This window comes from Geotrypetes seraphini, chromosome 1 (assembly GCF_902459505.1).
Source record: "Geotrypetes seraphini chromosome 1, aGeoSer1.1, whole genome shotgun sequence".
Classification (NCBI taxonomy): Eukaryota; Metazoa; Chordata; class Amphibia; order Gymnophiona; family Dermophiidae; genus Geotrypetes; species Geotrypetes seraphini.
In genome coordinates this window covers 117,727,240-118,015,597 of record NC_047084.1, presented here as the reverse complement: position 1 = coordinate 118,015,597, position 288,358 = coordinate 117,727,240, and the positions used below count along the sequence as shown (strand labels likewise).

At 41.7% G+C, this 288,358-nt stretch overlaps 2 protein-coding genes across 3 annotated transcripts; both read right to left on the bottom strand.

Moving 5' to 3' along the window:
- Nucleotides 1-104,326: 104,326 nt before the first annotated feature.
- LOC117356829 (scavenger receptor cysteine-rich type 1 protein M130-like) lies at nt 104,327-192,530 on the bottom strand. Of its 2 annotated transcripts, XM_033936574.1 has the most exons (10): nt 192,481-192,530; nt 186,127-186,236; nt 171,845-172,171; nt 167,989-168,291; nt 158,811-159,128; nt 143,386-143,757; nt 127,717-128,043; nt 122,924-123,322; nt 106,099-106,413; nt 104,327-104,510 (listed from the first exon to the last, which is right to left on the bottom strand). In XM_033936574.1, exons 2-10 carry the CDS (start codon nt 186,194-186,196, stop codon nt 104,461-104,463), a joined length of 2,481 nt encoding a protein of 826 aa, XP_033792465.1. In that variant the 5' UTR covers nt 186,197-186,236; nt 192,481-192,530; the 3' UTR covers nt 104,327-104,460. The 2 variants fall into 2 exon arrangements, with proteins under 2 accessions (XP_033792465.1, XP_033792473.1); XM_033936582.1 differs by lacking the exon at nt 158,811-159,128 and having other exon boundaries at nt 104,329-104,510.
- A 3,498-nt stretch (nt 192,531-196,028) lies between these two features.
- LOC117356839 (scavenger receptor cysteine-rich type 1 protein M130-like) lies at nt 196,029-285,246 on the bottom strand. The gene is made up of 10 exons (XM_033936596.1): nt 285,199-285,246; nt 278,263-278,372; nt 260,850-261,176; nt 256,981-257,283; nt 247,800-248,120; nt 233,654-234,025; nt 219,481-219,807; nt 214,696-215,094; nt 197,767-198,081; nt 196,029-196,215 (listed from the first exon to the last, which is right to left on the bottom strand). Exons 2-10 carry the CDS (start codon nt 278,330-278,332, stop codon nt 196,208-196,210), a joined length of 2,442 nt encoding a protein of 813 aa, XP_033792487.1. The 5' UTR covers nt 278,333-278,372; nt 285,199-285,246; the 3' UTR covers nt 196,029-196,207.
- Nucleotides 285,247-288,358: the final 3,112 nt, after the last annotated feature.

Here is a 288,358-nt window from a genome sequence, read left to right as displayed (position 1 = left end):
AAAACATACACTATTTTCAGAATCCCTAGTTACCATATTTCTCCATGTATAGGCCCCATGTATAGGAGCTATCTTTTCAGCATCCAGCCCCGTGCTGCTTCCTCAACGCGAGTCATAGAAACATAGAAACATAGAAATAGACGGCAGATAAGGGCCACGGCCCATCCAGTCTGCCCACCCTAATGGCCCACCCCCCCTAACTACCTCCATGAAGAGATCCCACATGCCAAATAGAAACATAAACATAGAAACATAGAAATAGACGGCAGATAAGGGCCCACGGCCCATCTAGTCTGCTCACCTTAATGTCCCTCCCCTACCTTTGCCCTGTGAAGAGATCCCATGTGCCAATCCCATTTGGCCTTAAAATCAGGCACGCTGCTGGCCTCAATCACCTGTAGTGGAAGACTATTCCAGCGATCAACCACTCTTTCAGTGAAAAAGAATTTCCTGGTGTCACCTCGTAGTTTCCCGCCCCTGATTTTCAACGGATGCCCTCTTGTTGTCGTGGGACCCTTGAAAAAGTCCTGTGAGAACTGACGTCAGGCATTGAGGAAGCAGTGCGGGGCCAGGCTGGATGCTGAAAAGATTGCTCCTGTCCTGCACCGCTGCAGGAGGTAGCCAGCAGCCGTCCAAGAGATATTTACCGGGGGGGGGGGGGGGATATGATATAAGCCGATGTAAGTTTTAAAACTCAGATAAGCCGCGGCTAGTAACATGGAGCCAACTTCTCTAAGAGTTTTAAAGCCTACATTGGCATTTCCTGCAGTCTATACATGGGGAAATACGGTATATACTGTGGAGATATGATACAGATGTTTAAATACTGTAACGGTATTAATATAGAAACAAATCTTTTCCAGAGTAGGGAAAATGGTAAAACTAGAGGGCATGAATTAAGATTGAGGGGTGGTAGACTTAAGAGTAATGTCAGGAAATTTTTTTTCACGGAGAGAGTGGTCGATGTCTGGAAAGCCCTCCCGAAGGAGGTGGTTGAGACAAAAACAGTGATGGGATTCAAAAAGCCATGGGATGAACACAAAGGATCTCCAATCAGGAAATGAATGGTTTACAAAACCAAAACGTAAATGGTTGCAAGTGTGTTTGATGTGTCGAATGGGGCTTTGATGGCGACTCTGGCTGTGAAGAACTAAGGCTGCAACTGGAATTGGCCCGTAGCCTTAGACCCCTTCTGAGCGGATAGCGTACCTGGTTTTAAGAAAGGTTTGGACAAGTTCCTGGAGGAAAAGTGCATAGTCTGTTATTGAGAAAGACATGGGGGGGAGCCACTGCTTGCCTTGGATTGGTACCATGGAATGTTGCTACTCTTTGGATTTTGGCCAGGTACTACTGACCTGAATTGGTCACCATGAGAACAGGCTTCTGGGCTTGATGGACCATCGGTCTGACTAAGGAAGGCTATTCTTATGTTCATTATTCATTCATGATTAAATTGTCTTTCTTTGACATTTCTTGCAAATATAGTAATTTTGCAAGAAATGTCCCATATATAGTAATTTTGTGTAGGATGGAAACTGTTTTAATTATACATGTATTATTGTTACCCGCATAGATGTTGGATATGTGGGTTATAAATGCTGTAAATAAATAAAATAAACTCCAGTAATTTGGAATATGAGGACGAGGACTTCTATGGTCTACGTTCAAGAAATGTCAAAGAAAGACAATTTAATCATGAATGAATAATGAACATAAGAATAGCCTTCCTTAGTCAGACCGATGGTCCATCAAGCCCAGTAGCCTGTTCTCATGGTGACCAATTCAGGTCAGTAGTACCTGGCCAAAATCCAAAGAGTAGCAACATTCCATGGTACCAATCCAAGGCAAGCAGTGGCTCCCCCTCATGTCTTTCTCAATAACAGACTATGCACTTTTCCTCCAGAAACTTGTCCAAACCTTTCTTAAAACCATGTATGCTATCCGCTCAGAAGGGGTCTAAGGCTACGGGCCAATTCCAGTTGGCCAAGGCGCCTCAGGCCCCACCTGTGGGCGGGGTTTGAGACGGCTGGGCCAATCGGGCCCTAAAGCAAACCTTTCGATGAATGGCGGGCCTGCCGAATGGATGGGCTTGGGATCCGTCTGTCCATCCAACTTTTTAACAGGTATGGGGGTGTCTTGGGTGGAGGTCTCATGGGTTGGCGGGTGGGGGGGGGCAATCAGGGGTTCGGGGGGCGATCATGGGAGGGAGGTGCTTCGAGGGCCTGTATCTTAGTGGGGGTGGGGGGTAGGGTCGCCTGGGCAAGAGGGGTTGGGCTCCCTCCTGCCCGGATTGAGTGTGGAGGGGGTCACCTGGGCAGGAGGGGTGGGCACCCTCCTGTCCGGATCATTGTTGGTAGGGGGAGGAGCAGTGGCTCATCTCTCCTGCCGCGATAGCGATCGCCCCCCCCAAACCGCAGCACTTCGGGGTGGGGGTGTTTGGATTCTGTAATCGGTGTTGTTTTTTGACAGACATTGGTTACAGAATCCAGCTTTTAGGTGAAGGACTGGCCCCTCCTTCGCCTAAAAGCCCTTGTTTTGGGCTTTTGGGACATAGGCTTTTTCTAGGTTGATTATATGGTGTTAGTGTAGACGTAGTGGTGGTCTGGGTGTTTAAACAGTTGAACGCAGAGGCAGGCCATTATAAAAAAAAAAAAAACTCCTTTTGGACGTTTTTTTTGATAATGGACATTTTTCCTACTTCTACTTTTAACGTTTAGGGCCTTAGGCCAAAAGGGGACTTACACATTTTTTTTATTATGCCTCTCCATGTCACCAATCCTCTCATCAAAAAGATCTTGAAGGTTCATTTCATAAAATACTGCTAGATTTTTTGCATAAAGTCTTTTTATCAATGTATCATTGCTGAGTGTGAAAACATAAGTTATAGCTAGAATACCAAGAAATTTGCTCCATTAAGCAAAAATAATAGCAAATTGTAAGAAAAATTGAACTTTATGCAATCAGTGGCTTTGAGCGACCCCAGGATGGGTTTAACTTTTTTTTTTTTACATTATTTTCTGATCAAGCACAATCAAATTCATGGGGAAAACTTCAATTTGCACTGTTTGTCCAGCCTATGGGCTGCGTTGCATTTGCCACGTAGGAGTCGCTACTGCAGCTTTGTAAAGGGGCCCTTAGTGAGCTGCATCTTGGTGCCTGACATTTGGCGACTTTTATGGAATTATCACCAAAGTGGTTGCCATTGTACAGATAATTGCTTCTGAATATCCAGTTTTGTGCTGATGTATTTCAGGTCTCACACTATAATGACGCTTCAGGTTTTCCTTGAAGTGAACCGCTCTATACTTAAAAAATAAATAAATAAATGACATTCCGCATTGCTTGACCGTAGCGTATGCTAAAATTCAGCATTAAAATACAATTATGGATTAATTAAATACTGCAGTCAGTTTCCTGTAAAAACCAGTGGCAGCATTTGCAGTTATACGTAAATGGTCAGTGCCAGAGACTACCTAGAAATTGGCACTGAATGTCTGTTTCAAATATTGTGTTGTTTCGACATTTACCTTTCTGTTTTCTCCTAGTCCTTGAAGATTCAAAGCTGATGTTCTTCTCTGATGCCGCCAGGATCCTGATATTGTAATATGTGTCCGGGTCATCCTCCCGCAGTGCTGAAGAGCCTTTCACAGAGTTATACAGAGTTTAGAAACACAATTTGAGCTCAAGAGATGTTGATATTTCCTGCAGATGCAGACGATGGGGGTTGAGGATTTTTCGGAGGTCTTTTTCCACTTCTCTTATCAGAGTAACTCGTGGTCTCGGCCATTGTAAACAGTTCTGTCTCTGCGACATTTTTCACACTGTGGTACCTCAGACTTCCTATGTTCCTGTTCACCACCTTGGTCGCAGAGACAGATAAAGGTGGTGAACAGGAACACAGGAAGTCTGAGGTACCACAGTGTGAAAAATGTGCCAAAGTCGAGAAGCCAGCATTGAGATTTCAAAAACTGAACAAATAAAGCTCTCTGTGGGTGAGCTTTTGTTCTTAGCGTACACATTTCCTAGTATTTAATCTGACTAAAATTTATTATTTACTTATTTAAAAATTTATACAAAGTCTAAACCTTGGCAGTTTCCAAAAAACCATACAAAATATAACAATACATTTTACAACTAAAATTACGTTTTCTGAGCATCTACACTTCTATCGAACGTACATAAAAGCATCAACAAATAACTGTTTTCTATAGCTTTTTAAAGTTAGCACGTTCTGCACAAAGACATCATTGACCTAGCAAGGCTTTCATGAGTTTCATCCCAGCTACAGATCATTTAGAGGCTCTACTATCTGCATAATGTGCTTTTGACTCACTATTCACCACCAACCTCATCCCATTTTCTGATCTCAACGTTCTCCCAGGTCGATGTATCTTAACCATTTCCTCAAAACGTACTGGCGCAGCATAAGACAAAACCTGCTGAACAACTGTTAACACTTTATACTGCACCCTTTGTAAAATTTTGATGCATTAAAGTGGCAGGTCACGAGAGACTGGATGGCCACGTTTCTACTCCAAGGGCGCCTGCGTCTCTGATGCCAATTGATTATGAATGGAAAATGATGGTGGGGGCTGGGTTCTAGCAGATTAATAGATGATGGGGGAGAGGTGTTGGCCGTAACCTGTGTGCGATGGTGGCAGGAGATTCAGAGGCAGGTGGAAGAGAGAGGGTTATAATCTATAGTGAGAACGAGAGGGCACTCTCTAAAGTTGAAAGGGGATAGATTCCGTACGAACGTAAGGCAGTTCTTCTTCACCCAGAGAGTGGTAGAAAACTGGAACGCTCTTCATAGGGGAAAACACCCTCCAGGGAGTCTGTCATAGGGGAAAACACCCTCCAGGGATTCAAGACAAAGTTAGACAAGTTCCTGCTGAACCAGAACGTACGCAGGTAGGGCTAGTCTCAGTTAAGGTGCTGGTCTTTGACCAGAGGGCTGTCGCGTGAGCTGACTGCTGGGCACGATGGACCACTGGTCTGACCCAGCAGCGGCAATTCTTATGTTCAGGAAAGACAGAATAGGAAGAAAAGGACCCGGGGTAGTGACGTTATATGTTAAAGATCATATTAAGGCCATATAATTGCAGGATCTGCAAGGTAAGGAAGAGGCACTCTGTGTCATTCTGGAAAGAGAGAGTGGAATATGTATGTATTTACATTGGTGTGATATACAGGCCTCCTTCACAGACGGAAGAAGTGGACAGAGATTTAATAGTAGACATTTAGAATATATCTAAAAAAGGGGAAGTCTTGCTAATAGGTGATTATAACATGCCCTATTGCGGGGTGTTCTAGAAGTAGGGAGATTCTAGATTCTCTACAAGGAGAACTGTTCCAGCAGTTGGTAATGGAACCCACGCAGGAAGAGGTCATACTGGACTTAGTGCTTACAAACGGGGAAAGTGTTTCCGATGTTACAGTGGGTGATCATCTGGCATGGCACGGTTTAATTTTAAGATGGATATAGAGAGGGCTCATTCAAAAGCAAAGATTCTAGACTTTAAAAAACTAACTTTGTTCAGGTGGGGGTTTACGTCAAGGAATTGTTGTCTGGGTGGGAACATCTGGAAGGAGTGGAAATGCGGTGGGCAAAACTGAAAGGAGCAATAAACCTTTTTGTGAGGCAAGTAAGTAAAAGTAAGAGGAAAAGAAGGCCACTTTGGTTCTCAATAATAATAGCTGAGAAGGTAAGGAATAAAAGGTCAGTTTTCATCAACTACAAAAGATTGCAGAAAGAGGAAGACAGGCAAAAATAAATATCTGGAAAAGTTAAGAGAGGCTGGTTGTGTAGTCAGGAAAGCAAAGATACAAATGGAAGAAAAAATAGCTGACACGGTAAAACGGGGAGACAAGACTTTTTTTTAGATATGTCAGTGATAGGAAGAAGTGCAAAAGTGCCATTGTGAGATTCAAGGGTGAAGGGGAGGAATATGTAGAAGCTGATAAAGAAAAGGCCGAATTGCTTAACAAATTTTTCTGTTCATGGCTGAAGTGCCGGGAGCAGGACCGCAGAAGACAAACACGAATAGGGATGGAGTAATAGACCCTGATTGATTTGTTCGTGAGGATCTAGCTAAGTTAAAGGTAGACAAAGCAATAATAATAATAATTTATTTTGATATACTCTCATACCCGAAAGTTCTAGACGGTTCACAACAATTAGTCATGGTACAAACAATGCAAATCGATAAAATTCAACACGTTAAATGCATGGAATATAAGGAAAATACATACATACCATATAAAAGAGGCAAACTGTCTTAAAATAGAATAAAAAGTTAAAAAGATTGAGAACCCAGCCTGTTAAATAGTTGAGTTTTTATTTGCTTTCTAAAATCAAAGTAAGAAGAGGCTGCTAACACAGTTTTGGCAAGCCATGAATTTCATTTGGCCGCCTGAAAAGAAAAGGTTCTTTCAAAGAACCTTTTATAATGACATAATTTTATTGAGGGAAATGCAAACAAATGTATTCTTTGAGCACTGTTATTGGTATAACTCAAAGTAGTGAGGGTTAACATACCAAATACTGTTTTGTAGCAAATGCATGAGAACTTAAACAAAACTCTGGATTCCAGTGGTAGCCAGTGTAGCTTTTGATAGAAATGGGGTAACATGTTCCCATTTCTGCAGGCCGAAAATAAGACGGACGGCCGTATTCTGAACCATCCTCAATTTCCTAGTAATTCTCTTGAAGGCGCCCAAATATATGATGTTACAATAATCAAGAATACTCAGAATGCTGTACAGACTTTAATGCAATGGGAAAGTACCTGAAGAAAGAGCTGTTAGGATGGGAGGACATAAGAGAAGTGGAAAGACAGTGGTCTAAGCTGAAAGGAGCGATAAAAATGGCTACGGACCTTTATGTGAAGAAAATCAATAAAAACAAGAGAAAAAGGAAGCCGATATGGTTCTCCAACCTAGTGGCTGAGAAAATAAAGGCGAAAGAGTTGGCGTTCATGAAATATAAAAAAAACCCAAGAAGAGGAGAGCAGAAAGGACTACAGGGTGAAACTGAAAGAAGCCAAGAGAGAGATACGTTTGGCAAAGGCACAGGCGGAAGAACAAATGGCTAAAAATGTAAAAAAGGGAGATAATATTTTTTTCAGATATATTAGTGAAAGGAGGAAGATAAAAAATGGAATTGCTAGCCTAAAAGATGCTGGGAACAAATATGTGGAGAGTGATGAGGAGAAAGCAAATGTGCTAAACAAATACTTCTGTTCTGTGTTCACAGAAGAAAATCCTGGAGAAGGACCGAGACTGTCTGGCAAAGTTACACGAGAAAATGGAGTAGATTCTGCGCCGTTCACGGAGGAGGGTGTTTATGAGCAACTTGAAAAACTGAAGGTGGACAAAGCGATGGGACCAGACGGGATCCATCCCAGGATACTAAGGGAGCTCAGAGAGGTTCTGGCGAGTCCTATTAAAGACTTGTTCAACAAATCTCTGGAGACGGGAGTGATTCCTGGGGATTGGAGGAGAGCGGATGTGGTCTCTATTCATAAAAGTGGTCACAGGGATGAAGCAGGAAACTACAGGCCGGTGAGCCTCACTTCAGTTGTTGGAAAAATAATGGAAGTATTGCTTAAAGAAAGGATAGTGTACTTCCTTGAATCTAATGGGTTATAGGATCCGAGGCAACATGGCTTTACAAAAGGTAAATCGTGCCAAACAAACCTGATTGAATTTTTTGATTGGGTGACCAGAGAGCTGGATCGAGGACATATGCTAGATGTAATTTACTTGGATTTCAGCAAAGCCTTTGATACAGTTCCTCATAGGAGGCTGTTGAACAAACTTGAAGGGCTGAAGTTAGGACCCAAAGTGGTGAACTGGGTCAGAAACTGGCTGTCGGACAGACGCCAGAGGGTGGTGGTTAATGGAAGTCGCTCGAAGGAAGGAAAGGAGACTAGTGGAGTCCCTCAGGGTTCGGTGCTGGGGCCAATCCTGTTCAATATGTATGTAAGTGACATTGCTGAAGGATTAGAAGGAAAAGTGTGCCTTTTTGCAGATGATACCAAGATTTGTAACAGAGTAGACACCGAAGAGGGAGTGGAAAATATGAAAAAGGATCTGCAAAAGTTAGAGGAATGGTCTAATGCCTGGCAACTAAAATTCAATGCAAAGAAATGCAGAGTAATGCATTTGGGGATTAATAATAGGAAGGAACCGTATATGCTGGGAGGAGAGAAGCTGATATGCACGGACGGGGAGAGGGACCTTGGGGTGATAGTGTCCGAAGATCTAAAGGCGAAAAAACAGTGTGACAAGGCAGTGGCTGCTGCCAGAAGGATGCTGGGCTGTATAAAGAGAGGCTTAGTCAGTAGAAGGAAGAAGGTGTTGACGCCCCTGTACAGGTCATTGGTGAGGCCCCACTTGGAGTATTGTGTTCAGTTTTGGAGACCGTATCTGGCGAAAGACATAAGAAGACTTGAGGTGGTCCAGAGGAGGGCGACGAAAATGATAGGAGGCTTGCGCCAGAAGACGTATGAGGAGAGACTGGAAGCTGTGAATATGTATACCCTAGAGGAAAGGAGAGACAGGGGAGATATGATTCAGACGTTCAAATACTTGAAGGGTATTAACGTAGAACAAAATCTTTTCCAGAGAAAGGAAAATGGTAAAACCAGAGGACATTATTTGAGGTTGAGGGGTGGTAGATTCAGGGGCAATGTTAGGAAATTCTACTTTATGGAGAGGGTAGTAGATGCCTGGAATGCGCTCCCGAGAGAGGTGGTGGAGAGTAAAACTGTGACTGAGTTCAAAGGAGCGTGGGATGAACACAGAAGATTTAGAATCAGAAAATAATATTAAATATTGAACTAGGCCAGTTACTGGGCAGACTTGCACGGTCTGTGTCTGTGTATGGCCGTTTGGTGGAGGATGGGCAGGGGAGGGCTTCAATGGCTGGGAGGGTATAGATGGGCTGGAGTAAGTCTTAACAGAGATTTCGGCAGTTGGAACCCAAGCACAGAACCGGGTAAAGCTTTGGATTCTTGCCCAGAAATAGCTAAGAAGAAAAAATTTAAATTTAATTTAAAAAATTAAAAAAAAAAAAAAAAAATTTTAATTGAATCAGGTTGGGCAGACTGGATGGACCATTCGGGTCTTTATCTGCCGTCATCTACTATGTTACTATGTAAGATTTTACTAACAGACGAAAAGAAGCTTTGTGCTGAAGGAACTTAGGGAAGTTCTGGTGGCTCCACTGACTGACCTTTTCAATGCTTCTCTAGGGTCGATAGTAATACTGCATCTCTGGACAGGTACTAAACTGGTTTACAGGCTTCTTTAAAAAATCGCACTTACCAGGTACACAGTGAAGGAACCTTCTCTCAACCTTGGTGTAATCCCTCTGGAGTTCCACATGGCTCCCCTTCACTATTCAACGTCTACATGGCATCATTGGGACATATGTTATCTGACTTAAAATTGAAATTGTATATATACGCATATGACATTACAATTATCATTCCCATAACCTCACTAACGCAAGAGACAGAACAACTCACCTCAGCTGTCCTCACTAAGGTAGAACAATGGATTACACAATTTAAATTAAAATTGAACTCAGAAAAAACCAAAATTTTCTTGGCAAGTCCTAATTACAAGATCATGAATACCTGATTGAGATTAAATGGGTTAGATTACACAATTAACTCTACTGCCAAAATCCTTGGAGTCATCCTGGACCGATGCTTGACTTTTGAAGATCAAACTAACTCTCAGGTTAAAAAATGTTTTTTCACCCTGTGGAAACTTCGTACCATCAAACACTATTTTGACTTCCTCTCTTTTCGACTACTGGTTCAATCTCTGATCTTAAGCATCTTAGATTACTACAATCTTATATACTTGGGATCCTTTAAGAAAACCATCAAACCATTGAGAGTCATTCAGAATGCTGAAGTCCGTCTCATTTATGGTATCAAAAAATCAAATCATGTAAGTTTCAAGTTCAAGTTTCAAGTTTTGTTTTTTTTTTTCCAATTCTTTATTCATTTTCATATCTCATAACAAGTATACAATAATCATTCAATATTCATACAATTCACTTGTATAATTCATATAATATTAAATCTTATATTATCCCCCTCCCCCCTTCCCTTCCACACATATCAACATTTTATTTGAATCTCACACATTATACCCTCCCAATCCCATATCATATTATTCTTCTATAAAAAAAAGTGTCTAATCATTCGAATATTCAATCAATGGCCCCCAAATTTTTAAAAACTTGTTATAATTTCCTTTTTGCATAGCAAGAATTCGTTCCATTTTATAAATATAACATATAGAATTCCACCAAAAAGTATAGTTAAGTCTTGTATAATCTTTCCAATTTCTAGTTATATTCTGAATGGCAACTCCTGTCATAATCATTAGTAATTTATTATTATTTGCTGAAATTTGACTCTTTGCTCTCATCATTGTTCCAAACAAAATTGTATCATATGACAGAGCAACTGGATTTTCTAGAAAATAATTAATTTGAGACCAAATTGACTTCCAGAAGGCGTTAATACAAGGACAATAAAAAATTAGATGATCCAAAGTCCCTGCTTCTAGATTACAGTGCCAACATTTATTAGATCTAGAGCTATCAAACTTTTGTAAACTTATTGGGGTCAAAAGAGCTCTGTGCAACAAAAAGAACCAAGTCTGTCTCATAGATGCCGACACTGTACATCTAATTCTCCAAGACCAAATTCGTGGCCAATGAGAAGCAGAAATTTGATGCTTAATCTCAATGCTCCAAATGTCTCTGAGACCCGTTTTTTATTTGTAAAACCATATATCAATTTATACCACTTAGCGGCTTGGTGACCCAAGAAATCCGCCTGGAAACACAGGATTTCCAAACTATATTGATTATCAAGAACTTTCCATTCAGGGAACCCCTCCTGAATAGCCTGCTTCAGCTGTAACCATTTAAAACTTTGTGACTTATTAAAACCATATTTATGTTGCAGCTGTGAAAAACTAAGCAGCTTACCATTTGAAATAACATCATTTAAAGTTCTTATTCCTGCAATGATCCATTGTTTCCAGATAATTTTATGACCGCCTATTTTAATCTTGGAGTTTAGCCAAATGGATTGATTTAATGATTTAAAAATTGGAATAGGTGATAATTTAGTAACATATCTCAAAGTCTTCCAAGTATCAATCAAAATTCTATTCCCTTTGTATCTATTAGGCATTGGTATACTCAAAAGATGAACCAAATGTATAGGAAACATGAGTCGCCATTCCAAATACAACCAGTCTGGGACATTCTCCATGAGCTCTGGAAGGACCCTATACATACCCTGTCTTAAAATATAGGCTTGATGGTACCTATAAAAATTTGGAAAATTTACCCCCCCCCCCTTCCACAATTGTTTTTTGTAAATTTACTAAAGCAATTCTAGGTCTTTTCCCCAACCAAACAAATTTTGTAAGAATACCATTCAACTTTTTATAAAATGACCCCTGAAAAAAAACAGGTATCATACTCATTTGATAACAAACCACAGGCAATATCATCATTTTAATTGTTTGAACTCTCCCCCACCAAGATAAATATAAAGGATTCCATTGCTCACACATTTCCGTTACTTTCTTTAATAAAAGTTTTTCATTTTCTTTTACTGTATCCTCAATATTACTTTTGATAGTGATTCCTAAATATTTTAATTCATCTTCTTTCCAAACAAATGTAAATGAATCAAATAATCCTTTGGTACAATGTACATTAAGTGGTAGCACTTCCGACTTACTCCAGTTAATCTTGTACCCAGAAAACTTTCCAAATTTTTCAATCAATTCAAGCAAACATGGAATAGTAGTCTCTGGTTTCCTCAAATAAAGCAGAATATCATCCGCATAAGCGGAGAGCTTATATTCCCAACTTGAAAACGGAATTCCTTGTATCTCCTTTGCCTGATTAATAGCTATCAACAAGGGTTCCAGAACAACATCAAAAAGCAAAGGAGACAAAGGACAACCTTGTCTAACCCCCCCTCTGTAAACTAAATCTATCCGATAAATTATTATTAATATATAGCCTAGCACCAGGGGAGCTATACAATGTCTGAATCATTTGAATAAAACCAATCCCTATACCAAACCATTCTAATGCCTGATACATAAAAGACCATTCAACTCTGTCAAAGGCTTTTTCTGCATCCAAAGAAATTAAGAATGCTGGATCCTGAATATCTTTTGTTAAATTTAAAGTATGAAAAGCCAGTCTGGTATTATTGGAAGAATGTCTTCTTGCAACAAATCCTGTTTGGTGAGTATCAATAATAAAAGGGAGAGCTTTAGCCAATCTTAATGCCAAAACTTTGGCTAAAAGTCTACCATCTACATTAATTAACGAAATAGGCCTGTAGTTTGATACCAAAGTAGGATCTTTGTTTGGTTTTGATAAGACAATAATTAATGAATCTGCCATAGTACCTGATATACAACTTTTATTCAGTTGGTATTGATATAATTTTAACAAATAGGGTAACAAAGTATTTTGAAATAATTTATAGAACTCTACCGTATATCCATCACCACCTGGAGCGGATCCAACTCTAAGAGACTTCAATGCTGTTTCTAACTCTTTTAAAGATATAGGTTCTTCTAAACTTCCTTTTATATGTTCAGGAATTTGAGGCCCCTTAAGTAAACTTAAAAATTCCAATCTATCCTTTTCTCTATCTCTGTAAGATTCAGAAGAATACAAATCTTTATAAAAACTAAAAAATTGTTTTAGAATCCGATCAATTTTATTATGTGATTGTCCATTTTTATCTTTTATTACAACAATTTTTGTTCTTCTTTTCCTTGCTTTAAGATAATTTGCTAGCATCCTACCCGCCTTATTTGAATTTCCATAGTATTGAGTTTGTTGAGAAAATAAATCATTCCTTACAAATTTAGAGGATAACTCATTATATTTAACTTTTGCTTTTAATAATAATCGCAAAGTATTCCACTCCCATCTATTAATTAAATTACTTTCCAATACTTTAATTTCCTTTTCCAAATCAACAAATTGTTTCATAAACTTTTTCCTAACGTATGCTGAATATGAAATAATATTACCTCTCATGGTTGCTTTAAACGCATCCCATAATACTTCCATATTTATATCATTAGTATCATTATTTTGGAAGAATTCAATCATTTTTATTTTAAAATCTTCAGTAAAATTTGAATCTATTACCAAAGAATTATCAAATCTCCAAACCGGCTTAGAATAATCCTTTTCACCATCCTTTAACTCAATCCATACAGCACCATGATCAGATAAGAGAATAGGATCTATAATAGCTCTTATTACATTTTTCGCTAAATTATTTGAAACAAAAATATAATCAATTCTTGAAAAAGAATTATGGACCTGTGAACAAAAAGAGAATTCCCGATCATTAAAATGAAGAATACGCCATATATCTATTAAATCACAAGATTTTACCAAATTATCTAGCCCTAATGATTTCATAACTCTACTTGGATTTTTATCCATAATTGAATCCATTACAGCATTGAAATCTCCAGCCACCACTAAATTAGAAGCAGCCAGTGGCATTAAAATTTGTAGTAGGTTCTTAAAAAACTCCATCTGATTGGTATTAGGAGCGTAGATGTTAAATAAGTCCAGGGTATTATTTTCCATGCTCATTTCAATATGTACCCACCTTCCTAATGGATCCATTTCTACCATCTTAAAATCAGCTGTACATTTTTTATTAATTAAAATGGCCACTCCAGCCTTTTTCCCATTTGCTGGAGCAAAAAATACTTTTGAAATCCATCCTCCTTCCAGCTTTCTAGATTCTATTGTGGACAGATGGGTCTCTTGGATGAAATATACATCCGCCTGTTGCTTTTTAAGGAAATTTAACATTTTTTTCTTTTTAATTTGGAGATTCAGGCCATTGACATTTAAAGAGTAGAATTTAGTCTCCATCTTTCAGCTCAATAAAATTCCAGCATTGACACTCCAGTTTATATAAATGAAATTGATTAGACACCATCCTTCTCATAACATCCATAAAATATAAGAATATGATATAATATCGATATTATTTCCCCTTACTCTTAAATATCCCCCCTCCCCATATCCCTCCCACCCTCCCTTCATTATGGATAAACTTGAACCACGCATAGGATATGCAACCACTTCCATCCCCCAGGCATTTATACATTGTCTCCCACATATAAATGTACTTTTTCCCATCTTATATCTTACTACCATGACAAATTTTAAATATTAACATAACCATTTATTTCATTATTTTTCCATACTTTTATATATCCCAATTTCCAAAATGGTCAAATACCACCTTTACCTTTTTATCAATTCTCTTTTAAATCTTTTAAGTTCCCCCATATTCAATATTAATAAATGAACATTTCAAAACTTTACATATTATATAAATCCTCCTTAAGTTCATCTCATATTCCTCCCTCCTCCCACTTTCACAGCATAATATCTATATTTCTTTTAATTTATTTATGAATATGCTTCTTTAAATATATTTATATTAGAGTTCTAAACCATTTCATTCAATTTCATATTCACTACATACATACATAAAAGAAGAAATGTAACATTTTCATAAATCCTTAGCATTCCATCCATTCTATTCCAGTCTTACTTTTATATTCCACTCCTATTAATATATTTCTGTCTTCTAAACCTTTTCTTCCTTACATAGTCATTGGTTCAGAGTTATTCAGAAAGTCTTTCAACTTCCCTGGATCCTCAAAATATAGTGATTTACTCCCATAAGAAATCCTCATTTTTGCAGGGAAATATAAACCGTATTTATATCCTTTTTCTTTAAGCTGTGGTCTTAATTGAAGGAACTGCTGCCTCAGTGCTGCTGTATTCTTTGCAAAGTCAGGCAAAAATAATAATTTTGATCCTTTATATGTCAAATTTTTGTCTGCTTTTGCCAACTTCAGTATTTCAAAGGCTTGCTGAAACCTTAACAGTTTAAAGATCAGCGGTCTGGGCTTTGACTGACTTTCTGACCCTTGGAAGGGAATTCTGTGGCTCTTTCAATTTCCAGAGGTTGTTTTGAGTTCAGCTGAAAAAGCTTTGGTATTAAAGTCTCCAGAAACTATATGGGATTATCTCCCTCCAATTTTTCCGCCAGCCCAATTATTTTTATGTTCTTTCGACGTCCACAAATCTCATAATTTTCCAGTTGTTTTTGCATCTCTGAAATGATTTTTCTTTCAGATTTAAACTGAACCGCCATTAGTTCCAACTGTTCCATTTTTTTTTTCCAGTGTTGTCACTCTCTGGTTTGCCAATTCCAACTGCTTATTTATGTTGACAACCTCTTCCTTTACTTCCTGTATGTAATCTGTGTTCTTTTGAAGCATCTGCTGTATTTTTTCCAGCGCTGTCATCACTTCTTTTTTATCAAGTTCTTCCTCATCCGGGAGTGCAGTCTTTGCCGGCGTCACATGATCATGCTTGACACGCTTAGCAGTGCCCACAAAAGCCGTCTCAAGTTTCGTCTGCCTTGAAGTCGCCATCTTCCGACTTTATAGTAAGTTCTTTTGATACAAGAAACTTTATTTTACAGCGAAATTCTTCAGAATTAGTGCCTGGGGGAGCAGAGCAACGTGATCACACCTCCATCTTGTGCGCGTTCCAAGCCACTATTATTTTTAATATACCGACCATCAACAGGTATCTAGCCGGTTTACAATGCTAAAATAAATATTAAAAAAAAATTAAAATATGGGGAAAAAGGGGGGAAGAGTGTACATCAAAGCCCGTATTACAAAAAAACTACGCTGGCTACCGATGGAAGCAAGGGTCATTTTCAAGTTTGCCTGCCTCTGCTTCAAAATCATAATAGGTTCATCCCCAATCTACCTGTCGCACCATTTCAAATTTCCAGGCACCACTTGCACACGTAGTGCCTATCTGTTTGCCTTTCCATCATTGAAGGGCTGTATCTACAAGAGATTCCTTGATAGATCACTATCATTCCAAGCAGGCAAATGGAATAAATGTCTAACCACCTTCATCTCAAATGCACCCTCCTACCAAACCTTCAGGAAATCAATTAAAACCTATCTCTTTGATAAATTTCTCCGACTCCTTTCCTGCCTTGCTGTATCTTTGAAATGCTTCTGGACATATCTTGACTACTCTTGGCATGCTAATGTTTCAGGTCATTGATTGAACCATATCCATGTCATTCTCTTGGTTGGGCTGAGAATTATTTAGCATCCCCTCGTAAACTGGATGGTAATAATGAAGACAGAAGCTGCGATGCCTTCACTCTTGACTATGTCGCTATAGGCTCTGCCTGTCTTGATCCTGTCCCTCAAAAACAGGAAGTTACTTCAGAGGGGGTCATTATCGTCTTCATTATTGCCAGAGCTTTCAGTTAGTTTTATTTCTCACTATAAGAGTCATCAGACTTCCTGTTCTCTCACATTCCACCTTCATCTCACCCAGAGAGCTGGTCACAGACAGAGAGAGTTTTACAATGGTTGAGACTGTGACTTACTCTGATATAAGATTCGGAAAGCAAAAGAAGCTCAGATCTTCCAAAGGTCGCTCTCCAGGTAAATGTGCTCAGATCATGGATAGATATTAACAACATTGATGGATTTCTGATACTTGGACAAAGCTCATGTTTCTTAAATGTATATAATTCTATGGAAGGTTCTTCAGTGCTGCAGGAGGATGGACAGATCACCTACGCTGCTATAAGGGTCCAAGAGGCATCGGAGGAGAAGAGCAAGCCTGAATCTACAAGACATAAAGGTAAATAAAATTGATTAGAATTTATTTTAATTTATGATCTTACACCTGTTCCATCAAAATTCTTACCAAACAGAGAAAATAGCTGAAGGCAAATCAATAGAAACAAAATGAAGAAATTGATGAAAAGGTTTTTCAGGTAAGGAGAGAACACAGAAGAAGAAAAATGCAAAACAAGATCAGAAGTGAGCAAAATAAATGAGATTAAATAAAAAAAGAAAAGAAAATGAGACTTCAGCCTTAAAAGGAAAGAGCCACCTTTGATGAACTTCAGGCATTTCTGACCTTCTGTCTCAATGTCAGGAATTAGAGAGAAGTTAAAACCGTGATAGTCATAAAAACATAAGAATAGCCTTCATGGGTCAGACCAAGAAGGTCCATCAAGCCCAGTAGCCCATTCTCATGGTGGCCAATCCAGGTCCCTAGGACCTGGCCAAAACCCAGAGAGTAGCAACATTCCATTTGGAATCCTAAAGAATAGCAAGATTCCAGAATCCCAAAGAGTAACAAAAGATTCCGGAACCCCAAAGAGTAGCAACATTCCATGCCACCGTTCCTGGGCAAGCAGTGGCTTCCCCGTGTCTCTCTCAATAAAAGACTATGGACTTTTCCTGGCACTTCTAATTTCTGTTCCCTGTACTGAGAGTTTTAATATTCTTGAAATATTTGGCAAATGTATGAATAGATCTGAAATGTACTTAAAAGCTACAGAAACTTCTAACATACCCTGTGATAATAATAATAATGCATCATTCTTATATTCCACATATATCCATAATCGAGATTATCACAGATCACAAACTAAAAAAAAAACCCAAATCTGAGGACTTTTCCCTTGGAATTACAGCAGTATTATTCAGATAAATTAAAGGACCGGATACAAACCATTATATTTTCTTAGTTACATATTACAAAAACAAACTTGTCTTTAACTCCTTCCTAACAAGTAAATAATTTGTACAAGAAGCTATTTTCGTAGGCAGTGCATTCCACATTTTTGCTGCCAGATACAAAGAGGAAGAAGCAAAAAGCTTTAAATATCTCATACCTTTTGAGCTTGGAAAGGTCAGTCTTATCTGATTTCTAGACGACCTTTTACATGTTTGGCTTGTGACTTTGATGAAATCATTCATATAAGCAGAAGCCATCCTATAGAGAATTTTAAATATAAGGCAGCATTTCCAGCCTCAGTTATAATCCAATGAGATTTTAAATACAAAGGATGCCCTGCCATGTTTAGTCAGAGACTGCATTAAGCAAATGACTGTGTTCTGAATTGTCTCTAATTTATTTTTGATTTAATCTTGAGTAACTAATTAAAGAAAACCAAACTGCTATTAATTGCTTATTGAGACCATATTTAAGGAATTGAGTTGGAGGCTGGGTAAAATCTAGCAAGACTTGCAGCTTTGGTACATATTCTTATAATGTTTGCTAGTAATACTTTGATACGAGACTGGGTGATGAGAACATGCAGAAATACGTGAGAATGGGAAATGCTTGGTAGAGAACAAGAGAGAGGCTTGAATTGACTCAATAAGGTACATCTGGATTGTCACTGCAAGACATCCATGTTGAACCCACCCTTGAGAGTACCCAAAGTCCGCCTATAACATAACTCCACCATGCCCATCTAATGTTCTGAACGTTCAAAGGCTGGAACCCCTTGCAAGATGTAAGAAAAATGATTTTGATTATCGGCACTTAGATGTCCTGACGATTAGAATGTCCAAGTGCTGATTTAGGATCCTTTTTGGACGTCTATGTTTTTTTTATTATGGGAAACAGTAAACTAGAAAAACTCAGGTGGTTGCCTATTAATTAAATCAAATATATGAACCACCAGTAACCAAAATTATACCGAAAGGATTTTATTAATAAGGGAACAAGCCTCAGATCATGGAGTTACACCCATTCCGGGTTTTCTCAAAGAGACAAGCCAAGTTGTTCTCTTACTCCTACTTACATGACTGGCTTGAACCCATCCTACCCACCTTTGAAATTCAGTTAATACTACAATACTTTAATTCATTCATTAAATTCACTATTTTCTTTTTTTTTTTTTTTAATTTTTCATAAAATTCATTTAATATAAATCTTCTAATTCATACTAGATTTACTATTCAATCGCCTAACAATTCATTTTGGAACACAGAACCGACAAAAAAAAGTACTTATCTTAAGAAAGTGCACTGGTGCTTTAAAGTGCTATATTGGAAAGTGCATTCGTGCTGTAAACTTCTGTAGTTCATTTCTGCTTGTGAAGCTTAAAAGTACAGATCTCCTGCTCTAGAAAACCAAGGCCGTTGCTTGTAACTTTTAAACATCCAACGTGGCCTGCGTTTTGTGAGATACACTACCTCAGAACTGGCAGGAATATGTGTGCAGCCAAAAGAAGCGTTGCTAGAGATATTTTCCCTGACACAGTGGGAAGGTAGTGTATACCGCGAAAGGCAGGCCACTTCGGATGTTTAAAAGTTACAATCAATGGCCTTGGTTTTCTAGAGCAGGAGATCTGTACTTTAAGTTTCACAAGCAGAAATGAACTAAAGAAGTTTACGGCATGAATGCACTTTCAATACAGCATTTTAAAGTAGTGAATTTAATGAATGAATTAAAGTATTGTAGTATTAGCTGAATTTCAAAGGTAGGTAGGATGGGTTCAAGCCAGTCATGTAAGTAGGAGTAAGAGAACAACTTGGCTTGTCTCTTTGAGAAAACCCGGAATGGGTGCAACTCCATGATCTGAGGCTTGTTCCCTTATTAATAAAATCCTTTTGGTATCATTTTGGTCCCCATTGTATATACTGTAAGAGTGACCATCCATAGCAGAGTTTTATCAGCAATTCTGGAAAATATAGATGTATGCATTATTGTGAAGAGACTGATTGCAGCTCAATCAATGCATGCAATGAAGAGAAAGCAATTTTTTGCAAATTTGGCATCCCACTTGAAGATGAAAAGAGATACTCAGTGTGATTCGGTCTAGTTGTAGGACATGGGTTGGGGAGGGAAGTGTTTCTGTGTCAGCATGGTTTGCAATCTTACAAACTATTAGCAAATTTGTTTCCAAAGCTTGATCTGGTGGGCAAATGGTTCTAGGTGAACATGATCACCCTTGGAAGGTGGAGGGAGGGGGGAGAAGGGGGCAACATAAACAATGAAAATTCTGTTGTCAACTTGATGGATTGTTATAACTGTTGTTGATATTGGTTCTAACAAAAATATTGATTGAAGTAATTCCATATAGCTGATGCCCAAAAAGGACAGACATAACCCCCCTCCCCCCTTTTCCTTTAGGATATGTCACCCAATGCAATCTCTTTTACAAAACCGTGCTAGCGTTTATAGCTCTGAGCTGTTACCTCTGCGGCCAGTGCTAAAAACACTAGCGCAATTTTGTAAAAGAGATTTCATTAGGTGACCTAGCCTAAGGGAAGAAAAAGGAGAAAGGACAACCAGGTCAGCTCAAAAAACTTCAAAATCATAAGTTGACATATAAAAATATATTAAAATTGTTAAAAGAGGTAAAAAAAAAACCTTATCCACATAGGGCAGAGAGGCCTTATTTGTCTAATGCCAGTTGAGCACAGCTTTTCTAAGGCTAAAAAGGCACAGAATGTGTAATGGTCAGTGGTGCGTGGCCAAGGCCTTCAGGTGATTCACCCAACTCCCATAAGGCACTGCTCTGAATTTGATTGGTTGAGAAGGCAGCAGGCAGAAGCTGCTCAACCAATTAAATTCAGATCAGTACTATCAGAGCCTTCAGGGGGTTGAGTGAATCCCCAGCCCTAGAACTCTGCTTTTTTTCTTAGTTTACTTTTTGCATGATGCAGTTTGGTTCAACAAGGTTTAGGGTCTTGGAGCCATTCTTCTTTGACTAGGTACTTAGATCCTGTGATTAGCAGGGAGGGGCCATTTCCTGAGGTATTTGAATATCCTGGGACAGAGATTTGGGATAAACTATTTGAAAAGAGGAGAGAGAGGAAGAAAATAAAAAAAAATGCCTGCCCAACTCCCAAATTGCTTTCTGGTTGTACTATGTACTAGTCCTGGAGAAATAATTTGGTTTGGCAAATCTATGTTGAGAACTTTCTGTGCAACTTTGAGTTTTTAGCTTTCTCTGATCTGCAGATAATAAAGGTTAATTCTCCTTATCTTTCAGGTCAACGATGTTCATCCTCCTCCTGGTTCAATGTTGTAGTATTCCTGCTGGTCCTGAGTCTTCTCCTGCTGATAATTTTAATAATCCTGGGGATCCTCTGTAAGTACCCTGTTCCTCTGCGTTATAATCATGTAACCCTCGTTAGGTATAGCACACAATTATATGCTACCTATCCAGGGCAAGCAGAGGCTTCCCCCATGTCTGTCTTAATAGGGTGTGTAGGTATAGCACTGAAAAACGATTTGACGAGGTAAAAGAGAAATGGTCATACTAATAGGCAAGGACTAATCCAAACATGGCTTGCTACACCCTCCAAGGATTCAAGACAAAGTTAGACAAGTTTCTGTTGAACAAGAACGTGCGCTGGTAGGGCTAGTCTCAGTTAGGGTGCTGGTCTAGACCAGAGGGCTGCCACGTGAGCGGATTGCTGGGCATGATGGACCACTGGTCTGACTCAGCAGTGGCAATTCTTATGTTCTTATGCTTGGGTACTAGGGATCTGGATTGGCCACTGTGAGAACGGGCTACTGGGCTTGATGGACCATTGATCTGACCCAGTAGGGCTATTCTTATGTTCGTAACTCAATTTGAATAATATCCTAGCTTGAATTAGAAACCAATGTAACTTTTGGTAAAATGAAGAGAGATGGTTGTGTTTTTTTCAAATTAAAATATCAAACGTATTACTGTATTTTGGACTATCTACCATTTCTCCTCTTACTCCCCACCCTGGAAACTCCATTCATCTGGTAAATGTCTCTGTCTCTGTGCCTTTCTCCACCACTTCCAACACCAGACTCTTTTCCAGAATAGACCAAGTTCCGTCTTTGGCCATATTCAAATCTATGTTAATACCTACCTTTTTGAGGCTGCTTTTAACTCCTATTCACCTAGTGTAATCATTCCCACAATAAGTAATTCCCTAATTTCTTAATGTCTCTTTTTGTCTTAAATAGATTGTACAATCTGTCGAGCAGGGCCCGTCTCATACTTCTTGTGGTAATAGTAGTATTTGGTTCAGAGATACGAGTGTTTGTAGTCAGCTGAGCTCTTGAGTAGATGTGATTAAAAGTCTGATAGAGGAGCTGCTTATTGGCCTCCTGGTATATAGCAGTCTCAGCCCTTGTCCTCATCTAGAATACAAATCAGTTTATGTACTGAGGAAATACTACATCTCGAGAAACTCTAGGTAGACACCTAGTTGGACTTCATAAACTCCAGAGTGGGGAAAAATAAAGGGTTAATAAGAACATAAGGATAGCCTTTCTGGGTCAGACCAATATTTCCATCAAGGCCATTAGCCCGTTCTCACAATGACCAATCCAGGTCCTTAGGACTTGGCCAAAACCCAAAGAGTAGCAACATTCCATGCTACCGATCCAAAGGAGAATATGTTGTAGTGGTTAGAGCTACAGCCTCAACACCCTGAGGTTGTGGGCTCTAATCCCATGCTATTCCTTGTGACTGGGCAAGTCACTTAATCCTCCACTACCCCAGGTCCATTAGAAAGATTGTGAGCCCACCAGGAGAGACAGGGAATGTTTGAAGTATCTGTATGTAAACCATTTTGAATGTGGTTGTAAAGTACAGAAAGGTGGTATACAAGTCCCAATTCCTCCCCCTCCTCCCAATCCCCCAAGCAGTGGCTTCCCCCATGTCTTTCTCAATAACGGACTATGGACTGGGAAGAGTTTAAGTTAGTCTCAGACTTTGTAAATACCATAATGCTTTTAGAACGTCAATCAACAGCAGCTTTATATAAACTACCCTTCACAGTTTTAGTTCAAACTAGGGAGATGATTCTTCCTCTTGTAGCCTATCTGGTTAATCGTTCATTACAACAAGGAAAATCAGTAAATAAAAGTTAATTTAGCTATAGAGCTGTCTCTAATTTGTCATTTTTGAGTAAGATCATTGAGAAGGCAGTGTTTGATCAACCGTGAGATTTTGTGGAAAAAACACAGTTGTTACATCATTGTCAGTTGGGTTATAGGCATCTTCATAGTAGGGAATTGTTGTTAACATTCATAATTGATGATGTCATAATTAAAAGTGATTACGGCTTCAGTTTGATTTAACAGCTGCCTTTGACACCATATCACATGTTATGTTCCTAGAACTGCTAATGGATTTTGCCAGTAGTTTAACAGTAGTTTAATGGTTTCATTATTATTTTTCAAATCAGTCACAGATTGTTCACTAGAATTCTCTAGCAAAACAATTCTTAAGACAGGAGTTTCCCAGGGGTCACTTCTTTCCCCTTACTTTTCAATTTGTATTTGATCCCTTTAACTAAAATACTTGATGGTTGGAATTATAACTTTCATCATTTTTTTGCTGATGACATTTTTTGCAGATTATAGTGTTAATGAAGGAAGACCAACTTGATGTTATAATGGACCTGAAGAATCATGGTTTGCTGGAGAGTTGGCTCCAGGGGCATGATCTATTTCTTAATATTGAGAAATGTTCTGCTTTATGGATATCGAGAAAACAGCATTCACTTCAGATACATCCCCAAAAGGGTGGTCTACCAATTCCCATGAAATTAGAAAATTACCACATTAGGAATCTGAAATTTTATGCAGACAACTTAATGCAGTAGTCAAATCTTGCTACTTCCAACTTTGATCTATCTGACAACTGCGATGGTGTCTGCTGTGATCAAATTCCTGGAGAAAAAGTCCATAGTCTGTTATTGAGAAAGACATGGGGGAGGCCACTGCTTGCCCTGGATTGGTAGCATGGAATGTTGCTACTCCTTGGGTTTTGGCCAGGTACTAGGGACCTGGATTAGCTACCGTGAGAACAGGCTACTGGGCTTGATGGACCATTGGTCTAACCCAGTAAGGCTATTCTTACGTTCTTATGATCTGCTTATGTATGAGCATCCTATTTCTAAAAGGATTTTTCTAAAGCTTGTTTTTCTTTTTAAAAAATGTTTTGTCCAAAACTAATGTTAAAGCAATTGAAATGCAGGTCCTCAGAGTTTATTCAAACTTTCATCTCCAAGACAAGAAAAAATCATTCCGGAAATGGAAAAAGGACCAAACTGGGGAGAACTGGAAGGAACACAGGAAACGCCAAAGAGAATGTCATTAAGTGGTTAGGAGAGCGAAAAGGGAATACGAAGAGAGGCTAGCCAGGGAGGCAAAAAACTTCAGATCGTTCTTCAGATATGTTAAAGGGAAGCAACCGGCGAGGGAGGAAGTAGGACCGTTGGATGATGGAGACAGAAAGGGAGTGATAAAGGAGGAAAAAGAGGTAGCTAACAGGTTAAACAATTTCTGCTCGTCAGTCTTCACAAGCGAGGACACATCCAGTGTACCAGAACCCGACATGATCTTCCATGGAGACCAAGAAGAAAAACTGTCCGCAATAGAGGTGAGCCTTGAGGATGTCCTCCAACAGATAGATAGATTGAAAAGCGACAAATCACCAGGCCCAGACGGTATCCACCCTAGGGTACTAAAGAACTAAGAAATGAAATACTGGGAATACTCCAACGAGTTTGCAACCTATCCTTGAAAACTGGCGAGATCCCGGAGGACTGGAAGTTAGCGGGCAATAGTGCGCCCGCACCTGGAGTACTGTGTTCAGTATTGGTCACCGTACCTTAAAAAGGATATGGCAATACTTGAGAGGGTCCAGAGGAGAGCGACATGAATGATTAAGGGCATGGAAAACCTTTCATACACTGAAAGATTGAAGAGACGGGGCTCTTCTCCCTGGAAAAGCGGAGACTCAGAGGAGACATGATAGAGACCTACAAGATCATGAAGGGCATAGAGAGAGTAGAGAGGGACAGATTCTTCAAACTTTCGAATAATAAAAGAACAAGAGGGCATTCAGAAAAGTTGAAAGAGGACAGATTCAAATGTTACGCCTATCTTTAAAAAGGGTTCGAGAGGAGACCCGGGAAACTACAAGCCAGTAAGTTTGACATCAGTTCCGGGCAAGATGGTAGAAGCACTGATAAAGGACAGCATCTGTGAGCACATTGAAAAAAAATGGGCTGATGAAAGCGAGACAACATGGCTTCTGCAAGGGAAGATCGTGCCAAACAAACTTATTGCACTTCTTTGAGGGGGTAAACAGCCAGTAAACAGCCAGTTGGACAAAGGGGAACCCGTGGACATCATTTACCTCAACTTCCAAAAGGCCTTTGACAAGGTACCCCATGAGCAGCTACTTAGGAAGCTGTGGAGCCACGGGGTGGAAGGGGACGTACACAGATGGGTCAAACACTGGTTGGCAGGCAGAAGGCAGAGGGTTGGAGTGAAGGGTCACTACTCGGGCTGGAGGAGGGTCACGAGCGGAGTTCCGCAGGGGTCGGTACTCGGACCGCTGCTGTTCAATGTATTTATTAATGACCTGGAAACGGGGACGAAGTGTGAAGTTATAAAATTTGCGGATGACACTAAACTCTGTAGAAGGGTTAGAATTGTGGAAGAGTGTGAGGACCTACAAAGGGACCTGAACAAACAGGAGGAGTGGGCGATTAAATGGCAGATGAACTTCAATGTAGGGAAATGCAAGGTCATGCATATAGGGAGAAAGAACCCGATGTTCAGCTACCAAATGGGGGGATTAGTATTAGAGGGAAGTAACCTTGAAAGAGATTTGGGTGTACTGGTGGACACAACAATGAAGTCAACAGCACAATGCGCAGCAGCCGCGGAGAAGGCAAACAGAATGTTGGGTATTATCAAGAAGGGTATTACAACCAGAACGAGAGAAGTCATCCTGCCGTTGTATCGGGCAATAGTGCGCCCGCACCTGGAGTACTGTGTTCAGTATTGGTCACCGTACCTTAAAAAGGATATGGCAATACTTGAGAGGGTCCAGAGGAGAGCGACACGAATGATTAAGGGCATGGAAAACCTTTCATACACTGAAAGATTGAAGAGACGGGGCTCTTCTCCCTGGAAAAGTGGAGACTCAGAGGAGACATGATAGAGACCTACAAGATCATGAAGAGCATAGAGAGAGTAGAGAGGGACAGATTCTTCAAACTTTTGAATAATAAAAGAACAAGAGGACATTCGGAAAAGTTGAAAGAGGACAGATTCAAAACGAATGCTAGGAAGTTTTTCTTTACCCAACGTGTGGTGGACACCTGGAATGCGCTTCCAGAGGGCGAAATAGGACAGAGTACGGTACTGGAGTTCAAGAAAGGATTGGACAATTTCCTGCTGGAAAAAGGGATAGAGGGCTATAGATAGAGGATTATTGCACAGGTCCTGGACCTTTTGGGCCAACGCGTGGGCGGACTGCTGGGTACGATGGACCTCAGGTCTGACCCAGTAGAGGCATTGCTTATGTTCTTATGTCCAGACTTCTTTCCTCCTGCTTGCACAATCCAATCTTTTCTCTCACTATAACATAATATAAAAATGTATTTCTATATATTTATTTCTATATTGCAAATACCTTGCAGTTCAATGAAGTGTACAAAAGAATAAACCTGAACAATAACAGTGAATTATATTTAGATCAATTACAGGAACACAGCATAATCTACAAATACTTCGTAAATAAATAAGTTTTTAAAAGGTTTCTGGAATACATATAAGTCATACCCCCTCTTCTATTAAACTGCGCTAGCAGTCTGCAGCGCAGAGAGTCGCGCTGAATGGTCCACACTGCTCCCGAAGCCCATAGGAACTCCATGAGCGTCGGGAGCAGTGCGGCTCACCACACTAAAAACTGCTAGTACAGTTTAATAGAAGAGGGTCCTTTTACTAAATCGGTTAGCCCGCCTTAGTAAAAGGACCCCAGACTGTCTAATCAACAGCCCGAATTCAGAATCCCAGCGAGCAGCTTGGTACAATAGTTGTCGGTTTATGAATCTTGTTTATGAGCAACCTTAAACTGCAGGAAACCTAAAAAATAAAATGATATTATGGAAAGAACACCCTTGGTTCGTCAAATATCTTGGTAATAAACCATACAGTGCTTTGTAAATACAGCATCCAAACTTAAAAACACCTCTACCTTCTTCTGGAGGCCAGTGCAGCTTTCATTTCTTCAAGCTGTGTTCTGAACAATACATCATTTTTGAAGAAGAGATTGCTGTCCTGCCAAATAAACAATATTGCAATAATCTAAAAGACCCATTACTAATGAATGAACAAGTAATCAAAAAGGGGCTCTTTCAAATACGATCTAATTGATCTCAGTTTCCACAGCATAAGAAACCCTTTTGCACAACTTGGTTAACTTGCAACAACATAGACAACTTTTGTCAACATATAACCCCAAAATCCTTATAGTGGGAGCTATAGGGTAAATATTCCCTCCTATAATTATACTATCAAACTCACACATGGCTAAAATGGCTAATCAGCTTTAGTGCTCAGCTTCAGCTGATAACAAATGAAATGCTACCGAAAAAGGCTTTCTTTTCTGCTCATTATCTGCTTACAAACTTTTGCCTTTCCAGGGTCAGGGAAAGGTCCTCCTACCTTTTGGCATACTCTGGCCAGGTCCTTCCACTGACCTTTCATAAAAACACCACTTTCCAACTAGAAGCACAAAACAATTCAGACAAAGTTATGGTTTTAAACAAGCATCTCATCATGCTCCTATGTGATCTCAATGGCTTTCTCTTCCATAGAAGCTCTACCTAGGAATCAAAGCCCTTGTATTGCTCTATGTTACGGCCTTCCTCGAATACTGTGTGCAGTTCTGGTTGCCATATCTTTATTAAGACATAGCGGAATTAGAAAAGGTATAGAGAAGGGCAACAAAAATGATAAAGGGGATGGGATGACTTCCCTATGAGGAGAGACTAAAGCGGCTAGGGCTCTTCAGCTTGGAGAAGAGATGGCTCAGGGGTGATGTGAATCGCTTGTTCACTCTTTCCAAAAATACTAGGATTAGGGGGCATGCGATGAAGCTACTAACTGGAGAAAATATTTCTGTACACAACGTGTAATTAAACTCTGGAATTTGTTGCCAGAGAATGTGGTGAGATCAGTGAGCTTAGCAGGATTTTAAAACGTTTGGATAAATTCCTAAAAGGGACGTCCATAAGCCATTATTGAGATGACTTGGGGAAATCCACTGCTTATTCCTAGGATAAGTAGCATAAAATCTGTTTTACTACTTGGGATCTAGGTAGGTACTTGGGACCTGGGTTGGCCACTGATGGAAACAGGATACTGGGCTTGAAGGACCTTTGGTCTGTCCCAATATGGCAGCTCTTATGTGAGCCAAGTATAGGACAATGGAGCTATTGTGACATCACTGATGAGGTTGGCTCTTAGGCATTGGTAGAATGAGGCATTATGACATCACAATCTCAGTTCTGGAATGTTGCTACTCTTTGGATCTCTGTTAGGTACTTGGGACCTGTGTTGGCCACTGTTGGAAACAGGATACTGGGCTTGATGGACCTTTGGTCTGTCCCAGTAGGACAATTCTTATGGTCTTAACGCAATCACCATCATTTCTGGCTTGGGTTATGAAGGCTGGTCTGGAGCTCCTGATCTCCTGCTTTCTCTCTCTGGGACTTCCAGATATACCTCACTTTGGGCTCTGATAGTGCTCAGCCCTACCTCTTGATTTAGTTACTGAAAAGACTAATGAACTTCCCATCTCACCTGCTAGAAAATTAGGCAATAAACTACATTTCCCATGATTCCATGGATACTCCCATCAAGAGATGCTTTGACTGCCTCTAGAGGTTTTTTTTTAAATTTTTTACTCCTGTTCCTTCCCCAAGGAATATGGCTACTGATTTCATACAAGTTTTATCATGAATTTTTCTGTGCCTTTCTCAGGTAAGGAAGCATCTGTTTGGTGGATTAGACTTTGAAGGATCCCAGATATTTTTTTAGGGCTCCTGAAGTAATAATCTTCTTCCACCCTCATCCTCTGTCCTGATCTGCTCTTAAGAACATAAGAATAGCCTTACTGGGTCAGACCAATGGTCCATCAAGCCCAGTAGCCCATTCTCACGGTGGCCAATCGAGGTCCCTAGTATCTGGCCAAAACCCAAGGAGTAGCAACATTCCATTCAGAATACTAAAAGAATGCAAAGACCTACAAAGGGACCTAAACAAACTGGAAGAGTGGGCAAACAAATGGCAAATGCGATTTAATACAGAGAAATGCAAGGTCATGCATATAGGGAAAAAGAACCCGATGTTCAGCTACAAAATGGGGGGATCGGTGCTAGGGGAAAGCAACCTTGAAAAGGACTTGGGTGTGCTAGTGGATACAACAATGAAATCAACGGCACAATGTGCAGCAGCCTCAAAGAAAGCAAATAGAATGTTGGGTATTATTAAGAAGGGTATCACAACCAGGACGAAGGAAGTCATCATGCCGCTGTATCGAGCGATGGTGCGCCCGCACCTGGAGTACTGTGTCCAGTATTGGTCGCCGTACCTCAAGAAGGACATGGCGATACTTGAGAGGGTCCAGAGAAGAGCGACGAAAATGATAAAAGGCATGGAAAACCTTTCATATGCAGATAGGTTAGAAAGGCTGGGGCTCTTCTCCCTGGAAAAGCGGAGACTCAGAGGAGACATGATAGTGACTTTCAAGATCATGAGAGGTATTGAGAAGGTAGACAGAGATAGATTCTTCAGACTAATGGGGCCCACAAGTACAAGGGGGCACTCGGAGAAACTGAAAGGGGACAGGTTTAGAACCAATGCTAGGAAGTTCTTTTTCACTCAGAGGGTAGTGGACACATGGAACACACTGCCGGAGGCTGTGATAGGACAGAGTACACTCCAGGGTTTTAAAGAAGGATTAGATAAATTCCTGAAAGATAGGGGGATTGAGGGATACAGATAGAGGTAGAGATGGGATATAGAGAGAGTTTAGATAGAGACCAAGGGGATTTAAGGGTTCAGACAATGATCACCGTACAGGTCATGGGCCTGATGGGCCACCGCGGGTGCGGCCTGCTGGGCGCGATGGACCTCTGGTCTGACTCAGCAGAGGCAACTTCTTATGTTCTTATGTTCTAATAGTAGCAACATTCCATTCTACCAATGGGCAGAGTGTGACTTGGGCGCCACCAAGCGCAATTCTCAAAAAACATAGGCACCTGAAATGTAGGCCTTTAAAACCCTCACCTACATTTCAGGCATCTTCATTTTTACATAGGCGCCACTAGCCGCAAATCTGTAAATGCCACCTAAGTGTGACTGACACGTGGCCAGCGCCATTTATTTAGGCATTGGCCAATTAGGTGCCATTTATAAAATCAGCTCCCAGATGTCTCAATCCATCCTCCTTTTTTCTGTGGGAACCCTACAAATAGAGCACAGAGGGAAGGATGAGGGCAAGTGACGGATGATGACCAAGATTTATGGGCAGAAAGAAGAACTGAATGTAGATAAGATTCTGGAAGTAAAGGAATTGGTGAAGTGAGGGAGGTAGTGGAGCTCCTTCATGAAGAAAGCCAAAAGGAGAACCAGACACTGTAGGCTGTCTGACAGTCTGTATCATTTGTCTGTCTGTATCCATCTCCGCCAACACTAGCAGTGAGCCTCAAGCTCCGATTTCTGTAGTAACAATTTATTACCTGTTCTTCTTCCCTTGTTCTACAGATCACAAGTGTCTGACTAATGCAGACTTGAACCAAACCCAAACAGGATCAGATCTACAGGATAAACTGGAGAAGTTCCAGAAATGGGAGGTGCTGAGAGGTACAGCTTTCATGGTGTGATGGTCTCTCTAGTCAAGACATAAAGGAGTAACATTTTTATCCAGAGATAATAAAGAAGAAAACAGCGTTTCTTCTCATTTTATTGAATTTTACATAATGCACATCACATTAACAGATTACAATAGACAAGATTTGACGAATTAGAATGACAGCATTAAAAAATGTCAAATTAAAAATAAACTTCAAATATTTTATCATCACGTAATATAGAAATAGGCTTAGAATAAGCATGTTTTCAAGTTGATTCGATTTACAGATTTAATATTCCACTATACCTTACAAATGATTAAACTGTTTAATAGCGGAAAATAATACAAAACAGCATAAGGAATGTCAAGTTAGATTAAAAAAAAAAAATAATGAAGGCAAAGAGACTTTGAAACTCCCCAACCCTGAGATATCCTGTCTGTTCAAATTGTATTGTAAGCTCTTCTGAGCAGGGATCATCTATTGTATGTACGCTTTTCAGAGTTATAGTAGTTTGTCTAGGACAGGCCTTCTTAACCTATTCCTTGGGTTTTCTGGATATCCACAATGAATATGCATGAGATAGATTGGCATTGCAAGAAGGAAGCACATGCTAATCTCATGCATATTCATTTTGGATATCCTGAAAACCCAATGGGACATGGTGTGCCCAGAGGATTGGGATGAAATGCCCTGCAGTAGGGCACCCCATACCCTTGCAACATCCCTGGATGTATTTGCTGGTACATAGAGCCTGAGCATCCATTTTGGAAACCTGAAAACAAAGCATCTCACATGGAGCTTCACATGTACAAGCACCACATCAAGCGAGAAATTGATAAGTTTTTAAACTAGGAAGAGGGGGAAAGCCGACAGTTGACCAAGAGTCGATGGTTCGTGAAACGGTATACTGAGAGGATACCAAGCAGGAATATTGCGGGGAAGACTCACCGGATCTTAGGCAAAACAGAAATCCTGACGGATCGAAAGGGACACAAAAAGGAAGGAAATGCAAGAAAGTAACAAGCTGCAAACTCAAGTGTATCTACATGAAAACAAGGAACCTGAGGAATAAGATAGGGGAATTGGAAGCTATGGCACAAAAAGATAACCTTGGCATCATGGGCATCACGGAAGCATGGTGAAATGAGGAAAATGTCTGGGACACTGTGCTACCGGGATACAAGCTATACCGCAGAGACAGAGTAGGACAAAAAGGTGGGGGTATTGAACTATACATCAGAGGGAATTGAGTCAACCGGAGAGAACACGACGGAAACGAAAAATAACGTAGAGCCTCTATGGGCCAAAATTCTGGGAACAAATGGAACGGAAACGAAGATTGGCATCTACTACCGACCATCAGGGCAGTCCAAGGAAACTGATGGAGAAATAATGGACGAGATTAAACGCAACTGCAAGGGAGGCAACGCAGTTATCATGGGCGACTTCAATTATCTGGAGATAGACTGGAACCTAGGCACCTCCGGCTACAGTAAGGAGACCAAATTCCTGGATGCTGTAGGCGATTGCTTCCTGGAACAACTTGTCAAGGAAAATATGAGAGGAAATGCAATTCTGGACTTAATTCTAAATGGACTACAAGGATCAGCGCAAGGTGTAGAAGTAGAAGGGATGCTGGGAAGCAGTGATTACAATATGATCCACTTCAACTTGGACATAGGGGCAAAACATCGATCCAGAACGATGGCCATGGCACTGAACTTCCAAAAAGGGAATTACGAAGGGATGAGACTCATGGTGGAGAAGAAGATTAAGAAGAGGATAAGCACTGTAAAAATGCTAAAGCAAGCATGGTCCCTTTTTAAGGACACGTCACCGAGGCGCAAAATTTATATATACTGCATATCAACAAGGGATCCAAGAGGAAAAAGAACAAGAAACCAGCGTGCCTCACTGTAGTGGTGAAGAAAGCGTTCAGAGACAAGAAGACTTTGTTTAAGGAATGGAAAAGGTCAAAAAGCGGACGAAAACTGGAAAAAGCACAAACAACATCAAAGCAGGTGCCATAAGGCGGTAAGAGGGGCCAAAAGAGACTACAAGGAAAAATTAGCAAAGGAGGCAAAAAACTTCAAGCCGTTCTTTTGATATTTTAAGGGGAAATGACCCGCGAAGGAAGGGAGGGGGCGTTGGATGACCATGGAATAAAGGGAGTACTAAAGGAGGACAAAGCCATCGCTGACAAACTGAACACATATTTTGTTCACCAAAGAGGATATATACAATATACCAGAAGACGACAGGCTATACACAGGAAACGAAGATGGGAAACTGATAGGGTTGACGGTCAGTCTAGAAGAGATATACAGGCAGATTGATAGGCTTAAAAACAATAAATCTCCGGGACTGGACGGCATCCATCCGAGGGTAATCAAGGAACTGAAAGGGGTTATAGCTGAACTGCTTCAACTAATAACCAATCTGTCAATCAAATCAGGAAGGATTCCGGAAGACTGGAAAGAATGTTACGCCGAACTTCAAGAAAGGTTCGAGGGGAGATCCAGGAAACTACAGACCTGCGAGTCTGACCTTGGACTCAGGAAAGATGGTAGACACTGATAAAGTACCGCATCATTGATCACCTTGATGAACTTACTGCACTTCTTCAAGGGAGTAGACAGGCAGATAGACAAGGGTGACCCGGTTGACATTGTATATCTGGATTTTCAAAATGTGTTCGACAAGCATGAATGACTGCTTTGAAAAATTGCAAGCCATGGAATTGAGGGTGAAATACTCACGTGGATTTAAAATCTGGTTAGCAGATAGAAAACAGAGAATGGGGTTAAATGTCCAATACTCGGACTGGAAAAGAGTCACGAGTGGAGTGCCGCAGGGATCGGTGCTTGGACCTGTGCTCTTCAACATATTTATAAACAACCTGGAAATTGGTACGACGAGCGAGGTGATTAAATTTGCGGACGATACCAAAGTTATTCAGAGTAGTGAAGATACAGAAGGATTGCAAAGACCTGCAACATGACAAACACGCTTGAGGAATGGGCCGCGAAAAGGTTTAACATGGATAAGTATAAGGTGATGCATGTCAGTAACAAAAATCTTATACACGAATACAGGATGTCCGGTGCAGTACTCAGAGAGACCCCCTAGGAAAGAGATTTGGAATAAACATAGCCATGCCTCAGAGACTGAATCATCTAGCACACTTTTATGTGTTGCATCTCATCAGTCACAGTTTTCATTCATTGGCAAATGGCTTGATTTATATTTTAAACAATTTTTTAGAGTTTTTTTGTATTTTCTTATTTTAAGAAATAAATATAGACCTTTCTTTAAGAAGACAGTGCACAATTTTAAAGGCACTTATCTTTAGGTAGTCTGCACTGGTTCCCAACGGGGCCACCGTTTCACCCGATGTGGCTTCCTCAGGGGAAAAATTTAGCAGTGCCTGAAATGTAAAATTATTTTCATTACAGATTGACTCCAGTATAACTTAATTAAATTCTTCAACATTTAAACAAAATTTGATTAAGAATTGTATTGAAATTTAAAGAGCAACTTACGGGACCAGATTCTTACATATCCTCCGTGGAATTGAAAGTTTGAAAATGGCGGCGGGCCGGCAGAACGCTCTGGGTTTTAAATCAATCAGGCACCAATCCCGGTGCTTACATTGGAGCATGCCAAGACGTAACTGACGTCACTAACGTCATGTTTGAACGAAAGCATGTGATCAGGAAAACCAAAAAAAATTTAGTGACGTCAGTTACGTCTTGGCACGCTCCAATGTAAGCACCGGGATTGGTGCCTGATTGATTTAAAACCCAGAGCGTTCTGCCGGCCCGCCGCCATTTTCAAACTTTCAATTCCACGGAGGATATGTAAGAATCTGGTCCCGTAAGTTGCTCTTTAAATTTCAATACAATTCTTAATCAAATTTTGTTTAAATGTTGAAGAATTTAATTAAGTTATACTGGAGTCAATCTGTAATGAAAATAATTTTACATTTCAGGCACTGCTAAATTTTTCCCCTGAGGAAGCCACATCGGGTGAAACGGTGGCCCCGTTGGGAACCAGTGCAGACTACCTAAAGATAAGTGCCTTTAAAATTGTGCACTGTCTTCTTAAAGAAAGGTCTATATTTATTTCTTAAAATAAGAAAATACAAAAAAACTCTAAAAAATTGTTTAAAATATAAATCAAGCCATTTGCCAATGAATGAGAACTGTGACTGATGAGATGCAACACATAAAAGTGTGCTAGATGATTCAGTCTCTGAGGCATGGCTATGTTTATTTAGAAATTGTTAGGAAGTAATTTTGCACTCCTGTATTTACTAGATACTTCCTTAGTATTTGCAATTTAGTACTGGTTAACAACTCAATGAAGCAGTCATCGCAATGTGCAGCAGCGGTGAAAGGGTGAACAGAATGCTAGGAATGATTATGAAGGGGATCACGAACAGATTGGAGAAGGTTATCATGTCGCTGAACTGGGCCATGGTACGCCCCCACCTGGAATACTGCTTCCAGTACTAGTCGCCGTACATGAAGAAGGACACAGTACTACTCAAAAGGGTCCAGAGAAGAGCAACTAAAATGGTTAAGGGGCTAGAGGAGTTGCCGTACAATGAGAGATTAGAGAAACTGGGCCTCTTCTCCCTTGAAAAGAGGAGACTGAGAGGGGACATGATCAAAACATTCAAGATACTGAAGGGAATAGACTTAGTAGAGAAAGACACTATTCACCCTCTCCAAGGTAGGGAGAACGAGAGGGCACTCTCTAAAGTTGAAAGGGGATACATTCCGTACAAACGTAAGGAAGTTCCTCTTCACCCAGAGAGTGGTAGAAAACTGGAACGCTCTTCTGGACCCTCCAGGGATACAAGACAAAGATAGACAAGTTCCTGCTAAACCAGAACGTAGGCAGGTAGGGCTAGACTCAGGACAATGGTCTTTGACCTAAGGGCCATCACGAGAGCAGACTGTTGGGCACGATGGACCATTGGTCTTCTTATGTTCGGCTAAATTCTGTATATGGCACCCAAAAAATACCATATATACTCAAATATAAATCCAGATTGTTGGGCTAAAAAAGTGGCCCAAAAATGGGGGCCTCGGTATATATTTGAGACTCCTTTTGATGATGGTGCTTTCCTCCTCTGCTCCCCACCCAATGACCAACACTGCTAACCTCCACCCTCCTCCGATGACAAGCACTGCTATCCCCCCGATGACTGATATTGCTATCTCTCCTCCCCACCTTCCTGATGACCAGCACTCCTATTCTCCTCTACCCGCTCCCCCTGCCCCAGACCGACATCACACTTACTGTCCCAATGCTCTGGAAGCCCACACCGGTGCTCTGTGCCAGGCTGAAGAGTCTTGAGCATCTGCGCATGCTCAAGGCCTGCTGGCTCCACCTTCTCTGGGATTCTCAAAGGTAGTCCAGCAAACTTTGAACTTGCGCAGACCCTTCAGCCCACCACAGAGAGTCGGCTTCTGGAGCAGGGGAGAGCGGGTAGTGAAGGACAAAGACGCCTAAGCCTCTGTTTGATTCTCGAACGCTGCCATGGCCTCTTTTTTTTGCCACAGTCCATCCACCTTTGAAGCAATTTCCTGTTTCCGCTTGGGTGGACCGCAGCAAAGGAATGGTGCAGAGGGGAGCCCGCCAGCAGCACAAGAGAATCACTCCCGCACCAGCAACCTCTTTGTAGTTTTCTTGGTGAAGGGGGCTTCAAAACTGGGTGGGGAGAACATTTGGGTTGGGAGGGAGGAAGAAGGGAGAGATGCTGAATGGGAGGGGCAGAGAGAAGAGGAACAGGGGGCACAAGAATGGAGGGGAGAGGAAGGAGATGATGGCACATGAATAGAAGGAAGGGAAAGAGATGGTGCACATGGATGGAGGGAAGGGGAAGAGTTGGAAAGATAGATTTGAGATGGAAGCAGAAAAATGGAAGAAAACTGAATGATATTCTATTCATACCATTAAAAATATTTTCCCCCCAAAAAAGAAAAATAAAATCGCCAGAAAACAAAAGTAGGAAAATGTTTTTAATTTTCAGTTTACATCTGTTGTTTTTGTATTTTGGACTGTTCAGGAGGAAATGCATTTCTTTCTATTTCTCTTGTAGTGTGCTTTGTTCAGAGTCTGGCATATTAAGGGTTCATTTGTGTACAATAGGACTTTTAGGTTGTGGGTTTGTACACTTCCCCCTCCGTATTTGCGAATTCCGTATCTACGGATTTGCTTATTTGCGGTTTTAAATCAAAAATATATTTTAATTTTTTGGGCTATTTTAAGCCCTGTAAGCCCCCTCCCCGCTTAAGCCTTGCCTAATGGTCTAGCGGGTTTTGGGGCAGGAGCGATCTTCCCACGCTCCTGCCCCATGCAGATCGCTCACAGGAAATGGCTCGAGAGACTACGGGAGCTCAAGGCAGCCATTTCCTGTGAGCGATCTGAACGGAGCAGGAGCGTGGGAAGATCACTCCTGCCTGAAAACCTGCTAGACCACCAGTTAAGGCTTAATGGGGGGCTTTCAGGGCTTAAAATAGCCAGGGGAAGTGGGGGTTAAGGGCAGAACTGTCCCAAATATTATTTGCGGTTTTTTCATATTCGCAGGCCGGCTCTGCCCCTAACCCCCGCGAATACGGAGGGGGAAGTGTATTTCAAAAGAGTTTTTTCTGTTTTCTGCATGTGTGACTGAGGCCGGGAGTTCTGGTGGAGTTAAAAGTCCAGAACCTTTGGTTGGTGTTGTGGCTCCAAGTAGGAAGATATTTGTCGGTTCTCCTTCAGCCTTTTTGGACTCAAAACAGCCCCAACTGAAAAATTAGTGATTACTTATGGAATGATCCCTGACAAATGACACTCACATAACAAACATTTCTAACCTCGGTTTATAGTCGAGTTCAACCTTTTTTTTCCTCTTTTTTTGAGGAAAAAGGTTATTTTGGTTTATATTTGGATCGGTTTAGGTGCAAAAAAGGCTATTCTACGGTATAAGCCATGCTTAAAGTTAGGCACAGTTTATAGAATAATACTTATGCCCTGGAACTATTACAAAATGTAGACACAGCCACGTGCACCAAGGAAATGTATTTCATAATTATGTACATAACTTAAAGTAATAGCGCCAATCCGTCCATGACCTATCCATTTCTGTGCCTCCTTTTTTTGACATATGAGTAAAATTTAGGTGCAGATCCTGTGTCTAAATTTATAAATGTAACTTATAATTGCTTTTAATTACACTATTGCTGCTAATTACCTTAGAAACATAGAAATAGACGGCAGATAAGGACCACGGCCCATCCAGTCTGCCCACCCTAATGACCCTCCCCTACCTTTACCTTGTGAATAGATCCCACGTGTCTATCCCATTTGGCCTTAAAATCAGGCACGCTGCTGGCCTCAATCACCTGAAGTGGAAGACTATTCCAGCGATCAACCACCCTTTCAGTGAAAAAGAATTTTCTGGTGTCACCGCGCAGTTTCCCTCCCCTGATTTTCCACGGATGCCCTCTTGTTGCCGTGGGACCCTTGAAAAAGAAGACATCTTCCTCTGCCTCGATGCGGCCTGTGAGATATTTGAATGTCTCGATCATGTCTCCCCTCTCTCTGCGCTCCTCATAGAAACATAGAAACATAGAAGATGACGGCAGAAAAGGGTTACAGCCCATCAAGTCTGCCCACTCTGCTTACCCACCCCCTGTCTATGCCCTAATGACCCAGTTTCCTTATCTTGACCCTCGTAGGGATCCCACATGGGTATCCCATTTATTCTTAAAGTCTGGCACGCTGTCTGCCTCGATCACCTGCACTGGAAGCTTGTTCCAATGATCAACCACTCTCTCTGTGAAGAAATACTTTCTGGTGTCGCCATGAAATTTTCCGCCCCTGAGTTTGAGCGGGTGCCCTCTTGTGGCCAAGGGTCCCTTGAGAAAGAAAATATCATCTTCCACTTCGACACGTCCCGTGAGGTACTTAAATGTTTCGATCATATCTCCCCTCTCCCTCTTCGAGCGAGTATAGCTGTAATTTTTCTAACCGTTCATTGTACGGGAGATCCTTGAGTCCCGAGACCATCCTGGTGGCCATTCTCTGCACTGACTCCAGCCTTAGCACATCCTTTCGATAATGCGGCCTCCAGAATTGCACACAGTATTCCTGGTGGGGCCTCACCATGGATCTATACAATGGCATAATGACCTCCGGCTTACGGCTGACGAAACCCCTGCGTATGCAACCCATGATTTGTCTTGCCATGGATGAAGCTTTCTCTTGGCGTAATTACCTTGTTATACAGTTAAAATACGTACACAATTTGGATACGTGAACAAATTTGCATTCACAATTTCCAGCTTAGTCTGTGTACCTGGTGATGTTAGCTGAAAAACCTTTAGTGCTTCAGAAGGGGGGGAGTTTTAAAATTTAGATGTAACAGTCTAACTTCCAAATTTTAAATGTTAAACCTTTTGAAAAATCGACTTTTCTATCTTGTTTTATGCACAGATCAATATTTCTGTCCAGAGGACTGGAGACCCTGGAGAGGAAACTGTTACTTTGTATCTAAGGAGACAAAGAATTTCCTCGACAGCATGCTATATTGTCGTTCCAGGAATTTCCATCTGGCTCCACTCAAGAACCCAAAAGATCTGGTAAAAGTTAATTTCTTTAAGAGGGTGAGCTATAGACACCCCACGTGATGTGCTCTTTAGAGGAGGGGATATACAGAGATTATGTCAGTAGACGCCATTATCTGTGGCATGCTGGCAAAAGCCGTTCAGGTTAAAGTACCAACTATATTCACAATAGCACGTAAGGTAATGATTGAAATCAAGTAGGTAGACTGGAATGCTTCCAGCTCCTACTCTTTGGACTGATTCTCTGAGGACGCAGTGGGCGAAACGGGCCCGTTAGAATCAGCATTCAGAACCAATTATTCTTCAACATAAGATAAGTTGTTTGGAGGATTTGATTTTTTTTTTTTTTTTTAATGAGTGTACAGTATATCCCTAAAAAGCACGTTTAATGATTTATGGAGGTGGAAGGAGACCTATGATTACAATACAGTGGTACCTTAGTTTGCGAGCATAATTCGTTCCAGAAGCATGCTCGCACTCCAAAGTGCTCATATCAAAGCAACTTTCCCCATAGGTCATAATGGCAACTCAGATGATTCATTCCACTGACTGAATACCAGTAGGTACATCTCTCCAACCCGTCCCCCGTCCCGAGCTGACACCCGACCCAAGAATCTCAGAGAGGGTGAGAGCCAGAAGGCCTTGAGAATGTGCAGATGCTCAAGGCCCAGCAGAGAACCGACGGCAGGCACTTTCAACACCGGCGGCACATGGGTAAAAACAGGGCTAGTCAGTGGGGGGGGGGGGAAAGGGGGGAGAAGGTGATCGCGAAGGGAGGGAGCAGCGCCGGTGGCCTTGGGGGAGCAACAAAGCCGGTTTGTGGGGTCAGGGTGGGGGGAATCGCAAATCGAGTCAATGCTAAATTTGCGAGTTAGTTTGCTCGTCTTGCAAAACACTCACAAACCACGTTACTTGCAAACCGAGGTTTGATTGTATTGTCCAATCTAGCTAAACAGCCATTTGGCTGGCTTGTAACGACAAACAATTAGTCTGAGGTCTTTTCTTCCCCCCTCCCCCCCAAATTATTATGCAATAAGTGATTATATGAATAATGCAAATACATGATATTCTTTCTGGGTATACTAGAAGATAAGAAGTGTTGACTATTGATTTCTTGAATTCCACTTTGTTCTCTACAGTAGAAATCCTTGGACGTGGGAAGTCCACTTCCAATCTTTGGCTAATGCTTTCACTTTAGCTTACAATAAGTATTGAATAACAAGGACATTCCTTCTTCTACCAAGTTTATTTAACACTTGATATACCGCAGTGGAAATACATCTATGTGGTTTAGATATAAAACTAAATAAAACTTATGATTAAAATAAGTAAAGGTAGAACTACAGTGTCTATAGGAAAGAGATGTAGAGTTAAAAGCTGATTTGCGGTCCTTATTCCTAATGGGTCTCCGTAAAGCTCTTTTTCTCAGTTTAGCAATCGTTGATTAAATGCGTCTGTGAATAGGAAGGTTTTTAATAATATTTTAAAGTGTTCAAGATTTGATTCTGTTCAAATATAATTTGGGAGAGCATTCCAGAGTTGGGGGCCGATGACTGACCCATGTATATAACACTGCAGCTCATTCACTCCAGAATTGGGTTGAATTGGACCCCTGGGCAATGAAGGTCATGGGGCCCTCTCTATCTACCACATGCTAGGGAAAAGCAGGCCCCTTCCTGCTCTAGTTCTTGGGAACTACCCTGCTGTCCCAATGGTCAGTCTCACCCCAGACTCGATTGGACTGAAGGATCTCTTAAAAATAAATTTCCGTGCTAGTATTTTGCAATTCAGCTCCTCAGGTCATTACAATATTAAGCATTCCCTAGTTATCACATATGATGTGTGTTAGGTTCAGATCAAGAGCTATTTCCAGTCCAACCCCTCAGTTGTGGAATAAACTTCAGGACTTTATTAGATAAGAGAGGAATTATCTGTCACTTCATTGACAATGAAAACGTGGCTTTCTAACAAACAATTTGCTAACCTTTGGACAGGATAGTTTAATTTATATAGTAAGGGCCAGATTAGAAAAATTTGATGAAAGTTAGGTGCCAGCAGGAACCTAGATCACACCTACCGGCCCCTAACATATGTGTTTTAAGTGATGTAATAATTAGTTGAGTCATTAAAAAACAATTAAAAATTCAATTTAAAAAATTAGGCCCCTCTGGGACTGGCGCCTGGGTCCATGGCATCTGGCAGCATCTAGTGATGCCAAAGCCCGGAACAAGGCGTGTTTAGGGGTGACACTGGACTTCGGTATCACTAGGCACCACCGCGATTCTACAAATTTAGTTACCTCACTCATTGTTCCAATTTCCAGATCATTTATAAATAAGTTAAATAGCACCGATCCCAGTACAGACCCCTGCGGCACTCCACTGTTTACTCTCCTCCATTGAGAAAAATGACCATTTAACCCTACCCTCTGTTTTCTATCCGATAACCAATTCCTAATCTACAACTGAACTTTGCCATCTATCCCATGACACTTTAATTTTCTCAGGAGCCTCTCGTGAGGAACTTTCTCAAAAGCTTTCTGAAAATCTAGATACACTATATCAACCGGCTCGCCTTTATCCACAGGGAAGTGGCGCATATGCATGGCAGTGGGGGGAGGGGGGAAGGGGAGTGAAGAAATAGGGGAGGGCAGAGAGGAGGACGGGTGCCTGCGCCCTCACCAAGATGGCACGCGGGGCGGATCATACCCCCCCTTACAACTCCACTGGGTCTAATGAGGCTTACAAATATTTAAATAAGATTGATACTGTATTTGTGTTAATGGCCAAAACTAATATAAAAAGCCAGGTCAAAGAGGTTTACATGGCATTTGGTGATACGCAGGACTTCTGAGTCAGGTTTATCTATCTAAGGATTGAAATGAACAGGGTCCGTTTCTTGGTCCCGAAACCACCCTGCACACACCCTGTCATCTGTTCAGATATCTGGAGGCAATTCCCTTAGGAAGGAAGGATTCACAGAAGTCCCAAAGAGATTGCCTGTATTTTATTAGTTTGCATCCATTTTCATACCCTTTTTTTTACAAGGGTCAGTGGTAACCAACACAAGAAAAGGGGGTTGGACAAGAAAGGGGGGTGGGTGGGTGAGCAGGATATGTGCTTCTTTATCTAAATCTAAAGGTGCTAAAGCTTCCCTTATCTCTCTCAACCAGTACATAGCAGTGGGGGGGTCGAACTTCCATTGTCTCAGGCAGCTAACTTCATTAACAAGATTAAGTGGCCTTGTCTCAGAATATCAACAGAATAAACACACACTGTGTCTGTGTTTAATACCCCCCAGCACAGACAGAGACAGAAGACTTATAAGATATACTAGTCTTTAAGCCCATTACATTAACGGGTGCTAGAATATATGTGTGTGTGTGTCTTTCTCTCTCTCCTTGGCCGCTTTCTGTCATTTATCTTTCTTTATTTCATTCTTTCTGTCTCTTTCCTCGGCTGTCCACCACCACCCCTTGCCTGCTCCCTCTGTCCAGCAGCAGCCCTTCTCCCTTCGTTTTACCTCCCCCCTGTCCAGCAGCACCCCTTCCCTGCTACCCCTGTCCAGCAGAAGTCCTTCTCCCTTCGTTTTACCTCCCTCCTATCCAACAGCACCTCTCCCCCTGTCCAGAAGAAGCCCTTCCCTGCTTCCCCTGTCCAGCAGAAGCCCTTCTCCCTTTGTTGTATCTCCCCCCTATCCAGCAGCACCCCTTCACTGCTCCCCCTGTCTAGCAGCAGCCATTCTCCCTTCGTTTTACCTCCCCCCTGTCCAGCAGCACCTCTTCACTGCTCCCCCTGTCCAGCAGCACCCCTTCTGGCCCACCGGCACAAACCTCATGTCCATCTCTCTCCCTCCCCCTTCTGTCCCCTCACTGAATCTCTCTCCCTCTCCCCATCTTGCCTCCTCCAAACACCTCGCTGGCGGCTGCTCTCAGGCAGGTTGTTCTGGCTGCAGCGGATGAGCTGGAGCTGGTTTGCCGCCCACACCGGCATGTTTGCAAAAGGCCATTAAGGCCTGTCTCCCATCTTCCTGCCCCCGAGCACCAATTCGGTGCATGTGAATGCCGCCAGCGCCTGCCCGCTTCCCAATGACTGCCTCGCGGTCCACTGCGGCAAGCCCTAGCCAGGTTTCTCTGGTGGTGGATGAGTGAGGGCGGAAGGGGGGAGCCGCGGCGTGTTTCCTGCCTCCATCAATCGGCAACTGCCACAGCTATGCGCACATGCGCACTCCTTCTGGCCAGGGACCTAAAGATCACGGAAACAGAATACACAGGTAAGCGTGCGCAAGCACGCTTAGCGTTTTATTATAGTAGATGTGTCCTTTTAAATGTGTCCTTTCAAGGATGTCTGCAAATATTGCGTACTTGAGTTTTAAATTTGATTTGAACAAGGCTGCAGGGACCAGGACTGAGACTCATCTCAAGGTGCTTTTTATTTCCAGGAATCCATAAAAATCACCTCCCACGATTATTACTGGGTTAATTACAAGTCATCAGATAAACACGGGACTTGGCCAAGTGATACAGAAACAAGGTAAATTTATGAGCAGGAAAATGTGTTAAAATGGTGCCTCTGAAGGATACCTTGGGGCTCATTTTCAAAAAAGAAAAATGTCCAAAAAGTGGCATCAAGAGGCAGATGGACCTCACCAGCCAATCGGGAAGCACTTTTAAAAAAAAAAACATCCATGCAGCGAAGGACAGAGGCTTAAAGACATGCCTACTGACACCTGAGGCTGGAGTGGGTGTGGTTTCCACTAGAAATGGCCTTGTGCGTCAGTAAGCATCTTTATTCTTCTCCGTAGGCATGAGATAGACACCTATATTGTAGGTGTCCTTCGCTGTATGGATTTTTTTTTTTAAAGTGTATCCCGATTGGCTGGTGAGATTATCTAAGTGGTTTACAATTAGGTACTCAAGAATTTTCCCTACAATCGGGATGCCATTTGTAGCATCAACCCCAGTGTGTCTAAATCTCAAGAGGGCATGTCAGAGGCGTGGTATGGGAGGGAATGGGGCAGGCTTATGATTTGAACATTTTTCCACATTTAAGAATAAGTCCAGGGCACAATTTAGACATCTGGCAACAAATAAGTGCCAAAAATGTGCCCAAACTGACCTGATAACCACTGGAGGGATGAAGGCATGACCCCCTCCCCAACACACACACACTTCCCCAGTGTTCATTGATCCCCTCCCACCCCCACTCCCAAAATATGAATGAAACAGTCCATACCTGCCTGTATGATAGCTTCAGATGTTCTGGGCAGTCCTAGTAGAGCAACAATCAGGTTCCTGGAGTAGCCTAGTGGGTTGTGTAGGCAACAACAGAGACAGGGACATGTGAGCTTTCCAAAACCCACCTAAAACTTTCGCATACCAAGCACACAAACAACAACACTGGCTAGACAACTACCTTAATAAAGCTAGACTGACCTACAAAGCTTTTAGAAAACTCAGAAAAACTGCCTTATTCGACAAATATATCACCTAAATAATTTCCTCACCGAACACTTCTCTCTTTTCTCGTTCCTAATTTACCCCCCCCCCCCTCTGAATTCCTTAACAAACCGTATTTTGCAATCCAGGACATAGCTTCTAATATGCCCCTCTGAAAATTCCTAACCTGTATATTGTTATTTTCCGATGTATTTTTGTAATTCGCGACCTTTTCCTAACAGGTCCTCTCGAAAATGTCTTAGTGTACTGTACACTTTATATTTTCGCATTCTTAAAGTTGATGTACTCTGTATTTCCTCTAAATATCTGCATATTGTAACTCGCTGAATGTCCAGCTCTCTTGAATGTAAACCGCCTAGAAGTCGCAAGATTGTGGCGGTATAGAAAAATAAAGTTATTATTATTAAGTCAATTCATATCTGGAAACACTGTTTCCTCCAAATATCTCAAAACGTTCAAATATAACAACTTAAAACAGATTCTTGCTTGTCTGTAATATAAAGTTATGCTATGTAAAATAATATAATGTAAGTTATGCAAGTACTATAAAGATAATGCAAAGTAATTTCCACGTAAAGTTTGGTAAAGTTATGTACGAAAAGTTATGTAAAGTAAGGTATGCAAAGTTTGTAAAGTAATGTAAAGAATTGTATTGTCATCGCCTGGAAATGACCAGCCAACTTCTAATGTAATCCGCTTAGAACCGCAAGGCACAAGCGGAATAGAAATCACTAATGTAATGTAATGTAATGTAATTATTATTATTAAATCCCACTATACGTACAAATAGGTGACACCCAACAGACTTAAGGGCTATTTGTGTGGGGTGTAGTTGGGTCCAGAAGGATTTGGGTAAGTTTTGGAGGGCTCACCATAAAGTATAAGGATGTTATAGTGAAATGTGTACTTGGGTCTTTTTATGTGAAGTTCATTGCAGTGCCCCCTAGTGTCCCCCACTGTTCCACGCACACGAACAATTGTTTAAAACAGAGGACATGTCTGGGCTTTTCTGGGGCTGGAGGCCTATCTCATGCATACGCACTAGCAATCCGGTCTCCGTCTCCCCACCCCCATACCTTTTAAGGACCCATTCATTGCTAGCAGTGAGCAGTGACTGATACACACTGCTCAGGCCAGCCCTCCAGCCTTTTCTAGGATGCAATTTCCTGTGTCCGTAAATACAGGACTCATCAGTAGGATGTATATTCATTAGTACCCTTGCAACAATGAGCACCACTGAAATTATCAATAGAGCAAGCACCACCTCTTTATCTGGCGGTCTCGGCCGCTAAACATTGGGTCCGATCATGTCTATGAGTCACTATGCAACGCGATGCAAATACAGTGAGTCTGGGAAGACTTTTGTGCACTTGGTAAGTCAGTTTTTTCTGCATCACAGTTGCTTTTACCCATGGGGCAGAGATTTGCACAGAATAGTTTTCATGTGAGAAGGTTTGGCCAGTACTTAGATGGGCAAAATGTGCTCCGGATGTAGGGGAAAGAGATGGCTGCTGTAGAAGGATTTATGGCAATGCTTTGCCAGGTCCTATAAATGCAAATACTGAAACATTTTTCATCCATTTCTCACTAGAAACCCCACGGCAGATGCTTCTTCATCCTGCACAACTCTGGCTATAAATGCAGTGTATCCTACAGACTGTGGAGAACAGCATCGCTGGATCTGTGAGAGACCCTCTGTTGAACTGCAGTTGGGGCAGGATTATAATTTTACTGTGCTGTCGTTTCATGGTACAAAATATACTGGAGTCACTAAAGAAAGACTAAGAAAGCCTCAAGTCTGAAACAAGGACAAGACATTGTATGACATCCCCGTGGCCCAGATAGAGATAAATCTCCATAAACCGTCATCTCTCTTCCCTCCTACCTGTTCATCTGGGCTCATACTGGAAGAAAATATGGAAAACTATCTGTTCCATTTTCGATATCACGGACAATCTCACATTTCCCTCTTTGATTCTTATGTCTCAAGGGATACAATCTCCCATGGATACATATCAGATTAAACTTTTCCATTTATTAAAGTCATTGGCAATACAAAATATATTGTACAGTTGGAAAGATCTATCTAGGGTGGAACAGCCTATGTCTAACTGGCAAATATGACAAAGCTCTAGCAGAGCGAAACAACACTCTTATTGAAATATTGTGAATCTCAAGAAGCCCGATTTATGGCATTACCTCATCTTACAAATATTTACTCATGTACTAAAGATTGTGTTTCATCTCATTAATGCAAGACTCCTACCCTGTTATGAGCTGTTGTATATTGTAGCATGCTTTTCTTTTTATATTGTACTTATCTAAATACTAATAAAAACTTTTGAACAAAAAGAAAAGCTGGTCAATCAGCGAATCTTATAAATGCACCACATGACATATCATAAATACAATACTAAAAGAATTAAGATATGAGTTTATCAAACAAGGAGGTTTTCAGTATTTACAATACTAAAAGAATTAAGATATGAGTTTATCAAACAAGGAGGTTTTCAGTATTTTTCTAAAAGCATGGCAAGACTGAGCTTGAGGAATTAAGATACTCCATCAGGAAGTCCTGCCGGCTCAGTTGATATGGGATTCCCCTTCCCCTAGCAGCTCAACCGGCAGAAAGGGGCTGGTTAAAAAAAAAAAGAGCACAGCTGGTGTGTCACACAGCTGCGCACATTAAAAAAAGAAAGAAGTTACGTGAGCCCAAAACCGGAACCCCCCTGACACCCCCCCACCAAGTTTCCCGAAACCACAGACACCAAGCCCCCTGCCTTCTGATTCCCCTCCCTCTCCCACCACTTCAAAACAAAATCCTGGTGATCTAGTGAACTGGGAGGATCAGATCAGACTTTCCCCCAACTCAAGGACCCTCCACTTCCGACACCATACACGGTACTTTTTGTCAAAAATAAGGCAGGAGGGATGCCCATTCCTGCTTGTCTTGAAGGGTTGCCTCTTCAAAATGGCGGCCTATCCCCCTCTTGGTGCATCCTGGGATGCACTAGGAGGGGCCTAACACTCTGGCTCAGGTGCTACTTTATCTTACTAATCCCGATCAATCTCTACCTGCCCTTTTTGATTTAATAGGTTCTTTTTCTCTCTTTTCTGGTTACAAAATCAGTCAACATAAAACAGAAGTTTTACCACTTAACACTTATTCTCAACTGGCTTTGGTTCAACTTTTTCATCTTCTTTGGTCTCCCACAAGTATGAGATACCTAGGATTTGATTTATATGCTACTCTGCCTACTACAATACACCACAATAGTGAAAAACATATTGCTTATATCAAGACTCTATTACATTCCTGGTATCCTCTTCCCCTTTCTTTCCTTCGTTTAGCCTCTCCTCCCCTCCCTTTTTACTCTTTTCTCTCCCTTCTTTTACTTTTCTTTCCCTCACCCCCTTGTCTTCTCTTCCTACCACTTTTACCTTCCCTTTTTGTGTAACATAATTGGACATGCTTGACCATCGTACTGTATTATATTATCTACTAGCTGATGACCCGGCGTTGCACGGGTATATAATTATAGCAATAACACAGTAAATGGATTCAAATAAAGATACTTTATAGTGGTGAATGAAATTATATTTTTACAGCTTTATAAAAAGTACAATAATCAAATTATAATGCGAAATATTTGACAAAATGAATACAATAGAACAAACACAAAACTTGATTATAAACAACATTTTTAGTTTCACCTCCAGGAGCAAGAACATATAAATTCTTGGGTGAAGAGACCCCCAGAACATATCACCCCAGGTCGTGAGGGATCTGCATACCAAGTTTCAATCAAATTGGTCAAGCCGTTTATTATTTACTGTGAGAATGGCAGCTGTGTACAATTTTTCCATTGACATGAATGGGTGAAAACTGATTTTCTGTTTGTAGCTCCGCCCACGTGTGCAGATGGGCCGCGAGACCCACAGAACATATCACCCCAGGTAGTGAGGGATCTGCATACCAAGTTTCGTTCAAATCGGTCAAGCCGTTTTTGAAGTACTGTGAGAATGGCAGCTTTTTACTTTTTTTCCATTGACATGAATGGGTGAAATCTTATGTTCTGTTTGTAGCTCCGCCCACGTGTGCAGGTGGGCCGCGAGACCCACAGAACATATCACCCCAGGTAGTGAGGGATCTGCATACCAAGTTTCGTTCAAATCGGTCAAGCCGTTTTTGAATTACTGTGAGAATGGCAGCTTTTTACATTTTTTCCATTGACATGAATGGGTGAAATCTGATTTTCTGTTTGTAGCTCCGCCCACGTGTGCAGGTGGGCTGCGAGACCCCCAGAACATATCACCCCAGGTAGTGAGGGATCTGCATACCAAGTTTCGTTCAAATCGGTCAAGCCGTTTTTGATTTACTGTGAGAATGGCAGATGTTTACATTTTTTCCATTGACATGAATGGGTGAAATCTGATATTCTGTTTGTAGCTCTGCCCACATGTGCAGGTGGGCCGTGAGACCCCCAGAACATATCACCCCAGGTAGTGAGGGATTTGCATACCAAGTTTCGTTCAAATCGGTCAAGCCGTTTTTGAAGTAAGGTGAGAATGGCAGCTTTTTACTTTTTTTCCATTGACATGAATGGGTGAAATCTGATGTTATGTTTGTAACTCCGCCCACGTGTGCAGGTGGGCCGCGAGACCCCCAGAACATATCACCCCAGGTAGTGAGGGATCTGCATACCAAGTTTTTTTTTTTTTTTGTATTCTTTATTCATTTTCAAGATTACATAAAGTGTTATAATATATTCATTCACATAAATAATAAATACATCACTTAGAATTATTCATTGATATATCTCATAAATTCTTAACCCCATCCCAATCCCATTCCACCCACCCATATATTTTATTATCATATAAAACATGTGATATTAAAATACCCCCCCCCCCTGCATCTTAAAATAATAATTAATATAAGGGAATCAGTTTTACTTTAATCTTTACAATATTTCATTAATGGTTTCCATATATCCTGAAACCTTTTAAGATAGCCCCGTTGTACTGCAATAAACCTTTCCATTTTATAAATATGGCATAAAGAGTTCCACCAGAAATTGTAGTTTAATCTCTTCCAATCTTTCCAGTTAAATGTGATTTGTTGAATGGCAACTCCAGTCATTATTAGTAATAATTTGTTGTTATTTGCCGAAATCTGACTTTTGGTTCTCATTTCCATACCAAATATTACAGTATCATAAGTCAATGCCACTGGGTTTTCTAATAAATTATTAATTTGGTCCCAAATTGATTTCCAAAAATTCATAATGTATGGGCAGTGAAACAATAAATGATCTAAAGTTCCTACTTCTAAATGACAATGCCAGCATCTATTAGACAAAGAACTATCTAGTTTTTGTAATCTAACAGGGGTCCATAACGTTCTATGCAACAGAAAAAACCAAGTTTGTTTCATAGATGCTGAAACCGTACATTTCATCCTCCAAGACCAAATTCGTGGCCATTGAGATGCAGTAATTTCATGCTTAATCTCAATGCTCCAAATATCTCTTAAACCAGTTTTTAATTTCTTCTTAGTAAATCCATTTAATAATTTATACCACTGGGAGGCCTGGTGACCCAGGAAGTCTGTCTGAAAACAAAGGAATTCCATACTATAATGATTATTAAGATTTTTCCAGTCAGGGAACCCCGCCTGAATGGCATGCTTCAGTTGCATCCATCTAAAATTTTCTGATTTATTCAGTCCAAATTTATGTTGCAACTGTGAAAATTCAAGCATAGTACCATTAGAAATGATATCATCTAATATACGTATTCCTGCTATCATCCAATGCTTCCAGAGTAGTCTTTCTCCTCCAATTTGAATCCTGGAGTTTACCCATATAGATTGATTTGTAGATTTGTAAATTGGAATAGTTGTTAAATTGCTTATATATCTTAGAGTTTTCCATGTATCTGCTAGTATTTTATTATCTTTACTATAACTAGGCATTTTGATACTGAGAACATGTGACAATCGAATTGGAGACATGAGTTGCCATTCTATATATAACCAATCTGGGAGTTTTTCCATGAGTTCTGGGAGGATCCAATACATACCATGACGCAAAATATAGGCTTGATGGTACCTATAAAAGTTTGGAAAATTTACCCCTCCCTCTGAAATTGATCTTTGTAAAGATACCAAAGCTATTCTAGGAGTTTTCCCCAGCCAAATAAATTTTAATAGAATGCTATTTAACTTTTTATAAAAGGACCCTTGAAAAAATACAGTTAGCATGCCCAACTGATAACAAACTACAGGCAAAATCATCATCTTAATAGTTTGAACTCTCCCCCACCATGAAAGGTGTAAAGGATTCCATTGCTCACACATTTCCGTGACCTTTTGCAATAATAATTTTTCATTTATTTTTATTGTTTCTTCCAATGTGTTTTTAATAAAAATGCCTAAATATTTTATTCCATCTTCTTTCCAGAGAAAAGGAAATGAATCAAATAAGCCTTTTGTACAATGTACATTGAGTGGAAGAACTTCTGATTTGGACCAATTTATCTTATATCCTGAATATTTCCCAAAATTCTCAATTAACTTAAGTAAGCAAGGAATGGTTGTCTCAGGATTTCTCAAATAGAGCAATATATCATCTGCATAAGCTGAAATCTTATATTCTCGATCTTTATGCGGAATACCTTCTATCTCCTCTGTCTGTTGAATAGTTAATAATAAGGGTTCCAATACAATATCAAAAAGCAGAGGAGATAAAGGACAGCCTTGTCTAACTCCCCTTTGCAATTTGAAAACTTCTGAAAAATTATTATTAATATATAATTTAGCAACAGGAGAACTATACAAAGTTTGAACCATTTGAACGAATCCTGATCCAATTCCAAACCATTCCATCACTTGATACATAAAGGTCCTTTCAACACGATCAAAAGCTTTCTCTGCATCAAGAGATACAGAGAAAACTGGATCTTTTAAGGTTTTGGACAAAGTCAACATATGTAATGCCATTCTAGTGTTGTTAGAAGAATGTCTTTGAGCAATGAATCCTGTTTGGTGTATTCCAATAATAAAAGGGAGAGCTTTAGCTAAACGAATAGCCAAAATCTTAGCCAATATTTTTCCATCAATATTAATTAAAGAAATAGGCCTGTAATTGGAAACCAGTGTGGGATCTTTATTTGGCTTTGGTAAAACAATAGTTAACGATTCAGCCATGGTACCCATAATATATCCTTTAGTAAGTTGAGTCTGATATAAATTTAATAAATATGGTAATATGGTAATTTGAAATGATTTATAAAACTCTATAGTAAAACCATCTCCACCTGGAGCGGATCCAACTCTAAGGGACTTCAATGCTGTTTGCAATTCGTTTATTAATATTGGCTTTTCTAAATTTTCTTTTATATGCTCAGGAATTTTCGGTCCCTTAATTGATTTTAAAAATTTTTTACCATCTTTTTCTTTATCCAAGTAAGATTCAGAAGAATACAGGTTTTTGTAAAAATTTAAAAATTGTTTTATAATCGGTCCATTTTGAGAATAAATATTTCCTTTTTCATCTTTTATCATTGCTATTTTTGTTTTCCTTTTTTTAGCTTTTAGATAATTTGCCAATATTCTTCCCGCCTTATTTGAATTTCCATAATACAATGCTTGTTGAGAAAATAAATCTTTCCTAATTAACTTAGAAGAATATTCATTATATTTCCCTTTAGCTTTCAAGAGGTCTTGTAATGTAGAATATTCCCATTTTTTAATTAATTTAGATTCCAGTAATTTTATATCTTTTTCCAAATTATTAAATTGTTCTTTAATTTTTTTTTTTATATATGCCGAAAAGGAAATAATTTGACCTCTAATGGTTGCTTTAAAAGCATCCCATAATATTTCTATTGAAATATCCTTTGTATTGTTAGTTTGAAAATAATCTTTGATTTTCACTTGTAATTCCTCAATAAAATTTGGTTCAACAAGCAAGGCATTATCAAATCTCCATATAGGTCTATTGTCTTCTTTATCAACTATCTTAATTTTAATCCACACTCCACCATGATCAGATAAAATAATTGGATCTATGGAGGCTTGTGTTACTAGTTGAACTAATGAATTTGAAACCAATATATAATCTATCCTTGAAAAAGATTTATGAACATGGGAAAAAAATGAAAATTCCCGGTCATTAAAATGAAATATTCGCCATATATCTTTCAAATCACAATTTGTTACTAAATTATCTAATCCTAATGATTTCATATTTTTACTAGGTTTTTTGTCCATAATTGGATCTATAACAGCATTAAAATCCCCAGCCACCACTAAGTTTGAAGTAGCCAGTGGTAATAATATTTGTTGCAGAGTTTTAAAAAATTCAATTTGGTTCGTATTAGGTGCGTATATATTGAACAGTGTCATGGTAGTATTTCCCATTTTCATGTCTATATGTAACCATCTTCCTAAGGGATCAGCTGAAATAAATTTGAAATTTGCAGTACATCTCTTGCTTACCAAAATTGCAACTCCTGCTTTTTTATTTACAGCTGGTGCATAAAAACAATGTTTTATCCATGTATTTTTTAATTTTTTAGATTCTATAGCTGATAAGTGTGTCTCTTGAATATAGCAGATATCTATATTTTGTTGTTTCAGATATAAAAGGGTTTTCTTTCTTTTGATAGGATGGTTCAATCCATTAACATTAAGCGATAATATTTTAAGCTCCATTGTTAGAATTATTAATAACAAATATGAACTTCAATAAATTATGCAATGTATATTTTCTTTGTAAAAATTTAATTTCCCTTAATTTATTATAAGATATATTTCTTTTCTCCCTTAATTTCTTACAGATTATATTAATAAAATCCCCGAAACCCATCCCTACACCCTCCCTTATCCCACCCCTTCTTAGAATGCGATAACTTGAAGTCAAACTATCAGACTAGCCCTCTTCCCCCTCCCAAGCAATTCATTTCATTATTTCCCCTATATTCTATAAGTTGAAACATTTTAAATACTTAAATTCCTGTATTTTCCTCTTTACATATCTCCCAATTCAGTGTTGTAAACCTCATATCCATTTTAATATATATATACTTATTTTTTTTTTTTTTTGTATTTATTTATATATTTTTATTTTTATTTTATTTTATTATTTCCCACTATATTAAATATTCTGACGAAATTCTCTATTTCATACATCTTATCCATATGAAGAAATTTAATATACATTTTTCATTTATATTATGAATATATTACCGAAACAATTTAATCTGAATATACGATTTTACTTTTTGTTTCATAAGGGAAACATCAATCTTTCCAATTTAAACAACCATTCATATTCTCAAGTGTACATATTCCATTCATTCCATTCAAACCTTGTACTCATTCTTTCCTTTCATCTTTACTAAATAAATATCACTATTTTTCCCATTTGCATCCACATACCATTTTTTTTTGAATAAGTGACGGATGTATAAGATCTGTCCTGTATCTAGTCTAATCAGGCAGCACATAGAAAAGAAACAATGGATTCTGATATTTTAGACACTTTAGCTATTTTAAGTTGTGTTAGGTGTGCATGAGCTGCCTAGCAGCTTAGTAAAAAGGGCCCAAGATTAGCTAAAAAGAAACACTTTTATCTTCTAGACTGGATTTATGTGTAGGTAACCCAGGCAACTTCTTGGGTGTTAACATTTAAAGCCACCAAATCCATGGGTTACACAGGAGCCCGAGTCCATTTGCTCTAGGACTGTGCTCTGTAATTTCTGAGAGAGAAGGTCTGTGGCTCACTGGTAGTGCTGCTGCCTTTGCACCCAGAGGTTTGGAGATCAAATCCCAGTGCTGCTCCTTGTGTCCCTCAGCAAGTTACTTAATCCTTTATTATCCACTGCTTGAATGCCAGAGCCATAAAAAGACCCTATACAAGTAGCTATTCCCTTCTTGCAGGCTTTAGTTCCACCTCCAAGGGTTTCAGTTCTTACATTCTTGTCTGTTCTTCTTAGATTATTGTCTTTACACCGTGTTTCATGTCTAGAATCATCAGCTCTTCCTGTATCCGGCTGTACTTTGTTATTCTTTGCTGTGTTGTTCAACAAATTCTTAGTCCATATTATAAATGAAGCTGTCTCTTTCATTTTCACAGCCAGCTGTTCTCTCCTATCACCTCTGTTCTTCTTCTTTAGAATCACTTCAGAAAAATGTCCAGCCTTCCTTAAGGTTCTTGAGAATTCCCTTTCAAAATTCCATCACTCTTCATTCTGTTTCCTTGACGTCAGGTAAATGTGAATATTTGTTTACTTACTGCTATCACTATTCTTAAGTGGAATCTTTCTCTTATTTTAAAACTATTCCAAAACAGTTGGTAGATCATTTTCAGGTGCCATTTTACATCCTTTTAAAGCATATAAAAATTATATTTTTCCTATATTTTCTAGATATAAATATTTTATCTATTTAAAAGACTTTAAATAAATATTATTAAAAATATATTTCATTCATCTTTCAGATACCAATATATTTTAACTCATAGGTAATTCAAGAGATGATATAAATTCTTTAAGTTTTGCTGGATCTTCAAATTGAAAAGATTTTTCTTTATATGTAATTCTCATAGATGCTGGGTAATATAATCCATATTTAGCACCTATTTCTTTCAATGGTTGTCTTAGGAGTAAAAATTGTTTCCTAACTTGTACAGTTTCTTTAGCAAAATCCTGAATAAAAGACAGTTTAGAATCTTTATATGTGAGATTTTTCATCTCCTTTGCAGCTTGTAGGATATCTAAAACATGCTGAAATTTTCTTACCCTGAATATAACAGTTCTTGGTTTCTCTTTTTCTTGATGTTTCTTCTTGCCAATCCTGTGTGCCTTTTCTATTTCTATTATTCCTTTTGTTTTTATTGGGAGAATTTTTGGAATAACCTCTTCTAGGAAAGAGATCATATTTTTTCCTTCAACATCTTCTCTTAATCCAATAATTCTTAAATTTTGGTTTCTCGATCTGTTTTCCATATCAATTAATTTTTTTTTCATGTCCATTAATATGGTATGATCTTCTTTGTAATTTTGCTGTAAATTTTCAATCTTTTCCATTTTATTTTCTATCTTGTCCATTCTGTTGTTTAATATGTCAAATTTATTATTTATAATATTAATCTCCTGTTTCACTTCCGTTATATTAATGTTTATTTTCCTTAGTTCTTCTAGCACTTCAATAAAGTCCAAAGCATCCATTGGCAGAGGAACCTCACTTGACTGAGAGTCTTCTTTCATTCTTTTTGTCTTCCCAGTTGACTTAGAAGGAACTTCATGGATCTTTTGCTTAGTTGAAATCATTTTCAGGAATTTATTTTTAAATCAGAAGAAAAATTATTATTCAAATTCAACTGAAAAATGCTCTTAGAGAGGAGCTCAGCCGTTAGCCAGCCATCTGCTTGTCCTCCAAGTTCCGGAATCTGCATACCAAGTTTTGTTAAAATCGGTCAAGCCGGTTTTGAATTAAAGTGAGAATGGCAGGTTTTAACATTTTTTCCATTGACATGAATGGGTGAAATAAGATTTTCTGTTTGTAGCTCCGCCCACGTGTGCAGGTGGGCCGCGAGACCCCCAGAACATATCACCCCAGGTAGTGAGGGATCTGCATACCAAGTTTTGTTAAAATCGGTCAAGCCGGTTTTGAATTACATTGAGAATGGCAGGTTTTAACATTTTTTCCATTGACATGAATGGGTGAAATAAGATTTTCTGTTTGTAGCTCCGCCCACGTGTGAAGGTGGGCCACGAGACCCCCAGAACATATCATCCCAGGTAGTGAGGGATCTGCATACCAAGTTTCGTTCAAATCGTTCAAGCCGTTTTTGCGTGATCGCGGCACATACACACACACACACATACATACACACACACATACCTCCGATTTTATATATATAGATTATCATTAATCCCTGATTTCTTTGATATTGCCTTTATATGATTGTCCTTGATTGTTCTTATGACCCTTGTACACCTTTTTCCTTTTTGTATTTCACTAAAACTCAATAAAATTTCAAGTTAAAAAATAAAGAACATGGGAGAGGATGAGAAGGAGGGATAGAATGCTGCATGGGAGATGTTGGACCAAGGATGCAAGGGAGGGAGCGAGAGAGATGTTGAACATAGGGGTGTATGAGGAGGGAGAGAATGCTGCATGGGGGAAGAGAGATGTTGGACCAAGGGTGCAAGGGAGGGAGGGAGGGAGGGAGGGAGAGAGATGTTGAACATGGGGGAGTATGAGAAAGAGGGAGAGAATGCTGCAGGGGGGAAGAGAGATATTGGATCAAGGGTGCAAGGGAGGGAGGGAGAGAGATGTTGAACATGGGGGAGTATGAGAAGGAGGGAGAGAATGATGCATGGGGGAAGAGAGATGTTGGACCAAGGGTCTAAGGAGGGAGGGAGAGAGATGTTGAACATGGGGGAGTATGAGAAGGAGGGAGAGAATGATGCAACAGGTGTTAACTTTTAATGTAGTGATTCTAATATGTCAGTTTTTTAAATTACATCTACTGTCTTTCTATTTTGCACAGTACAGGGGGATGTCACTTTTTCTCTCTCTCTCTGCTGTTGCATTGTGGCTTCTTGGGGATTCAATGTAATATTTTCCTGAGTGAATCTATTTTTAATTGGTGGTTAGTTATTCTATACTGTGTGAGGGTCTGTGTTCTGCATATATAAATTTGAGACATGGTTTTCTGTTAGCATTAACTGTGCAGGACGGACCTCTACTAATCTGGCTTCTTTTCTTTTCCAGTAGGTTTATTGATGATCTCGTACGCATTGTAGTGTTTGGTGCTGTGTTTTCCTAAGTAGGCTCTTGTTACGTGACCCGTGGATGTTTTTAAAGAGTATACAAAGGGGAACAGTATTCTTTTTAAGCTGCACTAAACATCCAGTATCTGGATTTTATACAGAGTAGCTATAAACGACATGCAAATAAGTTGGGAAAGCATGCAGAGTATGGTATTCTTTCCATGCATATATAAAGGCATGTGTGGCACAGTGGTTGAAGCTACAGCCTCAGCACCCTGGTGTTGTGGGTTCAAACCCCGTGCTGCTCCTTGTGACCCTGGGCAAGTCACTCAGTCCTCCATAGCCCCAGGTACGTTAGATAGATTGTGAGCCCACCGGGACAGATAGGGAAAATGCTTGAGTACCTGATTGTAAAACCACTTAGATAACCTTGATAGGCGGTATATAATAATAATAACTTTATTTTTGTATACCGCAATACCACAAGCAGTTCAGAGCGGTTTACAGAGGAAGAGACTGTATACAGACAGCGATATGACAGAAAAGGACTTTCAAATTACATTAGCATGCCAAGAGTAGACAAGATTTGTCTGGAAGCATTTCAAAGATACAGCAAGGCAGGAAAGGAGTCGGAGAAATTTATCAAAGAGATAGGTTTTAATTGATTTCCTGAAGGTTTGGTAGGAGGGTGCATTTGAGATGAAGGTGGTTAGACATTTATTCCATTTGCCTGCTTGGAATGATAGTGATCTATCAAGGAATCTCTTGTAGATACAGCCCTTCAATGATGGAAAGGCAAACAGATAGGCACTACGTGTGCAAGTGGTGCCTGGAAATTTGAAATGGTGCGACAGGTAGATTGGGGATGAACCTATTATGATTTTGAAGCAGAGGCAGGCAAACTTGAAAATGACCCTTGCTTCCATCGGTAGCCAGCGTAGTTTTTTGTAATACGGGCTTTGATGTTCACTCTTCCCCCCTTTTTCCCCATATTTTAATTTTTTTTTAATATTTATTTTAGCGTTGTAAACCGGCTAGATACCTGTTGATGGTCGGTATATTAAAAATAATAGTGGCTTGGAACGCGCACAAGATGGAGGTGTGATCACGTTGCTCTGCTCCCCCAGGCACTAATTCTGAAGAATTTCGCTGTAAAATAAAGTTTCTTGTATCAAAAGAACTTACTATAAAGTCGGAAGATGGCGACTTCAAGGCAGACGAAACTTGAGACGGCTTTTGTGGGCACTGCTAAGCGTGTCAAGCATGATCATGTGACGCCGGCAAAGACTGCACTTCCGGATGAGGAAGAACTTGATAAAAAAAGAAGTGATGACAGCGCTGGAAAAAATACAGCAGATGCTACAAAAGAACACAGATTACATACAGGAAGTAAAGGAAGAGGTTGTCAACATAAATAAGCAGTTGGAATTGGCAAACCAGAGAGTGACAACACTGGAAAAAAAAATGGAACAGTTGGAACTAACAGAGGTTCAGTTTAAATCTGAAAGAAAAATCATTTCAGAGATGCAAAAACAACTGGAAAATTATGAGAATCGTGGACATCGAAAGAACATAAAAATAATTGGGCTGGCAGAAAAATTGGAGGGAGATAATCCCATAAAGTTTCTGGAGACTTTAATACCAAAGCTTTTTCAGCTGAACTCAAAACAACCTCTTGAAATTGAAAGAGCCACAGAATTCCCTTCCAAGGGTCAGAAAGTCAGTCAAAGCCCAGACCGCTGATCTTTAAACTGTTAAGGTTTCAGCAAGCCTTTGAAATACTGAAGTTGGCAAAAGCAGACAAAAATTTGACATATAAAGGATCAAAATTATTATTTTTGCCTGACTTTGCAAAGAATACAGCAGCACTGAGGCAGCAGTTCCTTCAATTAAGACCACAGCTTAAAGAGAAAGGATATAAGTACGGTTTATATTTCCCTGCAAAAATGAGGATTTCTTATGGGAGTAAATCACTATATTTTGAGGATCCAGGGAAGTTGAAAGACTTTCTGAATAACTCTGAACCAATGACTATGTAAGGAAGAAAAGGTTTAGAAGACAGAAATATATTAATAGGAGTGGAATATAAAAGTAAGACTGGAATAGAATGGATGGAATGCTAAGGATTTATGAAAATGTTACATTTCTTCTTTTATGTATGTAGTGAATATGAAATTGAATGAAATGGTTTAGAACTCTAATATAAATATATTTAAAGAAGCATATTCATAAATAAATTAAAAGAAATATAGATATTATGCTGTGAAAGTGGGAGGAGGGAGGAATATGAGATGAACTTAAGGAGGATTTATATAATATGTAAAGTTTTGAAATGTTCATTTATTAATATTGAATATGGGGGAACTTAAAAGATTTAAAAGAGAATTGATAAAAAGGTAAAGGTGGTATTTGACCATTTTGGAAATTGGGATATATAAAAGTATGGAAAAATAATGAAATAAATGGTTATGTTAATATTTAAAATATGGATGCCCAAAGTACAACAACTGGGTATATAGTGAACAAAAATTGTTCCAAAGGGAGAAATCACAAAAAACGTGAAGGGAACAATATGCAGAAATCTTTCAGACACCTTTTAAACCCGTGTGGTGCTCAGAATCCAGTAATGGATAGGAAAAAAGCTTAACATGGGGACGAACCCCTAAAGCATTTTCACAGAGTCTATCATTGCACCACCGATTTTTGGTAGAAAGGTGAGTAAAAAATCTCTAAGACTTGGTATAATAATGGTTATATGTCCATAAAGTGAAAAAACTTCAATGTGTGAATACTTTGAAAAGCTACTAAATATTAGTTAGACTTAGCTTAAAGGTCCATGCAGCGAAGATCTTAGCAGGTTCTGACGCGTTTCGCCGGAATAGGCTTAAAAGGCTTCTTCAGAGAACCTGTAACGCTGAGTGAAAGATTCAGTTTGTAAATCCTTCCTAGGCAAAAAACATAAGGTGAAATTTGTAGTGAAATTCAAAGGAACAAAAATAATACAGTGTCTCGACGCGGTAGGCTGGATACCTGGTACAAAGGAAACAACTTTCAGTTCCTATGACGTCAGTGCTCAGCTGAGCACCCTGTATTTATAATGTGCAACACTGTCCATCATCAGTGAAGGAACGCCCACCATTCAACTTCTCGATTCAATCCAGTAGGGATCACTGTCCTCCAATGATAGATCCACCTTTGCTCGTGTTTCCACAGCCAGGCTTTAACGTTACCACCTCTCTTGAGGTGAGCTACTTCCAAAACTAGAAATAGTAAATCATTAAGCTGATGTGAAAATGAGTGCCAATGCTGCACTAATCCTGATCTTACTTAAATGCTCAGTGATGCGTACCTTGATACTGCGAGTAGTGTGTCCTATGTATAATAGTTTACATGGGCACATGATCATGTAAACTACACCCCGGGTGTTGCAATCAGTATAGTGCTGAAGAATATGAAATTTCGATGAATGGGGGTGGTCAATGCGCATAGTCTCCAGAGCATACGGGCATATAGTGCAGCTGCCACATTTGTGGTGGCCTTTGGACTGAGCTGAAATGTTGGCTTGAGCACTGACAAATTGAGAGGACGTGATGTAGTCGCGTAAGTTTCTGCCTCGCGAAAACGCGAACAGAGGAAGTTGAGAAAGCTCTGGGTGTATTTGCAATATATGCCAATGTGTTTTAATGATCTTTTTAATGGCAAAGGCTCTATATAAATGAGGTAAGGTGCACACCATACGTGCTTCATCCCTGACAGGGGAGTGCTGTAAAAGATATTGACGATGAGCGTATAAAGCCCTTTTAAAAGCCTTTTTAATGATGCCACTCGGATAGCCCCTGTCGGTGAATCTTTGTCTCATTTCTACAGAACGTGCTTTATATTCCTCTGTGTCACTGCATAAACGTCTGAGCCGCAAAAATTGGCCCATAGGTAGATTGTCCCTCAAGTGACGTGGATGGTAACTGTCATAGTGGAGTAGATTGTTCCTATCTGTCTGCTTCCGGTATATAGTAGTGTCAAAATGTCCCTGTCGAAGTGTAATACAAATATCAAGAAAGAATATTTGAGTCGTGGAAATGGTAGATGTGAACTGCAGATGTAAATTGCAAGCATTCAACCACAACAAAAAACTGTGAAAAGACTCCTCCGTATTGGTCCATATCAAAAAAACATCATCTATGTACCGCTTCCATACATAAATGTCAGTACAGTAAGCAGATGTGTAAATGTAAGACTCCTCAAAATCTGTAACATATAAACATGCCAGGGTAGGGGCCATAGTTGCCCCCATAGCAGTGCCTTGAATCTGCAAAAAATATTCTGTGTCAAACAAAAAATAATTCTTTTGCAAGGCAATGCTGGCAATGGTTACTAGAAATTCCACTCTGTCTGCTGGTAAGCTGAGTGTCTCAAGATGTCTACGAACTACCTCAATGGCACTATTCTGCGGGATGTTCGTATAAAGGGCCGTAATGTCCAAAGTAACTAAGAAGGACCCCTGAGGAACAGAGTGAGTATCTTGAAGCCACGTGAGCATAGATGTGGTGTCTTTGATATAGGACTTAGCTAAAGTGACCTGCTGTTTAAGATGAAAATCAACAAAGTCTGACAAAGGCTCCAAGATGGAACCTATACCGGAGACAATCGGGCGCCCAGGAGGAGATGAAAGACTTTTGTGGATTTTGGGGACAAAGTAAATTACCGGAATGACTGGGTATGGTTGATGTAAAAATCGGTATTCTTTGTCTGTAATGGTCCCCTTTTCCAGAGCCTGCAACAGGACATGTTGGATAAGATCGGCAATCTCTATCGTAGGGTCCATAGGTAACACTTGATAGTACTGCGAGTCACTGAGTTGTCTCCGGGCTTCTTCAATGTAAGCTGTAGTATCTTGAAGTACTATGCCGCCTCCTTTATCGGCGGGGCGTATGACAATACTAGTGTCTTTAGATAAAGTGCATATAGATTGCATCATATCCCTGGAGATATTGCGTCTGGTATGAGATTGCTGACTTTCCAACATGGCTATATCTCTCTCTACTAAGTTATAAAAAACTTGTAAATGGGGGTCCAAATTGCCTGGGGGGTTCCAAGTGGAGGGTCTATGTAGTCCCGAAGGGTCATAATCTGATACCTTGTCTTTGAAAAAAAGTGTGAGGTTACATTTTCTGATCAATTTGTATACACTAATTCTGGTGTCTAAAGGATTATAGTTGGTGAATGGGACAAAAGATAAGCCTTTAGAAAGGACAGATAGTTCATTGGAAGATAAGTGTTTACTGGATAAGTTGAACACGTTGTTATTAATGGTTAGGGCCTGGGGGGCCGTCTGCCTTTGGTGGTCCGAGTGCTCCCAGCCTTGTGGGAGGCCGGCCCTTGAAAATTTACAGCAGTTGAACGAGTTTGAATTGGGCCCGTGCTGATGGAACTACTGGAATCAGAGCTGGGATCCTCTCCCCCTGAGCTACTGGAAGACTGAGCATACGTGATTTTTCTCGGTTGACGAATACGCTTATTACGATCCATCCAGGGGTACACAAACCCCCGGACGTAATCACTCTCATCTCTCTTGAACTTGCCTATCTTGGTTTTCCTGATATCTGCTCTGAATTCCTCCATTTGTTTTTTCAAATTATCTAGTTTGGTGGTGAACTCTTCTGGAGGTTCTGTATGCTGTATGGAGGAAACTTTCTCCTGATACTCTGTGTGATATGTAATTAGCTCTTGTCTAGTGGTGTCAATAATGAGCAGCATGAGGTCATGAGAGCATTTGTTCAAAATTGCATTCCATTTTTCTAAGAAAGCTCCATTATCAAGAAATAAACGGGGCTCTGTACGCATACGGAGCCCCCTGGGAATGCGCTTGGCACGGCAATATTCAGCCAGTGTTGCTGCATGGAGTTCAGCTCTGATAGAGCGTTTCTGTAAGAATGTCAGCTGATCCCAATCCGCTGTATTTGCGGGCACTTCTTCCTGTGAGAACAACTTGAAGGTAGACAGAATGTCATCAGCCTGCTGATCAGTGAAAGATAAAGTAGTATCCCAACCGGCCGACGCCATGTTTAACTGACCCAAATAAGTTCTGGATGCCCAAAGTACAACAACTGGGTATATAGTGAACAAAAATTGTTCCAAAGGGAGAAATCACAAAAAACGTGAAGGGAACAATATGCAGAAATCTTTCAGACACCTTTTAAACCCGTGTGGTGCTCAGAATCCAGTAATGGATAGGAAAAAAGCTTAACATGGGGACGAACCCCTAAAGCATTTTCACAGAGTCTATCATTGCACCACCGATTTTTGGTAGAAAGGTGAGTAAAAAATCTCTAAGACTTGGTATAATAATGGTTATATGTCCATAAAGTGAAAAAACTTCAATGTGTGAATACTTTGAAAAGCTACTAAATATTAGTTAGACTTAGCTTAAAGGTCCATGCAGCGAAGATCTTAGCAGGTTCTGACGCGTTTCGCCGGAATAGGCTTAAAAGGCTTCTTCAGAGAACCTGTAACGCTGAGTGAAAGATTCAGTTTGTAAATCCTTCCTAGGCAAAAAACATAAGGTGAAATTTGTAGTGAAATTCAAAGGAACAAAAATAATACAGTGTCTCGACGCGGTAGGCTGGATACCTGGTACAAAGGAAACAACTTTCAGTTCCTATGACGTCAGTGCTCAGCTGAGCAACCTGTATTTATAATGTGCAACACTGTCCATCATCAGTGAAGGAACGCCCACCATTCAACTTCTCGATTCAATCCAGTAGGGATCACTGTCCTCCAATGATAGATCCACCTTTGCTCGTGTTTCCACAGCCAGGCTTTAACGTTACCACCTCTCTTGAGGTGAGCTACTTCCAAAACTAGAAATAGTAAATCATTAAGCTGATGTGAAAATGAGTGCCAATGCTGCACTAATCCTGATCTTACTTAAATGCTCAGTGATGCGTACCTTGATACTGCGAGTAGTGTGTCCTATGTATAATAGTTTACATGGGCACATGATCATGTAAACTACACCCCGGGTGTTGCAATCAGTATAGTGCTGAAGAATATGAAATTTCGATGAATGGGGGTGGTCAATGCGCATAGTCTCCAGAGCATACGGGCATATAGTGCAGCTGCCACATTTGTGGTGGCCTTTGGACTGAGCTGAAATGTTGGCTTGAGCACTGACAAATTGAGAGGACGTGATGTAGTCGCGTAAGTTTCTGCCTCGCGAAAACGCGAACAGAGGAAGTTGAGAAAGCTCTGGGTGTATTTGCAATATATGCCAATGTGTTTTAATGATCTTTTTAATGGCAAAGGCTCTATATAAATGAGGTAAGGTGCACACCATACGTGCTTCATCCCTGACAGGGGAGTGCTGTAAAAGATATTGACGATGAGCGTATAAAGCCCTTTTAAAAGCCTTTTTAATGATGCCACTCGGATAGCCCCTGTCGGTGAATCTTTGTCTCATTTCTACAGAACGTGCTTTATATTCCTCTGTGTCACTGCATAAACGTCTGAGCCGCAAAAATTGGCCCATAGGTAGATTGTCCCTCAAGTGACGTGGATGGTAACTGTCATAGTGGAGTAGATTGTTCCTATCTGTCTGCTTCCGGTATATAGTAGTGTCAAAATGTCCCTGTCGAAGTGTAATACAAATATCAAGAAAGAATATTTGAGTCGTGGAAATGGTAGATGTGAACTGCAGATGTAAATTGCAAGCATTCAACCACAACAAAAAACTGTGAAAAGACTCCTCCGTATTGGTCCATATCAAAAAAACATCATCTATGTACCGCTTCCATACATAAATGTCAGTACAGTAAGCAGATGTGTAAATGTAAGACTCCTCAAAATCTGTAACATATAAACATGCCAGGGTAGGGGCCATAGTTGCCCCCATAGCAGTGCCTTGAATCTGCAAAAAATATTCTGTGTCAAACAAAAAATAATTCTTTTGCAAGGCAATGCTGGCAATGGTTACTAGAAATTCCACTCTGTCTGCTGGTAAGCTGAGTGTCTCAAGATGTCTACGAACTACCTCAATGGCACTATTCTGCGGGATGTTCGTATAAAGGGCCGTAATGTCCAAAGTAACTAAGAAGGACCCCTGAGGAACAGAGTGAGTATCTTGAAGCCACGTGAGCATAGATGTGGTGTCTTTGATATAGGACTTAGCTAAAGTGACCTGCTGTTTAAGATGAAAATCAACAAAGTCTGACAAAGGCTCCAAGATGGAACCTATACCGGAGACAATCGGGCGCCCAGGAGGAGATGAAAGACTTTTGTGGATTTTGGGGACAAAGTAAATTACCGGAATGACTGGGTATGGTTGATGTAAAAATCGGTATTCTTTGTCTGTAATGGTCCCCTTTTCCAGAGCCTGCAACAGGACATGTTGGATAAGATCGGCAATCTCTATCGTAGGGTCCATAGGTAACACTTGATAGTACTGCGAGTCACTGAGTTGTCTCCGGGCTTCTTCAATGTAAGCTGTAGTATCTTGAAGTACTATGCCGCCTCCTTTATCGGCGGGGCGTATGACAATACTAGTGTCTTTAGATAAAGTGCATATAGATTGCATCATATCCCTGGAGATATTGCGTCTGGTATGAGATTGCTGACTTTCCAACATGGCTATATCTCTCTCTACTAAGTTATAAAAAACTTGTAAATGGGGGTCCAAATTGCCTGGGGGGTTCCAAGTGGAGGGTCTATGTAGTCCCGAAGGGTCATAATCTGATACCTTGTCTTTGAAAAAAAAATGTGAGGTTACATTTTCTGATCAATTTGTATACACTAATTCTGGTGTCTAAAGGATTATAGTTGGTGAATGGGACAAAAGATAAGCCTTTAGAAAGGACAGATAGTTCATTGGAAGATAAGTGTTTACTGGATAAGTTGAACACGTTGTTATTAATGGTTAGGGCCTGGGGGGCCGTCTGCCTTTGGTGGTCCGAGTGCTCCCAGCCTTGTGGGAGGCCGGCCCTTGAAAATTTACAGCAGTTGAACGAGTTTGAATTGGGCCCGTGCTGATGGAACTACTGGAATCAGAGCTGGGATCCTCTCCCCCTGAGCTACTGGAAGACTGAGCATACGTGATTTTTCTCGGTTGACGAATACGCTTATTACGATCCATCCAGGGTACACAAACCCCCGGACGTAATCACTCTCATCTCTCTTGAACTTGCCTATCTTGGTTTTCCTGATATCTGCTCTGAATTCCTCCATTTGTTTTTTCAAATTATCTAGTTTGGTGGTGAACTCTTCTGGAGGTTCTGTATGCTGTATGGAGGAAACTTTCTCCTGATACTCTGTGTGATATGTAATTAGCTCTTGTCTAGTGGTGTCAATAATGAGCAGCATGAGGTCATGAGAGCATTTGTTCAAAATTGCATTCCATTTTTCTAAGAAAGCTCCATTATCAAGAAATAAACGGGGCTCTGTACGCATACGGAGCCCCCTGGGAATGCGCTTGGCACGGCAATATTCAGCCAGTGTTGCTGCATGGAGTTCAGCTCTGATAGAGCGTTTCTGTAAGAATGTCAGCTGATCCCAATCCGCTGTATTTGCGGGCACTTCTTCCTGTGAGAACAACTTGAAGGTAGACAGAATGTCATCAGCCTGCTGATCAGTGAAAGATAAAGTAGTATCCCAACCGGCCGACGCCATGTTTAACTGACCCAAATAAGTTCTGGATGCCCAAAGTACAACAACTGGGTATATAGTGAACAAAAATTGTTCCAAAGGGAGAAATCACAAAAAACGTGAAGGGAACAATATGCAGAAATCTTTCAGACACCTTTTAAACCCGTGTGGTGCTCAGAATCCAGTAATGGATAGGAAAAAAGCTTAACATGGGGACGAACCCCTAAAGCATTTTCACAGAGTCTATCATTGCACCACCGATTTTTGGTAGAAAGGTGAGTAAAAAATCTCTAAGACTTGGTATAATAATGGTTATATGTCCATAAAGTGAAAAAACTTCAATGTGTGAATACTTTGAAAAGCTACTAAATATTAGTTAGACTTAGCTTAAAGGTCCATGCAGCGAAGATCTTAGCAGGTTCTGACGCGTTTCGCCGGAATAGGCTTAAAAGGCTTCTTCAGAGAACCTTGCAAAAGAATTATTTTTTGTTTGACACAGAATATTTTTTGCAGATTCAAGGCACTGCTATGGGGGCAACTATGGCCCCTACCCTGGCATGTTTATATGTTACAGATTTTGAGGAGTCTTACATTTACACATCTGCTTACTGTACTGACATTTATGTATGGAAGCGGTACATAGATGATGTTTTTTTGATATGGACCAATACGGAGGAGTCTTTTCACAGTTTTTTGTTGTGGTTGAATGCTTGCAATTTACATCTGCAGTTCACATCTACCATTTCCACGACTCAAATATTCTTTCTTGATATTTGTATTACACTTCGACAGGGACATTTTGACACTACTATATACCGGAAGCAGACAGATAGGAACAATCTACTCCACTATGACAGTTACCATCCACGTCACTTGAGGGACAATCTACCTATGGGCCAATTTTTGCGGCTCAGACGTTTATGCAGTGACACAGAGGAATATAAAGCACGTTCTGTAGAAATGAGACAAAGATTCACCGACAGGGGCTATCCGAGTGGCATCATTAAAAAGGCTTTTAAAAGGGCTTTATACGCTCATCGTCAATATCTTTTACAGCACTCCCCTGTCAGGGATGAAGCACGTATGGTGTGCACCTTACCTCATTTATATAGAGCCTTTGCCATTAAAAAGATCATTAAAACACATTGGCATATATTGCAAATACACCCAGAGCTTTCTCAACTTCCTCTGTTCGCGTTTTCGCGAGGCAGAAACTTACGCGACTACATCACGTCCTCTCAATTTGTCAGTGCTCAAGCCAACATTTCAGCTCAGTCCAAAGGCCACCACAAATGTGGCAGCTGCACTATATGCCCGTATGCTCTGGAGACTATGCGCATTGACCACCCCCATTCATCGAAATTTCATATTCTTCAGCACTATACTGATTGCAACACCCGGGGTGTAGTTTACATGATCATGTGCCCATGTAAACTATTATACATAGGACACACTACTCGCAGTATCAAGGTACGCATCACTGAGCATTTAAGTAAGATCAGGATTAGTGCAGCATTGGCACTCATTTTCACATCAGCTTAATGATTTACTATTTCTAGTTTTGGAAGTAGCTCACCTCAAGAGAGGTGGTAACGTTAAAGCCTGGCTGTGGAAACACGAGCAAAGGTGGATCTATCATTGGAGGACAGTGATCCCTACTGGATTGAATCGAGAAGTTGAATGGTGGGCGTTCCTTCACTGATGATGGACAGTGTTGCACATTATAAATACAGGGTGCTCAGCTGAGCACTGACGTCATAGGAACTGAAAGTTGTTTCCTTTGTACCAGGTATCCAGCCTACCGCGTCGAGACACTGTATTATTTTTGTTCCTTTGAATTTCACTACAAATTTCACCTTATGTTTTTTGCCTAGGAAGGATTTACAAACTGAATCTTTCACTCAGCGTTACAGGTTCTCTGAAGAAGCCTTTTAAGCCTATTCCGGCGAAACGCGTCAGAACCTGCTAAGATCTTCGCTGCATGGACCTTTAAGCTAAGTCTAACTAATATTTAGTAGCTTTTCAAAGTATTCACACATTGAAGTTTTTTCACTTTATGGACATATAACCATTATTATACCAAGTCTTAGAGATTTTTTACTCACCTTTCTACCAAAAATCGGTGGTGCAATGATAGACTCTGTGAAAATGCTTTAGGGGTTCGTCCCCATGTTAAGCTTTTTTCCTATCCATTACTGGATTCTGAGCACCACACGGGTTTAAAAGGTGTCTGAAAGATTTCTGCATATTGTTCCCTTCACGTTTTTTGTAATATTTAAAATATGTCATGGTAGTAAGATATAAGATGGGAAAAAGTACATTTATATGTGGGAGACAATGTATAAATGCCTGGGGGATGGAAGTGGTTGCATATCCTATGCGTGGTTCAAGTTTATCCATAATGAAGGGAGGGTGGGAGGGATATGGGGAGGGGGAATATTTAAGAGTAAGGGGAAAGAATATCGATATTATATCATATTCTTATATTTTATGGATGTTATGAGAAGGATGGTGTCTAATCAATTTCATTTATATAAACTGGAGTGTCAATGCTGGAATTTTATTGAGCTGAAAGATGGAGACTAAATTCTACTCTTTAAATGTCAATGGCCTGAATCTCCAAATTAAAAAGAAAAAAATGTTAAATTTCCTTAAAAAGCAACAGGCGGATGTATATTTCATCCAAGAGACCCATCTGTCCACAATAGAATCTAGAAAGCTGGAAGGAGGATGGATTTCAAAAGTATTTTTTGCTCCAGCAAATGGGAAAAAGGCTGGAGTGGCCATTTTAATTAATAAAAAATGTACAGCTGATTTTAAGATGGTAGAAATGGATCCATTAGGAAGGTGGGTACATATTGAAATGAGTATGGGAAATAATACCCTGGACTTATTTAACATCTACGCTCCTAATACCAATCAGATGGAGTTTTTTAAGAACCTACTACAAATTTTAATGCCACTGGCTATTTCTAATTTAGTGGTGGCTGGAGATTTCAATGCTGTAATGGATTCAATTATGGATAAAAATCCAAGTAGAGTTATGAAATCATTAGGGCTAGATAATTTGGTAAAATCTTGTGATTTAATAGATATATGGCGTATTCTTCATTTTAATGATCGGGAATTCTCTTTTTGTTTCACAGGTCCATAATTCTTTTTCAAGAATTGATTATATTTTTGTTTCAAATAATTTAGCGAAAAATGTAATAAGAGCTATTATAGATCCTATTCTCTTATCTGATCATGGTGCTGTATGGATTGAGTTAAAGGATGGTGAAAAGGATTATTCTAAGCCGGTTTGGAGATTTGATAATTCTTTGGTAATAGATTCAAATTTTACTGAAGATTTTAAAATAAAAATGATTGAATTCTTCCAAATTAATGATACTAATGATATAAATATGGAAGTATTATGGGATGCGTTTAAAGCAACCATGAGAGGTAATATTATTTCATATTCAGCATACGTTAGGAAAAAGTTTACGAAACAATTTGTTGATTTGGAAAAGGAAATTAAAGTATTGGAAAGTAATTTAATTAATAGATGGGAGTGGAATACTTTGCAATTATTATTAAAAGCAAAAGTTAAATATAATGAGTTATCCTCTAAATTTGTAAGGAATGATTTATTTTCTCAACAAACTCAATACTATGGAAATTCAAATAAGGCGGGTAGGATGCTAGCAAATTATCTTAAAGCAAGGAAAAGAAGAACAAAAATTGTTGTAATAAAAGATAAAAATGGAAAATCACATAATAAAATTGATCAGATTCTAAAACAATTTTTTAGTTTTTATAAAGACTTGTATTCTTTTGAATCTTACAGAGATAGAGAAAAGGATGGATTGGAATTTTTAAGTTCACTTAAGGGGCCTCAAATTCCTGAACATATAAAAGGAAGTTTAGAAGAACCTATATCTTTAAAAGAGTTAGAAACAGCATTGAAGTCTCTTAGAGTTGCATCCGCTCCAGGTGGTGATGGATATACGGTAGAGTTCTATAAATCATTTCAAAATACTTTATTACCCTATTTGTTAAAATTATATCAATACCAACTGAATAAAAGTTGTATATCAGGTACTATGGCAGATTCATTAATTATTGTCTTATCAAAACCAAACAAAGATCCTACTTTGGTATCAAACTACAGGCCTATTTCGTTAATTAATGTAGATGGTAGACTTTTAGCCAAAGTTTTGGCATTAAGATTGGCTAAAGCTCTCCCTTTTATTATTGATACTCACCAAACAGGATTTGTTGCAAGAAGACATTCTTCCAATAATACCAGACTGGCTTTTCATACTTTAAATTTAACAAAAGATATTCAGGATCCGGCATTCTTAATTTCTTTGGATGCAGAAAAAGCCTTTGACAGAGTTGAATGGTCTTTTATGTATCAAGCATTAGAATGGTTTGGTATAGGGACTGGTTTTATTCAAATGATTCAGACATTGTATAGCTCCCCTGGTGCTAGGCTATATATTAATAATAATTTATCGGATAGATTTCATTTACAGAGGGGGGATTAGACAAGGTTGTCCTTTGTCTCCTTTGCTTTTTGATGTTGTTCTGGAACCCTTGTTGATAGCTATTAATCAGGCAAAGGAGAACATAAGAACATAAGAACATAAGCAGTGCCTCTGCCGGGTCAGACCACAGGTCCATCCCGCCCAGCAGTCCGCTCCCGCGGCGGCCCAAACAGGTCACGACCTGTCTGTATCACCAGAAGGGGCTCCCTTGCCACCTTGGTTTCTCATTTAAGTCCTGTCTTCCTATCGAGGTCCTAACCCTCCGGTCTTGCACATGCACGACCTGGTTTGGTTTCTATACTCATTACCTGGTTAGCTTTCTATACTTGTGTTACATCCCAGCTCCTCCCTCAGTATCCCACGATCCCTTTATCCTTCAGGAATCCGTCCAATCCCTGTTTGAATCCCTGTACCGTATTCTGCCTGATCACTTCCTCCGGTAGCGCATTCCAAGTGTCCACGACCCTTTGGGTGAAAAAAAACAAGGAATTCCGTTTTCAAGTTGGGAATATAAGCTCTCCGCTTATGCGGATGATATTCTGCTTTATTTGAGGAAACCAGAGACTACTATTCCATGTTTGCTTGAATTGATTGAAAAATTTGGAAAGTTTTCTGGGTACAAGATTAATTGGAGCAAATCGGAAGTGCTACCACTTAATGTACATTGTACCAAAGGATTATTTGATTCATTTACATTTGTTTGGAAAGAAGATGGATTAAAATATTTAGGAATCAATATCAAAAGTACTATTGAGGATACAGTAAAGGAAAATGAAAAACTTTTATTAAAGAAAGTAACGGAAATGTGTGAGCAATGGAATCCTTTATATTTATCTTGGTGGAGGAGAGTTCAAACAATTAAAATGATGATATTGCCTGTGGTTTGTTACCAAATGAGTATGATACCAGTTTTTTTTCAGGGGTCATTTTATAAAAAGTTGAATGGTATTCTTACAAAATTTGTTTGGTTGGGGAAAAGACCTAGAATTGCTTTAGTAAAGTTACAAAAAAACAATTGTGGAAGGGGGGGTAAATTTTCCAAATTTTTATAGGTATCATCAAGCCTATATTTTAAGACAGGGTATGTATTGGGTCCTTCCAGAGCTCATGGAGAATGTCCCAGACTGGTTGTATTTAGAATGGCGACTCATGTTTCCTATACATTTGGTTCATCTTTTGAGTATACCAATGCCTAATAGATACAAAGGGAATAGAATTTTGATTGATACTTGGAAGACTTTGAGATATGTTACTAAATTATCACCTATTCCAATTTTTAAATCATTAAATCAATCCTTTTGGCTAAACTCCAAGATTAAAATAGGCGGTCATAAAATTCTCTGGAAACAATGGATCATTGCAGGAATAAGAACTTTAAATGATGTTATTTCAAATGGTAAGCTGCTTAGTTTTTCACAGCTGCAACATAAATATGGTTTTAATAAGTCACAAAGTTTTAAATGGTTGCAGCTGAAGCAGGCTATTCAGGAAGGGTTCCCTGAATGGAAAGTTCTTGATAATCAATATAGTTTGGAAGTCCTGTGTTTCCAGGCGGATTTCTTGGGTCACCAAGCCGCTAAGTGGTATAAATTGATATATGGTTTTACAAATAAAAAACGGGTCTCAGAGACATTTGGAGCATTGAGATTAAGCATCAAATTTCTGCTTCTCATTGGCCATGAATTTGGTCTTGGAGAATTAGATGTACAGTGTCGGCATCTATGAGACAGACTTGGTTCTTTTTGTTGCATAGAGCTCTTTTGACCCCAATAAGTTTACAAAAGTTTGATAGCTCTAGATCTAATAAATGTTGGCACTGTAATCTAGAAGCAGGGACTTTGGATCATCTAATTTTTTATTGTCCTTGTATTAACGCCTTCTGGAAGTCAATTTGGTCTCAAATTAATTATTTTCTAGAAAATCCAGTTGCTCTGTCATATGATACAATTTTGTTTGGAACAATGATGAGAGCAAAGAGTCAAATTTCAGCAAATAATAATAAATTACTAATGATTATGACAGGAGTTGCCATTCAGAATATAACTAGAAATTGGAAAGATTATACAAGACTTAACTATACTTTTTGGTGGAATTCTATATGTTATATTTATAAAATGGAATGAATTCTTGCTATGCAAAAAGGAAATTATAACAAGTTTAAAAAAAATTGGGGGCCATTGATTGAATATTCGAATGATTAGACACTTTTTTTTAATAGAAGAATAATATGATATGGGATTGGGAGGGTATAATGTGTGAGATTCAAATAAAATGTTGATATGTGTGGAAGGGAAGGGGGAGGGGGGAATATATAAGATTTAATAAGAACATAAGAACATAAGAAGTTGCCTCCTCTGGGTCAGACCGAGGTCCATCTCGCCCAGCGGTCCGCTCCCGCGGCGGCCCATCAGGTCTGCGACCTGTGAAGTGGTTTCTGACCACTTTTATAACCTACCTCAAGTTCTATCTGTACCCCTCTATCCCTTTATCCTCCAGGAACCTATCCAAACCCTTCTTGAACCCCTGTACAGAGTTCTGGTCTATCACTTCCTCCGGAAGCGCGTTCCATGTGTCCACCACCCTCTGCGTAAAAAAGAATTTTCTAGCATTTGTTCTAAACCTGTCCCCTTTCAATTTCTCCGAGTGACCCCTAGTGCTTGTGGCTCCCCTCAGTTTGAAGAATCTGTCCTTATTTACTCTCTCTATGCCCTTAAGGATTTTGAAGGTTTCTATCATGTCCCCTCTAAGTCTCCTCTTCTCCAGGGAGAACAGCCCCAGCATTTTTAACCTGTCAGCGTATGAAAAATTTTCCATACCATTTATTAGTTTAGTCGCCCTCCTCTGCACTCCCTCGAGTACCGCCATGTCCTTCTTGAGGTACGGTGACCAGTATTGAACACAGTACTCCAGGTGCGGGCGCACCATTGCGCGATACAGCGGCATGATGACTTCCTTCGTCCTGGTTGTAATACCTTTTTTGATGATGCCCAGCATTCTGTTTGCTTTCTTTGAGGCTGTCGCACATTGCGCCGATGGTTTCAGTGATGTGTCGACCATCACCCCCAGGTCCCTTTCAAGGTTACTCACCCCTAGCAGTGTTCCCCCCATTTTGTAGCTGAACATCGGGTTCTTTTTCCCTACATGCATGACCTTGCATTTTTCTACGTTAAAACTCATTTGCCACTTTTTTGCCCAGTCTTCCAGTTTCGTTAGGTCCCTTTGCAGGTCTTCACAGTCTTCCGTGTTTCTAACCCTGCTGCAGAGTTTGGTGTCATCAGCAAATTTGATAACCTCACATTTTGTCCCTGCCTCCAGATCGTTAATAAATATATTGAACAGTAGAGGTCCCAGCACTGACCCCTGCGGAACTCCGCTCGTGACCCACTGCCAGTCTGAGTATTGGCCTTTTACTCCAACCCTCTGCTTCCTGCCCGCCAACCAGTGTTTGATCCATCGGTAGATATCCCCTTGCACCCCGTGGTACCACAGCTTTTTAAGTAGCCGTTCGTGAGGTACCTTGTCGAAGGCTTTTTGGAAGTCAAGGTAAATGATGTCTATGGATTCCCCCTTATCCATCTGGCTGTTTATTTCCTCAAAGAAGTACAGCAAGTTCGTGAGGCATGACCTTCCCTTGCAGAAGCCATGTTGGCTCGCCTTCAGTTGTCCATTGTTTTCTATGTATTCGCATATTGTGTCCTTTACCATTGCTTCCATCATCTTCCCTGGAACCGAGGTCAAGCTCACAGGCCTGTAGTTTCCCGGGTTACCCCTTGATCCCTTCTTAAAGATAGGCGTGACATTCGCTATTTTCCAGTCCTCTGGGATCTCCCCTGTTTTTAGGGAGAGGTTACATATTTGGTGAAGTGTCTCTGCTATTTCATTTCTCAGTTCTTTTAGTACCCTTGGGTGGATGCCGTCCGGGCCTGGTGATTTGTCGCTCTTTAGTCTGTCTATCTGCCTGAGGACATCCTCTTTGCTCACCTCTAGTTTTACCAGCCTTTCATCTTGTTCTCCGTTTATAATCTCCTCGGGTTCCGGAATATTGGTTGTGTCCTCTCTGGTGAAGACTGACGAGAAGAATTTGTTTAACCTGTCAGCTATCTCTTTTTCCTCCTTTATCGCTCCTTTCCTATCTCCGTCATCCAGTGGTCCCACTTCCTTTCTGGCTGGTTGTTTCCCTTTCACATACCTTGTATAATTCACATATTATATGAATTATACAAGTGAATTGTATGAATATTGAATGATTATTGTATACTTGTTATGAGATATGAAAATGAATAAAGAATTGGAAAAAAAAAACTTGAACTTGAAACTTACAGGATTTGAATTTTTGAGACCATAAATGAGACGGACTTCAGCATTCTGAATGACTCTCAATGGTTTGATGGTTTTCTTAAAGGATCCCAAGTATATAAGATTGTAGTAATCTAAAATGCTTAAGATCAGAGATTGAACCAGTAGTCGAAAAGAGAGGAAGTCAAAATAGTGTTTGATGGTATGAAGTTTCCATAGGGTGAAAAAACATTTTTTAACCTGAGAGTTAGTTTGATCTTCAAAAGTCAAGCATCGGTCCAGGATGACTCCAAGGATTTTGGCAGTAGAGTTAATTGTGTAATCTAACCCGTTTAATCTCAATGAGGTATTCATGATCTTGTAATTAGGACTTGCCAAGAAAATCTTGGTTTTTTCTGAGTTCAATTTTAATTTAAATTGTGTAGTCCATTGTTCTACCTTAGTGAGGACAGCTGAGGTGAGTTGTTCTGTCTCTTGCGTCAGTGAGGTTATGGGAATGATAATTGTAATGTCATATGCGTATATATACAATTTCAATTTTAAGTCAGATAACATATGTCCCAATGATGCCATGTAGACGTTGAATAGTGAAGGGGAGTCCTGTGGAACTCCACAGGGATTACACCAAGCACCCTAACTGAGACTAGCCCTACCAGCGCATGTTCTTGTTCAACAGAAACTTGTCTAACTTTGTCTTGAATCCTTGGAGGGTGTAGCAAACCATGTTTGGATTAGTCCTTGCCTATTAGTATGACCATTTCTCTTTTACCTCGTCAAATCGTTTTTCAGTGCTATACCTACACACCCTATTAAGACAGACATGGGGGAAGCCTCTGCTTGCCCTGGATAGGTAGCATATAATTGTGTGCTATACCTAACGAGGGTTACATGATTATAACGCAGAGGAACAGGGTACTTACAGAGGATCCCCAGGATTATTAAAATTATCAGCAGGAGAAGACTCAGGACCAGCAGGAATACTACAACATTGAACCAGGAGCAGGATGAACATCGTTGACCTGAAATATAAGGAGAATTAACCTTTATTATCTGCAGATCAAAGAAAGCTAAAAACTCAAAGTTGCACAGAAAGTTCTCAACATAGATTTGCCAAACCAAATTATTTCTCCAGGACTAGTACATAGTACAACCAGAAAGCAATTTGGGAGTTGGGCAGGCATTTTTTTTATTTTCTTCCTCTCTCTCCTCTTTTCAAATAGTTTATCCCAAATCTCTGTCCCAGGATATTCAAATACCTCAGGAAATGGCCCCTCCCTGCTAATCACAGGATCTAAGTACCTAGTCAAAGAAGAATGGCTCCAAGACCCTGAACCTTGTTGAACCAAACTGCATCATGCAAAAAGTAAACTAAGATACTACAATACTTTAATTCATTCATTAAATTCACTACTTTAAAATGCTGTATTGAAAGTGCATTCATGCCGTAAACTTCTTTAGTTCATTTCTGCTTGTGAAACTTAAAGTACAGATCTCCTGCTCTAGAAAACCAAGGCCATTGATTGTAACTTTTAAACATCCGAAGTGGCCTGCCTTTCGCGGTATACACTACCTTCCCACTGTGTCAGGGAAAATATCTCTAGCAACGCTTCTTTTGGCTGCACACATATTCCTGCCAGTTCTGAGGTACTGTATCTCACAAAACGCAGGCCGCGTTGGATGTTTAAAAGTTACAAGCAACGGCCTTGGTTTTCTAGAGCAGGAGATCTGTACTTTTAAGCTTCACAAGCAGAAATGAACTACAGAAGTTTACAGCACGAATGCACTTTCCAATATAGCACTTTAAAGCACCAGTGCACTTTCTTAAGATAAGTACTTTTTTCTGTCGGTTCTGTGTTCCAAAATGAATTGTTAGGCGATTGAATAGTAAATCTAGTATGAATTAGAAGATTTATATTAAGTGAATTTTATGAAAAAATAAAAAAAAAAGAAAATAGTGAATTGAATGAATGAATTAAAGTATTGTAGTATTAACTGAATTTCAAAGGTGGGTAGGATGGGTTCAAGCCAGTCATGTAAGTAGGAATAAGAGAACAACTTGGCTTGTCTCTTTGAGAAAACCCGGAATGGGTGTAACTCCATGATCTGAGGCTTGTTCCCTTATTAATAAAATCCTTTCGGTATCATTTTGGTTACTGGTGGTTCATATATTTGATTTAATTAATAGGCAACCACCTGAGTTTTTCTAGTTTACTGTTTCCCATAATAAAAAAAAACATAGACGTCCAAAAAGGATCCTAAATCAGCACTTGGACATTCTAATCGTCAGGACATCTAAGTGCCGATAATCAAAATCATTTTTCTTACATCTTGCAAGGTGTTCCAGCCTTTGAACGTTCAGAACATTAGATGGGCATGGTGGAGTTATGTTATAGGCGGACTTTGGGTACTCTCAAGGGTGGGTTCAACATGGATGTCTTGCAGTGACAATCCAGATGTACCTTATTGAGTCAATTCAAGCCTCTCTCTTGTTCTCTACCAAGCATTTCCCATTCTCACGTATTTCTGCATGTTCTCATTACCCAGTCTCGTATCAAAGTATTACTAGCAAACATTATAAGAATATGTACCAAAGCTGCAAGTCTTGCTAGATTTTACCCAGCCTCCAACTCAATTCCTTAAATATGGTTTCAATAAGCAATTAATAGCAGTTTGGTTTTCTTTAATTAGTTACTCAAGATTAAATCAAAAATAAATTAGAGACAATTCAGAACACAGTCATTTGCTTAATGCAGTCTCTGACTAAACATGGCAGGGCATCCTTTGTATTTAAAATCTCATTGGATTATAACTGAGGCTGGAAATGCTGCCTTATATTTAAAATTCTTTATAGGATGGCTTCTGCTTATATGAATGATTTCATCAAAGTCACAAGCCAAACATGTAAAAGGTCGTCTAGAAATCAGATAAGACTGACCTTTCCAAGCTCAAAAGGTATGAGATATTTAAAGATTTTTGCTTCTTCCTCTTTGTATCTGGCAGCAAAAATGTGGAATGCTCTGCCTACGAAAATAGCTTCTTGTACAAATTATTTACTTGTTAGGAAGGAGTTAAAGACAACTTTGTTTTTGTAATATGTAACTAAGAAAATATAATGATTTGTATCCGGTCCTTTAATTTATCTGAATAATACTGCTGTAATTCCAAGGTAAAAGTCCTCAGGTTTTGGGGGTTTTTTTTAGTTTGTGATCTGTGATAATCTCGTTTATGGATATATGTGGAATATAAGAATGATGCATTATTATTATTATCACAGGGTATGTTAGAAGTTTCTGTAGCTTTTAAGTACATTTCAGATCTATTCATACATTTGCCAAATATTTCAAGAATATTAAAACTCTCAGTACAGGGAACAGAAATTAGAAGTGCCAGGAAAAGTCCATAGTCTTTTATTGAGAGAGACACGGGGAAGCCACTGCTTGCCCAGGAACGGTGGCATGGAATGTTGCTACTCTTTGGGGTTCCGGAATCTTGCTATTCTTTAGGATTCCAAATGGAATGTTGCTACTCTCTGGGTTTTGGCCAGGTCCTAGGGACCTGGATTGGCCACCATGAGAATGGGCTACTGGGCTTGATGGACCTTCTTGGTCTGACCCATGAAGGCTATTCTTATGTTTTTATGACTATCACGGTTTTAACTTCTCTCTAATTCCTGACATTGAGACAGAAGGTCAGAAATGCCTGAAGTTCATCAAAGGTGGCTCTTTCCTTTTAAGGCTGAAGTCTCATTTTCTTTTCTTTTTTTATTTAATCTCATTTATTTTGCTCACTTCTGATCTTGTTTTGCATTTTTCTTCTTCTGTGTTCTCTCCTTACCTGAAAAACCTTTTCATCAATTTCTTCGTTTTGTTACTATTGATTTGCCTTCAGCTATTTTCTCTGTTTGGTAAGAATTTTGATGTAACAGGTGTAAGATCATAAATTAAAATAAATTCTAATCAATTTTATTTACCTTTATGTCTTGTAGATTCAGGCTTGCTCTTCTCCTCCGATGCCTCTTGGACCCTTATAGCAGCGTAGGTGATCTGTCCATCCTCCTGCAGCACTGAAGAACCTTCCATAGAATTATATACATTTAAGAAACATGAGCTTTGTCCAAGTATCAGAAATCCATCAATGTTGTTAATATCTATCCATGATCTGAGCACATTTACCTGGAGAGCGACCTTTGGAAGATCTGAGCTTCTTTTGCTTTCCGAATCTTATATCAGAGTAAGTCACAGTCTCAACCATTGTAAAACTCTCTCTGTCTGTGACCAGCTCTCTGGGTGAGATGAAGGTGGAATGTGAGAGAACAGGAAGTCTGATGACTCTTGTAGTGAGAAATAAAACTAACTGAAAGCTCATCTGACGTTTGGAAATGCGATCTTCTCATTGGGGCTCCAAGAACATCAACCATTTTAAATCATCCCATCCATGGTATATTGCACATTTCCAGCACTCAGAATGCTAAAGAACAGTCAAGGTAGGAGAAAATATATTATTATCCAGATGAACAGAGACACCAAACAAAGCAACCCAAGATAACAGAACAAGTCCATGGGAAGAGTGGCCAAGTGGTTGAAGCTGCTGCCTCAACACCCTGAGGTTATGAGTTCAATCCCAGGCTGCTCCATGTGACTCTGGGCAAGTCATTTAACCCTTCATTGTCCCAGGTACCACAGTTAGATTGAGAGCCTGCAAAATACCTAAGAGTACCTGGTTCCTACGCAATGTATTGTAATCCGCTTGGGGTGAATCTTTTCATGAAAAAAAAAGTGGTTAATAAATAAGTAATTTTGTAGTCCGTGTCTTGTTTGGAGTGTATAGACTACTCTACTGAAGATTTAAAAAATACCCCAATCTCCACTAGGCATATATAAAGACTCAACTGTTTGATAGACTGGTATCTTAATGCATTCTGCTTCATTTTTTCAATCAAGTTCCTTATATTCAACTTGATGTATTTGATCTGTTCTATGTATTACTTCTTTCCCTCAATATACAACGTATATATATTGTCATATATTGAGTGATTTATCTTTAGGGACACCTATTTGATTCAGTATTACCCAGTAGTGTGTTAGGGGATCCACTTACTTCTTTCCCTGCCATGCCGGTATTTTCTGTGTTATATTGTAAATGCTTTTTGTCTTTATCTGTTTTTAAGTCCATTATTCTAATTTGTATTTTATCTGTATCCCATATATTAGCTCACCTTGTTGAGAACCGCTTAGAACTTTTTCGGTATGGCGGTATAGAAGAATAAAATTATTATTATAATTCAGCTGTGCAATGCACATGGGATCTTTATCCATCTAGTCTGTGTATTTCCATTGAAAATCAGAAAAATTTGGCACAGAATCCTAGATACTGATCTGATCGTAAATAGGACATGGATGAAGTTAAATCAATCAATCAATCCTCAAGTCATCTTCCGCACTATGCAGACTTGATAGAGGAGTACACCTTGATTTTCCAAGGATGGAGTGTTGGAAAATCAAGGTGTACTCCTCTATCAAGTCTGCATAGTGCGGAAGATGACTTGAGGATTGATTGATTGATTTAAAGCACGTATAGCCCACATATCCAGCATCTATGCAGGTAACAGCAGTACATACATAATTAAAACAAAACTCAGCTGATCACAATAAAATACAGTATTAAACTTACAACCCCAAATCTGTGCTTTAAAAGAAATAGGGCCAAATAATTGCTAAATTAAACATTGCCTAATTTTGAAAAGTCTCCACAAGTTTACTTTTATAACTTAATTTAAATAAATAAAACCACAAAAATCCTGAAAAAATGCTCAGTCACCAAGCAAAAAGTGCAATGGTATCATCAAATGTACCAGCGCTGGTTGAAATGAGGGACCATCATTGCACTATAAAGTCCCTCTTCCTGCCTTCCAAGAATCGGTAAATATACTGTAATGCGTTGTCATAAGAAACTTTCCTTACTTATCTGATTAAACAGAAGATTGGAGGCAGATCAATGGCAGTGGTACAGCTATGCTTCTGCTTCTGTTTCCCTCTTTGAGGTTCCTGCGGCTTTTCTGGCCGTATAATGCCCCCTTCCTGATGACGAAGGCTGTTGCGAAATTCGAGTCGAAGGGAGGCCAGCGTGTTTAGAGCGTTCACATTAAAATGAACTGAATCGAATGAATTGATTTCCACGCTGTACCACTGCCATTGATCTGCCTCCAATCTTCTGTTTAATCAGATAAGTAAGGAAAGTTTCTTATAACAACACATTACAGTATATTTATCGATTCTTGATGGTCCCTCATTTCAACCAGCGCTGGTACATTTGATGATACCATTGCACTTTTTGCTTGGTGACTGAGCATTTTTTCAGAATTTTTGTAGTTTTATTTATTTATTTAAATTAAGTTATAAAAGTAAACTTGTGGAGACAGTCTTTTATTTATGATCTAACACAAGTTATTCTTAAGAGTTGCTCCTTGAGTTGTTGTAGTTTTGAAAAGGCCAATCGGGGAAAAAAATAAGCTTTCGAACTTTTCCAGAATGCCCAAAAATCAGAAATTAAACAAATGGAGTCTGGATTTGAGTTCCATAATGAAGGTTGAGCCACCTGAAACATTCGAGATCGATTTACAACTTTAGTGACCGAACGAAGCGGAGGAACAACCAAAAGGCCTGTAACTTGTGATCTCAGAGGACGACAAGGTACATATGCCTGCAATAAAGCGGCAATCACCTTAGGCAAGAAGTCACAAACAGATTGAAATACCAAGGCCAGTATCTTGAATTGTATTTACCATGCAACTGGCAACCAATGAAGTCCAGCTAGTACAGGTATGACATGTGAAGAGCGAGGCAATCTGGCTATTATCCTAGCAGAGGTTCTGAGCCACTTGTAGAGCCCTTAATGAGGAGATATATAGGCGACTGCTCCATAAGCGGTCATCATGTAGAGAAGAGCAACAGCCTGAAGAAATCTCTAAAAGAGATGAACATAAATACAATATGCAAAACGCAGCAGCAAGATTGATAATGGGATGGTCTAAATAGGATCATATTTTGCCACATCTCCAACAATTGCATTGGCTCCCAATCGCCTTCCGAGTACAGGATAAAGCAGTAATGATCTGTCATCAACTCTTGTATGGAAACATTCCAGAATTATTTAAAAATAATATATTTAGGGCTCCTTTTACTAAGCTACGCTAGTGGTTTTAGCGCGCGTGCTAGACGCTAACGCCACCATTGAGCTGGCGTTAGTTTTTATGTGTAGCGCAGAGGGCAGCGCGCGCTAAAAATGCTAGCTCACCTTAGTAAAAGGAGCCCTTAGTTATACACCAAAAATATCATGACATTCAGAGAATTTGGCTTTACTGAAGACGACTGTGAAGCTAAGGCTTGTTGAGAGTGCTAAAATGACTCTTTGTTGTGCAGGAGTTAAGCTTTGGAAGTCCCTGGTGGTCAGATACGAAACTGCCGTGAAAAGGGCATGTGTAGAAAATTACTTAAGATGTAACTATTTGCAGATGCCTTTTTCAAGCTAATAATTTTCCTCTCTGGCAGAGTTGATCAACTATTCATGATCTTTATGATGCAAACTATGGTATTACTTTGTAGACATGATTTCTGTGGATTCTTTGTATGTTTATTTTATTATGTTTTTGTTTTAAAATTATGTATGTAAATTATGCAAACTGTTTGGTTTTAAATGGTATAGCAATTTTTTAAATAAATAAATAAATGAGGGGTTATAGGTCAACATACACGATATTCAGTTAACAGGTTACAATTTGCCATAGTTACAGGACAAGTTTTTTCAGGTAGAAGCTTTTATCTTAACAACACATACTAGGGATATAATACCAATATCCAGAATATCCAGTTTACAGGTTAAATTAGTCATAGTTGCAGTGCAAGAATTCTCAATACGAGTTTTTATCCTAATGCGACACATACCGAGGATCTTGTATCAATATGCGTTTCTTTGTAATCTATTGGTTGTGGACGGGGGAGTTAGGTGAAGACGTATGTTTTTATTGCTTTCCTGAAGTTGAGGAGTCCTTCAAGGGGTCAGTCGATTCCAGTGGCTTGTATGAAGTGGGAGTAGGAAAAGTTATTGAAGCAGGAGTTATATTGAAACGAGTTTCCCCTGATGAAGCTAAGAGCGAAACAGGGCCTTGTTGGGAACCCTAGGGATATAGAAGTTGTACTGATGGGGCTTCGACTCCAGCCCCAGGACTTGGATCTCTGCCAAGAACGTTTTGCTGCTGGAGATGGGGCATATCTGCAGATAAGTGCAAAAAAATGTTTGTATACTTTAAGAAGTGATTTTGAATACTTGGCAAACATAACCTACTTTACAAAGTTGCAATTTTGAAGAATCGGTTATCTAATCTAATCTAGTCTAATCTTTATTTTATATACCAAATCTACTCCCTAAGGAGCTCGATGCGGTTTACAATTCGTTAAAAAATGAAACATAACAAGTAAAAACTGTGGGATTAAAAACAGAAATTGGTTAGATTAGATGGATGGAAAAAGTTAGAAAAAAGTATGTTGAATTGCTTAAAATTACTATACGACAGCTAAAATCAAATTAACCAGGTTTTTAAACTTTTTCGAAATTGAAATAATTGATCTACCAGTCTTAGAGAATCTGGAAGTCCAGTCCAAATTCTCACCAATTTAAAAGTAAAAGATTTACTAAGCTTATAACCAGTTTATTCTGGTAATGGAGGTTTTTTTTTGACCAGGGATATATTTCCTATGTCAGCTTTAAGGCTGAAGTAGGCATTTCTTCCAGTGCAAGAAAAATCGAATACGAACCCAGCATGGATAACGGCAGTTGTAAAAAAGGCGATCAGTAACAAGAAAGCATCGTTCAAAAAATGGAAACAGGATCAAACGCAGGCCAACCAAAAGGAACACAAGGAAAGCCAGAAGGAGTGCCACCGAGTGGTTAGGAGAGCAAAGAGGGAATATGAAGAGAGACTAGCGGGAGAGGCAAAAAATTTCAAATCATTCTTCAGGTACGTAAAGGGGAAGCAACCAGCGAGGGAGGAAGTGGGGCCCTTGGATGATGGGGATAGAAAGGGAGTAGTGAGGGAGGAAAAAGAAATAGCTGACAAGTTAAATGACTTCTTTACGTCGGTCTTCACGAGGGAGGACACATCCAGCATTCCGGAACCAGAGGAAATAGAAAATGGAGATCAAGATAACAAGCTGGTCAAATTAGAGGTGAGCCAGGAGGATGTCCTCAGGCAGATAGACAAGCTAAAGAGCGACAAGTCGCCAGGTCCGGATAGCATTCACCCAAGGGTGCTCAAGGAATTAAGGAATGAAATAGCAGAGACACTTCAGCAAATATGCAACCTATCCCTAAAAACTGGAGAGATCCCGGAGGACTGGAAAATAGCTAATGTCACGCCCATCTTCAAGAAGGGTTCGAGGGGCGACCCGGGAAACTATAGGCCGGTAAGCCTCACATCGGTCCCGGGAAAGATGATGGAGGCACTGATTAAGGACAGCATCTGTGACCATATCGAAAAAAATGGACAGCTAAGGTCGAGCCAGCATGGGTTCTGCAAGGGTAGGTCGTGCCTCACAAACTTGTTGTACTTCTTTGAGGGGGTAAACAACCAGGTGGACAAAGGAGAACCCATAGACATAATTTACCTAGACTTCCAGAAAGCCTTCGATAAGGTACCACATGAGTGGTTGCTCAGGAAGCTATGGAACCATGGGGTGCACGGGGAGGTCCACCGATGGATCAAAAACTGGCTGGCAGACAGGAAGCAGAGGGTTGGTGTAAAGGGCCATTACTCGGACTGGCAAGGGGTCACGAGTGGGGTTCCTCAAGGATCGGTGCTGGGACCGCTCCTGTTTAACATATTCATTGACGACCTGGAGGCGGGAACAAAATGCGAGGTCATCAAATTTGCAGATGACACCAAACTATTCAGCAAGGTTGAAACCACGGTTGACTGCGAGAATCTCCAAAGGGATCTTACGACATTGGAAGAATGGGCGAAAAAGTGGCAAATGAGCTTCAATGTAGGGAAATGCAAGGTCATGCATATAGGGAGAAGGAACCCGATGTTCACTTACAAAATGGGGGGATCAATGCTAGGGGTCAGTAATCTGGAAAGAGACTTGGGAGTGATGGTAGACACGACATTGAAGGCGTCGGCACAATGCGCCACAGCCTCGAGGAAAGCAAACCAAATGTTAGGTATCATTAAGAAGGGTATCTCGACCAGAACGAAGGAAGTCATCCTGCCACTGTACCGGGCTATGGTGCGCCCGCATCTGGAATACTGTGTACAGTACTGGTCACCGTACCTCAAAAAGGACATGGCAATGCTTGAGGGAGTCCAGAGAAGAGCAACTAAACTGATTAAGGGTATGGAAAACCTTACATACACTGACAGACTGAAGAAGCTGGGGCTGTTCTCCCTGGAAAAGCGGAGACTCAGAGGAGATATGATAGAGACCTTCAAGATCCTGAGGGGCATCGAAAAGGTTGACAAAGACAGATTTTTCAATTTGAAAGAAACCACAAGAACAAGGGGTCACTCGATGAAATTGAAGGGGGACAGGTTTAAAACAAACGCAAGGAAGTACTTTTTCACACAGAGGGTGGTGGACACATGGAACACCCTTCCGGAGGCCGTGATAAGAAATAGCACAGTACAGGGTTTCAAGGATGACCTGGATAGGTTCCTGGAAGACAAAGGGATTGAGGGGTACAGATAAGAGCAGTGGAAGGTTTAGAGATAACTGTAGAGGTAGGCAATAAAATTAGTCAGGGACCGCTGACCAGGCAATATGCCTGATGGGCCGCCGCGTGAGCGGACCGCTGGGCTGGATGGACCTCTGGTCTGCCCCGGCGGAGGCGACTACTTATGTACTTATGTACTTATGTACTTATATTAGTTCATTCTATATCTCTAGGGATGCTGAGGTCTTTTTTTCTCCATTTACATGAATGAAGAAGTATGGACATGACAAAAATTTTGTGACCCTTTCTCTGGCCTATATTGAATGAATGTTATTGGTGAATTAGTGGGAGTAGGAATGTCATTTGACTGCAGTCTTACTTTGGAAACCGCTAAGATTCCTGGTGGTATAAAAAAAATATCCCGTTCTCCCCAAAGAGCTCAGAACAGGTTACAGTTTCTCATTCAAAGTTATACAATGTACCATTATATAAAAGCATGGGATAAAAATAATTAGAAGATGAAAGATGTTTAGTAAAGAACTAAGGCTGGTATTGACAGACCTGCATGGTCTGTGTTCTATATATGGTGATTTGGTGTAGGATGGGCTGGGGTGGGCATCTATATGAACTCCACTAATATGGAACAGGAGGATGTTACTGGCCAGACTTTACGGTAGATGTCCTGCAAACAACGAGATGATTGGATAGGCTGGAGTAATCTTGGACGGCAACTACAGCATTTGGAACCTAGGACAATACCAGACTTTACAGTCTATGACCCAGAAATATCAAAGAAGAGACAAGTTAATCTAATCATGTAATTTTTAATGAGTTTAACTTATGGGTAAACTGGATGGACCTTTCAAGTCTTTATCTGCTGTCATTTACTATGTTATTTGGAAATGGATGGTGAGCCAGTGAAGTGACTTGAGGAGAGGGGTAATGTGAGTATGGGGGCTTTGATGGAATATAAGTCGTGCAACAGAATTTTGAATGGATTGAAGGGGAGAGAGATGGTTGAATGGAAGCCCTGAGAGAAGCAAGTTGCAGTAGTCTAAGTGAGAGGTGATGAGAGGGTGGATAAGGGTTTTGGTAGTGTGTTCGGAAAGGAGAGATTGAATTTTGGTAATATAATAGAGGAAGAAGTGACAGACTTTAGCAGTTTGCTGGATCTGAGCAGTGAAGGAGAGAGATGAGTCAAAGATGACCCCAAGATTGTGAGCTGACAAGACTGGGAGGAGGAGAGTATTGCCCACAAAAACAGAGAAGGGGGGAGGGAGGTTGGAGGTTTAGGCAAAAAGATAAGGAGCTCAGTCTAAGCCATATGCAGTTTTAGATAGTGAGACATCCAGGTGGCAATGTCAGATAGGTAAGCTGAGACTCAGGACTGGATTCCTGTGGAGATTCCTGGTGTGGAGAGATAGATCTGGGAGTTATCAGTATAGAGGTGATACTGAAAACCTCAGGAGGAGATCGGTGCCCCAAGGGAGTGGGTATAGATGGAGAAAAGAAGAGGTCCCAAGGCAGAGCCTTGGGATACACCAATAGATAGTGGGATAGCAGTGGAGGAGGATTTTAGGAGCAATGATATCATCATCTTTAGAGCTATACTTGTGTTTAATATTCATAGCATCACTGATGTATTTTGTGAGGTTCAGAGGACTCATTTGAAGTTTAAAGTAAGAAATGGTAACAGGAAATTGTGATGCTTGGGAAGAGAGACTTATAGAGGATCTGGGTATCATTGTAGACAATACGATAAAACTTTCCACCCCAATGTGCGGCATTGGCCAAAAAAGCAGATGAGATGCTAGGAATTATTAGAAAAGGGATGGTTAACAAGACTAAGAATGTTATAATGCCTCTGTATCGCTCCATGGTGCGACCTCACCTGGAATATTGCGTTCAGTCCTTCTCTCTTTATCTCAAAAAAGATATAGCGGCACTAGAAAAGGTTCAAAGAAGAGCGACCAAGATGATAAAGGGGATGAAATTCCTCTCGTATGAGGAGACTGAAAAGGTTAGGGCTCGTCAGCTAGGAAAAAAGATGGCTGAGGGGAGATATGATTGAAGTCTACAAAATTCTGAGTAGAGTGGATCGATTTTTCACTCCGTCTAAAATGACAAAGACTAGGGGACACTCGATGAAGTTACAGGGAAATACTTTTAAAACCAATAGGAGGAAATATTTTTTCACTCAGAGAATAGTTAAGCTCTGGAACACATTGCCAGAGGTTGTGGTAAGAGCAGATAGTGTAGCTGGTTTTAAGAAACGTTTGGACAAGTTCCTGGAGGAAAAGTTCATAGTCTGGTATTGAGAAAGACATGGGGAAGCCACTGCTTGCCCTGTATTGGTAGCATGGAATATTGCTACACCTTGGGTTTTGGCCAGGTACTAATGACCTGGATTGGCCACTGTGAGAACGGGCTACTGGGCTTGATGGACCATTGGTCTGACCCAGTAAGGCTATTATTATGTTCTTAGTTAAGCTCTGGAACGCGTTGCCAGAGATTATGGTAAGAGCGGATAGCGTAGCTGGTTTTAAGAAAGGTTTGGACAAGTTCCTAGAGGAAAAGTCCATAGTCTGTTATTGAGAGGGACATGAGGGAGGCCACTGCTTGCCCTGGATCATAAGAACATAAGATTTACCGCTGTTGGGTCAGACCAGTGGTCCATCTTGCTCAGCAGTCCACTCACGTGGCGGCCCTTTAGGTCAAAGACCAGTGCCTTACTTGCGTATGTTCTGTTCTAGTAGGAACTTTTTCAACCTTGTCTTGAATCCCTGAAGGGTGCTTTCCCCTATAACAGCCTCCGGGAGAGCGTTCCAGACCTCCACCACTCTCTGGGTGAAGAAGAACTTCCTTACATTTGTCCAGAATCTTTTCCTTTCTAACTTTAGCGAGTGCCCTCTGGTTCTCTTCACCTTGGAGAGGGTGAACAATCTCTCTGTCTCTATTAAGTCAATTCCCTTCAATATCTTGAATGTTTCGATCATGTCCCCTCTCTTTTTAAGGGAGAAGAGGCCCGGTTTCTCTAGCCTATCGTTGTACAGCAACTCCCCCAGTCCCTTAACCAATTTTGTCGCTCTTTTCTGGACCCTTCCTTGGGTTTTGGCCAGGTATTAGGGACCTGGATTGGCCACCGTGATAATGGGCTTGATGAACCATTGGTCTGACCCAGTGGGGCTATTCTTATGTTCTAATTGTTTTTACAAAGTGTCACTATGAGTATTTACCTATGAAAGCTCTGAAGGAAGCCCAACATGAACTGGAACACAATATATTGTCTACTAGAGCTAATGAGATGCATAAATTTAAGGGCCTTTCTAGAACATTCTCAGGATGATATATCATTGTGCTCTACTTATTTCATCTCATTGACTTCAGAACTAGAAAAGAATATAATTATGAGGACTTACTTTTGAAATAAAGTTTTCCTGTTTTGTGGAGGGAAAGAACAGGTATTTCCAGATGTTTCTTATACTCACTTTCTCCTGTCTCCCGTGATGTGGGCTGTGTTGATCTCTTGAAACAGTGCTGAATTGCACTTGTTTTGACATTATACACAAATGTGAAAAAATTAAAATATAGTGTAATTTCTTGTACTCCTTAAACTTGGCTCCTATTGTAGGTATAGTTTGGTGAAATCTGACACTTACATATGTATTTGCCGATGCTTACATGTGTAAAGCCTAGGGTTGCCTCTGGCCCTGCCCCATTTCACCCACAGTCCCACCCATTCTGCCCCCCAACACCAGCCCATACAAACTTCGTTTCTTCAGGGCCGGGTCTGGAGGGCATCGGCACATGCTCAGATGTGACGTGATGATTGTAAGGGTATATTCTTTATAAGCTTATTTTGCTATGTAAGAAATCACACAAAACCGTTGTCTCTTTTTGTTATCTGTAACTATGACTACTGGCTGTGGAATTTCCCACCCCCCTCCCTGTTTCCATGAGAAATGAAACTTACTTTTCCCCATAAGCTACACCCATTATTATCTTGTGACTGGGCATGTACAAAGGGGGGGGGGGATTTCTTTGGCTATCTGTGTGTTTGTGTGTTTTCTGTCTCCGGATGCATCTGTAGTCAGGACAGAAGAACGAGGCTAATACAATTTGGGACCTATTCGTTTCAATGATGTCACACGCAGATGACCTCCAGATGTGGCCTTGAGCTCAACGGTTTTCATAAGTCAAACTGCCAGGTTTTGAAAACCCAACCGGACGTCTGGACAGTCCTCTAGAAAGAGGAGATGTCCAGCTAAATTCAGACTTCTGGTCACCCTAGTAAAGCCCTGAGTGACATCTTTCTATTTTAAAACAGGTATGTTGGTGAAATCAAAGGAGGCGGGCAAATGCATATATATATTTGCAGGTATCCTTATGCAAATTCTACAAAAAGCTCTGTGTCTTATGCAAAACTGAGCTTCACATTTCCCAAAATCTTTCTCACCAAAAATTTTTTTTTCTCCTACAACAGTAAGTTGGTTTTTTTTTTTTGTTTTTTGCTTTCATTTCTCCAGTCTTCCTTTCTCCTGTTGTCACGCACTCTGATGTGTAATGAAAGAGAAATGGGTCGAGTTTGGGGGAATGGAGACATAATGAGGGAAAGAAGTTGGCATTAGCCCATGGGGGGGGGGGGGGGGGCCATAAGGAATGGAGGGTTGCTCTGGTTAAGAGCTAGGTGGGGTTAAGAACATAAGCAATGCCTCTGCTGGGTCAGACCTGAGGTCCATCGTACCCAGCAATCCACTCACGCGGCAGCCCAACAGGTCCAGGACCTGTGCAGTAATCCTCTATCCCCTTTTCCAGCAGGAAATTGTCCAATCCTTTCTTAAACCCCAGTACCGTACTCTGCCCTATTACGTCCTCTGGAAGCGCATTCCAGGTGTCCACCACACGTTGGGTAAAGAAGAACTTCCTAGCATTGGTTTTGAATCTGTCCCCTTTCAACTTTTCCGAATGCCCTCTTGTTCTTTTATTTTTTGAAAGTTTGAAGAATCTGTCCCTCTCTACTCTCTCTATGCCCTTCATGATCTTGTAAGTCTCTATCATATCCCCTCTAAGTCTCCTCTTCTCCAGGGAAAAGAGTTTCAGTTCCTCCAATCTTTCTCTATCTCTCTCTATTTCTGTCTCTCTCCCTTTCTCTCTCTCTTTCTCTCTCTCTCTCTTTCTCTCTGTCTCCCTTTCTCTCTCTCTTTCTGTCCCTCTCTACTCTCTCTATGCCCTTCATGATCTTGTAAGTCTCTATCATATCCCCTCTAAGTCTCCTCTTCTCCAGGGAAAAGAGACCCAGTTTCTCCAATCTTTCTCTTTCTCTCTCTCTCTATCTTTCTCTCTCTCACTCTCTATTTCTGTCTCTCTCCTTTTCTCTCTCTCTCTCTATTTCTCTCTGTCTTCCTTTCTCTCTCTCTTTCTGTCCCTCTCTACTCTCTCTATGCCCTTCATGATCTTATAAGTCTCTATCATATCCCCTCTAAGTCTCCTCTTCTCCAGGGAAAAGAGTCCCAGTTTCTCCAATCTTTCTCTATCTATCTCTCTCTATTTCTGTCTCTCTTTCTTTCTCTCTCTCTCTCTCTCTATTTCTCTCTGTCTCCCTTTCTCTCTTTCTATCTGTCCCTCTCTACTCTCTCTATGCCCTTCATGATCTTGTAAGTCTCTATCATATCCCCTCTAAGTCTTCTCTTCTCCAGGGAAAAGAGTCCCAGTTTCTCCAATCTTTCTCTATCTATCTCTCTCTATTTCTGTCTCTCTTTCTTTCTCTCTCTCTCTATTTATGTCTCTCTCTCTTTCTTTCTTTCTATCTCTCTCTCTATTTCTCTCTGTCTCCCTTTCTCTCTCTCTTTCTGTCCCTCTCTACTCTCTCTATGCCCTTCATGATCTTATAAGTCTCTATCATATCCCCTCTAAGTCTCCTCTTCTCCAGGGAAAAGAGTCCCAGTTTCTCCAATCTTTCTCTTTCTCTCTCTCTCTCCCTTTCTTTCTCTATTTCTGTCTCTCTCTCTCTATTTCTCTCTGTCTCCCTTTCTCTCTTTCTATCTGTCCCTCTCTACTCTCTCTATGCCCTTCATGATCTTGTAAGTCTCTATCATATCCCCTCTAAGTCTCCTCTTCTCCAGGGAAAAGAGTCCCAGTTTCTCCAATCTTTCTCTATCTATCTCTCTCTATTTCTGTCTCTCTTTCTTTCTATCTCTCTCTCTCTCTTTCTCTCTCTCTCTATTTATGTCTTTCTCCCTTTCTCTCTCTCTTTCTGTCCCTCTCCACTCTCTCTATGCCCTTCATGATCTTGTAAGTCTCTATCATATCCCCTCTAAGTCTCCTCTTCTCCAGGGAAAAGAGTCCCAGTTTCTCCAATCTTTCTCTATCTATCTCTCTCTATTTCTGTCTCTCTTTCTTTCTATCTCTCTCTTTCTCTCTCTCTCTATTTATGTCTTTCTCTCTTTCTCTCTCTCTTTCTGTCCCTCTCCACTCTCTCTATGCCCTTCATGATCTTATGTTCTCATGTTAAGTTAAGTTTGTGGACCAAGCTCTCGTTAGGGAAAGTGCTCATGCCATCATTCATTTCAGGCTCCTGAGGAAGGCCCTTGTGGGGCCGAAACACGATCGTGTCGAGTCTTGATACAGAATCAAAGATATTGGGCACCAGGCAATGGGGGATTAGGTGACTTGCCCAAGGTCACAAGGAGCAGTGTGGGATTTGAACCCACAACCTCGGGGTGATGAAGCTGTAGCTCTAAACACTGCACCACCTGCTATACCTGGTTCTTACTTATCACACTGGTTGACTGTTACAACAAAAATTATTATTATTATTATTTATTTTATTTTTTTTTTAAAGGAACCCTACTGTGTATTATGTTTCAAGGCCTCATGGATACATTTAGAATTGGTTGTATTTTCTTCAACCTCTGTTCCTGTATCTGGATTTCTTGCCTTATGTGATAACATGTAGAAATAAAAAGATATAAAACAAAAGATATTGGGCACCAGAGTCTCCTTCGTGGTCTTGTTTCCTAATTTCCAAATTTCTGGGAAGTTGGCATCTCCAGTTTTTCTGTCCAGGGGATTCTGGACTGGTTAATTTATCAAAACATGGTTTATCACATAACTGAATGTAGACAAAATTGCATTTTATGGGAAAAATTATTAACAGATTATCAAAAAATATTTGTCCACAAAAGCTGTCAATTCATTAAGGGGGGAATGTAGCAGAGTAGTTAAAGCTACAGCCTCAGCACCCTGAGGTTCAAACTAAAGAATGACATGGGGACAAATTTTTCCCCATCCCCACAGGAAGTTTTGTCACTGTCACTATCCCTGCCCATTTCTGTAAGCTCTGCCTTAACAGCACAAATCTCAAACACTTAGGATTTTAAAGCGTCTGAGGCTTGTGTAGATGAGGGCGGAGCTTAGGCATTGGTGGAATGAGGCATTATGACATCACAATCTGAGCTCTAGAATGTTGCTACTTAGGATTTTAAAGCGTCTGAGGCTTGTGCGGATGAGGACGGAGCTTAGGCATTGGTGGAATGAGGCATTATGACATCACAGTCTGAGCTCTAGAATGTTGCTACTTAGGATTTGAAAGCGGTTGAGGCTTGTGCAGATGAGGACGGAGATCAGGCATTGGTGGAATGAGGCATTATGACATCACAATCTGAGCTCTAGAATGTTGCTGCTTAGGATTTTAAAGCGTTTGAGGCTTGTGCGGATGAGGACGGAGCTTAGGCATTGGTGGAATGAGGCATTATGACATCACAATCTGAGCTCTAGGATGTTGCTACTTAGGATTTTAAAGCGTTTGAGGCTTGTGCAGATGAGGACGGAGCTTGCAGGAATGGGGCAGGGACAGGAAAAGAACTCACTGAGACGAGTTGGGAAAATGAATTCCTGCAGGGATGGGGAAAAATTTGTCCCCATGTCAATCTCTAGTTCAAACCCCCGCTGCTCCTTGTGACCCTGGGCAAGTCACTTAATCCCCCCATTGCCCCAGGTACATTAGATGGATTGTGAGCCCCCTGGGACATACAGGGAAAAATACTGGAGTACCTGAATAAATTCATGTAAACTGTTCTGAGCTCACCTGGTATAGAAATGGAATAAATAAATGCACTGAATCACTTTACTACATTTGGCAGTAATTAGTTTCAAAAACCTTTAATATTTAATGGAAAATTAACACATAAAGGGCGGAAATGGGTGAGTTAAAAATAAATCTTCAGCAGACCAAGAACTGAGTCTTCAGCAAACACCACATCCTGTCCCGAAGTGTCAGGTAGTGTTGGGTGATTTTACAGTGACCACTAGAGATTCAGGTCATCTCGCTCTGAATAGATGACTTTATTCTCGTACACAGGACCATTAAGAGCACTTGTGGATATTCAGAAATTGAAGAAGATGCTGTTTACGGAGGCTTTGAACTGAACGAGTCGGGATATTTTTAGGAGCATGTTGGAACTGTGTTATCTTTTGCATGTTTAAGCGGGTAAGAATACACAACCCAGTCCCTTGCGCAGCAGACATTGGTGTGCTAACAAAGACCCACTGACAATTGCACGCAGGGTGTATGCATGCCCATAAAGCTTCCGTTTTCCGTTAAGTTTTCAGAGTTCTGGAACATAAGAGCATAAGAAGTTGCCCCCGCTGAGTCAGACCAGAGGTCCATCTTGCTCAGCGGTCCGCTCCCGCGGCGGCCCATCAGGCCTAGTGCCTGAACAGTGGTCCCTGATTAATTTTGTAACTTACCTCTAATCCCATCCCTATAATCTACCTTTACTCTTATCTGTACCCCTCAATCCCTTTGTCTTCCAAGTACCTATCCAAAGCTTCTTTGAACCCCTGTAGCGTGCTCCTGTTTATCACATCCTCTGGTAGCGCGTTCCATGTATCCACCACTCTCTGTGTGAAAAAGAACTTCCTGGCGTTTGTTCTAAACCTCTCCCCTTTCAATTTCTCTAAGTGCCCCCTTGTACTTGTTGACCCCCCTTCATTTGAAAAATCTGTCCCTGTCTATTTTTTCTATGCCCTTCATGATCTTGAAGGGCATAGAAAAAAATGTGGTGGGAGTTCCCCCCCCCCCCACCCCTCCCCAACGGGAGTGCGAGGACTCGTACATGTAGTGAGGGGGGGGTTCCCTCTTCACAGTGCTAACGTAACGGGTTTAAAGTAGCGGGACTGGCTGCGCTCCTACATTCCACGTGCGATTGTCGGCGCGTCTTTTGTCCTACGCTCAATTGACGGGCCACCCCTGTGCTTGGGCTGGGTATTTCCCATCTGGAAGATATTTTGAAGAGCCAATGAATATGAGCTGCATGTGTTGGACCATTTTTCACTGGTGTCTCATGAGGAAATGGAAGATCTGCCACTCAAAGTGAGATCCTGTTTCCACACAGCCCTCCGTTACCACATCATCCACATCTAAAACCACAGGACCCCATCTGGAGAGCCTGCGAACAGGGCCGGATTTCGATGAAAAGAGGCCCTAGGCTATTCCACTTATGAGGCCCTTTCACCTCCCATTTTTAAGTTTGTAAATTACATGAGTGATAATAAAATACATCATTACTGTGATATATATCAATATGTTAAATGAAACAAAAGTATTAGAAAATGCTCTCATGACTACCCAAACACCACCACCAGCAACACCCGAATCCGGACAGTATTATCTCTACTCGTCTAAACAACAGAATCCGGACAATATTATCTCTATTCGTCCAAACAACCTATCACTATCTACTATCTACTACCAATTTATCCTGGAAAAATCCAGAACAACAACTGTAACTTAACGCATTCTTGATTATATGTACTGTAATGCTACTGGAAATGTCCAGTCTTCAAACTTGTAATCCGCTTAGAACCGCAAGGCACAAGCGGAATAGAAATCACTAATGTAATGTAATGTAATGTAATATTGGTACTAACCTTTATAAAAAATGGGACACGGATAATAAATAAAAAAAAGTCGAGAACACTTATTTGGACATTTATTCTCTGCACCATATATAGTACTTGTAACAATAACTAATCAAACATAACACACAACATTGCCCCTTCCTATGTCCATAGTGCCCCCAGTGCGTCCTTCAAACCTCACCCCCCTCCGATGCCCGCCTGCCTCCCATCCCCCTTCCATTGAACACCCCCCCATGCCATCCTGCCTGCCTGCCTTCCAGTAAACCCCCCCTACCCCCCTCCGATGCTAAATCAAATGTGGAGGACAGGGATCATTTATAAATGTGCTAAAAAGGATTTATAAAAAGAGAGACAAGGCCTAACACATAACCAGATCAAGTAATCTGGCGCTTTGCAGAATTTCCGTTTCTTGCTCTTTAAAAGTAGATGCATCCTTTGTTGATTGGTTAAGACTTTCTTCTCCTAACTCGTCTGAGCAGTTGAAGATAGCAAGGTTTGATTGACGCAGTTTAGCAACTGACCATTCTTGATGGGGCAGTGGGTTTGGCTATAGGAGCTAATGCTCTTGGTCAAATCTCACAATTCTGAGTGTATGTGAAAATTTAATTAATTCATTTCATAAGCCAGATAGATATACATTTCATTTATTTACTTATTCAGCTATGTAGCATTCTTGATCCATAGACATAAATTTATTTCACACTCCCATGGCATTTTCAAAGGAATGGTACAAAAGGAAGTGGGAACGGACAATGAACACTCCACTGAAGATCACTGATGTAAAACCCACTTGTTTATTTCAGCAAAAGACACAAGCAGAAGCTGTGGACCCGACACAGCAGTGGCGTACCTAGGGTATGTGGCACCCAGGGCCCATCATTTTTTGACACCCCCCCCCCCCCCCCCCCATGGAAAAATTTTTTTTTTTTTTTTTTTTGCAATAACCATGAAATGGAATAAATGGTCAGAATAGAAACAGGCAGTGAAAATTTTCTTTTATTGAACCTCATTTATGTAACCATTATTCCAAACATAACATAACATAAATTATGTCGGAATTGTCATGACATCAGAAGTACATATGGAGTAGTTGCAGGTGATGCTTGGGACAGTTATGATTATGTTAGTTTGGTTTTATGTGTTTTTTGAATAGAAGGGTTTTTATTTCTTTTTTTAAGGTTTTGTAGTTTGTGGTCGAGGTCAATAGGTTGTAGAGTTGGGGGTCAAGTGTTGCAGCTCGAATGGCTAGGAGGTTGTCGAACAGTTTTTTTCTTTTGACGTTTTTGGTTGGAGGGTGTGTGAATGGTGCGTGAGTTCTCCTATGTCTGTTTGAAGTGGATTGAATTATTTAGCTGAAGAAATTAGTTACCCCCCATTCCACACACATTAATTCTCTTCCATTTTTGTTCCCATTATAAAAAAACACTGATAAGTTCCCAGGAAAAAAATACATTAAAATAAGAAGTGAAAACAAAGGCCCCTACAGATGAGAACATAACATAAGAATAGCCTAACTGGGTCAGACCAATGGTCCATCATGCCCAGTAGCCCATTCTCATGGTAGCCAATCCAGGATACTAATACCTGGTCAAAACCCAAAGAGTAGCAACATTCCATGCTACCGAACCAGGGCAAGCAGACACTTCCCCCATGTCTTAATAACAGACAATGGACTTTTCCTCCAGGAATTTGTCCAAACCTTTCTTAAAACCAGCTACGCTATCTACTTTTAACATAACTTCTGGCCACTTCATTTTTAAGCTTAGATCTTTCCTTCCAAACAGAGACCTTGCTAGATGTCAAATACAGCACAAGGTAACTTCACATGGACTTAACTGTGCAGGAAATGAATCTCCTCATACACCCACCATATAGTGCAAAAATGTGCAAAGGTCTGTTTTTTTTCTTTCGATCACTACATAGCCTAATGCCACACAAGCAGCGCTGTTACAAACATATTCTGAAGGTCAATGCTAAGGTTGACAAAGTTTCCTTCCTTGATACTGACAAACCACTGGAAGAGATTCTAAAACAACTACCCAGAAATAACACCCAAAGACCCACTCAGTGTGTGAACCAGTTGAGTGGAGTGGACTAACTGGGGGTGGAAATGGGCCCAGAGTTTGCTCAGCAGAATTTCCCAGACTACCTCTTCCTCTCAACACACTGACATGCTACCACCACCACCAACACTAGGAACACCTCACCGAGTATGCCAGCAATGCTTATAAACTTTATAAAACACATTATTATATTTTCTTATAAAGCATATATTTTAACTGAACTCAGCCTTGCCATTCACAAAAATAGAAAAGTTCCCATTTCAAGCTGTCTCATGTACACTTTTCAAATCTAACATATTGTAATCACAAAACAGAAAATAAAATTATTTTTTCTACCTTTTGTTCTCTGATCAATATTCAAATCTTGTTGGTCCCAGGCTCTTGTTGTCTTGCTTGCCAGGGTCTCCTTTCTCCGTGCTAACCATCCGTCTGCCATCTCTGTTCTCCCCTTCCGTTTCCCTTCCCTCTCCCGGAGATCTGGCATCTTTCCTTTTTTTTGTCTCCATCCACAGATTCACCTTTTCTCAACTCCCCACCACCCCAGGATCCACCATCTCTCCCTTTCTGTTCCCAACTATCCTCCTATCCAGTATCTCTATCCCCCCTCCACACCATCCCCTGTTTCCAAGTTCTCTCCCTTTCTGTTCCTTCCCTCCCTAAATCCCATTATGCACCATCTCTCTCCCACTCCTCTGTTTTTAGACCCATTATTTCTAACCCCCAAAGTCTGGCATATGCACGTATCTTTGAACCCCCCCTTCCCTCTCTCCCTCTGTGTACTTTTACACCAGGACCCCCCTCCCCCGAAGGTCTGTCCCCCCTCAGAAGGGCTACACCCCACCCCTGAAGGCATGCACCCCCCCTGAAGGCCTGTCCCCCCTTGAAGGCCTGTCCCCCCCCCCCTTGTAGGCCTGCACCCCCTTGAAGGTCTGCACCCCCCCCCCGAAGGCCTGCACCCCCCCGAAGGCCTGTCCCCCCACTTGAAGGCCTGCCTGCCTGTCCCCCCCTTGAAGGCCTGCACCCCCTTGAAGGTCGGCCCCCCCCCCTGAAGGCATGCACCCCCCCTGAAGGCCTGTCCCCCCTTGAAGGCCTGTCCCCCCCCCCTTGTAGGCCTGCACCCCCTTGAAGGTCTGCACCCCCCCCCCCCGAAGGCCTGCACCCCCCCGAAGGCCTGTCCCCCCACTTGAAGGCCTGCCTGCCTGTCCCCCCCTTGAAGGCCTGCACCCCCTTGAAGGTCGGCACCCCCCCTGAAGGCATGCACCCCCCCTGAAGGCCTGCCCCCCCTTGAAGGCCTGTCCCCCCCCCCTTGTAGGCCTGCACCCCCTTGAAGGTCTGCACCCCCCCCCCCCGAAGGCCTGCACCCCCCCCGAAGGCCTGTCCCCCCACTTGAAGGCCTGCCTGCCTGTCCCCCCCTTGAAGGCCTGCACCCCCTTGAAGGTCTGCACCCCCCCCCCGAAGACCTGCACCCCCCTTGAAGGCCTGCCTGCCTGCCTGTCCCCCCCCTCCCCCTTGAAAGTCTGCCGGCCCGCCCGCCCGCCCCACCCTGAAGGCCTGATGCCCCGACCCACCCCGAAGGACCATTCGCCCCCCTGGCCTCCCCGCACTACCTATGAAGCAGCCGCAGCAGGATCGCGACGTCAGCTATCTTTGCGCTGCTTAGGAGCTGCTTCCTGCGCCGGGCTACCTTAAGCTACTGCCCCCCCCACGCCCGAAGGACCGCTCGCCCCATTGACCTTCCAGCACACCTATGAAGCAGCCCGCAGCAGGATCGCGACGTCAGCAATCCCTCAGCTGCTTGGGCGCTGCTTCCTGCGCCGCGGTCCCGCCCCCTCCTCTGACGTCAGAGGAGGGACGGGACCGCGGCGCAGGAAGCAGCGCCCAAGCAGCTGAGGGATTGCTGACGTCGCGATCCTGCTGCGGGCTGCTTCATAGGTGTGCTGGAAGGTCAGTGGGGCGAGCGGTCCTTCGGGCGTGGGGGGGGGGCTGAGCGGCAAGGCCGGAAAAACCCCCTCAGGGCTGGTACCCGGGGCGGCCCGCCCCCCCCCCCGCCCCCCCCTAGGTACGCCACTGCGACACAGCACTGTGTTTCGGCGTCTGAGGAACACCTGCATCAGGGGTCACTGTGACATATATGTTCACAGATGACAGGTCTAGGATAAAACAAGGCTGGGTCCAACGAACATGCCAGAGTAACCACAGCTTCTGCTTGTGTCCTTTTCTGAAATAAACAAGTTGCTTTTCCATCAGTGATCTTCGGTGGAGTGTTCATTGTCCGTTCCTACTTCCTTTTGTACTGTTTTATGCCTGAGGGTTCTCTGTCCTGTTGGACATTTTCAAAGGAATGCTACATAAAGTCTCACCAATCCAGAACACGTGGACTGTTTTGCCATGCCCTATGTAAATGTTTAGCCTTGCACTCCTGCCTCAAATCCCATAGACGCCCCCCTGAGATTTTGATCATCTCAATGCCACTCCTCCCAGAAAGAATCCTGTGAAAACACATCATTGGATATCATACTTTTATTTATATAAACATAATGAGGGAAATTTCCAAAAGCTGATTATTTGGAAATTCCCACTCTCCCTCTGTCCTTTTGCATTTGTGTAACTGCCTTGCCTATTTCTTTGCTTTAACTGTGGTTACTGCTTGCTACTCCCCTCAAATCGGCACACCGAGGCAACATCCTAATGGCTGGACTGCATTTGTCAAAGGAAGACCACTTTGGCTGTTGATCAGTGGCAAATTCTATTGGACCTCTCAGGGTTCATGGGAAGCTCTAGACGTGGAAACTCCTCCGAACTGCGTTTTTCATATGCATTCAAATTTATGTTTTAAGTTAAATTTTCAATATTTTGAAGGAACATGGAGTAAAAAACGTTCCGAAATCAAAACCCTGCTATTCAAAAAATTTATCCAGATAGCTTAACCCCCCTTCCCCTTCCACCTTGCAATCTCTCCCCCTCTCATCCTCTCTACCTGTATTATTCCCCTAAGACTCAACAATGTAACCAGCTTCCACTCTTTAACTTCCTCGTAATCTTCCAGCTTCATCTGACGTTTTCCTAATTTTTCTACCTATCTTGTACCCTCTTCTCAAAACTTTATTATGCAACCAGCTCCTTAATTGTAACTTTCGTTCCTGGAAATGTCGTTATCTTCTGATGTAATCCACTTAGAACTGCAAGGTACAGGCGGAATAGAAGTCAGTAATGTAATGTAAATACGTATCCAAATTAAAACAATAATGCAAGTTCCAAACTCAATAAATCAAGCCTATTAAACAAGTATGAGAGGAAGAAGCCTCAAAGAGCTCAAATTGTTTAATTTATTGTAATTTTTCAGTTATCTGAAAAGTCCTTGAAAAAAAATTACCATTTATACTTGAAAATAAACCCAGATATCCTTCCCCCCAACAAAAAAAGAGGAAAAAGGTTGACTTGAATATAAACTGAGGTTAAGTAGATGGAGTGTCACGGTGAGCCAGTGAATAAAGACTGTTCACCCTCCCTCCCCATCAGCTATCTCCCAAGTCACTAACAGGGTCTTTTACTAAAGATTAACATGTTTTATCTCCCACGGGAACAATTTTATTCCTAAGGATCCCATAGTAGATAACATGCGCTAATCTTAGAAAAACCCCTGTAAACATAATAAAAAGATCTGTGATGTATATATCCCAAAGTTAGGGTTACCAGATGTTTTTGAGGACATGTCCAGGGGGCTGGACATATCCAGGGATCTTGGTGGCACTTTTTCTAGGTTTTGAAAAGAAATCATGCACGTCATTGTGTTGCAATCGCACATTCGTGCGACGACGAATAGATAGTGGGGTGCCAGGCCGGGGGTGGAGCTGAGATATAACGGGGCAGGGATGGGTGAAACTGGGTGGGCCTGTGGGGCGGGTCTAGGGGTCCACAACAAGGCCCCTATATAGAAAAACAGAACTACAAGCAACCACAAACTTCAATAAATGTAGACACAAATTAAGTAGTGCAACACCAAAGAAAGAGACATAGAAGAAACAGCACTCTATACTTTGGAAAATAAAAAGAAAGCAGTGTAAATTTATTGTAAAACTGCATTTTCTATCCATGAAATTAAAAGTAAAATTCTTTTTGTCTACCTTTGTTGTCTGGCCATTTTATTCAAGCTTATCCCAGTTTCTGCTTTCCTCTGTCTTTTCATCATTTTCTTTCCAGAGTCTTCAGTCTGTCTGCCTTTTCTTCACTTCCTCTGCTACATCCATTTCTGACTTTAACCTTTTCCTTTCAGTTTTCAATCATTTCTTTTTCTGCAACCTGCTTCTACTTACAACTTTCCACCTCCCTTATCCTATTATTATCCAGGTTTTATTTTTTGCTTACTCTCCCCTCACCCCCTTCCAGCATCTTCTCTTTCTCTCTTCCCCCTCTGTTTCATTCTTCTAACCAGTATCTCCTCTCTTGCCCCCTCCATCCAGCATATCCTCCCCCCTCTTTCATCCAACACCTCAATTCTCTCTCTTTCCACTTCCATCCAAGATCTCTCTCCCTTTTACCCTTTGTCTCTTCCAGCACTCAGCTGTCATCAGCCCTGCCTTTGGCTCCGTTCCCGCTACGAGGTGGTGCTGAAAAGTTCTCAATCCAGCCAACCAACTTCCTAAATACAGTGTTATTTTGCCACTGTAGTAGAAATGAGATTCTCTATTTTGACGTTGTTTCAGGTTATAGATTGAACCATATCCATGTCATTCTCTTCTTGGTTAGGCTGAGAACTATTTAGCATCCCCTCGTAAACTGGAAGGTAATAATGAACACAGAAGCCGCGATGCCTTATGTCGCTATAGGCTCTGCCGGTCTTAATCCTGCCCCTCAAAAACAGGAAGTCACTTCAGAGGGGGGCGTCTGTCTTCATTATTGCCAGATGGTTTAGTGGGACTGGGATGGATGTCAATTAATATGCACCGCTGATTCCTCACTCGTCCTGACGGCCATCAAACCGCATGGATGACCACTATGGCAGCCGCTAAGAGGAATCGGCTGTCTGCTACACATGTCGAGCCTGCCCCTAACCCATAACTCCAGCCCCCACAGCCAGATCCCCAGGTAGGTTTAAATTTTGATATTTTTTTAACTGGTTACTCAAGTAATCAAGCATAGACTCAAATATAATCCAAGACCCCTAATTATTGGCCCCAAAATCATGGTTTATATTTGAGTAACATAAGGACATAAGAATCGCCTTCCTGGGTCAGACCATGGTCCATCAAGCCCAGTAGCCCGTTCTCACGGTGGCCAATCCAGGTCACTAGTACCTGGCCAAAACTAATTGCTTAAAAATGCTAAGGGGTATGTAGAGATTTTTTTATGCCAATGATAATAACTGAACCAGTGACTTTAAGCAATTTGAGCTCATTGAGGCTTTTTCCTCTCAGATTTATTGAGTTTGCAACTTGTCATCTTGTGGAGAACACATTTTTGGCAGAGTTTTCCATGAATTAATAGTTGCTAATTGTGTTGATATCTTTCATATGTTTGTATTTCCTGTTTAAGGAATTTAGGTTTTGCAACTTTTATCATTTTTGAATATTTTTCAAACTGTTTTAACCAATTTATGAGATTATGAGTAACAATTACAGTGGCAGTGAATTCATCCTCTCACTGACATCTTAATCCTTTTTTGATTTCAAATAAACATTATTATCATTTGGATTTCCTTATTTTATTGAAGTATACAAGCTGTTATTTGATTTGGAAGTATAAAAAATGGTTCCTAAAGATAAATGTATCATTCTTAATACAATCTGTTTTCATAACACAAATCTTTTCTTCTACACTTAATGGTCGTCTTTGCTGGTCTCTTCACTTTCTCTTCCTTGTTCTTCTCCTGAAAATAAAAATAAAGTTTAGTTAATTATTTGTAATGTAAATATTTTAATATACTTATCCATATACAATCCAACATAAAGTATCTTTATTGGAAGCTTCTATAGAAACATGATGGCAGATAAAGGCCAAATGGCCCATCCAGTCTGCCCATCCACAGTAACCATTAATTCTTCCTCTTTCTCTAAAGATCCCAGGTGCCTATCCCAGGCTTTCTTGAAATCAGACAGTCTCTGTTTCCACCACCTCTTCCGGGAGACTGTTCCACACATCTACCACCCTTTCTGTAAAAAAGTAGTTCCTCAGATTACTCCAGAGCCTGTCACTTCTTAACTTCATCCTATACCCTCTCATTCCAGAGCTTCCTTTCAAATGAAAGCAACTCGACTCGTGTACATTTATATTACGTAGGTATTTAAACATCTCTATCATATCTCCCCTCTCCTACCTTTCCTCCAAAGTATACAGATTGAGATCTTTAAGTCTGTCCCCATGAAGACCACACACCATTTTAGTAGCCTTTCTCTGTTCTGACTGCATCCTTTTTATATCTTTTTAAGGTGCGGCCTCCAGAATCGTACACAAAATACCTCCTTTTTCTTACTGGTCATACCTCTCCCTATGCACCCTAGCATCCTTCTAGCTTTCACCGTTGATTTTTCAACCTGTTTGGAGAGTGGGGAGTGTGTGGCACAGTGGTTAAAGCTAGAGCCTCAGCACCCTGAGGTTGTGGGTTCAAACCCACGCTGCTCCTTGTGACCCTGGGCGAGTCACTTAATCCCCCCATCGCCCCAGGTACATTAGATAGATTGGGAGCCCCCCAGGACAGACAGGACAGACAAACTGTTCTGAGTTCCCTTGGGAGAATAGTATAGAAAATTGCATAAATGAACAAATTAGGTGAAGCCTTTCAGTGTGTGCATCCAGTATGTGGCAGCTACTCCAGAGATGGATTGCTGGCAGGTATTACATTGTGTGATATCCTTTGGTTAGGGATACACCTTGGGAGGAGGATCTTCCCCAGCATAAGCAGCATTTCCAACTTGTTGGCTGCACCGGCCTCGGTTCTCCCTCTGATGTCATTTCCTGGTTGTGGACCAGGAAGTGGCATCAGAGGGAGAGCCTAGGCCAGTGCAAGCAGCAGGTTAGAGCTACTGTTTGCGCTTGTGAAGAGCCGAAAATACAGGGGGAAATGAAGGTGTGAGCGTGGCAGGGACAGGGGAGGGGTGGGAAGGAGTGGGGAGGGCAGAGAGGAGGAGAGGTGCCAACACCCTACCAAGATGGCACCCGGGGTGGTCCACCTCCAATGCCACACCCTCACCACGTTACTGCTAGTAACAGATCTAAAGCAAGCTTGTTCTGTTGCATATGGCAATGTTGTATTTTGAACCTTGAACTGAGAAATTTTATTTATTTATCATATTTTTCACTTTTCCAAACGGAGGTGCATCTTAGAATTTGAATATTTTTCCGGCTGTAATTGACTACGTTTGACTTATTCTGGCTCTATGCTGCTTTTAAAAAAAAGTAAATAAATCCTAATAAATCATCTAATTAATTACTATTTCTTTGGCAGAAAATGTCTTTACCTGAGCAGATGACTCCAGCATCCTGGCTGTGGTCACATGGATAGTGTTCGGACATCACAGATCCACACTGAGAAATCTGAGTTTCATTTCCGCTGCAGAAAACAGTCTTCAACCAAACTGGACCAGAACCAGCTTTGAAATGAGCACCGTGCACTGCCTCCACGGCAGATCCACATCCCAGCTCTCTACACACCACTGTGGCATCCTCTATGCCCCAGTTATAGTCACAGACGGTGCCCCAGGTATTATTGAACTTAACCTCTACTCTTCCAGCACAGGAACTCGCTCCGTCCACCAGCTTCACACCGGAAACTCCTAAGAAAAAAAAGACAAGAATCTGTTCAGAAGTCACCATATCTATAGTAGCCATAAGGGAACAGCAATTATTTTCCCTGATGGTAAATGGCACGCCTGCTGAGCCAGTACAGATCCAGTGACTGTGTATGGTTTAGAGGGCGCATATGTTCTGTATTCAACCAGTACTTGATTGGAGCAGGTTTCTGGGTCTTGCCGCGTCTGTGTAGAAAGAACCGACGTTTCAGCCATCTTGCTGTGGCTTTCTTCAGGGTATGCTGAGATCTGTATTGTACATAGCAACCATTAAGAATGCTATGTGGTTCGATCATACCCTGAAGAAAGCCACAGCATGATGGCTGAAACGTTGGTTCTTTCTACGCAGAAATGGCAAGACCCGGAAACCTGCTACAATCATGACGCCAGACGCGGAAGCCTAAGAGAACATCAACCAGTACTTCTTTTGTGTCCCAGTATATTGTAATAATGTTCAGAAATACTGTTCCCTTTACGCCAGTCCTGTCTCTGTTTCCATCAGGGACTTAGTATGTGTGTATTTATTTTTCTTAACATGTAGACATCATCCTGGCTCCCTTATTATCCTGACCTGGAGGGGAAAGGGGCAGAATAATTTGAATGGAAAGAAAACAGAGGGTAGGGTTAAATGGTCATTTATCTCAATGGAGGAGAGTAAACAGGGGAGTGCCACAGGGGTCTGTGCTGGGACCGGTGCTATTTCACTTATTTATAAATGATCTGGCAATTGGAATGATGAGTGAGGTGATTAAATTTGCAGATGACAGTAAAGTGTTCAAAGTTGTTAAAACGCATGCTGACTGTGCAGGAAGACCTTAGGAAACTGGAAGACTGGGCGTCCAAGTGGCAGATGAAATTTAATGTGGACAAATGCAAAGTGATGCCCATAGGGAAGAATAACCTGAATCACAGTTACCGGATGCTAGGATCCACCTTGGGGATTAGCGCCCAAGAAAAGGATCTGGGTGTCATCGTAGACAATACGATGAAACCTTCTGCCCAATGTGTGGTAGCGGTTAAATAAGTAAATAGGATGCTAGGAATTATTTAAAAAAGGGATGGTTAACAAGACTAAGAAAGTTATAATTCCTCTATATCACTCCATGGTGCAAGCGGCTCAAACGGAGGCTTCATCAAAAGAGAAAGAACCATGTTAAGGTCCCAAACCACAGGTGGAGGCTTAAGAGGGGGATGAATGTGGAACAGACCCTTCATGAACCGGGAAACCACAGGATGAACAGAGAGAGGCTTCCAGTCGATCGGCTGATGAAAAACAGCAATGGCACTGAGGTGGACTCGAATTGATGTGGATTTGAGACCAGCACCAGATAAGTGCAACAGATAATCCAGCACAGAAGACAAGGATGCAGTTTGCGGATCCTGACGCTGCGTAGGACACCAAGAAGAAAAACGGGTCCACTTCTGATGGTAACATTGGCGAGTGGACTCCTTCCGAGATACCTCAAGAACATCCAGGACCGACTGAGACAACTGGAAAGAGGCCATCAAGTCTCGAGGAACCAAGCTATTAAGTGAAGAGACTGCAGGTCGGAATGAAGCAGAGATCCCCGACTCTGCGTAAGCAGCGAAGGAAAAACAGGCAGAAGAAGAGGCTCCCTCAGTGGAGTTGCAGCAGAAGGGAGAACCACGGTTGTCTGGGCCACCGAGGAGCAATCAGAATCATGGTGGTGTGAGTTGACTTGAGCATGACGAGAATCTTCAGAATCAGAGGGAATGGATGGAACGCATACAGAAAAAGGTCCGTCCAATCCAGAAGGAAGGCATCCGCCTCGCTCTGGTGCAGGGTGTAGTCCCTGGAGCAGAAACAAGGCAACTTGTGATTGAGGGGGGATGCAAACAGATCGACATCCGGAGTCGAGGAATGAATTGACCATTCGTGAGGCTGCAGAAGGCGGCTCAATTTCTCCGTCAGGCAGTTCTGGTGGCCCTGAATGTAGACCGCCCTGAGAAAGATGTTGCGGCGGATCGCCCAGTCCCAAAGCCACATCGCCTCCTGGCACAGGGAGAGAGATCCCGTGCCCCCCTGTTTGTTGATATAATACATGGTGGCCTGGTTGTCCGTGCGTTGAACTCTTCTCTGAGCTCCAGCAGATTGATGTGACAGAGACGCCTGCCCTGGACCAAAGCCCCTGGGTGCAAAGACCATCCAGATGAGCCCCGCCAAGCACAGGCCGACGAGTCCGTCGTGAGAACCTTCTGCAGAGGAGGAGCGTGAAACAGAAAACCTCTGGAAAGATTGGTAGAGAGCATCCACCAATGGAGAGACTGTTTCAAAGGAGTCACATGAACCGTGGAGGCCATGTTGCCGAGCAAGACCATCATCAGATGGGCCGGGAGCAAGAACAGGAAAGCCACCTTTTGACAAAGATGGATAAGGGCCTCCTGATGAGGTCGAGGCAAGAAGGAGCGAAGATGACAAGTGTCCAGCACCGCCCCAATAAACTCGAGGGACTGAGACGGACACAGCTGAGACTTGGGAAAATTCACCTCGAATCCAAGACTTTGAAGGAGCAAAATAGTCTGATTCGTCGCCCTCAGAACCGCCTGGCGGGATGACGCTTTGATGAGTCAATCGTCGAAGTAGGGAAACACCTGAAGCCCCTGCAGGCGAAGGGCCGTGGCCACCAATACCAGGCACTTAGTGAACACCCTCGGGGAGGCAGCCAGACCGAAGGGAAGAACACGGTATTGGAGGTGGAGATCCCCCATCCGGAATCTCAGATACCGGCGAGAAGCCGGATGAATCAGGACATACGTGTAGGCCTCCTTGAGATCCAAAGAGCACAGCCAGTCCCCGTCGTCCATCAGGGGATACAACGTAGGAAGAGTGAGCATTCTGAACTTTTTCTTGACCAGAAACTTGTTCAGAGCCCTGAGGTCCAGAATCGGACGCAGGTCTCCCGTCTTTTTGGGGACCAGAAAGAACCGGGTATTGAGCTGATCCGGAGGAACCTCCTCGATCGCCCTGAGGTGAAGGAGGGCCTGCGCTTCCCGCAGAAGAAGGGGAAGGTGCGACCTGGAAGAAGGAAACTCTCCTGGTGGAAGATCCAGGGGTACGCGATTGAAATGAAGGGAGTACCCCTCTCGGACGATGGAAAGCACCCACAGGTCTGTGGTAAGCTTCTCCCACTGAGGATTGAAATGATGGCGGCATCCCCCGATGGGAAGGGGGGAGGGCTCCAGGAGGAAGAGAGTCTGCAGACTCAGACTGGAATTGTCAAAAAGATGGCTCAGGCTTCGTCAGAGCGGGCAGCTGGGTCTTAGGAGGACGCTGCTGCTGTTGCTGTGGGCGTCTCGGGGGTGGGCGAGAGAACGCAGGAGTAGATTTCTGCAGATATCATAGAAGAGGAATCTTGTACTGATGAGCCTGCAGAGTTTTCGGCTTGAGCCTCACCAAGGAGGTGAAAGACCGCTCATGCTCCAAAAGGCGTTTAGTGGCAGCCTCAATGGAGTCATCAAACAGCTCATTCCCCACACAAGGGAGGTTAGCCAGATGATTCTGGAGGTTGGGATCCATGACCACAATCCGGAGCCAGGCCAGGTGACACATGGCGACTGCAAAGGCCATGACCCTCCAGGACAACTCAAAGGCGTCGTAAGCCGCCTGACACATATAGAGACGGAGCTGAGAAAGGGTCTCCTGGAGAAGACGGAACTCCTGCCTACAAGGAGCAGACACGTCAGACTGGAACGAGAGGAAAGCGTCCACACAGTACCTGAGGTAGGACGTGAAGGTAAAGTTATAGTTTAGAACTCGGTTTGCCATCATCGAGTTCTGATAGAGACGGAGTTCGAACTTGTCCATCGTACGCCCTTCTCTGCCCGGAGGGACAGCAGCATAGACCTTGGAGGGGTTAGATTTCTTCAAGGAAGATTCAACCACCAGTGACTGATGGGAAAGCTACGCAGTCTCAAAACCCTTGACCGGGACCGTCCGGTAACGGTACTCCATCTTGGATGGAATGGCAGTGACGGCATAAGGAGTCTCCAGATTCCGGAGGAATGTTTGCCAGAGCACCTGATACAAAGGCAAGAGCAAAGCTTCACGGGGCGGATGAGGGAGCCCCTTCTCCGCCAAATACTCCTGAGTATACCGGGACTCGGATTGGAGATCAAGCTTAAGAGCCTGGCCCATGTCCAAAACAAACCGGGTAAAGGAGGAGGGTCGAGAAGAAGACTCATCCTCTGGAGATGAAGTAGACCAAGATCTCGGAGCAGCCGAGAAAGAGGGGGAAACTTCCCTCGAATAATAAGCAGGAGGCTCTGCTGAATTGCCTCGGGGGCGTCGAAGAATGGCCCCGCTGCAGATAAATCGGGGAGGACCCCGGCGTCCGAGGCACCACTATCCAAAGCTTCAGAGAGGTCAGCGTGAAAGATGAGTCCCCGACGTGTGCCGAAGCAGAAAGCCCCCGCCCCGAAGAGATCGGCAGGGAAGAAGACAGACTGGGTCCGTGCCCAATGACGAGACCACAAGGGGCCCCACGGTACGGGCGGACGGGGACCTGCCTTGATGAGGCGGGGAAGTCGTCTGCTGCTTCAAAGGTATAGGCTTCAAAGACGTAGAAGTCATAGTCTGGGGTCCCGCCCGGGACACCCATAAAGTCTCATGCCTCGAATCAGAAGAAGAATCGCTTGAGGGTAAGCGGCGAGATTTGTGGGACTGACCCCGAGCAACCACGGGGGAATGCCCAGGCTGGTCAGACAGAGGTCGGGTTGAGGCCGGGGCCAGTTGACCCAGAACAGAGGAAATCTGCATGGTAAGGATAGCCTTAAGAATGTCCTTAAACATAGGCACCGAAACCAGAGGATGCTGGAGTTGGGTTGCAACTTCGGGGGCGACCTCGAGGAAGAGTATTCCCTACCTGAGGAGGCACACTTAGTATGGTGTCTCGAAGAGGCCGAGGATGCGGCACTCGCAAGAAACTCCGAGGTTGGCTTCTTCGCCGGCAAACCTGAGGAAGGAAGAGGAGACTTACCGGAAGCCGGAGTAACAGGCGGAGCCGAGGTCGAGGGCGACTTCATCGAGGTCGAGGCCTTCAAAGCCGAGGCCCCGACAACCGAGGCCGAGGCCATTCCCTTGGTTTCCAGGGTGCCAAAAAGTTTAAGAATCTTGGCCACACGCTGACGAAGAGCCCCAAGTTGAAGGGTAGTACAACGCGGGCAAGACTCAGCTCGATGATCAGTACCCAGGCACTCCACACACCAACGATGGGGGTCGGTGATGGAGATCACCCGGTTGCACTTAGTGCAGTTCTTAAACCCGGTCAGAGGCCGGGACAAAGGAAAAAATACTGCCGCGGCCCCACGAGGCCAGGCGGCTTGACAAAAACTGACCACCTGGTCGGAAAAAAATAGGAAGGAACTAGACAAAACAAAGACACGCTCGAAAACAAAAAAGCAAGCCGTGGTGCAAAGAGGCACTATGAATTTGCACAGAGCAAGGGAGCAAGGCTTCTGGCTCCGCGGAAAACTTAGAACTGAGGCCACCCTGAGGAGACGCATGCCGAGTCGGGCGGGAGGGGCACTCGCGCATGCGCGGTACACTCACAAGCTTGAAGATCTTCAAGCAAGTCTGCTTGCGAGAACGTCCGCTAGGGGGCTTCGTTGATGATGTCACCCATGTGTAGGGAATATGCTACCTGCTTGTCCTGGGATAAACCCTTTCTAACCAGAGTCCACCTGGTCCTTAAGTGATAGAATAATTTGTTGAATCTCTTTAAAAAATTCAGCTTGATTCCAATTTGTTGCATATACATTAAAGATAGTAAAGTTATTTCCCCCACAATTCATATTACTATATATCCATCTACCCATTGGGTCTACATGACAGTTATCAAAAGTTGATGATAACTTTTTGTTCACCAGAATTGTCACACCAGCTTTTTTCCCTACAGTTGGAGCAAAGAAACATTCACTGATCTACCCTCCTTTCAATTTAGCAGATTCTACTTACGACAGATGGGTTTCCTGTATAAAATAAACATATGTCTGTTGTTTTTTTAGGAAAGTAAGTAATTTTTTCCTTTTTATGGGATGGTTAAGTCCATTAGCATTTAATGAAAAATGTTTTATATTCATTATAGTATGAATACACTAAGGGGTCCTTTTATCAAGCCGCGCTAGCGGGGTTAGCATGTCAGACATTTCATCACACGCTAATCCCCGCAGCAAGCAAATAAACTATGGAGGCATTAGCAACTAGCGTGGCAGGTGGTTTAACGTGCAGTATTCTGCGCGTTAAACCCTACTGCGCCTTGATAAAAGGACCCCTAAATTTCTTACAATCCAATCTTTGTTTTTTTTAATACACTTCCAGTTTTCAAACCCCATAAGACCCAGCCCTACCCCACCCTTAACCCCCCATTGAAAAAACACATGGTAAACTCGATTGGTAGACTCATAATCCCCCTCCTCCCACAAGGTACTCGATACACAATACTATTACTAGAATTATTCAACAATTTGTTTAGCCCAAACTAAATAAAATAAATAAACCTAATACATATAATTAAATTTAAAAATTACAATAAAATGATATTATTTTACATTGATTTCTGGATATATATATATATAGCTAATAAAATTTAGTCAAATAAATTCTATAACTTAAAAATCTAATATCTTTTTAAAAGATAGAAATAATACTATAAACATGACTGCCTATCATTTCCAAGATATCTCTAGCCATTCATCCCCCTTCGGCTAGACAGTTTCTTGTCACCCCAACCCTACGTCTGCTGGACGGTGTTCCTCTCCTCCCAACTTCTTATATAAAATCTGCATCATGGCCCACTCCAACTCCCAACCGTGGCTACCACTATTCCTACTCTATCTGATCTGGTTCAGAATTTGCCTAATCAACTCTCTCACCCTAACCCCTATCCCTGTCCTTAATTCCACATTCCGTGCGGTTAAAACTAGCACCCCTACAATCTCTCACCGCACCTTATATGACTACTCTGATGCAGGCCCCTTCCCAATACCAGTTCTACCACCCCTACCCAGACCGACCAAACCATACATAAAAAAACAATGATCACTAAAAAAACTAACTTACTCACACATCTATCCAATTGATCCGGCCAACTACCAGAACCTACATGGCTTTTACCTAAATATAAGATCTATGAGAAACAAGGCCTTACTTATTAAGGACTGGCTGAAAGAAACCAACCCTGACTTCGCTCTATTTACAGAAACATGGCTACTATCCGATAACGATATTATTATCCAAGACTGCCTTCCCCCAGGCTTCAAAATTTTATCGCTGGCTAGAACTTGGGGCAGGGGGGGAGGCCTAGCCATAATCTTCAAAGACAACCTACACTGCTCTATTCTAAGCTCAAAATCCACTCCAAACCTAGAAATTCTTTCATTCTCACTATCGTCCAAATCCCTAGCGGCTGCACTAACAATAACTCTGTTTTACATTCCTCCAAAAAAATGGAACCTTGCCAAGGATGACTTCTCCGAATTTTTACTAACTAACTCTCTATCTAGCCCTTACAACCTACTTTGTGGAGATATCAATATCCACCTGGAAAAAATAGACCAATCTGAAACCATAGAACTCTGGTCACTCATCTCTTCACTAGGGTACCTCAAACCTCCACCAATTAAAACCCACCAAAGAGGCCATCAATTAGATTTAGTCACTTTCTCCTCAAGAGAGCTACCTAACCCCAAAATATTCTGGAAACAAGAACACTGGACCGACTCTCTATGGTCGGATCACAGCCTCTGCAATTTTGAACTCGATTGCCAACTAAAAACCACAAGCCCAACAAATAATAATAACCCAAAAACGAGAAATAAAAAATTCCATACTAGCAGAGGTAAAATAAATCCCGTAGAATTCTGGTCTCACTATGAGATCATATCAGATCAAAACATACAAACCGATCAATTCATGAACTCCTGGATTAATGATAGCACCAATATCCTAAATAGAATGGCTCCCATTAAAACCCGCAGAAAGAGACTTAAAAACCTAGAGGGCTGGTTTGACACGGAACTGCTATTGCTAAAGAGAGACCTAAGAAAATCGAAAAGACTTTGGCTAAAATCAGGGTCACAAGAGCACAGAATCGCTTGGAGACAAAAATTAAAAATCTACAAAACTCAGACCAAAGAAAAACGTAAAAACTTCTATGCCCTCAAAATCGGCAACATCTCAACCAACAGTAGCAACCTTTTTAAGCTGGTAAATGATCTATACAATATAGAAACATTTATCGACACACCCGAAGAGCCCTCCCTAACTGCAAACTGCATGGCGGACTTCTTCATCTCCAAAATACAAAAACTAAGGTCCTCCCTCACTGACCCAACATAACCGCACTGGTGTTACCCCATTCTTCTAGATTAAGACAATTCTAGAGAGCCGATCTATTCTGGAACACATTCTCACCCATAGACTGGCAAACTTTCAGTAATTACTACAATAAGTATGCCAATTCCTACTGCAGACTAGAAACCTGCCCCCCTAATGTCATGAAATCGGCCCCTGTCTTTTTTAAGGCCAAAATGCTGACTTGGATCAACTCTCTACTAACCTCTGGGAAGTTCCCAGTTGAACAAGGGCACATTATGATTTTGCCAATTAAGAAAAACACTAAAGAGCCATCTAACAATGCATCCAACTTTAGACCAATCACCAATATCCCCCTGGTCACCAAAATAGCAGAAGGGATAGTAAACACCAAACTCACCACATACTTAGAAAAACACAATATCTTACATGACAATCAATCCAGTTTCCGATCAGGCCACAGTACTGAAACAATTTTAGCCTCTCTGCTTGATTACCTTTATCAACTATTCAGCCAAGGCTCAAGCGCTCTTATATTGCAACTCGATCTGAGTAGCGCATTTGACTTGGTTGACCACGCCACTCTACTAGACTGCCTAACATCTATTGGAATCTCAGGTCATGTTCTCAACTGGTTCCACGAATTCCTGACAACAAGAACCTACAAGGTGTTCAAGGACGACACTACCTCTTACAGCTGGGTCAACCGCTGTGGGGTCCCACAAGGCTCCCCCTTGTCCCCCACCCTATTTAACATCTACCTTGCCTCCCTAGGAAACCTCCTGCAGAGTTTGAATCTCAAATTCTTCATCTATGCAGATGATATCACCATAATCATTCCGCTCTCCTACCTTACCTCAGAGCTACTCAACTCGCTATCTCTCACCCTAAATCAGATCGAACTTTGGATGACAGCGTTTAGGCTAAAGCTAAACCCAGAAAAAACTAAATTCTTCTTAGCATCCCCAAACGACAAAATCAAGGAAACTGTGATACATATCAATGGCCTAGACTACTGTATCGAGCAATCCTTAAAAATTCTAGGAGTCACCTTAGACAAACATCTCTCACTAGAGAAACATACTGACCTAGTGTTTAAAAAATGCATCTCGATACTCTGGAAACTCCGCACCATTAAAAAATACTTTAACGAAACCTCCTTTAGTCTGCTGGTCCAAGCTTCTATTCTTAGCTTCCTGGACTACTGTAACATCATTTATCTAGGCGCCTACAAGAAAGTCACCAAAAAGCTGAGATTGGTCCAAAACACCGCCATCCGCCTTATCTTCGGTCTAAAGAAATGGGAACACATATCCCCCTTCTACCACAAGTTGCACTGGCTGACATTCGAATCCAGGGTCCTATTTAAGTTCTCTTGTATCTGCTACAAAACCGTATGGGGTATGTCACCTGACTATCTTTACCCCCACTTCAACCTGAACTATAATAAGTTTCAAGTTTTATTTATATTTGATTAATCGCTTAATTAAAATTATATCTAAGCGAAGAGCTCCCGCAGAATAACTATGTTCGCTTTCCCCTCACTGAAAGCATGTCATCTTAAAAGATTCCTTGAACGAACCTTCTCTTTTCAAGCGGCCAAACTAAACTCATGGCTCGCCCAAATTATACTTGACGCCTCCTCATACCTCCACTTTAGAAAAAAGCTCAAAACTCTACTTTTCAATGGACCAAATCCTTAATGCTCCCCCTCTCCTCATTAGAAAACAGATCGAATTCCCTCCTCTGCATCAGACCAAATCCTCCTCTTCCCCCCCTCAACACGGCCCACCTTTCTTTACTTTTTCCCCCTCTTCCCCCCCCCTCCCAACGATCCCTGTCCCCTCCTCTCTTACATTATGCTTGGCTCCCCCTTCTCACAAATTCTATTGAACTCTTTTACGGTAAATACCATATATGCTCTGTATTAGTCCTTCCTTACTTAAATTGTCAATGTAAACTAGTTTGACCCTTCGATTGACTTGTTATGTACTTCTTTTTCAACTGCACTGTATGTAACTCATCTATTTGTTGTGAACCGCCTAGAACTCCCTGGGTATGGCGGTATACAAAAATAAAATTATTATTATTATTATCTTCAACTCTCAAACAAATTATTTTCAAATATATTCAACAGACTGCATCTTTCAATATAATTCATATATACTAAAAAAAACAAAAACAACAACCTAATCCATATGACGAATTCATGTAAAGTCCCTTTTCATTTTATATTACAGCTATATTACTTTCAACAAATAGCAAACATTAAATTAAATATTAACCGATTACTTGTAGAAGAATAAATTAATCATTACATTTCTATTAATTTAATAATAGCACCATATCAATTAAATGGAACACGTCAGTTTCCTTATCTTCCTTGGCCCATACAGATTAACAGATCTGACCCTTCCTATCTGTCACTATACAAGTTGCAGGCATGACACATTTTCTAGCAGATTCCAGATAATCCAGTGAGAACGAGGCTGTATAAGTCAGACTTCCCCTCTTCTCTCGAAGCCTCTGTTTGAATCCGTCGCCATAGTAACCATCTAACAAAGGTGTCAGCTGTAAACATCAGATTTCCCCTCTTCTCTCGAAGCCTCTGTTTGAATCCGTCGCCATAGTAACCATCTAAGAAAGGTGTCAGCTGTATACATCAGACTTCCCCTCTTCTCTCGAAGCCACTGTTTGAATCCATCGCCATAGTAACCATCTAAGAAAGGTGTCAGCTGTATACATTAGACTTCTCCTCTTCTCTTGAAGCCTCTGTTTGAATCCGTCGCCATAGTAACCATCTAAGAAAGGTGTCAACTTTAACAGGAAGTTAAAAACAAAAACAAAACTGTCTTCCATTTCTGATCCACTATAATGAACTAACATAAGATTGACAATCCAGGAAGAAGTAATTGTCCATTCCTTCCCCAAAATTATCCATCTTTATGTAAAAAGTTAGATGAAAACCACAAAACAGTAACGTAGTATAAACTTTCCTTCCTTTCCTGGAACTCTCACAGACCAACTGACAAATTTTATCTGTAGCGATATAAACCTTTCCTATTTTTTTCATACCAACTGATATAACTCAGACTAAGCTGTAGAAAGCCACTTTAAATTCATCTGATCATCCTGTTGAGATATGAATTCTTGAAGATCTTTAGGATCATCGAAATTGGATGTTTTATTATTATAAGTCACTCTCATCACTGCTCGGTACATCAACCCATATTTAGCACCCATCTGCCTGAATTGTGGAACTGTTTCCTCAAAGATTCAGTTTGCTTTGCAAAGTCTGGGAATAATGAAATTTTATTTTCCTGCCACTTACATAACATAGCATAACTTTATTTTTCTATACCACCTCAATCAAAATAATTCTAGGCGGTTTACACAAAAGAGAAAAACTGGACAATCAGCAAAATACAAAATACTAATGGTAAAAATACAGCATGTTAACTAAAAAAAGACAAAAAAAATTTATGTTAATACAATAAAATTATTATGTTAAGAATAAAACCTTGAATTAAGAGATAAATTTATTAAACAATACTGTCTTAATTTCTTTTCAGAAGGCGCCGTAAGACAGCATGGCTCCACTAATGTAGTTACCCAACCAGGACTGCTGTTTGCTTGCTTGAAATGTGAGCATCCTGTCTAAGAAAGACCTACATTTACAGCCTAAAATCTTCGGGTATGCAAATAAATTACAGTTCCTGGTTAACCTCACAGGGTTATGTAGCACGAAATGGGATAAGAGGTAGGTAAGGGCAAATCCCCAAACCAACTTAAAACAAAGGCATGAAAATTTAAATATTACTCGTGCTTCCACTGGTAGCCAGTGTAATAATCTCTATTAAGGAATGATATGTTCGCTTTTCTTCAGCCCAAATATCAGGCGAACAGCTGTATTCTGCACTATTCTCAATTTTCTCACAACTTTCTTTCACTTGTTTTGCTGCAGAAAGGATTTCCTTCACTTGTTGGTAATGTAAGAGTTTGAAAATTAGTGGTCTAGGACCTGCTTGTTTATTTGAGAACGGCTTGGAATTCGATGTGCTCTCTCCACCTCCAAAGGAAAAGTAAATTTTAGCAAAAGTATTTTAGGAATGAATTCATCTATAAATTGACTTGTGCCCTCCACATCTTCTGGCAGACCCAGCAATCGGATGTTATTTCGCCTACTCCTATTATTTGTATCTTCCAGCTCTTTAATTAGTCTATTTATAACCTTCCAGTCTGCTTGGTATTTGTTTACATCATCTTCTATCACAGAAACATGTTGTTCCAGCTGATCTGTACATCCACTGCAAACTGACAGTTTTTGTGACAGATTGAAAACTTCCTTCTGGATTGAAGTATGTTTCTCTGTATTACCTTGTATCAGCTCCTGTATTTTCTTTAATTCAACCATAATTGGATTGTTTATTTCCTCAGCATCTTGTGGCAGTGGTATCTTTGAGGGAGTTGGAGGATCTGTTTTTGATCTTTTCGCTACTTCCCGCTGCCACAAAAGCTGTTTCTAATTTTGATTGCTTCTTCTTTACCTATTTTTGTAAGATTTTAAGTTACAATCAAACCTCGGTTTGCGAGTAACCCGGTTTGCGAGTGTTTTGCAAGACGAGCAGTGTTGGCATCGCTCCCCCCCCCGCTCGCAAAGGCCCCCTTGCTCAAACCGGCACCCCCCGCGCGAACCGGCCCCCCCCCCCGCGCGAACAACTTAAACTTACCCCCCCGCCCCAGCGAGAGGGAGAATTAGAAGCCCTTGAGCATGTGCAGATGCATGCTCAAGGCAGGCAGAAGCCAGAAGATCTTCTAGGCACCGGCACGATCTGTGCCTGCGTGCCGGTGCCAAAACGGGGGGGCGGGGCGTGGGGGTAAGTTTAAGTTGTTCGGGCGGGGGGGCCGGTTCGCGTGGAGGGGGGGTCTTTGCGAGCGGGGGGCGGAGCAGCGCTGCTGGCCTCGGGGGGGGAACGTATCAAAGCGAGTTTCCATTATTTCCTATGGGGAAACTCGCTTTAATAAACGAGCATTTTGGATTACAAGCATACTCCTGGAACAGATTATGCTCGTAATCCAAGGTACCACTGTATTTATAATATATTATGATCGTTATCAAGTGCAGGGAGGGAAGAGCAATGGATTATCCGTCCATACCGTTGAGCAGCCAAGTTTCTTCCCCCTAAATATCTGGTTTCAAGAGTATCCTCCAAGGAAACCTTACACTGAACCATCTGCTCCCGGGCAACTGTCAGCTTTCCCCCACATCTCAGTTTAAAAGCTGCTCTGTCTCCTTTTTAAACATTGAAGCTGGAATTACTCCCATTGAAATGGATCTGGCCTGTTATGCGGAGGTTATTTCTCTGTAATCCACAGCCTGCTCGGACCCATTTTCAAATTTGATGAATTTTTTCCCTAGCTTTTCACATTTGATCGCATTCCATTAAATATTTGGAGAGTAATTATGCACCCAGACAGACAGACAGACAAATGATCAGCATGTTATGTATAATTTCTTCCCACATCCGCAAGATTGGAAAGATTGAAAAAAAGAAATATTATTTTGATCGTGAAAATGATTCTGAACTGGCAAAGAAAACAAACAAAGAAGGTGACTAGTTGGTAATCGATCTCCTTTATTAGATAATTCGCTATGACCAGTCTGGGCTCTAGAATAAGCTCTGTTATTGTCTACTGTAACCTATTTGTTGTCATGACTAGTCTGTTTTCAAATGATTGTAAATGTCTATTTGTAACCCGTTCTGAGCTTCTGGGAGAACAGGATAGAAATTGAAATAACTAAATAAACAATATGACACTGACTCGACATGATTGTGTTTCGGCCTAAAAAGGCCTGCCTCAGGAGTCTGATTTTGTAAACCGAGGAGAACAAGGTATTTAGGGATTCACAAACATGTGACACTTCTCTTTTAGTCTTAAAAAAGACTTTTGTTTGTTCATCTGTCGGCAAAAGAAAGACGGTATGATTGTTTGAGGTAAAATAAGGTTCAAGTATCTGCCTTGTAACCCACATGCAGTGGCTGGAGGCAATTCTGCGATCCCCTATGAAACCGACAAGTGAACAAACAAAAGTCATAGTCATATCTACTATAATAAAACCCTTAGCGTGCATGTGTACTTCAATCTCCGTGTTCCGTGCCTACATGGTGCCATGCCGTGCATGTGCAGTGCCTGCCTCAGCTGATTTCCTGCCCCGATCTCTGACGCTCAGGACCTTGTCCTATGCCTTAAGTAGTTCTGAGGTGGGCCAGCTTTGTTTACCTGGGCAGGTAACAGTGAGCCAACATGAAATAAAAAAATTCAGCTATTACACTTTCTCACATTGCATCAGGATTTACTAGCTAGAAAGAAAAGAAAAACTGTTAGATAAGGCCTGATCCAAGAGCAAGTGAGAATGTGGATTAGTAGCTATAAATTAATAAATGAAAATTGGATAATCTGGAATAAAATGATCAGAAATACAAAAAAGTTTAAAAACAGGGACTTTAAGTTACCATATGGATTTGATATATGTCATGTGCTTGACGGATATAGGGAGGCAGGCTAAGACATTTTTGTGATTGATGAATACCATATCAAATGTACTCCAGATGAGAAGCTTAAGTTTCTTATAGAGTTTCTTTGTGTTAGAGTGACCAGCCTGAACTAGGCCAATCCTCAGGGAAATGTAGGCAGACAGGAGTTGGCTTTTGACCTGGTATCCACATACCAGGGGGCCCTGGTTTACCATGACTTGAGTTTGCTAAGGACAAATCTAAACCACATGTGTATCATGGTATGAATTGATCCAAAATTAAGTGTCAGAAAGTTAGGAAAAATTACATAATAGAAATTTTCTTAGGTAGCTATAGGAATATATGTTAATAACCAATATAGATTAGATAGGAATATAGGTTATTTTGATTTTCATATATCTAAAATCCTGAAGAGATCCTGATAAGGCAACAGATGGTGTTTGACCTCTGACCTTGAGCAACTTTTTCTACTTCATTAGAGAGCAACTTTTTTACGTAGAACCTTGATGGGAGGGGTACCTGCTCCTTTCCATCTTCTCTTTGTGCAGTCTTTGTGAGACAGAGATCTCAGAATAGAAAAGAACACTGACATTTACAGGAAAGAATATAAAATCTGAGGAGTTTTGTAAGTGTATTATAATATTGGTCTATGTATTTCTTATTTTTATAAAATATGTAAGCTTAATGTGAGAATGTAACTTTTTAGATATAAGAATGTAATTTGTGATATGCCTATATGAAGCTAGCCTTATATGGAAACAAATAATGTGGACCAATTAGATTGCAGATGGATTGTAACGAAGGAATGTCGTCATTTAGGATATATATGGACGTGTAACTGGTAAAACGTTGGAATTTTTTATGAGCAAGGCCAGCTTTTGGCTTCTGTAATAATTCTCTGATGCAAATGATACTCAATTGATTTGCTAATTTGAGTAATCTAATATTGATATCTAATAAAAAATAAGATTTTGGATTTTATTAAAATATTTTGCATCATTATTTTTTTCCATTTTCATTTTACAACCCTAGAAAGCTATAAGTACGCATGTGTGCAATTATCCTGATCAACGCCAGCTGACTTTCTGCCTTTTCATCAAGCAGCCGCGGGGCATTTGTTAGGCTGGCCCACTTCGATAATGTGAGGCGGGCCGGCCTAGCAAAAGCTCTGAGGCTGCCCGGGCTAGTGGATGCTGGGCAGGGAGAGCAGGGAAGGGAGAAGGGGTGCTGCTGGACAGGGGGGAGGTAAAAGGGAGGGAGAAGGGCTACTGTTGGACAGGGGGAGCAGGGAAGGGGTGCTGCTGGACACGGGGGAGGTAAAAGGAAGGGAGAAGGGCTACTGCTGGACAGGAGTAGTAGGGAAGAGGTGCTGCTGGACAGGGGGGAGCAGGAAGCAAAGAAAGAAAGAAAGGCCTCAGCGCCCCATTGTGCTAAAAGTTTACACATCTATTCTAGCACCCGTTAATGTAACGGGCTTAAACACTAGTTATCGAATAAAGGAGACTGAGCATGAACTAGTCACCTTCTTTGTTTGTTTTCTTTGCCTTCCACGATTCGGGAGGGAGGGATCTCTTGTTTTCTCTGAGTGAATGATTCTGAACTGAGGGTCTGTGGTTCTGGTACGTACCTGAATCTGAGCACTCAATGTGCATGTGCTGATAAGGCTGACGGCTCATTCTGCTGGTCCCACACTGCGAGAGGGATGATTCTGTGCCATTGCAGTAAACACCCATGGGGGAATACTCAATGTTTATTTTCTCTGGATGAAGATGATCTGGAATGAATGAATTAGTTCCTTCTATTCTTTTTACATTGTATGTTCTCTCTTCCTGCGTGTCCTGTTTTGTGCTCACTTCCAAGACAGGTCCACATTCCAGCTGTTTGCACACCACCGCAGCCTCTGGCAGGTTCCACTGTACACGGCCATATAGATCAGACTGAGCCCTCCCCCATGTGTTATTGTAAAAAAGTTCCAGTCTCCCACCACATTGGCTTCTTCCGTTCACCAGTCTGACATTGGAGATTTCTACAGAGAACAGAACAAGGATGTAATACACACATGTTCACTACACTTACGGGTACCTATGTGTTCTATTTAATTTATTTAAAAAACATTTTTAATCCGCCTTTATCCAAGGTGGCTTACAAATTTCCATACATAAGCAACATAAGCATACATAATAAAATAGGCGAGAAAGACAACCTTCTATTACCCTTCTCCAGAATCTGACATTTCTCCCTTCCATGAGTCATCTTTCCTCCCTTCCAGTGTAACATTTCTCCCTCCCTTCCTCCTTCCTGGCCCCCTCCCTGTCCAACATTTCTTTCTCTCTGCCTCCTGCATGCTTCCCTTGCTCCCAGTTCTCATATTCTCCCTAACCAACATCTCTCCCTCTCCATGAAAACAACCTTGGAGATGACACTAGAGGACCTTACTGGACTAGCACAAAGCCATTTCTTTTTAGATCTGTAATTCATCAAGTCGCTAGGACTTGAACACGAACCGATGATTTCTAGCAGTTAAGTTGGAAGGATATTGTCCTTTTTCTAAGACTTTTGAAACAACTAGTGATCTAAGCAGGGAATCTTTCATGAGATATTAAAGGCAACTATCCAAGAGAGTTAGAAAATTTATTGAATAATAAATGAACTTTGTCCTTCCAAGTTGTAAGAAAGCAGTCCCAAATTCTGTCACCTAGGCCTAGATTCACTAAACTTACTGATTTGGATCATTGTTGGGCAATTCTTGGCCGAATTCTGCTGAACAACCGATTCACAACAGATTCTACGTGTGCCCTACAGTAAGAGTGATCAAAACGCATAAGCAGAGTATCCTTGTTGGTTATCGATGCAATTTATGCATGCGCTTGCTCTTCGCCCTTTACCATGTACTTAGTGGGCGGGGTTTATTCCCGCACATCATTGGCGCAAAGCACAAGCAAACTCAAAAGAAAGGGGGAGAGGTGGCCGCAGTTTACTTTTGCTGGCCCTAAGAGTTGGACATTTTAAAAAAGGAATTATTTGTGACCGACGCAGCGAAGCCAGATTATCGAACAGAACACGCTTTAACCTCGCGGGTTAAAACCACGGGCTCGCAATGCACTTTTTACAGAATTAAAAAGGAATTCTTATGCATAAGCAAAGTTAATTTACATTTTTATTTTTAATTTTGATGGTTGTTTTATATGGGGTTGTAATTTCGATACTGATATTTCAGGGCGAACAGGGCAGGAGAGTTGGCAAGGAAAGTAAACGAATGGTCCTCAGCAATCGCTTCTTTTCACATTGGCAAACCCAATCGGTGTTTCTTCTTCTGCTTAGACTTGTTGAGACAGGTAAGAGGACTTTCTGGAGTTAAGTTATGGAACTCCTATTACCCAATGCGGAGAATTTCCCAATTAATAATTATTATTATATTCCTCAGAAAAAAATAGGATCTGCACAGGGTGTGGATCGTTTGGTATCAACTGAAATTAATTTGACAGAGTTTTGGGAGAATAGTCAGGATATGATCCAGACATGGTCTACCCTGGTGATAACATGCATGAGTGAGATGGATAAGATGATATTAATGAAATTATACTTTAAAAACAGGTGAATGAAATTTTGTGGCGACTTGGTTAGGATTTTTCCAGATGTTTCTAGAGCCACTCAATTAAGGAGGAAAGAATTTCTGAAATTAAAAGTTAGGATTCTGGCTCTCGAGGCATCGTTTTATTTAAAATTTCCTTGTAAGTGCCTTGTTAAATTAAAAGACACTGAATTTGTATTTTGGGATCCAATACAGTTACAACAATTTTTACTTGCTAGAGAGAAGAAATGATTAACGATCACTGTTTAACCATAGAGAATAAGAGGAAACAATAATTAATCCCATTAAGTTAAGAATATATCTTGAATTTATTCTTTTTTTTTCCTATAAATTTTGCTCTGTAATGAAGTATATCTCCCCATTAATGTGGGCTTGAAAAGGAATTATGCATGGAAGTTTTGATTATTGTAAATGTTTAGTTAATGATGCCTGTTTTTCCTTGTTCATTATGATAATGTAACGATTGAAAACTAAGTTATGGAACTCCTTAGTGAGTCAGATATGAAATTGCGGTGAAAAGGGTAGGTTCAGAAAATTATTAATGACGCAGCTTTTTGTAGATGCCTTTTAAAAGTTATTTTAGTCAAAATTGATGAATTATCTATGAGCGCTTCTTTCCACATTATGGTATTTCCCTGAGGATTATATGTATATTGTTATCTTTTATCTTTGAAATTGTAGTTCGTGCCTATTATCCTCTTGTTTCCAGCTGTTATGGTTTTATGTCTCCAAAAGTCTGTCGCCCCCTGTCTTTTTAAATTTGTAGTTTAACTATTGTTTTCTTTTATGATTTTGTACACCGCCTAGAGGGCTGATTAGGCGGTATTATGTATTTGCTTTTATTTTCGTCGGTTTTTTTAACATTGTGATGTAAACTATATAAACAGTCTACTTTTAAACAGTATATAAATTTTTTAATAAATAAATACTTTTGCATGCCATTTGGATCGGATCGGGCAGAAGTTTAGCAAATCGGGTCGGGGAACGATCGCAAACCAGTAAAACTGGTTTTGAGATCGTCGGGACAGTATCGTAAGGTTTAGTGAATCTAGCCCCTAGTATACTTGGATCCAGTACCAATTGTAAATTGTGGATAATCAAACTTCTAATCTTAATTATCTTATGATAATTATCTTATCTGAAAAATAATCAGCTAAGTTAGAAGCAGTTGGAAAAAAATCCTGATTAACAGTGTGACGTAGAGAAAAAGTTTCTAAAAGTGTTAAAGACCCGTCTGGAATGAGAGGCAGATTCATCTGAGTAGGAAATAATGATTTGTTAGCATTCCTTATTGCCACTTTATAAAATTGAATAGTCTTCTTCCGTTTGATTTTTATTTGGGGGCTAGGAGAGTGGTACTACTCCAGGACCAGGACCCAAGGAGTAGCAATATTCCATGCTACCGATCCAGGGCAAGCAGACAAGGGGGAAGCCTCTGCTTGCCCTGGATCGGTAGCATGGAATCTTGATACTCTTTGGGGTTCCGGAATCTTGCTATTCTTTAGGATTCTGAATGGAATGTTGCTACTCTTTGGGTTTTGGCCAGGTACTAGAGACCTCGATTGGCCACCATGAGAACGGGCTACTGAGGTTGATGGACCATTGCGCTGACCCAGTAAGGATATTCTTATGTTCTTGGATAAACTTCATATCCTTAAATTAATACCTCCACAGTTACAACCAGCCTTTCTTGGGCTACATTTTTAACCATTCCTTACGTTCTTACCCATTTAATGTTACTTTCCTATCACATCCTTCCTTTTCTTCCCTGTAAGTGATTGCCTTGTTTTGTTTGGTATGATTTAAGTATTTTCCCTAGTTCTTTTAATATAAGTCACTTAGAAATGTTTATAAGCATTTTATCAAATTTTAAATAAAACTTGGAAACTTGGATTAAAAAGAGGGGGAGTCAGCCGCAGGTGACCTTTCACAGTACCTGATAGGGCCCTAAATTAGGGTTACCAGATTTTCCTTTTGGAAAATCCTGACTCCTAGACCCACCCCCCAGCCCCGCCCAATTCTACCTATCCCTGCCCCATTACACCCCCATCCCACCTAAGCCCCGCCCCCTGCTCTTGTTGTGCAGGAGGGCATCCGTGCATGGCCTCATGCTCAATGGCGATTTCTTAGAACCTTTTCAAAATCCGGACAAAGTGCCGGGGTTGGTTTTTTTTTTTACTTTATATTCTTTTACAAGTTGAATAAACAATACTTGAAAGGAAATATTACATTTTAAAAAGGAAAACTAATAATAAAATTAAAAAATAATTCTACACTTATAACTATAAAGTCCACATTAAGAGGAGAAAGAATCAACCATTTCCAAGGGGAGTTGGATTCCAAGAAATAATAATAAATTAATCAAATTACGGAGTACAGCTGGATTCAATTAATGGCCTGGGCCGGGTTTTGAAAAGCCTTCTGCACCCCTGGACATTTCAAAAGGAGGACATGTCCGGGGAAATCCAGATGTCTGGTATCCCTACCCTAAATTACACCTATCAGAAATCTCTACGCTCAGTTAAGCTGAATCCCATAAGTCACCAAGTCATGGTCTTGAGGGAAGGAACAAACTGAGAGCTTCCACTGGCCACCTGGACTTAACCTGAGGGCTAAAGGCCACAGGCTGAGCCCACAGAAGTCAGAACTGTGAAGAAAAAAAAAATTAAGACATCGCAGCACAGAGAATACTGGCAAGTTCTAGAACCACCACTCCTTATACTGCTTGCAACGTCACTGGAATGTTCCACGTTGTCTGCCTCCATCTGCTCCTAGGGGAGAAGAATCCACTCGACTGGACTGGTCTAGCAAGAATCTGTAATACCCACCAGGATCTGCTCCAGAGCAGATGACTCCAACTTCTTCCAGATGACTGTAGAGAAACCCATGTGATGTTGAGGATCCACATTGAGAGAGAGCTGACTCTGACCCGCCACAGAAAGCCCTGTTCCGGCACATCAGATCAAAATGAGAGCCAAAAGGATTTGACCGTGCAGTTTCCATGGCAGATCCACAGCCCAACTGCTTACACACCACGGCCGTATCTCGGGTGTCCCAGTAATGATTGCACACTGAGCTCCATTCATCATGATAATGGACCTCCAGCCGTCCATCACAATCACTGCTTCCATTCACCAAACGCACTTTGGAGATACCTGCAAGACAAAAGGAAAACAAAATGTGAGAGTAGATGAACTCAGAACTTCTCCCTAGCAAAGCTATGCTTTTTCTCTTGGTCTTCTGTCCCCATTTATTATCTCTCATCCACATCTGATGCGCCCTGAGTGCCAAAATTAAAATGGCACCTAAGTAGGGTTACCAGACATCTGGATTTCCCTAGACATGTCCTCCTTTATAGCCTAAGCCTATTCCTCCTTTTGAGGACATGTCTGGGGGTCCGGACAGATTTTCAAAACCCGGCACTTTTGAAAGGCTTGGAAGAAATCACTGTTGGGCAGGCAGTGAGGGGCAGGGCTCGGGCAGGGCTAGGGCGGGATTGGGGGGCGGAACTGTGGCATAACAGGGTGGGGATGGGTGGAACTGGGCAGGTCTTGGGGTCCAGATTTTCCAAATGGAAATTCTGGTAACCCTACACCTAAGCCATTATAGAATACTAATGTGAAGCCATTTTGGCATGTCACGGTTTAAGCTTTGCCATTTATAACAGGTCAATGGCTGGCATATGTTTGCACGCCTGCAAACGCCATAAAGTGTGCGTATTTGATAATATTCTATAAGTTGTGTGCATATCTCCTGCAATTACCACTTGGACAATACCATATAGAATAGTGCTAGATTCACATACATACGTAAACACCAGTGAGGTGCCGCAGGGCTCGGTGCTTGGACTCATGCTCTTCAACATCTTTATAAACGATCTGGACATTGGTACAACGAGTGAGGTGATTAAATTTACGGACGATACAAAGTTATTCAGAATAGTGAAGATGCAGGGGGATTGCGAAGATCTGCAACGTGACATAATCAAGCTTGAGGAATGGGCATCAACATGGCAGATGAGGTTCAACGTGGATGTGTAAAGTGATGCATGTAGGTAATAAAAATCTCATTCATGAATACAGGATGTCCGGAGTGGTACTTGGAGAGACCTCCCAGGAAAGGGACTTGGGAGTTCTGATCGACAAATCAATGAAACCGTCCACGCAGTGTGCGGTGGCGGCGGCGAAAAAGGTGGACAGAATGCTAGGAATGATAAAGAAGGGGATCACAAACAGATCAGAGAAGGTTATCATGCCGCTGTACTGGACCATGGTGCACCCTCACCTGGAGTACTGCATCCAGCACTGGTCGCCGTACATGAAGAAGGACATGGTACTACTAGAAAGGGTCCAGAAAAGAGCGACTAAGATGATTAAGGGACTGGCGGAGTTGCCGTATAGCAAAAGATTAGAGAAACTGGGCCTCTTCTCCCTTGAAAAGAGGAGACTGAGAGAGGACATGATCGAAACATTCAAGATACTGAAAGGAATAGACTTAGTAGATAAAGACAGGTTGTTCACCCTCTCCAAGGTAGAGAGAACGAGAGGGCATTCTCTAGAGTTAAAAGGGGATAGATTCCGTACAAACGTAAGGAAGTTCTTCTTCACCCAGAGAGTGGTAGAAAACTGGAACGTTCTTCCGGAGTCTGTCATAGGGGAAAACACCCTCCAGGGATTCAAGACAAAGTTAGACAAGTTCCTGCTGAACCAGAACGTACGCAGGTAGGGCTGGTCTCAGTTAGGGCACTGGTCTTTGACCTAGGGGCTTCCTAGGGAGCAGACTGCTGGGCAATGATGGACCACTGGTCTGACCCAGCAGCGACAATTTTTATGTTCTTATGGTCATTTCAAGTGTGGTTCACGCTCCATTTGTGAGATGACATTAAAGCATTTTAACACATGCAAGAGAGATCGCATGGTTTACATGATCAAATGTCCCTGTGAGCAACTTTATGGTGGGATGACAACCAGGGAGCTGAAAACCCGGCTGTTGGAGCACAAATCAAACATTACACCTCTAGTACAGCATTGCATTTCTCACCAACATGGTTTCAATTAATTACCGTATTTGCCGACGTATTGGAAGCACTTTTTCCCCCTCAAAATACGCTTAAAATATGGGGTGCGTGGAGATTACGTGATGCTGTGAGCTGGTTAGCTGCACGTTGTACTGGCTCCGGAGCCCTGCTTTTCATTCTGCTACTTGCAGAGCACAAACGTGAGAAATTTTGACCCTCTTTACCAGCGCTAGAGTCTCTTATTACATGGACAGGTTCTTGGCTTCATCTGCTGTTCCTAAGGCTTCTAAAACAGCAAAGAAAGATCGGGAGAAGGGACGGCCCGGCGATGACAAAATGGCGGCCGCACCTCGTGCAGATACTCTGGTGTTTACCCCTGAAAGGTTATCGGAGTTGCAGCAAGTTATTTTCCAGGCATTGGGGCTGCGCATGGAGCAAATTTCCACCCAGCTTACTAAATTAGAATCGCTGTTGGAGGACAATTCTACCCGTGTGACTGAGCTAGAGACTCGTGTTTCTGCGGTGGAGGATGGGGCTACGGTGATGGAGACTACGGTGGCAACACTTACTACCCAGCTGCGTACTTGCCAAGATAAATTGGAAGATTTGGAAAATCGTTCCCGCCGCGGAAACCTGCGTTTCATTGGGTTACCTGAAACCATTTCGGATGCAGTGCTTCTATCGGTGGTGGAGTCCTGGCTGGCTAGCGAACTTCCTATGCCGGTTTCTTTGGGCCCTGATCGTTTTGACTCTGGGCTACAAGGAATTTTGGTGGGATTGGATGCAGCCAAGGCATTTGACCGGGTTAATTGGGTTTACCTATTTCGGGTGCTCACGTACATGGGTTTTGAGGGATGGTTCCTTGAGATGGTCCGCTTGCTTTATACTGATCCAACTGCTTGTATTCTGGTGAATGGTGTCCGTTCTCCTGCTTTTCAGATAGCCAGGGGTACTAGGCAGGGCAGTCCGCTCTCCCCTCTTCTTTTCTTATTATACTTAGACCCCTTCCTGCGTACTATAATGCGGGATGATGTTTTGCATGGCTTGCTAGAGGGGGATTCACAATTGAGGGTATTGGCGTATGCGGATGATCTATTATTGACTTTGGGATCTCCAGACTCATCCTTACTTAGGGCATTGGAATTGCTGGATGAATTTAGTATGTATTCGGGTATGGTTTTAAATAAACTAAAGTCCATTGCCTTTAACACCGGAAGTGCAGACTAAGTGGCAGGGGCCTTTCCCTCTTACTTGGGCGTCGGAACATCTTACTTACTTGGGTATTGTTATTTCCCCTGACCCCTCGCAATTGTATGCCCTTAATATAGACCCTCTTGTCCGCCTCACTGTACAAAAATTGGAGAACTGGAGGGTATATCCGCTTTCCTTATTGGGCAAAATAGCATTGTATAACATGGTACTGGTGCCTCAGTGGCTTTATGTATTTCAGATGATATCTGTTTTGTTATCTGCTCATCATGATAAACTCATTGGGAAATGTTTACAGAAATACTTATGGAATGGAAAAAGAGCACGTTTGTCATTACTTCATCTGGCACGCCCTAGAGATCGTGGTGGCTTAGGTCTCCATAGCCTTCGTTTATTGTCTCGGGCGTGTCAGATGAGATATCTGAATGACTGGTTTAGGGGGACGGGACATTTCTCGGCTTCCCACCAGGAACTTTTACTTTGTGCCCCATATCATTTTAGTTATCTGCTTCATGTACAGTGTTTGCCACGGAAGACATCATCTGCAAGAGATCTTTTCTTATTACCATTGAGACGCCTTTGGAAACTTTTGTGTCACCAACTTCATATTCCATTTCAGGTGACTCTCTACTTACCGCTGAGGGGCAATGGGGACTTTGCATCGGGACTGGAACCTTTCTCCTCTCAGGTGTGGACTGTCCTGTCTAATCAATATGTATTTCAATTGTCCTTTCTAATGGGACTTTGAAATCATTTGAGGAACTTCAAAGAGATCATGGTTGGACGGAACGCGACTGGCTCTCTTACCTTCAACTTTCCTCTTATATTCGTACTTTGCCACGGGACTCCATTACTGACCAACGTATGGAATCCATTTCTGAGGCTTTGGGTTTGTCAGCGCAGGTACCGATTCCATTGAGATCCCATCATCGTCATCTTGGGCGAACTTTATTATGACACTTACGCTACTAAATGGTCCCTGGACCTTTCCTGTGAAGTGACTGCTTCTATGATTTGGAGGGGGATCTTTAAGACGGCCCGTGTGTCCTCTAGTGTGACCCTGTTTGAAATGAACTATAAATTTTTGCTCCGGCTCTACCGATCTCCATCTTATCAATTCTGGGCAACGATGTGTGCGTCTGATCAATGCCTCAAATGTTCCCACTCACCAGCTACTCTTGGACATCAGTTCTGGTCTTGTACATGGATCTCCACTTTTTGGCAGCAGCTTCGCCGTCATATTCAAGCTATGTGGAATTATAACTTTGTTTTTGACCCGGTAATGCTGTTCACTCTGGATCATCTTCCAATAGCGGCACCAAAGGGGTTTCGGAGTTTTTTAGCTCGTTCGGTGTTGTTGGGGAAAAAAGTGATTTTGCACTGCTGGATCTCTTCTGATTCTCCTATGCTTTCCCATTGGCGTACTTTAATGTTACACTAAGCATACATGGAGAGGTTATGCTTTTCATCGTTGGACTCTGCTCTGGGAAGGACCTTTTGTCTTTGTTTGACACCTTTTTGGGACACTTTAACACCCAGAGCACATAGCCATTTGCTGAATGTATGAGATATTTGTGGTTTGGAATGCACTGGAATGGAATTTGTTTCTAGTTATTGTTTTGGCTGTGGTTTTGGGCGGGGGGTGGGGGATGGGTGGGGGCTCAGGTATACGGTGAAGTTTGGATGAGTTCTGGTATCCAGGCACTTTGTTGTACACTATGTATATTTGAGTATTTTGTATTTTCTTGTAAAATCAATAAAACATACAGTGGTGCCTCGCCTAACGGACGCCTCGCACAGCGAACGCTGCGCACAACGAACTTCTTGTCTTGATTCGTACAACGGACTTCGTTTCACACAACGAAGTCGCCCGAGCTGCATCCTTCCGCGCAGGCACTGCACTTAACTGCCCTCTCTCACTTGTTTCCCCCGATTATCCAGCATCTAGCCCTCCCCCCCAAACACTTCCTGTTTCCAGCGTCAGAGGGGACGGGGTATCGAAGCGCGAGCGAGCTGCGGAAGTGGTGTTGGTGGTGGACGGCCTCAGGTATGAGTTAGGATGGTGGGGTGGGGTGGGGAGGGGAGGCCTGAGAGCGAGCATGCGCGCACAGGGAGGAGACGGGGAGAGACGCGCTGGATTGGCAACGGTTGCTCTCTGTCGCCTCCCGGGTCCAGCGGCGTGACAGTTTTCAAACAGGCGACCACCAGCTTTAACGGTGCTGACTCCCGACTACAGCCTCCAACAGATGACTGCTTCCCATTGCATCCGGCCGCTGGCAGGTCTCGCGCGCAGCAGCCAATGGGTGCCAGCCACGAGTCGGCCAGCACCAGAGGGGGGAATCAGGAGAGACGAGCATCAGAGGGTGGAGGAGAGGCAAGGTAGAAGAAGAAAATCAGAGAGGAGGAGAGAAGCAGAGAGAGAGAGATTGGACAAAGAGGAGGGGATGGTGAAGGAGGAAGAGAACAGAAAAGGAAAGCATAGGAGGAGCATTAGAGAGGGAGAGGAGAAGACAGTTTGCCAGCCTGAGAAACTCCCTAACCCCTTATGCTGCTGCACAGGGAAATGGGGAAAAATGACAGACAGACAGTGGGAGGGAGGGAGAACGAATTATTTTTTTTTACATGTATTGTTATGGGAAAACGCGTTTCACATAACGAACTTTTCGCATAACAAACTTGCTCCTGGAACCAATTAAGTTCGTTGTGTGAGGCACCACTGTATATTGAAAAAAAAAAAATATATGGGGTGCGTCTTATATGCTGGTAATCAAAATTATGAGTTGAAATTTCAGTCAGTCTGAAACTTCTGGTTTATATTAATATACCGTCACATTGTTTCTGCTCTCTCTCGGACGCCGCAAGTTCTCACAAGTATGCACTGTATATGCGCGTCACAAGCATGCACTGTAAATGCATTTCACGTTGTTTCTACTCTCGGACGCTGCGAGGTTTCACAAGTACGCACTGTGCACGCACGTCACATTGTTTCTGCTCTCTCTCGGATGCCATGAGGTCTCACAAGTACGCACTGTACACTCACGTCATGTTGTTTCTGCTCTCTCTTGGACGCTGCAAAGACTGTGTCACGTTGTTTCTGGGTTTTGAGGATGAAGATTAAAAGGTACCTAACTACAGTGTTCCCTAGTTACATTTTTTGTAGACATAAATAAGAATAAAATTAGTACAGTAAATCATTATCGAAATTCATGAAAAAAATGTAGAAATTGTTTTTCTTAAAAATATGTATAACAAATGAAGTGCGTCCTATATGCCATCAAATACGGCACTCTGTTTTGTAATTGATGTAATGCACAAAAATTTACGTGGAGAAGACCGTGGTTTGACTCTTAGACGCCGAGAGTCTTTTTGGATTGATTGGGGTGCCTTCTACCGAGTCCTTTCCATTGAGCTTTTTACACTAGCAGAGGCAAATGAAGTTGATTGGACCACAAGCATGATGTGGCACATTAGGATTGGTCAAATATTCTCACCAGGTCTCAGCGCTCAGGCGCTCTCAATTGAAGCACTAGTTAGTGTTCTTTTTGGTCACTTTGATAGTCTGATTGTCCCAATTTTTCTTTGCCTTTAGATACTACAGCACTGTCCCTATGAAGCCTCATTTTGTATGGTGAAACGGAGGCCCCGTAGGGCATGAAATTCCTGGTGATGGCATTTTCGTTAAGATAAGAGCTATTATTTAAATTTAAGCGCTCTTTAAATTTGCATCACATAAAGTGAACTTTAGTCATTCTTAAGTGATTTACAGATGGAGTTTTTTTGACCCATGATTGAGACATCACCTACTACATTCATCACGCTCAGGCAGTTCTGTAGCTTTAAAGGTCTCCTGAGGTTTTTTTTCTCCCAATACTGCTGTTATTTCTTAGAACTATTCTTTCAAGTGGGAGTTTGTTGCATTTATTCAACTGTTTATGGTTACATCCTCAGTTGCTATACTGATTTATGGTCTGTCCAGATAGCCCAGGTGACAATCCGGAGGGGAACTCATCCGGATAGAGAGAGAGAGAGGATTCAACCACCAGGCTAGACTGCACCGAGCCTCTGCCGTCCAAAGGGAGCGCATGCAGTGGATCCCTCTGCGGACTCCAATGGGAGATAAGCACATCCTGTAGCGGGCACAAGTGAGTCCTGTCCAGGGAGCTATATCTATAGTCACAAACATCTACCCCAGAACCTGCAGAGGCTGTCAGTTCTTGTGTGTCCAGAAAAGCATGCATCAACTGGTGAAGCTGCTCCTGGAGTGACAAAATGGACCCCGAGATATTCCAGGTCTTGCATTAGAATGCGTTGACTTTTCCAAAAGTTGACCACCCAGTCTAATCTCTGCAGCAATTGGACAACCTGTTGCACTGCTTGGCATCATTCAGGCTCAGACCGAGCCCGATGAGCCAATTGTTACATTACATTACATTACATTATTGATTTCTATTCCGCCTCAACCTTGCAGTTCTGGGCGGATTACAAAAGAGACATCTGAACATTTCCAGGATGATTACAAAGAGACTTCTGGACATTTCCAGAAGAGTTACAAGATGATATGGATGTACTCGGATTCAAAGTTTCCGTAGGTGGACTTCCATCACCTTGGTAAAAGTCTGGAGCACTGTTGTCAATCCAAAGGGCAAGGCTGCGAACTGGAAGAGCTGTTGCAAGATGTGGAACTTCAAATATCTTCTGTGCTCTGGAAAAATTGGAATATGAAGGCAGGCTGCCATTAAATCCATACAGACCAGAAAATTCTCCTGTCACTACCGAGGGAATCACCAACCACACTGTTTTCATTCTAAATCGAGGAATCTTAAGGACCACATTGACCGCTTTTAGATTAAGAATTGGACTCCAATCTTCAGAGTCTCTCTTTGGCATGATAAAGTATATCAAGTATCTGCCGGAGACCAAGAAGGACTCTGGATTGAGCTGTATGGGTGCTATATCAAGCAACTCTGACTTTGGCCAGTTTGTCTGGTCTCCCCACTGGAGAGTTCAGAAAAAAAATATGCAAGAGGCCGATAACTCTTGAGCTTGTACCCTTCTCACAGAAAGTCCAGCACCTAGCAATCTGTGATGAAGTCCGCCCACTCCTCCAGGAATGCTGAGACTCTTTGGTCCTCGGAGGGTCGGCTGAAGGCCTAGTGTCATAACTGCTTCTTTGAGGCAGAAGGAGGGTGTGATACCAAAGTCTGCAGTCACCTAGCTCCACCAGGAATCCAAGAGCATCTTTGCAATGTCCGGCTGATCAAGAAAAGAGGAAGACAGCTGCTTCGTGCACTGTCAAAGACTGGCTAGCCACCAATTTCAATTACTGAAGGGATTCTGAAATAATCCCTATTAATGTGGAAGGTTTGAATAGTCTCCACACAGCGGGGTCCTCCCCAAGATTCAGAGCCTCACCCAGATTTAAGTCCCAGAGATCCGTGACTGCAACCAAATTCCCCCCTTTGGAAGTGCCTGTCTGAGAAAGTAAAGGTATGAGTCATCCGTGAGCAGATTGTCCCCCAACTGTGTATGGCCCTGCTGCTGGGAACACGTGTTCCTGGAAGAAGGGGCCCCCCAATGCCAACAGAGACGTCATAGTAGGCGGCCTTGGCAATTTTTTTTTTTTATTTGGCTAGATAAGCCTGAAATACATATTAATAAATGCTGGATGAAAATATTGACCTTGAGGGCAAGCTACCTCCTCAGAGCCCTTCTTAGAGCTGGAGATTTTGTGGGCTGTAGGCATGGAACCACAGCTGCGTTTTGTTGGGGAAGCACTTGCGCTACCCCGGCCCAATTTTGGACTTTTTGAAAGGTCCTCAGAAGGACTGAGCATTAGAGCTCCACATAGGGCAGGGGGGGCTAAGACTGATGCCACCTTCCCCCCCCCATGTGCCGCACAGCAGGTGAACCATGGATGCTCGCCTGACAAACAACTGCCGCAAATGGGGCATGAATCCAAAGTATCCTGCCCTGAGGAGTCCATCTGACCTGTTATCTTGCAAAAAAAAAAAAAAAAGTGTTTTGGGGATCACATGACGCCATGCAACAGGGAGGACGCTAGTTGGTGTCTCTCCTGCCGCCCTCCTCGGCTCCCTCTCTTTTTATAATTTTATTGCACTTCTTTTGGACCACAATTTGGAGCGTTCGGGAGCTTCCCTAGCGCTGTGTGCTGTGCGCGATTTTGGTGGTGGTGACCGGTGGGGATGTCCCTAAAATCAACGCGGAAGAAGCAGGACAAAGGCAGGCCGGGAGACCCAAAGATGGCGGCTTCTGCTAGTCCCAGGGATTCTGTGGGGGGTCCTGCCTTGATAGCAGAAATTGCCTCTGAAGTCACAGTGGCGAAGGAACGTATCCAGGCAAAAACGCCTCTTCCCTATTGAAAGGCAGCTGGGCATCGTGCAGGTTAAGCTGGACAGTCTGGGGTAGGGGGTTGCCGCTTTTCAACACCGGGTTGGTCCATTGAAGAGTAGAGTTTTGAGCTTTTTTCTAAAGTGGAGGTATGAAGAGGCGTCAAGTATAATTTGGGCGAGCCATGAGTTTAGTTTGGCCGCTTGAAAAGAGAAGGTTCGGTCAAGGAATCTTTTAAGATGACAAGCTTTCAGTGAGGGGAAAGCGAACATAGTTATTCTGCGGGAGCTCTTATTATTATAGTTCAGGTTGAAGTGGGGGTAAAGATAGTCAGGCGACATACCCCATACGGTTTTGTAGCAGATACAAGAGAACTTAAATAGGACCCTGGATTCGAATGGCAGCCAGTGCAACTTGTGGTAGAAGGGGGATATGTGTTCCCATTTCTTCAGGCCGAAGATAAGGCAGATGGCGGTGTTTTGGACCAATCTCAGCTTCTTGGTGACTTTCTTGAAGGCGCCTAGATAAATGATGTTACAGTAGTCTAGGACGCTAAGAAAAGAAGCTTGTACCAGCAGACGAAAGGAGGTTTCGTTAAAGTATTTTTTAATGGTGCGGAGTTTCCAGAGTATCGAGATACATTTTTTAAACACTAGGTCAGTGTGTTTCTCTAGTGTGAGATGTTTGTCTAAGGTGACTCCTAGAATTTTTAAGGATTGCTCAATACAGTAGTCTAGGCCATTGATATGTATCGCAGTTTCCTTGATTTTGTCGTTTGGGGATACTAAGAAGAATTTAGTTTTTTCTGGGTTTAGCTTTAGCCTAAACGCTGTCATCCAAAGTTCGATCTGATTTAGGGTGAGAGATATCGAGTTTAGAAGCTCTGAGGTAAGGTGGGAGAGCGGAATGATTATGGTGATGTCGTCTGCATAGATGAAGAATTTGAGTTTCAAACTCTGCAGGAGGTTTCCTAAAGAGGCAAGGTAGATGTTAAATAGGGTGGGGGACAAGGGAGAGCCTTGTGGGACCCCACAAGGGTTGACCCAGCTGTAAGAGGTAGTGTCGTCCTTGAACACCTTGTAGGTTCTTGTTGTCAGGAATTCGTGGAACCAGTTGAGAACATGACCTGAGATTCCAATAGATGTTAGGCAGTCTAGTAGAGTGGCGTGGTCAACCAAGTCAAATGCGCTACTCAGATCGAGTTGCAATATTAGAGCGCTTGAGCCTTGGCTGAATAGTTGATGAAGGTGATCAAGCAGAGAGGCTAAAATTGTTTCAGTACTGTGGCCTGACCGGAAACCGGATTGATTGTCATGTAAGATATTATGTTTTTCTAAGTATGTGGTGAGTTTGGTGTTTACTATCCCTTCTGCTATTTTGGTGACCAGGGGGATATTGGCGATTGGTCTAAAGTTGGATGCATTGTTAGGTGGCTCTTTAGTGTTTTTCTTAATTGGCGAAATCATAATGTACCCTTGTTCAACTGGGAACTTCCCAGAGGTTAGTAGAGAGTTGATCCAAGTCAGCATTTTGGCCTTAAAAATGACTGGGGCCGATTTCATGACATTAGGGGGGCATGTATCTAGTCTGCAGTAGGAATTGGCATACTTATTGTAGTGTTTACTGAAAGTTTGCCAGTCTATGGGTGAGAATGTGTTCCAGAATAGGTCGGCTCTAGAGGGGTTTTGTTGGGTCAGTGAGGGAGGATCTTAGTTTTTGTATTTTGGAGGTGAAGAAATCCGCCATGCAGTTTGCAGTTAGGGAGGGCTCTTCGGGTGTGTCGATAAATGTTTCTATATTGTATAGATCATTTACCAGCTTAAAAAGATTGCTACTGTTGGTTGAGATGTCTCAGATTTTGAGGGCATAGAAGTTTTTACGTTTTTCTTTGGTCTGAGTTTTATAGATTTTTAGTTTTTGTCTCCAAGCGATTCTGTGCTCTTGTGACCCTGATTTTAGCCAAAGTCTTTCCGATTTTCTTAGATCTCTCTTTAGCATTAGTAGTTCTGTGTCAAACCAGCCCTCTAGGTTTTTAAGTCTCTTTCTGCGGGTTTTAATGGGAGCCATTTTATTTAGGACTAGCTGATGCCCCGGCGTTGCACGGGTATTTAATTATAGCAATAACACTGTAAATGGATTCAAATAAAGATACTTTATAGTGGTGAATGAAATTATATTTTAACAGCTTTATAAAAAGTATAATATTCAAATTATAATGTGAAATATTTGACAAAATGAATACAATACAACTAACACAAAACTTGATTATAAACAACAATTTTTAGTTTCACCTCCAGGAGCAAGAACATATAAATTCTTGGGTGAACCCACCCTTGAGCAAGCAACATAGAGTTGTCCATGGGAAAAACAGGGGGATCTTAAATCCACTCCACAGTATGTAATAGTCTGTCCCTGTGATTTGTTGATTGTGATAGAGAATGCAAGTCTCACTGGAATTTGCAATCTCTTAAACTGAAAAGGAAGATCTGTTGGAATAAGTGGCATCCAAAAGTTTCAGTATTGATTTAAACAACTCAATATGTGGAAACTCAGGTTGAAAAGAAACTCCATGCAGTTTTTTCCCGGTTCAGAATGGAACCTGTGTTCCTAGTTCAGCATATGTGAGTACTCATGTAATGTAATAACATTATGAACTGAGGTGCATGAAGGAAACACTTACAAACACAGTTAGAACATATAAACTCTATATGTATGGTGTCCGTGGTAGAATAGAAACGATGTCCCTAGTGGTTATAGTGTCATAGAAAGTGTTTTATAGTTGGAATTACTGTGAGAATGGCAGCTTTTTACATCCTTTCCATTGATATGAATGGGTGAAATCTGATGTTCTGTTTGTAGCTCCGCCCACATGTGCAGGTGGGCCGCGAGACCCTCAGAACATATCACCCCAGGTAGTTGGAATTACTTTGAGAATGGCAGCTTTTTACATTTTTTCCATTGACATGAATGGGTGAAATCTGAATTTATGTTTGTAGCTCCGCCCACATGTGCAGGTGGGCCGCGAGACCCCAGAACATATCACCCCAGGTAGTGAGGGATCTGCATACCAAGTTACGTTCAAATCGGTCAAGTCGTTTTTGAATTACTGTGAGAATGGCAGCTTTTTACATTTTTTCCATTGACATGAATGGGTGAAATCTGATTTTCTGTTTGTAGCTCCGCCCACGTGTGCAGGTGGGCCGCGAGACCCCCAGAACATATCATCCCAGGTAGTGAGGGATCTGCATACCAAGTTTCGTTCAAATCGGTCAAGCCGTTTTTGCGTGATCGCGGCACATACACACATACATACACACATACCTCCGATTTTATATATATAGATATTGGTGCTATCATTAATCCAGGAGTTCATGAATTGATTGGTTTGTTTGTTTTGTTCTGATATGATCTCATAGTGAGACCAGAATTCTACGGGATTTATTTTACCTCTGCTAGTATGGTATAGTTCTCAGAAGCAGGCTTATCACTTTGGGTATGCCTCTACCTCGACATGTTTGAAATTCCACCGGGTTGATAATTCTCTACCACATGGTCTCTGGTCTTGTACAGTTATTGCTGCCTTCTAGTTGGAGGTCCTCTGTTATTTACAGACCCTGGTGGGCTATGCCGTTCACCTCGAGGTTGAGGGGATTCTCTTTTTAGCTACGGGTTTTCTGGGTGGACTCTCTGCTGTTGATTCTTTACTTCTCTGCAAGGGCTATATCATAGGTAAGAAATGTATTTTAAATCATTGGCTCCAGGACTCCCCACCCACCATTTGGTATTGGTGCAACAAATTCCATCTTTTGATGGTATGGGAATCCTTGTCGGCTTGGTTTTCTCATCTTTGTAGTAAGCTCTACTTGTCTGTTTGGACATCTTATTTGGATACTTTACCCCCTTTGATTAAAAGCCAAGTACTCAACCGGCTGCGGAGGCCAGTGGTACCTGCACTGCCAGTGCGTTAAGGGTGGGGTGGGGATGGAGGGGTGGGTGGGGGTTTACTGTAGAGGGGGGATCTGGCCGAGTCTGGGTATAAGAATCCAACCCGGACTCTGCCTGTCTCCACATGTTCTGGTGGTTTGCTGGTCTGTGTACTGTGTTTTGTATTTTGAAAATGTTGTATCAGCTGTTTTGTTGGTTGTACTTTGTCATTTAATAAACTGCTTTGTAAAAAAAAAAAAAAAAAGTGTTTTGAGGCAGATAAATGTTTTAAAGTTGAATCAGGAAAATCCAAGATGGCTGCCATAGGAGCAATTTTGAAAATAAAACAGCCCGGGAAATGTACATTGATTAATTAAACATAGCAATTTTAGGATTTCTGGAGTGGGTGGACCTAGGGCTAACTCCCAAACCTGTTAAAATCAAGTTCTGGAGAACCCCCAAAATTGATCTCAAAGGCTCTCAGCCTGTTACTGTGCCATGCTGTGTGCTGGGAGCTGCAAGATGCAAGCTAAAACAGCTTACTGGGAGATCATCTGCCTCAAGAAGTCTTGGAACCTGGACTGCCGGTCTTTTGACTGCTTCTCGGGCCTTGGCTGGTGACCTTCACCTTACCCAGAAACACCACACACACGAAGGGGTGGAGGAACGCCGTCTGCCCCAGCTATACGATGGGAGGGAGGGTACTCGGGGAAGGCAGCCAAGAAAAAGATCTGGGGGTATTGGTAGATAACACAATGAAGCCGGCGGCACAATGTGCAGCGGCCTCAAAAAAAGCGAACAGAATGTTGGGCATTATCAAAAAAGGTATCACTACCAGAACAAAAGAAGTTATCCTGCCACTGTATCGAGCAATGGTGCGCCCACATCTGGAATACTGCGTCCAATACTGGTCGCCATACCTCAAGAAGGACATGGCAATACTCGAAAGGGTCCAGAGGAGGGCAACGAGGATGATAAAGGGTATGGAGAACCTTTCATATGCCGAACGGTTAGACAGGCTGGGGCTCTTTACCCTGGAGAAGCGGAGACTGAGAGGGGACATGATAGAAACTTATAAAATCATGAAAGGCATAGAGAAGGTGGAGAGGGACAGATTCTTTAGACTAGCAGGGACAACTAAAACAAGAGGTCATTCAGAAAAACTGAGAGGAGACAGATTCAAAACGAATGCAAGGAGGTTCTTCTTCACTCAGAGGGTGGTGGACACCTGGAACGCGCTTCCCGGAGAGGTAATAAGACAGAATACAATTCTGGGGTTCAAAAAGGGACTGGATGACTTCCTGGAAGCGAAGGGGATAACAGGGTACAGATAGAGGTTTACCGTACAGGACATTGAGCGAATAGGGTATGGATATTTTAGGTTAGGTAGGGAACACTTTCAGGTCATGGACCTGGGGGGGCCGCCGCGGGAGCGGACTGCCGGGCACGATGGACCCCTGGTCTGACCCGGCAGAGGCAACGCTTATGTTCTTATGCCCCAATCCTGCACTCACTTCCATGGATTCAGGCCAAACCTGGGGTAAACAACGCTCCTAAAGAAACGGTCCCTGAGCCCCGATCTGTGAATGCAGGTTGTCCAGGTGGGTTCACTGCAAAGCAGCCAACCTCCTGGGAAAAGAAATGCCAGTAACTAGGCAGGCCTGAGGTCTTGGCAACCTTAATTATGGGAGCAATATTGTCGGTAGGTGCACTCTTTCAGAAGATTGTATGCCGCATTATTATGAACAAATGAAGACAGCTGATCTTTCACGTTCTCTCAAGTCATTTCAGGTAGAAAATGACACCAATCAATTTAGGAAATATTACTGACATTCGCCATGTCCTTTCAGCCAAATGCACAAGGTGCAAAGTTTTATGAAACCTTTAATTCTGTGGACATTGCAGGTCCAAATCTCAAACTATGCAGGTTAGAGGATTTAAAAATCAGAAAAAAAAAGTGGCCTAAATTTCAAGGATTGCCCTGAGTTCTGGCTTTTACCTGAGGATGAACAAGTGACCCTTGCTCTTCGTCCTGAGTGGCACAGATTCTGTTGCAACAGCTGAGACCCGCAAAGAGAGAGATCCGCCTCTGTACCAGTACAGAAAACATTATCCAGCCAAGCTGGTCCTGAATCAGCAACTGGTCCTGAATCAGCAACTAGGCCTGAATCAGGAGCTGGTCTTGAATCAGCAAGTTGAAATGCGGCTTTCACGGCAGGTCCACACCCAATCTGCTTGCAGACCACGGTAGCATCGCGGATGTCCCAGCCGTGATCGCAGACTGTTCCCCAGGTGTTTTTGTGATAAACCTCCACTGTTCCATCACAAGAAGTTGTTCCACCCACCAGCCTCACCTTAGAAACCGAGGAGCCTGAAACAGAGACAGAACGCAAATGATTATCTTCTTACATTATTGGCATTATTCCTCCAATCCTAGGCTTCCTTTATTCTTGGTCACATCTATTGTATCAGGTGTATTTATGTATTTCTTTAGAATAATTGTGTACACACCCTTCAATTAAATAGCAGCAGATTGGTTTTATTCACAGATAATCCATCTATCAGCTGAAACAGACCATTGCTCCTCTGGAAGAGGGGGAAAAGATGTAAAAATAACTTTCAAAAAGAGTCTCCTACAGCCCAGAGTGTAGCTACGGAATTAAATATAGGATGTAAATGTTGGAAACTATTCTTTGTACTAACTCTGCCTGAATATTGCATATGCCGAAAAAAACAATCAAAAGATTCTTGGAGGAAAAGCTTAAAAACTGCTCAAGCACCATTAAGGTAGACTTGGGAAAAGCTCCTGCTTATTTCCGAGGGGAATCAGAACGGAGACTAGCTAAGTTTTGGGACTGGCCACTTTTAGAAACAGGACAGTGTCTTTCATTGACCAGCAGTCTGACTTAGTGTGGCAACTCATATGGAACCCTATCTTGCCCGGGATGCCGTTAGTAACTTTAAGAGGACCAGCTTGAGTTCGGAAGTTAAATGACACAGTAATCAACTCATTTCACATTCTTCGTTTTGCTCAACTTCGGCATATGCAATATTCAATCGTTTCCAACATTTACGGTCTCTGTTTAGTTCCGTAGGAACACTCTGGGCTGCAGGAGGTCAACGGTCCTGTTTCTAAAAGTGTCCAATCCAGGTCACAAATATGTGGCAGGATCCCCCCAAATGGATAGACTCCTTTCTGCGTCCCCATCCCCCGGAAACAAGCAGGAGCTTTCCCTAAGTCTAGCAGTTTATTGATTTTATAGTTCCATGGCATCTTTTTTCAGATCAGGCAACCAGAACTGCACACAGTACTCGATGTGCAAATGTACCATGGACAGACAGACTTACCCCCCTCCCTTCTTTTAACAGAACTGTCTAGTGTTTTTTACTGCTGGCCACGGCGGTAACAGCACTGATGCTCTATGCGCTAAAAAACGCTAGCATAGTCTTGTAAAAGAGGGAGAAGGGGTTAACAGTGAAACTGCTTTCCAGCTTAAGGCTGGCACCCACTCCATGAAAAGTGGATACTATAACATTACATTACATTACGGATTTCTATTCCGCCTGTGCCTTGCGGTTCTAGGCGGATTACAATGTAGAAAATATCTGGGACATTCCAGTAGAATTACATTTCAGGATAGGAGTAAGTTACAGGAACAGTGAAGAGTTATGATATTACAATTTCACAGAAGATATTACTTATTACAGAAGATAATACATATAGCAGAAGATAATGCATTTTACAGAGGTAATACATGTCAACTCGATCAGTTGAGTCGGGTGTAGTGTAGAAGAGTTACAGTATATTCTTGATCACAGACAAAGAGATAATATGGATGAGTGATTCCGAAGTCGTTGAATGGGAACTCATTGGGCGGTGGTTAGAGTGATGGGAGATATTTTTTGAACAGTAGTGTTTTTATTTCTTTGTGGAACTCTTTTATGTCTGTTGTTTTGGTCAGTAATTTAGAGATGTCAGAGTCTATTTTGGCTGCCTGTGTCCCCAGGAGGTTGTCATAGAGTTTCTTACGACAGGTACCGTTGAGTGGTGGATAGGTGAAGAGGTTCTGTGTTCTCCTTTTTCTTGGTGGGTGGTAGTAGTGAAAACAGTTATTTAGGTAACTGGGTGCCGTGCCATGGGTTACTTTGAAAATGAGACAGTAGAGTTTGAATTGTGTTCTTGCTTTTATTGGTAGCCAGTGGGATTCTAGGTATGCATTGGTAATGTGGTCGTATTTGCTGAGTGAATATATGAGTCTGAGGGCTGTGTTCTGGATGGTCTGTAGTTTTTTTATTGTGTTGGTTGGGCAGGGTAAGTAGAGGCTGTTGCAATAGTCGACAATACTTAGTACCATGGATTGGACAATGATCCTGAATTGGTCTTTTTTAAAGAATTTTCTGATTTTTCTTAAGTTTCGCATTATGAAGAATGCTTTTTGGGTGATTTTTTGGATTTGTGTTTGCATTGTGCAGCATCTGTCTAAGTGTATTCCTAGGATTTTGAGGGAGTTCTGTATAGGGTACTTGATTGAGTTTACTTCCAGTTCTGTTAGGGATGGTTTTTTGTCTTTCTCTAGTAATAAGAATTTGGTTTTGTCAGAGTTCAGCTTCAACTTGTGATCTATCATCCATTTATCCACTGTTTCCAATGTAGTTTTCAGGTGTTCTGTGGAGATTGGGTTATGTATGTCGAATGGAAGGAGGATGGTAATGTCGTCCGCGTAGCTGAGAGAAGTAATATTTTGGGCGTCTAGGACGGTGCCTAGGGAGGATATGAATAGGTTGAAAAGTGTGGGAGAGAGGGGAGAGCCTTGTGGTACTCCACATGGATTGGACCATGGTTCAGATAGAATGTCTTTAGATTTGACTCTGTATGTTCTATTTTTGAGGAAGCCTTTGAACCAGTTATGAACTTTACCTGAAATTCCTATTGCGTCTAGTATTTGGAGGAGTATGTCGTGGTCCACTAGATCGAATGCCGCTGATAAATCAAATTGGATGATTAGCAGTTTGTTTCCTTGGCTGAGGTGACTTCGAGCTATGTCTAGTAGAGATACCAGTAGAGTTTCGGTACTGTAGTTGGTTCTGAATCCGGATTGGGATGGGTGTAAGATATTGTGGGATTCAAGGTACATGGACAGTTGTTGTGCGACTAGTCCTTCTATTATTTTGACGTATGTTGGGATAGAAGCGATTGGTCTGTAGTTTGATGGGCTGTTTGTTAGACCTTTGGGATCTTTCAGTATTGGCGTGATTATAATTTCTCCGAGGTCTGGTGGGAACTGGCCTTCCCTGAGTGTGGTTTGCAGCCATAATGTGTAGCAAGCTTTGAAGTTGGTGGAAGCTGTTGCTAGTAGGTATGGTGGGCAGTTATTCAGATCACATGCTGATTTGCAATATTTTTTGTATAGCCTGTCCAATTCGGTCCATTGGGTTTTAGGGAAGTCGGTCCAGAACCTGTCTGCTGATATTGCTTCGGCTGTTGTGGGTTTTGTTAGAATCTTGTCTGTGTTGTATTGTGAGTTGTTGAATGTTGTTCTAATTGAGATGGTTTTATTTTTGAAGTGGTCTGCTAATTGAGAGGCTGTAGGTGTTAGGTTTTCCTGGGTGGCTAGACATGGTTTAGTGTCGGTGAGGTTTCTTACTAGGTTGAACAGTTTTTTTGTGTCTGGTTTGTCGGTGCCTATGAGGTTAGAGTAGTAGTCTTTGCGTTTTTCCTTCAATTTGATTTTGTATTGCTTGAGTTGGATTTTCCATTCTATTTTGGTAATAACTTGTTTCTGTTTTGACCATGCCCTTTCTAGTTGTCTACATTTCCTTTTTAGTTGTAGGAGTTCGGTGTCAAACCATTTATCTGATTGTCTATGTATTTTGTTTTTTTCTCTTAGTGGTGCTAGTTTGTTCAAGGTCGATTCGCTGAGAGACCGCCAGGTGTTTATGAATTCACTAGGGTTGGTGGAATCTATTTCTGAGTCCACTGCGCTCCAGAATGTGTTTGGTTCGATTTTCTGTCTAGTCTTATAGCTTGTTTTGAGGGGGGTGGGTTTGTTTTTGGTATGTTCCCAGTTGATGGTGAAGTTGTATTTATAGTGGTCCGAGCATAGGGTGGGTTGCCAGGCGCCATTGGTGATTTGGATGTTTTGTGTGTTGAAGTTTGGGGATGAGTATGCTGCGATATCGAGTTGATGACCTTTTTCATGTGTTGGTTCCGGGTTGAGGATCTGGTACGATAGGGTACTGAGGTATGATATAATATCTTCTACTTGTTTGGAGGAGTGGTCTTCTAGGTGGAGGTTTAAGTCACCAAGGATCAGATTGTTTGTAGAGGAAAGCGAGTTCTGGAGGATGAACTCTTCTAGTTCATGTTTAGTTATGTTCCATTTTCCTGGGGTGATGTAGCATAGAAGGCAGTTTAGATTTCCTGTTAGGGTGGTGTCAGAAAGTTGGCAGGCTAGAAGGTCTAGGTGGAGGGAGGAGTGCTTGGCTAGGACTTTGATGTTGAAGTTGTTTTTTGCTATGATTGCAATCCCTCCTCCTCGTCTGTTTGCTCGGCATACTAGTTCAATTTTGTATCCTTTGGGACAGATTTCTATAATGTGAGGGTCTTTGTCGGATGTGAGCCAGGTTTCAGTGAGGAAGAGGCATCCTAGGTCTTCTTTGATTAGCCAGTCTTTGATTAGTTCTGTTTTTGGACCTACCGATCGTATATTTAAGTATGAACATGCTATTTGTGTGATTTTTGTGAGTGGGTAGGGGGTAGGAGCTATATTTGATAGTATTTTTTGTGTTGTCTGGGGTCTTTGAAAGCTTATCTTGGCTTTTGTTGTATGTCTTTTTCCCCAGATTGTGGGTATGCTTGTTTGGTTGGATGGTGAACAGAGCATCAAGGTTCTAGGGGTTTGGGTTTTTCTGGTATGTAGGACCGATTTGTTTGGTACTGTAATGATTGGGATTGGCTGTGTGTGGTATCCGGTTGTTTTCCATTTGTCTGTGAAGAGGGATAGTAGTAAGATAGCAAGGATGAGTTTGGGTGTGCTTGTATCCATTCTGTGTGTGGCTGAAAGAAATTGTTGTGGAATTTGCTGGAACTTTGGAGGGCCTCGGTATGTAGGCTGGTCGGGTTCCTGTTTGTAGTTGAGTTAATTAGTAATTGTTTGTTTGGGTTTTGGTATTGGTGGTCTAGTGTGATTTCCTGGTGGTGTTAGGTGGTTATTCACACTCACCTCTACGTTAGGTAGTGTTGGCAATTTCTGTATTCGGCAGTCGGCGGTGCGCCGTTGACCCTGGGTCGAATTAAATATGGTGTCCTCCTGCGGGAACGGGGGGCGGAGCAGGGCTCCCACGCCGGCCCGTTCGAGCTGGCTTGTGTGGCGCTGGCGTCGGGTCTCTTGTTTTAAATATGGTGTCCTCCTGCGGGAACGGGGGGGTGGAGCAGAGCTCCCACGCCGGCCCGTTCGAGCTGGCTTGTGTGGCGCTGGCGTCGGGTCTCTTGTTTTAAATATGGTGTCCTCCTGCGGGAACGGGGGGGTGGAGCAGGGCTCCCACGCCGGCCCGTTCGAGCTGGCTTGTGTTATAATTTAGCTAAGCCGATACTTTCTTTTTTCCCTTCACTAGAGCTTTAATTTTCAGTGATGGTTGGAGATGGGAAAGACTGAGGGTGGGCAGGAGAAGATGGCAGTGATTGGTGTGCTAGGAAGAGTTCATCAGTCAATGGAAAGGGAATTTGACCTGGGAAAAGTTTTTGGCTGGGTCAGTGGGCCGGCCCAACAAGATAATGTAGCCTTCCCTTCTGGGAGGAGGAACTCAGTCTTACTTTTACCTGATTGTTGTTGCGAATAAGTTAAGTACAGTAAAACCTTGGATTACAAGTACTGTAACTTGGTTTGCAAGTGTTTTGCAAGACAAGCAAACATTTCATTATATTTTAACTTGATATACAAGCAATGACTTGCAATACGAGTACATACAGTATACACGCGTCACATCATCACAACTGAGCCGATGGTTCTTCTCTCTCTGACGCTGCAGAGGTGTAGTGACTGTTCTAAACGAGCGAGGTCTTGGGTTGTGGAACGAATCGTCTGAGTTTCCATGATTTCTTATGGGGAAATTCGCTTTGATAGTTGAGTGCTTTGGATTACAAATATGCTTCTGGAACAAATTATGCTCGCAAACCAAGGTTTTACTGTACCTCAGACTGAGTCAGATCTCAGAAGTAAAGGGCGATACAAAATAAATTACTTCATCCAATAAGGCAATGGCAAAAACGGATGAAAAGGAAACAAAGTAAAATAGGATTCTTGGTGTCAAGAGAATGAACGTCACTAATTCTTTGTGGTGTCTTTTGAGGAGGTGCTGAAAAGTTCTCAGCCCAACAAGAGGAGAATGAGGCAGATATGGTTCAATCAACGATCTCAAACAAGGTCAAAACAGAGAATTTTGTTTCTGCAAATTGGCACCGAACGAAATAAGAGAATCCTCTTCAGCTCCAGTGGCAAAATAACGCTCAGAATTTAAGAACGTGATTGGTTGGGCTGAGAACTTTTCGGCACCCCCTCGCATTCTTCCTTCAGTTCCCCTTTAAATGTCTGATAACTTGCTATTCCTTAAGATTCTGAATGGAATGTTGCTGCTCTTTGGGGTTCCAGAATCTTGCTATTCGTTAAGATTCTGAATGGAATGTTGCTGCTCTTTGGGGTTCCAGAATCTTGCTATTCGTTAAGATTCTGAATGGAATGTTGCTGCTCTTTGGGGTTCCGGAATCTTGCTATTCGTTAAGATTCTGAATGGAATGTTGCTACTCTTTGGGATTCCGGAATCTTGCTATTCGTTAAGATTCTGAATGGAATGTTGCTGCTCTTTGGAGTTCCGGAATCTTGCTATTCGTTAAGATTCTGAATGGAATGTTGCTGCTCTTTGGGATTCCGGAATCTTGCTATTCGTTAAGATTCTGAATGGAATGTTGCTGCTCTTTGGGGTTCCGGAATCTTGCTATTCGTTAGGATTTTGAATGGAATGTTGCTACTCTTTGGGATTCCGGAATCTTGCTATTCGTTAAGATTCTGAATGGAATGTTGCTGCTCTTTGGGGTTCCGGAATCTTGCTATTCGTTAGGATTTTGAATGGAATGTTGCTACTCTTTTGGATTCCGGAATCTTGCTATTCGTTAAGATTCTGAATGGAATGTTGCTGCTCTTTGGGGTTCCGGAATCTTGCTATTCGTTAGGATTTTGAATGGAATGTTGCTACTCTTTGGGATTCCGGAATCTTGCTATTCGTTAAGATTCTGAATGGAATGTTGCTGCTCTTTGGGGTTCCGGAATCTTGCTATTCATTAGGATTTTGAATGGAATGTTGCTATTCTTTTGGATTCCGGAATCTTGCTATTCGTTAAGATTCTGAATGGAATGTTGCTGCTCTTTGGAGTTCCGGAATCTTGCTATTCGTTAGGATTTTGAATGGAATGTTGCTACTCTTTGGGATTCCGGAATCTTGCTATTCGTTAAGATTCTGAATGGAATGTTGCTGCTCTTTGGGGTTCCGGAATCTTGCTATTCGTTAAGATTCTGAATGGAATGTTGCTGCTCTTTGGGGTTCCAGAATCTTGCTATTCGTTAAGATTCTGAATGGAATGTTGCTGCTCTTTGGGGTTCCGGAATCTTGCTATTCGTTAAGATTCTGAATGGAATGTTGCTACTCTTTGGGATTCCGGAATCTTGCTATTCGTTAAGATTCTGAATGGAATGTTGCTGCTCTTTGGAGTTCCGGAATCTTGCTATTCGTTAAGATTCTGAATGGAATGTTGCTGCTCTTTGGGGTTCCAGAATCTTGCTATTCGTTAAGATTCTGAATGGAATGTTGCTGCTCTTTGGGATTCCGGAATCTTGCTATTCGTTAAGATTCTGAATGGAATGTTGCTGCTCTTTGGGGTTCCGGAATCTTGCTATTCGTTAGGATTTTGAATGGAATGTTGCTACTCTTTGGGATTCCGGAATCTTGCTATTCGTTAAGATTCTGAATGGAATGTTGCTGCTCTTTGGGGTTCCGGAATCTTGCTATTCGTTAGGATTTTGAATGGAATGTTGCTACTCTTTTGGATTCCGGAATCTTGCTATTCGTTAAGATTCTGAATGGAATGTTGCTGCTCTTTGGGGTTCCGGAATCTTGCTATTCGTTAGGATTTTGAATGGAATGTTGCTACTCTTTGGGATTCCGGAATCTTGCTATTCGTTAAGATTCTGAATGGAATGTTGCTGCTCTTTGGGGTTCCGGAATCTTGCTATTCATTAGGATTTTGAATGGAATGTTGCTATTCTTTTGGATTCCGGAATCTTGCTATTCGTTAAGATTCTGAATGGAATGTTGCTGCTCTTTGGGGTTCCGGAATCTTGCTATTCGTTAGGATTTTGAATGGAATGTTGCTACTCTTTGGGATTCCGGAATCTTGCTATTCGTTAAGATTCTGAATGGAATGTTGCTGCTCTTTGGGGTTCTGGAATCTTGCTATTCGTTAGGATTTTGAATGGAATGTTGCTACTCTTTGGGATTCCGGAATCTTGCTATTCGTTAAGATTCTGAATGGAATGTTGCTGCTCTTTGGGGTTCCGTAATCTTGCTATTCGTTAGGATTTTGAATGGAATGTTGCTACTCTTTGGGATTCCGGAATCTTGCTATTCGTTAAGATTCTGAATGGAATGTTGCTGCTCTTTGGGGTTCCGGAATCTTGCTATTCATTAGGATTTTGAATGGAATGTTGCTATTCTTTTGGATTCCGGAATCTTGCTATTCGTTAAGATTCTGAATGGAATGTTGCTGCTCTTTGGGGTTCCGGAATCTTGCTATTCGTTAGGATTTTGAATGGAATGTTGCTACTCTTTGGGATTCCGGAATCTTGCTATTCGTTAAGATTCTGAATGGAATGTTGCTGCTCTTTGGGGTTCTGGAATCTTGCTATTCGTTAGGATTTTGAATGGAATGTTGCTACTCTTTGGGATTCCGGAATCTTGCTATTCGTTAAGATTCTGAATGGAATGTTGCTGCTCTTTGGGGTTCCGTAATCTTGATATTCGTTAGGATTTTGAATGGAATGTTGCTACTCTTTGGGATTCCGGAATCTTGCTATTCGTTAAGATTCTGAATGGAATGTTGCTGCTCTTTGGGGTTCCGGAATCTTGCTATTCGTTAGGATTTTGAATGGAATGTTGCTACTCTTTGGGATTCTGGAATCTTGCTATTCGTTAAGATTCTGAATGGAATGTTGCTGCTCTTTGGGGTTCCGGAATCTTGCTATTCGTTAGGATTTTGAATGGAATGTTGCTACTCTTTGGGATTCCGGAATCTTGCTATTCGTTAGGATTTTGAATGGAATGTTGCTACTCTTTGGGATTCCGGAATCTTGCTATTCGTTAAGATTCTGAATGGAATGTTGCTGCTCTTTGGGGTTCTGGAATCTTGCTATTCGTTAGGATTTTGAATGGAATGTTGCTACTCTTTGGGATTCCGGAATCTTGCTATTCGTTAAGATTCTGAATGGAATGTTGCTGCTCTTTGGGGTTCCAGAATCTTGCTATTCGTTAAGATTCTGAATGGAATGTTGCTGCTCTTTGGGGTTCCGGAATCTTGCTATTCGTTAAGATTCTGAATGGAATGTTGCTGCTCTTTGGGGTTCCGGAATCTTGCTATTCGTTAAGATTCTGAATGGAATGTTGCTGCTCTTTGGGATTCCGGAATCTTGCTATTCGTTAAGATTCTGAATGGAATGTTGCTGCTCTTTGGGGTTCCGGAATCTTGCTATTCGTTAGGATTTTGAATGGAATGTTGCTACTCTTTGGGATTCCGGAATCTTGCTATTCGTTAAGATTCTGAATGGAATGTTGCTGCTCTTTGGGGTTCCGGAATCTTGCTATTCGTTAGGATTTTGAATGGAATGTTGCTACTCTTTTGGATTCCGGAATCTTGCTATTCGTTAAGATTCTGAATGGAATGTTGCTGCTCTTTGGGGTTCCGGAATCTTGCTATTCGTTAGGATTTTGAATGGAATGTTGCTACTCTTTGGGATTCCGGAATCTTGCTATTCGTTAAGATTCTGAATGGAATGTTGCTGCTCTTTGGGGTTCCGGAATCTTGCTATTCGTTAGGATTTTGAATGGAATGTTGCTACTCTTTTGGATTCCGGAATCTTGCTATTCGTTAAGATTCTGAATGGAATGTTGCTGCTCTTTGGGGTTCCGGAATCTTGCTATTCGTTAGGATTTTGAATGGAATGTTGCTACTCTTTGGGATTCCGGAATCTTGCTATTCGTTAAGATTCTGAATGGAATGTTGCTGCTCTTTGGGGTTCCGGAATCTTGCTATTCATTAGGATTTTGAATGGAATGTTGCTATTCTTTTGGATTCCGGAATCTTGCTATTCGTTAAGATTCTGAATGGAATGTTGCTGCTCTTTGGGGTTCCGGAATCTTGCTATTCGTTAGGATTTTGAATGGAATGTTGCTACTCTTTGGGATTCCGGAATCTTGCTATTCGTTAGGATTTTGAATGGAATGTTGCTACTCTTTGGGATTCCGGAATCTTGCTATTCGTTAAGATTCTGAATGGAATGTTGCTGCTCTTTGGGGTTCTGGAATCTTGCTATTCGTTAGGATTTTGAATGGAATGTTGCTACTCTTTGGGATTCCGGAATCTTGCTATTCGTTAAGATTCTGAATGGAATGTTGCTGCTCTTTCGGGTTCCGTAATCTTGATATTCGTTAAGATTCTGAATGGAATGTTGCTGCTCTTTGGGATTCCGGAATCTTGCTATTCGTTAAGATTCTGAATGGAATGTTGCTGCTCTTTGGGGTTCCGGAATCTTGCTATTCGTTAGGATTTTGAATGGAATGTTGCTACTCTTCGGGATTCCGGAATCTTGCTATTCGTTAAGATTCTGAATGGAATGTTGCTGCTCTTTGGGGTTCCGGAATCTTGCTATTCATTAGGATTTTGAATGGAATGTTGCTACTCTTTGGGATTCCGGAATCTTGCTATTCGTTAAGATTCTGAATGGAATGTTGCTGCTCTTTGGGGTTCCGGAATCTTGCTATTCGTTAAGATTCTGAATGGAATGTTGCTGCTCTTTGGGGTTCCAGAATCTTGCTATTCGTTAAGATTCTGAATGGAATGTTGCTGCTCTTTGGGATTCCGGAATCTAGCTATTCGTTAAGATTCTGAATGGAATGTTGCTGCTCTTTGGGGTTCCGGAATCTTGCTATTCGTTAGGATTTTGAATGGAATGTTGCTACTCTTTGGGATTCCGGAATCTTGCTATTCGTTAGGATTTTGAATGGAATGTTGCTACTCTTTGGGATTCCGGAATCTTGCTATTCGTTAAGATTCTGAATGGAATGTTGCTGCTCTTTGGGGTTCCGGAATCTTGCTATTCGTTAGGATTTTGAATGGAATGTTGCTGCTCTTTGGGATTCCGGAATCTTGCTATTCGTTAAGATTCTGAATGGAATGTTGCTGCTCTTTGGGGTTCCGGAATCTTGCTATTCGTTAGGATTTTGAATGGAATGTTGCTACTCTTTGGGATTCCGGAATCTTGCTATTCGTTAGGATTTTGAATGGAATGTTGCTACTCTTTGGGATTCCGGAATCTTGCTATTCGTTAAGATTCTGAATGGAATGTTGCTGCTCTTTGGGGTTCTGGAATCTTGCTATTCGTTAGGATTTTGAATGGAATGTTGCTACTCTTTGGGATTCCGGAATCTTGCTATTCGTTAAGATTCTGAATGGAATGTTGCTGCTCTTTCGGGTTCCGTAATCTTGATATTCGTTAAGATTCTGAATGGAATGTTGCTGCTCTTTGGGATTCCGGAATCTTGCTATTCGTTAAGATTCTGAATGGAATGTTGCTGCTCTTTGGGGTTCCGGAATCTTGCTATTCGTTAGGATTTTGAATGGAATGTTGCTACTCTTTGGGATTCCGGAATCTTGCTATTCGTTAAGATTCTGAATGGAATGTTGCTGCTCTTTGGGGTTCCGGAATCTTGCTATTCGTTAAGATTCTGAATGGAATGTTGCTGCTCTTTGGGGTTCCAGAATCTTGCTATTCGTTAAGATTCTGAATGGAATGTTGCTGCTCTTTGGGATTCCGGAATCTTGCTATTCGTTAAGATTCTGAATGGAATGTTGCTGCTCTTTGGGGTTCCGGAATCTTGCTATTCGTTAGGATTTTGAATGGAATGTTGCTACTCTTTGGGATTCCGGAATCTTGCTATTCGTTAGGATTTTGAATGGAATGTTGCTACTCTTTGGGATTCCGGAATCTTGCTATTCGTTAAGATTCTGAATGGAATGTTGCTGCTCTTTGGGGTTCTGGAATCTTGCTATTCGTTAGGATTTTGAATGGAATGTTGCTACTCTTTGGGATTCCGGAATCTTGCTATTCGTTAAGATTCTGAATGGAATGTTGCTGCTCTTTCGGGTTCCGTAATCTTGATATTCGTTAAGATTCTGAATGGAATGTTGCTGCTCTTTGGGATTCCGGAATCTTGCTATTCGTTAAGATTCTGAATGGAATGTTGCTGCTCTTTGGGGTTCCGGAATCTTGCTATTCGTTAGGATTTTGAATGGAATGTTGCTACTCTTTGGGATTCCGGAATCTTGCTATTCGTTAAGATTCTGAATGGAATGTTGCTGCTCTTTGGGGTTCCGGAATCTTGCTATTCGTTAAGATTCTGAATGGAATGTTGCTGCTCTTTGGGGTTCCGGAATCTTGCTATTCGTTAAGATTCTGAATGGAATGTTGCTGCTCTTTGGGATTCCGGAATCTTGCTATTCGTTAAGATTCTGAATGGAATGTTGCTGCTCTTTGGGGTTCCGGAATCTTGCTATTCGTTAGGATTTTGAATGGAATGTTGCTACTCTTTGGGATTCCGGAATCTTGCTATTCGTTAAGATTCTGAATGGAATGTTGCTGCTCTTTGGGGTTCCGGAATCTTGCTATTCGTTAGGATTTTGAATGGAATGTTGCTACTCTTTGGGATTCCGGAATCTTGCTATTCGTTAAGATTCTGAATGGAATGTTGCTGCTCTTTGGGGTTCTGGTATCTTGCTATTCGTTAGGATTTTGAATGGAATGTTGCTACTCTTTGGGATTCCGGAATCTTGCTATTCGTTAAGATTCTGAATGGAATGTTGCTGCTCTTTGGGGTTCCGTAATCTTGATATTCGTTAGGATTTTGAATGGAATGTTGCTACTCTTTGGGATTCCGGAATCTTGCTATTCGTTAAGATTCTGAATGGAATGTTGCTGCTCTTTGGGGTTCCGGAATCTTGCTATTCATTAGGATTTTGAATGGAATGTTGCTACTCTTTGGGATTCCGGAATCTTGCTATTCGTTAAGATTCTGAATGGAATGTTGCTGCTCTTTGGGGTTCCGGAATCTTGCTATTCGTTAGGATTTTGAATGGAATGTTGCTACTCTTTGGGATTCCGGAATCTTGCTATTCGTTAGGATTTTGAATGGAATGTTGCTACTCTTTGGGATTCCGGAATCTTGCTATTCGTTAAGATTCTGAATGGAATGTTGCTGCTCTTTGGGGTTCTGGAATCTTGCTATTCGTTAGGATTTTGAATGGAATGTTGCTACTCTTTGGGATTCCGGAATCTTGCTATTCGTTAAGATTCTGAATGGAATGTTGCTGCTCTTTCGGGTTCCGTAATCTTGATATTCGTTAAGATTCTGAATGGAATGTTGCTGCTCTTTGGGATTCCGGAATCTTGCTATTCGTTAAGATTCTGAATGGAATGTTGCTACTCTTTGGGTTTTGGCCAGGTACTAGGGACCTGGATTGGCCACCGTGAGAATGTTTAGATGTTTTTGTGCTCAGTTCATCTTTCTTTAAGGGCCATTTTCAAACAAAATACATCTAAGGGAAAAACACAGAAATACAAGCCATTTGGCTGGTTAGGGGCCAGCAGTTTTACAAGACTGGCCAGACAGACATCCCAGCAGAGCCATGGGGGCAGCCCGAGGAGCACTGCAGTGGACTTCCACGGGTCATGTCACATCGTAACACCCTTCTACTGTATGCTGAGCCCTCCAGGAAGAGCAAAAAATGAACCGTACCCGACTATACAACAATACAAATGCTCTAGATATTTTGAGCCTGATAATGAAACCGTGTGAGCAGCAATCCCAGATATTCAATGGCCGGCTCAACAGCATTGAATTATGCAGATCAATGTTCGGCACCTCACACTTAGCCTAAAAAGCAGGTCCATCTGGCTGTGTGCCGTAGCTGGCCAGCCAAGAAAATCAGCAGAAACCAGCTATGCTGAGCGACATAGCCGGCAAGCTGGATATTCAGCGGGAGATAGCTGGTTATATGCCATTGGGTATCAGTGGATAGCCAATCCAATGGGACATTGCTGGCCACTTGAGTCCCACTGGGGACACTCACACTCTCCATCACAAGTTAGAGTGGAATATGGGCCTGGTTCCCCTTCTCTACAGTCCACTGCACCAACCACTGGTGAAGTAAGGGGGGGACAGAGGGCTGGCAGACCACCCCAGGTGCTGTCTTGGTAGGGGCACCGACACCTCTTTGCCCCCCATGCCATGCTCGCATCCTCCCTTCCTCCCAAACCTCTTTAAATCCTCGTCAGTATGAGCACCACCTGGTTCACCCCTGAAATCACTTCCTGGTTGCGGGGCCAGGAAGTGACGTCAGAGGGAATGCCAAGTGCCAGTTTTAGAATTTCCCCCTTAGTCATTATTGATTTATTCAAATTTAGATTTACTTAACATTTCCAATTCTTAATCAGAACCCAAACCTTTGTGACGTAAAATGCATAAAATTGTATTGCAAAACGCATAACAGAGATAGTGTCATAACCAGAAAGGATGAGTGAGGGAAAGGGGGCTGTAGTTGATAGTGAGGGGGAGGAGAGTGAAAACGCTGAAATGGGATTAGTGTGGATGGAAGAGAATGAAAAGATTACAGGGGGAAGGGAAGATGAGGCAGCTGAGGGGGTGAGAGGAAGAGAGGAATATAGATAGGGTTACCAGACATCCAGATTTTCCCAGATAGGTCCTCTTTTTAGAAGACATGTCTGGGTTTTGAAAAGCTTCCATGTCGGTGAGGACACAATCATACACAAATACTTTCAACAATCGTGGAGTTTTGTCAATAATGAAAAATACACAAGTTTTCTTTCAGAACAAAGGCAAAAAGGGCTGAAATGAATTGTAACATTGCAAAAGGGAGGGGAAAGACCCAGAAATAAGACCTAATAAAGACTCAGCAGATTACAGGAACACCCAGGTGATGTTTTAAGAAAAGTGAGCAAATGACATTGGACTACGGAGCAGGGGAGGCATTAGGAACCTTAACTAATGCTTCATCCCAGGTAGGAACGATGTGGTCGAAGAACTTACCCGAACATATGACTCCGAGCCTGTCCTCAGGGTCTTTGCAATAAGTCCTTCTCCAGTGATGTTTGCAGTGGGACAACCGTGACTCAGAACCTTCACAGAGTAGAGCTTTCTCCCACCCTGATCCTGAAGTGTTCCAGAGTTGGGACCCTCTTACCACGCTGACAACGGAACCGCAGCCCAGCTCTCTGCACACCACGGCAGCAATCTGGGTCCCCTGATCTTTAGAACAAATCATATTCCAGTCCTCTCCTACCGAAATCTCCACTTTTCCTGCACAGGAACTCTCTCCGCCCACAAGCCTGGTTTTAAAAGGGAGATCTGAAAGACATCGGAATGGCAAAGGGGAGAAGCAAATGTTAAACAACCACTCTCACCAGTCCTCAGAGGCATAGCCAGACATGATATTGTGGGGTGGGCCTGAACCCAAACTGGGTGGACACAGAAAAATGATGGCAGTAAAGGTCCCATGGCCCATCCAGTCTGCCCATCTGCAGTAACCATTATCTCTTCCTCTCTCTCAGAGATCCCACGTTCCTATCCCAGGCCCTCTTGAATTTAAACACAGTCTGTCTCTACCACCTCTTCTGGGAGACCGTTCCATGAATCTACCACTCTTTCTGTAAAAAAAAGTATTTCCTTAGATTACTCCGGAGCCTCTCACCTCTTAGCATCATCCTATGCCCTCTCATTGCAGAGTTTCCTTTCAAATGAAAGCAGCTTGATTCATGCACATTTATATTACGTAGGTATTTAAACGTCTCTATCATATCTCCCCTCTCCCGCCTTTCCTCCAAAGTATACAGATTGAGATCTTTTAGTCTGTCCCCAAACGCCTTATCACGAAGACCACACACCATTTTAGTAGCCTTCCTCTGGACCGACTCCATCCTTTTTATATCTTTTTGAAGGTGTGGCCTCCAGAATTGTACACAGTATTCTAAATGAGGTCTCACCAGAGTCAGGGGCATCAATACCTCCTTTTTCCTACTGGAAATACCTCTCCCTGTGCAACCTACCATCCTTCTAGCTTTCGCCGTCACCTTTTTAACCTCTTTGGCCACCTTAAGACAATTACATGCTTTCTCCTTCCACCCTTATTACAGCACCAGCTGCCCTGAACAAATAAATATACGAGCTGGAAGAGATCCTCCAGCACCAGAGCAGCTCATTCTCCTCCTAGCTGTTCACAGGCTGCTGCAGCACCAGCCTCTCCCCCCTGAAAATGATCAGCTTTGTAGAAACCGAGCATGTGGGGTGGAGGGCAGACTTTAAGAATAAATGGGATACCCATGTGGGATCCCTACGAGGGTCATTAGGGCATAGACAGGGGGTGGGTAAGCAGAGTGGGCAGACTTGATGGGCTGTAGCCCTTTTCTGCCGTCATCTTCTATGTTTCTATGGTCACAATATATGCACAGTGGCGTTGGCTGCAGCAATTAGGAAAATGAGCTGTTCTGGCCACCAGGGGTTGCAGTTGGCGGGGCTTGGGGATTTTAGATGGACCTGAGCCCAAACTGGGTACCCATGGCTACGCCACTGCCTGTCCTTCCTCTGGACCCCTTATATATGCTATGTGGTTTTTCCCAGAAAGGGTGTGAACCCTTCTCCTTTGAGCCCCAGTGGATTGTAAGCATGCGCCAGATCAGCGTTTCCCCAGTCGGGCCTGGAGTACCCTCTTGCCAGTCAGAATACCCACAATGAATATGCATGAAAGCAGTGTATGCCTGTTCATTGTGGGTATCCTGAAAGCCTGACTGGTAAGAGGGTACTCCAGAAACACTGATCTACATTTAACCAGCTATGTTTGTAGTGGTTTAAAAAAAAAATCCCGGAAACTGAATGCCAGTCGCCAGATATGACCTGGCATTGAATTTCCAGGTTTGTCACCGTCTGCAGGAGATAGGCTGTTTCCTGTGGGTCCTTTGAATATAAGGAGAAATTAGGTCTTATCTGCTCATTTTCTTTCTTTTAATTCCTCCAGGCTGGCACAGACGAATGGGTTGAAGCTCCTCTGCCACATTGACTTTGGCTGTGCAGTCCCGTCGACAATCAGCCAAGTAAGAACCGTGAACTACGAACATAAGAAAACTCGATACACCTATGTATCCAGAGACTGTTGGTTACCGACTAGAACTGAGCCCATAATAGTGTCCCCAAAAGAAGAAAAAAGTGGCACCGACCTAATTTCTCCTTCTTTAGCATCCCTGCAGACCGGCACAGACAGATGGGAAGCACCAAAGCAGTTCCCATCATGAGTGGGACCCCCGAAGGGCTGCCAATCACCTGAACATCAGCCTGGTAGGGACACACGTCACATATACTGTATTACTTTAATGTCAAGTATCCACATTCGTTCAGAAATTACAACGAAATATTAAAATGGTAGTTTCCACACTTTAAAAAAGATCACAGTTTCACCCCAATAAAGCAAGTCTTGCTCACAAGTATTCTTTACAATAAATGTTAGTACATGCATACAGGTTGGGCAGACTGGATGGACCATCGGGTCTTTATCTGCTGTCATCTACTATGTTATTATGTTAACTCCAGATTTCACTCAGAATTCACCTTTTTCAAATCTAAAATCCACCCACACATGCTCCTTAAACCTAGGGTTACCATATTCTGGGCGGGAAAACCCTGGACATACGGCCCTGCCCAGTTCTGCCTCTGGCAAAGCCCAGTTCCACCTCCAATCCCAGCTCGTTCTGACCCCAGCCCCGTCTACACAAAGCCTCCTTTTTCCCCCCAACAAGCTCCGGCTGTGTCCAGAGGGCCTGGAGCACGTGCGGATGTGTGTGTGATGGTTAGAGACCCTCCAGATGTGGCCGGAGCTCATCGGGGCTTTCCAAAACTCAGACAAACTGCCAGGTTTTGGAAAATCCGTCAAGGGACCTGGACTGTCCTCTTCAAAGAGAACATGTCTGGGTTTTCTCAGAAGTCTGGTAACCCTACTTAAGCCCAGCTAGTTACTAACATGTTTTGCTTTTTCCAGACTTGTATCCAAGCTTATCAAATTAAAGTCATAAACAATGCTTCCTCTAAGGACTAGATGGATGTGTACAAATATGTTCTTTTTTTTTTTTCCAATTCTTTATTCATTTTCATATCTCATAACAAGTATACAATAATCATTCAATATTCATACAATTCACTTGTATACTTCATATAATATTACATCTTATATTATCCCCCCTCCCCCTTCCCTTCCACACATATCAACATTTTATTTGAATCTCACACATTATACCCTCCAAATCCCATATCATATTATTCTTCTATAAAAAAAAGTGTCTAATCATTCGAATATTCAATCAATGGCCCCCAAATTTTTTTAAACTTGTTATAATTTCCTTTTTGCATAGCAAGAATTCGTTCCATTTTATAAATATAACATATAGAATTCCACCAAAAAGTATAGTTAAGTCTTGTATAATCTTTCCAATTTCTAGTTATATTCTGAATGGCAACTCCTGTCATAATCATTAGTAATTTATTATTATTTGCTGAAATTTGACTCTTTGCTCTCATCATTGTTCCAAACAAAATTGTATCATATGACAGAGCAACTGGATTTTCTAGAAAAGAATTAATTTGAGACCAAATTGACTTCCAGAAGGCGTTAATACAAGGACAATAAAAAATTAGATGATCCAAAGTCCCTGCTTCTAGATTACAGTGCCAACATTTATTAGATCTAGAGCTATCAAACTTTTGTAAACGTACTGGGGTCAAAAGAGCTCTATGCAACAAAAAGAACCAAGTCTGTCTCATAGATGCCGACACTGTACATCTAATTCTCCAAGACCAAATTCGTGGCCATTGAGAAGCAAAAATTTGATGCTTAATCTCAATGCTCCAGTCTGGTATTATTGGAAGAATGTCTTCTTGCAACGAATCCTGTTTGGTGAGTATCAATAATAAAAGGGAGAGCTTTAGCCAATCTTAATGCCAAAACTTTGGCTAAAAGTTTACCATCTACATTAATTAATGAAATAGGCCTGTAGTTTGATACCAAAGTATGATCTTTGTTTGGTTTTGGTAAGACAATAATTAATGAATCTGCCATAGTACCTGATATACAACTTTTATTCAGTTGGTATTGATATAATTTTAACAAATAGGGTAACAAAGTATTTTGAAATGATTTATAGAACTCTACCACCTGGAGCGGATCCAACTCTAAGAGACTTCAATGCTGTTTCTAACTCTTTTAAAGATATAGGTTCTTCTAAACTTCCTTTTATATGTTCAGGAATTTGAGGCCCCTTAAGTGAACTTAAAAATTCCAATCCATCCTTTTCTCTATCTCTGTAAGATTCAAAAGAATACAAATCTTTATAAAAACTAAAAAATTGTTTTAGAATCTGATCAATTTTATTATGTGATTTTCCATTTTTATCTTTTATTACAACAATTTTTGTTCTTCTTTTCCTTGCTTTAAGATAATTTGCTAGCATCCTACCCGCCTTATTTGAATTTCCATAGTATTGAGTTTGTTGAGAAAATAAATCATTCCTTACAAATTTAGAGGATAACTCATTATATTTAACTTTTGCTTTTAATAATAATTGTAAAGTATTCCACTCCCATCTATTAATTAAATTACTTTCCAATACTTTAATTTCCTTTTCCAAATCAACAAATTGTTTCGTAAACTTTTTCCTAACGTATGCTGAATATGAAATAATATTACCTCTCATGGTTGCTTTAAACGCATCCCATAATACTTCCATATTTATATCATTAGTATCATTAATTTGGAAGAAATCAATCATTTTTATTTTAAAATCTTCAGTAAAATTTGAATCTACTACCAAAGAATTATCAAATCTCCAAACCGGCTTAGAATAATCCTTTTCACCATCCTTTAACTCAATCCATACAGCACCATGATCAGATAAGAGAATAGGATCTATAATAGCTTTTATTACATTTTTCGTTAAATTATTTGAAACAAAAATATAATCAATTCTTGAAAAAGAATTATGGACCTGTGAACAAAAAGAGAATTCCCGATCATTAAAATGAAGAATACGCCATATATCTATTAAATCACAAGATTTTACCAAATTATCTAGCCCTAATGATTTCATAACTCTACTTGGATTTTTATCCATAATTGAATCCATTACAGCATTGAAATCTCCAGCCACCACTAAATTAGAAGCAGCCAGTGGCATTAAAATTTGTAGTAGGTTCTTAAAAAACTCCATCTGATTCGTATTAGGAGCGTAGATGTTAAATAAGATGTTATTTTCCATGCTCATTTCAATATGCACCCACCTTCCTAATGGATCCATTTCTACCATCTTAAAATCAGCTGTACATTTTTTATTAATTAAAATGGCCACTCCAGCCTTTTTCCCATTTGCTGGAGCAAAAAATACTTTTGAAATCCATCCCCCTTCCAGCTTTTTAGATTCTATTGTGGACAGATGGGTCTCTTGGATGAAATATACATCCGCCTGTTGCTTTTTAAGGAAATTTAACATTTTTTTCCTTTTAATTTGGTGATTCAGGCCATTGACATTTAAAGAGTAGAATTTAGTCTCCATCTTTCAACTCAATAAAATTCCAGCATTGACACTCCAGTTTATATAAATGAAATTGATTAGACACCATCCTTCCCATAACATCCATAAAATATAAGAATATGATATAATATCCCCTACTACACAGATATTCTTTCCCTTTACTCTTAAATATCCCCCCTCCCCATATCCCTCCCACCCCTCCCTTCATTATGGATAAACTTGAACCACGCATAGGATATGCAACCACTTCCAACCCCCAGGCATTTATACATTGTCTCCCACATATAAATGTACTTTTTCCCATCTTATATTTTACTACCATGACATATTATAAATATTAACATAACCATTTATTTCATTATTTTTCCATACTTTTATATAACCCAATTTCCAAAATGGTCAAATACCACCTTTACCTTTTTATCAATTCTCTTTTAAATCTTTTAAGTTCCCCCATATTCAATATTAATAAATGAACATTTCAAAACTTTACATATTTTATAAATCCTCCTTAAGTTCATCTTATATTCCTCCCTCCTCCCACTTTCACAGCATAATATCTATATTTCTTTTAATTTATTTATGAATATGCTTCTTTAAATATATTTATATTAGAATTCTATACCATTTCATTCAATTTCATATTCACTACACATATACATAAAAGAAGAAATGTAACATTTTCATAAATCCTTAGCATTCCATCCATTCTATTCCAGTCTTACTTTTATATTCCACTCCTATTAATATATTTCTGTCTTTTAAACCTTTTCTTCCTTACATAGTCATTGGTTCAGAGTTATTCAGAAAGTCTTTCAACTTCCCTGGATCCTCAAAATATAGTGATTTACTCCCATAGGAAATCCTCATCTTTGCAGGGAAATATAAACCGTATCTATATCCTTTTTCTTTAAGCTGTGGTCTTAACTGCAGAAACTGTTGCCTCAATGCTGTTGTATTTTTTGCAAAGTCAGGCAAAAATAATTTTGATCCTTTATATGTCAAATTTTTGTCTGCTTTTGCCAACTTCAGTATTTCAAAGGCTTGCTGAAACCTTAACAGTTTAAAGATCAGCGGTCTGGGCTTTGACTGACTTTCTGACCGTTGGAACGGAATTCTGTGGGCTCTTTCAATTTCCAGAGGTTGTTTTGAGTTCAGCTGAAAAAGTTTTGGTATTAAAGTCTCCAGAAACTTTATGGGATTATCTCCCTCCAATTTTTCTGCCAGCCCAATTATTTTTATGTTCTTCCGACGTCCACGATTCTCATAATTTTCCAGTTGTTGTTGCATCTCTGAAATGATTTTTCTTTCAGCTTTAAACTGAACCTCTGTTAGTTCCACTGTTCCATTTTTTTTTCCAGTGTTGTCACTCTCTGGTTTGCCAATTCCAATTGCTTATTTATGTTGACAACCTCTTCCTTTACTTCCTGTATGTAATCTGTGTTCTTTTGTAGCATCTGCTGTATTTTTTCCAGCGCTGTCATCACTTCTTTTTTATCAATTTCTTCCTCATCCAGGAGTGCAGTCTTTACTGGCGTCACATGATCATGCTTGACACGCTTACCAGTGCCCACAAAAGCCGTCTCAAGTTTCGTCTGTCTTAAAGTTGCCACCCTCTGACTTTATAGTAAGTTCTTTTGATACAAGAAACTTTATTTTATAGCAAATTCTTCAGAATTAGTGCCTGGGGGAGCAGAGCAATGTGATCACACCTCCATCTTGTGCGTGTTCCAAGCCACGCCCTGTACAAATATGTTCTGATGTGAGTGACAAGTTTTTAAAAATTGTTTTCATGTGAGCAACAAATTCTAAAAATCATCCATTTTCCAGATTTGCAAGTATTTTTATGAGCGACCATGTAAAATCTGTGAGCAACTCCTAGAACATATGATCAATTGCTCATTTGCTCAGCTTAGAGGAAACACAGGCCATAAACTTTAAAAATACACTCTCTCAATTCTAATTATCACCTTGCCTTACTCCTCAGATATTGCCCATGTCTCTCTAAGCTTACGGTTGGGTCCAAGTGGTAATCTTCCTCTGCTGGTCTAAATAGCATTCTCTGGCCAGCCTCAAAAATCAATGCCTCGGCTTCATTTTGGGCCTGGTCCAGGCTCTGAAGCATTTCCACACATGAACAGAAATTTGTGCATGCTCAGAAATACCCGATCCACCACTGCCCTGCCCGCAGGAGCTCCTGGCTTTGTGGTGGCATTTCTTCAGGATGCCTGATGTGTGCAGAACCTCCATACCTTCCTGGTCATCCCGACTCATCAGCTCGTAGCTGTAGCACTCCCTGTGGCCACATCAGACCCTCTCTCAGGCTACAGCAGCATTCCAGTTTCAGACCCGCTCCACATGGCCCAGTAAGGTAATTATTAACCTTGAGTTATCTAATCACTTTTCACAAGTAACCAAAGGGGAACCTAAGAGAAACCATCTACACTAACTTCTTCAATAGACTCAAGTCTGTCATTACCAACACCATGAAGTGAAAACACCACCAGTAGCCCAGTATCATCCAGATAGGACAGTTAATAGTTCCTGAACCAGAGGGCATATGCTATACTTTGTCTCTACTGTAGACCCAAGCTTGACCTATAACCTGGTAACCAATGGGACATTACTGAGCAATATGAAAACTCTGCTTTCCCAGCCAGTTCCCTCAGAAAACCAAGATTACAAGAGAGAACAAGATCACAAATAATAAGCAGCTTATTATATGCCTATGAGCATTCAGTAGACAAAAAGTCAATTATTACATCTTCCCATGATATTGGCCATTGCCTCAGGTACCCGATTAGACTATTTAGGATTTTAGCCCATCCCCTCCAGGAACCCAGAATGGGTTACAATGATACGTACACAACTGTTTCCAGGATCAATATCGAGCTCCAGGATTGGTGCAGACATGTACATATACTAGGGGGGGACTGAGAACTTTTGAAGATATGTAGACACCCTGGATGTGCCCAGTGGCTATTAATAATCAAAGCATGCAAGGTGATACGAGGAGATTAACTTTGAAATTATTTGGGGTAAATATGAGACAGGTGAATTGTAAAAGAATATTTTAAATTGGCTATGATTGAAATAATAAGATCCCATTGTAAGGAAGGCAGCTGCACGGAAATTAAGACAAAAAAGGCTGGGTATAGGTTTTCCCAGAAAAACAGGATAAAGGCCTTTACAGAGAGGCCTTAAAAAGGAAGTCATAGATTAAAACACACAAGCAAATTAGGAAACGTTCATACAGAAGTTATAAGGATAGGAAAAGCAAAACATTGGCCATGTTAGGATTTAAACGTAAAATGACATTCCAGTCATGTGATCAACTGGGCCACTGAATTCTAACTTTATGGCAATTATTACAAATGATGTCACATATGGTATCAATTTCTTTGACTTGGCTTTCTCCTTTGGAGATCAGAGAAAATTCAATAACGTGCATGGCTCTCCCCAGACGTGAAAGGCATTAACAAACCTGTATTTGATTATTACACGGAACGGAACCCCTAGCCCAGTCACGTGGGGAGAGGGAGTCCATTCGGGTCATTCTTTTGGCCACGCCTGGCTTGAACAGCACACAGGGAGATATGAAACCTGAATACTTCTCACCACTGTGTAAAGCAGCAGATTACCTGGTATCGAGCACACTATTCCCAGAAGGTCAGAGGTGAACCTGAATGGACTTCCATAGTAGATGATACACTCGGACAAATGATCCTCCTCGCCAGTGCACGCAACAGGCAAAACCCGATCCCCTTCAGAAAGACTCTTCAACACCCGTCTGAAACGACCACACCCGAGCTGTCGGCACGCTGCTTCAGCCACTGTTCCGCCTATAGGCTTTCCTCTCACTTGCCACCACATTTGCTCGAAAAAGACCTCCAGGGTCCCTTCACAGGGGTTGTTTCCATCTACAAGTCTTGCATCCGAAATAACTAAGTACAATGGAGAGAGAAAACATGTTAATGCAATACCAGTCTTTACCGGTACTCAAGCAAACGGCACTCGCACCCAACAGGCAAAAAAAAAAAAATCCTCCCTCCAGCCATGCTGTGTCAGCAGTCATGCGCTGCAAACCCCTCTCCTTCCAGCCATGAAGCAGCAGCAGTGGCGGCAGTCCTGAGCGGCAAACCCCCCCCTCCCTCCTTTACCTGAAGCAGCAGCCGGTCAGCAGAAGCAGCACTGAAAACAGGTTGCTCGTGGCCAGCTCCAGGAGGGCCTTTCCTCCGATGAATCACTTCCGATGCGGCAACGAAAAGGCCCTGATGGCGTTGGGCATGAGCAATCTGCTTACAGCGCTGCCTCTGCTGACCGGCTGCTGCTTCACTCTGTGAGGGGGCTCCAGGAGGCCAAACTCGTGCAGAGGGAGGAAGGGCTGACCAGGGAGGGGGAGGGGTAGAAGGGAGGAAGAGAAATTGGGAGAGAAGGGGGGAGAGAATGTGACCCAGACCGAAGGGAGGAATAGATGCTGGACCTACAAGTGGGGGTGGGGGGATGATAGAGAGAGGTGGGAAGGGAGAGAGAACTATTTTTTAGAGTAAATCTCAAACAAGCAGAAACTACAGTTATCTGGCATCCACTAATCCCCATAACTGAGAGTTTACTGTATCTTTGATTCTAAAGTTCAGTATCTATCTTTTCCAATATACTGGGCATTGTTGGAGGCATGAGAGGCTAAAAAAAAACTACTTTTGTGGGCCACAGCCCGATATTCAGCCGGGGTCTGCATAACACTTTTGTGGATCTGGCCAAATATCATTTGTGCTTCTATAAGTTCCAGGCTACCAATAATCATGCCCCAATATTCAGTGTCTGTCCTAGGACATGGCCTAAAACTGAGGGTATAATTTAGCCAGCAATATGCTGACTGCCACCGGCTGAATAGAAGGGGGTTACTAACACGCTACCACGCCATTTTACTTGTTACGCAGGAGATAAATTATGCATTTAGAGATTCCGAGAGCGCCGTTTGCTCATGTTGATGCCTGCATAGGACAGATACCAGCTCTACAAAATGATTAGCCCTCCTTGACGTCAATGAAAGAGTTTGCTCAAAACTGGGAATGCTCGGCATTCACTCCATTCACAGAAGTGGCTGCTTTGGGGACCTGCTTTGCTTCTGTACACCTGATATTCATCAAACATCTTCACTGTGGCAGGGAAGGGTAGTCAGTGTTCCACTGTTTCTATAGATGACATCTTTCTTCTCAAGGGACCCACGACCACAAGAGGGCATCTGCTCAAACTCAGGGGGGGGAAAGTTTCGTGGAGACGCAAGGAAGTACTTCTTTACAGAAAGAGTGATTGAGCAGTGGAACAAGCTTCCAGTGCAGGTGATCAAGGCCAGCAGCATCCCGGACTTTAAGAATAAATGGGATACCTATGTGGGATCCCTACGGGGGTCAAGTCCAGGAATAGGGTCACTAGGGTAAAGTAAAGTGGCTGTATAAAGGGGTCAGTTGACTCCAAGGGGTGGGTCAAGAGAGTGGGCAGACTTGATGGGCTATAGCCCTTATCTGCCGTCATCTAATCTAATCTAATCTAAATGTTGGGTTTATATACCGCATCATCTCCGCAGATGGAGCTCGACACGGTTTACATGGTTAGGGAAGGAACGGAACTCCAGTAGAATTATATAAGTATGAGAGAAGAGAGGTTGGTGTGAGAGTGCCAGGAGCGGGACGGGGTTACGTTCTGGAGAAGAGCCAGGTCTTCAGATGCTTACGGAATGGTAGAAGGGGGCTCAAATTGCGGAGAGGGGAAGGGAGACTGTTCCAGAGCTGAGTGATTCTGAAAGGGAGGGAAGAGCCAAGTTTACCAACAAGGGAGATGCCTTTTAAGGAGGGGTAGGATAGTTTTAATTTTTGAGTGGATCTAGTGGAGGTTGGATTTGAGGAATTCCAGGATAGAGGGATAAAAGGAGGAAGGATACCGTGGAGGATCTTGAAGGTTAGGCAGGCACATTTAAAGTAGACCCTGGAAATAACGGGAAGCCAGTGGAGTTTGGATAGGAGCGGTGTGACATGGTCAAATTTACTTTTTGAGAAGATAAGTTTGGCCGCGGTGTTCTGGATTAGTTGGAGTCTGTGGAGGCTTTTCTTTGTTAAGCTTAGGTAAATGGAATTGCAATAATCCAATCTGGAGAGGATAATGGATTGTACGAGGACGGCAAAGTGTTTTTGGTGGAAGCAGGATCTCACTTTCCTCAGCATGTGAAGGCTGCAAAAGCATTTTTTTATCAGGGAGTTGAGGTGGTCGTTGAAGGATAATGATGAATCTATGGTGATGCCCAGAACTTTGCTAGAGAATTCCAGCTGTAGAGAGGAGCCTGTGGGCAGTGGGATGGAAGTGGGTAATTGATCAAGTTTAGGGCCGAGCCAAAGTAGTTTAGTTTTGGACTCGTTCAATTTCATTTGTACAGTGTGAGCCCAGGATTGAAGTTTGGTTATGCAAGAAGAAATGTTAGCTGCGAGATTGGTGAGGTTCGCGTCGGTCTCGATGAGGACCAGGATATCGTCGGCGTAAGTGTAGAGTGTTTCTAGGGGGGATAGGTGGAGAAGATTCAGGGAGGACATATAAATGTTGAAGAGGATGGGAGAAAGGGGGGAGCCTTGTGGGACTCCACAAGTCGGTTTCCATGGGGAGGAAGAGGAACCATGTTTGGTGACGGTGTAAGAGCGAGAACGTAAGAAGTTCGAGAACCAGTCAAGGACTGTAGAACTAATGCCTATCTCGGAGAGTAGGAAGATTAGAATGTCATGGTGGACAACGTCAAAGGCAGCAGAGAGGTCGAATTGAAGGAGAACGGCAAATTTTTTGTGAGAGTGAAATTGTTGGATCTTCGAGATTAGGGAGGCCAGGAGGGTTTCGGTACTGAAGTTGGGTCTGAAGCCGTATTGATAGGGTAGGAGGACAGAGAATCTTTCCAGGTAGGCTGAGAGTTGGGAGGAGACGATGGACTCTAGCAATTTGGTTAGGAGCGGAATGTTTGCTATTGGGCGATAATTGGATGGGGAGGAGGGGTCTAGGTCAGCTTTCTTCAGTAGGGGGGTCAGTGCAATGCGTCCCATTTCAGGGGAGAAGAGGCCCGATGATAGGGCAGAATTTATGAGTATGGTGAGAGAAGAGATCTGTCATCTTTCTATGTTTCTATGTTTCACTTAACACTTCCAGTCATTCGGAAAAAATTCACTCCTATGCCTCTTTGGAGTTCACCCCATGCATTAGGAAATGGAGCGAGAGCACAGACTGGGGCTGCAATTATGTTACCTAGAGAGCAGCGAAATTCAATCGTTCCCCAGATCATTTATCCCTTGGAGTTAGACTGTAGAAAAAGCACGCCTAAGTCAAACAGGGAGCAGCAACAGCCACCACTTGAACATACATTCGCCAGTGCTACTTAAAAGAGTGGAGCTGCCGAATATTTGAATAAAGTGATGCTGCCGGCACCACTGGATGTCAGGCCATTAGGATTATTATTGACAGTACCTGAATATGAGCCACTGAAAAAGCTGATAGAAAAGTACGTCTCGCAGTTCTCCACTTGTCTTAAGTTGTGATGACATCTATCCCTCCCTGGTACTCCCCCACACATAGTATCGGATCCCAGGAAAGTCATCGGGGTTTTTACAGAGGGAGTTTCTGTTTGGACATTTAAGACAGTTCCGCAGCCCATCTGTTTAATCTCTTTTCCAGTAATTGGCAGGATCAGAGAAGAAGACTCATAACACAGTGTCCCCCAGGTGCCTTCATGAAGAATCTCCAATCTTCCGGAGCAGGGACTCTCTCCACCCATCAGTCGTACCCTGGAGGGACCTGGAAAAAAGAGCCATCGAGAGTCACTGAGAGTCGTTACACCCCCCCTCTCCCCTATTCTGATTTCAGAAAACTCTTGAAAACTTTTCTTTTTCCTAAATTTCTGATTAATTCAATTCCTGTATTCTTTCATAGCACAATCTTTTGTTAACCGCATTGAACTTACAGCTAGGCGGTCTAGAAATCTGCTCTTATGTTATGTTCTGATTCCCCAAAGTTGAGCTTAAATACAACACAGTACCACATCTCAACTACTGAAGCCAAACAGACGAAGGAGTCACATCGCTTCCTTTTCTGCTCTGACCAGTAGCTAGAGCACATCTTTCAAGAACCTACCAGTTCAGACAAATTACGTTTGGTAGTTGACATTTTAGAACAGTGCCTCTCAAAATGTTTTTTCATGGCACATTATAACTGAAATTATCAAATTGCAAAACCAACAAAAAATTAAACTTGAGAGTTATTTATTTAAACTTCTTTAAGAAAAGTATGGGTAATTATAATATTGGTGAACTAAAGTAGATAGCATAGAATTGCTAATTATTGCGATGGATGTGCTTGTTTTTTTTAGTGCAAATGAACTCAAAACGCAGCTCGATAGTCGACACGCAAACATGCATTTCATCATCCACCATCTGCAGTCGTTCTCTTTTTTTTAATTTCATTTCTGTCAGAGCTGAAAATCCCAATTCGCAGATAAGATCCAAATGGTAACAAAGCCTTGATTGTTTTGTTGGTCAAGTTAAGATAACTACTGCATAAAAACTAAAATTACTTACCGTTAGTTTTCAAGGGAATAGTCCACAAGTTGAAAAATGCTATATAAAAACAATAAACTAATATAAGTCAGGGCTCAGTCACCAACCGATCTATGCGAAAAGTACTATTAAAAGTACAAGCGCCGGTTGTAAACAGGGACCATCATAGCACTCTCAGTCCCTTAACCTTCCATTTGAAACCAAGATAGAAAATAGAAAAAACCCACTTATCTTCGAATTAATGTGAGGAAGGTAGCACAGTATTTAACCCAGCGCTTGCAGCAGATTTCAATCTCTATTAAGAACCCCCTTGTTTGAAACGCCCATAGCCTCCTTTCGACTCGAGTTTCGCGGCATCAGGAAGGGGGCAGTAGCTAAAGGAGCGAAGGAAATACCCATCCAAACCGGAGATCGGTTAGTGACTGAGCCCTTCACTTATATTAGTTTATATTTATTGCTTTTATATAGCATTTTGTGCACCTGATATTTGTACTCTTTTATCAACTTGAGTATTCTCATTAAGTAGATTTTTTATATTAGTGTTATTTTTCCTATATCTCGTACATTCTATTCCATCAATTCTTATCATCCTTTTAATATCTAAAAACAATATCCATATCTTCATATACTTCTTTAAAAGTTGATTATAATTTTATAATTATCATCTATTTATATATCAACACTTTTTTTTTTTCTGAAATTTTTAATTATTAAAAATTTTGTGTTTTTTTTTTTCTCTTTTCCAATTAATGTCCAATCCTTTTGAAGCTATAATATTATAAATCAAACTTTATAATTAATTTATAATTAATCTTTTAGTCTATCTTTCTTATTTATTTTACATTTTCATTTCCTTTCTTTTACTTGCATCTAAATGTCATATATCTTTTTTGTCTGATTAGTCCATTCTATATTCTTCTTTTTGTTATCCTTTCTTTCATTACTTATCGTTCGTTAATTTATTAAATTAACAGTTCTTTCATATTGTTTTCTTATTTATATCCTTCTTCCCTTTAGTCTCTTGAGTGTCATTAGTCATTTTATTTAATATCCTTTTTTCCATTCTGCTTTCTTCTTTTACCCATTTGTATTATTATCTGGTGCATTCTTCTATTTTTTCTTCTTTTGTTATTTGTTCAAGTTTTTTATTACTTTCTAATCAGTCTTTACTCCAGTCATCCAACTTTTACTCTTCTAAAGTTTAGTCTCTTGAGTTTCCAGTCCATCTTTCTTGTCTATTTCTTCTTTATATTTTATTGTCTTTTTCTTTAGTTCATTTTATTTCCTGTTCTTTATTTCATATTCTTCTTTATTCAGTATTCCAAAGTCTCATAGTTTTATATTAAAATTTTTTTTTTTCCTTTTCTCAATGTCCATCAAAACCAGTCTTGATATTTTCTGATCATTTCAACATCCATTATGTTAAAATGACATAGGTTCTGATTTTGAAAGAAAGGTCTTTAGCTTTTCCGGATCTTCAAAATATAAAGATTTATCTCCAGAAGATACCCTCATTTTTGCTGGGTAATACAATCCATATTTATATCCTTTTTCCTTTAATTGAGGTCTCAAGTCTAGGAATCTCTTCCTTTTGTTTGCTGTGTTTTTAGCAAAATCAGGCAAAAACCATATTTTGGATCCTTTGTAATTTAAATTTTTATCTTTCTTGGCAGCATTTAAAATTTCTATTGCTTGCTGGTATCTTAGCATTTTAAATATTAATGGTCTTGGTCTGCCTTGATTTTCCATATTTTTTAATGGGATCCTATGCGCCCTTTCTATTTCTAATGGCTGTTTAAAATCCAATTGCAGTATTTTAGGGATTAGATTTTCTAAAAATTGTATGGCATTTTTCCCTTCCAAATTTTCCTGCATTCCAAAAAGTTTTATATTCTTTCTTCTCCCTCGGTTTTCATAATCTTCCAGCTGATTTTTCAATTGAATCAGTTCCAAACTGTCATTTTTACATCTGTTTCCTTCACATTCTAAAACCTCCATTTTAGTTTCTAAGTCAGTTGTTCTTTTATTATTTATTTCCATCTGTCTGTGGATATTTAGTATTTCTTCCTTCATTTCGGCCATATTACTCACAGTCTCTTTAAGCATTTGTTTAATCTGTCTCAGTTCCTCCATAACTTCGGCTTTGCTCAGCACATCCGACTCTTCAGCAGGAAGCAGGACCTTACTCGGTGTAATTTGAACCTGCTTCTGCCTTTTCGCCGACATACCAGTTTCGTTTTTATTTTGTCGGGTGCTTGCCATGCTCCTGCACTTCTTTGATATTTTTCGCCGATTTTATTTTCTTCACAGTGGTCGTTAGGACCACGAAGACTTCTGCCAACCACAATGTCCAGTAGCTTGCCTTCGATGCCGTGCCGCACCAGCACAGAGAAAAAGCCGGCGAAGAAATAACAGATCTTTTGGCTCCCTCCCTTCAGGGCCTTACTTCAGTATCGGCAAAGGTTAGTATCAAGCTACCACCGCTGGCAGGCATAAAAGTTTCAGCACCGACAGACACTGCAGAAAAAGGAAAAGAAAAATCTTCCAACGGTGCAGAGGCTGGATACTCCCTCTCTACCATTGACGGAGTTGCTTCTCCACTGGACTTTCACTGTCCTTCTTCTTTTTCTTTTTGTAGAAATATCAGCAATAGTTTTTCCATCCATACGATCTAGTTTTTTCGCCGAAAATCAGCTTGAAAGGGGAAACTTTTTTTAAGAGCCGTTGCCTAGTTAAGAGGAGCGCCGCGATCACACGTCCATTTTGTGTGCGCGCTAAGCCACGCCATGAAGTAGATTTTTTAACACAAGTAATTGCTGATTAGCTCCTTATTTTTGGAGAGTTAGTTTTCAAGGATAAGAACATAAGAACTGCCATCTCCGGATCAGACCTTCGGTCCATCAAGTCCGGCGATCTGCACACATGGAGGCCCAGCTAGGTGTACACCTGGCGTAATTTTAGTCACCCATATCCCTCTTTGCCTCTCGAAAGGAGATGTGCATTTAGTTTGCTTTTGAATCCTAGAACGGTGGATTCCGCAACAACCTCCTCCGGGAGCGTATTCCAGGCGTCCACCACCCGCTGTGCAAAGCAGAACTTCCTGATATTTGTCCTGGACTTGTCCCCCCTTAGCTTCAGTCCATGTCCCCTTGTCCATGTCACATTGGACATTGTAAATAATTTTTTTTCCTGCTCTATTTTGTCGATTCCTTTCAGTATTTTGAAAGTCTTGATCATATCCCCTCGCAGTCTCCATTTCTCAAGGGAGAACAATCCCAGTCTCTTAAGTCGTTCCTCGTATTCCAAGTTCTCTATATCTTTTATTAGCTTCGTTGCTCGTCTCTTCACCCTCTCCAGCAGTTTTATATCCGTCTTTAGGTTGGGAGACCAATGTTGGACACAGTATTCCAACTGTGGTCTGACCATTGCCCTATAAAGCGGCATTGTAACTTTCTCCGATCTACTCGTGATTCCTTTCTTTATCATGCCTAACATTTTATTCGCTTTCTTTGCCGCTGCCAAAGAATGATGCTTGTCTGGGCAGTAGTATCCTCACGCACACAGACTCTTGCGTACATGAAGTACATGTTATCCATTCTAGTGTATATTTATGAAGGGAATTTTTAAAAGTAAAGTAAAATTCTGGAATCTCAAGTGACATATGGTTTGAGAGACACTTTTAGAGGATGGGGTATTGAAATTCTGATAACTGGGAAGATCTGGAGAATCCAAGATTACATTACATTAGAGATTTCTATTTCGCCATTACCTTGCGGTTCAAGGTGGATTACAAAAGAGTTATAAATGGTGGGTTACAGTGGAAGATCATTGGTGAATTCAAGAGAAGTTGAGAAGAACAGGTAGTATCTGTGGAGCGGGAAGAAGGTGGGAGGAGGGAAGGTATTTGTGATGTTAAGAGTGTTTCATTTGTAGGTGTTCCCGGAGGCAGTAGACGCTTTAAATTCAATGTTAATAATCGCCATTTCAAATGGTGTTTCTCAATTAACTTAGGTGCTGGTAGGGTGCCTACTAGTGTCTAAGTTGAGGTGCCATTTGTAGAATTTCACCCTAAAATAATAATAATAGCTTTATTTATATCCCGTCATACCTTGTCAGTTCAAGACGGTGCACAAGTGGAGCTGTAAGGACAACGAAGTTCAAGTTTATTTCAAGTTTATTCATATTATTTGATTGAACGCTTTTCCAAATTACAAAGCGTTGTACAAAAGATAAAATAAGATTTAAAGAAATCACTTATACATAGTATATTAATCAAACATACAAGGGTAACTACTTTTAAAACCACTAGAAACAATAGGAAAGTGGGGAAGAAATACAATTTTTTAAAGAAAAAGTACATAAAAGGTAAGTACATTAGGGGGGTATGAGGAAGAAAGATCAAATGAGAGAGCTATTAGTAGTCTTGACTTAAGGGAGGTTGGAAACTATAAGATTTTACCGTGGAAGTGAACTTTCAGTTAAAGGCTTCTTTAAAAAGAAGGCACTTTAAACTTTTCTTAAATTTTTGCAAATCCTGTTCGAGTCTTAAGTATAAAGGAAGAGAGTTCCAAATCGTTGGAGCAGTTACAGAAAAGATAGAAGCACGGCGTGTTCCGATAATTTTTAAAGAGGGAACATTAAGAGTAGACTGAGAGGATGATCTAAGAACTCTTGACGAACTATGTGGAATCAGAAGCCTATCTATAAATGCAGGTGTATTTGTCTTTATTGTCTTGAAGACTAAAAGAGCTATTTTGTATGTAATCCTGTATGTTATTGGCAGCCAGTGAGCTTTTTGAAGTAGAGGTGTGACATGGTCAAATTTTTTTGAACCTGAAATTATCTTTATTGCTGTGTTTTGTATAAGTTGAAGACGCCTTATATCCTTTAGATATGCCCCTTTTAATAAGGAATTACAATAATCTAATTTTGATATTACTAGGGAGTGAACTAAAGTATTAAGGGAAAAAGTATCAAGAAGGGGGACAAGTGAACGAATCATTCTCAGCCTATAGAAACAGTTTTTGACCAATGCACTGATGTGTGAACGGAACGTGAGATTATTGTCTATTAGGACTCCCAAAATTTTTGTATTAGTAGTTTGATTAAGGGGTTTATTGTCGATTACGATAGGGTTAATGAGTTGTGCCCCTTCTTTCCCTGAAAAGAGCACAGTAGTAGTTTTATTGATGCTTAGAGATAGCTGATTGACATTAAGCCAGTCATGGATTTTGGCCAGCTCTTGGTTAATATTAGATATGTCCTGGGAACTTGTGGGATCAATGGTATGCAAAAGTTGGAAATCATCTGCATAAGCATATACTGTGAATCCGATGGATTGACAAAGGGTTAAGAGAGGGGCCAAATAGATGTTAAACAGTAATGGAGACAATATAGACCCTTGTGGTACTCCATAATTTGTTTGATAAGGTTTTGAAAAAGAATTTTTAAAGTACACTGTAAAGAATCTATCTGTAAAATAAGATCGAAACCAATCTAGTACTTGGTCTTTTAGACCAATGGAAGAAAGTCGTTGGAGTAATAAATGATGGTCAATTGTGTCAAATGCTGCTGCTAAATCTAAGGAAATGAGAATGACAGATTTATGTTGGTCCAGATAGTAGTGAATGGATGTGACGAGACCTACTAGTGATTGTTCTGTTGAATGATTTTTACGAAATCCTGATTGGTTGGGATGCAAAACCTGAGTTTTATCAATGAAATCTGACAGTTGCTGAAATAGTACTTTTTCAGTAATTTTTGCTAAAAATGGAAGACTAGCTATTGGACAGTAATTTGAACAATCGCAAAGACTGATTTTTGAATCCTTAATAATTGGAAGGAGAACAGAGTGTTTCCATTCAGTCGGGAGAGATGAAGTAGACAGACTTTTATGAATAATTTGGAGAATAACTGGGCCAAATATTGAGAAATAACGTTTAAGAAGGAAAGGATTCAGTTTTAGAACCTTTTAGTTTTATAGTTTGAAATAAATGTTCTATTTCTGTTAAAGTTGGAAGAATAAACTTAGAACATGAAGCTTGTAATGACATATAACTTTTTTGATCTTCATCTGAGATATCAGTAATGGCGTTGGATAAGAATATGCTAGTGCTATGCTTGTCTAGACTAGTAGAAACATTATTAGTTATATTTGCTCTAATTGATGTAATTTTAGTATGAAAAAAACTTGCTAAACAGTTGGCAGAAGGAGTGTCTTCTGTTGAAATTACTGGTTTATGTTTGAAAATTGTTAATTGTTTTAAAATTTTGAAAAGTGATGAGGAATTCTTAGTCATAGAAATTTTTTTAATGTAGTATTTTTTCTTTGTCTTGTTAATCATTTGACAGTAATGTTGAGAATGTTGTTTATAATTATCCAGGTTGTTTTGTGTAGGTTTGGAGCGCCATTTGCGTTCTGCTGAACGCAGCTGTCGTTTTAGTAAAGCAAGAGAAGAATTATGCCAAGGGTTTTTTTGCTTTTTAGGAGAGATAGTTTGGATTGTTATTGGAGCTATTTTATCTAAAAGAGATTGACAAGTATTATTCCAAATAATTAATTGGTCATTTATTGTTAAAGATTTAAATTTGTCTAGATCAAGTAATGGTGAAGTAATAAGCGAGTCATCGATATTTTGGAGGTCTCTTACCTTGATAACTTTGTGTGACCTAGGGGAGTCTTGATGAGGGTGTAGTTCTAGAGTTGTTTGGATAAGACTATGGTCGGACCAAGGAACTTTGAGTATTTCAGGTTCAGAGAAGTTAGAAAGTAATTCACAAGGGGCAAAAATCATGTCTAGAGTATGACCTTTTATATGTGTTATGCCGGTTTTTAATGGTATAAGGTTGAGATCATTTGTATGGGTAAGAAAGTCAGTTAGATTTGGGAGGGGAAGGATAGACCGAAAGGGGGAAGGGATGTGTAAGGCATGGTAGGTGTGAAGTCTGTCGTGGGGGAAAGCACACTCCAGGGATTCAAGACAAAATTAGACAAGTTCCTGCTGAACAAGGACGTGAGCTGGTAGGGCTGGTCTCAGTTAGGGCACTGGTCTTTGACCAGAGGGCCGCCGCGTGAGCAATTCTTATGTTCTTAAGCCGAATAGAAGGGTCAGATAAATCTGTCAAACAGGTGGGTTTTTAGTGATTTCCTGAATGAATGGTATGTTAGTGGGCATTCAGAAAAATTAAAAGGGTACAGGTTCAGAACCAATTCTAGGAAGTTCTTCTTCACCCAAAGGGTGGTGGACACCTGGAATGCGCTTCCAGAGGGTGTGATAGGACAGAGTTTCAAGAAGGGATTGGATGATTTCCTGAAGGCAAAGGGGATCAAAGGGTCTAGATAGAGGATTACTATACAGGTCCTGGACTGCTGGGCGTGATGAACCTCTGGTCTGACCCAGCAGAGGCACTGCTTATGTGCTTAGTGTAACCAGGATTAAAAGTTACCTGAGTGAGAAAAACAGGGTTTAAAGAAGATTTTAAAGGGTTTTTAAAGCCAAGTGGGTTTTTTCCTAGTTTGAGAAGTTTGGTATGTGTATTTTTTTTGTATTGGTGCAATTTTGGTATTCGGTTGCTGATCTCCTGCCCAGGTTTGCTGTCCTCATGCAGAGATCAGCATTAACTGCTTGAACAGTTGGGATGGTGACTTGGATCTGTGGGCAGGTAGTTTGGTTTCTGTGCCTTGTGGTTTGAAGTTGAGGTTTGATAGATAGATTCTGGTATTTATCCAAGGATGGAAACATTTCTTTTTGGCTGATGTGAAGAATTGTTTTATCTGTGAGAATCTTCTGGGAAGTGTTGTGAAAAATTCTCTGAGTGACAAATCTGTGGTGCTGATTTAGGGAGAAGATTTTATGAGAGGTCCTGTGTGAGATTCCTGTGGTGAAGCGAGGTTGTGAACTGCTTTTGAAACCTGATGTCTGGAGATATTTTCAGTCTCTGTGTAATAAGTCTGTGGTGCTGATTTCTGGAGAAGTGAATGAGATGTCTGTGAAATGTTGTGAGAGACTATTAGTGAAGCAAGGTTGTAAAACTGCTTTGGGAATAATTTCTGTAAAGATTTTGGAGATTTGGGGAAAAGATTGATATGCATGAAATGTTTAGAGCAATGGTTTCAAACTCGCGGTCCGCCAGATACTATTTTGAGGCCCTCAGTATGTTTATCATAATCACCAAAGTAGAATAAAATAGTTTCTTGATCTTTAGCTATAAATTACAATATTATTATTAAGACTTAGCTAAAAGGAAAGATTTATAAACTATAAAGAGTTTTACCTCATGCAAAATTGTCATTTCTTTAATAAGACATTAACTATTTTTTCTGAGGCCCTCCAAGGACCTACAAATCCAAAATGTGGCCCTGCAAAGGGTTTGAGTTTGAGACTACTGGTTTAGAGAAAGGATGAGTTTTGTGATTATACAGAGGAAATTGGGGAGGGAAATAGTATAGGGAACATCAATTATTAGTTTTTTCCTAGCTTAGAAAGTATTTTAGGCAACTGTGAGGTTATTAGATTTAGGATAGGGTTTTTTCTTATTGATTTGGTTTTAGTTAGAGTAGTAGGTTGGTTTCAGGACGAGAGAGTCTGCTAGCAAGAGAACGCCAACATGGGACCCCTACACAGAAAGGACAGAAAGCCGCAAATACCCTAATCTGGGGAAAAAGAAGAACTGTACAGAGGGGAAGTAGAATTTCATTGTCTAGATTTAATATACAACAGTCCCAAATTGATCAGAAGTATAACTACTCAAACACAGCAAAAAGGCCACCAGTAGACCTAAAGAAATATAAATAGCTCATACATAGAGACGAAAACTAAATATCTCAAGTGCCCGAAGACGGTGACCAGAGCCAATCATAGTCACTCGACTTATATCAGGGCTATCATTGATACAGCGTCTTATTTTCTCTATGAGCAATAATTCTTTAAGAACGTAGAATTATAAACTGATATAGGCATTAATTTATGCTGTATGATACTTAGCTCGGGTCATAAATCACGCCCGGCTTTCATCCCCTGATGGAAGATCTCCGTTTCGCTCTGGATAAACTAATGAGAGCTTTTTCAGGACAGCATTATGTTATGCCGATTATTCTAAAACAAAAAAATATATATATGTATGCATTATTTTATTAAATTATTAAATTAAAACCCCATATATATATATACCACAGGCTAAAAACAACTAGGTCTAGCCGGCACGGAAAGAAACAAAGAGACCACCCACCTTAAATTTAAGCCACTGGCAAAACTACCGAGCTAAGTATCATACAGTATAAATTAATGCCTATATCAGTTTATAATTCTACGTTCTTAAAGAATTATTGCTCATAGAGAAAATAAGACGCTGTATCAATGATAGCCCTGATATAAGTCGAGTGACTATGATTGGCTCTGGTCACCGTCTTCGGGCACTTGAGATATTTAGTCTTCGTCTCTATGTATGAGCTATTTATATTTCTTTAGGTAGATTTAATATACAGCATTTGTTTATTAAATTTTATTTCTATTTAAAATTTTGAATCCTTAGTGCTTCTTTATATCTATTTTTGCTTATGGTTTAATTAACATTTTTATTTACAGATTAATTACATTTTATTATTATATATTTTTTTGTGTGTAATTCACTCCTTCTCCTGGGGAAAGGTATCAATTTAACCCTCGGTGTTCACGTCTACAAACAAACTTTTTTCAAGAGAGTTACCTTTTACCTCAGTCAGAAAAGGAAGGGGTTACGTTAGTGAGTTCAGGATGAGGTCACTTAAGTTGTTGTTCCAGATCCCTGCTTGAAAGGAGAGTGTCCTGTTAAGGAATCTTTTGAATTTGCATCCTTTGGGCGAAGGAAATGTGAACATTAGTGTTCTGCGTGAAAAGCGGAGTTTGTCCGTTAGGGTGAGGTGTTTCAAGAAGTAGGTGGGTGCGGTGCCGAAGAGAGGCAACCGAATTTGAAGATAATTCTGGCCTCAATAGGTAGCCAGTGAAGTTTCTTGTAGTATGGGGTGATGTGATGTCGGATTTTTTCAAGTCAAATATTAGTCGAATGGCTGTGTTCTGGATAAGTTTCAGTTTCTTGATGGTATTTTTTTAATGTGAGATCCTAGGTAGATTATATTGCAGTAGTCCAGTGAGTTTAGAACCAGGGACTGGACCAGCAGTGAAATTGAAGTATGGTTTTAGGGTGCGTAGTTTCCATAGTAAGTGGAAGCATTTTTTAATTAGGATGCTGGTATGAGCTTCTAGTATCAGTTGCTGATCTAGGGTGACTTCTAGGATTTTGATGGTAGGGTTAATTGGTAGGTTTCTTCTATTTAGGTTGATAGTAGATTCGGTTGGTTGGTTTGTTGGGGAGGCCATCAATATTGACCCTGTAGGTCTCATAGACAGAAATGAGAGTACTACATAGTAATCAGAAAATGACTGTTACTTTCTAATAAGGACTCTACGTTTACAGTGTAAACATACTGAAACATGCGTTGTAGCTTCTTGGTCCTTCTGAGAATGGATTGGACTCCCATGTTAGTACTACTACTATTTATTATTTCTATAACACCATAAGATGTATGCAGCACTGTACATTAAACAAGCAAGAGACAGTCCATGCTCGAAGAGCTTACAACCTAATTATGACAGACACACTGGACAAAAATGGTGAATAACTACAAGGGTTTTTCAAAACGTTTCTGCACTTTTATGTTTTTGTGCTCAACCACAAACATTAGTAGGACGCTGGGAGAAATGTATCCTAAAACAGGGTGAATATGTGGAAAAGTAATGTAATTTGCTTTTGAAACATTTAATAAATAGGGTGAAAACTTTTTGAAGACCCCTCATTTGCGTAGTTCACGTAGGGAAATACAAACGGATGAAGAGGTAGAGAGGGTCGGGGATGACAGACAAATGTGGTGCTTTATAAAGTGGTGGGGTTAGGACTTAAGCGCAGCTTCAAAAAAGTGGGCTTTCAGCCTGGACTTGAATCCCGCCAGAGACGGAGCCCATTCTAGTTCAGGAGCTGGATCTTGTCAAATCTAGTTTCTACCTGGACTCGGTATTTTGGGAAGATTTTCGGCACAGTTGGATTTTATTCTAATTTTATCTTTTGCATTGGTTGGATGCAGTGGCGTACCGAGGGCAAGGAGGGGGGAAGGTTGGCCCACCCCAGGTGCATGGAGTTTGGGGCTATGTGGTCCACTGGCCCCTTCCCCTTTGACATCAACTTCCTGTTCCGGGCCAGGGGACCAGCAGAGCTGGCAGCTGCACAAAGATGGACCGCAGACCAGTGATCACTTCAGCACCCCAAGCTGCCTGGGGGCGGGGGGGGGGGGGCTCTACTCCAGGTTTCTGCCCTGCCAGGCACGCCACTGTTTGGATGTGTGTGTTGTGGTGAGTGTGGGACAACTTTACTATCATAAATGGATTTCTAATTATTTTTAAGTGTTGCTAATTTGTATTAATGTCAGCCTGTAATCTCATGGTGAAGATCATTACCCAGATTGCTTGAGCTAACTACGTCAGAGCCAGTATCAGTGTGGAAGTCCAAACCAGCAGATACTGAAATGTGCAGAGGTCACCGGAAAAGTCATTTGACAGATCAAGTTGTGTCCAAATAACCACGGCAACTTGGCTTATCTGAATTCCATGTGTCCTATATTTAATAGAACAGATCTGGCTACAGTTGCTGGATAGCTTACCCCCCCTCCCCCACCTTTATCAAGCTGCGCTGCTGAGAAGCGCAAGTTAAATGCCAAGCTGCCCGTTCTATTCCTATGGGTGGCTCGGCGTTTATCTCACGTTGCTCTGCATAAAAGCGTGCATGTGGGGGGGGGAGGGGTTAATGCATTATCGCACCAAGAAAATTCAAAAGTTGAGCTGCCAAATATACTGGTCTAAAGTTTTAGGTGTAAGTTCAGACTTTTCTTTAACCAGACTTAATAATACTCGTATTAATTGGTTAATTAGTCAACGGTTCTATAGTGTTAAAGTTTATTCTGTCTTCTTTCCCTTCCCTGATTGTGAACAAATATTAAGGTTCTGTATGAAGTCTGAACTGAAGGGAAATGACAATCAGAGGAGGGGCCAAAAGTATAAGCCACACCCCCAGGTATCCTCTTGACTTCCCTTCAGGAGTCATCTGGGTACCTTTTTGTTACTTATTCATTTTTAAAATGTCCAAATTGTGTTCTGGACATTTTCTAAAAAGTTTGATTATTTTTTATTTATTTATTTTAAAAATGTATATACCGTTTAAGACTAAACGGTTTACATACACAATGTTAAAATGACGACAAAATAAAAGCAAATACATCATAAAATAATCATATAATAAAAAGGAAATACATACGATCCTCAGGGAAATATCATAATGTGGAAAGAAGAGCTCGTAGATAATTCATCAATTTTAGCTGAAATGACTAAATAAAAGGCATCAACGAAGAGCTGCGTCTTTAGTAATTTCCTGAACCTACCCTTTTCACAGCAATTTCGTATCTGACCCACTAAGGAGTTCCATAAATTAGCAGAAAGACCTTTGACCTGTCTCAGCAAGTCTTGGTTTCACGGACGTCTTCAGTCAAGCTAAACTCTCTGAACGCAGAGATCTTTTTGGTGTGTAGTTGAGGATATTACTTTTAAGTAATTCTGGGATGTTTCCATACAAAAATTGATGGCAAATCATTGCTGCTTTATATTGGACTCTGAAGGCGACCGGAAGCCAATGGAGTTTTTGGAGATATGGTGAAATATGGTCATATTTAGACACTCCCATTATGGCAGAAAAACGTCCAAGTCATAACCCCCTCCCTACTCCCAACAATATCATGCCCTTAATACTCCCCCTTGAAATTTAGATGAACTGCAGACAAACAGTATAGAAATAGAATTTGGATGGTTTAGCGAGAAAAACATCCCTCTGCCACATTTAGCCACTTTTTGGACATTTTTGCTCTTTTGAAAATGAGCCCCAACCTCGTTTCTCAATACACAACCATGTGCCAAGAATTAAGGCGGTCGTGTGATCTTCGTTTCTACTCCCCTCTTGGCGTCAGTTCCCCCTCCTCCAATTGTCCTTTCCCTTCAGTGCAGACTTTATACAGAGTCTGGATATTCATTCTCAGTCAGGGAAATGAAAGAAGACAGAATACAATACACTTTGCAAAAATAATTGAGGTCTGACAGAATCGAAAGTGGCAGAAGGTCTTACCTTCATTAGAATCATCGCCCAGTTCTCCCAGAGTGAAACAGGTCAGCGCAAGAAGCAAGAAGATCTTCATTCTCAAGGGAGATGAAAGCACGCCTTCTCAACGGTTAACCCTGTCATTAAATTAATTAGGAAAAAAATATTTATAAATGCATTTTTGATTGGAGAAATAATTTGGCTAGTGGTCCACTTAGCAATGCAATGATGTGAAATATATACCTTTTTTTAGTTCAAAATTTTTTTTATTGAGTTTAGTAGAGTACCTGAGAGGAATGGGGGGGGTGGGGCCCTAGAGTGCCTGAGAGGAATGGCAGCCTGATCGAGTTGCTCTCCCCACAGTGTTATTAGTTTCAAAATAAGGACTGAACATCGATTAAGAAATTCTTCTGGAACCTATAAATTCTACTATCAACCTTCTTTACTACTGGAATATCTACAAATAAAGAAGTGATGGCCACCAATAAAACTGGAAAAAGGCACAAACCGGAGCCCCGATCTCCCTTCAAGACACCTCTGCCATTGTCAGAAAATGGCAGCATGTCTGAGGTTCTTGCTGAACTTAAAACTTTAAGAAATCTTATGACAGAATCCAAAGAAGAAATAATGACTGACACAAGAAAGATTAAAAAAGAACTTTCCAACCTGACATCGGAGATGGCCCAATTTAAGATTAAAAGATAGCAATTTTAGAGCAAGAACTTGATGATGCCAGTGACCGTGCCCGTAGGAATAACTTGCGAATCCTTGGGATACCTGAAGGAAAGGAGGGCACAGACGTTGTTAAATTTGTGGAGCTGCTAATACCAAAGGTGCTTGATATGACTTTTGAAAGGGAATTTGAAGTGGAACATGCTCACCGCACACCAGCAACACGGTCAGCTAACAGCAGATATCCCAGACCGCAATTGCTGCAAATAATGCAGAAGGCTAGCTCACTGGCTCCAATTCAGTCTGAAGGCAATACCCTGCTTTTTGTGCCGGACCTGAGCAAGAGATCTGCTGAGACACGAAAGAAACTACTTGCTTACCGCCCTCAATTGAAGAACATTGGAGCCCGATTTGGCATCTTTTATCCAGCCCGTATGAGAGTCACGTTCCAGAATTCTACAAAGGACTACACTAACCCCAAAGATTTAGCCGATTTCCTTGAAAAGCAAAACCCGACCCCAATAGACAAGGCTTGACACGTGGCAGGCCAGTGAATGCTGCTGTTTTGCTACGCCATATTGGAGTGCCTTTCATCTACGAATGCTCTCAATTACAGCCCTTAATTGGTGCTGCTTCTGTCCTCTTCCGATGTTTTGAATGTCTGACCTCCCTATGTGACTTGCTGTTTTCTTTGACTCTGCTGAGCTGTTGATTGCTGATTATTTCTCCACTCCTGCTCTCTATAATTTGTCACGGCTGTTTGCAATATGGCACCGTTCCTTGCTGGGACCCTGGACTGCTCTTTCCTCCTCGGTTTTGTTAGTGAACTGCAGTGACTTTTCTCCTCCCACAATTGTTATATCTTGCGTGAATTACTATACAGTCAACTGTTTTCTCTGGATTGCCTATAAACGAGATGTCACACTGTTTTCTGCACCTCTTACAATAACTTTCACTGCTTCATTCACTGTTCCGATCACACAGTGAAATATATACCTTAACCATTACATTATATAGAAACATGATGGCAGATAAAGGACAAATGGCCCATCCAGTCTGCCCATCCAAAGTAACCATTATCTCTTCCTCTCTCTCTAAGAAATCCCATGTGCCTATCCCAGGCTTTCTTTAATACAGACACAGTCTCTGTCTCCACCAGCTCTTCTGAGACACTATTCCATGCATCTAGCACCCTTTCTGTAAAAAAGTATTTCCTCAGATTACTCCGGAGCCTATCACCTCTTAACTTAATCCTAAGCCCTCTCATTGCAGAGTTTCCTTTCAAATGAGACACTTGACTCATGCGCATTTATATTATGTAGGTATTTAAACGTCTCTATCGTATCTCCCCACTCCCTCCTTTCCTCCAAAGTATACAGTTTGAGATCTTTAAGTCTGTCCTATACGCCTTATCACGAAGACCACACGCCATTTTCGTAGCCTTCCTCTGGACCGACTCCATCCTTTTTATATCTCTTTGAAGGTGCGGCCTCCAGAATTGTACACAATATTCTAAATGAGGTCTCACCAAAGACAATACCTCCTTTTTCCTACTGACCATACCTCTCCCTATGCACCCTAGCATTGGAGCAGTTACCACTGCTGCCGGCGCTAAAACCCACGCCATGTGTTCGTAAAAGAGGGGAGTTTAAGCCTTGAGGAATGTTTACTTTTTCTTTAAAGATGTCCTGTAATATTTCCTCTTTCCACTGCCCTGCATTAAAGTTTTCGGGTCTAAGGAGGAAAAATAAATGTTTTTCCCTTTGTTTATAACTCCCTTCCCCCCTTTTACTAAGCCATGGTTGAGGTTTCTACTGCGGCCGGAGTGCTAAATGGTCTGATACTCATAGGAGCATTGGAGCAGCGTCGGAGCATTTAGTGCTCCGGGCCGCGGTAGAAACTTTTACCGTGGCTTAGTAAAAGGGAGGGAAAATTTCCTCTAAAGGTCGTTACCATTCTGTATTGCTTTAAGAAGTTAAATACTTTGCTAAAATATAAATAAATAATTTTAAAAAACAATGATGCTAAAAGTCAAGTTTCAACCCCCAAAAGATATACCATGTAATAAATAAGTGCGTTCCGAGAACATAAAGATTTGGCCTTTATCTGCTGTCATAGTAACATAGTAGAGGACGGCAGATAAAGACCCAAATGGTCCATCCAGTCTGCCCAACCTGATTTCTTCTTAGCTATTTCTGGGCAAGAATCCTGAGGGAAAAGGGGATCGTGGGGTACTGAGGGAGGTGCTGGGGTGTTGCATAAGTATAGACAGCTCACCAGGTCGTGCAGGTGCAAGGCCGGAGGGTTAGGACATTGATGGGAAGATAGGACTTCGATGAGAAACCAAGGGGGCCCCTTCTGGTGATTAAGGCAGGTCATGACCTGTTGGGCCGCTGCGGGGGCGGACTGCTGGGCGGGATGGACCTCTGGTCTGACCCGGCAGAGGCACTACTTATGTTCTTATGTTCTTAATCCAAAGCTCTACCCGGTACTGTGTTGGGTTCCAACAACTGAAGTCTCCGTCAAAGGTCATTCCAGCCCATCCTCAACCAAAAGGCCATATACAGACACAGACCATGCAAGTCTGTCATGTTTCTCTGCTTCTCTCAGTGAGGTGCATCCACTTCAAACTGACATGGGAAACTTGAACAAGATTTCCCATGTCATTTTAAACCCCAAATGACTGGAAAAACCCACAAAAGTTTGGGGGGGTTTCTGTGCTGTGAAGCAAACGTTATGGCTCCCTTATGCAGAGATCACAGTCTACTTTAGCTGTGATTATTTCCCTCAGAAGTGATAAGAGAAGAGCTCACTCCCATTTGAAAAAAAATGCTGCCTCCAGCTTTTCATTGCTTCCTACATGAATTTGCAGTCAGAAAACCACTCCTGTGCTTGGACAAATGGAAGAAGTAGTGAGGACGGTGGAAACGGATTAGAGGGAGCAATGACTACAGAGGGCAATTTATAGCAGGGGTCCTGTTAAGGAGGACAACGAGAAACCTACTTAGGCTCTGCTTTATAAAGGCCCTTAGGAGCTACTGCAAATGGCAGGAATTCAGTATTTATTTATTCAGTTTTCTATACTGTTCTCCCAGGGGAGCTTAGAACGGTTCACATGAATTTATTCAGATACTCAAACATTTACACAATCTATATAATGTACTTTGAGGTAATGGAGAGATTAAGTGACTTGCCCAGGGTCACAAGAAGCAGCGTGGGTAGGAACCCACAACCTGAGAATGCTGTGGCTGTAGCTTTAACCACTGTGCCACACTCTCCCCTTGCTTTGCTTTAGAGCCTGTTCACGTACACATGTATATTAACATATTTCATTATCTCTATACAGACTTCCAAACTCCAACCAAACCCCATGCTGCATATTTTGGGCATCTTAAAACTGGCATTTTGACGTCTATATTGTATGGACATCCAAATCCTAATTTTACAAAGGCAGACAAGGGGGCATAGTCTGAGCATGTTTGGGGTAGAAGGACCTAAAAAAAAGGGCATCCAGCTGGCATTACAGAAGGGGAAGAGGTGCCCATATCTAAAAAGAAGGACGTCTGTATTTAGACCTGGTCCAGCTAAGTCCAGAGTCCACAAAAGGGTTCTGATTGAGCAGATGTCCACTGGAGGGATGAAGGCATGACACCTCCTTAATTACCCAGTGGTTACTGTGCTCTTCCCCTCCCCTCAAATTGTGAACATATAAATAGCCTTACTGGTTCAGACCAACGGTCCATCAAGTCCAGTAGCCTGTTCTTACAGTGGCTAATTCAGGTTCCTAATATCTGGCCCAAACCCAAGGAGGAGCAACATTCCATGCTATCGATCCAGGGCAAGCAGTGGCTTTCTCAATAACAGACTGTGAGCTTTTCCTCCAGGAACTTGTCCAAATCTTTTTTTAAAAAAACCAGCTACATTAACTGCTCTTACCACAACCTCTGGCAATGCGTTCCAGAGCTTAACTATTCTCTGTATGGAAAAAAAATTAATTCCTCCTATTGGTTTTAAAAGTATTTCCCTGTAACTTCATCTAGTGCCCCCTAGTTTTTTATACAAGGGGCTATTGAAAAGGTCGCCTTCGATGAGATTGCCCCAGCTTGGTTGGTTGGGCTAACTTTTCAGCGGCCCCTCATGAACCACTTTGACATCCTATAATGGAAAAAATGTCCGGCAAATTCATACACCTGCTTGAGAGGTCAATATGCATAAAGTACTTAGGTAGACCTTTATTTCATAAAATGTGCTTTTTCTTCTATTGCGGTTCCAGCCTCTCTCTGCCCAGACTCCTCTAAACATGCTCCTGTCAAGGAAATATTCAAATTCATTTCTCTTCCTCTGAAATCATTATTACATTAGTAGAACTAGACATATAATTAAAATTAGCCCAGCTTGTTCCATTTTTTTTTTCAGAAGCTCTTCTGTATATCTTCAGAGCTTAGCAGGGCATGTTTTAGTTATAGGGGAAACTCCCATAAGCAGGGCCTGCAGCAAAACAGCAGTATTTTATTTTATTTCATATTTATCTTTCCTCCAACAGAAGGGAAGAAGTGGCTCACCTACTGAAGAGGGCTTTAAACTAGGCTCGTTGGGGACTCGGTGATCAAAGCCCCTGGGTGAGTCTAAGAAGCCCTCAGGCAAGTGAATCATTAAATACCTCTACACCAGTGATTCCCAACCCTGTCCTGGAGGAACACCAGGCCAATCGGGTTTTCAGGCTAGCCCTAATGAATATGCATGAGAGAGATTTGCATATGATGGAAGTGATAGGCATGCAAATTTGCTTCATGCATATTCATTAGGGCTAGCCTGAAAACCCAATTGGCCTGGTGTTCCTCCAGGACAGGGTTGGGAACCACTGCTCTACACACACCGTTTTCAGTTTCTTCAACATCCCCAACCACAATGTTTTGTCTTATTTAATCTCAAGCAAATGTGAGATAACTTTATAGCAGTGGTCTCAAACTCGCGGCCCGGGGGCCACATGCGGCCCGCCAGGTCCTATTTTGAAGCCCTCTGTATGTTTATCGTAAACACAAAAGTAAAATAAAACAGTTTCTTGATCATATCTCTCTTTAGCTATAAATGACAATATTATTATTAAGACTTAGCCAAAAGGAAAGATTTAGAAACTAGAAAGAGTCTTTACCTCATGCAAAATTGTCATTTCTTTAATAAGACATTAACTCTTTTTTTTCTGAGGCCCTTCAAGTACCGACAATTCCAAAATGTGGCCCTGCAAAGAGTTTGAGTTGGAGACCACTGCTTTATAGCATCCTGTTATTACCCGATGCAAGTTTTTAGAAAATCGGAGAAGCTGCAGAAGCCGTCCGGCACCAGAGATTTACTAGGATTGGCGGAAAATTCACTGTTTGGCACAGAATTTCATTTACTTTTCATCTCGTTGGTTTCTTTTGTAATATTGATAAGTGATATTAATTTATGAATGGATGCTACAGACAAATAAATAACTCTGTCATCTATTCTGCTAATCATCTGCTCCAAGCAGCAAAAAACAAAACACAAAAACACCCCCAAAAAACATTTATCATATGAAAAAAAAACTATGGTAACAACTTTCCCCTTAAAATCTGAATAATCTCATAGTGAGACCTCAAAGACCAAAGCAATAACAAGTCTGTGTCACACATTTTGTGGTCTTAGATCAGAGTTTTCAAACACCAGTAAAATGGGGATCTGTCTTACCTTTAATGAAGGTCCTCTGGTAACTGCGGCTGGATGGATTCAGAGGATGGGTCCAGTGATGCTGTCTTTTAAGTTGAACGCTGACCTTTGGGGGCTGGCTGCAAAGTATTCAGCCAACTGATTGCTCGCAGCTGCTCAAAACTCCAGTTTCTTATTGTGCAAGATGTACATCTCAGATTGTAACTCTTCAAGGGGAGGATGGACTTGAGATGGAGCTATTAGAGAACCCAGTAAGGCTATTCCTCAGAATGACTGATCTCTACCCAATTTGCTCTCTAGAATCTAATTGCCAACGTAACAACTGATCCCAATCTTATTGGAAGCTGAATGATTCCTTGTACAAAATTGTGAGATATAAGAAACTACATGGTATGGTATGGATGCCTTATGGTGATAAACAAACCTTTCCCTAGACGTTCTTGACAGAACTTAGATGCTTGGAGCTGTTTTTAAAAAGTATCTAAGTGCCAAAAAGGTACCCAAACTGAGCAGATGACCACTGGAGGGATTAAGGAACGACCCCCCCGCACTCCTCCAGTGGCTACTAACCCTTCCCACCCCCCAAAGATCAGAATGAAACAGTATATACCTGTCTCTAGAACAGCAGCACCTGGTAGAGCACACAGGTGTCTTAAGTAGCCTGGTGATTGGGCTAGGGAACCATAAAGAGAAGGAGCCAGGTCCATAAGCCTACGAAAACTCTACTGTATTGCCATAAAGGTGCCACCTGGAGCTATAAGGCTATTAGTGTGGTAAGCAGGAGGGTATAGTGGGTTTTGGAGGGCTCACCATACATTAGAAGGAGGTTATGGTGACACCCTTTATGTGAAGTTCACAGCAGTGCCCTCTAAGGTGCCCCACTGCTCTGCTGGCATGTCTGCCATTGCAATGCTGGCCTCTCCCGCATCCAAATGGCTTGGGTTTCGATGCTTTGAACTTGGACATTTTTATGATTGAAAATGCCCAAAAAATGTCAGAAATCCTGAGGTTGGACATTCTGGCCAACCCGCCTAAGTAGGTGATTATCGAAAAAAGAAAAAAAGATGGACGTTGTAAGTGCATGGAGCTTAACAAACAGTATGAACAAATGGGGGGTGGAGGGTGGTTTATAGTTTACTGTGGGTTTAATCGAAAGAAAAAGAATATTTACATTGTATATTTTTGATTAAATGTTAAAGGAAAGGGGGGGATAAAGATTAAAAATGAATAAAGAATTTTTTTTAAAAAAACCAAAACAGTATGAGCAGTCTCAATTTTTATTTTTTGAAACATGCACTAAGGCCTGGCTAGCTGAAGCACCGGTGAGCAAGCAGAGAAAGGGTTAATCCCAAGGGAGATGAAAGGACTGCTCACCCTCCCTCCCCATCAGCTATCTCCCAAGTCACTAAGAGGGTCTTTTACTAAAGATTAACATGTGCTATCTGCCACAGGAACAATTTTATTCCTATGGATCCTATAGTAGATAACAAGCGCTAATCTTAGAAAAACTCCTGTAAACATAATAAAAAGATCTGTGACGTATATATCTCAAAGCTAGGATTACCAGACGGCCAGACGGCTTTTCAAAATCCAGCAATTTGTCCGGGTTTTGAAAAGAAATCACGGCGGGAGGGGGATGCCTTTCTGCCTGACGAACAGGCAGTGGGGGGCAGGGTTGAGGGTGGAGCTGAGGGCGGAGCTGGGGTGTAATGGGGCACGGATGGGTGAAACTGGGTGGGCCAGGGGGCGGATCTAGGGGGTCCAGATTTTACGTCAGTAACCCTACCCAAAGCTAGCATATTCACAAGGCTCCTACATAGAAAAACACAACTACAAACAACCACAAACTTCAATAAATGTAGACACAAATTAAGTAGTGCAACACCAAAGAAAGAGACATAGAAGAAACAGCACTCTATACTTCGGAAAATAAAAAGAAAGCAGTGTAAATTTATTGTAAAACTGCATTTTCTATCCATGAAATTAAAAGTAAAATTCTTTTTGTCTACCTTTGTTGTCTGGCCATTTTATTCAAGCTTATCCCAGTTTCTGCTTTCCTCTGTCTTTTCATCATTTTCTTTCCAGAGTCTTCAGTCTGTCTGCCTTTTCTTCACTTCCTCTGCTACATCCATTTCTGACTTTAACCTTTTCCTTTCAGTTTTCAATCATTTCTTTTTCTGCAACCTGCTTCTACTTACAACTTTCCACCTCCCTTATCCTATTATTATCCAGGTTTATTTTTGGCTTACTCTCCCCTCACCCCCTTCCAGCATCTTCTCTTTCTCTCTTCCCCCTCTGTTTCATTCTTCTAACCAGTATCTCCTCTCTTGCCCCCTCCATCCAGCATATCCTCCCCCCTCTTTCATCCAACACCTCAATTCTCTCTCTTTCCACTTCCATCCAAGATCTCTCTCCCTTTTACCCTTTGTCTCTTCCAGCACTCAGCTGTCATCAGCCCTGCCTTTGGCTCCGTTCCCGCTACGAGGTGGTGCTGAAAAGTTCTCAATCCAGCCAACCAACTTCCTAAATACAGTGTTATTTTGCCACTGTAGTAGAAATGAGATTCTCTATTTTGACGTTGTTTCAGGTTATAGATTGAACCATATCCATGTCATTCTCTTCTTGGTTGGGCTGAGAATTATTTAGCATCCCCTCGTAAACTGGATGGTAATAATGAAGACAGAAGCCGCGATGCCTCCACTCTTGCCTATGTTGCTATAGGCTCTGCCGGTCTTAATCCTGCCCCTCAAAAACAGAGGGGGGCAGAGGGGGGCGTCTGTCTTCATTATTGCCAGATGGTTTAGTGGGACTGGGATGGAAGGCAGGGCTGATGTCAATTAATATGCACCGCTGATTCCTCACTCGTCCTGACGGCCGTCAAACCGCATGGATGACCACTATGGCAGCCGCTAAGAGGAATCGGCTGTCTGCTACACATGTCGAGCCTGCCCCTAACCCATAACTCCAGCCCCCACAGCCAGATCCCCAGGTAGGTTTAAATTTTGATATTTTTTAAATTGGTTACTCAGGTAATCAAGCACAGACTCAAATATAAACTGAGACCCCAAAATCATGGTTTATATTTGAGTAACATAAGGACATAAGAATGGCCTTCCTGGGTCAGACCAATGGTCCATCAAGCCCAGTAGCTCGTTCTCACGGTGGCCAATCCAGGTCACTAGTACCTGGCCAAAACTGATTGCTTAAAAATGCTAAGGGGTATGTAGAGATTTTTTTATGCCAATGATAATAACTGAACCAGTGACTTTAAGCAATTTGAGCTCATTGAGGCTTTTTCCTCTCAGATTTATTGAGTTTGCAACTTGTCATCTTGTGGAGAACACATTTTTGGCAGAGTTTTCCATGAATTAATAGTTGCTAATTGTGTTGATATCTTTCACATGTTTGTATTTCCTGTTTAAGGAATTTAGGTTTTGCAACTTTTATCATTTTTGAATATTTTTCAAACTGTTTTAACCAATTTATGAGATTATGAGTAACAATTACAGTGGCAGTGAATTCATCCTCTCACTGACATCTTAATCCTTTTTGATTTCAAATAAACATTATTATCATTTGGATTTCCTTATTTTATTGAAGTATACAAGCTGTTATTTGATTTGGAAGTATAAAAAATGGTCCCTAAAGATAAATGTATCATTCTTAATACAATCTGTTTTCATAACACAAATCTTTTCTTCTACACTTAATGGTCGTCTTTGCTGGTCTCTTCACTTTCTCTTCCTTGTTATTCTCCTGAAAATAAAAATAAAGTTTAGTTAATTATTTGTAATGTAAATATTTTAATATACTTATCCATATACAATCCAACACATAAAGTATCTTTATTGGAAGCTTGATGGCAGATAAAGGCCAAATGGCCCATCCAGTCTGCCCATCCACAGTAACCATTAACTCTTCCTCTTTCTCTAAAGATCCCAGGTGCCTATCCCAGGCTTTCTTGAAATCAGACACAGTCTCTGTTTCCACCACCTCTTCCGGGAGATTGTTCCACGCATCTACTACCCTTTCTGTAAAAAAGTAGTTCCTCAGATTACTCCAGAGCCTGTCACTTCTTAACTTCATCCTATGCCCTCTCATTCCAGAGCTTCCTTTCAAATGAAAGCAACTCGACTCGTGTACATTTATATTACGTAGGTATTTAAACATCTCTATCATATCTCCCCTCTCCTACCTTTCCTCCAAAGTATACAGATTGAGATCTTTAAGTCTGTCATTTTAGTAGCCTTTCTCTGTTCTGACTGCATCCTTTTTATATCTTTTTAAGGTGCGGCCTCCAGAATCGTACACAAAATACCTCCTTTTTCTTACTGGTCATACCTCTCCCTATGCACCCTAGCATCCTTCTAGCTTTCACCGTTGATTTTTCAACCTGTTTGGAGAGTGGGGAGTGTGTGGCACAGTGGTTAAAGCTAGAGCCTCAGCACCCCGAGGTTGTGGGTTCAAACCCCCGCTGCTCCTTGTGACCCTGGGCGAGTCACTTAATCCCCCCATTGCCCCAGGTACATTAGATAGATTGGGAGCCCACCAGGACAGACAGGACAGACAGGACAGACAAACTGTTCTGAGTTCCCTTGGGAGAATAGTATAGAAAATTGCATAAATGAACAAATTAGGTGAAGCCTTTCAGTGTGTGCATCCAATATGTGGCAGCTACTCCAGAGATGGATTGCTGGCAGGTATTACATTGTGTGATATCCTTTGGTTAGGGATACACCTTGGGAGGAGGATCTTCCCCAGCATAAGCAGCATTTCCAACTTGTTGGCCGCACCGGCCTCGGTTCTCCCTCTGATGTCATTTCCTGGTTGTGGACCAGGAAGTGACATCAGAGGGAGAGCCTAGGCCAGTGCAAGCAGCAGGTTGGAGCTACTGTTTGCGCTTGTGAAGAGCCGAAAATACAGGGGGAAATGAAGGTGTGAGCGTGGCAGGGACAGGGGAGGGGTGGGGAGGGCAGAGAGGAAGAGAGGTGCCAACACCCTACCAAGATGGCACCCGGGGTGGTCCACCTCCAATGCCACACCCTCACCACGTTACTGCTAGTAACAGATCTAAAGCAAGCTTGTTCTGTTGCATATGGCAATGTTGTATTTTGAACCTTGAACTGAGAAATTTTATTTATTTATCATATTTTTCACTTTTGCAAAACGGAGGTGCATCTTAGAATTTGAATATTTTTCCGGCTGTAATTGACTACGTTTGACTTATTCTGGCTCTATGCTGCTTTTTAAAAAAAGTAAATAAATCATCTAATTAATTACTATTTCTTCGGCAGAAAATGTCTTTACCTGAGCAGATGACTCCAGCATCCTGGCTATGGTCACATGGATAGTGTTCGGACATCACAGATCCACACTGAGAAATCTGAGTTTCATTTCCGCTGCAGAAAACAGTCTTCAACCAAACTGGACCAGAACCAGCTTTGAAATGAGCACCGTGCACTGCCTCCACGGCAGATCCACATCCCAGCTCTCTACACACCACTGTGGCATCCTCTATGCCCCAGTTATAGTCACAGACGGTGCCCCAGGTATTATTGAACTTAACCTCTACTCTTCCAGCACAGGAACTCGCTCCGTCCACCAGCTTCACACCGGAAACTCCTAAGAAAAAAAAGACAAGAATCTGTTCAGAAGTCACCATATCTATAGTAGCCATAAGGGAACAGCAATTATTTTCCCTGATGGTAAATGGCACGCCTGCTGAGCCAGTACAGATCCAGTGACTGTGTATGGTTTAGAGGGCGCATATGTTCTGTATTCAACCAGTACTTGATTGGAGCAGGTTTCTGGGTCTTGCCGCGTCTGTGTAGAAAGAACCGACGTTTCAGCCATCTTGCTGTGGCTTTCTTCAGGGTATGCTGAGATCTGTATTGTACATAGCAACCATTAAGAATGCTATGTGGTTCGATCATACCCTGAAGAAAGCCACAGCATGATGGCTGAAACGTCGGTTCTTTCTACGCAGAAATGGCAAGACCCGGAAACCTGCTACAATCATGACGCCAGACGCGGAAGCCTAAGAGAACAACAACCAGTACTTCTTTTGTGTCCCAGTATATTGTAATAATGTTCAGAAATACTGTTCCCTTTACGCCAGTCCTGTCTCTGTTTCCATCAGGGACTTAGTATGTGTGTATTTATTTTTCTTAACATGTAGACATCATCCTGGCTCCCTTATTATCCTGACCTGGAGGGGAAAGGGGCAGAATAATTTGAATGGAAAGAAAACAGAGGGTAGGGTTAAATGGTCATTTATCTCAATGGAGGAGAGTAAACAGGGGAGTGCCACAGGGGTCTGTGCTGGGACCGGTGCTATTTCACTTATTTATAAATGATCTGGCAATTGGAATGATGAGTGAGGTGATTAAATTTGCAGATGACAGTAAAGTGTTCAAAGTTGTTAAAACGCATGCTGACTGTGCAGGAAGACCTTAGGAAACTGGAAGACTGGGCGTCCAAGTGGCAGATGAAATTTAATGTGGACAAATGCAAAGTGATGCCCATAGGGAAGAATAACCTGAATCACAGTTACCGGATGCTAGGATCCACCTTGGGGATTAGCGCCCAAGAAAAGGATCTGGGTGTCATCGTAGACAATATGATGAAACCTTCTGCCCAATGTGTGGTAGCGGTTAAATAAGTAAATAGGATGCTAGGAATTATTTAAAAAAGGGATGGTTAACAAGACTAAGAAAGTTATAATTCCTCTATATCACTCCATGGTGCAAGCGGCTCAAACGGAGGCTTCATCAAAAGAGAAAGAACCATGTTAAGGTCCCAAACCACAGGTGGAGGCTTAAGAGGGGGATGAATGTGGAACAGACCCTTCATGAACCGGGAAACCACAGGATGAACAGAGAGAGGCTTCCAGTCGATCGGCTGATGAAAAACAGCAATGGCACTGAGGTGGACTCGAATTGATGTGGATTTGAGACCTGCACCAGATAAGTGCAACAGATAATCCAGCACAGAAGACAAGGATGCAGTTTGCGGCTCCTGACGCTGCGTAGGACACCAAGAAGAAAAACGGGTCCACTTCTGATGGTAACATTGGCGAGTGGACTCCTTCCGAGATACCTCAAGAACATCCAGGACCGACTGAGACAACTGGAAAGAGGCCATCAAGTCTCGAGGAACCAAGCTGTTAAGTGAAGAGACTGCAGGTCGGAATGAAGCAGAGATCCCCGACTCTGCGTAAGCAGCGAAGGAAAAACAGGCAGAAGAAGAGGCTCCCTCAGTGGAGTTGCAGCAGAAGGGAGAACCACGGTTGTCTGGGCCACCGAGGAGCAATCAGAATCATGGTGGTGTGAGTTGACTTGAGCATGGCGAGAATCTTCAGAATCAGAGGGAATGGATGGAACGCATACAGAAAAAGGTCCGTCCAATCCAGAAGGAAGGCATCCGCCTCGCTCTGGTGCAGAAACAAGGCAACTTGTGATTGAGGGGGGATGCAAACAGATCGACATCCGGAGTCGAGGAATGAATTGACCATTCGTGAGGCTGCAGAAGGCGGCTCAATTTCTCCGTCAGGCAGTTCTGGTGGCCCTGAATGTAGACCGCCCTGAGAAAGATGTTGCGGCGGATCGCCCAGTCCCAAAGCCACATCGCCTCCTGGCACAGGGAGAGAGATCCCGTGCCCCCCTGTTTGTTGATTTAATACATGGTGGCCTGGTTGTCCGTGCGTTGAACTCTTCTCTGAGCTCCAGCAGATTGATGTGACAGAGACGCCTGCCCTGGACCAAAGCCCCTGGGTGCAAAGACCATCCAGATGAGCCCCCCCAAGCACAGGCCGACGAGTCCGTCGTGAGAACCTTCTGCAGAGGAGGAGCGTGAAACAGAAAACCTCTGGAAAGATTGGTAGAGAGCATCCACCAATGGAGAGACTGTTTCAAAGGAGTCACGTGAACCGTGGAGGCCATGTTGCCGAGCAAGACCATCATCAGATGGGCCGGGAGCAAGGACAGGAAAGCCACCTTTTGACAAAGATGGATAAGGGCCTCCTGATGAGGTCGAGGCAAGAAGGAGCGAAGATGACAAGTGTCCAGCACCGCCCCAATAAACTCGAGGGACTGAGACGGACACAGCTGAGACTTGGGAAAATTCACCTCGAATCCAAGACTTTGAAGGAGCAAAATAGTCTGATTCGTCGCCCTCAGAACCGCCTGGCGGGATGACGCTTTGATGAGTCAATCATCGAAGTAGGGAAACACCTGAAGCCCCTGCAGGCGAAGGGCCGTGGCCACCAATACCAGGCACTTAGTGAACACCCTCGGGGAGGCAGCCAGACCAAAGGGAAGAACACGGTATTGGAGGTGGAGATCCCCCATCCGGAATCTCAGATACCGGCGAGAAGCCGGATGAATCAGGACATACGTGTAGGCCTCCTTGAGATCCAAAGAGCACAGTCAGTCCCCGTCGTCCATCAGGGGATACAACGTAGGAAGAGTGAGCATTCTGAACTTTTCCTTGACCAGAAACTTGTTCAGAGCCCTGAGGTCCAGAATCGGACGCAGGTCTCCCGTCTTTTTGGGGACCAGAAAGAACCGGGTATTGAGCTGATCCGGAGGAACCTCCTCGATCCGCCCTGAGGTGAAGGAGGGCCTGCGCTTCCCGCAGAAGAAGGGGAAGGTGCGACCTGGAAGAAGGAAACTCTCCTGGTGGAAGATCCAGGGGTACGCGACTGAAATGAAGGGAGTACCCCTCTCGGACGATGGAAAGCACCCACAGGTCTGTGGTAAGCTTCTCCCACTGAGGATTGAAATGATGGCGGCATCCCCCGATGGGAAGGGGGGAGGGCTCCAGGAGGAAGAGAGTCCTGCAGACTCAGACTGGAATTGTCAAAAAGATGGCTCAGGCTTCGTCAGAGCGGGCAGCTGGGTCTTAGGAGGACGCTGCTGCTGTTGCTGTGGGCGTCTCGGGGGTGGGCGAGAGAACGCAGGAGTAGATTTCTGCAGATATCATAGAAGAGGAATCTTGTACTGATGAGCCTGCAGAGTTTTCGGCTTGAGCCTCACCAAGGAGGTGAAAGACCGCTCATGCTCCAAAAGGCGTTTAGTGGCAGCCTCAATGGAGTCATCAAACAGCTCATTCCCCACACAAGGGAGGTTAGCCAGATGATTCTGGAGGTTGGGATCCATGTCCACAATCCGGAGCCAGGCCAGGTGACACATGGCGACTGCAAAGGCCATGACCCTCCAGGACAACTCAAAGGCGTCGTAAGCCGCCTGACACATATAGAGGCGGAGCTGAGAAAGGGTCTCCTGGAGAAGACGGAACTCCTGCCTACAAGGAGCAGACACGTCAGACTGGAACGAGAGGAAAGCGTCCACACAGTACCTGAGGTAGGACGTGAAGGTAAAGTTATAGTTTAGAACTCGGTTTGCCATCATCGAGTTCTGATAGAGACGGAGTCCGAACTTGTCCATCGTACGCCCTTCTCTGCCCGGAGGGACAGCAGCATAGACCTTGGAGGGGTTAGATTTCTTCAAGGAAGATTCAACCACCAGTGACTGATGGGAAAGCTACGCAGTCTCAAAACCCTTGACCGGGACCGTCCGGTAACGGTACTCCATCTTGGATGGAATGGCAGTGACGGCATAAGGAGTCTCCAGATTCCAGAGGAATGTTTGCCAGAGCACCTGATACAAAGGCAAGAGCAAAGCTTCACGGGGCGGATGAGGGAGCCCCATCTCCGCCAAATACTCCTGAGTATACCGGGACTCGGATTGGAGATCAAGCTTAAGAGCCTGGCCCATGTCCAAAACAAACCGGGTAAAGGAGGAGGGTCGAGAAGAAGACTCATCCTCTGGAGATGAAGTAGACCAAGATCTCGGAGCAGCCGAGAAAGAGGGGGAAACTTCCCTCGAATAATAAGCAGGAGGCTCTGCTGAATTGCCTCGGGGGCGTCGAAGAATGGCCCCGCTGCAGATAAATCGGGGAGGACCCCGGCGTCCGAGGCACCACTATCCAAAGCTTCAGAGAGGTCAGCGTGAAAGATGAGTCCCCGACGTGTGCCGAAGCAGAAAGCCCCCGCCCCGAAGAGATCGGCAGGGAAGAAGACAGACTTGGTCTGTGCCCAATGACGAGACCACAAGGGGCCCCACGGTACGGGCGGACGGGGACCTGCCTTGATGAGGCGGGGAAGTCGTCTGCTGCTTCAAAGGTATAGGCTTCAAAGACGTAGAAGTCATAGTCTGGGGTCCCGCCCGGGACACCCATAAAGTCTCATGCCTCGAATCAGAAGAAGAATCGCTTGAGGGTAAGCGGCGAGATTTGTGGGACTGACCCCGAGCAACCACGGGGGAATGCCCAGGCTGGTCAGACAGAGGTCGGGTTGAGGCCGGGGCCAGTTGACCCAGAACAGAGGAAATCTGCATGGTAAGGATAGCCTTAAGAATGTCCTCAAACATAGGCACCGAAACCAGAGGATGCTGGAGTTGGGTTGCAACTTCGGGGGCGACCTCGAGGAAGAGTATTCCCTACCTGAGGAGGCACGCTTAGTATGGTGTCTCGAAGAGGCCGAGGATGCGGCACTCGCAAGAAACTCCGAGGTTGGCTTCTTCGCCGGCAAACCTGAGGAAGGAAGAGGAGACTTACCGGAAGCCGGAGTAACAGGCGGAGCCGAGGTCGAGGGCGACTTCATCGAGGTCGAGGCCTTCAAAGCCGAGGCCCCGACAACCGAGGCCGAGGCCATTCCCTTGGTTTCCAGGGTGCCAAAAAGTTTAAGAATCTTGGCCACACGCCGACGAAGAGCCCCAAGTTGAAGGGTAGTACAACGCGGGCAAGACTCAGCTCGATGATCAGTACCCAGGCACTCCACACACCAACGATGGGGGTCGGTGATGGAGATCACCCGGTTGCACTTAGTGCAGTTCTTAAACCCGGTCAGAGGCCGGGACAAAGGAAAAAATACTGCCGCGGCCCCACGAGGCCAGGCGGCTTGACAAAAACTGCCAACCTGGTCGGAAAAAAATAGGAAGGAACTAGACAAAACAAAGACGCGCTCGAAAACAAAAAAGCAAGCCGTGGTGCAAAGAGGCACTATGAATTTGCGCAGAGCAAGGGAGCAAGGCTTCTGGCTCCGCAGAAAACTTAGAACTGAGGCCACCCTGAGGAGACGCATGCCGAGTCGGACGGGAGGGGCACTCGCGCATGCGCGGTACACTCACAAGCTTGAAGATCTTCAAGCAAGTCTGCTTGCGAGAACGTCCGCTAGGGGGCTTCGTTGATGATGTCACCCATGTGTAGGGAATATGCTACCTGCTTGTCCTGGGATAAACCCTTTCTAACCAGAGTCCACCTGGTCCTTAAGTGATAGAATAATTTGTTGAATCTCTTTAAAAAATTCAGCTTGATTCCAATTTGTTGCATATACATTAAAGATAGTAAAGTTATTTCCCCCACAATTCATATTACTATATATCCATCTACCCATTGGGTCTACATGACAGTTATCAAAAGTTGATGATAACTTTTTGTTCACCAGAATTGTCACACCAGCTTTTTTCCCTACAGTTGGAGCAAAGAAACATTCACTGATCTACCCTCCTTTCAATTTAGCAGATTCTACTTACGACAGATGGGTTTCCTGTATAAAATAAACATATGTCTGTTGTTTTTTTAGGAAAGTAAGTAATTTTTTCCTTTTTATGGGATGGTTAAGTCCATTAGCATTTAATGAAAAATGTTTTATATTCATTATAGTATGAATACACTAAGGGGTCCTTTTATCAAGCCGCGCTAGCGGGGTTAGCATGTCAGACATTTCATCACACGCTAATCCCCGCAGCAAGCAAATAAACTATGGAGGCATTAGCAACTAGCGTGGCAGGTGGTTTAACGTGCAGTATTCTGCGCGTTAAACCCTACTGCGCCTTGATAAAAGGACCCCTAAATTTCTTACAATCCAATCTTTGTTTTTTTTAATACACTTCCAGTTTTCAAACCCCATAAGACCCAGCCCTACCCCACCCTTAACCCCCCATTGAAAAAACACATGGTAAACTCGATTGGTAGACTCATAATCCCCCTCCTCCCACAAGGTACTCGATACACAATACTATTACTAGAATTATTCAACAATTTGTTTAGCCCAAACTAAATAAAATAAATATACCTAATACATATAATTAAATTTAAAAATTACAATAAAATGATATTATTTTACATTGATTTCTGGATATATATATATATAGCTAATAAAATTTAGTCAAATAAATTCTATAACTTAAAAATCTAATATCTTTTTAAAAGATAGAAATAATACTATAAACATGACATTAATACTATAAACGTGAAACGTCCACAACTTCTGATCTCAAGACAGAACTAACTGAACCTCTAGACAATAAGTAACCATCTTTGTCAGACTGCCTATCATTTCCAAGATATCTCTAGCCATTCATCCCCCTTCGGCTAGACAGTTTCTTGTCACCCCAACCCTACGTCTGCTGGACGGTGTTCCTCTCCTCCCAACTTCTTATATAAAATCTGCATCATGGCCCACTCCAACTCCCAACCGTGGCTACCACTATTCCTACTCTATCTGATCTGGTTCAGAATTTGCCTAATCAACTCTCTCACCCTAACCCCTATCCCTGTCCTTAATTCCACATTCCGTGCAGTTAAAACTAGCACCCCTACAATCTCTCACCGCACCTTATATGACTACTCTGATGCAGGCCCCTTCCCAATACCAGTTCTACCACCCCTACCCAGACCGACCAAACCATACATAAAAAAACAATGATCACTAAAAAAACTAACTTACTCACACATCTATCCAATTGATCCGGCCAACTACCAGAACCTACATGGCTTTTACCTAAATATAAGATCTATGAGAAACAAGGCCTTACTTATTAAGGACTGGCTGAAAGAAACCAACCCTGACTTCGCTCTATTTACAGAAACATGGCTACTATCCGATAACGATATTATTATCCAAGACTGCCTTCCCCCAGGCTTCAAAATTTTATCGCTGGCTAGAACTTGGGGCAGGGGGGGAGGCCTAGCCATAATCTTCAAAGACAACCTACACTGCTCTATTCTAAGCTCAAAATCCACTCCAAACCTAGAAATTCTTTCATTCTCACTATCGTCCAAATCCCTAGCGGCTGCACTAACAATAACTCTGTTTTACATTCCTCCAAAAAAATGGAACCTTGCCAAGGATGACTTCTCCGAATTTTTACTAACTAACTCTCTATCTAGCCCTTACAACCTACTTTGTGGAGATATCAATATCCACCTGGAAAAAATAGACCAATCTGAAACCATAGAACTCTGGTCACTCATCTCTTCACTAGGGTACCTCAAACCTCCACCAATTAAAACCCACCAAAGAGGCCATCAATTAGATTTAGTCACTTTCTCCTCAAGAGAGCTACCTAACCCCAAAATATTCTGGAAACAAGAACACTGGACCGACTCTCTATGGTCGGATCACAGCCTCTGCAATTTTGAACTAGATTGCCAACTAAAAACCACAAGCCCAACAAATAATAATAACCCAAAAACGAGAAATAAAAAATTCCATACTAGCAGAGGTAAAATAAACCCCGTAGAATTCTGGTCTCACTATGAGATCATATCAGATCAAAACATACAAACCGATCAATTCATGAACTCCTGGATTAATGATAGCACCAATATCCTAAATAGAATGGCTCCCATTAAAACCCGCAGAAAGAGACTTAAAAACCTAGAGGGCTGGTTTGACACGGAACTGCTATTGCTAAAGAGAGACCTAAGAAAATCGAAAAGACTTTGGCTAAAATCAGGGTCACAAGAGCACAGAATCGCTTGGAGACAAAAATTAAAAATCTACAAAACTCAGACCAAAGAAAAACGTAAAAACTTCTATGCCCTCAAAATCGGCAACATCTCAACCAACAGTAGCAACCTTTTTAAGCTGGTAAATGATCTATACAATATAGAAACATTTATCGACACACCCGAAGAGCCCTCCCTAACTGCAAACTGCATGGCGGACTTCTTCATCTCCAAAATACAAAAACTAAGGTCCTCCCTCACTGACCCAACATAACCGCACTGGTGTTACCCCATTCTTCTAGATTAAGACAATTCTAGAGAGCCGATCTATTCTGGAACACATTCTCACCCATAGACTGGCAAACTTTCAGTAATTACTACAATAAGTATGCCAATTCCTACTGCAGACTAGATACCTGCCCCCCTAATGTCATGAAATCGGCCCCTGTCTTTTTTAAGGCCAAAATGCTGACTTGGATCAACTCTCTACTAACCTCTGGGAAGTTCCCAGTTGGACAAGGGCACATTATGATTTTGCCAATTAAGAAAAACACTAAAGAGCCATCTAACAATGCATCCAACTTTAGACCAATCACCAATATCCCCCTGGTCACCAAAATAGCAGAAGGGATAGTAAACACCAAACTCACCACATACTTAGAAAAACACAATATCTTACATGACAATCAATCCAGTTTCCGATCAGGCCACAGTACTGAAACAATTTTAGCCTCTCTGCTTGATTACCTTTATCAACTATTCAGCCAAGGCTCAAGCGCTCTTATATTGCAACTCGATCTGAGTAGCGCATTTGACTTGGTTGACCACGCCACTCTACTAGACTGCCTAACATCTATTGGAATCTCAGGTCATGTTCTCAACTGGTTCCACGAATTCCTGACAACAAGAACCTACAAGGTGTTCAAGGACGACACTACCTCTTACAGCTGGGTCAACCGCTGTGGGGTCCCACAAGGCTCCCCCTTGTCCCCCACCCTATTTAACATCTACCTTGCCTCCCTAGGAAACCTCCTGCAGAGTTTGAATCTCAAATTCTTCATCTATGCAGATGATATCACCATAATCATTCCGCTCTCCTACCTTACCTCAGAGCTACTCAACTCGCTATCTCTCACCCTAAATCAGATCGAACTTTGGATGACAGCGTTTAGGCTAAAGCTAAACCCAGAAAAAACTAAATTCTTCTTAGCATCCCCAAACGACAAAATCAAGGAAACTGTGATACATATCAATGGCCTAGACTACTGTATCGAGCAATCCTTAAAAATTCTAGGAGTCACCTTAGACAAACATCTCTCACTAGAGAAACATACTGACCTAGTGTTTAAAAAATGCATCTCGATACTCTGGAAACTCCGCACCATTAAAAAATACTTTAACGAAACCTCCTTTAGTCTGCTGGTCCAAGCTTCTATTCTTAGCGTCCTGGACTACTGTAACATCATTTATCTAGGCGCCTACAAGAAAGTCACCAAAAAGCTGAGATTGGTCCAAAACACCGCCATCCGCCTTATCTTCGGTCTAAAGAAATGGGAACACATATCCCCCTTCTACCACAAGTTGCACTGGCTGACATTCGAATCCAGGGTCCTATTTAAGTTCTCTTGTATCTGCTACAAAACCGTATGGGGTATGTCACCTGACTATCTTTACCCCCACTTCAACCTGAACTATAATAAGTTTCAAGTTTTATTTATATTTGATTAATCGCTTAATTAAAATTATATCTAAGCGAAGAGCTCCCGCAGAATAACTATGTTCGCTTTCCCCTCACTGAAAGCATGTCATCTTAAAAGATTCCTTGAACGAACCTTCTCTTTTCAAGCGGCCAAACTAAACTCATGGCTCGCCCAAATTATACTTGACGCCTCCTCATACCTCCACTTTAGAAAAAAGCTCAAAACTCTACTTTTCAATGGACCAAATCCTTAATGCTCCCCCTCTCCTCATTAGAAAACAGATCGAATTCCCTCCTCTGCATCAGACCAAATCCTCCTCTTCCCCCCCTCAACACGGCCCACCTTTCTTTACTTTTTCCCCCTCTTCCCCCCCCCTCCCAACGATCCCTGTCCCCTCCTCTCTTACATTATGCTTGGCTCCCCCTTCTCACAAATTCTATTGAACTCTTTTACGGTAAATACCATATATGCTCTGTATTAGTCCTTCCTTACTTAAATTGTCAATGTAAACTAGTTTGACCCTTCGATTGACTTGTTATGTACTTCTTTTTCAACTGCACTGTATGTAACTCATCTATTTGTTGTGAACCGCCTAGAACTCCCTGGGTATGGCGGTATACAAAAATAAAATTATTATTATTATTATTATTATCTTCAACTCTCAAACAAATTATTTTCAAATATATTCAACAGACTGCATCTTTCAATATAATTCATATATACTAAAAAAAAAAAAAAACAACAACCTAATCCATATGACGAATTCATGTAAAGTCCCTTTTCATTTTATATTACAGCTATATTACTTTCAACAAATAGCAAACATTAAATTAAATATTAACCGATTACTTGTAGAAGAATAAATTAATCATTACATTTCTATTAATTTAATAATAGCACCATATCAATTAAATGGAACACGTCAGTTTCCTTATCTTCCTTGGCCCATACAGATTAACAGATCTGACCCTTCCTATCTGTCACTATACAAGTTGCAGGCATGACACATTTTCTAGCAGATTCCAGATAATCCAGTGAGAACGAGGCTGTATAAGTCAGACTTCCCCTCTTTTCTCGAAGCCTCTGTTTGAATCCGTCGCCATAGTAACCATCTAACAAAGGTGTCAGCTGTAAACATCAGATTTCCCCTCTTCTCTCGAAGCCTCTGTTTGAATCCGTCGCCATAGTAACCATCGAAGAAAGGTTTCAGCTGTATACATCAGACTTCCCCTCTTCTCTCGAAGCCACTGTTTGAATCCATCGCCATAGTAACCATCTAAGAAAGGTGTCAGCTGTATACATTAGACTTCTCCTCTTCTCTTGAAGCCTCTGTTTGAATCCGTCGCCATAGTAACCATCTAAGAAAGGTGTCAACTTTAACAGGAAGTTAAAAACAAAAACAAAACTGTCTTCCATTTCTGATCCACTATAATGAACTAACATAAGATTGACAATCCAGGAAGAAGTAATTGTCCATTCCTTCCCCAAAATTATCCATCTTTATGTAAAAAGTTAGATGAAAACCACAAAACAGTAACGTAGTATAAACTTTCCTTCCTTTCCTGGAACTCTCACAGACCAACTGACAAATTTTATCTGTAGCGATATAAACCTTTCCTATTTTTTTCATACCAACTGATATAACTCAGACTAAGCTGTAGAAAGCCACTTTAAATTCATCTGATCATCCTGTTGAGATATGAATTCTTGAAGATCTTTAGGATCATCGAAATTGGATGTTTTATTATTATAAGTCACTCTCATCACTGCTGGGTACATCAACCCATATTTAGCACCCATCTGCCTGAATTGTGGAACTGTTTCCTCAAAGATTCAGTTTGCTTTGCAAAGTCTGGGAATAATGAAATTTTATTTTCCTGCCACTTACATAACATAGCATAACTTTATTTTTCTATACCACCTCAATCAAAATAATTCTAGGCGGTTTACACAAAAGAGAAAAAAACTGGACAATCAGCAAAATACAAAATACTAATGGTAAAAATACAGCATGTTAACTAAAAAAAGACAAAAAAAATTTATGTTAATACAATAAAATTATTATGTTAAGAATAAAACCTTGAATTAAGAGATAAATTTATTAAACAATACTGTCTTAATTTCTTTTCAGAAGGCGCCGTAAGACAGCATGGCTCCACTAATGTAGTTACCCAACCAGGACTGCTGTTTGCTTGCTTGAAATGTGAGCATCCTGTCTAAGAAAGACCTACATTTACAGCCTAAAATCTTCGGGTATGCAAATAAATTACAGTTCCTGGTTAACCTCACAGGGTTATGTAGCACGAAATGGGATAAGAGGTAGGTAAGGGCAAATCCCCAAACCAACTTAAAACAAAGGCATGAAAATTTAAATATTACTCGTGCTTCCACTGGTAGCCAGTATGTTCGCTTTTCTTCAGCCCAAATATCAGGCGAACAGCTGTATTCTGCACTATTCTCAATTTTCTCACAACTTTCTTTCACTTGTTTTGCTGCAGAAAGGATTTCCTTCACTTGTTGGTAATGTAAGAGTTTGAAAATTAGTGGTCTAGGACCTGCTTGTTTATTTGAGAACGGCTTGGAATTCGATGTGCTCTCTCCACCTCCAAAGGAAAAGTAAATTTTAGCAAAAGTATTTTAGGAATGAATTCATCTATAAATTGACTTGTGCCCTCCACATCTTCTGGCAGACCCAGCAATCGGATGTTATTTCGCCTACTCCTATTATTTGTATCTTCCAGCTCTTTAATTAGTCTATTTATAACCTTCCAGTCTGCTTGGTATTTGTTTACATCATCTTCTATCACAGAAACATGTTGTTCCAGCTGATCTGTACATCCACTGCAAACTGACAGTTTTTGTGACAGATTGAAAACTTCCTTCTGGATTGAAGTACGTTTCTCTGTATTACCTTGTATCAGCTCCTGTATTTTCTTTAATTCAACCATAATTGGATTGTTTATTTCCTCAGCATCTTGTGGCAGTGGTATCTTTGAGGGAGTTGGAGGATCTGTTTTTGATCTTTTCGCTACTCCCGCTGCCACAAAAGCTGTTTCTAATTTTGATTGCTTCTTCTTTACCTATTTTTGTAAGATTTTAAGTTACAATCAAACCTCGGTTTGCGAGTAACCCGGTTTGCGAATGTTTTGCAAGACGAGCAGTGTTGGCTTGATTTGCGAGCACTCCCCCGATAACCGGCATCGCTCCCCCCCACTCGCAAAGGCCCCCTTGCTCAAACCGGCACCCCCCGCGCGAACCGGCCCCCCCCCCCGCGCGAACAACTTAAACTTACCCCCCCCGCCCCAGCGAGAGGGAGAATTAGAAGCCCTTGAGCATGTGCAGATGCATGCTCAAGGCAGGCAGAAGCCAGAAGATCTTCTAGGCACCGGCACGATCTGTGCCTGCGTGCCGGTGCCAAAACGGGGGGCGGGGCGTGGGGGTAAGTTTAAGTTGTTCGGGCGGGGGGGGCCGGTTCGCGTGGAGGGGGGGTCTTTGCGAGCGGGGGGCGGAGCAGCGCTGCTGGCCTCGGGGGGGGAACGTATCAAAGCGAGTTTCCATTATTTCCTATGGGGAAACTCGCTTTGATAAACGAGCATTTTGGATTACAAGCATACTCCTGGAACAGATTATGCTCGTAATCCAAGGTACCACTGTATTTATAATATATTATGATCGTTATCAAGTGCAGGGAGGGAAGAGCAATGGATTATCCGTCCATACCGTTGAGCAGCCAAGTTTCTTCCCCCTAAATATCTTGTTTCAAGAGTATCCTCCAAGGAAACCTTACACTGAACCATCTGCTCCCAGGCAACTGTCAGCTTTCCCCCACATCTCAGTTTAAAAGCTGCTCTGTCTCCTTTTTAAACATTGAAGCTGGAATTACTCCCATTGAAATGGATCTGGCCTGTTATGCGGAGGTTATTTCTCTGTAATCCACAGCCTGCTCGGACCCATTTTCAAATTTGATGAATTTTTTCCCCTAGCTTTTCACATTTGATCGCATTCCATTAAATATTTGGAGAGTAATTATGCACCCAGACAGACAGACAGACAAATGATCAGCATGTTATGTATAATTTCTTCCCACATCCGCAAGATTGGAAAGATTGAAAAAAAGAAATATTATTTTGATTGTGAAAATGATTCTGAACTGGCAAAGAAAACAAACAAAGAAGGTGACTAGTTGGTAATCGATCTCCTTTATTAGATAATTCGCTATGACCAGTCTGGGCTCTAGAATAAGCTCTGTTATTGTCTACTGTAACCTATTTGTTGTCATGACTAGTCTGTTTTCAAATGATTGTAAATGTCTATTTGTAACCCGTTCTGAGCTTCTGGGAGAACAGGATAGAAATTGAAATAACTAAATAAACAATATGACACTGACTCGACATGATTGTGTTTCGGCCTAAAAAGGTCTGCCTCAGGAGTCTGATTTTGTAAACCGAGGAGAACAAGGTATTTAGGGATTCACAAACATGTGACACTTCTCTTTTAGTCTTAAAAAAGACTTTTGTTTGTTCATCTGTCGGCAAAAGAAAGACGGTATGATTGTTTGAGGTAAAATAAGGTTCAAGTATCTGCCTTGTAACCCACATGCAGTGGCTGGAGGCAATTCTGCGATCCCCTATGAAACCGACAAGTGAACAAACAAAAGTCATAGTCATATCTACTATAATAAAACCCTTAGCGTGCATGTGTACTTCAATCTCCGTGTTCCGTGCCTACATGGTGCCATGCCGTGCATGTGCAGTGCCTGCCTCAGCTGATTTCCTGCCCCGATCTCTGACGCTCAGGACCTTGTCCTATGCCTTAAGTAGTTCTGAGGTGGGCCAGCTTTGTTTACCTGGGCAGGTAACAGTGAGCCAACATGAAATAAAAAAATTCAGCTATTACACTTTCTCACATTGCATCAGGATTTACTAGCTAGAAAGAAAAGAAAAACTGTTAGATAAGGCCTGATCCAAGAGCAAGTGAGAATGTGGATTAGTAGCTATAAATTAATAAATGAAAATTGGATAATCTGGAATAAAATGATCAGAAATACAAAAAAGTTTAAAAACAGGGACTTTAAGTTACCATATGGATTTGATATATGTCATGTGCTTGACGGATATAGGGAGGCAGGCTAAGACATTTTTGTGATTGATGAATACCATATCAAATGTACTCCAAATGAGAAGCTTAAGTTTCTTTTAGAGTTTCTTTGTGTTAGAGTGACCAGCCTGAACTAGGCCAATCCTCAGGGAAATGTAGGCAGACAGGAGTTGGCTTTTGACCTGGTATCCACATACCAGGGGGCCCTGGTTTACCATGACTTGAGTTTGCTAAGGACAAATCTAAACCACATGTGTATCATGGTATGAATTGATCCAAAATTAAGTGTCAGAAAGTTAGGAAAAATTACATAATAGAAATTTTCTTAGGTAGCTATAGGAATATATGTTAATAACCAATATAGATTAGATAGGAATATAGGTTATTTTGATTTTCATATATCTAAAATCCTGAAGAGATCCTGATAAGGCAACAGATGGTGTTTGACCTCTGACCTTGAGCAACTTTTTCTACTTCATTAGAGAGCAACTTTTTTACGTAGAACCTTGATGGGAGGGGTACCTGCTCCTTTCCATCTTCTCTTTGTGCAGTCTTTGTGAGACAGAGATCTCAGAATAGAAAAGAACACTGACATTTACAGGAAAGAATATAAAATCTGAGGAGTTTTGTAAGTGTATTATAATATTGGTCTATGTATTTCTTATTTTTATAAAATATGTAAGCTTAATGTGAGAATGTAACTTTTTAGATATAAGAATGTAATTTGTGATATGCCTATATGAAGCTAGCCTTATATGGAAACAAATAATGTGGACCAATTAGATTGCAGATGGATTGTAACGAAGGAATGTCGTCATTTAGGATATATATGGACGTGTAACTGGTAAAACGTTGGAATTTTTTATGATCAAGGCCAGCTTTTGGCTTCTGTAATAATTCTCTGATGCAAATGATACTCAATTGATTTGCTAATCAATTAATTGAGTAATCTTATGATCTAATATTGATATCTAATAAAAAATAAGATTTTGGATTTTATTAAAATATTTTGCATCATTATTTTTTTCCATTTTCATTTTACAACCCTAGAAAGCTATAAGTACGCATGTGTGCAATTATCCTGATCAACGCCAGCTGACTTTCTGCCTTTTCATCAAGCAGCCGCGGGGCATTTGTTAGGCTGGCCCACTTCGATAATGTGAGGCGGGCCGGCCTAGCAAAAGCTCTGAGGCTGCCCGGGCTAGTGGATGCTGGGCAGGGAGAGCAGGGAAGGGAGAAGGGGTGCTGCTGGACAGGGGGGAGGTAAAAGGGAGGGAGAAGGGCTACTGTTGGACAGGGGGAGCAGGGAAGGGGTGCTGCTGGACATGGGGGAGGTAAAAGGAAGGGAGAAGGGCTACTGCTGGACAGGAGTAGTAGGGAAGAGGTGCTGCTGGACAGGGGGGAGCAGGAAGCAAAGAAAGAAAGAAAGGCCTCAGCGCCCCATTGTGCTAAAAGTTTACACATCTATTCTAGCACCCGTTAATGTAACGGGCTTAAACACTAGTTATTGAATAAAGGAGACTGAGCATGAACTAGTCACCTTCTTTGTTTGTTTTCTTTGCCTTCCACGATTCGGGAGGGAGGGATCTCTTGTTTTCTCTGAGTGAATGATTCTGAACTGAGGGTCTGTGGTTCTGATACGTACCTGAATCTGAGCACTCAATGTGCATGTGCTGATAAGGCTGACGGCTCATTCTGCTGGTCCCACACTGCGAGAGGGATGATTCTGTGCCATTGCAGTAAACACCCATGGGGGAATACTCAATGTTTATTTTCTCTGGATAAAGATGACCTGGAATGAGTATAGTAGTTCCTTCTAATCTTTTTACATTGTATGTTCTCTCTTCCTGCGTGTCCTGTTTTGTGCTCACTTCCAAGACAGGTCCACATTCCAGCTGTTTGCACACCACCGCAGCCTCTGGCAGGTTCCACTGTACACGGCCATATAGATCAGACTGAGCCCTCCCCCATGTGTTATTGTAAAAAAGTTCCAGTCTCCCACCACATTGGCTTCTTCCGTTCACCAGTCTGACATTGGAGATTTCTACAGAGAACAGAACAAGGATGTAATACACACATGTTCACTACACTTACGGGTACCTATGTGTTCTATTTAATTTATTTAAAAAACATTTTTAATCCGCCTTTATCCAAGGTGGCTTACAAATTTCCATACATAAGCATACATAATTAAATAGGCGAGAAAGACAACCTTCTATTACCCTTCTCCAGAATCTGACATTTCTCCCTTCCATGAGTCATCTTTCCTCCCTCCCAGTGTAACATTTCTCCCTCCCTTCCTCCTTCCTGGCCCCCTCCCTGTCCAACATTTCTTTCTCTCTGCCTCCTGCATGCTTCCCTTGCTCCCAGTTCTCATATTCTCCCTAACCAACATCTCTCCCTCTCCATGAAAACAACCTTGGAGATGACACTAGAGGACCTTACTGGACTAGCACAAAGCCATTTCTTTTTAGATCTGTAATTCATCAAGTCGCTAGGACTTGAACACGAACCGATGATTTCTAGCAGTTAAGTTGGAAGGATATTGTCCTTTTTCTAAGACTTTTGAAACAACTAGTGATCTAAGCAGGGAATCTTTCATGAGATATTAAAGGCAACTATCCAAGAGAGTTAGAAAATTTATTGAATAATAAATGAACTTTGTCCTTCCAAGTTGTAAGAAAGCAGTCCCAAATTTTGTCACCTAGGCCTAGATTCACTAAACTTACTGATTTGGATCATTGTTGGGCAATTCTTGGCCGAATTCTGCTGAACAACCGATTCACAACAGATTCTACGTGTGCCCTACAGTAAGAGTGATCAAAACGCATAAGCAGAGTATCCTTGTTGGTTATCGATGCAATTTATGCATGCGCTTGCTCTTCGCCCTTTACCATGTACTTAGTGGGCGGGGTTTATTCCCGCACATCATTGGCGCAAAGCACAAGCAAACTCAAAAGAAAGGGGGAGAGGTGGCCTCAGTTTACTTTTGCTGGCCCTAAGAGTTGGACATTTTAAAAAAGGAATTATTTGTGACCGACGCAGCGAAGCCAGATTATCGAACAGAACACGCTTTAACCTCGCGGGTTAAAACCACGGGCTCGCAATGCACTTTTTACAGTATAAAAAAGGAATTCTTATGCATATGCAAAGTTAATTTACATTTTTATTTTTAATTTTGATGGTTGTTTTATATGGGGTTGTAATTTCGATACTGATATTTCAGGGCGAACAGGGCAGGAGAGTTGGCAAGGAAAGTAAACGAATGGTCCTCAGCAATCGCTTCTTTTCACATTGGCAAACCCAATCGGTGTTTCTTCTTCTGCTTAGACTTGTTGAGACAGGTAAGAGGACTTTCTGGAGTTAAGTTATGGAACTCCTATTACCCAATGCGGAGAATTTCCCAATTAATAATTATTATTATATTCCTCAGAAAAAAATAGGATCTGCACAGGGTGTGGATCGTTTGGTATCAACTGAAATTAATTTGACAGAGTTTTGGGAGAATAGTCAGGATATGATCCAGACATGGTCTACCCTGGTGATAACATGCATGAGTGAGATGGATAAGATGATATTAATGAAATTATACTTTAAAAACAGGTGAATGAAATTTTGTGGCGAATTGGTTAGGATTTTTCCAGATGTTTCTAGAGCCACTCAATTAAGGAGGAAAGAATTTCTGAAATTAAAAGTTAGGATTCTGGCTCTCGAAGCATCGTTTTATTTAAAATTTCCTTGTAAGTGCCTTGTTAAATTAAAAGACACTGAATTTGTATTTTGCGATCCAATACAATTACAACAATTTTTACTTGCTAGAGAGAAGAAATGATTAACGATCACTGTTTAACCATAGAGAATAAGAGGAAACAATAATTAATCCCATTAAGTTAAGAATATATCTTGAATTTATTCTTTTTTTTTCCTATAAATTTTGCTCTGTAATGAAGTATATCTCCCCATTAATGTGGGCTTGAAAAGGAATTATGCATGGAAGTTTTGATTATTGTAAATGTTTAGTTAATGATGCCTGTTTTTCCTTGTTCATTATGATAATGTAACGATTGAAAACTAAGTTATGGAACTCCTTAGTGAGTCAGATATGAAATTGCGGTGAAAAGGGTAGGTTCAGAAAATTATTAATGACGCAGCTTTTTGTAGATGCCTTTTAAAAGTTATTTTAGTCAAAATTGATGAATTATCTATGAGCTCTTCTTTCCACATTATGGTATTTCCCTGAGGATTATATGTATATTGTTATCTTTTATCTTTGAAATTGTAGTTCGTGCCTATTATCCTCTTGTTTCCAGCTGTTATGGTTTTATGTCTCCAAAAGTCTGTCGCCCCCTGTCTTTTTAAATTTGTAGTTTAACTATTGTTTTCTTTTATGATTTTGTACACCGCCTAGAGGGCTGATTAGGCGGTATTATGTATTTGCTTTTATTTTCGTCGGTTTTTTTAACATTGTGATGTAAACTATATAAACAGTCTACTTTTAAACAGTATATAAATTTTTTAATAAATAAATACTTTTGCATGCCATTTGGATCGGATCGGGCAGAAGTTTAGCAAATCGGGTCGGGGAACGATCGCAAACCAGTAAAACTGGTTTTGAGATCGTCGGGACAGTATCGTAAGGTTTAGTGAATCTAGCCCCTAGTATACTTGGATCCAGTATCAATTGTAAATTGTGGATAATCAAACTTCTAATCTTAATTATCTTATGATAATTATCTTATCTGAAAAATAATCAGCTAAGTTAGAAGCAGTTGGAAAAAAATCCTGATTAACAGTGTGACGTAGAGAAAAAGTTTCTAAAAGTGTTAAAGACCCGTCTGGAATGAGAGGCAGATTCATCTGAGTAGGAAATAATGATTTGTTAGCATTCCTTATTGCCACTTTATAAAATTGAATAGTCTTCTTCCGTTTGATTTTTATTTGGGGGCTAGGAGAGTGGTACTACTCCAGGACCAGGACCCAAGGAGTAGCAATATTCCATGCTACCGATCCAGGGCAAGCAGACAAGGGGGAAGCCTCTGCTTGCCCTGGATCGGTAGCATGGAATCTTGATACTCTTTGGGGTTCCGGAATCTTGCTATTCTTTAGGATTCTGAATGGAATGTTGCTACTCTTTGGGTTTTGGCCAGGTACTAGAGACCTCGATTGGCCACCATGAGAACGGGCTACTGAGCTTGATGGACCATTGGGCTGACCCAGTAAGGATATTCTTATGTTCTTGGATAAACTTCATATCCTTAAATTAATACCTCCACAGTTACAACCAGCCTTTCTTGGGCTACATTTTTAACCATTCCTTACGTTCTTACCCATTTAATGTTACTTTCCTATCACATCCTTCCTCTTCTTCCCTGTAAGTGATTGCCTTGTTTTGTTTGGTATGATTTAAGTATTTTCCCTAGTTCTTTTAATATAAGTCACTTAGAAATGTTTATAAGCATTTTATCAAATTTTAAATAAAACTTGGAAACTTGGATTAAAAAGAGGGGGAGTCAGCCGCAGGTGACCTTTCACAGTACCTGATAGGGCCCTAAATTAGGGTTACCAGATTTTCCTTTTGGAAAATCCTGACTCCTAGACCCACCCCCCAGCCCCACCCAATTCTACCTATCCCTGCCCCATTACACCCCCATCCCACCTAAGCCCCGCCCCCTGCTCTTGTTGTGCAGGAGGGCATCCGTGCATGGCCTCATGCTCAATGGCGATTTCTTAGAACCTTTTCAAAATCCGGACAAAGTGCCGGGGTTGGTTTTTTTTTTTACTTTATATTCTTTTACAAGTTGAATAAACAATACTTGAAAGGAAATATTACATTTTAAAAAGGAAAACTAATAATAAAATTAAAAAATAATTCTACACTTATAACTATAAAGTCCACATTAAGAGGAGAAAGAATCAACCATTTCCAAGGGGAGTTGGATTCCAAGAAATAATAATAAATTAATCAAATTACGGAGTACAGCTGGATTCAATTAATGGCCTGGGCCGGGTTTTGAAAAGCCTTCTGCACCCCTGGACATTTCAAAAGGAGGACATGTCCGGGGAAATCCAGATGTCTGGTATCCCTACCCTAAATTACACCTATCAGAAATCTCTACGCTCAGTTAAGCTGAATCCCATAAGTCACCAAGTCATGGTCTTGAGGGAAGGAACAAACTGAGAGCTTCCACTGGCCACCTGGACTTAACCTGAGGGCTAAAGGCCACAGGCTGAGCCCACAGAAGTCAGAACTGTGAAGAAAAAAAAAAATTAAGACATCGCAGCACAGAGAATACTGGCAAGTTCTAGAACCACCACTCCTTATACTGCTTGCAACGTCACTGGAATGTTCCACGTTGATGGCCTCCATCTGCTCCTAGGGGAGAAGAATCCACTCGACTGGACTGGTCTAGCAAGAATCTGTAATACCCACCAGGATCTGCTCCAGAGCAGATGACTCCAACTTCTTCCAGATGACTGTAGAGAAACCCATGTGATGTTGAGGATCCACATTGAGAGAGAGCTGACTCTGACCCGCCACAGAAAGCCCTGTTCCGGCACATCAGATCAAAATGAGAGCCAAAAGGATTTGACCGTGCAGTTTCCATGGCAGATCCACAGCCCAACTGCTTACACACCACGGCCGTATCTCGGGTGTCCCAGTAATGATTGCACACTGAGCTCCATTCATCATGATAATGGACCTCCAGCCGTCCATCACAATCACTGCTTCCATTCACCAAACGCACTTTGGAGATACCTGCAAGACAAAAGGAAAACAAAATGTGAGAGTAGATGAACTCAGAACTTCTCCCTAGCAAAGCTATGCTTTTTCTCTTGGTCTTCTGTCCCCATTTATTATCTCTCATCCACATCTGATGCGCCCTGAGTGCCAAAATTAAAATGGCACCTAAGTAGGGTTACCAGACATCTGGATTTCCCTAGACATGTCCTCCTTTATAGCCTAAGCCTATTCCTCCTTTTGAGGACATGTCTGGGGGTCCGGACAGATTTTCAAAACCCGGCACTTTTGAAAGGCTTGGAAGAAATCACTGTTGGGCAGGCAGTGAGGGGCAGGGCTCGGGCAGGGCTAGGGCGGGATTGGGGGGCGGAACTGTGGCATAACAGGGTGGGGATGGGTGGAACTGGGCAGGTCTTGGGGTCCAGATTTTCCAAATGGAAATTCTGGTAACCCTACACCTAAGCCATTATAGAATACTAATGTGAAGCCATTTTGGCATGTCACGGTTTAAGCTTTGCCATTTATAACAGGTCAATGGCTGGCATATGTTTGCACGCCTGCAAACGCCATAAAGTGTGCGTATTTGATAATATTCTATAAGTTGTGTGCATATCTCCTGCAATTACCACTTGGACAATACCATATAGAATAGTGCTAGATTCACATACATACGTAAACACCAGTGAGGTGCCGCAGGGCTCGGTGCTTGGACTCATGCTCTTCAACATCTTTATAAACGATCTGGACATTGGTACAACGAGTGAGGTGATTAAATTTACGGACGATACAAAGTTATTCAGAATAGTGAAGATGCAGGGGGATTGCGAAGATCTGCAACGTGACATAATCAAGCTTGAGGAATGGGCATCAACATGGCAGATGAGGTTCAACGTGGATGTGTAAAGTGATGCATGTAGGTAATAAAAATCTCATGCATGAATACAGGATGTCCGGAGTGGTACTTGGAGAGACCTCCCAGGAAAGGGACTTGGGAGTTCTGATCGACAAATCAATGAAACCGTCCACGCAGTGTACGGTGGCGGCGGCGAAAAAGGTGGACAGAATGCTAGGAATGATAAAGAAGGGGATCACAAACAGATCAGAGAAGGTTATCATGCCGCTGTACTGGACCATGGTGCACCCTCACCTGGAGTACTGCATCCAGCACTGGTCGCCGTACATGAAGAAGGACATGGTACTACTAGAAAGGGTCCAGAAAAGAGCGACTAAGATGATTAAGGGACTGGCGGAGTTGCCGTATAGCAAAAGATTAGAGAAACTGGGCCTCTTCTCCCTTGAAAAGAGGAGACTGAGAGAGGACATGATCGAAACATTCAAGATACTGAAAGGAATAGACTTAGTAGATAAAGACAGGTTGTTCACCCTCTCCAAGGTAGAGAGAACGAGAGGGCATTCTCTAGAGTTAAAAGGGGATAGATTCCGTACAAACGTAAGGAAGTTCTTCTTCACCCAGAGAGTGGTAGAAAACTGGAACGTTCTTCCGGAGTCTGTCATAGGGGAAAACACCCTCCAGGGATTCAAGACAAAGTTAGACAAGTTCCTGCTGAACCAGAACGTACGCAGGTAGGGCTGGTCTCAGTTAGGGCACTGGTCTTTGACCTAGGGGCTTCCATGGGAGCAGACTGCTGGGCAATGATGGACCACTGGTCTGACCCAGCAGCGACAATTTTTATGTTCTTATGGTCATTTCAAGTGTGGTTCACGCTCCATTTGTGAGATGACATTAAAGCATTTTAGCACATGCAAGAGAGATCGCATGGTTTACATGATCAAATGTCCCTGTGAGCAACTTTATGGTGGGATGACAACCAGGGAGCTGAAAACCCGGCTGTTGGAGCACAAATCAAACATTACACCTCTAGTACAGCATTGCATTTCTCACCAACATGGTTTCAATTAATTACCGTATTTGCCGACGTATTGGAAGCACTTTTTCCCCCTCAAAATACGCTTAAAATATGGGGTGCGTGGAGATTACGTGATGCTGTGAGCTGGTTAGCTGCACGTTGTACTGGCTCCGGAGCCCTGCTTTTCATTCTGCTACTTGCAGAGCACAAACGTGAGAAATTTTGACCCTCTTTACCAGCGCTAGAGTCTCTTATTACATGGACAGGTTCTTGGCTTCATCTGCTGTTCCTAAGGCTTCTAAAACAGCAAAGAAAGATCGGGAGAAGGGACGGCCCGGCGATGACAAAATGGCGGCCGCACCTCGTGCAGATACTCTGGTGTTTACCCCTGAAAGGTTATCGGAGTTGCAGCAAGTTATTTTCCAGGCATTGGGGCTGCGCATGGAGCAAATTTCCACCCAGCTTACTAAATTAGAATCGCTGTTGGAGGACAATTCTACCCGTGTGACTGAGCTAGAGACTCGTGTTTCTGCGGTGGAGGATGGGGCTACGGTGATGGAGACTACGGTGGCAACACTTACTACCCAGCTGCGTACTTGCCAAGATAAATTGGAAGATTTGGAAAATCGTTCCCGCCGCGGAAACCTGCGTTTCATTGGGTTACCTGAAACCATTTCGGATGCAGTGCTTCTATCGGTGGTGGAGTCCTGGCTGGCTAGCAAACTTCCTATGCCGGCTTCTTTGGGCCCTGATCGTTTTGACTCTGGGCTACAAGGAATTTTGGTGGGATTGGATGCAGCCAAGGCATTTGACCGGGTTAATTGGGTTTACCTATTTCGGGTGCTCACGTACATGGGTTTTGAGGGATGGTTCCTTGAGATGGTCCGCTTGCTTTATACTGATCCAACTGCTTGTATTCTGGTGAATGGTGTCCGTTCTCCTGCTTTTCAGATAGCCAGGGGTACTAGGCAGGGCAGTCCGCTCTCCCCTCTTCTTTTCTTATTATACTTAGACCCCTTCCTGCGTACTATAATGCGGGATGATGTTTTGCATGGCTTGCTAGAGGGGGATTCACAATTGAGGGTATTGGCGTATGCGGATGATCTATTATTGACTTTGGGATCTCCAGACTCATCCTTACTTAGGGCATTGGAATTGCTGGATGAATTTAGTATGTATTCGGGTATGGTTTTAAATAAACTAAAGTCCATTGCCTTTAACACCGGAAGTGCAGACTAAGTGGCAGGGGCCTTTCCCTCTTACTTGGGCGTCGGAACATCTTACTTACTTGGGTATTGTTATTTCCCCTGACCCCTCGCAATTGTATGCCCTTAATATAGACCCTCTTGTCCGCCTCACTGTACAAAAATTGGAGAACTGGAGGGTATATCCGCTTTCCTTATTGGGCAAAATAGCATTGTATAACATGGTACTGGTGCCTCAGTGGCTTTATGTATTTCAGATGATATCTGTTTTGTTATCTGCTCATCATGATAAACTCATTGGGAAATGTTTACAGAAATACTTATGGAATGGAAAAAGAGCACGTTTGTCATTACTTCATCTGGCACGCCCTAGAGATCGTGGTGGCTTAGGTCTCCATAGCCTTCGTTTATTGTCTCGGGCGTGTCAGATGAGATATCTGAATGACTGGTTTAGGGGGACGGGACATTTCTCGGCTTCCCACCAGGAACTTTTACTTTGTGCCCCATATCATTTTAGTTATCTGCTTCATGTACAGTGTTTGCCACGGAAGACATCATCTGCAAGAGATCTTTTCTTATTACCATTGAGACGCCTTTGGAAACTTTTGTGTCACCAACTTCATATTCCATTTCAGGTGACTCTCTACTTACCGCTGAGGGGCAATGGGGACTTTGCATCGGGACTGGAACCTTTCTCCTCTCAGGTGTGGACTGTCCTGTCTAATCAATATGTATTTCAATTGTCCTTTCTAATGGGACTTTGAAATCATTTGAGGAACTTCAAAGAGATCATGGTTGGACGGAACGCGACTGGCTCTCTTACCTTCAACTTTCCTCTTATATTCGTACTTTGCCACGGGACTCCATTACTGACCAACGTATGGAATCCATTTCTGAGGCTTTGGGTTTGTCAGCGCAGGTACCGATTCCATTGAGATCCCATCATCGTCATCTTGGGCGAACTTTCTTATGACACTTACGCTACTAAATGGTCCCTGGACCTTTCCTGTGAAGTGACTGCTTCTATGATTTGGAGGGGGATCTTTAAGACGGCCCGTGTGTCCTCTAGTGTGACCCTGTTTGAAATGAACTATAAATTTTTGCTCCGGCTCTACCGATCTCCATCTTATCAATTCTGGGCAACGATGTGTGCGTCTGATCAATGCCTCAAATGTTCCCACTCACCAGCTACTCTTGGACATCAGTTCTGGTCTTGTACATGGATCTCCACTTTTTGGCAGCAGCTTCGCCGTCATATTCAAGCTATGTGGAATTATAACTTTGTTTTTGACCCGGTAATGCTGTTCACTCTGGATCATCTTCCAATAGCGGCACCAAAGGGGTTTCGGAGTTTTTTAGCTCGTTCGGTGTTGTTGGGGAAAAAAGTGATTTTGCACTGCTGGATCTCTTCTGATTCTCCTATGCTTTCCCATTGGCGTACTTTAATGTTACACTAAGCATACATGGAGAGGTTATGCTTTTCATCGTTGGACTCTGCTCTGGGAAGGACCTTTTGTCTTTGTTTGACACCTTTTTGGGACACTTTAACACCCAGAGCACATAGCCATTTGCTGAATGTATGAGATATTTGTGGTTTGGAATGCACTGGAATGGAATTTGTTTCTAGTTATTGTTTTGGCTGTGGTTTTGGGCGGGGGGTGGGGGATGGGTGGGGGCTCAGGTATACGGTGAAGTTTGGATGAGTTCTGGTATCCAGGCACTTTGTTGTACACTATGTATATTTGAGTATTTTGTATTTTCTTGTAAAATCAATAAAACATACAGTGGTGCCTCGCCTAACGGACGCCTCGCACAGCGAACGCTGCGCACAACGAACTTCTTGTCTTGATTCGTACAACGGACTTCGTTTCACACAACGAAGTCGCCCGAGCTGCATCCTTCCGCGCAGGCACTGCACTTAACTGCCCTCTCTCACTTGTTTCCCCCGATTATCCAGCATCTAGCCCTCCCCCCCAAACACTTCCTGTTTCCAGCGTCAGAGGGGACGGGGTATCGAAGCGCGAGCGAGCTGCGGAAGTGGTGTTGGTGGTGGACGGCCTCAGGTATGAGTTAGGATGGTGGGGTGGGGTGGGGAGGGGAGGCCTGAGAGCGAGCATGCGCGCACAGGGAGGAGACGGGGAGAGACGCGCTGGATTGGCAACGGTTGCTCTCTGTCGCCTCCCGGGTCCAGCGGCGTGACAGTTTTCAAACAGGCGACCACCAGCTTTAACGGTGCTGACTCCCGACTACAGCCTCCAACAGATGACTGCTTCCCATTGCATCCGGCCGCTGGCAGGTCTCGCGCGCAGCAGCCAATGGGTGCCAGCCACGAGTCGGCCAGCACCAGAGGGGGGAATCAGGAGAGACGAGCATCAGAGGGTGGAGGAGAGGCAAGGTAGAAGAAGAAAATCAGAGAGGAGGAGAGAAGCAGAGAGAGAGAGATTGGACAAAGAGGAGGGGATGGTGAAGGAGGAAGAGAACAGAAAAGGAAAGCATAGGAGGAGCATTAGAGAGGGAGAGGAGAAGACAGTTTGCCAGCCTGAGAAACTCCCTAACCCCTTATGCTGCTGCACAGGGAAATGGGGAAAAATGACAGACAGACAGTGGGAGGGAGGGAGAACGAATTATTTTTTTTTACATGTATTGTTATGGGAAAACGCGTTTCACATAACGAACTTTTCGCATAACAAACTTGCTCCTGGAACCAATTAAGTTCGTTGTGTGAGGCACCACTGTATATTGAAAAAAAAAAAATATATGGGGTGCGTCTTATATGCTGGTAATCAAAATTATGAGTTGAAATTTCAGTCAGTCTGAAACTTCTGGTTTATATTAATATACCGTCACATTTTTTCTGCTCTCTCTCGGACGCCGCAAGTTCTCACAAGTATGCACTGTATATGCGCGTCACAAGCATGCACTGTAAATGCATTTCACGTTGTTTCTACTCTCGGACGCTGCGAGGTTTCACAAGTACGCACTGTGCACGCACGTCACATTGTTTCTGCTCTCTCTCGGATGCCATGAGGTCTCACAAGTACGCACTGTACACTCACGTCATGTTGTTTCTGCTCTCTCTTGGACGCTGCAAAGACTGTGTCACGTTGTTTCTGGGTTTTGAGGATGAAGATTAAAAGGTACCTAACTACAGTGTTCCCTAGTTACATTTTTTGTAGACATAAATAAGAATAAAATTAGTACAGTAAATCATTATCGAAATTCATGAAAAAAATGTAGAAATTGTTTTTCTTAAAAATATGTATAACAAATGAAGTGCGTCCTATATGCCATCAAATACGGCACTCTGTTTTGTAATTGATGTAATGCACAAAAATTTACGTGGAGAAGACCGTGGTTTGACTCTTAGACGCCGAGAGTCTTTTTGGATTGATTGGGGTGCCTTCTACCGAGTCCTTTCCATTGAGCTTTTTACACTAGCAGAGGCAAATGAAGTTGATTGGACCACAAGCATGATGTGGCACATTAGGATTGGTCAAATATTCTCACCAGGTCTCAGCGCTCAGGCGCTCTCAATTGAAGCACTAGTTAGTGTTCTTTTTGGTCACTTTGATAGTCTGATTGTCCCAATTTTTCTTTGCCTTTAGATACTACAGCACTGTCCCTATGAAGCCTCATTTTGTATGGTGAAACGGAGGCCCCGTAGGGCATGAAATTCCTGGTGATGGCATTTTCGTTAAGATAAGAGCTATTATTTAAATTTAAGCGCTCTTTAAATTTGCATCACATAAAGTGAACTTTAGTCATTCTTAAGTGATTTACAGATGGAGTTTTTTTGACCCATGATTGAGACATCACCTACTACATTCATCACGCTCAGGCAGTTCTGTAGCTTTAAAGGTCTCCTGAGGTTTTTTTTCTCCCAATACTGCTGTTCTTTCTTAGAACTATTCTTTCAAGTGGGAGTTTGTTGCATTTATTCAACTGTTTATGGTTACATCCTCAGTTGCTATACTGATTTATGGTCTGTCCAGATAGCCCAGGTGACAATCCGGAGGGGAACTCATCCGGATAGAGAGAGAGAGAGGATTCAACCACCAGGCTAGACTGCACCGAGCCTCTGCCGTCCAAAGGGAGCGCATGCAGTGGATCCCTCTGCGGACTCCAATGGGAGATAAGCACATCCTGTAGCGGGCACAAGTGAGTCCTGTCCAGGGAGCTATATCTATAGTCACAAACATCGACCCCAGAACCTGCAGATATTGCCAGGCTGTCAGTTCTTGTGTGTCCAGAAAAGCATGCATCAACTGGTGAAGCTGCTCCTGGAGTGACAAAATGGACCCCGAGATATTCCAGGTCTTGCATTAGAATGCGTTGACTTTTCCAAAAGTTGACCACCCAGTCTAATCTCTGCAGCAATTGGACAACCTGTTGCACTGCTTGGCATCATTCAGGCTCAGACCGAGCCCGATGAGCCAATTGTTACATTACATTACATTACATTATTGATTTCTATTCCGCCTCAACCTTGCAGTTCTGGGCGGATTACAAAAGAGACATCTGAACATTTCCAGGATGATTACAAAGAGACTTCTGGACATTTCCAGAAGAGTTACAAGATGATATGGATGTACTCGGATTCAAAGTTTCCGTAGGTGGACTTCCATCACCTTGGTAAAAGTCTGGAGCACTGTTGTCAATCCAAAGGGCAAGGCTGCGAACTGGAAGAGCTGTTGCAAGATGTGGAACTTCAAATATCTTCTGTGCTCTGGAAAAATTGGAATATGAAGGCAGGCTGCCATTAAATCCATACAGACCAGAAAATTCTCCTGTCACTACCGAGGGAATCACCAACCACACTGTTTTCATTCTAAATCGAGGAATCTTAAGGACCACATTGACCGCTTTTAGATTAAGAATTGGACTCCAATCTTCAGAGTCTCTCTTTGGCATGATAAAGTATATCAAGTATCTGCCGGAGACCAAGAAGGACTCTGGATTGAGCTGTATGGGTGCTATATCAAGCAACTCTGACTTTGGCCATTTTGTCTGGTCTCCCCACTGGAGAGTTCAGAAAAAAAATATGCAAGAGGCCGATAACTCTTGAGCTTGTACCCTTCTCACAGAAAGTCCAGCACCTAGCAATCTGTGATGAAGTCCGCCCACTCCTCCAGGAATGCTGAGACTCTTTGGTCCTCGGAGGGTCGGCTGAAGGCCTAGTGTCATAACTGCTTCTTTGAGGCAGAAGGAGGGTGTAATACCAAAGTCTGCAGTCACCTAGCTCCACCAGGAATCCAAGAGCATCTTTGCAATGTCCGGCTGATCAAGAAAAGAGGAAGACAGCTGCTTCGTGCACTGTCAAAGACTGGCTAGCCACCAATTTCAATTACTGAAGGGATTCTGAAATAATCCCTATTAATGTGGAAGGTTTGAATAGTCTCCGCACAGCGGGGTCCTCCCCAAGATTCAGAGCCTCACCCAGATTTAAGTCCCAGAGATCCGTGACTGCAACCAAATTCCCCCCTTTGGAAGTGCCTGTCTGAGAAAGTAAAGGTATGAGTCATCCGTGAGCAGATTGTCCCCCAACTGTGTATGGCCCTGCTGCTGGGAACACGTGTTCCTGGAAGAAGGGGCCCCCCAATGCCAACAGAGACGTCATAGTAGGCGGCCTTGGCAATTTTTTTATTTTTATTTGGCTAGATAAGCCTGAAATACATATTAATAAATTCTGGATGAAAATATTGACCTTGAGGGCAAGCTACCTCCTCAGAGCCCTTCTTAGAGCTGGAGATTTTGTGGGCTGTAGGCATGGAACCACAGCTGCGTTTTGTTGGGGAAGCACTTGCGCTACCCCGGCCCAATTTTGGACTTTTTGAAAGGTCCTCAGAAGGACTGAGCATTAGAGCTCCACATAGGGCAGGGGGGGCTAAGACTGATGCCACCTTCCCCCCCCCCATGTGCCGCACAGCAGGTGAACCATGGATGCTCGCCTGACAAACAACTGCCGCAAATGGGGCATGAATCCAAAGTATCCTGCCCTGAGGAGTCCATCTGACCTGTTATCTTGCAAAAAAAAAAAAAAAGTGTTTTGGGGATCACATGACGCCATGCAACAGGGAGGACGCTAGTTGGTGTCTCTCCTGCCGCCCTCCTCGGCTCCCTCTCTTTTTATAATTTTATTGCACTTCTTTTGGACCACAATTTGGAGCGTTCGGGAGCTTCCCTAGCGCTGTGTGCTGTGCGCGATTTTGGTGGTGGTGACCGGTGGGGATGTCCCTAAAATCAACGCGGAAGAAGCAGGACAAAGGCAGGCCGGGAGACCCAAAGATGGCGGCTTCTGCTAGTCCCAGGGATTCTGTGGGGGGCCCTGCCTTGATAGCAGAAATTGCCTCTGAAGTCACAGTGGCGAAGGAACGTATCCAGGCAAAAACGCCTCTTCCCTATTGAAAGGCAGCTGGGCATCGTGCAGGTTAAGCTGGACAGTCTGGGGTAGGGGGTTGCCGCTTTTCAACACCGGGTTGGTCCATTGAAGAGTAGAGTTTTGAGCTTTTTTCTAAAGTGGAGGTATGAAGAGGCGTCAAGTATAATTTGGGCGAGCCATGAGTTTAGTTTGGCCGCTTGAAAAGAGAAGGTTCGGTCAAGGAATCTTTTAAGATGACAAGCTTTCAGTGAGGGGAAAGCGAACATAGTTATTCTGCGGGAGCTCTTATTATTATAGTTCAGGTTGAAGTGGGGGTAAAGATAGTCAGGCGACATACCCCATACGGTTTTGTAGCAGATACAAGAGAACTTAAATAGGACCCTGGATTCGAATGGCAGCCAGTGCAACTTGTGGTAGAAGGGGGATATGTGTTCCCATTTCTTCAGGCCGAAGATAAGGCAGATGGCGGTGTTTTGGACCAATCTCAGCTTCTTGGTGACTTTCTTGAAGGCGCCTAGATAAATGATGTTACAGTAGTCTAGGACGCTAAGAAAAGAAGCTTGTACCAGCAGACGAAAGGAGGTTTCGTTAAAGTATTTTTTAATGGTGCGGAGTTTCCAGAGTATCGAGATACATTTTTTAAACACTAGGTCAGTGTGTTTCTCTAGTGTGAGATGTTTGTCTAAGGTGACTCCTAGTATTTTTAAGGATTGCTCAATACAGTAGTCTAGGCCATTGATATGTATCGCAGTTTCCTTGATTTTGTCGTTTGGGGATACTAAGAAGAATTTAGTTTTTTCTGGGTTTAGCTTTAGCTAACATATAAATTCTTGGGTGAACCCACCCTTGAGCAAGCAACATAGAGTTGTCCATGGGAAAAACAGGGGGATCTTAAATCCACTCCACAGTATGTAATAGTCTGTCCCTGTGATTTGTTGATTGTGATAGAGAATGCAAGTCTCACTGAAAAGGAAGATCTGTTGGAATAAGTGGCATCCAAAAGTTTCAGTATTGATTTAAACAACTCAATATGTGGAAACTCAGGTTGAAAAGAAACTCCATGCAGTTTTTTCCCGGTTCAGAATGGAACCTGTGTTCCTAGTTCAGCATATGTGAGTACTCATGTAATGTAATAACATTATGAACTGAGGTGCATGAAGGAAACACTTACAAACACAGTTAGAACATATAAACTCTATATGTATGGTGTCCGTGGTAGAATAGAAACGATGTCCCTAGTGGTTATAGTGTCATAGAAAGTGTTTTATAGTTGGAATTACTGTGAGAATGGCAGCTTTTTACATCCTTTCCATTGATATGAATGGGTGAAATCTGATGTTCTGTTTGTAGCTCCGCCCACATGTGCAGGTGGGCCGCGAGACCCCCAGAACATATCACCCCAGGTAGTTGGAATTACTTTGAGAATGGCAGCTTTTTACATTTTTTCCATTGACATGAATGGGTGAAATCTGAATTTATGTTTGTAGCTCCGCCCACATGTGCAGGTGGGCCGCGAGACCCCAGAACATATCACCCCAGGTAGTGAGGGATCTGCATACCAAGTTACGTTCAAATCGGTCAAGTCGTTTTTGAATTACTGTGAGAATGGCAGCTTTTTACATTTTTTCCATTGACATGAATGGGTGAAATCTGATTTTCTGTTTGTAGCTCCGCCCACGTGTGCAGGTGGACCGCGAGACCCCCAGAACATATCATCCCAGGTAGTGAGGGATCTGCATACCAAGTTTCGTTCAAATCGGTCAAGCCGTTTTTGCGTGATCGCGGCACATACACACATACATACACACATACCTCCGATTTTATATATATAGATATTGGTGCTATCATTAATCCAGGAGTTCATGAATTGATTGGTTTGTTTGTTTTGTTCTGATATGATCTCATAGTGAGACCAGAATTCTACGGGATTTATTTTACCTCTGCTAGTATGGTATAGTTCTCAGAAGCAGGCTTATCACTTTGGGTATGCCTCTACCTCGACATGTTTGAAATTCCACCGGGTTGATAATTCTCTACCACATGGTCTCTGGTCTTGTACAGTTATTGCTGCCTTCTAGTTGGAGGTCCTCTGTTATTTACAGACCCTGGTGGGCTATGCCGTTCCCCTCGAGGTTGAGGGGATTCTCTTTTTAGCTACGGGTTTTCTGGGTGGACTCTCTGCTGTTGATTCTTTACTTCTCTGCAAGGGCTATATCATAGGTAAGAAATGTATTTTAAATCATTGGCTCCAGGACTCCCCACCCACCATTTGGTATTGGTGCAACAAATTCCATCTTTTGATGGTATGGGAATCCTTGTCGGCTTGGTTTTCTCATCTTTGTAGTAAGCTCTACTTGTCTGTTTGGACATCTTATTTGGATACTTTACCCCCTTTGATTAAAAGCCAAGTACTCAACCGGCTGCGGAGGCCAGTGGTACCTGCACTGCCAGTGCGTTAAGGGTGGGGTGGGGATGGAGGGGTGGGTGGGGGTTTACTGTAGAGGGGGGATCTGGCCGAGTCTGGGTATAAGAATCCAACCCGGACTCTGCCTGTCTCCACATGTTCTGGTGGTTTGCTGGTCTGTGTACTGTGTTTTGTATTTTGAAAATGTTGTATCAGCTGTTTTGTTGGTTGTACTTTGTCATTTAATAAACTGCTTTGTAAAAAAAAAAAAAAAAAGTGTTTTGAGGCAGATAAATGTTTTAAAGTTGAATCAGGAAAATCCAAGATGGCTGCCATAGGAGCAATTTTGAAAATAAAACAGCCCGGGAAATGTACATTGATTAATTAAACATAGCAATTTTAGGATTTCTGGAGTGGGTGGACCTAGGGCTAACTCCCAAACCTGTTAAAATCAAGTTCTGGAGAACCCCCAAAATTGATCTCAAAGGCTCTCAGCCTGTTACTGTGCCATGCTGTGTGCTGGGAGCTGCAAGATGCAAGCTAAAACAGCTTACTGGGAGATCATCTGCCTCAAGAAGTCTTGGAACCTGGACTGCCGGTCTTTTGACTGCTTCTCGGGCCTTGGCTGGTGACCTTCACCTTACCCAGAAACACCACACACACGAAGGGGTGGAGGAACGCCGTCTGCCCCAGCTATACGATGGGAGGGAGGGTACTCGGGGAAGGCAGCCAAGAAAAAGATCTGGGGGTATTGGTAGATAACACAATGAAGCCGGCGGCACAATGTGCAGCGGCCTCAAAAAAAGCGAACAGAATGTTGGGCATTATCAAAAAAGGTATCGCTACCAGAACAAAAGAAGTTATCCTGCCACTGTATCGAGCAATGGTGCGCCCACATCTGGAATACTGCGTCCAATACTGGTCGCCATACCTCAAGAAGGACATGGCAATACTCGAAAGGGTCCAGAGGAGGGCAACGAGGATGATAAAGGGTATGGAGAACCTTTCATATGCCGAACGGTTAGACAGGCTGGGGCTCTTTACCCTGGAGAAGCGGAGACTGAGAGGGGACATGATAGAAACTTATAAAATCATGAAAGGCATAGAGAAGGTGGAGAGGGACAGATTCTTTAGACTAGCAGGGACAACTAAAACAAGAGGTCATTCAGAAAAACTGAGAGGAGACAGATTCAAAACGAATGCAAGGAGGTTCTTCTTCACTCAGAGGGTGGTGGACACCTGGAACGCGCTTCCCGGAGAGGTAATAAGACAGAATACAATTCTGGGGTTCAAAAAGGGACTGGATGACTTCCTGGAAGCGAAGGGGATAACAGGGTACAGATAGAGGTTTACCGTACAGGACATTGAGCGAATAGGGTATGGATATTTTAGGTTAGGTAGGGAACACTTTCAGGTCATGGACCTGGGGGGCCGCCGCGGGAGCGGACTGCCGGGCACGATGGACCCCTGGTCTGACCCGGCAGAGGCAACGCTTATGTTCTTATGCCCCAATCCTGCACTCACTTCCATGGATTCAGGCCAAACCTGGGGTAAACAACGCTCCTAAAGAAACGGTCCCTGAGCCCCGATCTGTGAATGCAGGTTGTCCAGGTGGGTTCACTGCAAAGCAGCCAACCTCCTGGGAAAAGAAATGCCAGTAACTAGGCAGGCCTGAGGTCTTGGCAACCTTAATTATGGGAGCAATATTGTCGGTAGGTGCACTCTTTCAGAAGATTGTATGCCGCATTATTATGAACAAATGAAGACAGCTGATCTTTCACGTTCTCTCAAGTCATTTCAGGTAGAAAATGACACCAATCAATTTAGGAAATATTACTGACATTCGCCATGTCCTTTCAGCCAAATGCACAAGGTGCAAAGTTTTATGAAACCTTTAATTCTGTGGACATTGCAGGTCCAAATCTCAAACTATGCAGGTTAGAGGATTTAAAAATCAGAAAAAAAAGTGGCCTAAATTTCAAGGATTGCCCTGAGTTCTGGCTTTTACCTGAGGATGAACAAGTGACCCTTGCTCTTCGTCCTGAGTGGCACAGATTCTGTTGCAACAGCTGAGACCCGCAAAGAGAGAGATCCGCCTCTGTACCAGTACAGAAAACATTATCCAGCCAAGCTGGTCCTGAATCAGCAACTGGTCCTGAATCAGCAACTAGGCCTGAATCAGGAGCTGGTCTTGAATCAGCAAGTTGAAATGCGGCTTTCACGGCAGGTCCACACCCAATCTGCTTGCAGACCACGGTAGCATCGCGGATGTCCCAGCCGTGATCGCAGACTGTTCCCCAGGTGTTTTTGTGATAAACCTCCACTGTTCCATCACAAGAAGTTGTTCCACCCACCAGCCTCACCTTAGAAACCGAGGAGCCTGAAACAGAGACAGAACGCAAATGATTATCTTCTTACATTATTGGCATTATTCCTCCAATCCTAGGCTTCCTTTATTCTTGGTCACATCTATTGTATCAGGTGTATTTATGTATTTCTTTAGAATAATTGTGTACACACCCTTCAATTAAATAGCAGCAGATTGGTTTTATTCACAGATAATCCATCTATCAGCTGAAACAGACCATTGCTCCTCTGGAAGAGGGGGAAAAGATGTAAAAATAACTTTCAAAAAGAGTCTCCTACAGCCCAGAGTGTAGCTACGGAATTAAATATAGGATGTAAATGTTGGAAACTATTCTTTGTACTAACTCTGCCTGAATATTGCATATGCCGAAAAAAACAATCAAAAGATTCTTGGAGGAAAAGCTTAAAAACTGCTCAAGCACCATTAAGGTAGACTTGGGAAAAGCTCCTGCTTATTTCCGAGGGGAATCAGAACGGAGACTAGCTAAGTTTTGGGACTGGCCACTTTTAGAAACAGGACAGTGTCTTTCATTGACCAGCAGTCTGACTTAGTGTGGCAACTCATATGGAACCCTATCTTGCCCGGGATGCCGTTAGTAACTTTAAGAGGACCAGCTTGAGTTCGGAAGTTAAATGACACAGTAATCAACTCATTTCACATTCTTCGTTTTGCTCAACTTCGGCATATGCAATATTCAATCGTTTCCAACATTTACGGTCTCTGTTTAGTTCCGTAGGAACACTCTGGGCTGCAGGAGGTCAACGGTCCTGTTTCTAAAAGTGTCCAATCCAGGTCACAAATATGTGGCAGGATCCCCCCAAATGGATAGACTCCTTTCTGCGTCCCCATCCCCCGGAAACAAGCAGGAGCTTTCCCTAAGTCTAGCAGTTTATTGATTTTATAGTTCCATGGCATCTTTTTTCAGATCAGGCAACCAGAACTGCACACAGTACTCGATGTGCAAATGTACCATGGACAGACAGACTTACCCCCCTCCCTTCTTTTAACAGAACTGTCTAGTGTTTTTTACTGCTGGCCACGGCGGTAACAGCACTGATGCTCTATGCGCTAAAAAACGCTAGCATAGTCTTGTAAAAGAGGGAGAAGGGGTTAACAGTGAAACTGCTTTCCAGCTTAAGGCTGGCACCCACTCCATGAAAAGTGGATACTATAACATTACATTACATTACGGATTTCTATTCCGCCTGTGCCTTGCGGTTCTAGGCGGATTACAATGTAGAAAATATCTGGGACATTCCAGTAGAATTACATTTCAGGATAGGAGTAAGTTACAGGAACAGTGAAGAGTTATGATATTACAATTTCACAGAAGATATTACTTATTACAGAAGATAATACATATAGCAGAAGATAATGCATTTTGCAGAGGTAATACATGTCAACTCGATCAGTTAAGTCGGGTGTAGTGTAGAAGAGTTACAGTACATTCTTGATCACAGACAAAGAGATAATATGGATGAGTGATTCCGAAGTCGTTGAATGGGAACTCATTGGGCGGTGGTTAGAGTGATGGGAGATATTTTTTGAACAGTAGTGTTTTTATTTCTTTGTGGAACTCTTTTATGTCTGTTGTTTTGGTCAGTAATTTAGAGATGTCAGAGTCTATTTTGGCTGCCTGTGTCCCCAGGAGGTTGTCATAGAGTTTCTTACGACAGGTACCGTTGAGTGGTGGATATGTGAAGAGGTTCTGTGTTCTCCTTTTTCTTGGTGGGTGGTAGTAGTGAAAACAGTTATTTAGGTAACTGGGTGCCGTGCCATGGGTTACTTTGAAAATGAGACAGTAGAGTTTGAATTGTGTTCTTGCTTTTATTGGTAGCCAGTGGGATTCTAGGTATGCATTGGTAATGTGGTCGTATTTGCTGAGTGAATATATGAGTCTGAGGGCTGTGTTCTGGATGGTCTGTAGTTTTTTTATTGTGTTGGTCGGGCAGGGTAAGTAGAGGCTGTTGCAATAGTCGACGATACTTAGTACCATGGATTGGACAATGATCCTGAATTGGTCTTTTTTAAAGAATTTTCTGATTTTTCTTAAGTTTCGCATTATGAAGAATGCTTTTTGGGTGATTTTTTGGATTTGTGTTTGCATTGTGCAGCATCTGTCTAAGTGTATTCCTAGGATTTTGAGGGAGTTCTGTATAGGGTACTTGATTGAGTTTACTTCCAGTTCTGTTAGGGATGGTTTTTTGTCTTTCTCTAGTAATAAGAATTTGGTTTTGTCAGAGTTCAGCTTCAACTTGTGATCTATCATCCATTTATCCACTGTTTCCAATGTAGTTTTCAGGTGTTCTGTGGAGATTGGGTTATGTATGTCGAATGGAAGGAGGATGGTAATGTCGTCCGCGTAGCTGAGAGAAGTAATATTTTGGGCGTCTAGGACGGTGCCTAGGGAGGATATGAATAGGTTGAAAAGTGTGGGAGAGAGGGGAGAGCCTTGTGGTACTCCACATGGATTGGACCATGGTTCAGATAGAATGTCTTTAGATTTGACTCTGTATGTTCTATTTTTGAGGAAGCCTTTGAACCAGTTATGAACTTTACCTGAAATTCCTATTGCGTCTAGTATTTGGAGGAGTATGTCGTGGTCCACTAGATCGAATGCCGCTGATAAATCAAATTGGATGATTAGCAGTTTGTTTCCTTGGCTGAGGTGACTTCGAGCTATGTCTAGTAGAGATACCAGTAGAGTTTCGGTACTGTAGTTGGTTCTGAATCCGGATTGGGATGGGTGTAAGATATTGTGGGATTCAAGGTACATGGACAGTTGTTGTGCGACTAGTCCTTCTATTATTTTGACGTATGTTGGGATAGAAGCGATTGGTCTGTAGTTTGATGGGCTGTTTGTTAGACCTTTGGGATCTTTCAGTATTGGCGTGATTATAATTTCTCCGAGGTCTGGTGGGAACTGGCCTTCCCTGAGTGTGGTTTGCAGCCATAATGTGTAGCAAGCTTTGAAGTTGGTGGAAGCTGTTGCTAGTAGGTATGGTGGGCAGTTATTCAGATCACATGCTGATTTGCAATATTTTTTGTATAGCCTGTCCAATTCGGTCCATTGGGTTTTAGGGAAGTCGGTCCAGAACCTGTCTGCTGATATTGCTTCGGCTGTTGTGGGTTTTGTTAGAATCTTGTCTGTGTTGTATTGTGAGTTGTTGAATGTTGTTCTAATTGAGATGGTTTTATTTTTGAAGTGGTCTGCTAATTGAGAGGCTGTAGGTGTTAGGTTTTCCTGGGTGGCTAGACATGGTTTAGTGTCGGTGAGGTTTCTTACTAGGTTGAACAGTTTTTTTGTGTCTGGTTTGTCGGTGCCTATGAGGTTAGAGTAGTAGTCTTTGCGTTTTTCCTTCAATTTGATTTTGTATTGCTTGAGTTGGATTTTCCATTCTATTTTGGTAATAACTTGTTTCTGTTTTGACCATGCCCTTTCTAGTTGTCTACATTTCCTTTTTAGTTGTAGGAGTTCGGTGTCAAACCATTTATCTGATTGTCTATGTATTTTGTTTTTTTCTCTTAGTGGTGCTAGTTTGTTCAAGGTCGATTCGCTGAGAGACCGCCAGGTGTTTATGAATTCACTAGGGTTGGTGGAATCTATTTCTGAGTCCACTGCGCTCCAGAATGTGTTTGGTTCGATTTTCTGTCTAGTCTTATAGCTTGTTTTGAGGGGGGTGGGTTTGTTTTTGGTATGTTCCCAGTTGATGGTGAAGTTGTATTTATAGTGGTCCGAGCATAGGGTGGGTTGCCAGGCGCCATTGGTGATTTGGATGTTTTGTGTGTTGAAGTTTGGGGATGAGTATGCTGCGATATCGAGTTGATGACCTTTTTCATGTGTTGGTTCCGGGTTGAGGATCTGGTACGATAGGGTACTGAGGTATGATATAATATCTTCTACTTGTTTGGAGGAGTGGTCTTCTAGGTGGAGGTTTAAGTCACCAAGGATCAGATTGTTTGTAGAGGAAAGCGAGTTCTGGAGGATGAACTCTTCTAGTTCATGTTTAGTTATGTTCCATTTTCCTGGGGTGATGTAGCATAGAAGGCAGTTTAGATTTCCTGTTAGGGTGGTGTCAGAAAGTTGGCAGGCTAGAAGGTCTAGGTGGAGGGAGGAGTGCTTGGCTAGGACTTTGATGTTGAAGTTGTTTTTTGCTATGATTGCAATCCCTCCTCCTCGTCTGTTTGCTCGGCATACTAGTTCAATTTTGTATCCTTTGGGACAGATTTCTATAATGTGAGGGTCTTTGTCGGATGTGAGCCAGGTTTCAGTGAGGAAGAGGCATCCTAGGTCTTCTTTGATTAGCCAGTCTTTGATTAGTTCTGTTTTTGGACCTACCGATCGTATATTTAAGTATGAACATGCTATTTGTGTGATTTTTGTGAGTGGGTAGGGGGTAGGAGCTATATTTGATAGTATTTTTTGTGTTGTCTGGGGTCTTTGAAAGCTTATCTTGGCTTTTGTTGTATGTCTTTTTCCCCAGATTGTGGGTATGCTTGTTTGGTTGGATGGTGAACAGAGGATCAAGGTTCTAGGGGTTTGGGTTTTTCTGGTATGTAGGACCGATTTGTTTGGTACTGTAATGATTGGGATTGGCTGTGTGTGGTATCCGGTTGTTTTCCATTTGTCTGTGAAGAGGGATAGTAGTAAGATAGCAAGGATGAGTTTGGGTGTGCTTGTATCCATTCTGTGTGTGGCTGAAAGAAATTGTTGTGGAATTTGCTGGAACTTTGGAGGGCCTCGGTATGTAGGCTGGTCGGGTTCCTGTTTGTAGTTGAGTTAATTAGTAATTGTTTGTTTGGGTTTTGGTATTGGTGGTCTAGTGTGATTTCCTGGTGGTGTTAGGTGGTTATTCACACTCACCTCTACGTTAGGTAGTGTTGGCAATTTCTGTATTCGGCAGTCGTCGGCGCGCCGAACGGCGGTGCGCCATTGACCCTGGGTCGAATTAAATATGGTGTCCTCCTGCGGGAACGGGGGGCGGAGCAGGGCTCCCACGCCGGCCCGTTCGAGCTGGCTTGTGTGGCGCTGGCGTCGGGTCTCTTGTTTTAAATATGGTGTCCTCCTGCGGGAACGGGGGGGTGGAGCAGAGCTCCCACGCCGGCCCGTTCGAGCTGGCTTGTGTGGCGCTGGCGTCGGGTCTCTTGTTTTTAAATATGGTGTCCTCCTGCGGGAACGGGGGGGCGGAGCAGGGCTCCCACGCCGGCCCGTTCGAGCTGGCTTGTGTGGCGCTGGCGTCGGGTCTCTTGTTTTAAATATGGTGTCCTCCTGCGGGAACGGGGGGGTGGAGCAGGGCTCCCACGCCGGCCCGTTCGAGCTGGCTTGTGTGGCGCTGGCGTCGGGTCTCTTGTTTTTAAATATGGTGTCCTCCTGCGGGAACGGGGGGGTGGAGCAGAGCTCCCACGCCGGCCCGTTCGAGCTGGCTTGTGTGGCGCTGGCGTCGGGTCTCTTGTTTTTAAATATGGTGTCCTCCTGCGGGAACGGGGGGGCGGAGCAGGGCTCCCACGCCGGCCCGTTCGAGCTGGCTTGTGTGGCGCTGGCGTCGGGTCTCTTGTTTTAAATATGGTGTCCTCCTGCGGGAACGGGGGGGCGGAGCAGGGCTCCCACGCCGGCCCGTTCGAGCTGGCTTGTGTGGCGCTGGCGTCGGGTCTCTTGTTTTTAAATATGGTGTCCTCCTGCGGGAACGGGGGGGCGGAGCAGGGCTCCCACGCCGGCCCGTTCGAGCTGGCTTGTGTGGCGCTGGCGTCGGGTCTCTTGTTTTAAATATGGTGTCCTCCTGCGGGAACGGGGGGGCGGAGCAGGGCTCCCACGCCGGCCCGTTCGAGCTGGCTTGTGTGGCGCTGGCGTCGGGTCTCTTGTTTTAAATATGGTGTCCTCCTGCGGGAACGGGGGGGCGGAGCAGGGCTCCCACGCCGGCCCGTTCGAGCTGGCTTGTGTGGCGCTGGCGTCGGGTCTCTTGTTTTAAATATGGTGTCCTCCTGCGGGAACGGGGGGGCGGAGTAGGGCTCCCACGCCGGCCCGTTCGAGCTGGCTTGTGTTATAATTTAGCTAAGCCGATACTTTCTTTTTTCCCTTCACTAGAGCTTTAATTTTCAGTGATGGTTGGAGATGGGAAAGAAGAAAGGAAAGACTGAGGGTGGGCAGGAGAAGATGGCAGTGATTGGTGTGCTAGGAAGAGTTCATCAGTCAATGGAAAGGGAATTTGACCTGGGAAATGTTTATGGCCGGGTCAGTGGCCCAACAAGATAATGTAGCCTTCCCTTCTGGGAGGAGGAGCTCAGTCTTACTTTTACCTGATTGTTGTTGCGAATAAGTTAAGTACAGTAAAACATTGGATTACAAGTACTGTAACTTGGTTTGCAAGTGTTTTGCAAGACAAGCAAACATTTCATTATATTTTAACTTGATATACAAGCAATGACTTGCAATACGAGTCCATCCAGTATACACGCGCCACATCATCACAACTGAGCCGATGGTTCTTCTCTCTCTGACGCTGCAGAGGTGTAGTGACTATTCTAAACGAGCGAGGTCTTGCAATACAAGTTTTTGGGTTGTGGAACGAATCTTCTGAGTTTCCATGATTTCTTATGGGGAAATTCGCTTTGATAGTTGAGTGCTTTGGATTACAAATATGCTTCTGGAACAAATTATGCTCGCAAACCAAGGTTTTACTGTACCTCAGACTGAGTCAGATCTCAGAAGTAAAGGGCGATACAAAATAAATTACTTCATCCAATAAGGCAATGGCAAAAACGGATGAAAAGGAAACAAAGTAAAATAGGATTCTTGGTGTCAAGAGAATGAACGTCACTAATTCTTTGTGGTGTCTTTTGAGGAGGTGCTGAAAAGTTCTCAGCCCAACAAGAGGAGAATGAGGCAGATATGGTTCAATCAACGATCTCAAACAAGGTCAAAACAGAGAATTTTGTTTCTGCAAATTGGCACCGAACGAAATAAGAGAATCCTCTTCAGCTCCAGTGGCAAAATAACGCTCAGAATTTAAGAACGTGATTGGTTGGGCTGAGAACTTTTCAGCACCCCCTCGCATTCTTCCTTCAGTTCCCCTTTAAATGTCTGATAACTTGCTATTCGTTAAGATTCTGAATGGAATGTTGCTGCTCTTTGGGGTTCCGGAATCTTTCTATTCGTTAAGATTCTGAATGGAATGTTGCTGCTCTTTGGGGTTCCGGAATCTTGCTATTCGTTAGGATTTTGAATGGAATGTTGCTACTCTTTGGGATTCCGGAATCTTGCTATTCGTTAAGATTCTGAATGGAATGTTGCTGCTCTTTGGGGTTCTGGAATCTTGCTATTCGTTAGGATTTTGAATGGAATGTTGCTACTCTTTGGGATTCCGGAATCTTGCTATTCGTTAAGATTCTGAATGGAATGTTGCTGCTCTTTGGGGTTCCGTAATCTTGCTATTCGTTAGGATTTTGAATGGAATGTTGCTACTCTTTGGGATTCCGGAATCTTGCTATTCGTTAAGATTCTGAATGGAATGTTGCTGCTCTTTGGGGTTCCGGAATCTTGCTATTCATTAGGATTTTGAATGGAATGTTGCTATTCTTTTGGATTCCGGAATCTTGCTATTCGTTAAGATTCTGAATGGAATGTTGCTGCTCTTTGGGGTTCCGGAATCTTGCTATTCGTTAGGATTTTGAATGGAATGTTGCTACTCTTTGGGATTCCGGAATCTTGCTATTCGTTAAGATTCTGAATGGAATGTTGCTGCTCTTTGGGGTTCTGGAATCTTGCTATTCGTTAGGATTTTGAATGGAATGTTGCTACTCTTTGGGATTCCGGAATCTTGCTATTCGTTAAGATTCTGAATGGAATGTTGCTGCTCTTTGGGGTTCCGTAATCTTGATATTCGTTAGGATTTTGAATGGAATGTTGCTACTCTTTGGGATTCCGGAATCTTGCTATTCGTTAAGATTCTGAATGGAATGTTGCTGCTCTTTGGGGTTCCGGAATCTTGCTATTCGTTAGGATTTTGAATGGAATGTTGCTACTCTTTGGGATTCTGGAATCTTGCTATTCGTTAAGATTCTGAATGGAATGTTGCTGCTCTTTGGGATTCCGGAATCTTGCTATTCGTTAGGATTTTGAATGGAATGTTGCTACTCTTTGGGATTCCGGAATCTTGCTATTCGTTAGGATTTTGAATGGAATGTTGCTACTCTTTGGGATTCCGGAATCTTGCTATTCGTTAAGATTCTGAATGGAATGTTGCTGCTCTTTGGGGTTCTGGAATCTTGCTATTCGTTAGGATTTTGAATGGAATGTTGCTACTCTTTGGGATTCCGGAATCTTGCTATTCGTTAAGATTCTGAATGGAATGTTGCTGCTCTTTGGGGTTCCAGAATCTTGCTATTCGTTAAGATTCTGAATGGAATGTTGCTGCTCTTTGGGGTTCCGGAATCTTGCTATTCGTTAAGATTCTGAATGGAATGTTGCTGCTCTTTGGGGTTCCAGAATCTTGCTATTCGTTAAGATTCTGAATGGAATGTTGCTGCTCTTTGGGATTCCGGAATCTTGCTATTCGTTAAGATTCTGAATGGAATGTTGCTGCTCTTTGGGGTTCCGGAATCTTGCTATTCGTTAGGATTTTGAATGGAATGTTGCTACTCTTTGGGATTCCGGAATCTTGCTATTCGTTAAGATTCTGAATGGAATGTTGCTGCTCTTTGGGGTTCCGGAATCTTGCTATTCGTTAGGATTTTGAATGGAATGTTGCTACTCTTTTGGATTCCGGAATCTTGCTATTCGTTAAGATTCTGAATGGAATGTTGCTGCTCTTTGGGGTTCCGGAATCTTGCTATTCGTTAGGATTTTGAATGGAATGTTGCTACTCTTTGGGATTCCGGAATCTTGCTATTCGTTAAGATTCTGAATGGAATGTTGCTGCTCTTTGGGGTTCCGGAATCTTGCTATTCATTAGGATTTTGAATGGAATGTTGCTATTCTTTTGGATTCCGGAATCTTGCTATTCGTTAAGATTCTGAATGGAATGTTGCTGCTCTTTGGGGTTCCGGAATCTTGCTATTCGTTAGGATTTTGAATGGAATGTTGCTACTCTTTGGGATTCCGGAATCTTGCTATTCGTTAGGATTTTGAATGGAATGTTGCTACCCTTTGGGATTCCGGAATCTTGCTATTCGTTAAGATTCTGAATGGAATGTTGCTGCTCTTTGGGGTTCTGGAATCTTGCTATTCGTTAGGATTTTGAATGGAATGTTGCTACTCTTTGGGATTCCGGAATCTTGCTATTCGTTAAGATTCTGAATGGAATGTTGCTGCTCTTTCGGGTTCCGTAATCTTGATATTCGTTAAGATTCTGAATGGAATGTTGCTGCTCTTTGGGATTCCGGAATCTTGCTATTCGTTAAGATTCTGAATGGAATGTTGCTGCTCTTTGGGGTTCCGGAATCTTGCTATTCGTTAGGATTTTGAATGGAATGTTGCTACTCTTTGGGGTTCCGGAATCTTGCTATTCGTTAAGATTCTGAATGGAATGTTGCTGCTCTTTGGGGTTCCGGAATCTTGCTATTCGTTAAGATTCTGAATGGAATGTTGCTGCTCTTTGGGGTTCCAGAATCTTGCTATTCGTTAAGATTCTGAATGGAATGTTGCTGCTCTTTGGGATTCCGGAATCTAGCTATTCGTTAAGATTCTGAATGGAATGTTGCTGCTCTTTGGGGTTCCGGAATCTTGCTATTCGTTAGGATTTTGAATGGAATGTTGCTACTCTTTGGGATTCCGGAATCTTGCTATTCGTTAGGATTTTGAATGGAATGTTGCTACTCTTTGGGATTCCGGAATCTTGCTATTCGTTAAGATTCTGAATGGAATGTTGCTGCTCTTTGGGGTTCCGGAATCTTGCTATTCGTTAGGATTTTGAATGGAATGTTGCTACTCTTTGGGATTCCGGAATCTTGCTATTCGTTAAGATTCTGAATGGAATGTTGCTGCTCTTTGGGGTTCCGGAATCTTGCTATTCGTTAGGATTTTGAATGGAATGTTGCTACTCTTTGGGGTTCCGGAATCTTGCTATTCGTTAGGATTTTGAATGGAATGTTGCTACTCTTTGGGATTCCGGAATCTTGCTATTCGTTAAGATTCTGAATGGAATGTTGCTGCTCTTTGGGGTTCTGGAATCTTGCTATTCGTTAGGATTTTGAATGGAATGTTGCTACTCTTTGGGATTCCGGAATCTTGCTATTCGTTAAGATTCTGAATGGAATGTTGCTGCTCTTTCGGGTTCCGTAATCTTGATATTCGTTAAGATTCTGAATGGAATGTTGCTGCTCTTTGGGATTCCGGAATCTTGCTATTCGTTAAGATTCTGAATGGAATGTTGCTGCTCTTTGGGGTTCCGGAATCTTGCTATTCGTTAGGATTTTGAATGGAATGTTGCTACTCTTTGGGATTCCGGAATCTTGCTATTCGTTAAGATTCTGAATGGAATGTTGCTGCTCTTTGGGGTTCCGGAATCTTGCTATTCGTTAAGATTCTGAATGGAATGTTGCTGCTCTTTGGGGTTCCTGAATCTTGCTATTCGTTAAGATTCTGAATGGAATGTTGCTACTCTTTGGGATTCCGGAATCTTGCTATTCGTTAAGATTCTGTATGGAATGTTGCTGCTCTTTGGGATTCCGGAATCTTGCTATTCGTTAGGATTTTGAATGGAATGTTGCTACTCTTTGGGATTCCGGAATCTTGCTATTCGTTAAGATTCTGAATGGAATGTTGCTGCTCTTTGGGGTTCTGGAATCTTGCTATTCGTTAGGATTTTGAATGGAATGTTGCTACTCTTTGGGATTCCGGAATCTTGCTATTCGTTAAGATTCTGAATGGAATGTTGCTGCTCTTTCGGGTTCCGTAATCTTGATATTCGTTAAGATTCTGAATGGAATGTTGCTGCTCTTTGGGATTCCGGAATCTTGCTATTCGTTAAGATTCTGAATGGAATGTTGCTGCTCTTTGGGGTTCCGGAATCTTGCTATTCGTTAGGATTTTGAATGGAATGTTGCTACTCTTTGGGATTCCGGAATCTTGCTATTCGTTAAGATTCTGAATGGAATGTTGCTGCTCTTTGGGGTTCCGGAATCTTGCTATTCGTTAAGATTCTGAATGGAATGTTGCTGCTCTTTGGGGTTCCAGAATCTTGCTATTCGTTAAGATTCTGAATGGAATGTTGCTGCTCTTTGGGGTTCCGGAATCTTGCTATTCGTTAGGATTTTGAATGGAATGTTGCTACTCTTTGGGATTCCGGAATCTTGCTATTCGTTAAGATTCTGAATGGAATGTTGCTGCTCTTTGGGGTTCCGGAATCTTGCTATTCGTTAGGATTTTGAATGGAATGTTGCTACTCTTTGGGATTCCGGAATCTTGCTATTCGTTAAGATTCTGAATGGAATGTTGCTGCTCTTTGGGGTTCTGGTATCTTGCTATTCGTTAGGATTTTGAATGGAATGTTGCTACTCTTTGGGATTCCGGAATCTTGCTATTCGTTAAGATTCTGAATGGAATGTTGCTGCTCTTTGGGGTTCCGTAATCTTAATATTCGTTAGGATTTTGAATGGAATGTTGCTACTCTTTGGGATTCCGGAATCTTGCTATTCGTTAAGATTCTGAATGGAATGTTGCTGCTCTTTGGGGTTCCGGAATCTTGCTATTCGTTAGGATTTTGAATGGAATGTTGCTACTCTTTGGGATTCCGGAATCTTGCTATTCGTTAAGATTCTGAATGGAATGTTGCTGCTCTTTGGGGTTCCGGAATCTTGCTATTCGTTAGGATTTTGAATGGAATGTTGCTACTCTTTGGGATTCCGGAATCTTGCTATTCGTTAGGATTTTGAATGGAATGTTGCTACTCTTTGGGATTCCGGAATCTTGCTATTCGTTAAGATTCTGAATGGAATGTTGCTGCTCTTTGGGGTTCTGGAATCTTGCTATTCGTTAGGATTTTGAATGGAATGTTGCTACTCTTTGGGATTCCGGAATCTTGCTATTCGTTAAGATTCTGAATGGAATGTTGCTGCTCTTTCGGGTTCCGTAATCTTGATATTCGTTAAGATTCTGAATGGAATGTTGCTGCTCTTTGGGATTCCGGAATCTTGCTATTCGTTAAGATTCTGAATGGAATGTTGCTACTCTTTGGGTTTTGGCCAGGTACTAGGGACCTGGATTGGCCACCGTGAGAATGTTTAGATGTTTTTGTGCTCAGTTCATCTTTCTTTAAGGGCCATTTTCAAACAAAATACATCTAAGGGAAAAACACAGAAATACAAGCCATTTGGCTGGTTAGGGGCCAGCAGTTTTACAAGACTGGCCAGACAGACATCCCAGCAGAGCCATGGGGGCAGCCCGAGGAGCACTGCAGTGGACTTCCACGGGTCATGTCACATTGTAACACCCTTCTACTGTATGCTGAGCCCTCCAGGAAGAGCAAAAAATGAACCGTACCCGACTATACAACAATACAAATGCTCTAGATATTTTGAGCCTGATAATGAAACCGTGTGAGCAGCAATCCCAGATATTCAATGGCCGGCTCAACAGCATTGAATTATGCAGATCAATGTTCGGCACCTCACACTTAGCCTAAAAAGCAGGTCCATCTGGCTGTGTGCCGTAGCTGGCCAGCCAAGAAAATCAGCAGAAACCAGCTATGCTGAGCGACATAGCCGGCAAGCTGGATATTCAGCGGGAGATAGCTGGTTATATGCCATTGGGTATCAGTGGATAGCCAATCCAATGGGACATTGCTGGCCACTTGAGTCCCACTGGGGACACTCACACTCTCCATCACAAGTTAGAGTGGAATATGGGCCTGGTTCCCCTTCTCTACAGTCCACTGCACCAACCACTGGTGAAGTAAGGGGGGGACAGAGGGCTGGCAGACCACCCCAGGTGCTGTCTTGGTAGGGGCACCGACACCTCTTTGCCCCCCATGCCATGCTCGCATCCTCCCTTCCTCCCGAACCTCTTTAAATCCTCGTCAGTATGAGCACCACCTGGTTCACCCCTGAAATCACTTCCTGGTTGCGGGGCCAGGAAGTGACGTCAGAGGGAATGCCAAGTGCCAGTTTTAGAATTTCCCCCTTAGTCATTATTGATTTATTCAAATTTAGATTTACTTAACATTTCCAATTCTTAATCAGAACCCAAACCTTTGTGACGTAAAATGCATAAAATTGTATTGCAAAACGCATAACAGAGATAGTGTCATAACCAGAAAGGATGAGTGAGGGAAAGGGGGCTGTAGTTGATAGTGAGGGGGAGGAGAGTGAAAACGCTGAAATGGGATTAGTGTGGATGGAAGAGAATGAAAAGATTACAGGGGGAAGGGAAGATGAGGCAGCTGAGGGGGTGAGAGGACGAGAGGAATATAGATAGGGTTACCAGACATCCAGATTTTCCCAGATAGGTCCTCTTTTTAGAAGACATGTCTGGGTTTTGAAAAGCTTCCATGTCGGTGAGGACACAATCATACACAAATACTTTCAACAATCGTGGAGTTTTGTCAATAATGAAAAATACACAAGTTTTCTTTCAGAACAAAGGCAAAAAGGGCTGAAATGAATTGTAACATTGCAAAAGGGAGGGGAAAGACCCAGAAATAAGACCTAATAAAGACTCAGCAGATTACAGGAACACCCAGGTGATGTTTTAAGAAAAGTGAGCAAATGACATTGGACTACGGAGCAGGGGAGGCATTAGGAACCTTAACTAATGCTTCATCCCAGGTAGGAACGATGTGGTCGAAGAACTTACCCGAACATATGACTCCGAGCCTGTCCTCAGGGTCTTTGCAATAAGTCCAACTTCTCCATTGATATTTGCAGTGGGACAACCGTGACTCAGAACCTTCACAGAGTAGAGCTTTCTCCCACCCTGATCCTGAAGTGTTCCAGAGTTGGGACCCTCTTACCACACTGACAACGGAACCGCAGCCCAGCTCTCTGCACACCACGGCAGCAAGCTGGGTCCCCTGATCTTTAGAACAAATCATTTTCCAGTCCTCTCCTACCGAAATCTCCACTTTTCCTGCACAGGAACTCTCTCCGCCCACAAGCCTGGTTTTAAAAGGGAGATCTGAAAGACATCGGAATGGCAAAGGGGAGAAGCAAATGTTAAACAACCACTCTCACCAGTCCTCAGAGGCATAGCCAGACATGATATTGTGGGGTGGGCCTGAACCCAAACTGGGTGGACACAGAAAAATGATGGCAGTAAAGGTCCCATGGCCCATCCAGTCTGCCCATCTGCAGTAACCATTATCTCTTCCTCTCTCTCAGAGATCCCACGTTCCTATCCCAGGCCCTCTTGAATTTAAACACAGTCTGTCTCTACCACCTCTTCTGGGAGACCGTTCCATGAATCTACCACTCTTTCTGTAAAAAAAAGTATTTCCTTAGATTACTCCGGAGCCTCTCACCTCTTAGCATCATCCTATGCCCTCTCATTGCAGAGTTTCCTTTCAAATGAAAGCAGCTTGATTCATGCACATTTATATTACGTAGGTATTTAAACGTCTCTATCATATCTCCCCTCTCCCGCCTTTCCTCCAAAGTATACAGATTGAGATCTTTTAGTCTGTCCCCAAACGCCTTATCACGAAGACCACACACCATTTTAGTAGCCTTCCTCTGGACCGACTCCATCCTTTTTATATCTTTTTGAAGGTGTGGCCTCCAGAATTGTACACAGTATTCTAAATGAGGTCTCACCAGAGTCAGGGGCATCAATACCTCCTTTTTCCTACTGGAAATACCTCTCCCTGTGCAACCTATCATCCTTCTAGCTTTCGCCGTCACCTTTTTAACCTCTTTGGCCACCTTAAGACAATTACATGCTTTCTCCTTCCACCCTTATTACAGCACCAGCTGCCCTGAACAAATAAATATACGAGCTGGAAGAGATCCTCCAGCACCAGAGCAGCTCATTCTCCTCCTAGCTGTTCACAGGCTGCTGCAGCACCAGCCTCTCCCCCCTGAAAATGATCAGCTTTGTAGAAACCGAGCATGTGGGGTGGAGGGCAGACTTTAAGAATAAATGGGATACCCATGTGGGATCCCTACGAGGGTCATTAGGGCATAGACAGGGGGTGGGTAAGCAGAGTGGGCAGACTTGATGGGCTGTAGCCCTTTTCTGCCGTCATCTTCTATGTTTCTATGGTCACAATATATGCACAGTGGCGTTGGCTGCAGCAATTAGGAAAATGAGCTGTTCTGGCCACCAGGGGTTGCAGTTGGCGGGGCTTGGGGATTTTAGATGGACCTGAGCCCAAACTGGGTACCCATGGCTACGCCACTGCCTGTCCTTCCTCTGGACCCCTTATATATGCTATGTGGTTTTTCCCAGAAAGGGTGTGAACCCTTCTCCTTTGAGCCCCAGTGGATTGTAAGCATGCGCCAGATCAGCGTTTCCCCAGTCGGGCCTGGAGTACCCTCTTGCCAGTCAGAATACCCACAATGAATATGCATGAAGGCAGTGTATGCCTGTTCATTGTGGGTATCCTGAAAGCCTGACTGGTAAGAGGGTACTCCAGAAACACTGATCTACATTTAACCAGCTATGTTTGTAGTGGTTTAAAAAAAAAATCCCGGAAACTGAATGCCAGTCGCCAGATATGACCTGGCATTGAATTTCCAGGTTTGTCACCGTCTGCAGGAGATAGGCTGTTTCCTGTGGGTCCTTTGAATATAAGGAGAAATTAGGTCTTATCTGCTCATTTTCTTTCTTTTAATTCCTCCAGGCTGGCACAGACGAACGGGTTGAAGCTCCTCTGCCACATTGACTTTGGCTGTGCAGTCCCGTCGACAATCAGCCAAGTAAGAACCGTGAACTACGAACATAAGAAAACTCGATACACCTATGTATCCAGAGACTGTTGGTTACCGACTAGAACTGAGCCCATAATAGTGTCCCCAAAAGAAGAAAAAAGTGGCACCGACCTAATTTCTCCTTCTTTAGCATCCCTGCAGACCGGCACAGACAGATGGAAAGCACCAAAGCAGTTCCCATCATGAGTGGGACCCCCGAAGGGCTGCCAATCACCTGAACATCAGCCTGGTAGGGACACACGTCACATATACTGTATTACTTTAATGTCAAGTATCCACATTCGTTCAGAAATTACAACGAAATATTAAAATGGTAGTTTCCACACTTTAAAAAAGATCACAGTTTCACCCCAATAAAGCAAGTCTTGCTCACAAGTATTCTTTACAATAAATGTTAATACATGCATACAGGTTGGGCAGACTGGATGGACCATCGGGTCTTTATCTGCTGTCATCTACTATGTTATTATGTTAACTCCAGATTTCACTCAGAATTCACCTTTTTCAAATCTAAAATCCACCCACACATGCTCCTTAAACCTAGGGTTACCATATCCTGGACATACGGCCCTGCCCAGTTCTGCCTCTGGCAAAGCCCATTTCCACCTCCAATCCCAGCTCGTTCTGACCCCAGCCCCGTCTACACAAAGCCTCCTTTTTCCCCCCAACAAGCTCCGGCTGTGTCCAGAGGGCCTGGAGCACGTGCGGATGTGTGTGATGTCATCCACGCATGGTTAGAGACCCTCCAGATGTGGCCGGAGCTCATCGGGGCTTTCCAAAACTCAGACAAACTGCCAGGTTTTGGAAAATCCGTCAAGGGACCAGGACTGTCCTCTTCAAAGAGAACATGTCTGGGTTTTCTCAGAAGTCTGGTAACCCTACTTAAGCCCAGCTAGTTACTAACGTGTTTTGCTTTTTCCAGACTTGTATCCAAGCTTACCAAATTAAAGTCATAAACAATGCTTCCTCTAAGGACTAGATGGATGTGTACAAATATGTTCTTTTTTTTTTTTCCAATTCTTTATTTATTTTCATATCTCATAACAAGTATACAATAATCATTCAATATTCATACAATTCACTTGTATACTTCATATAATATTAAATCTTATATTATCCCCCCTCCCCCCTTCCCTTCCACACATATCAACATTTTATTTGAATCTCACACATTATACCCTCCCAATCCCATATCATATTATTCTTCTATAAAAAAAAGTGTCTAATCATTCGAATATTCAATCAATGGCCCCCAAATTTTTTTAAACTTGTTATAATTTCCTTTTTGCATAGCAAGAATTCGTTCCATTTTATAAATATAACATATAGAATTCCACCAAAAAGTATAGTTAAGTCTTGTATAATCTTTCCAATTTCTAGTTATATTCTGAATGGCAACTCCTGTCATAATCATTAGTAATTTATTATTATTTGCTGAAATTTGACTCTTTGCTCTCATCATTGTTCCAAACAAAATTGTATCATATGACAGAGCAACTGGATTTTCTAGAAAAGAATTAATTTGAGACCAAATTGACTTCCAGAAGGCGTTAATACAAGGACAATAAAAAATTAGATGATCCAAAGTCCCTGCTTCTAGATTACAGTGCCAACATTTATTAGATCTAGAGCTATCAAACTTTTGTAAACGTACTGGGGTCAAAAGAGCTCTATGCAACAAAAAGAACCAAGTCTGTCTCATAGATGCCGACACTGTACATCTAATTCTCCAAGACCAAATTCGTGGCCATTGAGAAGCAAAAATTTGATGCTTAATCTCAATGCTCCAGTCTGGTATTATTGGAAGAATGTCTTCTTGCAACGAATCCTGTTTGGTGAGTATCAATAATAAAAGGGAGAGCTTTAGCCAATCTTAATGCCAAAACTTTGGCTAAAAGTTTACCATCTACATTAATTAATGAAATAGGCCTGTAGTTTGATACCAAAGTATGATCTTTGTTTGGTTTTGGTAAGACAATAATTAATGAATCTGCCATAGTACCTGATATACAACTTTTATTCAGTTGGTATTGATATAATTTTAACAAATAGGGTAACAAAGTATTTTGAAATGATTTATAGAACTCTACCACCTGGAGCGGATCCAACTCTAAGAGACTTCAATGCTGTTTCTAACTCTTTTAAAGATATAGGTTCTTCTAAACTTCCTTTTATATGTTCAGGAATTTGAGGCCCCTTAAGTGAACTTAAAAATTCCAATCCATCCTTTTCTCTATCTCTGTAAGATTCAAAAGAATACAAATCTTTATAAAAACTAAAAAATTGTTTTAGAATCTGATCAATTTTATTATGTGATTTTCCATTTTTATCTTTTATTACAACAATTTTTGTTCTTCTTTTCCTTGCTTTAAGATAATTTGCTAGCATCCTACCCGCCTTATTTGAATTTCCATAGTATTGAGTTTGTTGAGAAAATAAATCATTCCTTACAAATTTAGAGGATAACTCATTATATTTAACTTTTGCTTTTAATAATAATTGTAAAGTATTCCACTCCCATCTATTAATTAAATTACTTTCCAATACTTTAATTTCCTTTTCCAAATCAACAAATTGTTTCGTAAACTTTTTCCTAACGTATGCTGAATATGAAATAATATTACCTCTCATGGTTGCTTTAAACGCATCCCATAATACTTCCATATTTATATCATTAGTATCATTAATTTGGAAGAAATCAATCATTTTTATTTTAAAATCTTCAGTAAAATTTGAATCTACTACCAAAGAATTATCAAATCTCCAAACCGGCTTAGAATAATCCTTTTCACCATCCTTTAACTCAATCCATACAGCACCATGATCAGATAAGAGAATAGGATCTATAATAGCTTTTATTACATTTTTCGTTAAATTATTTGAAACAAAAATATAATCAATTCTTGAAAAAGAATTATGGACCTGTGAACAAAAAGAGAATTCCCGATCATTAAAATGAAGAATACGCCATATATCTATTAAATCACAAGATTTTACCAAATTATCTAGCCCTAATGATTTCATAACTCTACTTGGATTTTTATCCATAATTGAATCCATTACAGCATTGAAATCTCCAGCCACCACTAAATTAGAAGCAGCCAGTGGCATTAAAATTTGTAGTAGGTTCTTAAAAAACTCCATCTGATTCGTATTAGGAGCGTAGATGTTAAATAAGATGTTATTTTCCATGCTCATTTCAATATACACCCACCTTCCTAATGGATCCATTTCTACCATCTTAAAATCAGCTGTACATTTTTTATTAATTAAAATGGCCACTCCAGCCTTTTTCCCATTTGCTGGAGCAAAAAATACTTTTGAAATCCATCCCCCTTCCAGCTTTTTAGATTCTATTGTGGACAGATGGGTCTCTTGGATGAAATATACATCCGCCTGTTGCTTTTTAAAGAAATTTAACATTTTTTTCCTTTTAATTTGGTGATTCAGGCCATTGACATTTAAAGAGTAGAATTTAGTCTCCATCTTTCAACTCAATAAAATTCCAGCATTGACACTCCAGTTTATATAAATGAAATTGATTAGACACCATCCTTCCCATAACATCCATAAAATATAAGAATATGATATAATATCCCCTACTACACAGATATTCTTTCCCTTTACTCTTAAATATCCCCCCTCCCCATATCCCTCCCACCCCTCCCTTCATTATGGATAAACTTGAACCACGCATAGGATATGCAACCACTTCCAACCCCCAGGCATTTATACATTGTCTCCCACATATAAATGTACTTTTTCCCATCTTATATTTTACTACCATGACATATTATAAATATTAACATAACCATTTATTTCATTATTTTTCCATACTTTTATATAACCCAATTTCCAAAATGGTCAAATACCACCTTTACCTTTTTATCAATTCTCTTTTAAATCTTTTAAGTTCCCCCATATTCAATATTAATAAATGAACATTTCAAAACTTTACATATTTTATAAATCCTCCTTAAGTTCATCTTATATTCCTCCCTCCTCCCACTTTCACAGCATAATATCTATATTTCTTTTAATTTATTTATGAATATGCTTCTTTAAATATATTTATATTAGAATTCTATACCATTTCATTCAATTTCATATTCACTACACATATACATAAAAGAAGAAATGTAACATTTTCATAAATCCTTAGCATTCCATCCATTCTATTCCAGTCTTACTTTTATATTCCACTCCTATTAATATATTTCTGTCTTTTAAACCTTTTCTTCCTTACATAGTCATTGGTTCAGAGTTATTCAGAAAGTCTTTCAACTTCCCTGGATCCTCAAAATATAGTGATTTACTCCCATAGGAAATCCTCATCTTTGCAGGGAAATATAAACCGTATCTATATCCTTTTTCTTTAAGCTGTGGTCTTAACTGCAGAAACTGTTGCCTCAATGCTGTTGTATTTTTTGCAAAGTCAGGCAAAAATAATTTTGATCCTTTATATGTCAAATTTTTGTCTGCTTTTGCCAACTTCAGTATTTCAAAGGCTTGCTGAAACCTTAACAGTTTAAAGATCAGCGGTCTGGGCTTTGACTGACTTTCTGACCGTTGGAACGGAATTCTGTGGGCTCTTTCAATTTCCAGAGGTTGTTTTGAGTTCAGCTGAAAAAGTTTTGGTATTAAAGTCTCCAGAAACTTTATGGGATTATCTCCCTCCAATTTTTCCGCCAGCCCAATTATTTTTATGTTCTTCCGACGTCCACGATTCTCATAATTTTCCAGTTGTTGTTGCATCTCTGAAATGATTTTTCTTTCAGCTTTAAACTGAACCTCTGTTAGTTCCAACTGTTCCATTTTTTTTTCCAGTGTTGTCACTCTCTGGTTTGCCAATTCCAATTGCTTATTTATGTTGACAACCTCTTCCTTTACTTCCTGTATGTAATCTGTGTTCTTTTGTAGCATCTGCTGTATTTTTTCCAGCGCTGTCATCACTTCTTTTTTATCAATTTCTTCCTCATCCAGGAGTGCAGTCTTTACTGGCGTCACATGATCATGCTTGACACGCTTACCAGTGCCCACAAAAGCCGTCTCAAGTTTCGTCTGTCTTAAAGTTGCCATCCTCTGACTTTATAGTAAGTTCTTTTGATACAAGAAACTTTATTTTATAGCAAATTCTTCAGAATTAGTGCCTGGGGGAGCAGAGCAATGTGATCACACCTCCATCTTGTGCGTGTTCCAAGCCACGCCCTGTACAAATATGTTCTGATGTGAGTGACAAGTTTTTAAAAATTGTTTTCATGTGAGCAACAAATTCTAAAAATCATCCATTTTCCAGATTTGCAAGTATTTTTATGAGCGACCATGTAAAATCTGTGAGCAACTCCTAGAACATATGATCAATTGCTCATTTGCTCAGCTTAGAGGAAACACAGGCCATAAACTTTAAAAATACACTCTCTCAATTCTAATTATCACCTTGCCTTACTCCTCAGATATTGCCCATGTCTCTCTAAGCTTACGGTTGGGTCCAAGTGGTAATCTTCCTTTGCTGGTCTAAATAGCATTCTCTGGCCAGCCTCAAAAATCAATGCCTCGGCTTCATTTTGGGCCTGGTCCAGGCTCTGAAGCATTTCCACACATGAACAGAAATTTGTGCATGCTCAGAAATACCCGATCCACCACTGCCCTGCCCGCAGGAGCTCCTGGCTTTGTGGTGGCATTTCTTCAGGATGCCTGATGTGTGCAGAACCTCCATACCTTCCTGGTCATCCCGACTCATCAGCTCGTAGCTGTAGCACTCCCTGTGGCCACATCAGACCCTCTCTCAGGCTACAGCAGCATTCCAGTTTCAGACCCGCTCCACATGGCCCAGTAAGGTAATTATTAACCTTGAGTTATCTAATCACTTTTCACAAGTAACCAAAGGGGAACCTAAGAGAAACCATCTACACTAACTTCTTCAATAGACTCAAGTCTGTCATTACCAACACCATGAAGTGAAAACACCACCAGTAGCCCAGTATCATCCAGATAGGACAGTTAATAGTTCCTGAACCAGAGGGCATATGCTATACTTTGTCTCTACTGTAGACCCAAGCTTGACCTATAACCTGGTAACCAATGGGACATTACTGAGCAATATGAAAACTCTGCTTTCCCAGCCAGTTCCCTCAGAAAACCAAGATTACAAGAGAGAACAAGATCACAAATAATAAGCAGCTTATTATATGCCTAATGAGCATTCAGTAGACAAAAAGTCAATTATTACATCTTCCCATGATATTGGCCATTGCCTCAGGTACCCGATTAGACTATTTAGGATTTTAGCCCATCCCCTCCAGGAACCCAGAATGGGTTACAATGATACGTACACAACTGTTTCCAGGATCAATATCGAGCTCCAGGATTGGTGCAGACATGTACATATACTAGGGGGGGACTGAGAACTTTTGAAGATATGTAGACACCCTGGATGTGCCCAGTGGCTGTTAATATTCAAAGCATGCAAGGTGATACGAGGAGATTAACTTTGAAATTATTTGGGGTAAATATGAGACAGGTGAATTGTAAAAGAATATTTTAAATTGGCTATGATTGAAATAATAAGATCCCATTGTAAGGAAGGCAGCTGCACGGAAATTAAGACAAAAAAGGCTGGGTATAGGTTTTCCCAGAAAAACAGGATAAAGGGCCTTTACAGAGAGGCCTTAAAAAGGAAGTCATAGATTAAAACACACAAGCAAATTAGGAAACGTTCATACAGAAGTTATAAGGATAGGAAAAGCAAAACATTGGCCATGTTAGGATTTAAACGTAAAGTGACATTCCAGTCATGTGATCAACTGGGCCACTGAATTCTAACTTTATGGCAATTATTACAAATGATGTCACATATGGTATCAATTTCTTTGACTTGGCTTTCTCCTCTGGAGAGCAGAGAAAATTCAATAACGTGCATGGCTCTCCCCAGACGTGAAAGGCATTAACAAACCTGTATTTGATTATTACACGGAACGGAACCCCTAGCCCAGTCACGTGGGGAGAGGGAGTCCATTCGGGTCATTCTTTTGGCCACGCCTGGCTTGAACAGCACACAGGGAGATATGAAACCTGAATACTTCTCACCACTGTGTAAAGCAGCAGATTACCTGGTATCGAGCACACTATTCCCAGAAGGTCAGAGGTGAACCTGAATGGACTTCCATAGTAGATGATACACTCGGACAAATGATCCTCCTCGCCAGTGCACGCAACAGGCAAAACCCGATCCCCTTCAGAAAGACTCTTCAACACCCGTCTGAAACGACCACACCCGAGCTGTCGGCACGCTGCTTCAGCCACTGTTCCGCCTATAGGCTTTCCTCTCACTTGCCACCACATTTGCTCGAAAAAGACCTCCAGGGTCCCTTCACAGGGGTTGTTTCCATCTACAAGTCTTGCATCCGAAATAACTAAGTACAATGGAGAGAGAAAACATGTTAATGCAATACCAGTCTTTACCGGTACTCAAGCAAACGGCACTCGCACCCAACAGGCAAAAAAAAAAAAAATCCTCCCTCCAGCCATGCTGTGTCAGCAGTCATGCGCTGCAAACCCCTCTCCTTCCAGCCATGAAGCAGCAGCAGTGGCGGCAGTCCTGAGCGGCAACCCCCCCCCCCCCTCCCTCCCTTACCTGAAGCAGCAGCCGGTCAGCAGAAGCAGCACTGAAAACAGGATGCTTGTGGCCAGCTCCAGCAGGGCCTTTCCTCCGATGAATCACTTCCGATGCGGCAACGAAAAGGCCCTGATGGCGTTGGGCATGAGCAATCTGCTTACAGCGCTGCCTCTGCTGACCGGCTGCTGCTTCACTCTGTGAGGGGGCTCCAGGAGGCCAAACTCGTGCAGAGGGAGGAAGGGCTGACCAGGGAGGGGGAGGGGTAGAAGGGAGGAAGAGAAATTGGGAGAGAAGGGGGGAGAGAATGTGACCCAGACCGAAGGGAGGAATAGATGCTGGACCTACAAGTGGGGGTGGGGGGATGATAGAGAGAGGTGGGAAGGGAGAGAGAACTATTTTTTAGAGTAAATCTCAAACAAGCAGAAACTACAGTTATCTGGCATCCACTAATCCCCATAACTGAGAGTTTACTGTATCTTTGATTCAAAAGTTCAGTATCTATCTTTTCCAATATACTGGGCATTGTTGGAGGCATGAGAGGTTAAAAAAAAACTACTTTTGTGGGCCACAGCCCGATATTCAGCCGGGGTCTGCATAACACTTTTGTGGATCTGGCCAAATATCATTTGTGCTTCTATAAGTTCCAGGCTACCAATAATCATGCCCTAATATTCAGTGTCTGTCCCAGGACATGGCCTAAAACTGAGGGTATAATTTAGCCAGCAAAATGCTGACTGCCACCGGCTGAATAGAAGGGGGTTACTAACACGCTACCACGCCATTTTACTCGTTACGCAGGAGATAAATTATGCATTTAGAGATTCCGAGAGCGCCGTTTGCTCATATTGATGCCTGCATAGGATAGATACCAGCTCTACAAAATGATTAGCCCTCCTTTACATTAATGAAAGAGTTTGCTCAAAACTAGGAATGCTCGGCATTCACTCCATTCACAGAAGTGGCTGATTTGGGGACCTGCTTTGCTTCTGTACACCTGATATTCATCAAACATCTTCACTGTGGCAGGGAAGGGTAGTCAGTGTTCCATTGTTTCTATAGATGACATCTTTCTTCTCAAGGGACCCACGACCACAAGAGGGCATCTGCTCAAACTCAGGGGGGGGGGGAAAGTTTCGTGGAGACGCAAGGAAGTACTTCTTTACAGAAAGAGTGATTGAGCAGTGGAACAAGCTTCCAGTGCAGGTGATCAAGGCCAGCAGCATCCCGGACTTTAAGAATAAATGGGATACCTATGTGGGATCCCTACGGGGGTCAAGTCCAGGAATAGGGTCACTAGGGTAAAGTAAAGTGGCTGTATAAAGGGGTCAGTTGACTCCAAGGGGTGGGTCAAGAGAGTGGGCAGACTTGATGGGCTATAGCCCTTATCTGCCGTCATCTAATCTAATCTAATCTAATCTAAATGTTGGGTTTATATACCGCATCATCTCCGCAGATGGAGCTCGACACGGTTTACATGGTTAGGGAAGGAACGGAACTCCAGTGGAATTATATAAGTATGAGAGAAGAGAGGTTGGTGTGAGAGTGCCAGGAGCGGGACGGGGTTACGTTCTGGAGAAGAGCCAGGTCTTCAGATGCTTACGGAATGGTAGAAGGGGGCTCAAATTGCGGAGAGGGGAAGGGAGACTGTTCCAGAGCTGAGTGATTCTGAAAGGGAGGGAAGAGCCAAATTTACCAACAAGGGAGATGCCTTTTAAGGAGGGGTAGGATAGTTTTAATTTTTGAGTGGATCTAGTGGAGGTTGGATTTGAGGAATTCCAGGATAGAGGGATAAAAGGAGGAAGGATACCGTGGAGGATCTTGAAGGTTAGGCAGGCACATTTAAAGTAGACCCTGGAAATAACGGGAAGCCAGTGGAGTTTGGATAGGAGCGGTGTGACATGGTCAAATTTACTTTTTGAGAAGATAAGTTTGGCCGCGGTGTTCTGGATTAGTTGGAGTCTGTGGAGGCTTTTCTTTGTTAAGCTTAGGTAAATGGAATTGCAATAATCCAATCTGGAGAGGATAATGGATTGTACGAGGACGGCAAAGTGTTTTTGGTGGAAGCAGGATCTCACTTACCTCAGCATGTGAAGGCTGCAAAAGCATTTTTTTATCAGGGAGTTGAGGTGGTCGTTGAAGGATAATGATGAATCTATGGTGATGCCCAGAACTTTGCTAGAGAATTCCAGCTGTAGAGAGGAGCCTGTGGGCAGTGGGATGGAAGTGGGTAATTGATCAAGTTTAGGGCCGAGCCAAAGTAGTTTAGTTTTGGACTCGTTCAATTTCATTTGTACAGTGTGAGCCCAGGATTGAAGTTTGGTTATGCAAGAAGAAATGTTAGCTGCGAGATTGGTGAGGTTCGCGTCGGTCTCGATGAGGACCAGGATATCGTCGGCGTAAGTGTAGAGTGTTTCTAGGGGGGATAGGTGGAGAAGATTCAGGGAGGACATATAAATGTTGAAGAGGATGGGAGAAAGGGGGGAGCCTTGTGGGACTCCACAAGTCGGTTTCCATGGGGAGGAAGAGGAACCATGTTTGGTGACGGTGTAAGAGCGAGAACGTAAGAAGTTCGAGAACCAGTCAAGGACTGTAGAACTAATGCCTATCTCGGAGAGTAGGAAGATTAGAATGTCATGGTGGACAACGTCAAAGGCAGCAGAGAGGTCGAATTGAAGGAGAACGGCAAATTTTTTGTGAGAGTGAAATTGTTGGATCTTCGAGATTAGGGAGGCCAGGAGGGTTTCGGTACTGAAGTTGGGTCTGAAGCCGTATTGATAGGGTAGGAGGACAGAGAATCTTTCCAGGTAGGCTGAGAGTTGGGAGGAGACGATGGACTCTAGCAATTTGGTTAGGAGCGGAATGTTTGCTATTGGGCGATAATTGGATGGGGAGGAGGGGTCTAGGTCAGCTTTCTTCAGTAGGGGGGTCAGTGCAATGCGTCCCATTTCAGGGGAGAAGAGGCCCGATGATAGGGCAGAATTTATGAGTATGGTGAGAGAAGAGATCTGTCATCTTTCTATGTTTCTATGTTTCACTTAACACTTCCAGTCATTCGGAAAAAATTCACTCCTATGCCTCTTTGGAGTTCACCCCATGCATTAGGAAATGGAGTGAGAGGACAGACTGGGGCTGCAATTATGTTACCTAGAGAGCAGCGAAATTCAATCGTTCCCCAGATCATTTATCCCTTGGAGTTAGACTGTAGAAAAAGCACGCCTAAGTCAAACAGGGAGCAGCAACAGCCACCACTTGAACATACATTCGCCAGTGCTACTTAAAAGAGTGGAGCTGCCGAATATTTGAATAAAGTGATGCTGCCGGCACCACTGGATGTCAGGCCATTAGGATTATTATTGACAGTACCTGAATATGAGCCACTGAAAAAGCTGATAGAAAAGTACGTCTCGCAGTTCTCCACTTGTCTTAAGTTGTGATGACATCTATCCCTCCCTGGTACTCCCCCACACATAGTATCGGATCCCAGGAAAGTCATCGGGGTTTTTACAGAGGGAGTTTCTGTTTGGACATTTAAGACAGTTCCGCAGCCCATCTGTTTAATCTCTTTTCCAGTAATTGGCAGGATCAGAGAAGAAGACTCATAACACAGTGTCCCCCAGGTGCCTTCATGAAGAATCTCCAATCTTCCGGAGCAGGGACTCTCTCCACCCATCAGTCGTACCCTGGAGGGACCTGGAAAAAAGAGCCATCGAGAGTCACTGAGAGTCGTTACACCCCCCTCTCCCCTATTCTGATTTCAGAAAACTCTTGAAAACTTTTCTTTTTCCTAAATTTCTGATTAATTCAATTTCTGTATATTATATTATTCCCGTATTCTTTCATAGCATAATCTTTTGTTAACCGCATTGAACTTACAGCTAGGCGGTCTAGAAATCTGCTCTTATGTTATGTTCTGATTCCCCAAAGTTGAGCTTAAATACAACACAGTACCACATCTCAACTATTGAAGCCAAACAGACGAAGGAGTCACATCGCTTCCTTTTCTGCTCTGACCAGTAGCTAGAGCACATCTTTCAAGAACCTACCAGTTCAGACAAATTACGTTTGGTAGTTGACATTTTAGAACAGTGCCTCTCAAAATGTTTTTTCATGGCACATTATAACTGAAATTATCAAATTGCAAAACCAACAAAAAATTAAACTTGAGAGTTATTTATTTAAACTTCTTTAAGAAAAGTATGGGTAATTATAATATTGGTGAACTAAAGTAGATAGCATAGAATTGCTAATTATTGCGATGGATGTGCTTGTTTTTTTTAGTGCAAATGAACTCAAAACGCAGCTCGATAGTCGACACGCAAACATGCATTTCATCATCCACCATCTGCAGTCGTTCTCTTTTTTTTAATTTCATTTCTGTCAGAGCTGAAAATCCCAATTCGCAGATAAGATCCAAATGGTAACAAAGCCTTGATTGTTTTGTTGGTCAAGTTAAGATAACTACTGCATAAAAACTAAAATTACTTACCGTTAGTTTTCAAGGGAATAGTCCACAAGTTGAAAAATGCTATACAAAAACAATAAACTAATATAAGTGAGGGCTCAGTCACCAACCGATCTATGCGAAAAGTACTATTAAAAGTACAAGCGCCGGTTGTAAACAGGGACCATCATAGCACTCTCAGTCCCTTAACCTTCCATTTGAAACCAAGATAGAAAATAGAAAAAAACCACTTATCTTCGAATTAATGTGAGGAAGGTAGCACAGTATTTAATCCAGCGCTTGTAGCAGATTTCAATCTCTATTAAGAACCCCCTGGTTTGAAACGCCCATAGCCTCCTTTCGACTCGAGTTTCGCGGCATCAGGAAGGGGGCAGTAGCTAAAGGAGCGAAGGAAATACCCATCCAAACCGGAGATCGGTTAGTGACTGAGCCCTTCACTTATATTAGTTTATATTTATTGCTTTTATATAGCATTTTGTGCACCTGATATATGTACTCTTTTTTCAACTTGAGTATTCTCATTAAGTAGATTTTTTATATTAGTGTTATTTTTCCTATATCTCGTACATTCTATTCCATCAATTCTTATCATCCTTTTAATATCTAAAAACAATATCCATATCTTCATATACTTCTTTAAAAGTTGATTATAATTTTATAATTATCATCTATTTATATATCAACACTTTTTTTTTTTTCTGAAATTTTTAATTATTAAAAATTTTGTGTTTTTTTTTTTTCTCTTTTCCAATTAATGTCCAATCCTTTTGAAGCTATAATATTATAAATCAAACTTTATAATTAATTTATAATTAATCTTTTAGTCTATCTTTCTTATTTATTTTACATTTTCATTTCCTTTCTTTTACTTGCATCTAAATGTCATATATCTTTTTTGTCTGATTAGTCCATTCTATATTCTTCTTTTTGTTATCCTTTCTTTCATTACTTATCGTTCGTTAGTTTATTAAATTAACAGTTCTTTCATATTGTTTTCTTATTTATATCCTTCTTCCCTTTAGTCTCTTGAGTGTCATTAGTCATTTTATTTAATATCCTTTTTTCCATTCTGCTTTCTTCTTTTACCCATTTGTATTATTATCTGGTGCATTCTTCTATTTTTTCTTCTTTTGTTATTTGTTCAAGTTTTTTATTACTTTCTAATCAGTCTTTACTCCAGTCATCCAACTTTTACTCTTCTAAAGTTTAGTCTCTTGAGTTTCCAGTCCATCTTTCTTGTCTATTTCTTCTTTATATTTTATTGTCTTTTTCTTTAGTTCATTTTATTTCCTGTTCTTTATTTCATATTCTTCTTTCTTCAGTATTCCAAAGTCTCATAGTTTTATATTAAAAAATTTTTTTTTCCTTTTCTCAATGTCCATCAAAACCAGTCTTGATATTTTCTGATCATTTCAACATCCATTATGTTAAAATGACATAGGTTCTGATTTTGAAAGAAAGGTCTTTAGCTTTTCCGGATCTTCAAAATATAAAGATTTATCTCCAGAAGATACCCTCATTTTTGCTGGGTAATACAATCCATATTTATATCCTTTTTCCTTTAATTGAGGTCTCAAGTCTAGGAATCTCTTCCTTTTGTTTGCTGTGTTTTTAGCAAAATCAGGCAAAAACCATATTTTGGATCCTTTGTAATTTAAATTTTTATCTTTCTTGGCAGCATTTAAAATTTCTATTGCTTGCTGGTATCTTAGCATTTTAAATATTAATGGTCTTGGTCTGCCTTGATTTTCCATATTTTTTAATGGGATCCTATGCGCCCTTTCTATTTCTAATGGCTGTTTAAAATCCAATTGCAGTATTTTAGGGATTAGATTTTCTAAAAATTGTATGGCATTTTTCCCTTCCAAATTTTCCTGCATTCCAAAAAGTTTTATATTCTTTCTTCTCCCTCGGTTTTCATAATCTTCCAGCTGATTTTTCAATTGAATCAGTTCCAAACTGTCATTTTTACATCTGTTTCCTTCACATTCTAAAACCTCCATTTTAGTTTCTAAGTCAGTTGTTCTTTTATTATTTATTTCCATCTGTCTGTGGATATTTAGTATTTCTTCCTTCATTTCGGCCATATTACTCACAGTCTCTTTAAGCATTTGTTTAATCTGTCTCAGTTCCTCCATAACTTCGGCTTTGCTCAGCACATCCGACTCTTCAGCAGGAAGCAGGACCTTACTCGGTGTAATTTGAACCTGCTTCTGCCTTTTCGCCGACATACCAGTTTCGTTTTTATTTTGTCGGGTGCTTGCCATGCTCCTGCACTTCTTTGATATTTTTCGCCGATTTTATTTTCTTCACAGTGGTCGTTAGGACCACGAAGACTTCTGCCAACCACAATGTCCAGTAGCTTGCCTTCGATGCCGTGCCGCACCAGCACAGAGAAAAAGCCGGCGAAGAAATAACAGATCTTTTGGCTCCCTCCCTTCAGGGCCTTACTTCAGTATCGGCAAAGGTTAGTATCAAGCTACCACCGCTGGCAGGCATAAAAGTTTCAGCACCGACAGACACTGCAGAAAAAGGAAAAGAAAAATCTTCCAACGGTGCAGAGGCTGGATACTCCCTCTCTACCATTGACGGAGTTGCTTCTCCACTGGACTGTCACTGTCCTTCTTCTTTTTCTTTTTGTAGAAATATCAGCAATAGTTTTTCCATCCATACGATCTAGTTTTTTCGCCGAAAATCAGCTTGAAAGGGGAAACTTTTTTTAAGAGCCGTTGCCTAGTTAAGAGGAGCGCCGCGATCACACGTCCATTTTGTGTGCGCGCTAAGCCACGCCTTGAAGTAGATTTTTTAACACAAGTAATTGCTGATTAGCTCCTTATTTTTGGAGAGTTAGTTTTCAAGGATAAGAACATAAGAACTGCCATCTCCGGATCAGACCTTCGGTCCATCAAGTCCGGCGATCTGCACACATGGAGGCCCAGCTAGGTGTACACCTGGCGTAATTTTAGTCACCCATATCCCTCTTTGCCTCTCGAAAGGAGATGTGCATTTAGTTTGCTTTTGAATCCTAGAACGGTGGATTCCGCAACAACCTCCTCCGGGAGCGTATTCCAGGCGTCCACCACCCGCTGTGCAAAGCAGAACTTCCTGATATTTGTCCTGGACTTGTCCCCCCTTAGCTTCAGTCCATGTCCCCTTGTCCATGTCACATTGGACATTGTAAATAATTTTTTTTCCTGCTCTATTTTGTCGATTCCTTTCAGTATTTTGAAAGTCTTGATCATATCCCCTCGCAGTCTCCATTTCTCAAGGGAGAACAATCCCAGTCTCTTAAGTCGTTCCTCGTATTCCAAGTTCTCTATATCTTTTATTAGCTTCGTTGCTCGTCTCTTCACCCTCTCCAGCAGTTTTATATCCGTCTTTAGGTTGGGAGACCAATGTTGGACACAGTATTCCAACTGTGGTCTGACCATTGCCCTATAAAGCGGCATTGTAACTTTCTCCGATCTACTCGTGATTCCTTTCTTTATCATGCCTAACATTTTATTCGCTTTCTTTGCCGCTGCCAAAGAATGATGCTTGTCTGGGCAGTAGTATCCTCACGCACACAGACTCTTGCGTACATGAAGTACATGTTATCCATTCTAGTGTATATTTATGAAGGGAATTTTTAAAAGTAAAGTAAAATTCTGGAATCTCAAGTGACATATGGTTTGAGAGACACTTTTAGAGGATGGGGTATTGAAATTCTGATAACTGGGAAGATCTGGAGAATCCAAGATTACATTACATTAGAGATTTCTATTTCGCCATTACCTTGCGGTTCAAGGTGGATTACAAAAGAGTTATAAATGGTGGGTTACAGTGGAAGATCATTGGTGAATTCAAGAGAAGTTGAGAAGAACAGGTAGTATCTGTGGAGCGGGAAGAAGGTGGGAGGAGGGAAGGTATTTGTGATGTTAAGAGTGTTTCATTTGTAGGTGTTCCCGGAGGCAGTAGACGCTTTAAATTCAATGTTAATAATCGCCATTTCAAATGGTGTTTCTCAATTAACTTAGGTGCTGGTAGGGTGCCTACTAGTGTCTAAGTTGAGGTGCCATTTGTAGAATTTCACCCTAAAATAATAATAATAGCTTTATTTATATCCCGTCATACCTTGTCAGTTCAAGACGGTGCACAAGTGGAGCTGTAAGGACAACGAAGTTCAAGTTTATTTCAAGTTTATTCATATTATTTGATTGAACGCTTTTCCAAATTACAAAGCGTTGTACAAAAGATAAAATAAGATTTAAAGAAATCACTTATACATAGTATATTAATCAAACATACAAGGGTAACTACTTTTAAAACCACTAGAAACAATAGGAAAGTGGGGAAGAAATACAATTTTTTAAAGAAAAAGTACATAAAAGGTAAGTACATTAGGGGGGTATGAGGAAGAAAGATCAAATGAGAGAGCTATTAGTAGTCTTGACTTAAGGGAGGTTGGAAACTATAAGATTTTACCGTGGAAGTGAACTTTCAGTTAAAGGCTTCTTTAAAAAGAAGGCACTTTAAACTTTTCTTAAATTTTTGCAAATCCTGTTCGAGTCTTAAGTATAAAGGAAGAGAGTTCCAAATCGTTGGAGCAGTTACAGAAAAGATAGAAGCACGGCGTGTTCCGATAATTTTTAAAGAGGGAACATTAAGAGTAGACTGAGAGGATGATCTAAGAACTCTTGACGAACTATGTGGAATCAGAAGCCTATCTATAAATGCAGGTGTATTTGTCTTTATTGTCTTGAAGACTAAAAGAGCTATTTTGTATGTAATCCTGTATGTTATTGGCAGCCAGTGAGCTTTTTGAAGTAGAGGTGTGACATGGTCAAATTTTTTTGAACCTGAAATTATCTTTATTGCTGTGTTTTGTATAAGTTGAAGACGCCTTATATCCTTTAGATATGCCCCTTTTAATAAGGAATTACAATAATCTAATTTTGATATTACTAGGGAGTGAACTAAAGTATTAAGGGAAAAAGTATCAAGAAGGGGGACAAGTGAACGAATCATTCTCAGCCTATAGAAACAGTTTTTGACCAATGCACTGATGTGTGAACGGAACGTGAGATTATTGTCTATTAGGACTCCCAAAATTTTTGTATTAGTAGTTTGATTAAGGGGTTTATTGTCGATTACGATAGGGTTAATGAGTTGTGCCCCTTCTTTCCCTGAAAAGAGCACAGTAGTAGTTTTATTGATGCTTAGAGATAGCTGATTGACATTAAGCCAGTCATGGATTTTGGCCAGCTCTTGGTTAATATTAGATATGTCCTGGGAACTTGTGGGATCAATGGTATGCAAAAGTTGGAAATCATCTGCATAAGCATATACTGTGAATCCGATGGATTGACAAAGGGTTAAGAGAGGGGCCAAATAGATGTTAAACAGTAATGGAGACAATATAGACCCTTGTGGTACTCCATAATTTGTTTGATAAGGTTTTGAAAAAGAATTTTTAAAGTACACTGTAAAGAATCTATCTGTAAAATAAGATCGAAACCAATCTAGTACTTGGTCTTTTAGACCAATGGAAGAAAGTCGTTGGAGTAATAAATGATGGTCAATTGTGTCAAATGCTGCTGCTAAATCTAAGGAAATGAGAATGACAGATTTATGTTGGTCCAGATAGTAGTGAATGGATGTGACGAGACCTACTAGTGAATGTTCTGTTGAATGATTTTTACGAAATCCTGATTGGTTGGGATGCAAAACCTGAGTTTTATCAATGAAATCTGACAGTTGCTGAAATACTACTTTTTCAGTAATTTTTGCTAAAAATGGAAGACTAGCTATTGGACGGTAATTTGAACAATCGCAAAGACTGATTTTTGAATCCTTAATAATTGGAAGGAGAACAGAGTGTTTCCATTCAGTCGGGAGAGATGAAGTAGACAGACTTTTATGAATAATTTGGAGAATAACTGGGCCAAATATTGAGAAATAACGTTTAAGAAGGAAAGGATTCAGTTTTAGAACCTTTTAGTTTTATAGTTTGAAATAAATGTTCTATTTCTGTTAAAGTTGGAAGAATAAACTTAGAACATGAAGCTTGTAATGACATATAACTTTTTTGATCTTCATCTGAGATATCAGTAATGGCGTTGGATAAGAATATGCTAGTGCTATGCTTGTCTAGACTAGTAGAAACATTATTAGTTATATTTGCTCTAATTGATGTAATTTTAGTATGAAAAAAACTTGCTAAACAGTTGGCAGAAGGAGTGTCTTCTGTTGAAATTACTGGTTTATGTTTGAAAATTGTTAATTGTTTTAAAATTTTGAAAAGTGATGAGGAATTCTTAGTCATAGAAATTTTTTTTAATGTAGTATTTTTTCTTTGTCTTGTTAATCATTTGACAGTAATGTTGAGAATGTTGTTTATAATTATCCAGGTTGTTTTGTGTAGGTTTGGAGCGCCATTTGCGTTCTGCTGAACGCAGCTGTCGTTTTAGTAAAGCAAGAGAAGAATTATACCAAGGGTTTTTTTTGCTTTTTAGGAGAGATAGTTTGGATTGTTATTGGAGCTATTTTATCTAAAAGAGATTGACAAGTATTATTCCAAATAATTAATTGGTCATTTATTGTTAAAGATTTAAATTTGTCTAGATCAAGTAATGGTGAAGTAATAAGCGAGTCATCAATATTTTGGAGGTCTCTTACCTTGATAACTTTGTGTGACCTAGGGGAGTCTTGATGAGGGTGTAGTTGGATAAGACTATGGTCGGACCAAGGAACTTTGAGTATTTCAGGTTCAGAGAAGTTAGAAAGTAATTCACAAGGAGCAAAAATCATGTCTAGAGTATGACCTTTTATATGTGTTATGCCGGTTTTTAATGGTATAAGGTTGAGATCATTTGTATGGGTAAGAAAGTCAGTTAGATTTGGGAGGGATAGATAGACCGAAAGGTGACTGGGATAAAAGGGTGAAGGGATGTGTAAGGCATGGTAGGTGTTAAGTCTGTCGTGGGGGAAAGCACGCTCCAGGGATTCAAGACAAAATTAGACAAGTTCCTGCTGAACAAGGACGTGCGCTGGGCATGATGGACCACTGGTCTGACCCAGCAGCGGCAATTCTTATGTTCTTAAGCCGAATAGAAGGGTCAGATAAATCTGTCAAACAGGTGGGTTTTTAGTGATTTCCTGTTAGTGGGCATTCAGAAAAATTGAAAGGGTACAGGTTCAGAACCAATTCTAGGAAGTTCTTCTTCACCCAAAGGGTGGTGGACACATGGAATGCGCTTCCAGAGGGTGTGATAGGACAGGGTTTCAAGAAGGGATTGGATGATTTCCTGAAGGCAAAGGGGATCAAAGGGTCTAGATAGAGGATTACTATACAGGTCCTGGACCTGATGGGCTGCCGCGTGAGCGGACTGCTGGGCGTGATGAACCTCTGGTCTGACCCAGCAGAGGCACTGCTTATGTGCTTAGTGGAACCAGGATGAAAAGTTTAAAAGTTACCAGGGTTTAAAGAAGATTTTAAAGGGTTTTTAAAGCCAAGTGGGTTTTTTCCTAGTTTGAGAAGTTTGGTATGTGTATTTTTTTTTGTATTGGTGCAATTTTGGTATTCGGTTGCTGATCTCAAGTTTCAAGTTTCAAGTTTATTGATTTTTTATATCCCGACCATAAAACAAATATCTGACCGGTTAACAATAAAATTTAAATAGGAAGAAATGAAATATTTAATGGTGTTTTAGGAAGATTAGTGGGAATAATAACAACATATAAAACGTACGGACGGACCTGACAGTGAGGGTAAGTGGGGAGGTAGGGAAAAAGTTACATAATCTTAGAAGAAGTGAGATAGAAGGAAGGGATATAACATAGAGGGCGGGGGTGCATGATATGAGTGATATGCGCTGAAGAAAAAAAAGATTAGATTTGAAAAAGGGAAAAACAAGTGGACAAAGAAAAGATTAAGATTTGGCATAGGCATCTTTAAATAGATAGGTTTTAAGATTAGTCTTAAATTTTGGTAATTGGATTTCATCCCGAAGAAATTGGGGGAGAGAGTTCCACAATGTGGGGGCAATTATAGCGAAGTTAGTATTCCTTGTGTAAAAGGATTCTTTTAAAGACGGAATGTAAAGGAGTTTTTGATCAGATGATCTTAAGGAACGAGAAGAACTTTGGGGGATTATTAGTTTATCTAGAAATAGGGGCAGGTGGGAATGTTTAATTTTGAAAGTAAGCAATATGATTTTATAAGTTATCCGATAAGTGACTGGGAGCCAATGGGCCTCTTTAAGAAGAGGAGTGACGTGTTCGAATTTACCGATTCTATAAATGAGTTTGATTGCAGTATTTTGAATAAGTTGCAGCCGACGAAGTTCTTTTTGGGGGAGTCCATTTAGAAGAGAATTACAGTAGTCTAAGTGTGAGATAACTAGGGAATGAATTAAAGTGTTAATCGAGTCAGTAGTTAAAATAGATCTGAGGGAACGAATGATACGTAGTTTGAAGAAACAAGTTTTTACAACAGAACTGATGTGATCGTGAAATGTGAGTTCGCTATCTAGGATGACGCCTAATAATTTTATTTTAGTCTCCATACGTAAGGGTATGGATTTGATGTATATTGTTCCTGGTATTGCTTCGGATTTTTTAATGGGGAGGAGAAGACCGCAAGATTTGTCAGCATTGAGTGATAGTTTGTTAGAGAAGAGCCAATCACTTAAGATAACCAGTTTAGTATTCAGATCAGTAATATCTGAATGGTTTGAGGTGTTAATCGGGTAAAGTAACTGGATATCGTCAGCGTAGGCGAAAATAGAGAAACCTAGTGATTGTGCGAGAGAAAGAAGAGGGGATAGAAAGATATTGAATAATAGTGGAGATAAGATGGAGCCCTGAGGGACTCCGAAATTTTGAATTACTGAAGAAGAGGTTTGATTTTTTATATGAACTTTGGAGTTGCGTTGATGAAAATAAGATATGAACCAGTTGAGAGCGGGACCTGTGATGTTACAATCTGTCAGTCTAGATAGTAATAGAGAATGGTCGATGCCCAGGTTTGCTGTCCTCATGCAGAGATCAGCATTAACTGCTTGAACAGTTGGGATGGTGACTTGGATCTATGGGCAGGTAGTTTGGTTTCTGTGCCTTGTGGTTTGAAGTTAGAAACATAGAAACATAGAAATAGACGGCAGATAAGGGCCACGGCCCATCTAGTCTGCCCACCTTAATGACCCACCCCTACCTTTCTCTGTGAAGAGAACCCACGTGACGATCCCATTTTGTCTTAAAATCCGGCACGCAGCTGGCCTCAATCACCTGAAGTGGAAGACCATTCCAGCGATCTACCACTCTTTCAGTGAAAAAGTATTTTCTGGTGTCACCGTGCAGCTTCCCTCCTCTGATTTTCCACGGATGCCCTCTTGTAGCCGTGGGACCTTTGAAAAAGAAGATATCTTCTTCCACCTTGATGCGGCCCGTGAGATATTTGAACGTCTCGATCATGTCTCCCCTCTCTCTGCGTTCCTCGAGTGAGTATAGCCGCAACTTATCCAGCCATTCCTCGTATGGGAGGTCCTTGAGTCCTGAGACCATCCGGGTGGCCATTCGCTGGACCGACTCTAGTCTCAGCACATCTTTCCGGTAATGAGGCCTCCAGAATTGTACACAGTATTCCAGATGGGGTCTCACCATGGATCTATACAATGGCATAATGACTTCAGGCTTATGGTTGACGAAACCCCTACGTATACACCCTATGATTTGTCTAGCCTTAGATGAAGCCTGCTCCACTTGATTGGCAGTCTTCATGTCTTCACTGATGATCACCCCTAAGTCCCGTTCTGCTACAGTCCTTGCTAGGATCTCGCCATTAAGGGTGTAACTTCTGCATGGGTTTTGGTTGCCAAGGTGCATGACCTTGCATTTTTTGGCATTGAAACCTAGTTGCCAGATCCTAGACCAGCGCTCCAATAGGAGTAGGTCGTGCGTCATATTGTCGGACATTGAGTTTTTGATCGTTACACTCCTTTCTACTACATTGCATAGCTTGGCGTCATCTGCAAATAACGTTATTTTACCTCGAAGCCCTTCTGCTAAGTCTCTTATAAAGATATTGAACAGGATCGGGCCCAAGACCGATCCCTGCGGCACTCCACTGATCACCTCTGTCATTTCAGAGGGGGTGCCATTCACCACCACTCGCTGAAGCCTGCCTCCAAGCCAGTTCTCAACCCATTTTGTCAAAGTGTCACCCAATCCTATAGAACTCATTTTGTTCAACAGCCTGCGGTGTGGTACGCTATCGAAAGCTTTGCTGAAGTCTAAGTATACGATGTCCAGGGGCTCCCCAACATCCAGCTTCCTCGTCACCCAGTCAAAGAAGCTGATCAGGTTGGATTGGCAGGATCTCCCCATAGTAAATCCATGTTGAAGGGGATCCCGTAGATTCTCCTCGTTCATGATCGTATCCAATTGATGTTTGATTAGAGTTTCCATCAGCTTGCTCACTATTGATGTGAGACTCACTGGTCTATAGTTTGCAGCCTCCATTTTGCAACCTTTTTTATGGAGTGGAATGACGTTAGCCGTTTTCCAGTCCAACGGGACTATACCTGTACTAAGGGAGAGATTGAAGAGCGCGGATAGTGGTTCCGCCAAGACATCACTCAATTCCCTGAGCACCCTGGGGTGCAGGTTGTCTGGCCCCATCGCTTTGTTAACCTTGAGTTTAGACAGCTCACAGTAGACACTGCCTGGCGTAAACTCGAAGCTACTAAACGGGTCTACTGAACAATCCCTCGTCTGTAGCAGAGGGCCAGATCCCGGCTCCTCGCGGGTGAAGACCGAGCAGAAGTATTCGTTTAAAAGTTTAGCCTTTTCCGAGTCCTCTTCTACATAGTTCCCGTCTGGTTTCCTAAGGCGGGATGGAAACATTTCTTTTTGGCTGATGTGAAGAATTGTTTTATCTGTGAGAATCTTCTGGGAAGTGTTTTGAAAAATTCTCTGAGTGACAAATCTGTGGTGCTGATTTAGGGAGAAGATTTTATGAGAGGTCCTGTGTGAGATTCCTGTGGTGAAGCGAGGTTGTGAACTGCTTTTGAAACCTGATGTCTGGAGATATTTTCAGTCTCTGTGTAATAAGTCTGTGGTGCTGATTTCTGGAGAAGTGAATGAGATGTCCCGTGACAGATTTCTGTGGAATGTTGTGAGAGGTTGTAAAACTGCTTTGGGAATAATTTCTGTAAAGATTTTGGAGATTTGGGGAAAAGATTGATATGCATGAAATGTTTAGAGCAATGGTTTCAAACTCGCGGCCCGCCAGATACTATTTTGAGGCCCTCAGTATGTTTATCATAATCACCAAAGTAGAATAAAATAGTTTCTTGATCTTTAGCTATAAATTACAATATTATTATTAAGACTTAGCTAAAAGGAAAGATTTATAAACTATAAAGAGTTTTACCTCATGCAAAATTGTCATTTCTTTAATAAGACATTAACTATTTTTTCTGAGGCCCTCCAAGTACCTACAAATCCAAAATGTGGCCCTGCAAAGGGTTGGAGTTGGAGACGACTGGTTTAGAGGAAGGATGAGTTTTGTGATTATACAGAGGAAATTGGGGGAGGGAAATAGTATAGGGAACATCAATTATTAGTTTTTTCCTAGCTTAGAAAGTATTTTAGGCAACTGTGAGGTTATTAGATTTAGGATAGGGTTTTTTCTTATTGATTTGGTTTTAGTTAGAGTAGTAGGTTGGTTTCAGGACGAGAGAGTCTGCTAGCAAGAGAACGCCAACATGGGACCCCTACACAGAAAGGACAGAAAGCCGCAAATACCCTAATCTGGGGAAAAAGAAGAACTGTACAGAGGGGAAGTAGAATTTCATTGTCTAGATTTAATATACAACAGTCCCAAATTGATCAGAAGTATAACTACTCAAACACAGCAAAAAGGCCACCAGTAGACCTAAAGAAATATAAATAGCTCATACATAGAGACGAAAACTAAATATCTCAAGTGCCCGAAGACGGTGACCAGAGCCAATCATAGTCACTCGACTTATATCAGGGCTATCATTGATACAGCGTCTTATTTTCTCTATGAGCAATAATTCTTTAAGAAAGTAGAATTATAAACTGATATAGGCATTAATTTATGCTGTATGATACTTAGCTCGGGTCATAAATCACGCCCGGCTTTCATCCCCTGATGGAAGATCTCCGTTTCGCTCTGGATAAACTAATGAGAGCTTTTTCAGGACAGCATTATGTTATGCCGATTATTCTAAAACAAAAAAATATATATATGTATGCATTATTTTATTAAATTATTAAATTAAAACCCCATATATATATATACCACAGGCTAAAAACAACTAGGTCTAGCCGGCACGGAAAGAAACAAAGAGACCACCCACCTTAAATTTAAGCCACTGGCAAAACTACCGAGCTAAGTATCATACAGTATAAATTAATGCCTATATCAGTTTATAATTCTACGTTCTTAAAGAGTTATTGCTCATAGAGAAAATAAGACGCTGTATCAATGATAGCCCTGATATAAGTCGAGTGACTATGATTGGCTCTGGTCACCGTCTTCGGGCACTTGAGATATTTAGTCTTCGTCTCTATGTATGAGCTATTTATATTTCTTTAGGTAGATTTAATATACAGCATTTGTTTATTAAATTTTATTTCTATTTAAAATTTTGAATCCTTAGTGCTTCTTTATATCTATTTTTGGTTATGGTTTAATTAACATTTTTATTTACAGATTAATTACATTTTATTATTATATATTTTTTTGTGTGTAATTCACTCCTTCTCCTGGGGAAAGGTATCAATTTAACCCTCGGTGTTCACGTCTACAAACAAACTTTTTTCAAGAGAGTTACCTTTACCTCAGTCAGAAAAGGAAGGGGTTACGCTAGTGAGTTCAGGATGAGGTCACTTAGGTATTGTTCCAGATCCCTGCTTGAAAGGAGAGTGTCCTGTTAAGGAATCTTTTGAATTTGCATCCTTTGGGCGAAGGAAATGTGAACATTAGTGTTCTTTGTGGAAAGCGGAGTTTGTCCGTTAGGGTGAGGTGCGGTGCCGAAGAGAGTCTTAAAGCAGAGGCAACCGAATTTGAAGATAATTCTGGCCTCAATAGGTAGCCAGTGAAGTTTCTTGTAGTATGGGGTGATGTGATGTCGGATTTTTTCAAGTCAAATATTAGTCGAATGGCTGTGTTCTGGATAAGTTTCAGTTTCTTGATGGTATTTTTTTAATGTGAGATCCTAGGTAGATTATATTGCAGTAGTCCAGTGAGTTTAGAACCAGGGACTGGACCAGCAGTGAAATTGAAGTATGGTTTTAGGGTGCGTAGTTTCCATAGTAAGTGGAAGCATTTTTTAATTAGGATGCTGGTATGAGCTTCTAGTATCAGTTGCTGATCTAGGGTGACTTCTAGGATTTTGATGGTAGGGTTAATTGGTAGGTTTCTTCTATTTAGGTTGATAGTAGATTCGGTTGGTTGGTTTGTTGGGGAGGCCATCAATATTGACCCTGTAGGTCTCATAGACAGAAATGAGAGTACTACATAGTAATCAGAAAATGACTGTTACTTTCTAATAAGGACTCTAAGTTTACAGTGTAAACATACTGAAACATGCGTTGTAGCTTCTTGGTCCTTCTGAGAATGGATTGGACTCCCATGTTAGTACTACTACTATTTATTATTTCTATAACACCATAAGATGTATGCAGCACTGTACATTAAACAAGCAAGAGACAGTCCATGCTCGAAGAGCTTACAACCTAATTATGACAGACACACTGGACTAAAATGGTGAATAACTACAAGGGTTTTTCAAAACGTTTCTGCACTTTCATGTTTTTGTGCTCAACCACAAACATTAGTAGGACGCTGGGAGAAATGTATCATAAAACAGGGTGAATATGTGGAAAAGTAATGTAATTTGCTTTTGAAACATTTAATAAATAGGGTGAAAACTTTTTGAAGACCCCTCATTTGCGTAGTTCACGTAGGGAAATACAAACGGATGAAGAGGTAGAGAGGGTCGGGGATGACAGACAAATGTGGTGCTTTATAAAGTGGTGGGGTTAGGACTTAAGCGCAGCTTCAAAAAAGTGGGCTTTCAGCCTGGACTTGAATCCCGCCAGAGACGGAGCCCATTCTAGTTCAGGAGCTGGATCTTGTCAAATCTAGTTTCTACCTGGACTCGGTATTTTGGGAAGATTTTCGGCACAGTTGGATTTTATTCTAATTTTATCTTTTGCATTGGTTGGATGCAGTGGCGTACCGAGGGCAAGGAGGGGGGAAGGTTGGCCCACCCCAGGTGCATGGAGTTCGGGGCTATGTGGTCCACTGGCCCCTTCCCCTTTGACATCAACTTCCTGTTCCGGGCCAGGGGACCAGCAGAGCTGGCAGCTGCACAAAGATGGACCGCAGACCAGTGATCACTTCAGCACCCCAAGCTGCCTGGGGGGGGGGCTCTACTCCAGGTTTTTGCCCTGCCAGGCACGCCACTGTTTGGATGTGTGTGTTGTGGTGAGTGTGGGACAACTTTACTATCATAAATGGATTTCTAATTATTTTTAAGTGTTGCTAATTTGTATTAATGTCAGCCTGTAATCTCATGGTGAAGATCATTACCCAGATTGCTTGAGCTAACTACGTCAGAGCCAGTATCAGTGTGGAAGTCCAAACCAGCAGATACTGAAATGTGCAGAGGTCACCGGAAAAGTCATTTGACAGATCAAGTTGTGTCCAAATAACCACGGCAACTTGGCTTATCTGAATTCCATGTGTCCTATATTTAATAGAACAGATCTGGCTACAGTTGCTGGATAGCTTACCCCCTCCCCCACCTTTATCAAGCTGCGCTGCTGAGAAGCGCAAGTTAAATGCCAAGCTGCCCGTTCTATTCCTATGGGTGGCTCGGCGTTTATCTCACGTTGCTCTGCATAAAAGCGTGCATGTGGGGGGGGGGGAGGGGTTAATGCATTATCGCACCAAGAAAATTCAAAAGTTGAGCTGCCAAATATACTGGTCTAAAGTTTTAGGTGTAAGTTCAGACTTTTCTTTAACCAGACTTAATAATACTCGTATTAATTGGTTAATTAGTCAACGGTTCTATAGTGTTAAAGTTTATTCTGTCTTCTTTCCCTTCCCTGATTGTGAACAAATATTAAGGTTCTGTATGAAGTCTGAACTGAAGGGAAATGACAATCAGAGGAGGGGCCAAAAGTATAAGCCACACCCCCAGGTATCCTCTTGACTTCCCTTCAGGAGTCATCTGGGTACCTTTTTGTCACTTATTCATTTTTAAAACGTCCAAATTGTATTCTGGAGATTTTCTAAAAAGTTTGATTATTTTTTATTTATTTATTTTAAAAATGTATATACCGTTTAAGACTAAACGGTTTACCTACACAATGTTAAAATGACGACAAAATAAAAGCAAATACATCATAAAATAATCATATAATAAAAAGGAAATACATACAATCCTCAGGGAAATATCATAATGTGGAAAGAAGAGCTCGTAGATAATTCATCAATTTTAGCTGAAATGACTAAATAAAAGGCATCAACGAAGAGCTGCGTCTTTAGTAATTTCCTGAACCTACCCTTTTCACAGCAATTTCGTATCTGACCCACTAAGGAGTTCCATAAATTAACAAAAAGACCTTTGACCTGTCTCAGCAAGTCTTGGTTTCACGGACGTCTTCAGTCAAGCTAAACTCTCTGAACGCAGAGATCTTTTTGGTGTGTAGTTGAGGATATTACTTTTAAGTAATTCTGGGATGTTTCCATACAAAAATTGATGGCAAATCATTGCTGCTTTATATTGGACTCTGAAGGCGACCGGAAGCCAATGGAGTTTTTGGAGATATGGTGAAATATGGTCATATTTAGACACTCCCATTATGGCAGAAAAACGTCCAAGTCATAACCCCCTCCCTACTCCCAACAATATCATGCCCTTAATACTCCCCCTTGAAATTTAGATGAACTGCAGACAAACAGTATAGAAATAGAATTTGGATGGTTTAGCGAGAAAAACATCCCTCTGCCACATTTAGCCACTTTTTGGACATTTTTGCTCTTTTGAAGCCCCAACCTCGTTTCTCAATACACAACCATGTGCCAAGAATTAAGGCGGTCGTGTGATCTTCGTTTCTACTCCCCTCTTGGCGTCAGTTCCCCCTCCTCCAATTGTCCTTTCCCTTCAGTGCAGACTTTATACAGAGTCTGGATATTCATTCTCAGTCAGGGAAATGAAAGAAGACAGAATACAATACACTTTGCAAAAATAATTGAGGTCTGACAGAATCGAAAGTGGCAGAAGGTCTTACCTTCATTAGAATCATCGCCCAGTTCTCCCAGAGTGAAACAGGTCAGCGCAAGAAGCAAGAAGATCTTCATTCTCAAGGGAGATGAAAGCACGCCTTCTCAACGGTTAACCCTGTCATTAAATTAATTAGGAAAAAAATATTTATAAATGCATTTTTGATTGGAGAAATAATTTGGCTAGTGGTCCACTTAGCAATGCAATGATGTGAAATATATACCTTTTTTTAGTTCAAAATTTTTTTTATTGAGTTTAGTAGAGTACATGAGAGGAATGGGGGGGGGGGGGGGCGCTAGAGTGCCTGAGAGGAATGGCAGCCTGATCGAGTTGCTCTCCCCACAGTGTTATTAGTTTCAAAATAAGGACTGAACATCGATTAAGAAATTCTTCTGGAACCTATAAATTCTACTATCAACCTTCTTTACTACTGGAATATCTACAAATAAAGAAGTGATGGCCACCAATAAAACTGGAAAAAGGCACAAACCGGAGCCCCGATCTCCCTTCAAGACACCTCTGCCATTGTCAGAAAATGGCAGCATGTCTGAGGTTCTTGCTGAACTTAAAACTTTAAGAAATCTTATGACAGAATCCAAAGAAGAAATAATGACTGACACAAGAAAGATTAAAAAAGAACTTTCCAACCTGACATCGGAGATGGCCCAATTTAAGATTAAAAGATAGCAATTTTAGAGCAAGAACTTGATGATGCCAGTGACCGTGCCCGTAGGAATAACTTGCGAATCCTTGGGATACCTGAAGGAAAGGAGGGCACAGACGTTGTTAAATTTGTGGAGCTGCTAATACCAAAGTTGCTTGATATGACTTTTGAAAGGGAATTTGAAGTGGAACATGCTCACCGCACACCAGCAACACGGTCAGCTAACAGCAGATATCCCAGACCGCAATTGCTGCAAATAATGCAGAAGGCTAGGTCACTGGCTCCAATTCAGTATGAAGGCAATACCCTGCTTTTTGTGCCGGACCTGAGCAAGAGATCTGCTGAGACACGAAAGAAATTACTTGCTTACCGCCCTCAATTGAAGAACATTGGAGCCCGATTTGGCATCTTTTATCCAGCCCGTATGAGAGTCACGTTCCAGAATTCTACAAAGGACTACACTAACCCCAAAGATTTAGCCGATTTCCTTGAAAAGCAAAACCCGACCCCAATAGACAAGGCTTGACACGTGGCAGGCCAGTGAATGCTGCTGTTTTGCTACGCCATATTGGAGCGCCTTTCATCTACGAATGCTCTCAATTACAGCCCTTAATTGGTGCTGCTTCTGTCCTCTTCCGATGTTTTGAATGTCTGACCTGCTTATTGACTTGCTGTTTTCTTTGACTCTGCTGAGCTGTTGATTGCTGATTATTTCTCCACTCCTGCTCTCTATAATTTGTCACGGCTGTTTGCAATATGGCACCGTTCCTTGCTGGGACCCTGGACTGCTCTTTCCTCCTCGGTTTTGTTAGTGAACTGCAGTAACTTTTCTCCTCCCACAATTGTTATATCTTGCGTGAATTACTATACAGTCAATCTATTGAACATCAGGCAGCTCTGTTCAGAACTGTTTTCTCTGGATTGCCTATAAACGAGATGTCACACTGTTTTCTGCACCTCTTACAATAACTTTCACTGCTTCATTCACTGTTCTGATCACACAGTGAAATATATACCTTAACCATTACATTATATAGAAACATGATGGCATATAAAGGACAAATGGCCCATCCAGTCTGCCCATCCAAAGTAACCATTATCTCTTCCTCTCTCTAAGAAATCCCATGTGCCTATCCCAGGCTTTCTTTAATACAGACACAGTCTCTGTCTCCACCAGCTCTTCTGAGAGACTATTCCATGCATCTAGCACCCTTTCTGTAAAAAAGTATTTCCTCAGATTACTCCGGAGCCTCTCACCTCTTAACTTAATCCTATGCCCTCTCATTGCAGAGTTTCCTTTCAAATGAGACACTTGACTCATGCGCATTTATATTACGTAGGTATTTAAACGTCTCTATCGTATCTCCCCACTCCCTCCTTTCCTCCAAAGTATACAGTTTGAGATCTTTAAGTCTGTCCTATACGCCTTATCACGAAGACCACACGCCATTTTAGTAGCCTTCCTCTGGACCGACTCCATCCTTTTTATATCTTTTTGAAGGTGCGGCCTCCAGAATTGTACACAATATTCTAAATGAGGTCTCACCAAAGACAATACCTCCTTTTTCCTACTGACCATACCTCTCCCTATGCACCCTAGCATTGGAGCAGTTACCACTGCTGCCGGCGCTAAAACCCACGCCATGTGTTCGTAAAAGAGGGGAGTTTAAGCCTTGAGGAATGTTTACTTTTTCTTTAAAGATGTCCTGTAATATTTCCTCTTTCCACTGCCCTGCATTAAAGTTTTCGGGTCTAAGGAGGAAAAATAAATGTTTTTCCCTTTGTTTATAACTCCCTTCCCCCTTTTTACTAAGCCATGGTTGAGTGCTAAATTTAGCCGGAGTGCTAAATGGTCTGATACTCATAGGCGCATTGGAGCGCTCCGGGCCGCGGTAGAAACTTTTACCGTGGCTTAGTAAAAGGGAGGGAAAATTTCCTCTAAAGGTCGTTACCATTCTGTATTGCTTTAAGAAGTTAAATACTTTGCTAAAATATAAATAAATAATTTTTAAAAACAATGATGCTAAAAGTCAAGTTTCAACCCCCAAAAGATATACCACGTAATAAATAAGTGCGTTCTGAGAACATAAAGATTTGGCCTTTATCTGCTGTCATAGTAACATAGTAGAGGACGGCAGATAAAGACCCAAATGGTCCATCCAGTCTGCCCAACCTGATTTCTTCTTAGCTATTTCTGGGCAAGAATCCAAAGCTCTACCCGGTACTGTGTTGGGTTCCAACAACTGAAGTCTCCGTCAAAGGTCATTCCAGCCCATCCTCAACCAAAAGGCCATATACAGACATAGAACTAATCACCCAGCAGTATGTAAATATATAACGAAAAACAAACCTAAATACTGCAAATACCTAGCAATGCACGATAGTGTTAGTAGCCCAAAAGATTGAAAGGACTATGGCCTCAGAATCGGAGCCTACGCATTGCCATAACAGTCACAGACTGGGAGTAATCTGCGCAGTGTAATCGCTCCTGCTCCAATCATCGGCCCACACACCTGCAAATTTTTATTTTTTTTTTTATTTTTTTTTCAAAGCAGCTGACTGCCATCTTAATCTGCTTTGAAATCTTGTGACCAAGTGCAGTAATGTGAGTACTGTTATTACTTTTTTCAATCTTTTGTTTAGTATGTTTTTTTGATTTTGGCTGTTTTGATTTTATTTTTACAGTGAAGCCTTGATTCTTTGAATGTCCTGGTGGCCCTGACGCAGCGGACGACTTAAATCAGTAAAGTTCTGCGAAACGCTGGCCGCGTCGGCATATGAACACTAGTGACTGTTCTTCTCTGTACAATCAGTTATAAAGCTAAGTTGCTTTTTTGGTCTTTTTTATATATCCTGGCTTGCACTTATCTTCATATAACCCCATAGGGATGGTAATTTCATTTAAATGCTTTGAAAAAACCTTTAAAAAAAAAAAAAAAAAAAAATTTGCAGGTGTGTGGGCCGATGATTGGAGCAGGAGCGATTACACTGCGCAGATTACTCCCAGTCTGTGACTGTTATGGCAATGCGTAGGCTCCGATTCTGAGGCCATAGTCCTTTCAATCTTTTGGGCTACTAACACAATCGTGCATTGCTAGGTATTTGCAGCATATACAGACATAGACCATGCAAGTCTGTCATGTTTCTCTGTTTCTCTCAGTGAGGTGCATCCACTTCAAACTGACATGGGAAACTTGAACAAGATTTCCCATGTCATTTTAAACCCCAAATGACTGGAAAAACCCACAAAAGTTTGGGGGGGTTTCTGTGCTGTGAAGCAAACGTTATGGCTCCCTTATGCAGAGATCACAGTCTACTTTAGCTGTGATTATTTCCCTCAGGAGTGATAAGAGAAGAGCTCACTCCCATTTGAAAAAAAATGCTGCCTCCAGCTTTTCATTGCTTCCTACATGAATTTGCAGTCAGAAAACCACTCCTGTGCTTGGACAAATGGAAGAAGTAGTGAGGACGGTGGAAACGGATTAGAGGGAGCAATGACTACCGAGGGCAATTTATAGCAGGGGTCCTGTTAAGGAGGACAACGAGAAACCTACTTAGGCTCTGCTTTATAAAGGCCCTTAGGAGCTACTGCAAATGGCAGGAATTCAGTATTTATTTATTCAGTTTTCTATACTGTGCTCCCAGGGGAGCTTAGAACGGTTCACATGAATTTATTCAGATACTCAAGCGTTTTCCGTCTGTCCCGGTGGACTCACAATCTATATAATGTACTTTGAGGCAATGGGGGGATTAAGTGATTTGCCCAAGGTCACAAGAAGCAGCGTGGGTAGGAACCCACAACCTGAGAATGCTGTGGCTGTAGCTTTAACCGCTGTGCCACACTCTCCCCTTGCTTTGCTTTAGAGCCTGTTCACGTACACATGTATATTAACATATTTCATTATCTCTATACAGACTACCAAACTCCAACCAAACCCCATGCTGCATATTTTGGGCATCTTAAAACTGGCATTTTGACGTCATTATTGTATGGACATCCAAATCCTAATTTTACAAAGGCAGACAAGGGGGCATAGTCTGAGCATGTTTGGGGTAGAAGGACCTAAAAAAAAGGGCATCCAGCTGGCATTACAGAAGGGGAAGAGGTGCCCATATCTAAAAAGAAGGACGTCTGTATTTAGACCTGGTCCAGCTAAGTCCAGAGTCCACAAAAGGGTTCTGATTGAGCAGATGTCCACTGGAGGGATGAAGGCATGACACCTCCTTAATTACCCAGTGGTTACTGTGCTCTTCCCCTCCCCTCAAATTGTGAACATATAAATAGCCTTACTGGTTCAGACCAACGGTCCATCAAGTCCAGTAGCCTGTTCTTACAGTGGCTAATTCAGGTCCCTAATATCTGGCCAAAACCCAAGGAGGAGCAACATTCCATGCTATCGATCCAGGGCAAGCAGTGGCTTTCTCAATAACAGACTGTGAGCTTTTCCTCCAGGAACTTGTCCAAATCTTTTTTTAAAAAAAACCAGCTACATTAACTGCTCTTACCACAACCTCTGGCAATGCGTTCCAGAGCTTAACTATTCTCTGTATGGAAAAAAAATTAATTCCTCCTATTGGTTTTAAAAGTATTTCCCTGTAACTTCATCTAGTGCCCCCTAGTTTTTTATACAAGGGGCTATTGAAAAGGTCGCCTTCGATGAGATTGCCCCAGCTTTGTAGGTTGGGCTAACTTTTCAGCGGCCCCTCATGAACCACTTTGACATCCTATAATGGAAAAAATGTCCGGCAAATTCATACAACTGCTTGAGAGGTCAATATGCATAAAGTACTTAGGTAGACCTTTATTTCATAAAATGTGTTTTTTCTTCTATTGCGGTTCCAGCCTCTCTCTGCCCAGACTCCTCTAAACATGCTCCTGTCAAGGAAATATTCAAATTCATTTCTCTTCCTCTGAAATCATTATTACATTAGTAGAACTAGACATATAATTAAAATTAGCCCAGCTTGTTCCATTTTTTTTTTCAGAAGCTCTTCTGTATATCTTCAGAGCTTAGCAGGGCATGTTTTAGTTATAGGGGAAACTCCCATAAGCAGGGCCTGCAGCAAAACAGCAGTATTTTATTTTATTTCATATTTATCTTTCCTCCAACAGAAGGGAAGAAGTGGCTCACCTACTGAAGAGGGCTTTAAACTAGACTCGTTGGGGACTCGGTGATCAAAGCCCCTGGGTGAGTCTAAGAAGCCCTCAGGCAAGTGAATCATTAAATACCTCTACACCAGTGATTCCCAACCCTGTCCTGGAGGAACACCAGGCCAATCGGGTTTTCAGGCTAGCCCTAATGAATATGCATGAGAGAGATTTGCATATGATGGAAGTGATAGGCATGCAAATTTGCTTCATGCATATTCATTAGGGCTAGCCTGAAAACCCAATTGGCCTGGTGTTCCTCCAGGACAGGGTTGGGAACCACTGCTCTACACACACCGTTTTCAGTTTCTTCAACATGCCCAACCACAATGTTTTGTCTTATTTAATCTCAAGCAAATGTGAGATAACTTTATAGCCGTGGTCTCAAACTCGCGGCCCGGGGGCCACATGCGGCCCGCCAGGTCCTATTTTGAAGCCCTCTGTATGTTTATCGTAAACACAAAAGTAAAATAAAACAGTTTCTTGATCATATCTCTCTTTAGCTATAAATGACAATATTATTATTAAGACTTAGCCAAAAGGAAAGATTTAGAAACTAGAAAGAGTCTTTACCTCATGCAAAATTGTCATTTCTTTAATAAGACATTTACTATTTTTTTTCTGAGGCCCTTCAAGTACCGACAATTCCAAAATGTGGCCCTGCAAAGGGTTTGAGTTGGAGACCACTGCTTTATAGCATCCTGTTATTACCCGATGCAAGTTTTTAGAAAATCGGAGAAGCTGCAGAAGCCGTCCGGCACCAGAGATTTACTAGGATTGGCGGAAAATTCACTGTTTGGCACAGAATTTCATTTACTTTTCATCTCGTTGGTTTCTTTTGTAATATTGATAAGTGATATTAATTTATGAATGGATGCTACAGACAAATAAATAACTCTGTCATCTATTCTGCTAATCATCTGCTCCAAGCAGCAAAAAACAAAACACAAAAACACCCCCAAAAAACATTTATCATATGAAAAAAAAACTATGGTAACAACTTTCCCCTTAAAATCTGAATAATCTCATGGTGAGACCTCAAAGACCAAAGCAATAACAAGTCTGTGTCACACATTTTGTGCTCTTAGATCAGAGTTTTCAAACACCAGTAAAATGGGGATCTGTCTTACCTTTAATGAAGGTCCTCTGGTAACTGCGGCTGGATGGATTCAGAGGATGGGTCCAGTGATGCTGTCTCTTAAGTTGAACGCTGACCTTTGGGGGCTGGCTGCAAAGGATTCAGCCAACTGATTGCTCACAGCTGCTCAAAACTCCAGTTTCTTATTGTGCAAGATGTACATCTCAGATTGTAACTCTTCAAGGGGAGGATGGACTTGAGATGGAGTTATTAGAGAACCCAGTAAGGCTATTCCTCAGAATGACTGATCTCTACCCAATTTGCTCTCTAGAATCTAATTGCCAACGTAACAACTGATCCCAATCTTATTGGAAGCTGAATGATTCCTTGTACAAAATTGTGAGATATAAGAAACTACATGGTATGGTATGGATGCCTTATGGTGATAAACAAACCTTTCCCTAGACGTTCTTGACAGAACTTAGATGCTTGGAGCTGTTTTTAAAAAGTATCTAAGTGCCAAAAAGGTACCCAAACTGAGCAGATGACCACTGGAGGGATTAAGGAACGACCCCCCCGCACTCCTCCAGTGGCTACTAACCCTTCCCACCCCCCAAAGATCAGAATGAAACAGTATATACCTGTCTCTAGAACAGCAGCACCTGGTAGAGCACACAGGTGTCTTAAGTAGCCTGGTGATTGGGCTAGGGAACCATAAAGAGAAGGAGCCAGGTCCATAAGCCTACGAAAACTCTACTGTATTGCCATAAAGGTGCCACCTGGAGCTATAAGGCTATTAGTGTGGTAAGCAGGAGGGTATAGTGGGTTTTGGAGGGCTCACCATACATTAGAAGGAGGTTATGGTGACACCCTTTATGTGAAGTTCACAGCAGTGCCCTCTAAGGTGCCCCACTGCTCTGCCATTGCAATGCTGGCCTCTCCCGCATCCAAATGGCTTGGGTTTCGATGCTTTGAACTTGGACATTTTTATGATTGAAAATGCCCAAAAAATGTCAGAAATCCTGAGGTTGGACATTCTGGCCAACCCGCCTAAGTAGGTGATTATCGAAAAAAGAAAAAAAGATGGACGTTGTAAGTGCATGGAGCTTAACAAACAGTATGAACAAATGGGGGGTGGAGGGTGGTTTATAGTTTACTGTGGGTTTAATCGAAAGAAAAAGAATATTTACATTGTATATTTTTGATTAAATGTTAAAGGAAAGGGGGGGATAAAGATTAAAAATGAATAAAGAATTTTTTAAAAAAAACCCAAAACAGTATGAGCAGTCTCAATTTTAATTTTTTTAATTTTTTGAAACATGCACTAAGGCTTGGCTAGCTGAAGCACCGGTGAGCAAGCAGAGAAAGGGTTAATCCCAAGGGAGATGAAAGGACTGCTCACCCTCCCTCCCCATCAGCTATCTCCCAAGTCACTAAGAGGGTCTTTTACTAAAGATTAACATATGCTATCTGCCACAGGAACAATTTTATTCCTATGGATCCTATAGTAGATAACAAGCGCTAATCTTAGAAAAACTCCTGTAAACATAATAAAAAGATCTGTGACGTATATATCTCAAAGCTAGGATTACCAGACGGCCAGACGGCTTTTCAAAATCCAGCAATTTGTCCGGGTTTTGAAAAGAAATCACGGCGGGAGGGGGATGCCTTTCTGCCTGACGAACAGGCAGTGGGGGGCAGGGTTGAGGGTGGAGCTGAGGGCGGAGCTGGGATGTAATGGGGCACGGATGGGTGAAACTGGGTGGGCCAGGGGGCAGATCTAGGGGGTCCAGATTTTACGTAAGTAACCCTACCCAAAGCTAGCATATTCACAAGGCTCCTACATAGAAAAACACAACTACAAACAACCACAAACTTCAATAAATGTAGACACAAATTAAGTAGTGCAACACCAAAGAAAGAGACATAGAAGAAACAACACTCTATACTTCGGAAAATAAAAAGAAAGCAGTGTAAATTTATTGTAAAACTGCATTTTCTATCCATGAAATTAAAAGTAAAATTCTTTTTGTCTACCTTTGTTGTCTGGCCATTTTATTCAAGCTTATCCCAGTTTCTGCTTTCCTCTGTCTTTTCATCATTTTCTTTCCAGAGTCTTCAATCTGTCTGCCTTTTCTTCACTTCCTCTGCTACATCCATTTCTGACTTTAACCTTTTCCTTTCAGTTTTCAATCATTTCTTTTTCTGCAACCTGCTTCTACTTACAACTTTCCACCTCCCTTATCCTATTATTATCCAGGTTTTATTTTTTGCTTACTCTCCCCTCACCCCCTTCCAGCATCTTCTCTTTCTCTCTTCCCCCTCTGTTTCATTCTTCTAACCAGTATCTCCTCTCTTGCCCCTCCATCCAGCATATCCTTCCCCCTCTTTCATCCAATACCTCAATTCTCTCTTTCCACTTCCATCCAAGATCTCTCCCTTTTACCCTTTGTCTCTTCCAGCACTCAGCTGTCATCAGCCCTGCCTTTGGCTCCGTTCCCGCTACGAGGTGGTGCTGAAAAGTTCTCAATCCAGCCAACCAACTTCCTAAATACAGTGTTATTTTGCCACTGTAGTAGAAATGAGATTCTCTATTTTGACGTTGTTTCAGGTTATAGATTGAACCATATCCATGTCATTCTCTTCTTGGTTGGGCTGAGAATTATTTAGCATCCCCTCGTAAACTGGATGGTAATAATGAAGACAGAAGCCGCGATGCCTCCACTCTTGCCTATGTTGCTTTAGGCTCTGCCGGTCTTAATCCTGCCCCTCAAAAACAGGAAGTTACTTCAGAGGGGGGCGTCTGTCTTCATTATTGCCAGATGGTTTAGTGGGACTGGGATGGATGTCAATTAATATGCACCGCTGATTCCTCACTCCTCTTGGCGGCCGTCAAACCGCATGGATGACCACTATGGCAGCCGCCAAGAGGAATCATCTGTCTGCCACACATGTCGAGCCTGCCCCTAACCCACAACTCCAGCCCCCACAGCCAGATCCCCAGGTAGGTTTAAATTTTGATATTTTTTTAACTGGTTACTCAAGTAATCAAGCATAGACTCAAATATAATCCAAGACCCCTAATTATTGGCCCCAAAATCATGGTTTATATTTGAGTAACATAAGGACATAAGAATGGCCTTCCTGGGTCAGACCAATGGTCCATCAAGCCCAGTAGCTCGTTCTCACGGCGGCCAATCCAGGTCACTAGT

Bases quoted from the DNA above. Each gene is read 5' to 3' on its own strand.
- LOC117356829 (XM_033936574.1), bottom strand. From the start codon at position 186,196: ATGAAGATCTTCTTGCTTCTTGCGCTGACCTGTTTCACTCTGGGAGAA. The intron at 143,758-158,810 runs GTAAGTTCTTCG...TCTCTGTTTCAG, and splicing joins GCTCGGAGTCATATGTTCGG to GCTCCTCGGTTTCTAAGGTG. The intron at 128,044-143,385 runs GTAAAAGCCAGA...TTTGTCTTGCAG, and splicing joins GGTCACTTGTTCATCCTCAG to GTATCTCCAAAGTGCGTTTG.
- LOC117356839 (XM_033936596.1), bottom strand. From the start codon at position 278,332: ATGAAGATCTTCTTGCTTCTTGCGCTGACCTGTTTCACTCTGGGAGAA. The intron at 234,026-247,799 runs GTAAGTTCTTCG...TCTCTGTTTCAG, and splicing joins GCTCGGAGTCATATGTTCGG to GCTCCTCGGTTTCTAAGGTG. The intron at 215,095-219,480 runs GTGGGTATTACA...TGTTCTCTGTAG, and splicing joins CTGCTCTGGAGCAGATCCTG to AAATCTCCAATGTCAGACTG.